General features: G+C 40.6%; 1 protein-coding gene across 1 annotated transcript; it reads right to left on the reverse strand.

Annotated features, from left to right (window-relative positions):
* Nucleotides 1-45,116: 45,116 nt before the first annotated feature.
* Nucleotides 45,117-173,466, reverse strand: RASA3 (RAS p21 protein activator 3). The gene is made up of 24 exons (XM_053935831.1): nucleotides 173,247-173,466; nucleotides 137,205-137,322; nucleotides 125,852-125,955; nucleotides 114,092-114,186; nucleotides 102,185-102,261; nucleotides 79,127-79,207; nucleotides 76,342-76,414; nucleotides 72,064-72,143; nucleotides 67,994-68,098; nucleotides 67,340-67,496; nucleotides 66,417-66,565; nucleotides 64,629-64,743; nucleotides 63,692-63,766; nucleotides 62,723-62,846; nucleotides 61,454-61,560; nucleotides 60,744-60,821; nucleotides 59,746-59,823; nucleotides 59,097-59,170; nucleotides 55,380-55,486; nucleotides 54,361-54,443; nucleotides 50,541-50,752; nucleotides 49,688-49,791; nucleotides 47,535-47,718; nucleotides 45,117-46,954 (listed from the first exon to the last, which is right to left on the reverse strand). Exons 1-24 carry the CDS (start codon nucleotides 173,299-173,301, stop codon nucleotides 46,879-46,881), a joined length of 2,511 nt encoding a protein of 836 aa, XP_053791806.1. The 5' UTR covers nucleotides 173,302-173,466; the 3' UTR covers nucleotides 45,117-46,878.
* Between the last annotated feature and the right edge of the window lie 43,763 nt (nucleotides 173,467-217,229).

A 217,229-nucleotide genomic window follows, 5' to 3' on the forward strand; every position in this document is an offset into this window, starting at 1 on the left:
AATAGTGAATGATCATGCCCTATTTATTTTCACCATACCAGTTTGTAGACCTCTCTCATATGATTTCAGAACCATCCTTTTTCCTGAACTATGGAGCTTTGGTCTTTTACTTGCTTCCAAACCCCTTTGAGCCATCATTGCTCAAAGGAGCAGTCCTTCCAGTCCCTGTTGTTTTTTTCTGTCCCTTGGCCACATCCATTTCTTGTGCTAGCATGCTGCAAACTCTATCAGAATAATCCAACACAAAAGATTAATTTTGCTTCAGATAGTTCCCCCACTGAGTTGCTGAACAGCTGCACAAACACCAAAAGGGAGAGGCTTTCAGGGGTGACAGCGAGTAGCTGCAAGCAAAGGAGCTTGGACTTAATTTCATCAGCAAAGCTGGCCAAAATGGTTTATGGAGCTACAGCTGAAGACAGAGGTTTCCTAGGACCGGCTGCCACTTTTCTCCCTCTGTCATGTATCTCCCTGCCCACATCCACAGATGTGGCTGTGCCATTTCAGCTCAGTCACCTGGCAGGAAACTCTTCCTTTTTTCAGTGTGTGTGTGTTCTACCAGGTTACTGTGCTGAACCAGCTCAGTGACAGCATGAAGAAGTGTGGAGTGGGATTACAGCAATAAATCCATAGTCTGCTCTGAGATTGCGGCCTGAGCCCCTCAAACAGAAGCCATTCCCCACCTTTTCATCCTGCCCTGCATGTTTTCTATTTATACTTCTTTTCAGACAATGTGCAACAATTACAGCAACAGTGTCCTGCTTCTTTCTTAGTTCTATTTTTTCTTACTATTTTCAAACATTGCATGGGTCACTTCTTGACCTGTTCTCTCCAAAGAGCCATGAACAAGAGGTCTGAGATCTCTTTCCTGAGTGGAAAACACTTTCCAGAGTGCTGATTTACCAGTGAATACAGAAGGTGAGGGCTGTCTTTCATGGGTGTGTCGCTTTGTGTGTCTGTATATTAAATTTCACTTGTCATTTATTACCCTGTCATGTAAAGAGTGTTATCAAGTCATACAGCCAAGCCAACTGAACAGCTTTTTGCTGTCAAAACAGGTTGTCCCACTCTGCCTTCCCTCTATGCTTCCACTTTATCCCTGGATGTGCAATCTTTGTACACTTTTGTCATTGATGTGACCTCTCAGCAAGTCAATTCTACTCACTAAACCAAGATAAAAATCGGGTTTTTTTGCTAAAAATTTTCTGATAATCTTGATTACCAGTTTAAGATTTTTCTGTTCAGATTAATTTTGCATTATCTGCCAACTGACCTCATGGCATTAAGCTTCTCCATAAAATTTCTGAAGATGTTGAACAGCAGAGATTTTTGTGGGTTCTGGAAACTGCATTATATTGTGTAATATAATGATGAGGTTTTTTCTTTCAGATTTTTTGTATCCTTTTCTGTTTATCCTATATGATCACACTTTGAGAGCATATGGTAAAAAACCAGCTCAAATTTTATTTAAAATCCAAGTATCTAATATTATCAGAACCATCCTTATCTAAATAAATATCATTCCTTGAATCTCAAATGGATTTGCAAAACAAGACATCCTTCTTGGTATGCAATGCTGATTCTTCTCCAACATATAATTCAGTTCACCAGTTCTATTCTTTATTATGTTTTCCAGTAAGTTACTTGGCACAGACATCAAACACTGATTCTAGGGAGCTCTGAAGTCTCCTCAATAGTTGTATTTTCCACCTTCCATTCTTTGGCATGGTAGCATTTAAGACAAATGTAAGCAATGAGTTGAATAAAGTAACAGTTTCATTTTCTTCAGAATTCATGGATTTCTTTTTTTTTTTTTTTTTTTTTAGGGAACATGAAAAACAGGATAGAAAAATAATGCTGAAAATATTAAAACAATGTTATATGAACTGCTTGTACTCTTAGCATGTCCCATTTTAGACTCTCTTTTGATTTTAGAGTAATCTAGACACAGATGTTCCCAAATATAAATCTCAACCTGTAGGATTAGTTTCCATTGGTTTTTAGACACTAATCAGAAATATGCACCCAATTTAACAAGTTTTGAGAGAAGTGACTAAAAATACAACCAGAAGGCGTTCATTAAGGATCAAAAAATCTAAAAGTGATTAATTGGTTCACAGACCTTGAGACACTTACTCCAAATTCCAACAAATGTCCTTTGGTTTCTCTTCCTTAATGGATCCCAAAAGAAACCAGTGCACAGTGTGTAGACAGGCTGCAGAGGTGTAGCAGAAGATTTAACTGAGCAAAGTTCATTTAGGTTCCTGCCACCAATTACATTTGTAGTCACCAAACTGCAGAATGAAACAAAAATGTCCTGAGAAGAGTTTATAGGCCTCACAACAGGGCAAAGAAGCAGGTGAAGGGTCTGGAGCACAAGTCTTAGGAGCGGCTGAGGGGGCTGGGGTTGTTTAACTAGGAGTAAAGGAGGCTCAGGAGCCATCTACAACCACAACTACCTGAAAGGAGGTTGTAGTGAGGTGGAGGTCAGTCTCTTCTCCCAGCTAACAAGACACAGAACAAGAAGAAATGGCCTCAAGTTGTGCCAGGGGAAATTTAGATTGGATATTGGGAAAAATTTCTCCACTGTAAGAACAGTTGCGCATTGGCACAGACTACCCAGGGAAATAGCAGAATCATCACGCCTGGAAGTGTTCAAAAAATGTGTGGGTGTGGCACTTGGGGACATGATTAAGTGGTGGATCTGAAAGTGCTGGGATACAAATTGAATTTGATGATCTTAGAGTTTTTTCCCAACCTAAACAATTCTAAGATTCTATATATTCATTGTGGACAAAAGGACGGGTTTCCCAAGCTTGCCTTTCCTTCCTTCCATCCGTCCTCTAGCCAGGGACACTATGAGGTGCATGTTCTTGACTTCTGAAGGACCCTCTTTTCTGTGTAAAGTACTTTTCTGACCTCAAGGAAAAATTGGTTAGACATGTCCTATGAGTTGTCCCACACTGCCAAAGTATCTCAGATTTTAGAGCAAGCAACTGTTTCACATGCTCATTCCACATTAATTTTCCATTATTTTTCCTTTGAAAGTATTCCTAAGGTATCATACCTACTTTTGCTTGTATTTTATGAGTAGAAGGATATGAGATTACATCAGAATATTTAAGAAATTAAATAATTGTGGAAAGCAGCATACTTAATCAGAAAATCCCTCTGAGAGGAAGAGAGCTGATTCCATGATCCTTGACCTGAATGCAGTACAGGATGGCCATATGCCAAATATACTCAGCACATTAAGATCTGGAACTTGCTGCTTAGTTGTCAACTATGATTCACGGACTGATGCCAGGAAATAAACTGGAAGTTTCAAGGACAAGGAAGTTCTGAACTGTCATCTTGTTCTTTCTGTGCCTGTCCTGGTTCCAGGTGAATGAGATTTCCTTTCACTAGAGGCTAAAATGGTGGCTGAAAATGGCTTTAGGCACTAGCAAAACCAAGTTGCTTATCTGGACAGTGGCACTCCCTCTGCAGCAAGCAAGACAATGAGCAAACTCCTGGGCAGAACAGGCCACTGCCATCCACGGGTGAACTCTCAGACTAAGTAGCACCAACCAACAGCACAGACCTCCAGCCAGAGCCTACAGGACATCGTGGCTCCTGGTTTATTTTATACCTCTGCAGGACATCAAAGGGTTGAGGTGGGGATGCAGGACCAGAGAATCTATGTTCTGTGCAATCTGAGTCACCAATCTAAGTACCTGGAGGCAGGGAGCCCAATGGGGCTGTTGTACTTATCATGACAAGATGTTGTGGAGAAGGTCTTCCATAACTGACTCTGCTTTTTACTTCTTAATCCCTTTCAAAAAATAGCTTTTCTTTTCTCCATTTTTGAAACAATCTCTGTTTGTCTGGGACACAAGCATTAGATTGTGGACTTAACTGCATTGTGGAGGAAGCCCAGTTCCTTTTATCTTGCTCCTGCCTTCACATGTCTGTTATCCAGTTGAGGATATTAAATTCAGTTCTAATAGATTTCTTGCTTGATGATTAAGCACCTGTTGTACCATCACTAAATGTCTCACTAGAGTCTTATGTTGCCATTTGGCAAAAGAATTTTGTAGAGGTTGAAAGATACCTTGATTTTCACCACATGAGACAAGGCAAAGAAGGGAGCTCACAAACTGGAACTACTGTGGGCAGACAGACCATAGAATGACTCTAGAATGCCCCTGACAGGTAATGTATATCAAAAAAGTAGAATCCCAAATATCCTACTGTCTTCACACACACAAACACACACACACACACACACACACACACGTGAATCTTGTTTGTATGGAAAAATCACACAAAAATTCCTTATTGAAACAGTGTCATTTTGAAGACCTGAGGATTTGTAATTTTGTTTCACCCAAATATGAAAAAGCTCCTGTAGCAGTGTGTGTAGCTTGCCCAGGTGGACCAGTTAATTAGACAAAGTATGGGTTCACACACTAAAAAGTTAAGGTTTCTTTTTGTCATCAGCAGGAACTGAACCCAGACTTCAAGACAGGAACCTTTCATGGTACCAATGCAATCCCTGCTGCTTGGGAAACCCATTTGGTAGATCCATCTGGACCTTCTCCTAATGTGCCACTGCCACAGATGAGCTGGGGCCTTTTGCACAGCCTGCACTTTCATTTTTAAAAACAGAGTTTTGAACACGTCAGCTTCATTTAATGCCTGACTGTTAAGTGAGTCAAAATAAATTTAAATTGTAAAGTATTTGTGATGATGAGAAGTGAAATTTGGAAGGTAACAAAAATAAGATGTAAGCCTTCTAAGAACATTTCCAGGCACCCAGCGTAATGCTGGATAGTTATGCAGCTCCACTGAAAGATGCTACTGATGCATATGTGAAACCTTATTCCAAGACACACACTGATGCAGAATGAAAGTGGTGATGAAAAAGAATGTCAGAAGGATGAGAAACTGCAACTAAAAGCAATTAGAAGCCATGCTTGGATTCAGGCTATTTTCAGATTCAGGGATAAATATGAAAATCTACTTTCTCCTCTTCCAAATATAAGTCCTTCATGGAGCCACACAAACATATGCCTTTGTTTAGATCAGGCCAATATTTTTGTGTGAGAAAGTGAAATTTCATCCAGAGGTCTTTAATAATGTCAATGGCATAAAATTCATCTTCTCTGGTGTGTTCAAGTTTAACATTTTCTAATAAAAACAATCACAGAAAAGGTTCCCTTATACTGAATGATCCTTTTGAGTAATTATCATGTATTAAATAAAGAAGAAAAGGGTTAACTTTCAAAATATGCTTAATTCTAGTGATGATGAAATGGATGAAAAGAATAAGTAAATGTAGATTAGAGAGAGAATCAAAGACTTGGGTAAAAAGTGGAACAGAATGCATGGAGAGAAATGTAGAAGAAAGGCTGTTCATCTTTCAGACATGTCATTTACTCAAAAAGAAATTTCATAAAAGACTCTGCAATTAATGTCTCTCTTCCATAAGGGATCCAAACCCTATTTTCTGACAGTGATATATTATGCTGGAGGGAGAAGGAGAAAAGCTTCTTTTCTCCAGGTGCTAGTCATGCCCATGTCCATATGCTGAACTGAATGACCAGAGGAATAGCCTTTGCAAGGGACCAATTTCTCTTCAGGGCCATCAGTTTTCCTGCTGGGTGCGCCGCAGATCAAACAACAGAATCTTGCTTTGAAGCATTGCGCCAACATGGACACTTATGTTTCTTCTCTTTTCTCTGATGTCCTCAATCCTGTGGAAATGTGCTGAGCTAAAACAAAGGGCACCCTGATGATGAAGAAATTATCGCGACCTGCGCAATTGTTGGGAAAAAGTTGAGAGAAAACGCAGTGTCAGCAGATAGAGCCCAGTTCTGACTCATACTGAGGACAAGAGCTCAATAAGCCTGAATCCCAAACCAGATTCGGAGTAGGAATGAACTTCTGAGTGATGTAAGGAATTTTATAAACATTGCAGGTGGACAGGATTTGTATTTTATTAGGCCATTGGTACAGGAATATACCATGAGGTCATCATGGCTTCTATTCCTATGCGTTCCACACGTTCTTGTGCCCTAGGGGATTTTTAGTTGCTTGAATAGAGCCTAAAATAAATATAAATAAATTCAAGGGTGACATGAGGAGGAGAAGAATATTGCAGCAAAACAGTAAGAACAAATATAAGTCCATACGATGTGTTCTACCCTACAAAACCTCACCAGGAATAATATAAACACCAAGATGACAAGTGGAGTTGCTGAGACATTACTTGAGTTGGAGATGTCTCTCCAAGGCATGAGGGAGAGTACTGATATTCATTGCTGCCTGTGAAAAGGGCTTCTTAGCAGAAGACCATGATGTTTCTTTATTGTTCTCATTAATTCAAAGCAATAAAAAACTCCCAGCTGTATAGCACAATATAATGGGACAGTGAGAGACAAAACCAGAGTTTTAACAAGATGTAGCTCTTGCCAATGCTCCAAGCTCTTAGAGGGAGCTCTGCTCTGAAGCAGCCTCCATGCATCAGTCTTCGGCTTCGAAGAAGGGAGAAGAGCTGTCACGGCAGAGCAGCTCTCAAACCCTGATCCCTGGGGCAGGCTGCTGGTGGTTGGGAAGAGTTGCCTGGTAACAAGGAACTGCTGCCTTCTCATTTCCAGCTGTTAAACTGCATTGGAAGGAGCTGAATAATACCAGAATAGAAGCCTAGCTTATAATTTGTGGTTTAATGCAATGGAATAGGAATAATGTTATGGCATCTCTAAATTCTATAGGGCACAAGTCTTTGCACTAGAGTTCTAGCAGGTCCATGTTGCAAAATGAAAACCAAGCTTTCTGTAATATTTTATTGATCAGCTTCTTGTTCCAACAAGATTTGTCAGGGAAGTGCTGGTGGTATAAAGGATGGGGAAAAGGTAATAGCAATGGGGATTTTAACAGCGCAGCACAAGAAACAGACATAACCAAGAAAAGAAAAATTCATTTTCTGGAAAGTGTGTGCAAATATATGTATTAAAATATCAATATTTATATTTTATAATTTAATGAAAAATGCAATATCTGATGTGCTGATTTCTCCATCCAAATGGAAATATGTACATTTACCTATTGATAATAATAGCAATAATAATAATAGCAATAATAATAATAATAATAATAATAATAATAATAATAATAATAATAATAGCAATGGTCTGAGTTTAATTCTAAAACAGGTGTTCCACTTTCTTCTCTGGAAGGGAAATTCTAGCTGTGCAGTTTGAGAGGGACTGAGACTTGAATGAAGCATGTTGACATCTCCGTGGGAGACAAAGAAAAATGGAAGGATCGGGCCAGAGCAGAAAGTTGTCCCACTGTAAGACTGTCATCATTGAGGGAAGGAGTTTCAGCATATGTTGTTGGGCAACCTGTACTGACTGCCATGAATTTTCCATCTTCAAAAGCTGGAGGAAAGGAGAATGCCTGCAAAAGCCCAAAGCAGCAGACAAAAAGAGGATGTGAACCATCCTCTGAAGTCCTGGGAACAAAAGGTGACATTGATGTGGGCTTTGGCAGGGAAGGCAGTCATGGGGCCTGCTTACATTCTTTTGAAGGGTTGTAAGCAACAGAAAGAAAATATCAGCTTTGGTTTAAATTCAAAAAATCATACTTCAGTGTGCTGCTTTGTTTGGGGTAGAGCTGATTTTCTTTATAGTTGCCAGTATGGGGCTATGGCTAAAACAGTGTAGATAACTCAGAACATTTTAGCCATTGCTGAGTAGGACTTGCACAGCACCAAGGCCTTTTGTGCCTCTCACCTCACCCACCAGTGAGGGGGCTGGCGGTGCACCAGGAGTTGGGAGGGGACACAGCTGGGACAGCTGACCCCAAGTGAGCAGAGGGAATATCCCACACGATAAGGTGTCATGACCAGTATATAAAGCTGGGGGAAAGGGAAAGGGAGGGGGGAATGTTTGGACTAATGGTGTTTATCTTCTCAAGTCACCATTACACGTGATGCTGCTCAGCTTTCCCGGGTTGACTGGATACCTGCCGGCCCATGGGAAGTGGTGACTGAATTTCTTGTTCTGCTTTGCTGACCTGTGTGGCTGTTGCTTTCCCTGTTAAACTGTCTTTGTCTCAACCCATGAGTTTCTTACTTTCACCCTTCTGGTTGTCTCCCCCATCCCACTGGGGAAGAGTGAGTGAGCAGCTGCGTGGTGCTGGAGTTCAACCACGACATTCAGAAATGTGTTATTTTAACCAGGAAAATTAGGGAGGAAGAGGGATATCTAGGTGAAGTATGATGTCCTTTTTCCATTACAGATTGCTTAGAAAGATATGGTAATGTCACAATACATTCCTAGTGAGAGCTGGCTTTGAGCCTGTGTTGTGTTAATTTTATCAAATACCAAAACCTTCAAACATTGGTACTTAAAATGGGCAAGAAATATGTAGAGAAAATATGTTTGATTCATGTGCAATCTGATCTTCAGTTAAACGTACCAATGTTCTCTTATCTACAAGAAATCTTTTGTGTTTTAGGAAGAGAGTGATAGCGTGAAAACAAAAAACAGGAGGCACACAAAAATCAAACCAGTCTGTACCCCTATCCATAGATCATACAAATATGCACATATATGTATCTCCATATCCATGCATGTGTTGCCATGTCCAGCATCCTACAAACACAAATCAGTTGAGCTTCTTACAACAGTCCTCTGAGACAGAAGTTATTATTCCTGTTCACAGATTAGAAAGCAGAAGTCTGGGAAGTTCAAAGGTAAAACACAGGAAGAGCTGGAACTGACTTGAATTTTTTAAAGTTCACAGTGGGGGTTTATGTCCAAGATTTGCGATACCATCTTTTCTTTTTGTTGTTTGACTTGATTTCAAAATTTCTATGGCAAAGAGAGAAAAATCATGGAATAGAATCACATTCAAATAAAAGGAGAAAATGATTGTTTCCCTTTAAGTTGAGAGAGGGAAAATATTTCCTTCATCTTAGCTTGTATCAGAGCAGTAATTTAAAAATGAAGTGCTGATTCTTCAAAAAGAAATTTAGTTTTGCTATCATTGATGCCAGCTGGGTCTGCAAGCTCTGCCACAGGAAGGGGTGAATAAGTGGTTGAGAAAACCTGAATGAATTACACTCAGACCACAATAATTAAAGCCCTTCTTGGATCTTAAGGGCTGGAACTAGAAAAACAATGGTCCAAAAGACCCAGTCCAGTACCATTACATTTTGGTATGGACAGTCCAGTGCATAATAAAAACTCAGCAGCACCTTGTTTTTAATGGAATAAATGGGGCAAAGCAGGTCTGGAAGGGCAGCAACCCCTTTCACAGATGGGCAAATAAATCCACCCTCACTGCAGGACACAGGCTGGGGCTTTCTTCAGCCTGTGGTGCTGACTCCTTGTCCCTGAGGAGTGCACCCTCACTTCTTATGGACAATGCTGTGAAGTAAAGGAGGTGATGGAGGGACCTGTGATACTGTGGTGCATGGAGAGGACCCTCAGGAGGGAATCTGGTGGAATCCTACATTAGCCTCCTTCAGAATTTTAATGATGTTTTATACATTATATTATATACAATACAGAATGACCGTATATTTTATGCAAGACCCATCCTAACACTGGATACTGGTCTCTGCTGCAGATTCTTCTCTAGACTTACTCAAAAATTACTTGTATTGACTGTGTTCAAAAGAAAACCAGTCAACAAGTTGTTGCTCTTTGTCTATAATCACTTTGTCTTCATCTATGGTTTGGCATCAGCTGCACCAGGAAAAGGCACATGATTACAGTTTGCTTCTAAGTTATTTGACCAGAAATTCAAATTCCAAGTCCCAGAAATTACACACTGGTAATAACTAAGAAAAAAAAATTCAAGTATTCTGTTAAGAAAATGGTGTTAAGCAAAACATTCCTAAGTCAAACCTATTGCAAGAAAAACACCTTAATATCTGAAAAAAAAATAAAATGGACAGAAATATAAGTTGTTATCTGGCTATAAAATTAAGTTCAACTGTTTTCTTACTAGAGCTTATCAGTTCTTATTTTTATTGTGCGCATTGTTTATATATCGTGCTCTAGAAATAGTTTATTGCATAAATGTTTGGCTGAAGGGAGGGAGGAAAGGGTAGGAAAAATCCTTAACAAATAATCCAGTGTATTTAAGACTTCACTCTGCACATACGATGCAAGGAAGATTCCAACAGTGTGGTTTACTATATGCCAGGTGCATTTGCTGCTTGGAAACAAAGCTCTTGGGCCTCTGTTGAAACTAGAAATCTTCAATATGCCCATCACTTCTGCAGACACCAGCTCTTAGGGCAAGTGTAGAAATGCACAGGAATGCACGTTTTGGGGGTGAAGCCCCCTAAATCTCACATGCAGTATCCTGAAGCAGTAGACTCATTGTGTGTGGGCTGGATGAGTTATGTACCATGAGCAGAGGAGCTGCCCTTGCTGTGCAGTGGTGGGGCTTGCAGCAAGGCCAGCCAGTGCTTTTCAAGGCACTTGGTGGGACATGAAGGGGAAAGATGTTGTGCCTGTTGCACTGCTGCTGTCCTGTGTCTCCCATGGGCAGGACCACACTCTAACCTTCAGGTAGAAAAGGGCACATGAGGCCAAAACTTTGCATTGGGTGCCAAACAAAAAGGTCAAACCCTTTGGCACTGCACTGGTGTGACTCCTGCACATGTGTTAACCCATAGCACAGGAACTCAAGTGTGGCCTCATGTGCATACGTCCCACATACCTATATAGACTCTGCACATGGTGAAGGTGATTGCTCTCTTCAGTGTTTCAGGTGTCAGCTCAAAGCTGTGGCTGCATCCTGGGTGTCATGCAAGGAGTGATTAAATATGGGCCCAGAACCTCCCCAGGCACCAGCACACACTTATCTGGGGTGCAGAGGCATAGAACCTCCAGCAGCCCTCTCTGTCCTTCTCTCTCTGTGTGCCCAGATATCTCCAGATTGCCCCCGTTGCTTGAAACCCATTGATGGGAGCCACAGAGGAGCTGCAGCACAAGCTGTTCCTATGTGATGATGCCTGAACCCTGATTCTGTCTCCCCCTCTCTTGCTGCAATGTTCCCATACCACTCCCTGTGGGTAAATGGGGGAGCTCCTCTGATGCTCACCCAGCTCCTCCTGCTGTGCCCGGGAATGCTGTCTCCACCCCAAAAGAGCTCCCTTCAAGTGCACAAGTGCACGGCCTTCTTCCTTCCCTGTGTTCAGCTTTTAGTATGCATCCCTGTAGCATTGTGCAGCTTCCATGGGGGCTGATAAGCAGATTGTGGTTTTTTGTTGGTTTTTTTTTTTGTTTGTTTTGTTTTTTTTTTTTTTTTTGTTTTTTTTTTTTTTTTTTTTTGTGTAAAGGCAGAAAACTAATGCAAATTACATTCCCTGTGGGTTTTGATGTGTGTGGCTTGATGCTTATCAGCTCAATTATACTGCAGGAAAGTGAATGGCAGGATTGTTCTCCTAGTCTTACATGGAGTTAAACAAGAAAACCCGTGAAACTCTGTGTTACAATCAAGTGAAACTGGGGTCTTCACAATTCCAGAAGTGGGTTCTCTGGCCAAATTAAAGAAAATGGAGAATTGCCAAGGAAAACATTTTTGTCCAGTTTAGTTTATCTGATGTTACCAGCATGTGGTGATACATTATCATAGAGAGTTATTTCCTCTGTTAAACATAGAAGCAAGAGCAAGGATGGATAAACAATGTAACAAACAAACCCCAAGTGTTTAATCATTTTAGCTTACCATGGTGGGAAGCAGGGGTGGAGGGGGAAGGAGATAAAATTAAGCATTCCTCAAAGAGCCCAGCTACTGCTTTCTGTGTTGGAATAGTCTCCATCAGAGACGGAAGCCTGAAGCACAGAGCAAGGGGCTGTCCAGCAGCCAAAAGCTCTGTCAGAGCCCCAGTCTGTTGCAAAAGAGAAGCCCTCTAAGCAAGGTTGTGGGGCATGACTCAGGGTGACCCAGGTCTCATGGCCCGGGAAATGCACAGCAGGAATCAAACATCTTGTCTGCTTTTAGATGTGTCTGGAGTTTGTGTCCGATCCACTCACTCCAGGCTTTCCTCATGACAAATAGAGGGATGCAGATAAGGGCAGGGTTCATCTGACACTTATTTCACGGGTCTTGTTTGGGATTAAATGATTCACACCCTGAATACAGTATACATTGGTTAAAAAGAGACTATTCCATAGTAGATGTCTGTGTTATAAATATCAATATTTAATCAAAAGAGCCCATAGGCCACCACAAGATTTCCTTTGGTGGTTGCCATCAGCCATCATTGTTGGCCACTGGGATGTGTATGGCTTTGCACACCCAACAGGCAAAGGGAGGGACAGGAAACCAGAAACCTTCCTTTCTATGAATAAGATCCCAGCCCTTCAAAGCAAATGAATGAAGATGAACTGCAACAAGGAGGAGTGACAAGGATTGTCTACCCAGATAATGCAGTTTCACAGGTAGTTATCCCTTTAACCTTGAATCCCATAGTTGAAGTATTTAGATAATTCCAGTGCATCCCAGACCAGAAGTCTCTGAGCAAATCAGAACTTGCAGAAAAATTTCAGAGAGAAAGTATATGGTACAGTAAGGTTGCTAATTACCACTATAAACCAGTCTTTAGTACAGCAGTTTTACTGCAGAGCTGCTTGTTAGGATAAATTTTTATCCTGCCAAGATAACATACAAAGGACCAAAGGGATCTTCCATGATGAAGGGCTAGAGTATGTTTGTGTGCCTGAGACAGGGGGTTTGTGTGGTAGCACCCCATTATCTCCACACCTGGAAGATGAGGAGCAGAGCTTTGGCTGAATGTCCAGAACAAGTTCTGGGTTGTGAAATCTCTGTGTGAGGGAGCAGTGACAGCTCAGCTGACCTTCAGGTCTGGCTCAGGTCTGTGTACTGTGTCAGTACACTGCCTCCCCTCCTATTGCTTGGAGGGTAAACCATGAATGGGGATGTCATTTCCTCACTGATAATCTGCAGGCTACTGGATCCTTTTTGCACATAAAATGTACTTCAACATGCTAAAATACAGCTCCTGCCTATACCTTTTTCAGTTAAATTCTGCAGGGTGAGACACAGCCTCTTCCAACAGCCTAAAAAGTAGGACATTTATTGGCACAGCAGCAAAAAATGTGTTTGCTAACCCTTATGTACAACAAACATGTGTTGATGGCAAAAACATGCTTTGCAGAAGGTACCAAGTAACCTCAAGTCTGAACAGAGAGCTGTAGAGTTGTCTCATTCCCTGTCAGCAATCCTGGGATGTCTTCCAGAATTACCTGTGGCTTCTTGAGTTTAGTTCAGTTGGAGCTGAGAATCAGCAAGAGAAGTGTGTGTAAGCATCTATATATGTAGAAAGAAAAAAAGTGACATATTGAGGACTGTATGTTGGTAGCCTACATGTAAGTCCAGGGGAACACCATAAATAATATACATATGTAAGCATGTATACATTTTCCAGTAGCCACTTGAGAGCCACAGTTTTAATTCATGATGCTGAAAGTCTTGATTCAGAATGATGTCGATCAACACTGAGTGTCCGTCAGCAGCTGTTGCTTTGGATTTCATTATCTTGTCTCACAGTGGTGTGGAGCAATATTTTACAGGACTTTCTGTACTAGACCCAGTCCAGACAAGCTATTAAGTGTATGTTACTTCAGGCACGTAGAAAGTAATTTTCACATCTTGATTTGAGGCAGACTACTTATGCTCTTTTGTGGTGTGAAGCTGTACATCTAGATTCATTAGTGGGATCCAGATCCTAAACAAGAGTCGAGAACATCAATGCCTTTGCGAAATTAAACCTCTCAGTCAAGTACTGGATATTTTCCTCCAGATAATCCTCTAAACCAAAAATTGAAAAGAAAGAAACCAGACAAATCTTGACTCTAGATGCAGTCTAATGAAATTTGAATCAGCAGCAAATATTCCTATTTCATAAGAATGAAATAAGATAGGGAGAGTATGGTGAAATCAGCAGAAAGTACATCCAATCCTAAACTGCTTAAAACTCATTTAAAAAATAATGATTCGGTGACATAAAAGCCAGTCTAAGCAGTCTCTTCTTCTCTCTCTTTAACTATTTTCTAGAAATTAAGCTAGAATAAGCCCCTGCAGTATAAAAGGCTCTAAATCTCACAGGAATTGTTGGAGGTTTGCAATAGGCTGTGGTGGGACTCATCTGAATAGGACAAAAGGATAGGATAAACAGCAGATGGACATTTTTCCTAGTGTGCTTGTAGGCATGTCCATGTACTACCTAAAACTGAGTCTTGTGGACACCAACAGTTCTGTGGGTGTGAGCACAAGAGATAGAGCTAAGCGAAACAAGCCAACAGAGAAGCTATTCACAGTTTCTGTGAAGATAGAGCAGCTGGTCCTACGTGGAAACAGCTCATCCCCACACACCATGCTCCACCTGCCAGGTACAGTGTCACTTCAGCTCATCAGAGCTCATGTGAAGCTAGGAGAGGAGCATGGACTATCCTCTGCTTTAAATGTATTTGGATACTGCACAGTCAACTTCAAGAAGTTATTTTATGGATCCAGCTATAATATCTGCAGGAGTTCTCAGGACCCTGCCACCTGAGCTTGCTCAGCCAGCTCTGCCATGCCCAGCACTTTGACTGTTTTCACCCATTGCCCTAACAGTGGCACAGGCAGTGGCAGCAGAAAGCCCAAATTGGGTCAGTTTTTGCTATTGTTTCTTCATCTGTGGGAAACATACAGAGGGCTGAGATTGGAATCAAAAGGTATGCAGTGGGGAAAATACAAAAGTCTAAGGGATGCAGAGTGGTTGGAAAGACTTCAAGTTTGTTTACATCCTCTCATTTTTCCTTTTACCTTATTCTCTGGTACTTCAAGAGTACTGTAGCATGGAAACATCTTAAAGTGGAAAGACTAGGCCAGTCATGGAAAGATAAACACCGAACAAAATTCTGGCATCAAATAAAGGTCTTCCTACAACAAGCAATTCCAGCATGGTCAGAGTTCTGGCATCTAATAAAGGTCTTCCTATAACAAGCAATTCCAGCATGGTCAGGGTTAATGTCATGTGTGGGATTCAAACTTATGCAGCCTATTTTGAGTCAAAGGACCTTTTGGCTATCTGCAATTAAAAATTGAATTGATTGAATTTTTCATCAGCCCTGTTTATATTTACACATTCTTGTCTGGTTAAAATTTGGAAGTTTTGTAGGTCATTTGTGTTTTGTCTCTGTGAGTGTGGCATATTTAAAAAAAACTCTGAAATGTCAACGATATCAAGAGGACACAACAGTGACTGTCTGAGATTACTACACTCAGTACAGCACTCTCTTTCCTACAAAGGAAGAATAGAAAGTTCGTATCTACTTTTAGACATAGGATAATTTATGAGGTCTTTCAGTAATTCTGTACAAATTTCTGTACAATTTTCATTGTCACTGGGGGAAACAGCAAAGTTTGGTACATTGCTAAGAAATGTATGTGCCTTAAGCATCTCCTGAAGACTCATCTGCAGTTTCATTGTACACACGGTGCTCCATTCTGCAGGTCACTTCAAGCCTAGTTCTGGTTTTAATGGGACTAGTGGCAGTTTTAAATACTCCCTTTGTGAGCAAATGAATACAGCCCATTCATTTCAGTTGACAAAAGTTAAGTAAATGTAACATTTTCCTTCTGAAAATAAATGGAAATATCTTTAAAAATGAGTCTAAAATAGATATTTACATAATGAAAAAGATTGTTCCTTATGTTCTTCCAATTTGTATTCATTTTGGCTCCTTCAACAGAAGCTATTGGTGATGAAGTAGTTGAAAAAGAGCAGAAGTCATTGAATCAGAGTTAAGTCATGTAGTACCATGACCCATATATTCCTATTAGGTGACTTACTACACTTGCATGGTTCCAAGATGAAAGGAATGTGTGTTTCTCTGGTAATATAGGGTGGAAAAAGCATATAGATGATAATAATAAAAAAAACCCCATGCAGTTGAACATGGAAAGACACATCTGTGAGTAACTGCTGCTGTACTTTTTCTCAAAATCCATCTGTTTATCATAAATTTTCATGTCTGTGCAAGCATGTTAAGAGATATTGAGTGATGTGGTAGTTACTGGAATCATTACAAAACCAACAAAACTGAGGAGAAAGCCAGTTTTTCAACATTCTATTTACTATACAGGACAAGCAGTAGAATAGAAGTGGTAAAATTTTGAAACTTCAGCTACACTGAGTAAGCACTCAATAAGAAAAGCACAGTTTTGCAGCAGGTTTCAATTATATCCGTAGTGGATTTCAGGGCAGTTACATCAGCTCCTATATTCTGGGCAAATCAAAGGCTGATTAGCATGGATGTATTGTGCAAATAGAAGCTTGTGCTTCTTCTCTCAGTTATTTCACCTCCATTTTTTTTCTGTGAACACACAGATTTCTCGAGAAGCAGTCAATGTTTTTAAAATAGGCCTGTAATGAACTGTAGGCAGGTTTTGCATGTTCAGTGATCAGGCTGCTGATGAAATTACCTTCCCTGAGACCCCAGGAGTCTGTGATCATGTTGGTTATTTATTTAGGTTGTCTGTTCAGAATCATGTTAAATTCTTGCCTTATGCAGGCACAATTTCTATTGCACTATAAAGCAGAAAAAAAAAGAAACACTAGCAACACAAACATTTTCCCAATTCAATCACTAAGAGGCAGACTGTGCTGTTTGGAAGGTATGTTTTAAATGGGAGGAGGGGGAGATTTCACAAAAGATTTTATGTTATTTGATGATACTTTAAAAGCAAACTGAGAATTGGAAAAAATCTATAGGATAAATATGGCCTCTATAAGCTTTTAAAAACCCCAGTACAGAGTCCTGCTGGCCTTTAGGACTACAATTAAAACATCAGCAAGCCAAATAATGTGATCAATTGCTTATGTAGGCATAATCTTCCCACCTCCTTTCTAGGCCTCCTCTGTCTCAATAGCCATTCCTGAAAAACCTCGGCAGTGACTGCTTGCACATCCCTGTAGACAATCAAGGAATCCCCCTGTGATGGTCTGAACATCCCAGCGATCTGTTTGGTCCTGCTGTTTGATTTGGGGAGCGAGATTCCTCTGAGGCAAGAGGCAAGGGAGGATGAAGAGGACCTCCAAAATGATGTGCTGTCAGTAGGAAAAGGGGAATGCAGAGCAGGAGATGTTTTAAGCAGATCTGAGTGGACTGGTGTGTGTGTGGCTGTGGTGGAGGGTGCCTGAGAAGAGGGTGAGGCTGTCAAGCTGTCCAAGCTGGGAATTGTTGTTGACTTCACCAGTAGTAGGTGCAGCAATGGAGGCTCACGTGGGTGCAGGAGCCATTAGATGCCTGCAAGGAGAAGGTGCAGCAGCCATAGAAAGACTCTTTGGCTGTACCCCCTTTTTCCTTGTCTTTCCCTTCTGCTCTCAGCAAACCTGGAGGTGAGGAGAAGACTGCAGGAGCTGCAGACAAAGGATGCAGTTGAGGCAGGCAGGGCAGCTTCTCCTGCCCACAGAGTGTCTGTCTATGGCCATGGGCCACACAGGCTCTGGAATTCACAGTGGCAGCAGCAGATCTGCTTCCAAATGTGGGAAGAGGTGGGTGGGATGAAGATTGGCTCCCCAAAGGGTCCTAGGATTGGTGGACAGCACAGTCCTTGTGTCAGTACTATAAGGGCAAGGGGCTGGTGGGCATACAGGGCCCTCAGTGGTTAAAGAGCCTGTGAAAAGAAGTTCTCTGGAAGCTGGGAGAGAGGGCTGCCTTTGCTGGGGCAGAAAGATAAGTGTGCTGTAACCCACAGAGCTATCAAAGGGGAGCATGCTGAAAGGGTTTCAATCGATTGAGGACTACAGTGATCTGTCAAAAAGAAGGACAAATTCCCATCCTGTCATTGCATGGTTGGCCAATGACTTCAGAAAAATTCAGTGCAATTTCCTTTCCAAAAGAAAATGTTGTTTTGAAGTAAGCTTGTGCATTTCACAGATGTGCCAATATACTGGCTGACACAGCTCCTATTCCAGAAGAAGAATATATTATTTCTTTTTGATAGGAGGTCAAAAAAAGAAGGGAATGGACTGAAACCAAATTCCAGTATATTTGTTATTTCCAAGCTCCTAATTCAGAAAAACAGTGTTGCACAACATTTTTTGCGATTTCATCCATGATTGTTCTCTGAGGGATCAGCATTACAAGACACACTCATGTGGACAGCCTGGACAAATATCTCCTTAAAAATTCCATGAGGATGAAGAACAAGACTTTCTGGAAATCACCCAGTGCAAAACACTGTCCAAATTCCATTTGAAGAAAAAGACATGTACACAAATAAAACACATGCAAAAACTTTCAGACTTCAATGGCAAATCTTGTTTTGCTTTTACCTCTGCTCTCAGATAGGAAGACTCCCGTGCTCTTAAAAACTTAAAAACTCTTCCTCCTCCCTCTGCCCCCCCAACAGGATCTTCTGGGTTTAGCTTCTCACTTTGGGGTCTTCATGCTATTCTACTCAAGAAAAAAGAGCATGGGCATCAGCTGGAGCCCTGTACAGCCTGCATGCTTCATGTTTAGCTGTGTTCTGGACTGCTTTGCACAGCTCACAGCAGTGTGAGCCTTAAGCAGCACAAATGTGACCTGAGTTCTTCAGTGATCCTTGGCTCTGGTACATGGCCCTTGTAGTTTAGCTGAGAAGAACCGTTCTCTAAACCCTGCTTTTGTGAAAGCAGAACCAGAGAGCTCCACCCTTACCAGCCCATGTTGCTGCAGCCAGGTGTGCAAGGTGTCAGGCACCACAGCTGGCAGGGCTGCACAAGCAGCTACAGGTGACATGGGAAGGAACTGGGAAGTGGCTGGGAGTCTTGGGAAAGACACAGTGATATTCCTTTGGTTTAGAGTTCTAGTTTAGTCTGGTTTAGAGTTCTAGTTGCCTTCCCTCATCTCAGGCTTTCTGGTGTTCTGTTTTTTAAAATAATGATTTATTAATTCATCTGTATATGGGATAGGCAATGAGCATAGCCATAAAAATAAAACAAAGTGAAAGAAAAGCAAGTGCAGAGGCTGGAACAGTACCTGAGTTATAGCAGTAAGATGCAAAAGGTCACAAAAGAAAAAAAAAAAAATATGAAAACAGATTTTGTTGACTCTTCTGCTCCCAGAACCAGCTTGGGTTATTTTCTGAGACTTCTTTTCCTCTTTTTATAATTTTCCAGGCTGGCAAAATTTCTCAGCAACTCTTCAAATTCAAAAGCAAACTGTGGCTACAGGAGAACATTTGTCTCAGCAGTGACAGAATCACACACTGTTGTTTTCCCTTCCAGTACCACCAAGCACTCCTAAGTCACAAAGCTGAGGTCATTCCTTGAAGTTTTGCACAGTTCTGCTTGTGCATGCCTGGGACTTTGCAACATGAGGATGTCAGCTGCAAAAAACCCACCAAAACCAAAATGGCTTGAGGCATCATCATTGTGCACTTTGGGTCATCTGTGTCCCACAGATCAAGGGTAGAAATGTAATCAAACCAGAACATCTCCCCTAGCCCCAGGTGAAGGGCAGGTTGGAAGCCTCACAAGTTGTGGGAAACAAACTGCAGAGAGCCTGGGGCAGGATCTATACCTCTTCTGAGCAGCAGTTCTCCACTGTAGTCACAAGCTGTCCTGAATTTACCTACTTTCAAACCTACTACAAAAATTATCCTTGAACAACAGCAGTTTGGGGGCAGTGTTTACAGGGAGCATTCACAAAGTGTTAGAGCAGCAGTACTTAAAGGGAAATTTAGATTTGCTTTTCCTCCCAGGTGGCAGCTGCCAGCTAGGCAGAGATGAACGTACAAAGGTCCAGCTCCAGTCTACCTTCTTCTGAGGTTCCCAACATTTATCTTTTTGCCACCCAGTAAAAAGCATGTTCAGCTTTGCCTCAGGCTACCTCATTGTGTAACCTCAGACATCTTTATTCCCTCAGGCACAGCCCATAGCAGCAGACCCAGTTTAGAGGAACCATCACCTCAGGCACCAGAGCCTACATCATCGTGCATCTGGTCCACAAGGTTTCATCCCTGCTAACGCTGCTGATATTCCTGTCAATCCATGCTGCTGGTGGGGGAAAGCCCACCCCAGATGTGCATCCCTTGATCTGTAGCTGTGGAACCCGGGCTCCTACTCCCCATTCCTCTGTGTCACATCAGGACCAAGTTTGTCTCATCCCAGCAAGCAGGAGAAATAGTTATTCCTCTCCAAGACAAATACTGAAGGACTCTTAATTTACATTTGGCCTCAATAAAGGGAAAAGACTGAAAAATTACAATATTATGTATTTAATCTCAGGGCAACTTCACGGTTTCCAGCTTCTCCTGGGAATCCATCCTGAGCTATGGTTGCTTCAGTAGCTCCTTCTCATTCTAGATGCAGATGTGGCCTCATTTTCTGCAACAAGAATCAACACTGTAAACGTTTATACTCTAATAAAGCCTAAGGACCTCTCCATTTCTCAGCATTTTCAAGGTGATCAGTAGTCAAAAGGCACCACTGAGCAGCCACTCTTATCTGTCAGCCTGCTCTCTGCCATACAAAAGTCAGTGATTTCTGCTATATGCAGCAAAAAGAATCATTATTGTTTCTGACTCAGCTCAGAGTATTTTGTCATGTCTGATTTTGCTGGAGGCTCCAGCCCTTCACGCCAAGTTATGTTATCACATAGCAAGAACAGCTAAATAGCCCCAGATGGCCTGGTTGGTTCACATTAGCCTCCTAGGTTTTTAGCAGCACTGTCATATACCCTGTTACTCTTGGATACTGCAGAGATGGCTTTCTCAAGCCAGATTTGTGAGCAGTCTAGGTGGATGCTCCAGGGCTCCATTCTGAGACTTGGAGCGTGTTTAAAGTACTCTGGGTTTGAATAAATCATATCCCTGTGTACTACCATAAAGGAATGTGGATGATACTCTTGCGGTTATCCACAACATCTTTGTGGAGATTTTGGGAAGAAAAAACAAATAGCACCCTTCCAAATATTTTGAAATGCTACCCCTGACTCTGAGGAAGAAAAAGTTTAAAGAGAAATTAGGCTGTCATGAGTTATTTGGACTAATAACCACCAGCAGAATAAGTTAACTTCTAAAAATATTGTTTGGCCAAAACTTCTGTGTCTGGTTTTGGGAGGATTTTTTACTGATCTGTGCAGTAATGTACACACTGTAAAGATTAAACATTCATCAGCTTGATAGACAGGTTTAGCTCTAAGACAAAGTCATCACACAAATGTTGTCCTGCATAAACTGAGAGACATGGCATGGTTGGTAGCAAGTGCTGTGGAGAAACATCATCACCCATCATCTTTACGGTGGCTCATTTTATTGGTAACCAGTCCAGCTGTGGTCTCAGCCAAGATATTCTATCTGCAAAAAATGAACTGAAAAGATCTGCAGAGAATTCTCTGTGTGGTATAATATAACAAATTTGCTAGATTTACTGAAGTGTTAGGTTTGGAATTTGCTATTCAAGCATTCCTTCAATGGGACGCAACAGATACTTTGACAACTTGTTTAAAAGAAAAATCTGGTCTCCATTATGTGCAAGTGCTATGTCATATAAAGTTGAAATAGGAAGACACCATTCTTTTAGCTCAGTTTTGGTCATTATGACTATATCCTGCCATTGATCTATATCTGGGTGTCTAAGCTGTGTCCATTAAAAGGCCTGAAAATGTATCAATGGCAGGATATGGCCCTTTGTTCTTTCATGTTACGATCACAAGGAATTAGAATGGGATCTGGCTCCCAGGACTTTGAGCTGGCCTGCAGCTTTATGAGAGTGGCTTGCACCCCTCAATGAGAAAAGCCTTTGGAAAAACAGGCTGCCATCTGATAGCTTCCAAGCTCTGATGCTGCCAAGTACAAACTTTCTCGCTGTATGAGCATACCAGCTGTTGTAGAGCGTCAGTGGTGATTTGTAGTTGATAGCAGGGTGTTCTTGGATCTTTCTGGCAACACTTCTTGAGCCACCTCCATTTATTATGTTTTGATCCCTCGTCAAACAGATGTTTGATTTTCCAAGTGCTCTTGCACACCACATTAGCCCTGTATGTGTATGGTTGGCTGGAGAGCAGCAGAGAACAGGGAGGGAGAGCTCTGACCACGCTCCTCTTTGAGTGTCCAAAGCTGCCTGGTGGCTTAGGACTGCTCAGACTCCTTAAATTCCAAATCTCCTTGCCACATAACCCTGTAATCTTGCATCTTCTGTGGCTATGTGCTGTGCAAGAGAAGGGTAGACACACTCTTGGTGGCCCAGAGGAAAGCTCTTTCTCTCCAATGTCATAGCCAGCACCTTCCAGCGCCAGGAAAGGGTACAGCTGGAAACCTTTCAACCCCCAAACATGTGGGATATGTTTGTTACAGCCAGAGAGCATGGTGTCAGCTCAGTAAAACAAGATTTGCTCTGCTGCCATAAATGTCTCTGTAGAAGTAAATCTTGGCAATAATGAGCCAAAGAAAAGTAGCAACCTTGCAATCAGTGATCAAAACTACTTCCACCCACTTCCATTCACAACCCATTTCATGCTTTGCATTTAATGCCAACCCATTAAAGCTCTCAAAGTACTTGACCAGGAATACTATCTTGAAATGTAGGCCATTTTTAGACCATTTTTCTAAATAATTTCTTTGCAGAAATTAATTTTCATCCAGAACACTCTTGTGGAAATTATTTAGGAATTGATTTTGTACTGAAAAAAAATGTCTTCTATAATTTTGTAGTCTTTGGGGGTAATTAAATATTGAATACTATTAATATATTAGGCTAAAAATAAGTGCCCTTTTTAAAGCTAATATCAGGAATTTAAATGAAGATTTATTCATACAGAACAAATGGAACGTTGCAAGACTGTGTTTTTTATACATATTATACTATTGAAAAGTTCACAATACCCTTCTCAGCCATTCCAGAAGTCAGTTTTACAATTAGATACTTGTTAGTGAAAGGAGGATAATTTTGATGATGATTTTATGGACAAATATTTTCTAATCTCAGAAAATTTGCAACTTACTCCCGAAATTTTTTTCTCATTTATGTATGATATTAACAGTTGTGAAGAACATCACAGTAAAGGAGTATTTAGAGCAAAAGGTCTTTAAGGATAATATTATGTGATGTTCCAGTGTTTCCTCAAATGGACTTGGATTCCAGACAATGTATGACTGACTAGCCTATAAACTCCCAAATAACCAATGCTAACATATTGTTCATGTACAACTGCTAATGTACCTATTTTTAAGCCTTTTCTCCTTTAAAACAAAGTGAGAAGGTTGTGGTATAACTCTTTCAAAATAAAGCATATTATTTCACTGTCAGCGACAACCTTTGCATACCACAGTCAATGTCAGATGGATAGATGTTGCGTGCAGTCTGCAAAATGTGAAAAGCAACTTCAAAGCTGCCTTCTTTGGCAGGTACAAGGCCCAAAATCATTGAAAGGGGCAATGAGCAGGAACTACCTGACGCTCAGGTGGGTTCACCATTTGCTCGACTCTTGCGCATTCATTTCTGGCATCCCCAGGTCCCTGGTTACTGCATAGCTCATGTTCATACTGTACAGCTTTCTTTTGCTCTTTCTTTTGATCAGTTTGGAAGGAAGGACTTGCTGTCCCCAGGCCTGAGGGCAGTGAGCCCTGAGCAGCACAGGTGTGGAGCTGTAGGTTGCCTGGGAGCTTTGCAAGCTGTAAGCCCATGGCATATCCTCCACCTTACCCCTTTCAATCCTTTCCCTCCTGGCTCATTGAAGGAACCTGTAAGGTGAGCAGGAAAACTTTGAAATTTGAACACAAAGAAGCAATTAAGGGGTCCAGGAGAGGACATGAGCCTGATCATGAGCCTGAACACCATCACACTGAGCTTCTTCCCATTGCAAATCTCCTGAAGCAAGTGAAGATGCAAATTGGTGCCTCCTGATGGCTCCAGCCATCCCTGCGTAGGAGAATGGTTCTGAATTCAATTTCCACAAGAGAGCTTTCTTTTTCTTTTACTTGGATAGTGGTTAAAAACAATCTTTGGATTTTATGTTGCTTCCTGCCTGAAACAACACCTCCCCTGTGTGTCCCAGACTGCTGCTGCTGTACGATGGAGAAGCAAAACGCAGGCTTTTGTTTTGGACTGCTTACTGGTTTGGAGGCATTTCATGCCTCATCATTAGCTGATGCTGGGACTCAGAGCTCTCCTATGTTGTGCACACTATTAACCAGCCAGCAATTTCAAGAATATTTTTATTGCTGCTAATTACCCTTCAGGGAGACTGTAAAACAGAGTTTTTATGGCTATCTCTGAGCTGTCCATGCCTGGAGGAAAAATATGAGAATGATTAGCCACGTTTGCTAACCAGAGCATTGCAGAGATTGTCTCTATGTTCCTGTGCCTGACTTGTGCCAAGCTGCTTGGGAGATGTTTACAGCTCCACTTCTCACAGCTAGTCTGAACAGTGGGAGGGAAAAGAGCCATAGTTCATTAAATGTGTTTCTGTTCCTGAAATAAGCACTTCATCCAACCTTCCATCAGTGGACTGAAGATGTCCCAGTTTAAAATAACTACACCCTAACTGCAATGGCTTGGTCTAAGGCAGCTGAGAGATTTGGTGGGGTGCTGTGGAGAGAGGTTGACCGTGCAGTCCTGAGTCCATCCAGATTTACTCCTGATGTCTGTGTCCACCATATCACCCATGATATCCATGTGAGTGCAGTGCTGGGGAAGGAGTTCCTGTGGCTATCTGGAGCACTTCAAGAGCTGTAGCTCTGTCCTGACCTGGGCTGCCCTGCTAGGGCTAGGTCCACATAGAACCAAAAAACAGCTCTCCCTTTGCTCCTTTACCTCTGACCATATGGGATGACTCCCTTTCTTTAGTGTTAGCATCAATGCTTGTAACTCCACAGCTGGCATGTGGCAGGAGAAGTGTGAAAGAAGAGTGTTCAAATGGCTGGGGACTAGGGGAGGCATTAAGATGCCTCCTTTTGTCACTATATAGATTCTATACAGGGAGAGAGAGAGACACAGAGAGAGGTTATAGCAGAAGTGCATAATGAAGTCTCACCATGGTGTACTCAAGCCACACACCTGGCCCCACATCTGTAGAATAGGTGGTGGCACCTGGTTCTCAGGGTCTGTGTGACACCGTGATAAACTGCAGCAAAGAGCCAGCACTGAATCCTGCTGCAGCAAAGAGGATTTATTTGTGTTCAGGAGGAAGAGGAAATAATGAATTACGCTCAAAAAAGGAAAGAGAAGTGAATAGACATTAGCACAATTCCTTCTAGAGGACTGAGAAAAGGAGAGATGAAAAGTAAAGCTACTGAGACAAAATAGTCACACCTCAACAGCTGTGCACACCCATGGAGAGCCTTACAAGGGCAGGGCTGCCCAACATTGCTGAAAAATGCCAGTGGGCAGCACAGGGCTGGGGAATATGCCTCATCCACACCCCACTGCCACTCCTGCCCCTCTGAGTAAGCTGCCTGCTCCTCACTGCCCTCAGCATCCCTCAGATGCAGATGTAAGTGCAAATTGCTCCCTTCATGCTTCTCCTTGGCCGCCACACAGACAATGAAGACACCAAATGCCGGTCCCTGCCTCCACCCATGGAAACCTGGATCTGCTTCTGGGCCCAGCACAGGGAGGTTAAAGAATGGTGAGTCACCATCAAGAGTGGTGTGAATAGCACCTCATTTTGTGGATTTGAACATTGCAGGGCAAATTAATGATAAAACACTTTCTCTAAGCTTAAAATTACATACTTTTGCAGGACTTGAGTCACACTTGAGCTATTTTAAAACTCTCTTAGAATGCTTAGTTTTATTTTTCAGGAATAATAAGTAAGATGGGACAAATTAAAAGCTGTGGCCCAAGCAGTGCTGAGCTTGTGTGAGGGTCAGCAGAAGACTACATTGTAGTTTTTCAGTTTGGCTCATCCTCCTGTAGGAGACCTTTGGAAACTACCTTGTACTCAAATACTCTTTGTGCTCAGGGTTTTCGTTACACAGCTAGAAAAGCCCAAGATCCTTGCCAGACTGAACTGCAAAGTGGAGTGGGAAGCAGCAATTTTGATTTGAAGTCCAATATAAAAAAACCTTTCTATCCCAGGGGATCTTGAACTTCTCTCTTTCAGCAGCCAAAAATTTTTCACACGAAACCCTTCCTGGAAAGATTTGCATGCTTGCCCTGATGTGATCATGCAAAGAAACTTTGTCAGTAACCACAGAAACTGAAAATCGGAATGTATCTGCTGAGCCTGAGCTCTGTTTCTGTCAGGAAACACCCTCTTTTGTTAGGTCGGGATGCCTGCTCCTTTTTCACCTGTGCTGTGCTAAACTGCCATTAGCACTGATCCGAGGAAAGAGGTTTCCAGCAGCTGCCTGGTTTTATTTATGTCAATTCAGGGTTGGAACCCATCTCACTGGTATGTTACCCAGCCTCCCTGATGTCTGGCTCTTCTTGAGATTTGGGGCAGCAGCCTCTGAGGTCCTGAGCAGTGAGCAGCTGTATTTACAAATAACTAAGTCAAATTTCTGACATCCCTAAAGCACACTTGGCTATGTGGGTGAGCAGCAATGTTTCCCATGAGTGCTGCCACTGCTGCCAGCTGGAAATGGGCAGGAGGTGTGGGGTTGGTGGCATGCCTCTAGGGTGTGCCTGCTGCTGGGATGGATACTGAAACCAGCTGCCAGGAGCCCAGGAAGCCATGTGGTAGGTGAGGCTGGTGCCACAGCAGCACAGGAAGCAGGGCTGGCCACACAGAGACAAAACTGAAGGTCCTGCTGAGGTGGAAGGACGCATGCACACAACACAAGTACATGTCTCCTGCTGCCCATGCCACACTGAAAGGAACACCACTGGACCTTCCGGGGTGTAGGGGCTCCGTGAGACTTTGTGGACCAGCGACAGAAGAGCTGGGGGGTCAGTCAAGGAAAACACAGCCTGATGCCTTTGTCATTTTAACCCATGTTCCTCTGTGCCCTTCCCCCAGAGTGTGAGTCTCAAAAATAACCCACTCAGAGAGCTTTCTTTCTCTTGACAGACTCCTAGGCCTTAGGTTTGAAGCCACAAAATGTTTCCAAGCAATGTCAAATGCAAGGAAAGCAGGTATCTGCTGCTAGCACATGCCTTTTCATGACAAGCTGTCCCAGTACACAGGGGTAACATGATTGTGAAGTTGTTGAAGGCGGGACCTTCCTCTGTTCGCATGCATTTTTCTAGACTGTAAAGAACAATGACAGAGATGTTAAAAGAAATTAATTTAAAAGATTGCCAGGAGGCAATTGCAGACAAGCCTCTCTCATGACAAGCCTCAACTGAGATTATTGATTTATCATTTTTGCACTACACACCTTGACATTTCAAAGGCCAGGACATTTTTTGCAGCAGTGCCAAAACATGAGCAAATAAATGAAATATCCACAAGCAGAAGTACTATATGGGAGGTTCAGTCTCAGGAACAGCTCTACTTTTGGGTCCTGCCCAGCACAGGCCACTAGCCCAAGGTACCCTGTGGGATAACCTCACTCAGAGAAAATTATGAATTATGACAGGGCCATTGCCATCTTCACAGCATGAGGATGAAAACTGAAATCCTGACTTTAGACAATATTTCACAACAGTCAGCAAAATCAGACAAAGTTCCCTTTGACTTCAACAAGGGCAGGATCAGTCCCAGAGGACAGCGTAGCTTGCTTTGGCCAAAGGCTTACAGTATTTAATCCCACGCTTTCCAGAGAAGAGAGCCACATAAACCCTCACTTACATCACCATGTCTTAGTGCTCTGAGGCTGCTTCAAGAAAGCAGCTGCTGAAGAAAGCATGGGAGGAAGGATGGGACAAAGTGGGCCTGATTTAGGTACTGAGGCCACTCATGAGTTTCAGGTGCCCACTAAAGCCACTCTCTAGCAGTAAGTGCCAAAGTGTCCCACACAGCTAAAGGTGATTTTGCAGGTGGGTCCACACAGAGCACCTGCCAGACAAGGAGCATGAGTGTGTGAAGTGAGGCCATGGGTGTCGACCCTACCCTGCAGCTGTGGGGATGGCTGAGCAGCACCTCATCCTGGGCAGTCCTCTGTTCCTAAATAATCTCTTTTGTGACAGAACAGTAGGGAGGCAGCAGCTGAGAGGTGTTTCTGTGGGCTCCTGGTTCAGCATCGAGGCAGGCAGTTAGAGGAGGTAGTGAAGGTGTTTGGATTCCCAAGCCCTTTTGTTCTGAAATTCTGGCCATAGCAAAGCTGGTAGGAATTTCACCGCTGCCTTCCACCAAAACATGATTTCACCCCATAGGTATTGGTTTTTCCTCTCCTCCAAGACCAGTGCAGATATTAGAAAACCACATTTATCAGGTGTTGCAAATAAATACTCATTGTCACAAATGTGCTTTCTTTGTCAAGAGGGGGCCAATGAGCCTAAGAGAACAGGCTGAAGAGCAGCAAGGATACAATGCAACAAAGCGCAAATAACACAAGAAAATACTAAGAAAAGCAGATTCAGTCCTTAGGAGGAAATAACATTGTGTTCTGCAAAAATAATCAGCTGACACATGCAGCATAAAGCACTCCATGAACTTTGTTTTCCTACAGTTATAAGCAGTGTCTTCCTGCGGTACGCTGCACACAGCCTTTCTCTGCTCAAGAAGCAGGCAAATCAGATGAGATGGTTCATGACCAGCATGACAGAGAGAAAAGCCTTTCCTGACAAAAGATCATTCTTTTGCTGAACTAAGTCTAAACACAAACCAAGCCTGAGGTGATAAAAGGAGAGGGATGTGGTGTGCAGCATGGGACCAGTGGAATAGAGATGCTTCTCTTATATTTGGGCTTTCTCCAGCCTAGATCAGAACATGCACCAGCTCCAGCTTTCATGTCAGCAGAAGGAGAACACTTATATTGACTAAAACATGTGGTTTTTACATCCATGTGGCACCAATTCACCTGGTCATTGAAGGGGATCAAGTGATGGTGCCACATACATGACATACATGGTCACAAAGCACTTTCTACAGGTGACTCTCAGGATGATCCCTTGAGTTTTATCTGATAATTAACTAAATGTTTTAAGGCAGGACGGTTATGAATGTTTGTTACTAAGGGAATGCTGCACAGTTAACATGGCTGCTTTCTAATAGCATCTCATCCTTACCTGGAGTGCTGCCTGTTTCTGTTGGACATGATAAAAAAAAAAGAAAAAAGATGCTGTAGCCAGTGTAAATGAAACCAAAAAGGGAAACAAAACTGATGATAACATCAAAAATATGATTTGAAAGGACACTTCCTAAGTGACACTTTTTTTATTGTAGCATAGAGGAAATTACCTATGCTGCATATTTTTTGAAAAAGGGTTCAAACTTGAAGTTTGCCAAATGACCCAAAACCCATGAGAATGTAGGGGAACAGAGTCCATGGCAGCTGCCAGCCCACAGGTATGGAGGGAATTTGGCTCAGTATTGCATCTGGTAACATGACCTGAAGATTAAAATTTTTCACAGGAGAGAAATTCCTCCTGGTAAAATCTGCTGAGGATTAATGTCTTCTCTCAAGGCAACTGCTGCAGATACAAATGTATTTACACACTGCAGTCAAACATGACCTTCTTATTTTCATAGTTGATGTGCATATGAAAATATGCAAGTCTGCTGAGGGCTCCCACCTGACCATCCCTGAGGACCTTGCACAGACCAAAACTCAGCACTGACCCTCTGGCAGGGCTGCAGCTTTCTGCAGCAACCCTGAAGGAAACCAGCTTAGTGAGTCAATGGCATGTGGGTAGTGTGGAGTCTTTGCTCCTGTCACCACTAACTTTCTAATCCAGAGGGATGCTCTTCTGTGTGGAACAGATTAGGCTCTTGGAACTGGTTTGAACCTGAATTTTCCATGGAGGTATTATCCCTGCTTGGAGTCAATGTCAGAGTTTGGTGATGGGAGGGCAGCATTTCAGAGAATTAGGCTGTGAAATTTGCTCTGATTTTTAATATCTACAATGAACAGGAGACATGAGCCATGAGCTGGGGAAAGGTCTCCAACACCATCAGACATGTGAAGTGCAGTGGCCAGGGTAAGAAAGTCATACTGCAGCATGTCACATCTGATGCTAGAAGGAACATGCCTCAAGCACAGCTGATGTGCTGCTCCTGCAGAGCAAGCTGGAGGTCCTCAGAAGGGTTTTCCTCATGCAAGATTGCATAGGGCAGCTCCCCAGAGAGTTTTCCTACCATCAGCTCCTTGGAAAGGAAGTTTTGCTGATATAAAGGCTCAAAGGAGAAAAGTAGGACTGTCACCTACTATTCTTATCCAAAACAGCAAAATCCTGCTGGTCTAGCACAATATAGCATCACATTTTGTGACTGTGAGAAAACATGCCCACAGCACCATGGGCTTGAGCAAGTGGGATCCCTTGAGGGCTGTCCCAGGGCAGCATCACACACAAACTCATTACAGCAGAGGCAGGGAATATAATGTGAGCAATCTATAATCTCTGGGAGCTCACTCACGCAGCCTAGCTCCACTAGTCATGCCCCTAACCTAGGACTCCAGGCTTTTCTGATTTCCTTTGGAAATCAGAAGAAATATTTAAAACCTTTTTTTTTTTTTTTTTTTTTTTGAGGTTGTTGGTACATTTTTGAAACATGGGATTTCTAGCTCACACAGGTGGAAGACCCTTATTCTGCAGCACTGCAGCCTAGGTCACACTGCACTTTGGGTCCTTTCTGGAGAGTGATGGTCCTCAGAGGATGAGTGCTTATAAAGGCTTCCTGAAAGACACTAAGAAAATAGAGGCTATTGTTCATGGAAGTAAATAAATGCAGGGAACCCACTCTGACAAGACAATTGTTTAGAAGTCAGACAACACACGGTTTGTATTTCTGGCTGCTTATCCTGCTTATATTGTGTGGATTCTTATATCCTGTGGGGCTTTTTTTTTTTTTTTTTAATGGATTATTACATCTTGCTTGTTTTGACTACCAGTTGGAATAGGTATGCCACTGGCAAACAGTGGCATAGAGTGCTACTAGCATATCCAAATAACTGGCTTTCACACAGAGTCATGCTAAATGCTCTCTGTGTGCATTCTTCAGTCAGGGGTCCCCTGAGACCCAGATCTATGACAAAGTCCAGTGATACTAGAGAAACAGTCAGACAGCCCTATACTCACTTCTATGGTTAATCAGCTTTAATATTCCTTGTTCTCCCTATTGTTTCAGCAGCTATAAGCACATAAAAGTAGATAAATTGGAGAAAATGGTAAAGGCCTCTTCTCAACTGTAATACTTCCAGTATTTTTTCCAATACCAAGAACAACTGGATCATATTTTGCAATCTGAACTTTAATATTTTATTTTCTTAAGCTGAGGCTGCCAGAATGTTGCACTTAGGCGAAAGCATACAATTACTGTGTCTCTCTGCATCAGCACCACAGAAAGAAGTCAAGCTAACATTACACCCATCCAAAGACTGAAACTTTCTACACCACATGTCAGTCAAGAGCTCCCACAGGAGCAATCCTGAGCCTCTTCCATGGGGTTTTCTAGTGACAAACTTGCTAGTTTAAATTTCTATTTCTCAATATTTTCTGAAAGAAAAATGTGCCAAAAAACTACTTTGGCTGAGTTCCTCCATCCCAGTGGCTGAGTGAATGTGCAGAGCCAGCATCTCTCCTGCCAGGCTGCAGCTCAGTGCCTCTCACATGAGCTCAGGGGATTCTTGGAAACTCTGTGTCCCCACAGCCAGGAAGCAGACTGTGCTGGGACATTGTGTAAATCTTCCTGTAACTCACTGAATGCTTCTTCAAGGTCCCAAACCAGAGGAGAGGAGCCTTCCTCAGCTGACTAAGCATTCATTCATGTTCGGCTGAGAGGTAGGTGATCCTTCCTTAGCCCTCAAACATCCTCCATTCCAGTGATACTCCTCCAGCAGACCCCAGGTTGGGGAAAACATCTCCAGGGCTGACTGCTGCTTTCAGGATGCACCATGAAGCTGTGGTCAAACAAAAACATTCACTTACCAATTGACAAAGGCAATGAATTTCCACCAGGTTGGAGCCTTGTCTGCAGACCTATTCCCATCCATCCAATCTCCTGCCCTGTGTCTCTGCTGGGAGGGAAGCTCAGGAAGACAGAGTGCTCTTAGTGCCAGTGAAAGGTGTGAAGTATTGTGTGTTTTTCACATAAGTCTGAAGACTCACCAATATTAAAATCAGAGTCCATCTGAGGAGGACAGTTCTCCAGCTCAGCTCCAAGGACAGTGGCACTGCTGACAAAAAGTTGTGGCTCCTTCATCCAGCTCCTGTATGCTGGTAAACAAAACCTCATGCAAAATAAAGGGCTGCAAACACTTTGTTACAGAAGCTTGGCTCTGTCCCTGGGTAGGATTGCACTCCAGGTCAGTTCAGCTAACAAGGTGTGTGTACCACATCTACACAGGAAAGCAGCAGGAAGACACCAGTTACAGTGGTCCCAACACAAATTTCCCCAGAGGATGACTGTTTTGCTCTTACAAACACCAGTTTGTCTCTGACATTGGGACCCTAAAATCTTGCATCTTATCAAGTCCAGTATGGTATATATGAGGATCATTTTGCAATATATCTTTAACTTTTTTCAGAACTACTGAAGGAGTTTTTGGCAAATAAAGCTAATTTCTGGTGCATAAACTGGACAGCTATTACTCTGTATGCTACCCCACAGAGAAGCTTTCTTGGGCCAGTGGCTGATTTGATGAAGGAGAGGTGGTGCCGGTCCCAGAGGAGCTGTGGGCCTGGCCTCAGTCAATGCTTACCTCTGCAGGTTTTGCTCTCCATCTGATGGAGGCTTTGAATCTTCTTGCAGGAACTGGAATTAGCTCATAAAAGCACTGACTGTGGGGACTCACTCCCTCCCACCTTTGGTGTCCGGCTATAAAGCAACTGTTGGGGGCTGCACTGTGAGGCCTCACAGTATTCCTGACCCTTTGCATCAAAAGGAGACAGAAAAACACAGACATGTCTTTGGGCCCAAGAGGTACCACCTGTGGTTCAGAAGAGACCCAGGGTGGGTGTGATACAGAGTGAAAGCAATCAGTGTGGCTTAAATCTGCCTAGCAAGGGGCAGGTAACAGCCAGTGGCCTCACGATGGGTCCCCAGTTCTCTTTTATTTAGCAGGATAGAAATATTCTGTGTCAGGGCTGGAAACAAGGTGGTGAAAGGGAATGAGGGGTTCCCATGCCAGACCAATTTTCCAAATCATGAGTCATTTCTAGTATGATTTGGTGCTTGATCTTTTTCCAGCTAGTATTGAAAAGAAGACAGTTGGCATCCACTGGGGGAAAGAACAAAATGCCCAAAAGAATCAGGCTTCCATTGGCAACTTTTTTAGAGGCCTTGAGCAGTTTCTTTTCGGCTTGTTCCTAACTTTGTCTTTCCCAAGATAGGGCATGGTGTCTGTAGGGGCCAGCTGCAACGCCAGCCAGCTGTGGTGGGTGCACCACTGTGGCCTCCTCTGCAGGGAGCTGGGCAGCAGAGCTCAGAAGCTGCCCCTGTGCCAGAGAGCTCCATGTCTGAGATGGGTACAACACTGCTAGGTAACAGGAGAAGGACAAACAGAAACTTTATATTCAACAGAAGTACTCGGTGAACATTGCAACTTTTAAGTCTGCACTCCATCTCCACGTCTCCACCGAAAAAAAAAAATTCCCACGTATGCTGCTGGAGACTTGGTTGTACTTGGAACATTTGTCCAGCAGTAAGAGACTCCAGTGACAAGTCTGTCACTTACAGAATAAATAAAAATTTTAAAAATGAATACAAGGGTGAAGTAGTTTTCTCTCTGGCCATGAGGTAGCACCATTGAGCTATTCACAACTAAACCCAAAGCTAACCTGCCTCAATTTTACAAGCAGTGTTTCTGCAGACACAAGTTGACAGTCATTTTACATTGACCATCTCAAGAGATTAGGTTTACCACTGTGCTAATTTAGTGATGAGTCAGGCCATGCCAACCGCTCTTGGCCATTTCCTCCCTCTATGATCTTTCCAACTCCTTGCATGAAAATCAGCATTTTATTGACCATGCTCCTATCATGTCTTCACCAAGATGGCTCGGGGCCCCTGATGAGTGCTGGTGACTGCAGACTCTGCCAGGCTCTCAGCTGACCAGGGCTGTCCTCAGCCAGCCCCACCACACAGCTCCCCAGTGATGAGCAGAGAGAGTGGGACAGGCTCAGACTGCAAACTGCAAAGTAGGAGTTCCAAAAAATATTTACAGGTTTGAGTGGGGAGCTCAATTTGAGCTCCTAGTGGTGTTTTTTGTGTTAAGTACATTAAAAGATAGATAGAAGCAGACAAGTCAAATCTATTCTTGGACACCTATATTTGATTCTATTACCCACCTCTTGAAGACATTGAAGAATTGAAGAAGAGTGCACTTTGCTGCCAGACATTGTCTGGAAAACATCAGATCATGGCCTACAGTATATCCACTTTCCTGCGTTGTTTTTGTGTACTGTTGCCAAGAAAATTCAGAACAGAGTGAAAAAATACAGCTTGCAGGGATGCCTTACTGGCCCCCTGCAAGCCCATTGCTCTGAATAACATATTTCCTACAGCAAAAACGATCTCAGGGAAAAGAATAGAAAAAGAAAGATTATCTTATGAAAAGCTATTTCTATCTGCAGCTGCACGGTTGATGGGACACACTCAATGGCAATCAAGGATTAACTACCCTTAGCCTTTCAAGGAGGCTGCATGAACATCAGATTAAATTCTTCAGCTCCAAATGGCATTTACGTCAGGAAAGGGAATCATGCTTTCCAGAGCTTTTAGGGACACAGACTGTGCTGACATCCAATGACACTTCCCTGTGCAACATTGCCAGGGGCAAATACAAGAATTGCCCAATTGCCCAGTGTTTGCTAATGATGTATCTGATACACAAACTTTTTTTTTTTCCAGTTATTTATTTGGTTGCAGCAAGAGAAAATATTGTGCTTTTGAGGAATACTGAGGAATACAGAAGGACTTCCCATGACAATGGAAAGTTGCTGGCAGGTGTACGCTGGTAACTTGGAAGAAAACATGTCAGCCCTATTGATGGAGGCAGGGCAGAAAGGGGAAAATGTTACAAGAGAAACATGGAGTAAGTGGGATATTTTACCCAGCCTACCCACTATGCTGCAACAAACCTTGTGCTTTGTAAGATGGAAAATTATCTGTAGTTCCAACAAACACCACAGGGCTGCTGACGTCCTACAGGAAGGAAAACTATAGTGACCTTGGAATAGATTTTGGATGCCTCAGTCTGAGTTGGAGCAGCTGTGCTGCAGACAGCCCTGTACCACTAAGGACTAAGTGGCTGCTCTCAGGGATCAGCACTGCTCAGATTGTTCAGTCCTCTGGCAGCCTCACTGCATGGAGGTTTGCTGGGAGGTTTTGGAGATTTCTCATTTCTTTCATAATTCTAATAGTCAAGAGACATGGTGTCTTCAGACCCCCCTCACTGAAGGGCCAGCTGACAGACAGACAGCTCACACTTTAGTTTCTGCTAATCCTCTGAATATCTCAGTGAAAGGCAGTTCTCTGGGTGAGATACTGCCACAGCTCCAATGGTGTCACTGCTGGGTCCCAAGCACAGGCAGCAATGGCAGCAAGAGCATTACTGAGTGTGACTGGGGCACCTCAACACCCCCAACATGCAATTCTCCTGCCTCTGTCTCTACTGAACTTAGGTTAACAGGGGTGGCAGTGGAGTCTGGCTATTTTTGCACCTTCTACTTCAGAGATATACAGATGCAAGCTTACACTGTCCAGAGGGTTTGTTGGGCCAGTGGCTCCCAGTAAAAGACAGAGGTGGCAACAGAGAAGTTTGGGAACTGCTGTCCTGTGCCTAGCAGGGCTTTGAGATGCTTTCTGCTGCTTTATATATATACATATATATGTATTTATTTATTAGATTAGGATGGCAGCTCTTAGTTTTGGTAGGATTTGAAAGGATCTAAGACTGCACAGGCTTTCCTCTCATCATGTAAATCTGAGAAATCTGAGCAGCATGCTCAGCTCCTCTGTTTCAAGGGAACTGAATGATGAACAGCTCCCATGACTTACCTCACCTGACTCCAGAGTTTATCAGGGGCCCTTGAAGTCATGTCCCCTGGACTTGCTCCAGAAGTTGTTTCTTGGGGTCAGGAGCTGTACGGGCTGTACAGATCATTTCTGCTTCTCCTCTACCACGGCAAAAACACATTATGCTCAGAAGTGAGTGCTTAAGATCAGCTCAGGGCTCAATTGTTCAATTTTTAACAATTGTTAAAATAGTTTTAAATTGTTTAACAATTATTAAAATTGTTAAAATTAAATCCCACCAGCAGCTCCCAAGGATTCTGTGATATGGAACCTGTTGTATGCAGTGAAGAGGATACACTACAATCCCTTTGTGCCTTCAAAAGCCTTCAGTCCACAGAATGGCTTAGGGGAGAGCAGACAGTGGGATGCTGGAGGTATTACTCAGGGTGAAGCATAATCCACCAAGGCCTCACAACTGCATCCAAGTCTTGTTTTGTCTGATAATTCAAAACGCTGAGGTTATACCTTTTAAAAGCCATTTAACAAGAGAAAGTGTTTGTGACTTGGGCTGATACACCCACTGTACCAAAAATATTTCCCAGAGCAATTTTCAGATCTCGACTGAGACAAGGGAAGTCTTCTGTTATTGAGTGCTAGACTGCCAGACATCCCAGCTATGATAAAGCAGATTAAAGTATATCTGGATAATGAGTTTTTGGCTGTGTGGCTCTCACTGCACCAGGAAGAGGTGGTTTACCAAGACCATTACGCTGAATGTTTAAAGCAAAATTTTACCTAGAGCATGCAACACCTCTCTCACTCACCTTTGAAGCCAGCATGCCCTGGAGGGCAGTAAAGGCAGAGATTTAACCTCCAGAAGGTTTCTCATAGCTGAATTTGCTCTTCATTCACCCTTTCCTTAATTTTCTGTTGCAAATAGTAGAGGGCTTCTCAGAGCTGGAAAATATTTCTGCTAGGTTTTAGCCCAGTAGTGCCCTCCCCAGACTCTGAACAAACACATAGAACACATAGAATAGCTCTTATTAGTGGGAAGTGGCCTCATCATTTTTTGATGACTGTAAATCTTCCAGCATCATCTCACCTGTGTCTGTTATAAGAGAAACAAAACGGATAGCAGGGGAAAGGAATATTGTATCTAACACTGGTTTCTTCTCTCATAGTCTTTTGTATTTGCCCCAGTGTCACTTTGAGAAGAGCAGCCTGAACCAAACCCACCTCACTGGTGCAAGAAGAACCTAATTTTGTGCTTTGCCCCCAGCCCTTCCCACCAAAACTGTACTTTGTACTACAAAAGCAATGACCACGGTGAAAGAAGAAGGTAACATTTAGATGACAGAAAATGGGTGTGAGACAGACCAGCAGCAGGAATTTAAGTAGCAAATGGGATGAGAACAGATACTCACCTAAATACAAAGCCACACATAGAAGGAAAAGGAGCATGGCTTCAGCATAGCCCTTTAGAAATAAGCATTAGAGATCACAGCCCCACCCTGCACCAACCACAGCACCACATAATGTGTGTAATTCCTCTGTATAAGGTGACTTGGACATATGGAAAACCAGACTGAAGCTCTGTTTCTCTGTTTATATTAGCATCTGCTTCTCAGCTGGTCCATGTCAACCCTCACAGCCAAGAATGAGATACTCCAGCATCTGGAGACAGACATCTCAGCTAAGCAGTGCACAAAACATCCAGTCTCTGGCAAATGCAGCCGAAAGCAGCCTGTGCCCCCAGCACGCAGGTCCTGCCAGCCCAGCCCCCATGTCTGCCCAGGGGAAAGGCACAGAACGCTGACATTTAGGGGTGTTGCAGAGGAGGAGCTGGCTGAGAAACGCTCTACTCTCCAGTCCAAGTGTTGGCTCGAATCTCAGGCAAACATTTCTTAAGAAGGGAAATCTGCAGGTCACGAGTCACGTGCCTCCCAGGGAAAAACCACAGAGCAAACAAAAAGAGATCAGCTGATCTGTGCAGAGTATAGAGAAATCCACACAGCCAGCGTGATTGATGCTTCCTCTTCCAGGATGTGCCTTGGAGAGGTGCTCCATGGCCACATGTTACAGCCTCCCCAGCGCCAGCTGGGCATGTCTCTGGCAAACTCCCTGGGCTCACACGGTCCTGCCAGGGACAGCTGGTAGCCCGTGGGGAGCAGGATCTGCTCCTTCCAGGAGAGCTGCCAGCAGCCATCCCCCATGCCATGGGAGCTCAGTGACAGCAGGAGGGGCTGTGGAGGTCGGGGTTTGATTAAGGCGTGCCAGGACAGAGGTTTGAATATACAATGCCCAGGAGGGGACATAAAAGAAAGCTGTAGAGAAAATTTCTCTCTTGTCCAGCTGAGGTTCAGATCCTTCCCCAGACCAGGTCTGAGCAGCTCCCAAGACACAGGTGCCTGTTTAGCACTGCTCCTTCTCTCTCCTGCCTTGTCCAGCCTGGGAAGCAGCCCAGCTCCTCTGGTGCCTGGACTGCAGGACAGAAGCAGAATTGCTTTGCCAGCAACTTCCTACTAAGGACTCCTCACAGCTGATAACCCCACCTGATCCCTGCAAACAAAACAGTAAGGCATAAAAGATGCTTTCCATGTCTTAAGGATGTGCTTGGGAGCTGTTCTTGGTCAGATAGCTGAGGAGCTCTAAAGAAGTCTCACAAGATTCAGGACTCACAAGATTGATCAAATATAGTAGTATTCTTGTTCTGCAAGTGCTTGCAAAAACAATAGGATGATATAACCACTTCCAAATTTAGGAATGTCAATATCCTTCACATTGTTTATAATTTTTTTTTCCAGAACATAAATCCTTTGGGCCAGCTCTAATGTGGATGTGATGGCAATGTGGATGAGGATGTACTGTATTAATGCTGTGAGGCCCTCTGGCCTTGGGTTTTCTTCCCAGCCACCCCAGATAGGACCACAGGGCCACCTGTAGCTCTCTGATCCACACCACAGGAATCACTGGAGGCACTGGAGACTTAAATACACAGTCATTTTCCAGTGTGAGTTTAACAATAAGGATGTGCAGCTCACCCACTCAAGTGCATTTCCTTTTGCATTTTGGAAAGAGGACAGAACAGTAAATCAAGGGTCCAGAGATTGTTAAAAATTAGAACAATATCCCACACATGCAATATACATGCCATACACATGCAACACAAGAAGTACAAAGTAAACCAAAAGCAATTACCAGGAAATTCATTGCTGCTTTGGTGCTCTAGAACTAAGTGGTACCACATGAGAATTGCCACTCTCCTTGTGTTGAAGCAGGAGGGATTTACCTTTCTCATCTGGCTGCCCTCTGTCAAACAGGAATATTGTTTTATCTGGCATCCAGTGCACAGCTGAAAGCACTGTGAACTCGCCAGGCAAGGCTTGAACCAACTTGCTGTGATTTTGCCAGCCCAAGTTTGTCTGGGAGGCCGCACTGGGTCCCGGCGGCTTCCTGGTGCATCCAGGGCTGTTGGAGCAGCCCCAGCTTTGTACCTGACCGGGTGTGATCCTCTCCCAGCACAGGAGCCAAAGGAAAAACAACTCGCTTAAGCCCTCAGAGCATGTTCAGCAGGAACCCATGACGGGTCACATCCCACCTGAGCCCGTGTGTGGCACCAGCTGAGGCAGCAAAGCCCAGCGCAGCGCTGGTGTCGCAGGAAAGCGCTCCCGAGCTCCTCCTGCCCGGGATCACCGCTGAGCAGCACGCCCTGAGCAGGACCCCGGGGTTGTGGGACGGATCCTGCAGGAGATCCTGCACCCCCATCTAGTGGCCTCAGCGGTCCCTGTGGCACCAAAGGCAGGAGGGAAAACCCTCTGAGGACATCCAGGGCTTGCAAGAAATCACCAGCTGCACAACGGGGGTGAGTAAAGAGCGACAATGTACATCACAGCAGCTGGGATTCCCTCCTGTCACCCTGGCTGGGCTTCATCTCACCAGCTTCAGATGTCTGTGCTGTAAGACATCCTCCCAGCTTCTTCGCAGTCTACAGAATGGAACTGAAAATTTTTTCAGGTTTGATTAATTTCATCCTAAAGTAGACATTCTAAAAAGTGTTGTGAATCAGAGTTTAGAGTGGCCTCTCTCTTTCCCCGACTACTGGAGGATGAGTAACTAATTGAAATGTCAGCATCTACATGGTGGACATCTGCAACTGAGAGGCAGATCCTATTTTCTTTGTCTTACGATGTCTTACTGAATTAATTTAAATACAAATCTTGCTTCTCACAGATATCACAAGAGATTTGAGATTGCCTGTGTAAGTAACACTCTAACAGTGCTGTCAGAATTGTGTATGAACATATTCAGCAGATCATTCCTCATCCCCTGCCAAAGAAAATTCACTTCTGGTTTATGCCATTTCAAAGACCCTAATGTCTGGTTTTGAACACTCAGCTCCTGTCACACACAAATACTCAGATGAGTGAAATTTTACATAGTTGCCTGCGGCATGGAAATACTTCTCTTTGCATCCCATTACCTCCAAGTAGCACTGAGATTCTTGTAAGGGAAGAATAAAACTTCCCAGAGAGCTCACCAGCTTTGTTCTTCCTCTACTGCAGCACTGTATCCCTGCCCAAGTGACCTCCTGGACTGAGTGAAGACAGCAGTGCTGGCTCAAAGACAAAGGTACTGTCAGGAGCAGTCAAAAGACCTGATCTGAGGGGCAGGTGGGATGAGGGGTCCCCTAGAGGCCCCTTCCACACTGAGTCTTCTGGTGATTAGTGATGACAAGGACTAGGGCAATGGTGAACACAAGACCTGAGACACCAGAAGGGGCAACAGGCTGTGCCTGCAGCCGGGACAAGAGGAAGGTGCTGGTAAGTAGGGTCTGTCTCTGCCCAGGCACCAGGTGAGGAGAAGAAATTGGGATAGAATTGGAGGGGCAGGGCCAAGGAAGGAAGGAAGGCAAAAGATGTTGTGGCAACCTTGCGTGCAGAGCCTGGGGAGACTCCCAGCAGCCCTGTCCTGCAGCACCCACATGCAGGGAGCCAGGGAAGTGCCCCACTCTCCTCCTTGCTGGCCTCAGGCAGCTGCAGGTGGTCCATGCACATGTGGCTGCATGGTGGCTCATAGGGTTTTCAGCTCCGAAGGAACACAACAGAAAACAACAGCTCTCCTTCACAGCAGGAATTGCTTAGGCAGGAGAAACAAGCAGAGAAAATTAATTACTGCTTGATTAAGAGAGCATCATTCAGCTTTGGGAGCCCACTGGGCAAAACCAGTTCTGATTTTTCTACTTTAGGGTGCCCATGGCCTCCTGGCTTTTGCTTTACATTGACTGTGTCAGGTCCCACCATAAGAGCTGAGCAGGCCCTGGCCCTTTCCAGCCCAGGAAGATGGGTCCTGTCTCCCCATGAGGGTTTTCATATCTTTCTCCTCTTAATGAGATTGATACTATCTGTCCAGGCCTGCCAGTAAAGAATGTCATCTCCTCTCCTGTAGTCACAACTTCTAAATAAAACAAAAGCATCAGCCATCTCTGACACCAAAATAGCTTGGACACCAGCTACTCTTTGGTGGGACTCAATGCTAAGTCCTCTCAGAGGGCTCAACAAACTACTCCCCTATGAGGAATTTTTTGCTTAATTTTCCCTCTTCCTGCATCTTTGACAGAAATTATACCAAGGAATGGTAATATTTAAATGAAGGAGAGATTCAGGCCCAGGTCTCTAGTGGGAAAACTAGCCTGCCTTTGAGCCTCTCACAGCCTTCCCCATGCCAACTCGAGGCAGCAAAGGGCTGGTGGGGAGGGTGCCAGAGCAGCTATCACATTCTCTCTGGTGGTAAAGCTCTCCGGGTGGCTTGTCCTCATCTTGTCAGCTGTGCTGACACAAGTGTTTATGAGACTGCTGTAAACCTGGTTAGGCAGACGGTCCAGGTTTGCCCAAAATCTCCTCCTAACAATTCCCAATTATTTTACTGATTCAGTTTCATCAGTGCAATTAATGGGATGCAGGACCACAGCCAGGGCAGGCAGCAGGGTCTCTTTAAGGGGTCCTTACCACAAGAAGAGACATACCACGGAGTTGTTCTCACAACACTGTGGCGCAGCAGGAGGCAAAGCATTTGCATCTCCAGACACCACAGATGAGTCTGTCTATTTTTAAAGTTGCTTTTCTCAGCTGTGATCCTCTCTAGTCATAGGCTCTCATGGCTGCCAAAAAGATAGCTTCTATAGAGAATGAGAAGTAGGAATTCTAGCCAAGCTGAAATGCAGAAAAACTTGCCAAAGAAAGCAAAACACAAGGCATTTCAGGGTAGCCCTCCCCTTTTTTTGTGCACCATTTGTGTTTTTATCAAGTATTTATTTCTTCACCTTTAATTCATGAAATTCACTTCTTGTATTCCCATCATCAGATTCCTCTACACAAACGTGATGACTGCAGTTTTAGTTTCCAGCCCTGGAGAAATAAATGGCTACATTTATCCAAAGTATCTTTCTTGGTCAATTAAATTTACAAATTTATACCTTTGGTACATGATGGCAATCATGTGCAATGCTGTCACCTCTACCAAAACTTACTCATTTGCCTGTAAGAGTCTATATCTAGGTAGTACTTTGTTATGGCCTCAAGCAAACAATAAAAAGTGTACTTCCTTTTGACACCTTTAGGACAGAACAGTGCAACTGTGACAGAGGTTAAAGATGATGACTGAATTTAGTAAAGTGAATCAAGACACCAGACAGACCCCACACTTGTAGAGAGAATTTGCTCTCAAGACTAACCAAGATGTCATCTAGGGTATGCTTTTGGTTAAGATTCAGCATAGCAATGTTTTCAAACTAGTAAAAAGCCGATTTCTGTTTTCATCATTTCAGCCTTCCTTACATCTAGCCCAGGCTGCTGGTGAGCCTTTTGTTTAATCAAGACTACCACATTATTTTTGCAAGCAAACGTACTAACACCAGGCAACTTTGCATTTGAAAGTAACAGCTTTGCACAAAACCAGTAAACCCAATGATGTTAAATTTTCAGGTAAATCAGGGTGGCTCAAATGGAGTAGCAGAAGAAAAATAAGGATTGAAATGGAAAGGCATGTGTAATTTGTTCACAAGTTAGGACAGCTGGTTTCTATCCTCAAGATTAATCTTTTAGGATCCTATTTTATTTTAGGAATCCAGAACAACTGATTCATGGTGAATCTTTGCAATCTTTTCTTTCACAGATCATACCCAGAATCTTATCCATATAGGAATACAGTGCTTCTGTCTTAAAACTTCCTCTGTTCCTCAGTACCCACTTGAGCTTTGGAATAATTTATTTACCATTTAATGACAGTAGCCCAAGAGCCAGAAGGAAACGCTGTCTTCAGTCAGCCCTGCTAGCCCAGCTGCAATGCATCCACAGAAGGCAGCTCGTGGGAAGATGCTGTTCTTTATCTCCAAGCACCACCCACTGCCAGTCCTCACACCATATTCCTCCTGCAACACCCATTTCCTGCACCTAAAAAGGGGGGCTAGCAGGGTTCACACCTGCTATCCACGTGAGCATCTCACACAGACCTTTAAGAAGGTGAAACAGCACAGAGTATGGCAGAAAGAGGATGGGAATCACATCGAAGTGCAGGTGCCTCAGACAGCTGTGTCACACAGCTAACTGCCTTATGTATCTGGGTCCTGTCACCACATCAGTCCTGCCCTAGCACATTGCTTCAGCAAGGGAGAAGACAGGCACAGGGAACTTCTTTGGCAGTAGGAGTCCCAGGAGAGAACAGCTCAGCTTTTAACTATTTTTTCTATCAAAAATAATTTTGTTGTCTTTCAGCCTCAGAGCAGAGAAGTAAACTGACCTGATGTGCTTAGTTATGCCTATGCTTTTTTTTCCCCTATTTTCTTCATTCCAGACACAAAGGATGCTGTCCCAGGTTTCCCAATCAAGCTATTTCTCTTGTGGGTAGGATTTCTGAGTGTTTCTGAAGATAGCATCAGAAACATATGCTGCAGACAGACAGGAGACAGAGGCTGAGCAAGTACTGGAAGCCCAGTTTTAACACAACCCCCTCACCAAACACACAATGTTATGCTGTAAGAAAAGAAGATTTCAAAGATTTCCTATTGACTTAAGCTATGTTAGCAGGAGAAGAAAATTATTGCATACACCAGATGAGACTGAGTGAAAAAGAGACAGAGCTGGAAATAGTTTTACAGTAATTTTGCATTTAACTCTTCTCATTTCTTACAAATATTGTGTCAGTTTCCTACCTCATTTAATGTAAAAATTTGTTTTCAAAACAAGGTTAACAGTTAACAGCAAAACCCCACAGCTGTAGTTAAGTTCACCTTCACCAGCACACTAGTGATGTGTCTTCCACCATCAGTTTGGTTTTTGTTCCTGGATGTGGTTTATCTGTTAAACCACTACTGTCACTCGGCTCGAGCGTGCCTGCAGCAGCTCGGCCCCAGAAGCTTCTCGGAAGCACATGCCTGGGTTCTGCTGAGAGACACCCACCACAGCACTGGGAGTCACCTTCAACATGAGCTGAGTGAACACACCCTGAATGCCAGTCAGTAGCTTTCCATCCTGGGGGGGGCATTGCTCAGCCTCCCTGGAACACTCCCCAAGAGAACCAGTGTGTGCAGCTTGTCACACATCTCAGAGCCAGAGTTCCGTGCACATGATTGTCCTGAGAGCACTGGTAAGCTCCAGGAGTATGAATGACTAGCACAGACCTCAGCAAGTCCAAGGCTTTGGCACAGGATGGGTCCTAATCAGAAGGGTGGTGGTTCCATAGGTCTGTGAGCCAATCCATAGGCATTGCAGGGTGCTGTGGGCTCAGCTCATTCCTCCTGTCCTTTCAACGTGGTCTCAGCTCAGTTACTGTGCAGTAACACAAGGAACCAGTTCAAGATGCCTGACCTATCTGAGCAAGCTTTCTTTGCTAAGGTAGTTCATGGCTGGCTCAGATGCCCAGTCTGGTTCACTGCGGAGTCCCATGGGTACGAGCTGATAATAGGTGGGTGGGGATGGAATCAGGAGAAAGGATGGGACTTGGCAGGTTACACTCACAAGGATCTTCATCCACAGCCCCCACTCTCAGCAGATGATTTGCCAAGAGGCATGCTGGTGGCCACTAAGAATTTAAAGACTCCAAACGTGGACACAGTTCTCAGAAATAAACCATTTCTTTTAATTGGCAAGTAGAACACACATTACAGGTCATTAGTATTTTAAAAACAATATTAAGTTACAAATACATGTTAAAAATTGCAGTTCATGGCAGCTAAAAGCTTGGAGTCCTAAATGCATCTTTTGCAATGCTTCATTACTTCCCTTTCCCCAGTCTGCTGGGTGAAGATGAATAAAAGATCATTTATCATCTACTAGAAGGTGGTCTACTATATATTCGAACAAAACCAAAACTTAATTCCTAAGAACATCACTAACAAACAGAGGCAGTTGAAGTACTTTAGCCATCTCAAATCATGTCAGATGCAATGAGGACACAGTTAAGAATTATTCTTTAACACTTGAAGCAAAGACAGACATCTTCACATTAAACTGATCAATGCTTTCTGATCCAACTCAGCTTAAAACCTGTACTAGCTCCTACCCCACAGAGGCCTAAAGTCCATCATGCAGGCTTCCAAGCCATCAAAGCTAGATATTTGTTTATCAGACCCTTACACAGAGAAAAATTATGGTGTACAGCTAAACAGCATACACAAATATGCACTGAATATTTAGAAGATCTTTATTCCTCTCGTTTTGTTGGTATTAGTGAGATACACAGCTCATTCCATTTTTACTATACTCATAGTATTAACAAGTTATCATTATGCATGTTAATATACTAAATATCATTTAACAAGTCTCTTTTAAAAAGTATTTAAAAACATTTTTGGAAAAGTAGAAATCTATTTTCCAGAAAAGCAAGTGGTACTAGGATAGCATGGACTCCAGTGCATTATATCCTTTCAGAGAAAACCCATCTTGACAGCTTTTGTGCCTGGGAATCAGCATGTCTCAGCTGCCAGATTCATATTCTATTTGTCCTTCTCACTGTGGTGATAAAAGGTCATCAAAATCAGCTTACCTTGCCTTTCAGTCGGCAGACTTTCAAAGATTACCATTCACTGGACTGTGTAAGAAACACTTAACTTTGACATGAGTTCATTTCTTTCTTACTCCTATTTATGACAGTCAGTTTTATTATACTGCTGAGATTGCATCTTCCAAGTCTGCTGAATGTGCCTGGAGAACTGGCTTCGTATCTCAAAAATATCAAGAGTACCATTCAGATTTGAATTTCTATTAAAAACTGTGCACAGTTAGCAAAAATTACACTGCTGTAAAAACAAAAGGCCTGCTCCTTGGCCTGCTCAGAATACATACTACAATGTAGATGATTACACCAGAGGGATTTTTCTCTGCTTCTTTTCTAAATGCAGGCATTAAAAGTGAAGTGTTACTAAACTTTTCCTAAGAGAGTATGCAGGGGATGTGGCATAATATACATTAATCAGGAACAAAAAACAGTAACAAACAACCTTTCTAGAAAATGCTGCATATTAGCAGCATGCTTGGTTTCTAAAACACAAGGAATTGCATGGGAGTTGTCAAGATGAAGTCCACACACCTCGATCATTGAACTGATCACTAGATTCCAAGAAACCAAAGCAAATTTAAAAATACACATGACAACTGCCTAGAAGGCAGGGTTTTATCATCTGTCAATAACCAGATGAATAAAGTGCATAGCAACTATTATAACAGTTTCTTGAAAAGAGAATACGTTTACCAAGTCTCAAAGTTTGTAAGCTTGACACTTATCCATACATTTTGCTACATGTGTGGCTTCCCTTTTGTTTTGCTATTTAGCATCACTAATCAACCCTTCAGCACTGTCCTGTGATTTCCTTTGCATTTCATATGGAATGTGCTGAGATCTCTGACTGTTGCCTGATGTATGTCTGGAAGCTCTTGTCACCAATAGGATGTTCTCTGAAAGAAAAGAAATAAACCAGTATTACACATAGAACCTTCTGTCAGGACATGAAAATGTCAGAACAAAGTGGAACACACATGAACTTTTTCCCTATATTTGATTTTCAGAGTTGTAATTGTAGTGTTAATGTTGCATTTTACTTGAGCTAGAACTGACTGAATTGATCCTCTCTTTTGTCAGCTGCATGCAGAATGCTTTGTGTGTACACAAAATACAGTCATGTGGCTGTGTCAGCCACTCTTTCCATTTTTAAACCAATGCTCCAAGATAAGCTGGTAAATACATGTCTCTTCTGTTATTAACTACTGCTCAGCTCACCAACATGGGTTCAAAATTTAAAACCAACAGTATAACAAACCCACATTTAAATTTTATTAATTAAACTGCATTAAAAACAAGCATTAAAAAATTCATTTCAGTGCTTTAGAATATTGTGACATAACTCCTAAGCCACAGTGCTACTCTATGTGTTTGCAGGACCTTTTTTATACGAAGTATGGTGAAAGCCAGAGCATAAGCAAGGGAAATACCATCTTCCAGGACCATTCCCCTGTTTGTACTACCCATTGTACTTACTGACTTCCATACTTTGTCTTCTTAAATTTATCCCTCTTATATTGAGCATGCTCCTGCTCTAAATTTCCAACACCTTCAATAATCAGCTTTAGTGTTTTATATGTCTCCTTAGGGTCATCAATGATGAATGTAGAATACTCTTCTTCTTCAGGTCCATCATATACAGATTTGCTCCCACAGGCCTCTGGAGAAAAAAAATAAAGTACAGGAATAGATATGAGGCAGGGGGAAAAAGCAAGACAAGCAGACTAAGAATATTCAGTCTGGGGTTCATAGAGTTTCTTGGTTTGCTTCTATATGACCACCACAGAACTGTGGCTGACATCAACAGCAGAAGTTTTGCTTGGCTGTTGGGAGGCACAGAGGGTGTCCCATGCCCACTCCTTCCTCCTCATCTCATATGGAAAGGGCAGCAAGCCTGGCAGCTGCTCCTGGCTTGGTGGGAAGCTGTCCTTTGCTGCACAGGCAATGCTTTCATCTCAATTGCCACTATCTGCACCCCATGCACACATTCTGGAAACTCTTACACAGGCCTGTCTCTGCCACTGTGCTGCAGGGCTGGCCCGCACAAAGTCAAGTATTCACTTGCTGGGACAGGTTCCACCCCCAGGCAGCAAGTACAGGCTGAATTTGAAAACATTACAGGCTGAAGTAGTCATGGTTTACCACATTACCCCTAAAAGATTCATACAATAAACATAAGCAGAATATGCCATAACTACTGCCTGGCTGCCTGCTTTATGACATATCCAAAGGGGCAAGTTAAAGTTCTGTACCTTCTGATCTTACCAGGGAGCCTTCCTGACCAAGAGATCTGGGCACTGACTACACATGATCATCCACAACATAGTTCCCATGTGATCTACTCCTGCACTGCAGCAGAGTGGGGAAGGAAGGGGAAGGAAGGGGAAGGAAGGGGAAGGAAGGGGAAGGAAGGGGAAGGAAGGGGAAGGAAGGGGAAGGAAGGGGAAGGAAGGGGAAGGAAGGGGAAGGAAGGGGAAGGAAGGGGAAGGAAGGGGAAGGAAGGGGAAGGAAGGGGAAGGAAGGGGAAGGAAGGGGAAGGAAGGGGAAGGAAGGGGAAGGAAGGGGAAGGAAGGGGAAGGAAGGGGAAGGAAGGGGAAGGAAGGGGAAGGAAGGGGGAGTATTTTACTTTGTCTCTCCTCCTAGCTTTACTGCTATCCCAGTCTCAGCTTTCAAATTCCCTTCCCCTTGCTGTACTGTCTGTGCCAGACCTGTGTCCTTTTCCCCAACACTGAAACTCAATGCTGGCTCTGGCAGAGGATTTGGAACAGGGGAAAGCTGGGCACTGGTTCAGACAGCTCGGAAGTGGTGAGGATCTTGAGTTTGCAATTGCACAGCAGCCAGGAACAGATTAAAGTGCTTTTCAGTCTGTGTGTTTGACACCGCTGGCTTATCTCATATTATAAAATAAAATCCTATTTAAAGATCAGTGCCACAGTGAAGGCTTCCCCGCCACTCCCTGAGCTAAACTGAGATTTCAAGTCTGGCACTGTGTACACCGGATACTTCTCTTGGCATGCCTATTAGTACCAACTTCCTCTGCCATCTCTTCTTTCTTTTATCCTTTCCATCACATCTCTACTTCCCTCAGCTCCTGAAAGTTTCCCAGCCAAAACTCCACTTTTCAACATTTCATAGGCATCCACAGGTCATCCTCGATGGGTAATTCTGAAAGAGCCTTTCCGAAGAAACCATTTGTATCCAGCCTATTCTGAATCTGGGAATGTGCATGCACATGACTTCTGGTAACACAAAACCATATTCCACTGAAACCTCAACTTTACTGGTGCAAGTTCTTGTCAAGATCAGTAAACCTCTGGTTCTGTGCTGGCTCTGATTTGTCAATTCAGAGCCTCCAAGCAACGCTCTGTGCCTATGCTATTTTAGGATGATGTGGTTAAGACCATATTTCAAACAACTGTTAGTACGCAAAGAACTTTTTACAGACCATGAGACTGCACCAAAAATAATACACACAACTGCCTCAAACAGCAGAAGGGGAAACAAGTGGAATAAAGGCCACTTGTTCTAGGATGTGATTTGCAAGGCTGGTCAAACCAGAACATACAGCTTTTCACAGGTATTTTTGCCTTGGTAAGTGAATTGGAGACATAATGATCTTTAATCCTCACCTTGCATTTTTTCCAATTTTGGCATATACAGGTTGAAAAGAGAGTAGATGCGCTCAGTTTCTCTATCTCCATCTATATCCAGTTGTATATTTGCTGGCAGGCCTCTGTAAGGCATCAGGACGAGAGGTAAAAGTTATATGCTAAACAGTGTATTATGGTACATAAAGCACTTAACAAGGAAAACAAAGTGAGTTCTTATGAAAGCCAACAGACTGTAACAGAGCTCAAAACCTTCCATTTTTTCCCAAAAGAAGACAAGTTCAAACTTCTTTATTCCTCTATTTATCCAGCACCCTTCCACTGACTTGAAAAAGAAGACTGTATCAGTATCCAGACTAATTTTGGTGAATTAGTCAGCTACAACCAGATGGAGGAGCCAAAGCACTGAACTTCCAACTACCCAGGTCTTATATTCTGAGTCTAACTACCACTACAGTCTTGTGACTTCTCTCAGTTTAGATGAAAATTGCTTCCTATAAACCAGACAGTACATCTTTGTTTAAGAGAGAGCATGAGCAGCCCCCTGGAAAAACCAGCTCAGAATTAAATCTATCAGTAGATGAGTGCTTCAGGAATTTACAAACAGGATATTGAAGGGATTTCGGACATTTTTATTAATGACGAATGATCAAAACCAAAGTATTTTTAATCCCACAATCACCTCCTATCACCATCTCTAACTCTAAAAAGTCAACATTTCGATCCAGACATGCAGAATCAAGAATACCAAGAGATGGCCTTTGTATACCTGTACACCTGGCAAATCTTGGTTAACTGTGCCCCTGCAAGTCACCCTGCAGAGACACATGTAACCAAGGCAGCAGCTACACCAATGGCACGTTAAAACCCTTACCCTGTGCAGGGTGTGCAGCCAGGGGTGTTGTCTGCAGTAGCTTTGCAGCAAAGCCAGTGGCCATTGAGATAGGCCGAGGGATGGTAGACGGTGAGGCGCTTCTTGTTGCACTGGCTCACTTTGGTGAGGATATCAATCCAGTCCTTGGCTTCCACACAATTATTTGCTTGGATATACAGGACTCTCCTTTCAGGCTGGATCACCTGGAACATCTGCAAATAAACCATGGAATAAAGCACCAGAATGAGTCAGTGAACCTAGGACTACACTCAGAGTGAAGATTTATTGCAGGACAAGCACAGGATACTAAAAGAATGGACCAATAAATCTATTTCAACACAAAACCAAGCAGTAAATGTGCCCTTAAAAGAACAAGACCTTTCACCTGGTACAAGGAGTAAGATACCAGTCCTGTAGGAGATGATTTACAAATAACTAATATCAACTTGCTGCTTGGGTCTCAACAAGATTTGTTGTCAGCCTCAGGGAAGCAATTTTAGTAATGCTGCAACTCCAAGTTTTGGAAGACTGACAGAGGAACCCAGCGCTGGCCTGAAAGGAAACGCTCGTCAGCAGAAGGCAGAAAAGAGAAAAATGAGAGTTTGGATCCAGCCTTAGTGACAGTTTGCTGTAGTACTGCCATTTCTCTAGTCCTTTCAGTACCTGTTTCAGCATGACCACTGCCTTTTAGCAACTTCCATGCTTCCATACCCAACTATAGCTGCTATTAGAAGATCACAGAAATACTGCTTCTCTTTGATTGACATCAGGTGGTTTAAATAATTACACGTTAATTCTGTGTTACAGCTTGACCATTGAAAATCTTAACTAAAGCTATTCAAAACAGCTTGGAACCTAGAAGGGTATTTATCTTCCTCCTCCTGAAGAAGGAAATTTGTGATGCACAGCCTTATTGGTTGATTACACTGATCATGCATCGAAGATTACTAAGCTCAAGTTAGCGATGCTAGCTGCAAATTTTGGACAGGTAATTTCCTCCAGCTTCTGCAAATAGTGAATGCATTTTCTTCTCCCTTTCAGGTATGTCTAAATTATCTTTCTCTGCTCTACTTCTTCACTTGATTATTCAAATCATTAGACATTACATTGCCCATATAATATGGAATACAATTTTCCAAAAGCTGGTTTTGTTGTGCTGTTTTAAAAAGAAAACCAGAGAGGTGCACACACACACACAAAAAAAAACCAAAACAAAACCAAAAAAACCAAACAAAAAAAACCCCAAAAAACCCAAACCATAACAAAAAAAACACCAAAAAAACCCCAACCCCCCCCCAAACCCAAAACCAAAAAAAAACCCCACAAAAAACACAACAACCCAACAAAAACCATGCAAACAAACCAAACAATAAGAACAAACCAGACTCAACAAAATTGAAATTTGCCTTTGTTTGTTAAACAGACTTGAAATATTGGCTTGAATTCTGCACCTAGCTGGTTGGGAGAATCTTGCAGACCAGTACCAAGTCCTTTCTTGCACAGTCCTTTCTTCCTTTGTGACACTTTAAAATGTGCATCATGCCAAACAGCAAAGGGAAAACTCAAACAACCATTTTCCTGTATTTAGCAGGGAAGCACTCTTGGTATCAGACAACTGGTCTGATATTGGTCCCTAATGGTATCAGACAATGATCAGAAATGCACAATACACCATGGCAGTGTAGGAGCTGCTTGGTGTGATCAGTCCAACAGTGCCAACTACACAAAGAGTCTTTTCAATATAATTCTTCAGGGCATAACTGGTAATTTGAGTTTGGGATGGAAGGAAGAAAAAGGAAGACAGGAACATGCAGTTCAATTCTCCATTAACACAGAGCTACAAGGAAAAGAATTTTAATGTCCTGCTGGGCTAAATGGAGCCTCCTGCATTGCAACAAGGAACAGATTTAAGGAGTATGGCTTTGTGTAAGAGGATATCAACCAAAGTGATCCAACATATGGCAACAGTTACTGAGAAGCCCACAACTAAGCCAAGAATTTCAAGTGACTGCAAGACCTTTACACTACCAAAACCACCAGATGCCTCTCAAACAACACAGAAGACCTAAAAAGTACTTAAAGCCACCCTCACATTCCCCAAACTGTGCTTAAGAACAACGAAGGCTATTGGCCTTACTGCCAGACAGGTAGGTTTAACATGAGTGAAAAAGGCACACTTGGTGCAATTCAGAGCACAGATACACTGAGAGTATTTATACAAAATGTGAATTTTTATCACACAAGCACCCACAAGGGAATATCCATTGCAAATACATCTGCTGTGGTGTTCTGAGAATTCTGATCTTGCTGCAGTCATCTATTTATGTATGGCAAGAAAAACAGGAATATATTAGCACAAGAAGGTGGCAACATTATTTTCTACTGTTAATGGAAAGACTGAATCTTACTTCCTGGAATGGATGTAGTCACCTGGATTTCCCAGGTAATACTGAATTTAAGCAACCAAAATAGCACATGGCTTTTGATGTTGACAATAAAGGTATATTTTTCCAATAATGAATCTTCACAATGCAGACATATTTTGGATGCTCAGTCTTGCTCAGTACACTCAGCATAAGTTACAGAATTGTAGCTCACTCCTCTCTACAGTGAGTTTTATCTCAACTGTGTGGCTGCCTTCAGTTCAGTCAAGTTAGTTTTGCAAAGTGCAGTTGGCAACAGTTCATCACATGTTACAGCTGCCATCTGATAGCCTAAATTATTTTGCAGCTTGGTTGGTTTTTGTCTGTGTGGTAGAGTTACAAACACCAGAGCAAACTACAGTACAATTGAGATGTGTTCTAAAAGCTCCACATTTTAGCAGAGAGAGAGAGAGAGAGAGAGAGATGTTACCAAAATAATACCTAAAACTGGGAAATACTGAAGAGCCTAGAATTGTATTTCACTTTTTAACAAAGAGCTGTTTGAGGAACCTAATATCTAGGGCAGGATTGAGCACTGCCCTGCATGGTGCTCACAAGCAGTGTAGATGGCAGGAAAGTCTTAAAGGCAGAAAAAGATAAAAGTCACAACCATTTATACATGTAAGTCAGTCTGTAGTAGATGCATGTTCAGAACTGGAAAAAAAAACTGAGTTTTTTTTTGTTTAATTCTAAATACAATTTTTAAAGGACTGGACTCAGCTTTACAGGCAGAGGTGTGTGAAAAAAGTTCCCAACACCACTCAAACTGATCAAGTCTGTTCTTACACAATACAGAAGTTGGCAGTAGTGTTCCATGCATGAGAAATACAGCTGTTATGCTATTCCCTAATGTGGCAACCAAAATGGCAAACCATACTACCACAGCACAGATGTTGTTTTGGTACATAACCTAACCCAAATTAAATCCAAATATACAAATCCAAATATATATATATATATATATATATATATATATATATATATATATATATATATGTACTTTCATGAACCAATAAAGAAACCTAACCACTAATAAAGAAGTTGTGATCCTTCACAATTATAAGCAGCAAGTTCCTTCTGACCAGAGAGGCCTGGCAGAAAGGGCAGGGACTCGATCATCTTACCTGTGTGTGTGACCTTACAGAGCTGACAGCTGATCAGCAGTGCTCAGTACTGAGTGTGCTGCAGATCACGAAACCCAAAGACTGCTGACTGGGCTGTTAAGAATCTGAATGGGCTGTACTTTTGGAAATTCCTGCTACTATATACAGAACAAGCAGCTGTGGTTGTACATCTTTCAACAGAAATCCAATCCAGGTTACAGAAGGGAAAAAGGCGATTAGGCTGGTGGATCTGGAGCAGCCTAACAAATACATTAATGAAGATGACCTACTTACATTTTTCATTTTGAAGGATTCCTCCTCTAGTCTTTCCACTGCCAGAATGTTTTCAATTGGAATGCTGCACAGAGGGTGATCACCTGCAAAACACACAGGCACACATATAATGAGCCACTTACTCACAGCTCATCTTCATTTTTTGCCCTTTTTCTAAGGGCTAATTCTGTTTCTTTGAAGACCATTTTGACTGCATAAGAAAAGAAGGAAAATCTTTCACTCAGCAGGCATTTGCTAGCATGCTCCTTAAGTATTATCTTAAGTACATTTCTGTTTTCAGCTGCACTACCTTACACTAGCAAACCTCTTAGAAACTGATTACTGCAGCAGGACATGGTATATTTACTGCAAAGGTGACGATGAAATAAATCATTCCTGTCAGCTGAACTGAACTAGTGGTGATGCAAGATCTCAAAGCTGAGTGTGAAATAATGACTGGCATGATCTGAACATACTTCCTTATCTTTCTTCATCCCTATGTACTTACATGATGGAAGGAAGTGGTATTTCTTGTGTACTACTGAACAGACAGGAACAATTTGCAAAAAGCAAAATCCTTGCTATTAGGCAACATTATGTGAACACATTTTTCAAGTTCAAAGATTGCAGGTGAATCCTTGTCTACTGTATCCAGTTGTGCCAACACTACAGAATTTATGAGCACATGCTGAGATGCATCTGAGAATGTTCAATACAAACCCAAATTCCAGCTTAAAGTTGTTAAGTTTTGTTTCCTAGGACAATCTAGGTAACTGTGAAACATACAGATGATGTTAATAGCTGATATTAGACAAATATTACCAAATACTTTGCTAACTTACAGGGTATTATGCAATCCAAAAAGCTTCTCTAACTGTCAATGCAGACACTAAAAAAAAGAGCAAGAACATACAGGCTGACATGCCTGCACTGTGTCTTCTACAGTTTCAGATCTAGATCTCAGTCTTCTACTCCTACACAATCCTTATGTTTAAACATTGCTTCAATGTATCAAAACAAAACTGGCAAACCTTTGTTACCTTTGCTTTTCTGATAGGTAAACTCATGGTTTGTCAGGCGAAACCATCTCTTCTTGAAGTTTTTCATACCAAATCGTTTTCTTCCTTGTGCTCTCTTGATCATGAACCTAGTAAACAGGGCACCAATGTTACAACACATGCTTATGTATGTAGATTTACACATATATGTGTATACATACAGATATGTCACAGCACTTGCAAAGCTTTAGGAGGTGACACAGAGTGTTTTCTAATTACTGAGGTCTTTTCTTGGCAAGGAAAAGTGTCACATTTGGACAGGTTTAGTGCATCTATTAGTTAGGTCTGTCCTTTTTCCAGATCTAGATGAGGGGCAAGACATATAACTTGACTTGTAGTTAGTTAACTAAGCTGCAGTTTATGCCCTTCCTGCAGTTACAAATCCAGCTAAATGGTTTCCTAGTACAGCAGAAAAAAGGCAAAACACAGTTAGTACTGCTCTGCTAAGCTCGACCTGTTGACTCTACAAGCATTTTTTTTTAAGCTGTGAGAAAGCTCAGAAAGTTTAGACTATGTTTAATAATTAAAAGGCAGGTATAAAGCCTCTGGAGCACAGGGACTGTACCCTTACATGCTTTAATCACTCTCAAGCTCTAGAAACAAAATCAGGATGTTCCACAGCCTCGCTTGCAATTGCACATAGAGACTCCAGATGAAATGCAATTTCAGTAACATACAAAGTGATCTCATGGCTGGAAGGTAGACCACCCCCACCCCTTTTTCAGCAGATTAGGGGTGCTCATTTAGGGAGTTGTCAGTTTTAATTAATTACAAATTTGAATGAGTTCATTGTGAAATTAGTTTACTGGGAAACTGTGATGCATCCACCACTTTCCTAACAACTAAATCAATCCAAAAGCGTCAATGTGACTTTGGTGACTTCATACTGCTCAGCATCACTTTTGTTAGATAAAAATGTGTCTGCATATGCAGTAGAGAGTTGATAACAGCTACTCTACACATTACATTAACTATTGTGCCAAATACAGAACTGCATAATGGAGTGGGTAAAAACTACTTACTAAAGAGTGGTTTTTATCAAGTAGGAAGGCACTATACAGCACAAAGAGCACACAGAGAGAACAGCGAATGACCTGGTTTAAGATTTTTCAATAGCAGAGCTAAAATGCTTAGAACAGCTAATACTGTTTCTTGCTCCTGGTATCTTCAGTCACAAATAACTGCAGTACATTTGACCAAACCACAGGTCTGTTTAAAGCTCAAACAGAAACCCAAGTTCCTTCAGACTTTTAACTATTTTGTAACCAGCTGGGCTGGGGCCTGCTGCTCATTCCAAGCTGTGTGGGCAAAAGCTGACAAAGACTGTCTACAGCAGCAGATTTTTTAAAACTGGTTATAGTTACACATCTCTCATTCTTAAAATGGTCAGACAGTTCTGTCTTGGTCCTTATTCTTGGAATACTTGAGGAATATTTAATAACACCATGTGATTCAGGTCGTCACCAGGCCCATTGGCAGTAGCCCCCATAATTCCAGCTTAAGGCAAATTTCAAAGGAAGAACTGACACCCTTGGGCAGGACAACATGTTCTTCAAGTTAGTTTCTAATCCTTCTCATGCCAACTTAAAGGTGACTTAAAATTGCAAACTCCTACAGAGCCTCCCTTCTTTGAAAAAGGCAAACTCCATATGGCAGGGCTAAGAGCACATTTCAAACTAAATTCTTCATAGGTAACATAGGCAAGAGAAAAATGTGCTTTTATTTTCCAGAGATAGGTGAATAGCATTCAAAGTCACAGTTATAAGGTCAACTTCCTTGTTTCTAGCAATTGCAAGAAGTCAGAACAAACACAAGCACAAAGGGAGAAAAAGTCCAAGATTAAATCCATTTCAGTACAAGGTGGTTGGAGATACTCTTTCTTCTCATGTTTATGGGAGACCTGAATCTGGATCTGCCTTAGCTTTGCTTGGAAGTATAGACATGCCCTTTTCACCACCAACAACAAAAAAATACTTCTCCTTTTCATTCTCTTCCTTTTGGAAAGAACCAGGCAGCCAGCTGTTAAGCAGTGATGGCATGATTGATATCAGCAAACCCAAGTGCCAATGGCTAATCTTTTCAATCAAAAGTACTTATGATATAGTTTTCCATTTGATACTCTTAATAGAGGCAAAGATAGATTAAAAACACAAAAGCAAGCAAACATATTGCAAAGGCAAATAGAAACCCCACTAAACAGCCATTCAGTCTGGAGAAGAATCAAATCAAAGGCTGTGGGAAGTCCCGCAACAAAACATGGCAATAATGCAAAATGTAAAAAAAAAAAAAAAAAAAAATAGACTGCTGAAGGCCACTTCTTAACCTTGAGAATAATTTACATGAATTAAGAAGTGCCTAGAAAAATACATAGTCTCTTCATCACTTTCAGTAAGTTCTTCATGATGCCTACATTGCTTCTTGGTGCCCTTCCTACAGATAGAAATCCTTTATTCTCTATTTACAGCAGGTTTTTGTTTTAAGGAAAATAAAAGGTCAACATCAAGAAATGGGTAACTAAATGTTCTCTGCTGGGTTTACACAGGCATTTCAGGATGGTTAAACAGAGTACTTCCTCCCCGAAGTTAAGTCAGACAAATCTACTGCTGCAAAGGACATGCTGTCAGCCAGTAGCTACAGCAAAGCAGCAACTGCCTCTACCATCTTACCTGCATGAACTATTACCATCAACTTTCTTTACTGTTAGTTTAAGAGTCCTTACAACAGCAGCCACAGGCCGAGCAAGAAAAGACAGAAAAAAATCAGACAGGAGCAAAAGAAAGACAGAGGCAGAAAAAAAATGTTTTACAGTTAGAGGGTAAATGTTACAAACTATAAACTTATGTTGAAAACCAAAAGGATGACAAATGTACAGAATTAAATTAGACAAAATTGCTTCTAAGGGCAGAGGTTTATCAGAGAAGTGAACTGTCAAGGTTAAATAGAAGAAGTAGTCATGTTTTCACTGAAAACCTACTTTTTGCAAACGACCATGAAGGCTTACTTTCAAACAGTATCTGAGCTTACTGAGCTCTGACAAATTTGGATTTTACTTTCTTCCTCCCAGCTCAAAGAAGCTGTTTCTACAGTGCACTTAGAAGATCTTAACAATCCAGTTTAGTCACAAAAAAGTCAACAATTGGTATCTGAAACTAACACAGCATATGGAACATACTTCCCAAAAAAGGGAAGGTACTAAAACTATAAACCGTTCCAAGCACATGTCAAATTTTCCTCAAAATGGCCATGATAATAGTTAGCATATGTATCTCATAGGGCAGCAAAAGCAAATTCCATTTGCAGGCTTTGCTCTCATTAAGTTATTCAGTATCTGTCTTCAGTCTTCCACTGTCTTCACGGTGGAATTTTACAGCTTTTCTTCACTAGAGTTCAGGAAGAAGATCCCAGCTTGATTTTAATACAATGCTGAGTTTATTCTGCCTTAGCTAAGCTAATTAAGTTCTACAGGCTTCTCTTTCCTCCACTTATTTCAAAACACATTTCTATGAAGATGTTTAAATCAAATGAAAATATGTTCAAATCAGCTATAGCAGCCACAGAGAGCAGAAACTGCAACACAAGAATTCTCCTACATTCTTCTCTGATTGCATGAATGGAATAGGGGTGGCAGAAAAAGAGATGGCTGCCTTAGAATGGTAGTAAGCACACAAGTAGATGGCTTTGTTGCACATGCATACTTACCCTTCTTTAAGCAATATAGGTTGCTCTATGCTCTTGTGATCTCTTCTTCCTGAAGATGAAATTAGATCTAGAAACTAAAAGGTGAACAAAAAGCAGATGTAAAAATGACAGGACCACACTACCCAAATTAAAATCTTCCAGCATTTGCATAGCACAGAGCTATGAGAGTATTTGTAAAAGTAGTTAAACAGAAGGTAATGGCAGAAGCTTGAGGAACCTGGGAAGTTTCCTGGGTCGTAACCTAAAAAATAGCACAAATGCTCTTAAGCAGCAGAACTGCAGATGCCCAATACTTCTTGGGCTTCTGCTTTGTTATATGGATATTTCACTACTTTTTGGACTAATTTTTGGACTCATTTTCATCACAGATCTGAAGCATTCTACAAAGTACACACATCTCAAAAGCTCTAAGCAGCAGATTGTTAATCCAACTGATTTATTAACTAGAAATAGATGCAAAGAAATTTTACTATTGACGTGTTAATTTAATAATTGACGTGATAATTTAATAGAAGTTTCTTGAATATTAGTTATCAGGAGTCTGCTTTTCTCAATACACTTCCTGGTTTACCAACAGTATGTATTGTTTTCCAGGATTCAACTTCAACAGCACAGCAGGATTTTTAGAACCTTCACATGTATTACTTACATTTTTTACTGCATCTGCATATTTCTGTTCATTGAAATAGTCATAAAATGTAGCCATGTAAGATTCCTTGAAATTGGCCTGAAATACAAAGCCAAAACCATGCATATCATCATACAGTTTATACAGAAAATATTATTGTTAATAGCAGTAGGTTAGCAGGAAAGCCACTGCAGATAGACAGGGCTTTTTTCTGGCCAGAAATAAAATAAGCAAAGTGCTACTTTCATGTTATGCAGCACACATTCAATAGTACTAAACCTTTATTTCAGAGAGGCAGCAGAATGCATTTCATATGTTCAGTTACTACAGTTAATAATGCATTCTTCAAATGCTTCAAAATTCTGCTTTGGCTTTAAATTTTCCTCCTGACAAGAAGTGTAAGAAAAAGAATTCCGCTATGTTGAAGGATTCATAACTGAGGCACACAGTCACCCACTGTTGCCTGTGTGAATCCTAACAAGACCCCAACCACCCCAAATTACCACCAGCTACAGCAGTGTGGTGCCTTAGGTATACTTATTTCAATCAAACATCCAGAGTATGGGCATTTAGCTCTTATCTCACCGCTGACAGAAAACTGAACTGGTATGAAAAGGAAAGTATAGCCCTTCCCCTTACTGGTTGACTTTTCTCAGTTGAGTTTTAAAATGCTGAAACAATCTATTAAGCCCTGTAGAGCTGCTAATCATGTATCACAGGTAAGTAGAGAACTCCACAGGTTCTCCTGATCATTGTCTTTTTTCCAAAGGAAGGAATGAAGAGGTCTGAAACAGACTTCTAGATTGGCCACACAATTTTGCTTTACTGAAATCTAGTTCAGATTAAGATAGATTTATTTTTCCTCTAAACATGAGAGGCTTACAATCAAAGCAAACACAACCAGTATTGCATGAGCCTAGTGCAACTCAAGTATTTTAAAGGCTTAATTACAATTAAGGATAAAAGATTTAAAAATCACTTTCTTAAATTAAGTCATTAAATGATAATAGCATACTTACAGATTTAGATTTTGATAAGCTCCCTAGTGTTTGAATGGTTTTAGAGATAAGTGTCAAAGTTCGAGAAGTCTGAGGATCCTAGGAAAGAGAACAATATTATATGGACTAGCTATTTAAAATAATGAATAGAGGAAGGTAAACTATATTTCTTCTTTCTTGTTTCACTTGCAGAAGAGTAACAAACAATTAGAAAAGACCCCTAATAAAACACCGCAGGCAAAAAGTTGCTTTTATATTAAGAGGTTTTTGTCTTGTAAGCTGTCACGCTCCATAGCTTCAGAGATCCAAAGGCAATCACTTACAAAAAAAAAAAACCAAGGCTGTCCACATCCTCCCCACTCCCAATAAGAGCAGCTACTCAAAGCCTGATATATGTTGTTTAACATCCAAAATTTTTCCAACACTGCTGCCAATCAAGCCAGCATTAATGTGATGTGGCAAGAATGAAGCAATGCCCCCTTTTTCCACAGTAGCTTAGACCATCTACCTTGATTGTCCTTAAATTTCACTCTTCTTCCAATATCTCCCAAGTTCTTCACATACAAAGTCATTCAACATATGCTTCAAATCCAAGACAGATATAATAGATCTTTGGACTAACATAGGTACTTTTCCTAAAGGCTATTAAAAGAACTGAAGAAAGAATCTCGATAGAGAGACTGGTGCCAGAACTATAAACACAGCTAGGAAAAAACTGATACAGTACTTACTGGATGGTGTGGTGTAAGCTGAAAGAGGTTTGGAGAAAGAATGGCAGGAGCAAAGAACCTCAGGAAAATAAAGCTGCTGACAGCTGTGTACCTTACATCTAGGTCGCCTATTAAAAAAAAAAAAAAAAGACCTCTACTCAGCATTTCAATAATCCTCCCTGAAAAGCCTCATGAAATTATCAGAGCCTTGAGAGAGCTAACTCGAGCATGTGCTGGATAATGTATGTATTTGCGAGTTACGGGATTAACTGATGACAGAGGATTTGGAGCCAGAGTTCAGCTAGCCTAACCCAAGGAAATGTCAATGAGAGCCTCTTTAAAAAATAACCAGGTTCATAACATAAGCTGCAAGAACACCATTCATTTTTCCACCACGCAGGGAATTTCACAGACATCTGCTATTTCATATATACACTGAAGTATGATGAATAATTTACACAGTTTATGAAACGTTCAGCACAGAGGCCAATTCTCAGTTACCTACTTATAGCCCTAAGCACAAATGTTGTACAGACTCCTAATGTATTTATTCCAGTTGGTAGTTACAGAAAATATAATTTATTTATTTATTTATTTAAACATAAAATAAAGAGCGTGACAGCAGAGTCAACGGTTTTCCGCTTGAGCTTGCCTACTCCTAAGTGACTGTTTAAAAGCTGAACACATATTACTGTCTCTAAACCTTTCCTACTGTAATCTGCTTCCCCTCATGAAAATACAGAGTTTGGTTGTTTTACTTAATTCTGGGTTTACATTGCCCACTTACTCTCACAGAGTCAAAACAACTAAGAGGGACTGGAAAGAACTGTCTCTTGACAGCCAGAAAACCTTTGCAGCACATGGGGTCCTAGAGTAGTGAGCTTGCAGCAACTCCAATTTATAGACTGGCTTTTATTACAGATTGACATATAAGCAGAAAATAATTCCACTGCATGGAATCTGCAGAACGAGCCATTATAAAATCATGAACATTTGAAAATTGAGTATGCTTTGCAAATACTGAACCTATAAAAGATCATCATAATGATATTTTTAAATGCTGTTTTCCTTAGAAAGATGTTTAAGAAAAAACTCCAATCATCATCAAAAATAATGTTGCTTTGTGGAATGAATAAACGATAAGAAAACAGCATTAACATACTGCAAACATTACTTTCGATAAGCCGCTGTTTACATACTAAATTCAACAGGGATCATGCAGACTGCTAGACTACATCTGTATTTAAAAGCCAACAGATATGTAAAATAAAATAATATATATAAACTCACCTTGAAAACGTTTGGCAGCTGATTCTCTCAGTGAAAAGAAAATATCGCACATCACTGTAGGACAGCTTACACCAGATTTTGTAATTACAGTAAAAATGCGATCAACATATTGCCTCAGATTTTCCTGAAAAAATGCAAAGATTATGACAAAATTAGTATAATTTTCTGCTGTGAAAAGTGGCACTATTCCTGATTTTATTCCTAGTGGCATCATTAAAAGATTCCCACTTTCAACATTATACACTTGAAAAACAAACTCTCACTCAATTAGCCTGTTTGGGAAATGCACATATTCAAGAAGAAGAGTAAAAATATCATTCATATTAAACCAAACATTAAATGATACAGCCATATGGCAAATCATTCCTTTTTCTAGCACTGTTTACTACATCAGCAGCAGAATCATAGAATCATTAAAGCTGGAAAAGATCTCTCAGATCATTGAGTCCTATGGTTAACCCAGCCCTGCCAAGTCCACCACTAAACCATGTCCCCACGTGCCACATCCACATGTCTCTTGTACATTTCTAGGGAGGCTGATTCCACCACTTCCTTCAGCAGCCTATTCCAGTGCCTGACCACCCTTAAGAAATTTTTCCCCAATATGCACTTTAAGCCTCCCTGATGCAATCTGAGGTCTTTTCCTCTCATCCTGTCCCTTGTTACTTGGGAGAAGAGGCCAACCCCCACCTTGCTACAACCTCCTTATAGCTGAAGAGAGAGTTCTCCAGGTTAGCCACAGGCTATGTTATCTTGTCCTCAGGGCAGCAGGAGAAGTCATTAACTTTCTACAAGTATTGCATTTATAGCATAATGTAAAGCTGTTGTGAAATAATTATATGGGTGGTGTCAAGAAAGCTTACAGTGTATTCTTATGAATGGCAAAATTATGTGCAAGATCGAACTTTTGAGGACCTCAGTTAAACTTGATGGCATAAACAGAGAATGTCTTCAAAATCTAATGCATACCCTGTTGTTTTCCAGGTTTTCACCATCTTTTAATTTCACAGGATCAATTTCACAAGGTTTATGGACCTGGCAGATCTGGAAAAAAAATAGTTAACAACTGTTATATAAATTTATCTACAAGTACAAAAAGTTTTGTAAAAAGCATAATCTGTTAGCTTTTGAGATGAGACGTAAAAGGCAAAAGCCAACTTCACAAACAGTATTTTTTTAACAGCAAAGGTAAATTATGTGTGATCTTTATTTTTTTCCAAAAAGCAGCATTAATTCATTCCATCCTTTCCTTCAACTGAAACGCAGAACTGTTCTTTAAACTCTCTCAAGAAAGGCTGTTCAAGAAAAGTCCTATTTTTTCCAAAACAGTCAACTTTGAAAGTATATCCATATTCTTTAAAACTTGACATTTTCTAATGAAACATTAAGACAAGAACAGCTGAAGAAATTGTCAAATCATTTAAAGGAAGCCTGTGGTCTGAAAATATTGGCCAATTACAGCACTAAAATACCCACACCCACCATTCTGGACTGGATAGATAATAAACCATTGTTCCAATATGTGCATCACATGCACAGTTATCTAAGAATAACTGCATCCCTTTATACACACTGGATGAAACACATTACTTATAGCTTCACAACAGTTTTCTATTGTATATACTATATATTAATTTCTCAGTAAAAATTTTTATAAAACAGAGTAATGTAGTTTAATAAATAGAAATTTTACTTTTCCTTTAATGCAATCCAACTGTTTCTGAGTTGGGCGACTCAGCTGAGGCTAACCTAACACACAGGATTTTAAAGCAGAAACAGTCTATTAATAGCTATTAAGCATTATTCTTACAAAGCATTCTTAAAATGAGAAGTAATAAACAGTATTTGTTCCCTGAAGGCCTTTACAATGACATTTTACCAAATAAACAGTCTGAACTGTTCTTACCTCATCTATAATTGGCTTTAGTGTAACTTGCAGATAATGCATCCCTGCCAGTTTCATTGTCTCATCAATACACTTGGAAGTTAACGAGTTTCCTCTGAAAATGGTGTTTGGATCTCTGGAAGTGAACAATTTTCTGTAATTTAGTCTCTATGTAATGAACTGCTAATACATGGAAATAAAAGCAACAGTGAAAGGTGACAGAATCCTAGGTTTGAATACACAAGCAAAACCTCCCTTTGACACCAGCCTGCCATTAAATGTAGTCATGCAGCATTTAGTGCACTTCCAGGGTATAACAGAAGAGCAGCAGCCTCAAAAAATACACAGGAACTATAGGTCTTCATTGTATTAGCATCGTGAGCTCAGTGCACTATCCAAATACACAGTGATACAGAGGCTCAAATCCAAGAGGTCTACAGCACAAATCTGGGAAAGACATCTGTTTTCACATGCTACTGAACAGTGCTAATTTGAATAAGGGAAAGAGGCAATGATTTTAGTCTCACAACTACACTGGACATTGCATACGACCTACTACTTGCACCTACAAAATAAGTACTTGTGAGCTGGAAGGAAGAAAAAAACAAAGGCTCCAATGGCACAGCCATAATTTCTAAGGGACTTAGAGCACTGTTCTGTGGTAACACAGTGCAGATCCCAGTTCAGCCCTGACAACTGTGTGGCAAGGTGGCACCTTGCAGACTCTCAGGTTTTCCTAAAAATCTCTTGCACAGAACTCATCTTGTATTAGACATACAGCCTCCATGACTGATAAAGCTTCAGCCAGCTGCTCTATCACATACCTGCACCTCCCTGCTCAGCAATTTATTTTCTGCATATAGGTACATAACCAATGATCTCATCTACAATACGTATCTTTGCTGCTTTTTTATCAAAGGGATAAAAAAAAGGATAAAATAAGGATCAGCAAGTTTCCTCATGCTACAGCAACCATGCTGTTTCAGCCAACCTGCAGTTCAGAAAAAACACATCTACCTACAGAAAACACTTGATCCCTCAGACACTCTGAAAAGAGCCAACCCACACAAAGACTTTATTTTCTACTGCGGAAATTTACAGTCAGTATCTGTCATTCCCCTTGACTCCCAATTGTCTTTTCTACTGTTAGTCAAGAGCATGACTACACAGGCACAAGGACTGTGGCAACAAATATTCTTTAGGATCTGCTTGGTATGAGCACTAGATCTTACACTAATGAACTATCAGCCCACCAGTAAGTCAAACAAGGAATTCAAAAGAAGCAGCTGAAAAAACCCAACTCATTTTCTGCCCTCCCATGCCAAATTCAATTCCATCCTTAATCCTTCACCTTCTAACTGGGATGATTAGACACACAGCTTGTCTTAAATATTCATGATTAAGAAGAAACTTGCTTGTTGTTTTGAACAAATTCCACACTTAGTACTAAATGATTTATTAGCACACAATAAAGCTGAAATTATTTCATATGAACAGCTGAAGGTAATGTAGAATTTCAGTTACCATATATACTTAAGACTGAGTAAAAAACCCTGCTTTCACATGTTAGAATAGTCCTGCAAATAATTTTCACCAAAAATGATGGGAACTCCTCCTAAAGGTCAAATTAACCAGATCTTGAGAGCAGTGAAAGAATTTAGAAAGAACTCTGCCACACAGCTAGGAAGAACAGGAATCACTCTGGCATTTTCTTCTGAAATTGCATATTTCTAGAAACTGAGTGGAGGATTCTAGCACTAGCCAATGCAGTTTAGGTATTTTTGATAGCAGTTTGGTTTTGGTACTTACTGAGTTCTCTTCACTTCAGCATTCGCAATGGCACTTATGAAAGGCACAATTCTGCCATAATGTAAGAAAAGCCTGACAAGAGGTATGGCTGCTTCCTGTTTTTCTCTGCAAACTTCACCCAAAATATGTGCAGCTGATGCTGAAACAGGCTGAAGAGTGGAAAATAAAAACTTTGAGAAATCCTTCCAGAATACCCATTCTTTCCTTTTATTCCCATTAGTTTCTTAATGCAGAACCCCCCACAACAGTTGCAATGGCCAGTTACCCAAATGTCAGTATATAACGTGGGTGGATGACACATCCCAGTTTTTGTGGGCTGTAAGTTCTGGTCACAAGAGGGCAGCAATTTAAAAACTACTACAGTACAGTCTCTTCTTATCTCCCACATTTTTAATGGCTGTCTTTTCAGTAAATGTCACTTGCCTGGGAAGCAAGTGAAGAGAAAGAACTCTATATAACCCTTTGCAATTTCAAGTCCCAGTGAGTACAGTACCCGGTTCTTTTACTGAAAAAACAAAAGCACCATTACAACTGTAAAAAGCACACATGGTCCAAATCTCTGATGTTTTAGGATTACTTCTTGGTTTGGATTTTTCTCAATTATGCAAACAAACCTGCTCCTGTCCAGTAAAGGTAAACAATTGAAATGTAAAAATCACAGAAAATGTACTGCTGCTAAAACCACTGTGTTCTTGGGTCTGCCTTCACCCACCTACCATACAGAATGCAGATAAAGATCTCTGCAAGGACTGAAAATAAGCACAAGGGATATGTAGAGCTTAACAAGGTTCTGAGGTCTGAAAAGCAAGAGCTGACCTCTCTGGTAATTACACAGCTATGGTGTCAGCAAGATAGTGACAAATCTTCAGAGACCCCTGTGAAGATGATCTGCAAGTAAACAACAAACAACACAAGCAAATTACCTCAACATCTGCAGATTTTAGCAGGACGTCTCGCAGCGGACTGTAATAGTCTGAGGAAAAAACATGGTCCTCAGTGTAAACCACATTTAACCTTAAGGAACCAAGGTCATCAGGTTTCAATGACTTGTTACCATTATCTCTGGGCTGCAGAAAATACCTGATATGCAAAAAATAGGACAGAAACTTAGTGCTGAAACACAAGATTTTCTCAGGCTATACACGAGCACAGAGAAACTGTACAGATACACAGAGTATTTATATATGTATCAAACTCTTGAGAGTTCTGAATCAGACTTCTTAATTAAGTTTGCCAGTCTGTTTTGCACCAACTGCAACATGGGAAGTTCTGAACATAAAGATTTATGTAGATGTGATAAAAACCCCACACACTAAAACCATAGCACTGCTGATGAACTGCAGTAAATAATATAAAAACAACATACTAGAACTCCCACATGCTACAGAGAGGCAGACTGAAACCTCTAATCATATTATCAAAACTTCTTCTTCTTACACTTCCTAAGATTACTTTGGCTTGCTTACAAAAAAGATACAAATTAAATCCACTTAAACTTTATCACATAGTAGTAATTACTCTTAAGGCTTCAGAGGAGACATATGTTTCTACTTCTCCAAAACAAAAATGTCAAATACCATGCTTCGTAAGAACTAGACTGTCGGAGAAATTTCAAAGGGAGTCTCAGTTCTCCTAGAAACTCGTCACCAAACTTCAAGTTACTGGCATTCCAAAGATCAACCCTGTAATAAAAACAAATAATTTAAAATACTATTAAGAAATTAAAGTAATAATAATAAAAAACCCCAACATTTTTTTCCAAATTTGTTAGGGTTTTCCCCCTCAGTTCTATGAGTTTGAAAGACTTGAAACTGTACAGTAATGGTTTCTGAATAGTAAAGAGATAACCTTACCTTAGACTTTTGAAGCCTTACAATTCACCTCCATAAAACATCAGTGGAAAATATCATTCAGATTAACTTTTCTCATCTGTACTGTTTCCACTGTCCACATTGATAAAGATTTAGATGGCTGTCTGGCTATTCCAGATAATAGAAAAATACAGGTAAAATGGACACCAGGGGAAAAAGCACGAAGTTATTGAAGGACTTCATATTGTCAGTCCTTGTCTAATTTGGGATTAGTAACAGCTAAGTGGCAGCTTTATAGAATTAGTCCTACACAATTTTCCCCAGTTTCTTGCTCTTAGGAAGACTCCTGTGTCAAGCACACATACTTATGGCACCTAAATTAGTTCTGTAGAGATATTCAAAGCTGTAGGATAGTTCTACCATTTGGTAGAATCTGTGTATTGGCTGAAGCTTACACAAATTTTGGCACTCGGTCCCTCACATTTTGGAAGTTCTGGTATCTATCTGTAGATGGTCCTTTCTTCCTTTTCATATACTCTTCAACATCTGGATGGAAAACAACTGCACTGAGATTCAAAGCAGAAGTACTGGTGTCCAACCCAGCATGTAGGTAAACACCACATACCACAGCCACCTTGAGGCAAGGGTTTCAAACTCCAGATATTTGTTTCTGTATTTATTTTAAGGTTTTCTCTAAGAGCTATTTTTATTAAAAAACAAGATCAGCTGACTATTTTGCAGCTAAGTGACAGCTTGAATATGCCTTAAACCTTTGAGGGGAAAGACAGTACATGGAAAGAAATACAGGTTTTCAACTAATGACAATTTTTAAAAGAGCAGCTTTAACTTGGATAAGGTGCAAAGCCATCCAATTGTGGACATATTTACACAACCCTTCTGGTGTCAAGCAAGTCACAGTAGACTGGCCAAGGAACATGTTGACAGTCCTGTTAAAGGTTTATCCTATCTTATGCAAGCACAGAATGTGTTACTTTTAAATCCTCTGAGCCTTGTATCTCTCAACAGTGTCTCCTGCATCAGCTGTCATACACTAGACACACCATCACCTCACACTGCATGCCTGCTAGGTAAAGCTCCTTAGACGGTGATAATTTGGACAGTATTTCTGCAGGCCAAGAACTCTCCAAAGGAAAAAAATCTTCTTTGAAAATTTGACCTTCTCTCTCCTTTCTCCATATTTGATGGGTTATTATCTTGCTAACTAGTATAGACAGCTAACAGCAGCTTCAGGAGTAGAGGAATCTTTAAGCCTATTTACAGAGTCAAACTTAAAATTTACCAAGTATTTACAGGCTACTGGTTTCTAGTTTATCCAAACTCTTTTGAGATGCCAACTAGCAATATCACTTTCAAACACAGACAGCTAAAGGGTCTCCCCACAGTTACAGAAAAAAATCAGTGCAAAGGATCTGTACAAGAGAAACTAACAATTCAAAGTAGATCTCACACTACACAGTAAGCAAAGCAGGCATGCAAATTAAGTTATTGGTTTGTGCTCTTGGAGTACAAAGAATAAGCAGCACTTATTAAAAATGTTAATACACAGATCTCAGAGTCTAAAAGATCACTGTTTCTCAAGACTTTCAGAAGGCAAAATTATGACAAGTGTTATTCTGAACGTGGTCAGATTGTAGTCACAGAAAGAAACAAACAGGAGAGAGAGGGAGGAGAAACAATGAATTCACCAGAACATCTGGTCCCGAAGTGTTGATATGCCCTGCCTACAACTTCCTACACCCACTCAAAAAGAGAAAACTTTTCATAGCTTTAGAGAGAAATCATGAGAGACTAAGTCTCCTTTTTACCCTGTGGAATTGTATTTTTCTCAGGAGAGAAAAAGAAAACAAATCCCCAAACCCATAAATCTGTCCAGAGGGCTTGGGGGCAATCTAACTCTCATTAAACAGAGTGGAGGAAGTAAGCGGGGGTGGAAGGGGAGCCCAAGATGGAAACAAAAACACACTGTCTCACAGGGGACAAAAGCTCTAAGGAGAATTTGTCCAACCAAGACTGACACTTTATCTGCTTTTGTCTGTTATTTTTGTCTGTTATTTAAGCGCTTAATCTTTTCCCAACTATTTTGCAATTTTCCTCTTAAACTAGTCATCTGTACCACACTGTGCTATATCAGTTTTAAGGAATGACAGACTTTTCTGAAGCTCAGTTCCACATACTTTATTGCTGCAGACAAGTCATTTATCCAGAAAATATACTTAGCAAGTAAAACAACCATGCAATTTCATTTAGTCCAGTAATATAAAATAAGAATCATTGAAATATTAAGCAATATGTAACCACTGTACACCAGTGTCTAGCATCTCCTTCAAAACTATCAAAAATCTATCAGAGAATCCTAGCTTTCATTTAAAATCAAAGCATGGCTGGGCATCATGGTTATAAAGATCAGACTGGGCCTTCTGAGACATTGCCCAGTTCATCACATACATTCCATGGAATATGAGGCATGCTACTTTGTATCTGCCTACACAATGCAAAGCTTTGCAGAAATACAGTCTAGTGCTAGGACTAGGTGACCTGCTGTGCTGCAACACTGACACCACCAAAGCAGCTCAACACTCCCGTGAGTGGCTTGCCCCTAAACCAGCTACCTTTGCGCTGCCTGATGCAAATGTTCTCTGTGAAAGAGCACAGCTCTTGCCTCTATCACATACGAATGGCTTCCCTTTCCTGCCTCAGAGCCATGGCAAACACAAATCCATTAATGCTCCTGTAGCGCTGTGACACTGCATCGACAGGCTACATGAACCAGCAGCTGTCACATCAGACCAGCCCCTCAATCCATTCATGGACACAGATGTGCTTTGCTTGCTGGGAGTAAGTATTGTTCCCCTTTCCTGGTCTCCCCTCCTTTCCTCATAGCCAGCTGGGATTCTGAAGGAACTATGGATCTTTCTGAGAGACACCTCACTGCCTCTCCAGTGAGAATACACGAGGAGGGAGGCACTGCTACTATTCTTCCTCCAAATACTACCATGAAGGAGAGGGGGATTTCTCACCACCTGATGAAGAAATAGCAGTATTTATTTACTGTGCATACAGATCACCAGATGGCCCAAGCCTCCAAGTTTCAATGGTATCTGATGGTAAGATGCATGTGGCACTTTCAAGTTTTGCACCTCCTGTCATTTCTCGCCTCTCTTTATACTCACCTGTCCCCATACACAATGTGGCCTGGCCTCAGCAGGTTTTAAAATAGTACTAAGAGGGTGGCTCAGGGTGGGGTGGGATTGTTTTGGTTTTGAAATCAGAATTGCTTTTTTCCTGTGCAACTGATTTCACTTTTATCATACCAAATGTTGCAATAAAGCGTTAAAGTTGGAAGGCAAAAGTGATGAGAAACTGCCCCAGAAAAAGCTCTTGAGTTCAAGAGTCTCCTTTCAGGGAAGAAGGACTTTATACAGATTACTAAAATGAAGCAATAAAAGAAAATATAATCTGTAACTTAGAGCATCACAGAGCCTCTGGGCTGTCCTGGGAAACTGAGGGAGGGAGGAGAGGAGAGCCCAGACACAAAAGGCTGCTTAATGACAACTGCCTATCATACATAGGCATACATATACATACAGTGCACATGAGAAACAAAGGAAAATAATAAAGATCTCTCCTGCATCAGAACCAACACACATATTCAAGACAGAATCTACAGGACAGTGGAGGTAAATAAATATACAGATACAGTGACAAAAACTCGATTTAGCAACAGAAAAACCATGCTTGCCACTTTGCAAATAGTCTACTACAAAGTTACACAACTCTGGAAGACAATTTTGTGCTAATAATGTATTTTATATTACCTAATCTCCATTTTGTCCACTTCATCTACATCTTCAATGTCAAAATGGGATTTCTTGTTGTAGCTACTGGGTCTTGTAACCTAATAAAAAGGAGGAAACTTTTAGCAGTTTGATCTGATACTAAAACATTCTGATGTAACTTTTACAAAGCTTTGGAAGAGCACAGTATTTTACTACCAGCAGTGACTTCAGTCCTGATACTGAAAACATTCATGAAAGTGAATAAACATGTTGACTAAACAGATACTGACTATAAAGTGGTGGTTACACAATCATTTCTGAGAGTAAGAAGATACTCCATTTCTTTACAGAGAAATATCATCTTTAATATTACTACTGCCCTTTAAGTTTACATTGACAACAGAAAAATACCATTGAAAGGAGCACCACTTTCATTATTCATCCAGGGAAAGAAAAGGGCAATTAATATTTGTGTTTTAAATGCAGCTGTACAAGAACAGATGCCCTGAGGTACTTTGCAGAGCACTGGGGAGGAACCACAACCACCCTCAAAAACACTTGGCAGTGTATCCAATTAAAATTGGGAAGTTCTTCCTGTCCTGATATTCTGGAAGTCAATTTAACTTCCCCATACAACAAATACCAAGCAGATCAAGAGACCCTAGCCTGTGTTATGCATATCAGAATATAGAATCAGCTGCACAATTCACCAACCATATTTGCAAGACTGATTAACTGGAAAGCACAGGCAAAGAAAAAAGGAAAACTTTGTATGCTAATGCTCTATACTTTTTTAGTACAAACATTTCTTAAAATTTATTTTCTACCATGACTGAAAGAACACTTTGGTGGTTGTATTTTTGCATAGTGCGTCAGAAACTTAAGAAAAAGGCTACCCCACCCAGCTGAAACCACAGCAGGAACTGATCAAATGCAAGGGTGTATGATGATGTGTGGGTTCAGCTCTTGGTTGCACACAGAAGCTGAACTTTATTGTATGTTTTAACATGCTTGTGGCTTAATACTCCCCACCCACAAAAACTGGCTTTTATTGTAAACTTGACTCTTTGGTTTTGTACTGTACATGAGATGCAAATGGCAATTAAGGGAGGCAATGATACAGTTGCCTAAGGGGAGAGGAACCAGAAAATCTCTGGCAGAGCACACTCAGAACCTTTTTATATGTGTATGTGTGAAGCAGGCAACATCTTCAAAGTGATACACAAAAACTAAAAGGTACTACTAGCAGCACTGAAGACCAAATGCTCCAGACTAATGGAATCAAATGCACCTGGTAAGCCCAGGGTGCATTTGATCCAAGAGCACAGTGGATTTAAATACAGTCTACAACTTCAGTTAAACACATGTTTCCTCACCCTAGCCTTGCAAATACTTCACTGTTTCTGCAAAGTATCCTCCAGGCCTGCAAATGACAGTTTCTACGACCATTGTGAAGCTCATGGTACAATTTTTAATAATGAAGCAAACTTTAAAGTCTCATTCTATCTGTAACACAGGAGTCATTACAAAAAGCTGCAGCATAGTGTAACTTATAGCATGTCCCTTCTAAGAAAACACTTTCTCAGAAGTTTTGCTGGAATCTGCATGTATGGCATCTCTGTTCATCCATGTGACTACTTAGTGTGCACATCAATACTGCTCAAGAGTGGTATTCTAAAAGGGATAGCTGTATGGAACTGGAGATGAGGAACCTCCCAGTCCACTGTGCTAAAGTAGCTGACCCAAAACATTGTACAATAAAGGGGGCATAACTCTGCTGTGTTGTCCCTTTCACCTGGGAAAGCTGGCAAGCCATTTATCAGCTGCTCAGTTTTTTTTCAGCACGTGCAAGTTTACAAACAGGTCCCCAGCACTTCCCTCTTAAATTCCTGTAAGAGGACCATTTTCCTGTAGATGCACACACAGCTCCACACCACACTGCAGCTGAAGCAGTGGTGAAAATGGCTCCTAACTATCAGGTGCAAGTTTCACTCACTGCACCCCTTAAATAAGCCCTTCTATTTCCCAAACCAACAATAAGCTATCTTTCATTTAGAAAATTAAATCTGTGTAACTTTTTGGTTGTAGAAAGGAAAGCACCCATTCACTGTCTTTTACAGATCAGCTAATTCCTTGGAGGCTTGGACAATCACTGTGCTAGCAGGCTGCAGAAAAGCTGATGAAGCTGTTCAGAAGCAGAAAGTGACACCGCTGTCAACAGCATGAATCTCTCAGCTCCACAGGAATTGGAGCACTTCGTTCCCATGCACCAGCCACAGGTCTGCCCACGTCTCATTAGTGAATGTATTTCCCAGTCACAGCAGTTCTACTGAACCTTGTTCCTTGAAGACATTTAGCCTGATTTGTACTAACTACTCTCAAAATGACATAAATCTATGATGGCTCTGTCTGCAGAGGTATGTTTATATTTCAGAGCTCTGGCTGATTCAGTCATTTCCCAAGCTCTGCTCTTACCAGCACAGAATTCATTTTGCTCTGAGTTAGCAGAACAACTGGGGCATGGACTTGAGTTCAGGTTTTACTTTTGCTGGTACTTGCACACAACCCAGCTCTTGCATAAAGGCAAGCCAAGCAAGCCTCCAGCCCCCCTCTCTCTCAACTCCAGCTGGAAGATGCTTTGTTTCTCTCCTTCCTCTCCCAGTATGGCACCACCTGCCAAGTTCAATGTTTAAATACCAAGCATTCACTGTTTCTGCAGCACACAGAAGGCTGAGGAATCAGGTGAAGGTTTTGTGGCTTACAGTCTGAATTCCTGGACTACATTCTCATTAAAAACTTCTCACTGACAGGCTCCTCCAGAACTGCCTATGTTAAAATAAGGAAGCCCATTTTAGTTTATTACAGACAGAGGTGTTACAGACAACTCAGTGCAGTTTCAACACTCGGTCTCATAGGATTTCTGCCCCTCTAACTGTGCCCATGCAGCAACTCCACAGAGTCTCATGGAGCCAGGAAGCAGGCTCCACAAAAGCTCACTGCGAGCAGGGCAGCTAGATCCTAGGATGAGATGTGCTGGGTTAGCAGAGCAAAGATCACCTTAGAAAGCTATCCTGACCTACCCTCGTGGCTTCCAGCCCTCCAGGCACTACAGAAAGCGCTCCTACCAATCAGGAACTTGTTAAATCTGTTCCTTGTATCCAAACACATGACATCAACAAGAGCATGTTTCTGCTGGTATGACAGACTTTACATTAGTCAGTACAACTACTGACTTCTAGGCAAAGACGGTGGTTTGTAGGAGAGGGAAGACAACAATGTCAAGAATGACACATGCACTTAAGATCTGCAGAGTGCAACGCCTCTTGCATGGCTCCTCTCTCCCCAGCTTCCCTTCCTGATGTGGCTGTGTCCCAGAACTGATATGAGAAACCACATCCCTAGGTGCCATCCCTATGACAGCAAGAATTTCTAATGCAAATGTGACCTGAATGATGCAAGCCATATGAGCAGAAAGGGCTTTTCAATCCATGTCAACTGCACTGTGCTACTCTAGCTTCATAATTACAGATACTTTCTTGAGCTGTCTACTGAAATAGAACAGTCAAGCATAGACCAGGACTATGATATCCAAGAGAAAAAGAGAATGATACACATACTTTAGAAGAGAAAATGAAAAGTTTCAAGAGAGATCTAAAATTATAAACACATGCACATATATGTATGGACACACCACAATTAGAGCTACTCTTGCCAGAAAGAACCAAAATGAGGACTTTTATATAAGTTATACTTTATCTTAACTGGACTTGTTGAAAATGCTCTGTATTAAATAAAGCTACAGAGGTTTTACCCACTTGGAGAAAAGGCACTAGTATTGCAGCAGACTGGTAGACAGCCAGAACAACCAGTTTAAGTGTATTTTTCCTCTACAGTTTTCAGTATTCCTAAGGAGATAACCTTCCTCCCAGTGACTGGGAAAGACAGGGTGGAGCAGCTATAAAAACACAGACTAAGAAAAAAATATAACTTCTCTGCGTGTTTGGTTTGTTCGGGATTTTTGAACTCATTTTTAAATGTGCTTTTTTCAAAACTCTAGTGGGGTGAGTTGTGATTAAATGCAAAGCCTGTTGCTCAGAAGTGCCCAACATGAAGCTTTTCCTACAGAGCACCTGAGGTGAAAGCAGGATACTGCTCCTTCAGCAGACAGCCAGTCTGAGCCCGGGTACTTCTTTCCCCCACACCATGCTTTGAAACAGTCTTCAAAGATGACAGCTGGCACAACACAGAGCAGGATGCCGTGCCAGCTATCCACAGTATAGCATTTCAGCTTATCACCCGCTCCTTTGAAATACCAACCTCAAAATAAAACACTTCATCAAAATGTGGATTGTTGGTCTTCTTTTTAACTTTAGTCTTTTTGGCTTCTGATCTGAATTAAGGAAACAAAAACAAAAAAGGGTAAGAAACAACATTCGTAGAAGTGTGATCCTAGAACAGAGCCACTGAAGAGGAAATAGGCATCCACTTGATTTATCTGATAAAACTGGAATGCCATGTGGCTCCAGCACAGCAAGGCACAGACACTTGCACACGCTGAAGAGAGATTCAATGCATTCCTAGTTCTCTAAAGTGGCAGTAATCACATTTTGTTATCCTATTTTAAACACAATTCTTTGAAGCCTTATTCTATCACTTGCTTGACATAGTAGAGTCTTTTATTTGTACAAACTGGCAAGAATTGGGCTCTGAGCAGCAACATTTGGAGGATGGTCTCAGTCTTGATGTGACTCAGAAATTCCTCATACTCTAAAAACACAGGAGACAAAGACTAGCATAGCTATTTCTGTGATAGTTTATAATTCTGGTCTGAAAAATCAATCACTGCTTTTCAGTGACAATCAAAAAATCCAGAGTGGTTTCTTCAATAAGACTGTTTTTGTTACTGTACAAGCATCCCTTTCCCTGCAGCACCAGCAGCACTTAGTTAATACAGTGGTGAATTATTATGACCAGTGCTGAGCAGAAGTCTCCACTTCTACTGTCCCGTAGGTGTAAGATGTGGCAGACCTCCTCCCAACCACTCAGCAGGCCTGACCAAGCTCTGCACTGCCCATTCATCCCCTATGGGCCGTGCCATCTGCCTGTGCCTGCTTCTGAGAAAACAAGACATCGACTGCTGGGTTCAAGCCAGCCAATGCATTTCTCACAGGCCAGCCAACAGCTGTTTGATGGCTTCCAAATGCTTGATTTGTTCTCACTACCTACAAGAGAAAAGCTGTATGCTGTCCTCTGTCACCAATCTTACCCTACAGCTCTGCAGGCATAGATAAAACAGATGCAGATGGAGAGGCACATCAGCCATGTGGAAAACTGACCTACTAATCATTTCATCCCAGAATCTATCGTTCATTTCTCATGCACCAAAGCTGCTTAGATTGCTTGTAACTGCTTATATTCACTGTGTATTTCACAGAGGTCAAGGGAAGCTGGATCTAATTCCCAGTGCTGCTCCAGACTTCCCATGTGAGTTTAAATGGGCCTGTCCACCAATATACAATGTTTTTCCATCAGGCACAGAAAGAGTTTCTGTCAGGAAGTCTGATGACTCTAAGTACAAATCACACAATAAACAGTGGCATGTTTGTTGAATTTTTTATACTTGTCATTGCATAATTGTAGCTGAATAAAGCAGCTTTCCTACTCTAAAATGAGAGGCACTGGGAAATCCAGAGAGGAGAATGATGTACAGATTAAGAATATCCCACTATTCCTAGGAGAAGCTGAGAGATAAGAGACACTAATCTCCTCCAGGACACAGGACAGATTGCCAACCCCATCTCATCAGTCACACTTGCCAATCAGCCTCTTTACTGATAAACCCATCTGGGAGGGGACTGGGAAGCAGGATGTAGAACGGGAGGTGATTAAGGCAGCACAATTATTGAGCAATTACAAAGCAGTGAATGGGAATAAGCTGCATGCTGCTTGCTGGAGATAGGAAGGAAGCTCTCTCCCCTCACCAAAACCCAGATAGGAATAGGATAAGGCTTATCCTATTTCTTATTCTGAAGGAAGTACATATTCTGCTCCTTATTCAAAAGGGAGTACATTATCAATAGTCATACATTATCCAGACTGGGGGGCATAGGGAAGCAGACAAAGGCAAATTCAGACATTCAAGAGTTAGTCAATCTCCTTACAGTTTCAATAATAGCCACCCAGCCAGTCATTTGAAACAAGTTACAGCGTTAAAATGAAGTGTGCAAGTCAAATATACCAGTCCATTAATAGAGATAAAGCACAATACAATAAAGACAAAGAAGCAGAATACAGAGAGGTTCAAAGACTCCTCTGCATGCAAGGTAAATATTTGTCAAAAATGCTTATTATTTATAGTATTTTCAATAAATTGTTGTAAAACAATAACCCATGCTACCAAATCTGATTCTTTGAGGTCACAGCAGAGCTGTTTTGTTTCTAAAATGACACAGACATAAAAGATGACTAGATAAGGAGAAAAAACCAGTGACATCCAACAGCACAGGAAATTTTTACAACAGATGGGAAAATTGAATCCCAAATTTAAACTTTAGAGTATTATGCAGAATCTCAACACTAAAACCTCATTCCAAATTTTATCTATGATATTATGTCTGCATATATCAAATTACAGGACTAAGCCATTGAGGGTTTTTGACACACACATTAATTTGTCACACCTTTAAAGTGAAGACACACTAAATATTCACATGCAAACATGCATACTCGGCAAGATGTCGATGTATTCACATTTCTCTTCCACCCTGCCCAAAATTAGGCAATGAATTTGCTCAAAAACTGGCCTCCAACTGTGAGGTGAGAAGATGCATAAATTAAGACTAACCACAAATTATACACTCTAGGATATTCAAATTATTCAGAGATTATTCAGATCTTTACATAAATCAAAACTGAAACGAGTCTCAAATTACTTACTCTAGCATAATTCAGCAGCTCATACACACATCCACCCCAACATTTAACATATTTTAGCAGTGTCTAAATACTCCCAGCTGTCCATTGGAGAAAGTGAATTTCTAATAGACAAAGGAAACAGAAACCATCCTTATAAAATGGAAGCCCTTGAATGTGCAATACTTGCCTGGAGGGTCCTGCTAAGGTAACGGTGGCGTAGGGATCACATTGCCCGTTCACAATGGGCAGCCCTTGGCACTCCAAAACTCTAGAAAAGAAGAAAATGAAGACAAATAAATTAATTAAATGGAAAGAAGCTGGAGTGAAAATATAAGTGAAGCCATTTCATAGGGTTTTTTTCACAATACTTTTCACTAGGGAACTGAAATGTCACTAAGCAGAAACATTTAATTTATACTTGAACTTGACAACACATTTTGTTCTTAAATACTAACATTAATAAGGGTCAAAATACTGTTAAATTACTGAGAAACCTTAACTCAAAGGATTTCTATTATGCAAGCACAGAAATTTAAGGTTCATGAAGTAGGAGTCTGCTGTCAAGATGGGAGCTGTCAGCACTTTAAAATTCTGTGACAACTTATTCACTAAAATACATAACCAGAATTTATTCTGTAAGAGAAATGTAAGAAAAACCCCACACAGACAGATCCCAGAAGCAGTTCAGTAATTTCTCAGAATAGCATTCTTGAAGACCTCAGTGCTTTTGCAAAACTTGGCATGGGCTTATTTATAAAGTTGTGTTAATTACAGACCAAGACATATGACACAGCCATCCTTCTCCATGTTCAGCAGCTCTGTACTCAAGTCGTAACAAAGACATTGGAGGGAAAAAAATGGAACAAATTGGGGTTTGCTGCACACAATGGTGGGAAAGCTGCACTTCCGCACTCTCATTTCAACATCTCTTTGGGAAAGAAAAAAAGAAGAAGAAAAAACCCAACAAAAAAAAACCAACTACCTCCAAAAATTGAAAAAAAAAAAAAAAAAATGCTGCACATTTCAGAAGTGAGGAATGCAGCACCAGCTCGAAACAAAGACAGATAAGCCAGTTTCCAGAACTCTCCCTCCAGCAACAAGTTCTGCTTCCAACAGGTAACCTGCTGGGCTAATAAAGTATTTGCACAATTTTAACCGCAAAGTTTCAGCAAAGACAAACCATGACAAACCAGTACTTGCTACATGAGTACATGAGTAGCAAGTACTACTCACTTGCTCTCTGGGCAAGTAATTAGTACTATCATTGCAATGTGAAATATCATGCAAAATTCTGGGTGCTATAACATCACATGCAAAGTAATAGCCATTTTAGCCATTTTTACTGTTTTCAGTGATGGTAATGTCAATGCAAAAGAATATAAAGATGAGCAATAGAGAAAAATTCAGTAACAGATAGTGCTCCACAATTTCATCCACAAGGCAAGTTATTTGGTAACATATAGTGTAGACTTCAAATACAGTTTAGCTGCAGGTCTATTATTACTTACTCTCCATAAAGGGAGGAAAAAAAGTAATATTCTGTATCAATACAGCAATCATTTTTGTACCAGAGAAGGTACAACCTAGATATGTTGACACAGCACCACAATTAGAAGACTAAAAATCATACTAAGAGGCACACATGGGTAGCTGAAATTGCACAGGACATGTGCTGCTTTTATCTCTGGACTTCTATTATTTCACTACAAGTTTACCATCCAGAGAGACAGAATATAGAAGCCTCCGAAGGCACCTAGTTTAAGCACATATCTGATATTGCAGAGTGCTACGACACAAACAGTGAAATTCAAGTCACAAATTCTATCTCAGCACCAGCTGGAAATACATGGTGTAAGCTTCAGGAACCCTCAGCATCAAGCAACACACAAAACACATGATTTGGTTGCCTCAGTGCCATGCATACAGTGACATTTGAGATGACTTTGTTTCTTCCACCACCTCTTGATGCTGCTCCACAGAGGCAGGAGGTACCCATGAAACACATAAATTTGACAGCTCCACATCACTCAGAGGCCTTATAAATAGACCAGATACCTGTTTTCAAGTAATCAAATACTACTCCAAATTCAACTAGCTTACCTCACAGAGAAAGTGTAGAATAGGTTTTTTTTTTTCAAATGTAATAATACAAATAATCAAAATTGTAATGGAGATGCCACTTTTTAAATTTTAAAGGGGCAGATGTGAACAGAAAGAACATTATGGGGGACTTTACACTGCAGCCTTCTGACAGAGTCTCTGTCAGTGCAGGAGGAAAAATCAGTAAGTACCAGTGGAAAGTTCTTATGGAGAGGCAGGTCCAGCTTGATTTTCTTACAAGTAAAGGACAGACCATTTTCCTTCCAGTAGTCTTTACACTAGTAGGACCACATTCACAGCAGAAACACTTGGCCAGTGACCTAGAACAGGACTGCTGGTAATTCTTTTAGGATGGCAGATGTGGCTTGAACACATTCCTATTTAGCAGTATAACTGTACACCAAGTGTCAGTGTCAAACCAAACTCCTGTGTTCCAGTGCTTTCTTAAAGCAGTCTGGAAGTTTTCTTAAAATGAAATAGTAGCTCAATGGCTTTATAGCAGTCAGCCAATTTTCTGCTGCTGATGAATGGATTCCAAGCAAGCTCTCATCCATAAGAGAAGAACTATGTGAAATTTAAACAGTCAGAGCATGTGGCCAGAGAGACTATGACTCCTGTTTTAGTAAAAGCAGTTCTTTCCAGAGTACGCAGAAAATAGAAAGTGATCCTAGAGAGAGCATAATCTACACTTGAGGACATACAGAGTTTGCAAATCACTACGCAAACAGAAAATTAAAAAATCACAGATGAATTTGAATGATGATAAGTGTGAACGCATCCAAACAAAAAATACGTATATCCTAACTGTACACATGTACAATGACAGGATCTATTCTAATATTGCCATATAGAAGAACTGAAGGTTTTTCTTGTGGGTAGCCCTGTGTTATCACATTCATCATCAGCAATGGTTAAAAAGGCAAGCAGTATCACCAGCTGGTTGGAGAGAACAGAGCAATCTACATCACTGGGCACCTATAATTTGAATTGTGTGTGCTCTCCAGCACACACATGGACAAGAACAACAGATGGCTTCCAACCACTCACAGCTCTCCCAGGTCTATACTCTCCAGCTCAGAAAACAGAAGTTATCCATCCACAAACAGCTTACAAAATCATGAATGGTGTGAAGAACATTTCCTCACAAAATAAGAATTATGGGGCACACAATGAAATTACCCGACAGAAGGTTTAAAAATAAACACAAGGAAGTACTTTTTCTACACAATGAAATTGCAAAACTTAATGCCATGCGGTGTCGAGGAGGCTGAAAGAATACATGGATAAAAATCAGCACTACAGAAACTCATGGAGTATAGTTTGTAGGCAGCTATTAAAGCTTAATGGTCCAGAAGCCTCCTTCAGCTCAGGAAATCCCAAATTGGTGATCAGGAAGGGTACAACACTGGAGCAATCATACCTCTTGAAGTATCACTCACCAGAGAGCATCAGTACTAGGCTAGTACTAGAGGGGCATTTTACACAGTAAGGTAGTTATTCTGTTCTCTGGGGAAAAAAAGCAAAGACAAAAGGAAAAAAGAATAAAAGAAAATACAGATGTTCTTGTGCAGTCATGATGACTTAAGAGTAAGATGCTTCTTTGTGTGCTTCTGGAATAAGAAAAGCAAAAACAACCTTGAAAGAAACAAAATGTGGGAAAACAGGAAACAGGCACCAACAGACTGTATCACAAGCCTTTCAGGTAATTTAAAAGCAGTTATTGTTTAAGAATGTTGAAGAAATCAGGCAAAAGACTGGAGACTTAGGATTCTGAAGAAGGAAGGCAATGTTTGGAGAGATGTTTATTCTGGTTCTTGTCTCTTAAAAAGCATTATGAGGAGAAACAATGGAATTCAACAATGTACAGGTCTGTTTGACTCATGTTAGGACACTCTCCTTAGCTACAGGACACTGCAATGTTAGGGCTGCTTTTGTGACAGTCATTTTCTTCAATCATGGGAAAGTTGCTAAGACATTTAACACTCGTCTCTCCCAGCCTGCTACCAAAACACTGGCTTTACTTGGCAAACAGGGAAAGAGGTAGAACAAAATGTCAGCTACTCAATCTCAATTATGCCACAAGGCCATCACATTATTTAGACTGACAGTTCATATCTGGATTAGATGAAAAAGAAAAAAAATGTGTAATAAAGGTATGATCTTGGGAAAGAGGGTCATAGTGGGAAGCAATGAACAAAGCCAGTAAAAATAAAATGCCCTTGCTCTGGTCATCTGCAGAATTAACTTAACTTACATGTACTAGAATAATGAAAAAAAAAAAACAAAACCAAAACCCTGACCATCAAGATTATTCAAGAATTACAAGTCAACTCATCAGACCCCAGAGAAAAAAAAATGTCTGGTGGCTGCCAGACTCTTGTCTACCCAACTGGTAATTTCTCACCATTAGCTGTCTGGAGCCCAGCTGGGGCAGAGTGAGCCACCCCTCACAGCTTGCCTGGCTGGGCAAAGCTAAGGTTAGTGCTGGGTCATATGAGAAAACTCTCAATGCAGCTGCCTCACTGCATTTTGCTTGTGGTTTATAAAATTAATAGGTTTCAAGAAACAAAGCAGTTCAGTTTTCAATGTGGTTCATGACCAAACCTTCAGAAGAGTAAATAAGCTATGGAAAATTCCCAGTCGGTAAGAGAAAACCTCAAAAACCTAAACATATCATAAGCATGCCCTTGTGTCTACAGAAGCTGAGAGGGTGGCAGGAGCAGAAGGTCTTGAAAAAAATAGATTTTTCAACAAAGACTAAGTAGCTCATATCTGACAGTACAGGCATTTCCTCTGCCTCTGGGTTGCCAACTCAACACTGTAGACTGTAATCTCTGACACAGCCCCTACACAAACATACTCAAAATCAGGCTTAACACAGGTGAGCAACATCACAATGATCCAAGCCCACAGGCATTCCATGCTCCTTCCCTGGAACTCCAAAAATTGTTTCGAAATTACAGGCCTTGTTATTAGTTCAAGATGCACATGTGTCATCAGTCTCCTCATGTGTCAGAATGGACAACCAAGACAAAAAACCAAAAAAAAACCCCCAAAAAAACAAAAACAAAAAAAAAAACCCCACAAAAAAAACACCAAAAAAAAAAAAACCAAAAAAAACCAAAACAAAAAAAAAAAACCAAACCCCCCCCCCCCCCCAAAAAAACAAAAAACAACCAAAATACCAAAACAAACAAAGAACAACAACAACAAAAAAAAACCGGAAGGGACACAGCTGCTCTTAAAACCTGTATGTGTATTTAGAGTTTTTCCAGAATAAATCACCTCCAGTCTACCAAGTCAGGCACAGTTGTTTCCCCACTTTCACCTTAGGGTAGGGACCAGCACACCATTCCCATTCTCCTTCTCAAATCAGACTGTTTTCTCACTGTGATTCCTCAAGAGAAAAATAAATACATCATTTTTACAATAGAATTGCTTTCTATCGCTGTACCACATATTGTAATTGCTTGGTTTCTGAGATCAATATAGATACTTAGCAAGCTTGCTTAGCTATCTTACCATTCCTCTATTTCCAGCCTTCACTTGTTCCACCTCTCTTTATTTCTTTATCTTGAGACTCCATTCCATCTCATATGCATTTTTTTCTGGCCATACTCACATTCTGCTCTGCATCATTTTAAAGACAAGAGACTTCCTCCCTTCTTGCTCTAGTGATCTAAGGATTACTTGAACACTCAGTACTTTGGGAGGTAAGCCTGACCAGACAAGTACCAACTTAAAAGCAAACTTGTGGTAGATTTGTCAGAACTGTCATCAAAACAATGCATCTTTGGCTTATGCTGAATACTTGTTTGGTAAAGTACATTTCCCAGTGCTAGGTATATGACTTAGCTTCTTTAGTCTCTCTAGATCTCTCACTCTCTTTTTTTCTTTCCCCTTCCCAATTTTTCTTTTCTACTCACTAGAGTCATCTTGTAACATCTCCTAAGTACTTTGTCTTGCAGGGGTAACAGAACGCCTCTAAATGGTCTCTCCTTGTGACTGGGCTTCTCATGGCACATAAAATAAGGCTATTACTCTGTAATTTCATAATAGAGCAGTCCAGTCTTTTTGCCTAGTCTAACAGCATAGAGGTGGTGTCCCTTTCTTGCAATGTTCAGTTCATTCCTGAATGCTCTTTTATTTTGGTGCAGCTTTGCACCACATTCCCTTTGCATTCTCATTCCCAGCAGTTTAGGAGGAACTTTGCTGTAATGCTGCATGATATACTTTCATGTACACCTTGGCCAACCTCACATCTAGGTGGGCACATGGCAGCTGCTCTCAGACCAGTGAACTGACTTACACCTTCCACTGCAAGCAGGAATTATTACCAGGCCTCCTCCTTATTCCCTTTATTACAGCCTTACTAAACCAGTTATATTCACAGGTTTCAGAGGAGCTTTGTCTGAATGTTTCGGACAAAATACATTCACAACTAATAAGCAGAAAGGTGCCATGTCTAGCTCAGAAATTCCCTGAATCATAAATTTTCAGAGGCCAGGAGAGTGTGTCACTGTATGACTGCTCTTATAATTCTTCATCTCCTAGACAGACTCAGAGTCAGCATCCTGGGCTGAGTCTGACCAAATGCTACATCTGTTTGTGCACCTTGAGACAAGCCTTGCACTTCCCCTTCACTTCCACAAAGTAATCTACTGGATGCCCACTGAGCATTTAACATACACACACAACCCTTTGTTGTCAAGAGGCTGACGAAGTGGCCAGTTTCTTCTGGAATAAGACAAAAATTCTTACAGTTTGCTCAATCCTGGTTTTAAATCCTCTTTGCCTTCATCATCAAAAACACTAAATTATTATGTCCCATCCCTCTTAAAACTTCTTTACCAATCCATATTCTGACTTTAACTTGCCCCTGTCCCCAGGGAATAAGAAGGCTAAGAATATGGAATACACATATTGAATCAAGTCCTTGTCCTCTGGATGACCATCTGAAACCAAAGGATCATGCCCATTCCCAGTAAGTGAACTCCAGTAAAAGATTATTTCAAAAGTCCCTATTCCTTGACTTTTGGAAGTGATCTATTTGTACCAAAACAAGATTTCCTACTATTCTTCTCACCTGAATGTTGTTTTGTACTGGGGACAGACCAGTTTCCTCTGACAGCAGTTCTCACATCCTGGGAATTGCCTGCAGTGATGTGCCTTGGTTCACCTTCAAGTTATGTCTCGCACAGACACAAAATGTTGCAGCACTGTGTAGTGTCTGGTGACCACTGACCATGCCACCATGGTAGAATGAACCAGGGAGAAGAAAGGATGGAACAATGTCTAAGCAGATAAAGCCATAATGAACAAAATACATCAATACTTGCTTCATCGTCATGATTTTCCAAGACATTTACCCATCATATTATTTTATCTCTCCAGGAAAATTGAAACCAGAGTCTTTATCCAGTCCTCATCCATGCTGCTGGTCTCCAGTTTAGCCTCTCACTACTCTCACTGCCCCTCCAGGAAAACTATTCTCCTTGAGGAACTCCAGCAGTACCCTATCTTATCTGAATAATACCCTCCCTGCTTTTGAGTTTATTTTGGTGAACAAACAAGTTCTGTCTTATAAAGCAAAAATAAACACTTGCCATCTCCTTAACATTTGAGAGGATTAACAGTTAACTGGAGCTACTTTTCCTTTCATGTGGCAATTCATTCTGCCACAAAGGTCTGTGGCACTAAATTAAATCCTGCCCCATTCAAACAAATGGCACTTCACCTGGACCAGCAATGTGTATTCCCTTAGAATAAAGACTTTTACAGTATTTGAGGCACTGACTCTGAAACATTTATATATAAAATATATTCATACACTCAAAACTACTCCCATTTTGATCGACCTTAAGGTCATCAGAGGAATAGGCTGTGCAGGCAACTATTTTGGTTTTTTCCCCCTTTAGAATACTCCCCAAAGCCTCTATGACAAAAGCACAATAGAAACCTTGAAACTGAGATTATAGCTGCAACCCCATGCAAGCACTACTTTTTCCTCCCCATTCCCAGTTCAGCTGAAAATCGTCTTAGTCCAACAAACTTAAACATGTTCTTAAACCCACGTTACCCTGAACAGATTCCTTCCCAAGCTGACCTACAACTATTTTTGCAGCTTCCTGCAGCATGCGCATTAGCTTTTGGTCTTAAGTTAAAGCTCTGTATGCACAAAATTTCTGTCACACACACACAAAACTCTTGTTAACACAAGACTCGCAATAGTGATTTCCTTCTGAGAGAGCAAAGGAAAAGAAATTGACTGTTAGTGTCTTAGTTCAAGCAAAAGTTTCTTTCCCAGGTATTTTACTGAAGATATTTTATAGCAAAACAGGGACAAATATTCATACAAAGCCAACAAATGACATATAGAAAGCAAGTGAAAGCTAATGAGCACAGCCCCTACTTCCCCATTCTACCAAATCCTATTACAGATATTACAATAAAACTACATCCAATGCAAAAAACCCTACTTCGTTAAATACAAGGAAGAAATACTGTCAACACATATGCATCCCTAAAACCAGTATTACTTCAAATAAACTGCAAACTTCTTATGTCATTAAACATCTATATTTCTTAGAAGTTTAAAATCAGACATTTTTCCTGCTATTAATATGGGAACTGTCCTCCATACTACAGCTCAAACTATCCCATTTGCTTTCCAATACCCACTCTAGAAAGACCTTTAAAAGCACACATTTACAGAGTACCATCTGTACTCTGTACTAAAGAGAGCAGACTAAAAAGTGGGTGCCAGCCATCCTGTTCTCACAGAACAAGGAGTTAATCCATTAGTAAAGTCAGTTTATGAGCCAATTACAGTAGAGTTGCAAGCTTCCTAAAAGCCTCTTCAGAAAATTCTTCAGTTATGTCAATATTAAAAAATGGTTAAATTATTCTCTATGACAGTGCCCTGAGGCTTTAAGCAGAGACACAAGCTCAATAAAATTTTGCTCTACACTGATTTAGAGACTATTCCTGGCACTGACATCATCATTTCCTTCTGCCTTGGTCTCGGACTGGCAACCCCAGCTACTAACAGGGAACAAGAACTTAACAACAGGAGAGAAAAGAGAAAGGCTAAGCAAGCAGAAGTTATTTCTAGTACATGCTGATATTCAGAGAAGACAAAAGATGTAAATACAAGTTAAAGCAAAGCAAGTATACAAAAATTGTAATGGGATGGCAAAACAAAAGAGGAGGTACAATCAGGAAAGGATAAATGTGCTTAATGATGGTACTATATTGATTCTTGCAGGGGCAAGTGAAGAAATTAGAATTTCATGTAGTATGGCAGGAAACCAAGGAATGGGTCAACATAACAAGGCAGTTGCAGAAGCACTCATGTTAATGCAGCATGGTAAGAAATGGAAAAGGAGTGAAGCACAAAACAGCAATAATTACAATACACAGCAAATGATTAGAGTCCAGCCAGCAGCTTTAGCTGAGCTGACTGTGGCAATCCTAAATGGAAGCAATAAGATCCTGTCTGTACAGGCTGATAAGACAAGAAAGAAAACCAAAAGGCACCATGGGAGTGAGAGCAGAAAGGCTGTTATGGCTATACAGTGAAGCCAGACCATGACACGAAAATCTCCCATGTCATTTTTATTTGCTTGGAAAGGTATATTCGTCTCAGTGTTCTGTATGGGAAAGAAAACTGCAGTGATTTCTGACTTGAGACCTGTCCAAGTTTAACCTGCTCCCACGAAGGAGCTGCAGGACACAGCACAATCTCTCAGGCAGCACTTGCATGTCACTGTGTACATACATGAGCATGTAAGCAAACAAAAGAAGCTGCAGGAACATGTCCTGACTTCTCCCCTCCACCAGCCAGTGGAGGCCAGAAGCATCTAAACCCATTAGATGTTTGATACCCATATGACAAGAAGGAAGACAAAATGAAGACACTATCGGGAATAACTGACACTCATCCCTAAGAGGGTGTGATACACAGAAGAGCAAAAGTTAACAAGAAATCACCCTGCTTTTGAACCTACTGGCAGAAATCTGATTGTGAAGTAAAAGATAAGGAAAAGGCTAAAAGCAGAAGCTTTAAAGAATTTATGACAGAGAGAAGGAAATAAGGCACCCTGGTGGGGAGTGGGTAGGCGTGGGTGTGTCAGAGTGGGGGTATTCAACTCCAAGAAGCAAAAGAGATAAACAGAAGCAGCTCATCCTAGGGCTTTCCTACGTAGCTGGTGAGCAAGTTTCCTTCCAAGTGCTGAGTATGGTCATGGCAAACAGATATCCCAGGTTGGCCACAGCCAGTAGTATTTTAAATAAAAATTTAGACATGCTGGTGAGTGACCTGAACTGACAAATACCTGGAACAACTGGGAGAACATGAAGCACAGTAGTCTGGAAAGAGCATCTAAATCACATGCCATGACACATTTGAACCACAGGGCCCAACAACCCAGAACTCTTGGGCCAAGAGAATGCATCAGCTGAGAAGCATCTTTTGGGTGATGGGGATGCACACAGGAAGGGAACACAAGGGAATGAGATGGTTTAATGAAAGCTGTAGCACCAACAGAATGTAAACCCAGCCAGCTCCTTCTCATCCCTACCCAATCCAAGTATAATGATTTCTCTACTAAATAAATTCTTGAATACTCTTCCACATAGATTTTCACATCATATATTTAATTAGATGTAGTAACAAAGTTTAATCACGTGTAGTAAGAAATACACCTTTCTAAATGAAAGTAATACAAAAATAGGTTGTAATTTATAAAGCAAAGAAGTAATTACCTGTGGAACTAGAAAACAATCAAAGGTGCCTCCAAACACTTCACAGAGGCTACAGTCTTCTGTAGTGAGAATGCCGTGGCACACCTGAGGTAGGTAGAATCTTTAATGCTTTAAAAAAACTCAACTTGAAACAACTCAGAAAAACTCTTGAATCATGAATTTACATGAATCATCAGACAATCTGGGATCTTGATTAACAATAGTTATTATTAAAGGCCAGTGATGTTTGCTATAATTCGCAACACTTTCATTATGGAATTCAAATTAAGTTGATTCATTAGCCCTGCTGAGACCTGATGGCAATTACATTGCCAACTAAGTTCCAAAGTAATGCTGATACACTGAATTTGTTTTGATAAGAGAACTGGGCTAAAGTTACACAAATTGTGCCACAGTGAACATAAAAACGCTCTCCAACTAGAATTAAGAGACTAATATTAATAATTTGATTCAGTCAGGATTTACATATCTAAAAATATGTCAGTGTATCTCACTGCAATTATGGACAATGCAGTAATCAAACACAGGAGGCAAAAAATAAAAAGCACACAGTATTTAACATGGAAATCAAGGCATTATATCCTCAAAAACTGCCCTTTATTTAAAAAAAAGAAACCCAGCCCAAACCAGAAACATTCCATTTAAACCAGATACACCAAGTCTGTGAAAGGTGGGAAGCAGAACAAGAGTCTTCTTTAGTAAATCAAATTGCAACGTACAGATCAAGGCTTGTTAACTTTCATTTACCTAATTTTTTTACACTGACGCAGATAGAGCTATTCACAGAATAGTTTGGGTTGGAGGGATCTAAAAGATCATAAAGTTCCAACTCCCCTGAAATGGGCAAGGACGCCATTCACCAAAGCAAGCTGCTCAAAGCCCCATCGAAGAAGTACAATCATCATAAGGATCAAAATGTACATTTTGTAACACACTTCCCTATGAAATTAACTGAAAAACCCTCACCAATGTCTCTGACTTGGCAAAAGAAGAGATCAAACAGGATTCATAAACGATTTATTTCAAAAACAGCTTTCATAGGATGGTGACTTGCCTAATTTGAATAATTCCTCTGGTCCTACAAGGAGATGTGCAATAGTGTTCTGTGCCTGAAGGATCAAACTGTGAATGTAATACAGAAATTCCATGAAGGATGTTTTGTGGCCATTCTGTAGCAACACCAAAGCAAGTAGGTCCTGCAGACAAAATCTTCCATTAGCAGTGAAACCTCCTCAATAAAGCATCATCCTTTGCAATGCTACAACTGTAAAGCACCAGGCTCTTAAGACTCTCCACAATTTTTAAGACATTAGGAAAACACCTACAGAGCAAAACCCAGAAGGTGCCTGCAAAGGAAGCCACAGACTTCTAATGGAAGACAAAAGCTCTTTGACCTAGGGGAAAGCACCAGTTGTGATTATCTACACAAGAAAAGCACATCCAAATGGCAAACCTGGTAGCTCCTACCAGGAACAAAGCATTACACAAATTGTAAACAATTTCCCCTGGCACACCGTCCCATTTGACTTTCTACTCTGAAAGGTCATTCATGCCATAGGTTTAGCTAAAACCTATGATATCCCATCCAAAGAAGAATATGCTTCACCAAATGGTGGTTATACCATTGCTTGGACAGCATGAAGCCTCTAGAGATGAAAAGCAACGTAAAGTGCTCTTTATTGAAGTTTTTAGTGGCTTGTCACTTCATCTTATGGAAAAACAAGATGAAAATTAGGGCAAAGTCAGATAGGCATGTTGGTATAACCAGCTGTAATTAGTAGCCCACATCAGCTTTTTAATTTGTTATTGCAGAAAGAGTTGATACTAGTGTTATGTTTATCATCATAGTTTGGGATGAAAGGGGATCCTCAGGATCACATAGTCTGGCCTCTTTTGAGACAGTGATGAAAGCTCACCCCTACTAAATTTGTGCAACAAGTTCATGATGCTTACTTCATCTTGAGAGCACATTTCTGAAGAGCAATCGAGGCTTAACTCAAAGGAATCACAACTATAAAAATACCCTTAAAATGTTCCACATTAAATTGTTTGCTGATTAATGATCATAACAGAAAACAAACAAACTCACTCCCCATCCCCACATCCCCAATGTGGTTTTACTACTTGTTTCCCACTAGTTTTGAGCTTCCAAACATTAGTTATCACTTACAGCAGCAATAGGAATAAGTAACCATACATTCAGAAGGACATTCTTCTTAAATAATGTGCATACTGAGATTTCACAGAATTAGCTAGGTTGAAAAAGACTCTGAGATCATCAAGTCCAACTTATCACCTAACACCACCTTGTCAATTACACCATGGTACTCAGTGCCACATCCAGTCTTTTCTTAAACACCTCCAGGGATGGTGACTCTACCACTTCCCTGGGAAACCTTTTCCAATGCCCAATCACTCTTTCTGTGAAGAATTTCTTCCTAATGCCCAGCTTAATCTTCTGCTGGCACAGCTTAAGACTATGTCCTCTTGTCCTGTCACTTGTTGTCTGGGAGGAAAAGCTGATCCCCACCTGGCTACAGACTCCTTTCAGTTGGTTGTAGAGAGTGAGAAGGTCCCCTCTGAGCCTCCTCCTCTCCAGCTCCCTCAGCCGCTCCTCACAGGACACGCTCTCCAGACCTTCATCAGCTTCACTGCCCTCCTCTGGACACACTCCAGCACCCCAAGATCCTTCCTAAGCTGAGGAGCCCAGAACTGGACACAGCACTCAAGGTGTGGTCTATATTGTTGGATTCAGCCCATGGATCCAGCCTGTCCAGGTTCCTCTGTAGAGCCCTCCTACCCTCCAGCAGACCAACACTTCTCTCCATCTTGGTGTCATTGAAGTTTTTCTTGCATAAATCCAGCAGTCACTCACTGTAAGACATATCTACCAGCTCTTCTATTTTTCCTGTAGCTCTTCCATGAACACTTCTGAGTTTAACAGCATGCTTTTTAGCCTAGTCTCCTAAAGAGAGAAGCTTAAGAGAAAATGCTTTCTGTCTTGATTGATTTGTCAATCAATCTCCTGCTGACAATTTTTTTTAATCAGTTGGCTTTTACCACAAAATTTGAATAAGTGGTAGAGATTTCAAAAGATACTCCAGTTCTACTAATTTTATTAAAGTCAATGGCTATGCAGAGAAGAAAGCACCCCTGGATGTCTCTAGGGAAGAAAGGGCTGCACACAGCAGTTCTCAGCAGCTTCTGACTGAAAAGCACATAAATACAGAGTCTGCTGTCACACTGTGCCATCTTTTACAAACATGATGTTTGGGCTGGTGGGGCATAAAGCTGGACAATTCAGCAGAGACTGTCAAACAACTAAGAGGGTAAAACCATACACAGCAAGTACAACTGCAGCTGTATACAGTCTAGCTGAATTGTTGCCTCTGTTTGAAGCTTCTATGAAATTATTACAAAACCATCAGCTTGGAAGCAAGTCAACAGTAAAATAAGTTAAAATTAATTGCAGACATTACTGCCTCCAAAAGCACAGACTCCTTGACAATTTCTGTGCTCACTGCAATTTCTTTCAGAGTATTTCCCTTTTCTCTTAGTATTTATGAGAACAAAACTATTAGATAAACTAGCAATCTACCTTGTAGGGCAGAAAGGAATGGGACAGCGAAAATGACAGGTCTCAAAGTGCTATTAAACTAACAATGTATATGGAAAGATTTTTAATCTGACTCACAAGTGCTTTTTATGTTACAAATATATAATTGGCAAAATAGATGAATTTTCCCACAATCAAGTCTTACTGAAATTTCAAAAAAAAATGGCATCCAAATCAAAGATTTACACCAAGACAGACAAGTAGGGGGACATACAGTTGATACCAGATGATTTTAGCACTGTGGATTCTGGAAAGTACTCAGTCATAGCACATAACTAGTTGCATTCTCAGTACAATAATGTACAGAAGCATGAACATGATTCCAGATGGAGTAGGGCAAGAGATACTTTCTCATTATTGTCACATCCACTGTATGACTTTGTGCAATAACTTCCTCTCAACAAGTCTCTCTGTGAACAATGAAGTTGATGACAACTGTTTCCTAGGTATTGTGTACCATGTCTCTACTTTCCTTATATCTGATAAAAAAAACAAAGAAGCCCAACAAAAAAAGAAATCATCCAACCTAAACACTTGGGGCCCTGCAACTTCCTCTTTACCCTCCAGCTTCCCCTATTTCTATCCTACCTTGATGTCTGTCCCTAGCTCCATTCTGCTACCTAAATATCATGTTGGCAAGTGTTGCTCTTGGAGCAACAGATTAAAAAAAATTGCAGAGACAACTGTAATTTGTGCCTCATCACATTGCTCCTTTAGAAACTTCTCCACTGTTTTTTGATGGTGCCTGCCACAGAAGCTGTAGAAATCCCAAGAGTCATTCAGAATGAAACAAGGTGCAAGCTCACCCTTGTATTATGCTAAATACCTTGTACTCCAAAGAACCTTTTGCTATAGGTCGCACTGCAAGACAGCTAGCTGGTTTTTCCTAGGGCCCTACCTCAAATGTAATTGAACTCTTCCAGCTGATCATCATTAAAGGGCAACAGTGAAGTAAAAACTGCAGACATTTGATATACTGACAGCCTACTGAAGGTGCTCACAATTCACAGTTCTCAAAATCCAAGCACCTTTTACAAATATGGGTACAACAGGAATGCTCTCTAATGCCCCTGAAGTACCCTAACACTGTGACCTTAAGCACATTTAGAAATAAAACCATTTACCATAAGGATTTATGCTTGAATAATTTGTCGCCATTTATAATAATCCCAGTCTGTGCATACTCTGCGTAAAACAGGAAATACTGTCATGTTATTTACACAGCAGCATTTACTGCTATAACAGAATGGCTCAAGACTTACATTTGAGTCTTTAATTCCAAACTGAGTTTTATACCTATTCCAGAGAGTCATGTGATGATTAACCAATCTCAAAATGGTGAGCACTTTAAAACATGTTCTGCTGGAGAAGAGTCTAATTGAAGTTGCTGTTGATTGGAATTACAGATAAAATGACACTTGTATGTGATTTGCATAAAGAATTTAATGAATAGAGGAGAAGCACTGAAGAAACACTGAATACAAAAACAAAGAAGTGTGAAACAAACTTCATTTAGTGGGAAACACAGCAGCAGCAGCAGACAGTATTTCTGTATAGCAGAGATTTAATGGAGAACAATTGAAACTTGATTTAGGCTACAAAATAGTCAACAGAGGCTATGGTGGGGTGGAGAAGCACAGCAGAGACAGTGTAAACTCAGTGTTATGAGAGCTGGGAGGAAAAAAAAAATTGATGCACTATGTTAAAGCACTAAAAAAAAATTGATGCACTATGTTATAAAGATACATATCTCCTCCTTCTTCCCCTCCGTACTCCCAAAACCCACAGCATTGCAGCACTTCGTGATAAAGTACCAGATACTACGTGATTTAACCTCTGAGCATTTTCCCCCCATCAGTTTGTTATGAAACCCACACAAGATTAAAAGCATGATCAAGACGCAATTCTGCAGGAAAAGCTGCAGCGTGATGCAGGGCTTGCTCTCCAGAGAAAGGAGACTGTAACACATTTACTGGATGCATGAGTTTATTCAAAATGAAGCAATGAAACTACTTGATGCTTTCCTTAGCATTCCTTCCCAGGAGCAAACAGAAGCTGAAATTTTTCAAAATACTGGGAGTTCACCTGATTGATGCATACATTAAACTGGCCTTCTTGTAGTTAGCAATACCTTTTTCCCCCCCCTAATTGATGCAGGTTATATTTTAGGCAGGAAAATGAGCTTCATTTGACCCTGAAGCGAGTTCAAAGCTGGCTGTGTGTCTCTGCAGTGGAACGGAAACTTCTCTAAAGCAACACAAATGTATGTTCTGTAAACTGTAAGCAGCAAACCCAAGAGGGCTGGGTGGCTCATGGACCCATTCTGGATGTAGGCACAGCACCAAGAGCTGCAACATGACAGGAAAAGAGCCACTGCCAGCTCTGGCCTCTTCTGACCTCCAACAGGAGCTGCAGCCCTGCAGCACATCAACATAACCATCAAGAGCTTGAGACAGAGCACTACTGCCTCACAAAGCAACAAAACATTGCCTCCATGAAGAAACAACCCCAAGTTCCTGCTGACACTTTGGTGGAACACCAGCTCCAATGCGGAAAAGGAAAATACTTCTTGCAATCACAGGAGGAAACAGCAGATCTGCACCAGACAAGATCATGTTTTTCCTCTTATGCTTTAGATTAGGATCCAGACTGCTGATCCAAAAGCAGGAATGGCCATTATCTCAGCCCTTCCAACCAGACTTGATATATGTAACTTTGCCCTTCATGAGCTGTGACCAACAAAAAGGCTGAGCCTCTGAAATTTTCAAAATGAAGCATCATTTACCTTAACCTTAGAAACATCATATTGCATAAGAGACTTTTAAACAGTTACATAAAGTCAATCTGCTTTAGGGCAGTGATTGTCAACCAGTGAGCAGCAATGCTCATGGACAAGGAAGTTCAGATCTATAATGTGAGCCATCAGAGAGGAAGGGCAGATGCTGCTCTGTGCTCTATTCCCATGGCAGGGAGGGCAAGGGAACCACCACCAAGTCCCAGGACTCCCATGCCTAGACAGAGACCTTAACCACACCTGACAAATAAAACCTTCGTCCTTACCTCCCTCTTCCTCTTCAGAAGGCTTTTAAAGCCCACAGATCAGTCACTGTTCTTTTAACAATCCCTGAAGTGTTTCTCTTAGGGATGTCATACCTACTTATTGTCTCTCTCCTGCTTGCTCTTGTAAACTGCCCATTCAATTTTGTTCCACATGGTTGGAATATATCTTGTAGAGCCCTCAAGAGAGTTGCACAGCATTTAATTCTTAAATTAATGCAGAGTAGCCACATCTTCCATACCAGAGGTATGGAAAGCTTCACTTTCCAAATAAAATTTCAGCATTGATAATTTATTTATAGACTTATGAATTGTTTACTGGAGAACTCTGTTACTACATATGAAAGACAGCAGTGGCCTCTGAAGCACATATGTTATTTAGCTATATAGATTCACTGGGTGGGAGAATAAAAGAGGCAAGAGGGGAGGAGGGGTGAGCTCTCCAAAGCAGATGTTTCCAAGCTTATTTAAAACTAAGAGACAAGACATAAGACAACACTTGAAGGAGCAGCTGGGGACACCGAATAAATACAGACATTTAAATGTGACTAATTACATACACATGCTGGAATTCTCAAAGGATGATCAGGGAGCCAGGCTCCCAGCTCACTGACTCTCAACAGGAGTTCAGTGGCCTGCTCCTTCAGGCATGCTGCAAGATGTCATCTTGCTAAATACAGAACACTGCCTCTAATGTTGCCCCTTGTAGCTTAACCACAGCAAAGCCTACAGATTGCTACAAAGCTATCTACAGGAGCCTTCCTCTTTATTAAATAAATACAAATGCATGTATCTGCTGTTCCTTGCGTGGGTGGCTCTGACAGATGAGACAGAGTTGTCTGGACAGCCCAGAGGCCTTAAAGCCTCTGAAGAACCACCTTTCTGTGCTAAACACAAATATGCTGCCCAAAACCTGCTCTAGCAATGGTGGGGAAAGGTTTACAAAAAGTCTAGGGATCCTTTCCGAGTACTTTGGTCGTAAAGCAAGAAAAGTTTCTGTATATGGGAAGTAGTGGCTCATAAAAAAAAAAAATTAGGGAGAAGTACATACCATTGATTTTCAGATGTATTAATGTAATATAGCTAGACACACATTGTTCATGACTTAGTTCAAACACTTCTACCCAGCATGGCTGCAGAAAGAGAATCTTTCCCTGCTCATTTTCCTTCTTCTACATTACAGAAGAAGAAAAGTGCAGTTTCTAGGATGCACAGGATTAAGGCCTGTTTCAGCTTAAAAAGCATTAGGGAACAGAAAAATAAAATACAACATTGGTCCAGCAGCTGCCAGAAGCTGTGTGTCATCACAAAGGGGTGTGTATGGGCACAAGCCACCGGAAGCATGGGAAAGTCTTGACCACTTTTTTCCATGGCCGGTCTTAAAAATGTTCATAAAATTACAGATAGATTTCTGGCAGGTGACAAACGGGACACAGCCTTCACAGCCAGTGGAAGATGAGGCCAGATGCTGATAGTCACAACAAGCAGTGGCTGACTGTGCAGAGGGCCAAGAAGGCTGTGGCTGTAAAAAGTGCGGAGGAACACAGTGCAAGATCTTTTGTGAGTGAGAGACAAAAAGGGGAGAAGCCAGACCTACTGAGTAAGACTCTTTTTCCCAGCACTCAAGGTGACTCACTACACTGCACAACAGTATTTAGTACAAATGCAGCTACAGGAAGGAACCAAACCACTAAGTCCCTGCATGATGGTTTTTATCTGACACACTTGAGCAAGGGTCTGTGGTCAGCAGGCTGTACATCTGCTCTCCCTGTATGGTGTGAACATACACATCAAGAGCCTGCATCCCAAGTCCTGTAACTGGGATACAGGAGCCTTATGGGGGCCAGTCACAAGGACCAGCAGGTTTTGCACCAGGTCCCACAGGGGGTACCCACAAGTAGCAAACCTTTCCCAGGTTTGGAGCATCCCAAGTGAGAGCTGTGGTTCTTACAGAGTATGACAGAAGAAGTTGCTGGTGTACACAAGCGGTGTGAGTGTGGTGCCTACATCTGCACTGTCAATGTAACTTTTAAATCCACTAATGCTTCTCCTTTTAATCTCCTTTGCAGGGATTCAGTCCAGGAGACTGTGCTGTAGCAGCTGGCTGAGACTAGGGCCTCTGATGAAGCACAACAGCTTAGTGGTTTAAGACTAAATGAAAGTACTGAAGGCTTCCTAAGGAGAAGCTATTAGGTAACAGTTTTTGAACTGAATCTTTTGCTTCCTCGGCAGGGGTAAGGAAGCACACTTGCCTTTTGCATTTTTTAATAATCTACTACTTAATGTTCAAGAGCTCAGCATTTAAATATTTTAATTTGCCCTTCCATTCAAATGAATTTTTCCATTCATTCATCCAGCTGACTGTTCACAGCATGCTCCACGGGACTGCAGGCTGGCTCAGCCCCAGCTGCTTTCCAGGCTTTCTGGAATGCAGAGGTGGCAGCAATATGAACAGGCTCCGAGGGCACACTAATAAAGACCTGTGGGTAAGCTCATATCTTCTGGAGAGGTAAAAAAGGTTCCTAATTGGGCCAAGTCTTCATTTAGCCTAAATACATGGTCTTTGAAAACAAGCACTACTCTGGGGTTTAAAAATAGCTGCCCACTGGATGCAGCTTTTGTTCTCCCTGCAAACCTGAACTGTTCAACCAGTTATATGTATGAGGGAATTTGCAGGGTAGTGTTCATCTCTGCTGTTAGATGTTTCATTTAAAAAAAACTTTTTTTTTTTAAAACAAAAATCAATGACATTCACAAGACAAGCATTAGATTCACCAGAAGAAGTTTGTTTTTAAGATGAAGTGATTCTAGATTCTTGCTCATATTTTTACAGCCTTGTCTTATTTGCTCACTGTAACATCCACAAGATATTTACATGAAAATCAGTTATTTTCACAACACTCAATTGGAACCTGCACTTCCCTAGAACACCTAGTGTCTGCTTTGCACTCATGACCTACCTCTAACAAAGGTTCTGCCTCTCCTGCCTTTGCTCTCCTCACTGGCAAATTCCAGCTACAAAGATATTTAGCTGAGCATTGCTTAATTATCACACTCTTTTCTTACAGGCTGAAGCACTAGAATCAAGAGGTCTATGAACAAACCTGCAAGAGATTTCAGATCATGTGGAAAATTGTGAAGAGCTGCAGTTTGTTGTAGACCTTCCTGAAGCAAGCAGTGTGACATGAAGAAAATGCTGGACTACATTCTGAAGTGCTTTTTTTTCCCCCAGATGTAAACATTCCCCTTCATCATTCCCTTCTTTCTCACAGCTAAGATAGATGGCCATGAAATCTCGCATCAACAGAACTCCATACTCTAGAAACATTCTTCTTTCCCAATTTTCTTATTTGAACTGCTAAGCTCTACTGTCACTTACCACTCAAGTAACAAATAAATGTGGAAGCTAGACAAAGCCAGAGTGTCCAGGACAGATACCAAAGAGAAGGTGGCAATGGGAATAGACAGTTTCAGCAGACAAAAGCTTACTTGAGCTCTGATTCTCAAATTTTGTTTCTAAGACACCTGGGCTCATTATGATTCAGTGGCTAAAACCTCATGATTTTTCTACACATTGCAGCTAATACACTAAACAATACCTAGCAAATCATGGTTGCAGAATGCTTCACAAACTAATCTAAGTTTTTTTATCTGCATTGTACGAAGTTAATGAAATAGTCCTCAAATCGAGAATATATAAGCAAAAATTTAAATAAGTATTTAAAAGCTGCCTGGCCAAATGAATAGAAAGCTAGAAAATCACACTGTTAAAGTAGTCATTGCCTTACTGCTAATCATGAAGCAAGAAGCTGCATGTATTACATATTAAGAAGGACCTTTTGAGACACCCATTTCTAGCATTTCAGGAAGTTCACTGAAAAATCCATTGGTACTATAATTTTACAGGGTCTCACTTAACCGAAGACAAAACTTTTAAAGGACAGTTGGCTGTGGTATGACATACTCTGTCAAAATAAAACAAACAGAGGCAAACACTTCTGAAGGTCCTTCAGTACACCTCCTAACTATTCAAAACAGATGAGAGCAGAAGAGCATTTCAGTTAATCTATGTTTGCAGAGTCACAGACATCACAGGATTTCAACCCACAATGAAGTTTCAAAGGATAAGGACAGAAGGCTCTGTGGCTGTATCACATCTAAGGAGTGCAGTACACACTTTCAGAAAGACCAAAGGAAAAAAAAAAAAAAAAAAAACCTCAATGTGGTAATCAGGAAAACTGTGCTCCTTTTCCCTGTCTAAATACACTATCCTCCAGGCTAGCTTCAAGGAAAGTCCAAGCTCAGTGATAAACCTACTGTCCTGCATGTCCCACACACATTCATCCTCTCTGACAAAGAAATTACCTTTTCCCACCTTCTATTTCCCCGTCCCACAAAGCCTTAGGACCCATAGCAGTGCAAGCAACACTTAAACAAAACACGCCAGCCTAGGACTTGGTAGATACAGGTTTGAGCTCTGGTTTCTCAGAATGTGTGTGACCATCATCACTTGGTCATATTCAAATTGTGCAAAGGAGAATGACATAATGAGAGTCCTCAGGTAGCAGCTAGAGGAAGGCTGGCCCCTCCAGGTGGTGCACAGCTATACTGACATGGCAATTTTTGTTCTCAAAGAAGTTCAGCTGTGTTCCAGCAGCATTGTGCCGTGGTTAACAAGTTCACTGGAGCTCAGAGCCTCCATAGCAACTTGCAGCAGACTATCCCCTGGTATTTGCTCTGCCTCATGAGAGCAGACTGCAGAGGAAGAGGTCGAATGTACCTGCTGCAGAGCTCTGGTAGGACCTGCATGGCCAGAGGGTACGTGCACAGGCAGGCAGGACCACTTACCCCAGCACATCCTCATATCAAGAGTGGGCCTACAGTGATGGAGGTCACCACATGGGTCACCTGCATTTGTAAACAGGTCCTAGATATAAAGACTACCAGGACAAAGCCTTAGCAAAGACAGCAACAAAATGGTATTAAATACTGGTCTGAAATTTGGGCTGGTCAGAACTTTCCCAGCAGAGCATTTATCATATTGACATGACTGCCAAACAGCTAGAAGTGTATGATGCCAGCAGTCTGATTTTGACAGCTCTTCTGCCAGAGAACACAAAGCATTCCTCACAGAAACCAACCAGCTCTGCCACTGCTTCTGAGGTAACGTGAAAGGCTTTTGTGTGGTCAGAGAGCAGTGGTCTTTCAGACTCCTCCTCAGAGGACAGAGAAATCTTTACTGCCATTTGAGTCCTGTGGCATCTCTGTTCCAACTTAAATGAGACTGGATGGCTGATTCTGAGGCCGCCTTAGTAAGTGATAGCAAACTTTTGTTTTAAGTCAGCTCTGTACCATAAGTTGTGCTACAAATTTACTTAGCTGGTAAGGTCCTTAATGCAAATTAGAAGGACATTAATATTACCCTTTGATGTCTTTTTAGTATTTATGCCATGACTAAATTGGATAAGGGATTTATTAACATTTAAGGCTATTAGGAAGAAAATTACGCAGATTATGTAGGGAGAAGGAAAAGGAAAAATGAAAAAAAATCTTAAACCCTACAAATTCATAAGAATATTTCTGATTAAGAGCATTCAATGTCCAAATAAATGTGTTGATTCCTCCAACTATTTTTGAATGAAGCACTGCACACTGTTTGCAATCAGTCTGTTTCTCATAACTTCACAGCTGCATTTCAAGTCCTACCGTGTTGCGAGTTTGTGGCAGACAACACCAGTGTCTGTTATGACTTCACTCAGTCTCAGCTCCAGGTGGACCTTCCCCTGAAACACACCAAAAACACCACATGAAAAGTTAGTTTTATGCACAGTCAGTCACACCATTCCAACTTCAACCAAAGCAAGCCATTTTGTGCAAGTAATTCCAGGAGAAGTCCAAAGATTAAATAAGAGCTGTATAGCTAAGATCTTTCTACTGCTAGAGAATCCAGACTAGTAGTCATTCAACTAAATTTGGGCACATCATTCCCACCATTATATTATCTCTATAGAGCTGAACTAATAGAAGCATTTGGAGTGTCCATGGTCTGACACATAAATGTTGCGTTGAAGTTGTAATTAGCATTTTAAATATTAAGCAAGTATCTGCAACACTGTCATTAAAAATGATATCACAGAAGTGTTACAAATTTACACCTACATGTTTTAAACATTACAAATTGTTAGACAAGTATCAAATAAAAGTGTATCAAACAACTATTAAAAAACCACATTAAAATGTTCAATCATGTTGCTAGCATTCACAGCATCTACTGTTACAGAGTCTTCAACTCCTTACCATCACATCAGTTATTATGACTTGGGCCAAAATATTATCCTTCAATACGCTAAGAAAATAAAGGCAAACGTGAATACCAACTGCACTCTTCTTATTAATTCCATTATATTTCAAAATGTGAGTAGCCACTCCCACTGACAAAAACTCAGCATCACTTTCACACAGTGTGTACACAGTAAACACAAAACACATTTTACTATTGAGCAAATCTGACATGACAGCAGTGCCCAGTCATCCTCTCCAAATTATCATAGCCAAAACAGAGCCTTTCATTTTCATTACTCTCCCCTCCACCTTTTGTACTAAAGGATGCTAAAACCCACCCCGCTAATTAGTCACAGCTCTAACGTGGGTATCATCTTTACCTCATCTTTACAAAATTCTTTTGCCACCCCTTTTATAAGATCTTCCAGATTCAGTCTTTGCTCTTTTCACACAGGACCAAAACTCTTGCCAGCAACTTCCCTATCTGTTGTGACTAGTTACTACAACCTCCTGCTCTATGGAGATGTCTGTCCTAGGCAACAGAGGAGAGTGAAGACAGAACTCTGGCCTCAAGCTGTACCTATGCTGCTGAGACTCCCTTTCCCTACAGCAGATTTGTCTGGACAAAAGCTGGTGAAGGTAGTCCAAAGCACAACAAGGAGCGCAGCAACAATTAAGGAATATGGACACACAGAAGTGCAGTCCAAGGTCATTCCTTGGTCCTCTCAAGTTAAGAGGCAGAAACACTGGACTCAGTGCCTGAATACTTGTCCTGAAGGCACCTATGAAGCATTCTGTTTCTCACTGCTACAGTCATTCCCTCCCCTTCCTAGTGTATATCCCTTATTCAGTACCATTCTTTCTGCACTACCTTGAATGCACACTTCATGCCTTCACTCCCCAAACCTTTATCATCTACTTATAACTTCACTATTCTGAGTCAGTAACACTTTTTCCTGTCTGAGGGCTGGAACACAGACCCTTCAAGTACATGTGGCAGATGATACTGGTCTTCATCCAGAAAACAGGGAAGACACCCTCTGTAATTGAAGACAAGCTCTTCAATCTGTATAAAGCTGCAGAGGCACCACAGCTGCTCACTGGCATTTTGAACAGGGAAGAACCCAGATGAGTGTGTGAGTTTCAAACAAGGCTTCTGCCATGTGTCTTTTGCATAATTTTAAACAAAATAATTAAACCAAACCACCCCCAACGCAAAAACCAAACGTTGCATTCAGCTGTCACTCCTGGTTCGTGTTTCAGTGACACAGGTATCCTCCTTCACCCTGTCAATGTGTGCCAAAGTCAGCATCTGTCATTGTCTTCCAAACTGAAGCCTGTCCTCATGCACAAGAGCAGGACTTCCCTGCACAAATGCATAAAGCCACTTCCAGACCCAGCTCTTAAGGACTCAGTACCACTGCAAAACCCACTGTAGCTGTACATGACAGGGGCTAGGCACATAATCAGCTAAGAACTCTGCTTAAGCAGAACAGCTTTCTTGCTTTTGTTTTACTGTATTTTCCTTACTCTTCAATGCTCTCTCTCCCACTGGCTACATATTCTATTACAGGTCTCTGGAGAATAAATTTATATTACGAACATGCAAAACCCACTGCTGCCAGCTTTGTTGATATCCTGCTAACTACCAGAGAAATCAACATTAATGTAAGTTTTGAAGAAATTAAGATACAAGAACAGAAATTTGGCAACTCAGAAAATATCCCTCTGTAGAAAAATACCAAGGTATACCAATGTTTTTATAGAAATATTTCTGCTGGTCTTAAACAAATGTGAGACTGACCCTTCTCAGGAAAGAATGCTTCAATGCACTTAGATGAGCCTGAGAGCAAACTGGCCATTTGCTCAACCTCACACAGACTGAATAAAATGGAAGCTCCTCATTTCAGTAATTAAGTTGGAAAAAAGATTTTTTAAAAATCAGCAGTATTTCACACATTTGCCTAGCTACATTAAGCATAAAATGATAGTGATGCCTCTCATGGGCTAAAAGCCATTTTTTCTTGTAGCTTTCATCTTTGTTTTGTGAAAGCTTTGAAAATGGTCAGCTGCTCCAAAAGTGACTCCAATCTTCCTACAGCAAAACAGATGTAATGGGATCACTGGGACCAGCAAACTACAACTATTCCCAAAACACCTTCCAGTGTTTTACTTCCAGTTAAAAATGCAAATACCTTGAAATAAGGCTACGGTAACACAATTTCAGGCTTAATTTACAGAAAATGTTACTCTTACATAAACAGAATGATTTTTCCCAAATCAATTATACCATTATGCAAAACATAAGGATTCATCTGAATAAATTCACTACTGAGAAATGGCATTAGTTGGGTTTACAAAATACCAGATAATTTATTTTGCAAAAGGAAGACAGAAAACTGCAATAAATAGTGTATCAAAATCAAAAGTTATAAGATCAAAAGTTAATCTAATCAACAAGAAGGTCAACCTATAATGGAATACACGTACCACAGAAACAGAGAATTGCCAAGATCTTTGACAGTTTGTAAGAAAGAAATTTATACTTTTATTATTAGAAGAACTATTGTCATCATAACAAGAGTCTTTTATTGTAGTAGATCTGCAGAGATTACAAGCAGGAAAGATTAGACAATGCAGCAGCAAAAAAAAGAAAAAGTCCACTTTACCAAAAGCTGAAACAGTGGCTTCATCCTGCTCAGAGAGAATCCCTCCTTGGAGCCAGGGATTGAGGCTAGGCTCACTCCTGCATTATGAGGCTATAATACTTTCTTTTTTCTGAGAAAAAAATCTGGAGGTTGGGCAATTCTGAAGTAGCACGTATTGATTACTCAAAACATTTCCATTAACAAATATATTTCAGCGTGTTCCTAGAAGCAGCTGTGCTTATTAGCACAACCTTCTCCTTTGGATGGGTAGGACCCCTTTTCAAGGAACAAGCTGAAGGAGTGCCAGTTCAACTGCTGGACACTTCCTTTTCCATCAGCTCCTGCTGACATGGAGAGTGGGCTCACAGGTCACACCTCCTTCCTGACCACATCTAACACCACATAATGGGGCCAGCCAGCTTCCAGTTTTCAGTTATTGATTAGAGAAGCATCAGATGACTGAATTTCTTGTAGGGAAGCAGACACTACTCAAGAGGAAATCAGTAACAAAAAAACTTTTGAAAGGCCTTACTGAGGAAAACACAAATTATATTATGCTTGTTAAATATAACCTTTACTACACACTCCGTTATCTGAAAACAAAACTGAAACTGATTGCAAGTTGGCAAAGAAAAGAAAAAGCAGACTCAAAGTCCTGGTTTTATAGATACAGGGAAAGTCTGTGTTAAACTATCTCCTTTCTGCCTGGAGTGAAGCCATGAGCCACTGAGGATTGAAGCACCAGAAAACAGTTATAAAGCAAATAAAAGTACACAAATCCTACCTAACTGTATCACGTTTCCAGCAGCTGCAAATTTGTGGTTTAATTTAACCGCAGTACTTTGAAGGAAAAGAAGATGCATGACCACAGATTATCCTAGTTACTCATGACAAAGTTCTGCCATAAAGCAGTTTTACTATCCTGAACAAGGCCTCAGAGGCAGTGTTTGCAAGGTCACCAGGACACCACTGGGAGCTGTGTCAGAGTGCAGTTAAATGCACTCATTTTGCCCTGGAATCTGACACACCCCACATGAAGCAGTGACTGTAAATTTAGATGCAGCATCCAACCTAGCTTAAAACAGATACAATCCGTTTTTTCAGAGAAATATTTATGAAAAAAAAGCACTGACAAATACCAGGAACTTCTGTGCCTATCTGAGGTTATAGAAAATGCACAGAAGATGGTTAGTCTGCCTAAGTTCAAGGCAGGAGCCAAATCCACCCAAATTTCCTAAATCATTTTAAAGCAAGTATCAACCAGGCCTCCATCCTTTTTGTTACTATCAAATTTTTAGAAATCTTTCACTTTTTAAAAACATCAAAGGAAAAGAACAAGTTTTCCCTGCTGATTTTAAACAAAACCTGAAAATATTCTTTTTGCTTGAATATTAAGTATCAGGTCAATAGTCTTAATATCCAGGGCTCACACAGTATAATTCACTTCTACAAAAGAACAAAAGTTTACATCAAAAAATTCCTAAATAGTAATTTGTTTCCTATTAAACTTGCTGGACAAGAGGTTTGTGGTCACCCACCTTTCTACTTCTCACTAGCCTACCCAATTTTGCTGGGAACTTTCCCCTCCAAGGTGGAAAGTGCACCTGGATGAAAGTTTTTCCAGACATTTATTCCACATGGGGATACTTTCCCAACACAATTCAACTCTGCTCATTGCTCAGTAGAATAGGAAGAGGGACTGGGACCCACTTTTGAATTCTTACTCTTCATCCTGCTGGTAGAGTCTCACCCCAGCTCCTGGAGAAGGAGGAGGAATGAGATGCAACAGACATAAGCTGTAGGAGAGGACTAGGCTAAGCAGGTGACATGAACCACAGCTCAAGACTGACTCATGTCAGCACTGCCTTTTTTTTGAATCTCAAATTCAGGACTGTGATAACACTGGTGTGTTGGTTTATTTTCCCTTGCTCCAAATTGCCTGGAGAAATGAGCATTGGAAGAACTCGGCACCGCACAGAGATCACTCCAAACTAGGGAATAACCTATACCATTGCTTTCTCAGTCTTTCCAAATTTTATTTCAGAATATAGCAAATGTTACTGGACAGATTCTGTCTACTCTGAAACCTTTTTAGCCAACTTCCCAAGAAGTCACTTTCTGACATCAGTAAAACTTAAAAGCAAACAAGAAAACCGAGCCAAACCCTAAGGGCTCACTAAATGCTGCCCTTCAGGGAGTGGGAGAGGAAAGATCAAGGGTACAGCTACTGCTTTAGGTAAATTCAGCCCTCCAGTATTATCAGCAGCCTCGCATAAGGTCAGGCCTAACAGCAGGTTTGAGAGCAGAAGGAAGAAGGAGTTTGTTTGCTGTCTACATTTGCTACTTGTAACAGCTGCTCCTTCCTTTAGAAGAGGGCAGCAGGCGGCTGGGAAAGGTCTAAGGATCATGCTAGAGATCACAGCCTGCCTGCTGGACCACAGAGCAGCTCACAAGAAACTGGAACAAAATCCAGCTGATTGCTGAGTAAAGTGCAGCAGCCCTGTTCAGCACTGCATGGGTTCATAAATGCTAAGCAAAGCAGAACTGATATCTGCTTGCTCTCCATATGTGCAAGCATGTCAGAATTGCTCAGGAACTGGCAAACAATTTCACATGACATAATGTTAACCTTCCTGTTTCTCTAAAGGAAGAATACTGCCATATGGTCAAAATCCTTAAAATTAGTATTTTCTTCTCAAATAGTTTGATGGGATATAATATGTAGATGTTGTAAGTGAAAGGGTTTCACTTCCCCAGACTAATTATGTTCTGTAGATACAGCCCCACGTATGTTACTTTAAAACCATGTACACTCATTGTTCAGCAGTAGGTGCTCCTCACCACATCATGTTACAGACTAGCTTTTGAAAAGTAATAGACCAAAACTTGATTAGCTGTCTTAGCCCTTTGTGCTGTTAAGTCTGAATACTGTGCTCTTACATGCACATAGGGAGGAAGTCTTGCCACAAAGCAGGATCTGGTCAACAGCTGCTCTTTCCCTTTACCACAAACATTATTTACCATTGCTGATGCATGGTTCAGTTGTTTCAAATAATTTTGTCAGCTGGCATTTAGCCTTGAGATTCTCCCCACCCTATCAAAACAGACATGTCATCTCTCTTCAAAACAACTAGAAGATAGAAGGTTAAGTGCCACAGTTCAAAATATAGAGGGTAGCACCCATTTATTTCCTGTTTGTGGTAGAAAGCTGATGCCAAACCTGGAAGCAGCTTCTTTTTACAATTCGCATTTACCCATGCTTACAGTAGGTTGTACAAAATGCACCAGTGACTAATTTTTATACTAAAAGTGTTTAAGTACCTACACAAAGATAGTAAATATCAGTGTTGGACAGTGGGCATGCAATGCTCATAAAACTAAGATAAACTTCTCCCATCACACAAGACTGAATGAAGAAGAGCTAATTAAAAAGCCTGTGGTAAAACCTTGGCTCTGATGAACTCATAGCAAAACTCCCACACCAGGAAGGCCAAGATTTCTTTCACAAAGAGTGACACTTGGGATACAGATTCTGCATTCAATGGGAAGGTGCTGACAAAAAGGAAACTTTTGAGTACCACACCATGGCTTAGCTAGATTCTTCTAGCTAATATACAGGCAGCATTTCAGAGCCAGTAGTTATGTCGAGCAAGACAAGCGGATTTTATGTCTACTCTCCAAACATACCCATGAGTAATGTTTCCCACTACTCAAGTATAGTACACCACATGAGACAGTCCATACTCAAGAACACGCATGTTTAATCAGCAATAGTCAAAGGCCTGCACAGACAAAATGCTAATGTGGTGAAAGGAAGAGGAAAAGCTTTTGGTGTCTGAAGAAAGTACTTAACATCAGTTAATCTTTGGCACAAAGCTTTGAGTACAGAAGGTTAAAATATGAGACAATTTGCTTCCTCAGTGTTGGTTATCTGCCCTTTACATGCCTTTTATTTTTATTAAGTTGATAGCCAAATAGATATCTCAGACACATCAAAGTTCTTATGAGAAGGAAGGGGAAATGAGCAATTATCAAGTTTTTGTCAGACTTTTTTTTGCCCCAACAATGACTTTACATAAGATCTTGAGCATAATGGCTTTGGAAAAGCATTCTATGATTTAGAACTGAGAACTCAGCTGTAAGAGGACATGACTATTTCACATTCGTCAATGAGATGGAGGAAGTAACTCAAAGCACACTTGAAAAAGGGAACTTTTAAAACAAGAGCCTGCACAGGAAAACATGTCAGAATAATCTCTCTTTGCAAGTCCCCCCACTTTGACATATACTGACAACATGGTTTTGAGTATGCTGCTGTATATAGATATTAATCAGAATATCTCTGGATCTTTAACCACTTCACTGATTACACATACACAAAGAGCATTTAGGCAGCAAAGCTCAAACTTCACAAAACAGACTTGAACTATGAACTTAATGTGAAAAAATATTAAGGGAAAAACTACTCAAAACCAGGAAAGGCCTTTTAAAGACTGCATGTGCACTTGGGCTTAAATTCCACTGAGAACACATGGACCACTGAGAGCATCTGTCATCTACAGCCCTAGGCAAATATCTGAATCAGTTACTGTTGGGTAAACTTCCTCCTGTGAAAAAAAGGAAAACATTCATGGATCAAAAAAGAGGTACACACAATAGCATGGCTATTTTTGCTTCCAGACTTCAAAAAGTATGACAAAGATAAGAGAGCAGGTCCTGAAAGACAAATGACTAGTAGAAAAGAAACATGTCCCATATAAAGTGTGCAACATCATGTTCCTACTGGCCTCAAACAGCTTACAATGTTCTCTCTGCTGCTGCTAGCTCCTCCCTTCAGCTGAAGCTGCCTGATTGTTCATAATCTAGTTCAATGCAGAAGTTAAGCCATTTCAGGAATGGTTCAATTCCTGTTCTACTTCTCACTGAAATACTTGGGCTCATGTACTGTCAGACACTGGGCATTTAACTCTGGGCACAGTACTGAGGAGGAGGCAGGCTCCATCAGAATACAGGAACTTAAAATTCCTTTAGCTAAATACACACAAACCCACCTGGTTATAGCTTTGTACCTCCAGAACAAGTTTCTCAGTCTGGAAAGTTAAGCCATAAATTAAACATTAATGGCTGCTGTCAACTTCCATTCTGTACTCTATATAAGAAAACATCTCAATCACATTTAACATTTTATTCTAGACTTAAAAAGGAAATAGTCAGGTTCAGGTATCATGTCATTTCGTATTTGTATGCCAAACACAAATACAAGCTGACGTTTCATCATTTGTTCTTCACAGAGCAGCTCAAACTTAACCACCTAGAGCACAACTGCTGTTTCATCACCCAGCTATATCTCAACAGCATCCAGGGTTTCCACTGACAGGACTAGAGCAGATTATGCAATGTGATATCTTCAAACTAGTGAGAGCAAAACTAGCCAGTAAAATGTGGGGGCATTGATGTACCAAGAGTAAAAGGCTGTCAACTTCAAGGGGCAGCTACAGCCCACTGCTGACTGACACAGCACTGTGCTCTGGCAGCTACTGCTTTCCACTGACTCAGGCAAAGGGAAGTTCAGATGCACCTGATGATGCTGATTATCTCCCTAGGTAGGTTTGCTAGACCAAATGGTGAACCAAACCCACAAAAAGGTTTGGGTGGGTTGTAATGCCTGCTCTGCATCTGTGGGCTGAGCAGCTGCACAGTCCCACCTCTACTGCTCCATGTGAGACTGAACACAAGGTGCTCTCAGCAGCACTCAGCCCAGACATACAATGCCCTCATTTTTCTTCAACATGAGCAATCGTGCCAGACTCCTTTACTTGCTGTCAAGCAATAAATGGAGGTGGCATTAAAGCATCTGCCAATAATACTCATATCTGTGTAGTCTGACAATTAATGTAGTCCTGCTGTCAGCAACATCCTTATCTGCAAGGAAATTTATGAAGCCATAATCTCACTCCTAACAATACAAAGCACCTTTTTAAGACACTAAGAATTTGCAGTGTTGTAAAACCATAAAACTAGATTCAAAGTCTCAAGCTAAACACCTTGGAAACAATCTGCGACAAAGTTACACAACATTAACACTTACATACTGATTTTTTTAAAGTATACAGGAACTCGTACAAATGAGGTACAAACCATGCTGAACAAAATTTTAAATTCCTCTCATTAAACTTCAGATAGCTCAAAATATCAGTTCCTATATCACAAATGTTATTACTTGTAATTTCAAATCAGTCTTTCTGTTCTGAAAAATGAGGTACTGTGTCCCAGAAGTGGGCCACAAGAAACACAGCATCCAGTATCACTAACATTTGAAAAATACATTGTTTTTAAGGTGGTTTTCAGTTTCTGACTGTGCTGGCTGCTCTGCTTAAAGCCTGGGTACTTTCAGACTTCACACAGGGTAAAGGTAAGTCCCTCACAGGTTTATTCTTCTTACCCTGTTTCTTTCATATCATGGTCTAATGTATTAGAAATAATTAGAAACCTGGTCTCTTTTTTAATTTTTCAGTCTGACTGCATAAGCCCAAGCAAGTGGCATTCTTTCTGACATTTACTCTCACTGTATTCAAAGTGTGGGAGCAACAATAGCTTACCTTAATAGAGTGCTGTGATGCATAACTAAATAGCCATGAAGTGATCTACAACATGGAAAACAGTACAACAGCCACTGGCTGACAAAAGCAGAAGATGCAGGAGTTTCCTGGCCTACGGCTCAATGTTTGATCCACTAGATTGCATTGGAAAAACTGCTAGAATGATAAAACTGATAGTTGCCACATTAAGACTACCTTTGTTCTAGTATTTGCATGATTCACTGCAAATGTTAACTATTAAAAATTTCTTAAGCTATTTTCTTTAAAACTGTAAGAAAACTGAGGAAACATTGTAAAAATATGCATCATTAATACAAGTATTCTATTTTCCCTTACAAATCATGAAGTGCTTAGGACAACTGAGATACTGCAAATGTAAAAGATACAAACAAAAAATTTCATTTGGCTATCTTCACTTGCCTAAGAATTCATACAAAATATTTACATATTTGGTCCCATTGTTACAGAAAAGCAAGCCCTCTTGCAGTCTCGACATAAAGACCAAGGAACATTTAAATAAATTGATAAAGTCAGAATATCATGTAAATCATATTTACACTACTGGTAATAAATGCTTATCATGGAGCCCAGAAACAGACTTTAAGAGTTGGATACAAACAGCAGAAGTGATAAACTGCATAATTACGAACAGAGAACATGCTTCCAGCATATCCTGTGTTCCTCATCACTCAAAGCTAGAGCTGTCTGCACCTTACATTACCACTGCTGCCCTAGAAAGCACCCTGGTCTAAAAAGCTTCCACAAATTCACTCTGTATAAATATTGTAACAAAACAAACAATGCAGAAGCTTATCTAAATATTGGCTTTCTTCAACTGATAAATTACAAAGGGAAAGTTTCCATATCCTACCGGAAATAAATGCTTAATCTATTGTTCTAAAGGCACTGTCATAAGAGGCTTTGGGGTAAGAAGACAGGGACACTCCAGGGTAAACAGAATAGATCTCACAGTTAAAAGCCTGTTAAAAGCCTTTCCATCACCAGTGACACTGTGGCATTAAAGAGGATCAATATTTTACAGGAGAATGTCACAGGCTGAAGAGGCTGTCCTGAGGCTTTCTTTGTATCACATGCACAACAGTGTATTATTTCTCTCTCCAAACAAAAAGAAAACCTAGTCTTGTATGTATTTTCACATACACTTCACCGTACATGACCACACTGTATGTTGGAATGGGTGTGCATTTTAAGTGTCATTTTCCAACCTGGTATGTGCAGACTTGCACACAGACTGAAAAGCCAAGACACTGCATCCAACCCTACCATACAGAAGTATCTAAGAAGAATTTCCCCTGGCATTTATCTGAGACTTTTGCACAGGCCAGATATTCATGTCTCCTCCTAAACAAATATTGTGGTTCAAAAGTGATCAGTAATATATACTTACAAGAGAAAAAAAAAGTAACTGGCACAGTATCCTGCTGTATCATTTTGATTTCTAGCTTTGTTATAATGACTGTTTTCACAAGACCTAATGTCATAATAGAAAATAAAACCTGCTTCAAAAGAAGAAAAGCACAGAAAGAGGAGTCACACTGTGTGTAAAAATTCACAAAGTACCAAACCCTAAATGTAATTTAGGACTGAAATAATACAATTTTCAGCATTACCATTGTATGGAAGAGGGCCTAGAGATTTGGCAAGGAAAGTTTTTCACATTTAAGATGTACTTGTTGCCATTCCTGTGGCAATCTGCCAACATAATTATTTTAAGCAATACCTGCAGATACTATTTTCAAGGTGGCTCTACTCCCTGAGGAATCAACTGCTATTTATAGGGCCTGAAGTTATTCAATGCTTGAGATAAACACACCCTCCTTGTATCAGTGACCTGATAGTTCACACTGTTTTAGTTATTTCTGTAGGCAGAATCCTGACCCCCAGTGATTTATACACACTTGTAATCCACCCTACACTTGCCACCAAAACCCAAACCATACTAATGGGCAATGCTTCCTTTCTGTAGGGAAGCAACACATCTGTCCCAGAGCTATGAAACCCATGAAACTGCCATGGCCTTGTTACAGATACTCTTTGCCAAGATATTTTTTTAACCATCTCACCTGTACTTCTGAATCAGCATCAACATGCTGGAGTTGAAACCAGGTGTCTCTGTTATGATACTTCTGCAGATCTTCTTTCTGTATAGCTACCTTTCCTGAAATAAAACAAACCAGAAGCACAGTTTAAGACATACTGTAGCTCTACCAACATATATTGCCATCAAAACCAAGTTGCAAAACATTGATTTAGGGCCTGTCCTATTCAAGAAAGGCTTTAGAACAAGGAGATTTTTTTTGGGGAATACTTCTTTACACAATTCATAATGATGAGCACAATACTGATGGATCATACAATTCTCATGAGCATCTTTTTCCACTGCATTTTGTGAATGACTTGGAAATTCCTAAAGTCCTACTCACCTAGCAGAGTGAAGCACTGGATGCTATGGACAAGCTTGTAAATATGCTTATAACAAAAACATTATTATTCCTCTGACATGCAATTAAACTTGTGGGAAGTAAAAGCTTGGAAACTGTTGCAGAGTTTTTTTTTTTTTGTGGCTGATGTCTGTAACAATCCCAAATTAAATGTTCCACACGTATGTTATTGCCAACAATATTTCAGGATGAGTGTTTCATTGTATAGTTTTGTAGGAGAAGGGAAACAACTACAGATGCCAAGTCACAGCAGATTCCCATATCTGCATTTTGGGGCCCTGTCAACCTCTCTCTCTCACTCAAATCTTTCAGACTTGGCATTACGCAAGCCAGAGCCACCCAAGGGCTATCCCTGACTCTAGAGAAAAGTTGGGGGGAAAACCCACCCCAAAACACTGAAGAGTTTTAACTCTCATGTTTTTATACCCCTCTTTTTAATTAAAACATTCTTCTGTTTTAAAACAAAACCAAACAATCCCTTGTGGTAGGTACCGTAACAGCACCAGTTCCATGCTGTGAACTAAGAGCCCGCATGAACGCAAAGGGTTAGCGCAGAAATTTATGTCCTGCCCAAGCTCTCTCAGGCAGTATGTAAAGCACTCTCTGAGGAGCAGTGAAACTTCTTCCAAGTGTCCTTCTTTATATACACAAAGCTGAGTGTGGCATGCATGAGGAGCACGTGACCCTCAGGAAGCTGCTTTGGGTTGGGTGGCTCCCCAGGCACTGAGCAAAGCAGCACGTTTGAAGTGAAAGAATCCAGGGCAGTCAGAGACACTGACAAGGCTCAAGGAAGCTGGGGTTTGGCAATGTGGTTGGGTAGATTGCTGCTGCTAAAGTGAGTTGCTCACATACAGTTTGCAACCACTGCTTTGTCATAAAAACACATACCTTCTTTAACCAAATGTTGGGAGATAAAAGTCACCAATGGATACAGTTTTGCAGGAAAAAGAGTACTAAGGCTACCTAAATTTATGCAGTTTGACCAGATGTCAGTAATACATTACCCCAGCAAATGTTAACAAAGAAACAAAAAAGGAAGAACACAAGATCAAAGACTACAAAAATGGCAAACACAAAGCACTTTCCTTTCAAAAATCTAAAAGCTTACACAAGTCCTAGCAGCAAGTTATTACACAACAGCATTCCCTCAATTTATGGCCTTTTCCTTTAGCTGGATAGCTTCACCCAGCCCTTCTGCTTGCTGGACTATACCCCATACCATGTTGCAGCTGCATTCTTCTGTCACCTCAGGCTGTTTCTGATGACAGTTTCCAGACTTTCAGTCCCAGTTCCTAAACTACCCTGCCATTCTTCCACAACTGCCCTTCATAGTATCTGCCAGGGTTTCTGCTCTAGCTTCCCTTTCAGAACTTCTGACCCATTATTTCTAAGTCTTGCTCATTCTGTCCTCAGCACCATCCTCTCACTGCTTGGCCTGTAGAGATCATCAGATCCATCTTCTGTCAAACATCTAACTAGAAATTAACAAGGGAGACTCTTTATTGGATATGCAGAGCAAGCCACTTGAAACTTGTTGGTAAAGCAATATTTAAATTACACAAACCTACAAAATAATATGGCAGGAAGAGTAACTAAGACATCTGAACTGTGCTGAACAGAAGATACCAAGTTATTCTGCTGAGAATCCATAGGATGACGACTGTGTTTTTTCAAAGCTTCTACTTTTATTCTCCAACCACAGTGGTTTGTGGGGAACCTAGTTTCTCTAAAACACTTTGAGAGGAAAACATTGAAATGCATGACCTTCCACTAATTGCTTTGGACCTCACTTGAAATTGTTTACTTTCACTGATTGCTATCCTCGCTCTACCCTTTAATCTCTTGCAGAAATCCTCCACTCAACTGCAGCATTGCACACACTTTGCAAACACCGTCACCTGCCATCATCTCATTCAGAGTCACCTCCATGTAAGGAGTGCCTTACATGCCTCCCCTCTTTCAGCAGGGAGTTCCACTGCTCTCTGCATCAAGGATGGCAGGGTAATCCAGATGGGTCTGGTCACAAAGTCAGTGCAGGATTGCAGCACAAAGTGCTCACAGGCAATGGCACGTGCCTCCAGCTCTGAGGGAGTTAACGTGGTGATACAACTGTTTTGATTAGGAAACTCTTTCAACAGCACTGTTTGCTCTGCACACAAGCAAGTTTTATTAATGACTGAAACTTATTGACTGGGCTGGCTATTATCCAGGGGTTTTCACTCCATACCAAATGATCCACAAAGAAGAAAAATCTACTAGGGAAAAAGAAAAGGGTGGCAGTAAAAAGAGGGCCTACAGTTTGGCCAATCTAAATATATACAAAGATATATTACTGATAAGGCAGAATGTTTGATCTGCCCTGATAAACAGTTCTCTGCATACACAGAGCAGCTTCCCTCTCAATTTATTAATATCTCTTCACCTGCACCAGCCATGTCCATATGCTCATCCAGCTCACATTCCTCGTCCCCATCACATACATAAACCGCAATGCAGGCGCTGAACACAGTCATGTTTCTGCCCTGGTCTGCACAGTCACTGCTCTTCCACTGGCTGACCTGCATCTGACCTGGCTCAAACAACTTCCACAGCACCAGAACTAGGCTAAATCTAGGCCAATAATCACAAGCTGTTGGCACCTGTCATTTGACCTGACACTACACGATAAGAACCTGTAATTCTCCCTCAAGATAAACCCGACACGAGAGGTCAGAAAGATTTACCACCACTCATTTAAAGGATGTTTTCATCTTTGTGGTTCCTCAGCATGTTCCCAAACTCGAGCCCATTGTCCCGCACTCTTTCTCAAGACTTGGGTGGCTTCCAGACAGCATCAAGAAACTCTAAATCATGCACCTGAGGCACCCAACCACTCCTGCTGGTTTCCTCAGAGTGGCCCCAGGCTGCAGAGTCTGTTTATGCTTTTAGACACTGTATGGGAAGAGGCAGGAAATAGCTGAGCTTGTTGAACAATGCAAGGTGTAATTTCAAAACTTAGTATAAGTTACATTTTTAGAAGTTAGATTCTCAGCGATAACCAGCAAAGATGAATTAAAAACATTCTTCTCATCTGAACTAATTTCTTCCTGAAGCCTGATGCTCAGCAGGACCTCAGACTGGGGGAGGGTAGGAAAATCTCACACACTCCTGTGTGTGTGTTTTCCATCCATATGGCAGCATTTTCCCTAAGACCAGCCCCCTTCTCCACTTCAGACCGAACAGATCTTCACTGCAATATTTAAATCCTAAGCTCTGTGTTCAAAACAAAGGTGCAACATGCCACAACTGAGCTCTTCCTTCTGTGAACCTCCCTTTAGGGAAAAAATAATATACCTATTATTGAGGAGACAGCTTACAGATTAATAAAGTTACTACCTAGGCCTTGGATGGTTTTAAGGCTGTGAATTCCACTTTATAATCCCTGGTACAAACTGATTTAAGACCCTCCTACCTTCTCCACCCATGCATCCCTGTCCTCTCAAGCAGGGCATACTGAAACTGTTGAGGAAATCAAGCTGATCTAAAAAAGCCCAAACAATGAAAATAAAGATTCTGTGCACGGAGAAGAGAATAAGAAATAAGTTTCACGGGTCACATGTGGGTGGTGTTGGCATTTTTAACACAAAGGTTATTTCAATTGTCCTGTTTTAGAGTTTCCCCACTCAAGAGTCACATTAACATAGCTAGGATACAGAAGACAGTAGGAAATCAGTAATATGGGCACAGAGGTAGAGATTTTGAACAGAGAAGGGTAGGAATTTCTGGCTATACCGCCTAGGAAAGTGCTTGTGGAAGCACCACACCCTCAGTGCCCATCCCTCACTGGTTACAAACATTTTTCCAAAACAAGTCAATGCAGTCCATTAACCCGTCCCTGAACATGCCTAGGCTTGTTAAATCAGGGTCAACATCTCCATACAAAGACTAACAGAATTTGGCTCAGGCATTCTCCATCCATACTCAACCACCTTCTGTCTGCATTACCTGTTGGTGACAAAAGTGTCAGGCATTGGTCAAAGGATTACATCCCACTTTTTAAGAGTAATTTTCTAGTTTGCAGATGAGATATGTGAATATTTATGACAGATGCTAGACTAGTATAACATTTCTTTACTGAAAAAGTAGCACAGCAGCAATAGGAAAGGAGCTTGTCATTCTAAAAGGGCACAAGGCTCTACCTGAAACATGATCCAACAGTTATTTCACAGAAACCTGAAATCAGAGCATTTCAGGAGCTCTTTAGGCTATCTTTATCTTGGAATACTTACACAGTGAAAACAACAGAATTTTACTGCTGCCAGGTGAGCTGATATAATAATATCCTTCATTAACAATGACTGCAGTACAGTTAATTTACAGCAAAGAGTTAGGTCTGAGTCACACATTAGAAGGCCCCGAAAGTCTAATTAACTGAGTCTTCTCTCAGCTCTGAACAGAGACTTTGTCTCCTTCCTATATAATGCAGTATTAGGCAACAAGCAAGCCCCAGAGCTACTTCAGAAGTTGCTTCATGTTAATATATTAAGTGCACAGACACACTGTATCACTGTACTGATTTAATATAACTGATATGAAGGGCCACAAAGGAAGTAGCTTTCAATACTTGGAGAGACTAGGGACAAATCAGAACCAATTTTGATCAACACTTTAGGCTGTGAGAGCCTAGTTATCTTGAAACAAAAAGCATCACTGCTATTCCAGCCTACCTAGACTTTTTTAATTATCTGCATGAAAGGTTATTTGTCTTTAAATAAAAGTACAGAAACTTTTCCTGCCTTTTTCAGGAACAGCACAAATTCACTCACCTCTACCCTAACAAAGATCGAAACAAGCAAACTCCCAACTCCCTATTTCAGAATTATAGAGATGAGAATTAGGGGCAACCTAAGGCTTCAGAGCCTTAGAAGCAGCAGAATTGTTCCCTCCTGGCTCCTGTGCAGTGCACCATGAAGCACAAGCACTATTAGACCATCTGCTAAAATGGGAAAGAGTTTAGTGGCAATAATAGCAGAACACTTCCAGCTCAGCATTAGCGCATCCACAGAGAATACTGAGGTATGCGATATTCATGACCCCAATTTCATTTGTTTGGGTTTTTTAAACTAGTCCAAATATACTAAGAAATCACTTAATAATTCCATTTTCCCCTTTGTGGGATTTATCTTGTATAAGGCAGAGAAAAATAGGCTGTGGACAAAACATAGCTTCTATCTTTAGTCACAATGGTCACAATGCAAGAAATCTCACCTGGCTTCCATGTGAATTCCTGCTCTCCCTCCCTGCTAAAAACAGCAAAACTCCCAAAGAGCCCTCCTCAACCACACCTCTGGTATCAACTCTCTGCCAGCTGCTCTCTGGGCCCTTACAATGGCCCTACATTTGAGACACTGGGTATAGCCTGTGGTTGGTTGCAGTGGGAGAGAGCAGTCCTGAACTCCAGGCTTGCAGTCACTGCTGTCTGCCTTCCAGCAGGCACCAAAATCCTGAGCATGGCACCTGCACAGAACAACCACCACATTCATTCCCTCATTCTACATACAGACAATATTAAAACTTGTCCTCATGTCAGGAGGAGGACTGCATGAAAAGACAGTTGAGGTTCTAGCACATTATGCTCAATAGTTTTGTTTATAGGATGAAGAAGAAAAAAATACCACCTTTTGAAACCTCTACTTTGGTTTCCTGCTCTTGGAACCACCCATCAGGCTAAAAGATATCGTGAGTGCATCCTAACAACTTATATTCTATGCAGAGAGTATTTATTTTAGCCTTTCTATGTAGCTGCAGAGAACCTTTCAAGGATAATACTAGTTTATATCTCTTTGAGACTTGTCATTGTGGAAGAGTCATCTGTTTCCTTTATTTCATTAGCAGTTGTATTTATATCATACTGAGTAGATATGTTACTCCCACGTCATCCACAGTACATTACAGAAACAGCACACCACTGCCCAAACCATGGTCAGGCTAGAAGAAACCAAGGAACACTATTTTCTACTGAAATTTTCATCTCTGTTTCATGCTCGATTGGAGGCTCTTTCCTGCATTTAACTAGCAAGAATCACAGTTCATCAGGGATGATTCTTTCAAGTTTTTTTTCTTTTAAACCAGTAAAATAGTGAAATAAAAAGGTGATGCTTCAGCTACATTTGGTAACAGTTACCTAATAACAGTAGATGGTTTGCTTGGATGTTTGGTAATAAATTATGGCAAGTCTACAAACATACCTCCTTAGCTTTGGAAGCAACCATTAACACAGGCACAGGTAATTCAAACACGCCAGCCTCAAACAATTTAATTTCAAGGTGTTTTCACTTTGTGCCTCCAAGAGCTATGAGTTGGTTTCATCTACTTTAGTCCAGATTAGCTAAGTTTAACTGCTTCTGAAGGCAAATTTGTTTTAGTGCTCTACTTTGCTTCACCACAGGAAAAGAGGTTACAGGGAAAAGAGTTACAACCTGCCAGGATACAATGGCCACAAGAGTCTCAATTTGTCATACAACACACCTAACAACCTGTATGAAGGTGACTTAGAGCAGCTACATTATTGCAAATGTAATTAACAGAACCATACATTAGTCTTCTCCCACTGGCTTTCTGCTTCTTCACTGCAAAGCTTTAGCATTTCACATCTGTGCTTTATATAGCACCATTCCATCCCCATCAGCACAGCAGCATTTTGCTCTATTCAGCTACTGCTTAGCACCAGTGTTAGCAAGCCAGTTTCATGTATCTTTTTTCCGAAACAAATGAAGTGCTGAGGTGAAAAAACCAAACTGTCTGAAGTAGAGGATAAATAATTGTGTACTTGTCACCTGAAGGACAGATGATATCAACTAATCTCTCACCCAAGTGTTAAGTGATTTGGTGTGGCATATTTCCTGTTTTTGATCTGATCTGTATGTTGAAGGTCACAGCCTGGCAGCCCGAGCTATTCATTACACACTTCGAAGAATACCAGCTCATGGCATGTCACAAACATGGTTTTCCTTACTAAATCTAGCTCAGTTATTAAGCTGTGAGAAGCCCAGTTTATTGTTATTGCAGACACAGCATGTCTCATTCAACATCTCTAAAGAGCTGAAAAATATCAAAACAACCATTAAAGAACATTTACCTGATACAGCAGCACTACTATGCTAATATTCCTTCTGCTGCATCTAGCCAGACATCTTTTTTCCCCATTATTACTGGAGGGGCACCAATTGAGTTTTTCAAGATAGCCCCATCTCCTCTGTGTTTTTCTCATTCTAACAACTAGAAGGAAATAGCTATTCTACATATTATAGACACATTCCAGCAAATTGGCCTATTACTGCTATTTGATCATTCAGAAACAAACAAATAAGATTTTAAAATGCATTTACCATTGCCTTCAGTAGTATATTTTCTACTAAAAGCATCTCAATATACTGCATAAATCAGTACATAAACTCTATCCAGTAACAGTCAATATCACTTAAACAACAACTTAAAACTACTTTCACAGTAATTATTTTTATAGCTATAATCTATATATAAGCTAAATATAAGCTGTATTTTATCTAAAAAAGAGAAAAATAATATTTCATATTCACTGAACTCTGTGTTTTCTTCATTATATCTGCATTTCAAACAGCATCCAATATTCTTCCAAGACACAATGGTTCAAAAGTTGCGTCTGTTAAGCTGACAAGATCCCAGATGACTTAGCAATTATGATTAAGAAAATGCAAATGTAATAAGCAAACATGCAGACTCAAAAGACCTCTTTATCTGCACAATCCTCCCATCCTGTATGCCAAAATACTACAGCATGTTCCAAAACATATCTGCTACACATGTTCCAGTTTGAGTTTGGTTGGCTCTTCTCAGAAGTTTGTGTCAGAGGTTTCAGGGGGTTCTTGTTTTTCATATTCTCTCTCCCACATCTTCCGCTTTTGGTAGCTTAACCATTCTCATCTGTCACATATTGAGTTGCATTTCTGAAGTTAAAGAATTTACCATCACAAACTTATACTTCATATTTGAATAAATAAAAGCATGCCTGAGCTCCAGTAACCCTGGAAGTCAGTATTGTAACACCAAGAGAAACTCCGGGAAACATTTAACAGTGAACCAAAAGGAATTCTGCTAACCAACCATCTACAAAAAGTAGCTAATTGCTGAATTCTCACCATTTTGACCCATATGCACACCCATATTCTCTGTCTCAAAACCAGCCAAAAAAACAATGCAAAGAGATGTCAAACATTGCAAATCACACATAGGTAAGTTCACAAGCTCAGTAACACATGGACTTTAAATTAGTCTCTCCTGGATGGAAGACACTACCCACTAACTCCCTCCTCTGAAAAAGTTCATTGCTAGATGAGCATGAGTAACCACGTTTTCTTCAACAGAAGTCTCTCATAATAACAGAATGTTACTAGTCATCTTTGGAATGCAAACAAAGGGCCTCTGACTACAGAATTTGGTGGTTCTGAGGTAACAAGCTCATTTTAGCTCTACTCTGACCATCCTTTTCAGTAGGGACATTTTCCAAACCTTCCTTGTTCAAGACTCTTCAAGGAAAGGTTTAAGTCTTAAAACTGAGCTGAAGATACACATAGAACAACTACTACTTTTAGATGTTACAGACTTTTACAAATGTAAGAGTTTCCTTGTTCAAAGAAACCTCTACTGTTGAGCTTTGCAGCTGCTGACTTCCATACTGAAAACAGCCACAAGCAGTTACTCCAGAGCACTGTTCTCTTTCCAGAAAAAATTCCTACTACAAGTACAACTTAAGAGAGTAGAATCAAACTGACAGTAATTCTGGATTTTTTTTTTCTTCTCTCCATTACTATTTATCACACTTCCATATCTTTGAAATGCTTTTCAAAACATGACTCAGTAAGGAAGAAGGGGAACAGAGGGAGGAGGAGAGGAAAAAATAATACAATACATAATATACACTGTAAAATCTCAATGTAGACAGGAAACACCAGAGTTTTGACTTCTAGTGCTACATCAACACTGTCACCAAGCTATGTGGTTTGGTTAACACACTGCAGAGAAGCAATGGCATCCAGGGGGACTTGGACAAGCTGAAGAGGTGGGACCATGGAAGCTGTGTGAAGTTTAACAAGGCCAAGTACAAGGTCCTGCATACAGGTCAGGGCAATCAGAAGTTCAAACACAGGCTGGGTAGAGAATGGATTCAGAGCAGCCCTGAAGAGAAGGACTTGGCAATGTTGGTGGACAAGAAGCTCAACTTGATCCAGCAACGCGCACCTCAAATTTCCAAGGCAAGTGTGTGACCAGCAGGTCTGTGGAGATGATTCTGACCCTCTAACTCTGCTCTTGTGAGACCCCAGCTGGTGTACTTTGTCCAGGTCTGGGGGCCCTCAACACAAGAAGGATGTGGACCTGCTGGAACGAGTCCAGAGGAGGGTCACTAAGTTGATCAGAGGGCTGGAGCACCTCTCCTATGAAGACAGGCTGTTCAGCCCAGAGAAGACGTGGCTCCAAGGAGATTTTCCAGCTGCCTCTCAGTGCCTGAAGTGGGCTGACAAGAAGGCTGGAGAGGAACTTTTTGTAGGGCATGTAGTGATAGGACAAGGGACAATGGCCTTAAACAAAGAGTAGGTTTGGAGTAGACATTGGGAACAAATTCTTTTCTGTGAGGGTGATGAGGCACTGGAGCGGGATGCCCAGAGAAGCTGTGGGTGCCCCATCCCTAGAAGTGTTCAATGCCAAGCTGGATGGAGCTATAAGCAGCCTGGTCTAGTGGAAGGTGTCCACCATGTTTCAACCAAGGTATTGAAACTAAATGGCCTTTAAGGTCTCTTCCAACCCAGGCCCTTCTATGATCCTAAGACCAGTACAGCAAGACACCAGTTTGCCTACCTGTGGATTCTGCAATACATGCATAAATTAACATTGCCATTTCCTGAAGACAGTGAAAAATGAAAACTTGATCAATCATTCAAGCATGCAAACAAAAGTTTTTATATTTTCTGCATGTTCTCTTCACAAACTGCTCCCAGGACCTTTAAGATTATTCTAGCAGCTCCTGAATAATTCCCCTCCAACATCAGAGCTTGATCATTAAAATATGAACTTAGGAAACATGGAGAAAACAAAAATATTTTCACTTCTCTATCTGCAATTTCATGTGTCTGACATGTATTAAGTGGTTCAAGAGACTGTTTTTCCAAGAGAAGGAGTAAAGCCCTGAGCAAGAAAAGTCCCTGGCCTGTTGATGGGTTACTGCAGCTGTTGAAAACTGGTGACACACAAGAGATCAGATATTTTCAACAATGAAAAACTCATCAGTTGAAAGAAGGGAGCTGTTACTTTCAAAGTACAAGGGAAACTAGACATCAGAGAGAACAAAATGCTTTCCAAAAGCTCACTCAACAATCAGAAATTGACTCCCTCCTCCCCAGGATGCTATACACACATGAGCTCACTTATGGGCAAAGAGAAGGATGACCTGCTTTCCCATGTAAAATAATAATTAAAGAAAAAGCTTGTGTCTGCATGACAAATTACTGTAATGTAAGGATACTTGCACCACCACTCCAAGGTTTAAGATAATAAATTTTATGCCATCATACAAACTGTTGCTCAACATCCTTACACAACTTCCTCTCTATAACCTCTATGAAGATAGCTATAGCCATCTATTTCAAAAGAGATGAATAACTGAAAAAAAAAAAAAGTCCAAAGTGTTCAAGTGACTTGAAATAGAAACTGTTCCCCTCAATAACAACTAAGCTTTTACAAAGGTTTTATTCCCAAAGACATAAATGGAATGTCACGCAATTTGCTGTAGATGAAATGCACAGCAAATAATATCTCGGAAAGCAGGAATCTTGTCAATCTCAAACAGGCACTGGAATTCTTTCAGAGCTATTCTGTAGGTGACAGCTTGCTCTGATACACTCCACAAAATTCTGTCATAACTGTACTTGGGGAACCTATGGCCAGTAGCTATTCCTCTGCTTGTTGTTAGGGTAGCCGTAATTTAACAATACTGCACGCATGCAAGTGTGGGGGCCCTGGAAAACTGCAAGACTAATGGCCCTGCACTTAGGAAAAAAAAAATAGTAACATTTGCAGTAACAAATGAGTTTGTCAACATTTAAACAAGGTTCTGTAGCCTGTTTTAGTTAAATTGCAATCTGCATTCACTGTCACAATGGACAGTGCTTTTCTCCCCAACTTTTTTATGTATAATATGTAATATTGAAGGCATTTTTGACAACTGACAGAAGAAGGACAATACTGAGCAGCACTTACCACTATCATCATCAGTCCTATCAAGACCCCCAACTCCTAAGACTACAAATTATGTAAAAGCTAAAATCCAAGAGAAATAAGCTATAAGGAAAGTAGTAATTTATGAACACGTACCTATGATGGAATCCCTTCGAAAAACATCTCTGTCAAAAATATAAAATGACAGATGGCGAAAGGTCCGAGGAATTTCACAGTAAAAGTCTTCTCCATAGAAGGGGCTGAGTGAACAAAAAAAAAAAAAAAAAACAACAAACCAACATACACATACACACACACAAAAAAAAGGAAAATAGATTAGTGTTGGTATTCTGGACAAGTCAGTGTGTTTATATTTCACACACAGAACATCACTCTGGGCTGTGATGGTCTTTCCCACCAATGAATGCTCACTTTTAAGTACTGTTCCATTTTTACTCTTCCTAAATATCTTAAATGCTCACAGAACAAGATTTTTTAATGAGCAAAAAAGAACAGATACTTCTTTCTATCTGGAAAACAAGCATCCCTTTACAAAGGGGGCAGAGACCACATTATTTGTTAACATACAGTGCCTTGAAGGGTAGAGAGAGGCCCCTGCTGCCAAAGAATGCTTACAGTAGACCATTAGGATAGAGATCACAAAAGCATACTGAACAGGATGAGAAAAAAACACAGTATGGTTCATGGTTTTTTTTGTTTTTTTAAGCATTTTGTGTACTTAAAATAAAATGGCTACAGCTGTTGCATCTTTTCTCATCTCCTGCAAAGTTTCTTATTTAAAATCAGATTCAGTCAAGTGACAGTAACTAAGCCTTGGAGCTGGCACCTTGCTTGTTACCTCGGAACACTGAATATTTCTGCATAGTGGAATTGTATAAAATATTTTTCTTTTTTTACAGTAAGATCTTTTTTTCTGAAGACATTAAAAAAAATAAGAAAGTACTATATCAGCATGAAAAGCTCTTTAGGGACCTAAGGGGCTTTCTTTGGATCCTACCAATTTAAATGGGGGAAAAAAATTCTCAGACACCTGACAGCAACGCTTTCAGTTTCTTTTTATCAAATTACATGGTTAAGGATTTACTCCTAGGAACTATAAGCATATATCAACATTATTTATTCATTGACAGGTCTACCATTTTACACAGACCTTTCATTCCAAGTCACTCATGCTTCAGTAGATCTAAACGAATGGATGCAATTCAAGTCACATGGACAAATACAGCAAGCATTGCAGATGTAGATTTAAATATATATCTAATTTCAACAGACCAAAAGCTAGCATGTTTTTTCTTCCCCTCTTAAACACAGACCTCCTTATTGCTTTGGTTGAGCTCAAAAATGAGACACAGTTGTGCTGTAGTTTAAATCACTATTACAATTTTTATGTTAGAAAATTAGATATGCAAAAATTATTAACAATTCCTTGAATAAACTTTTAAATTTTTCAGAACTTTTTCAGGAAAGGTAATTTCCCTGACTTCTTTCAGGGATGTTTTACGCCACCATATGTTGTCATTTGTATTTCTGCCTATAGGAAAAATACACTCCCTCAAAATCACCACATTCCCTCAAAAACTAGCTGACAAGTCTCCCTTAAAACACCAAGGCACTGCCATCTAGCTCATCAGTCTGTGTTTGAAGGGAAAATGACTCGATAATTTCATGAAATCCAGTGATATCACTCAGTATTCACCAAGAACATTATTTAAGTCACTACTCCACTAGCCACAGGGAAGAACAGATGTTGGATGAACAACAAAGCCCAAGGCATAGCCACAGGTTAAACTTCCACCACTGAAATGGTTTCACATTCCTTGAAAAAAATGCAGCCAAGTTACAAAAACCAACATGAGGTGCACTCAGTCATGCCTACTGTGAAGGCAGGGGAGGAAAACATGACAGCTGGAAATGGCAGCTGGTTTGACTGTCCCATCTGATTCAGCACTCCTTGTTACATCCTCTCCACCCATTCTGCTCTGAGAAGTTTCATTTGGAAGCAAGAATTTCACAGCCACCACTTCAGGCTCAAAATACCTTAATTTTTTGTTAAAAGCAGCTTTTACCAAACTGGGAGCTACACGACTGTCCCAGCAACCATGCTTCTGCTGGCAGCCCCAAGGACCTCATTCTGTGCACATCACTTGGTGCACATTTTCACGTGCAGGCTTAACCCTAGAGGGCTAAACAAATGCATTCATATTGCCCAAATACCTAGTGCATTATACATGCAAAACACTTCCATCATTCTGAGCTTTAATACTCTATTCAGCCATAAAATTGTCCTTTCTGCTGGAAGAACATGACAGATGAATTTATTCACAAATGACCTTAGAATGAAACGATACTTAATGAACTGTGGATTATATATCCAATCATCTATCAACAATATAAGGGAAGCTTCAGTGTAGTGCAAGTCTAAATGCAATACAATTACAAATTACTTACACTGAGCATAATTTAATGATTCTGGGGGGAAGAGCAGGGAAGAGATATCAGCTAGAACTTTTGCCAAATCCCTCTATTAAAGTTTCCCGTGGGGGTTGAACAGAGGCAGAAGTCAACTAAGATTACACCAAAGCAAAACAAACAAGAGTCAGAAAAGCAGCATGGACAACAGGAGGTACCTAGCCCAATGCACAGAATCAGAAAGAGACTCATTAACAGAAGAAATGCTGTGAAGGCTGACTTAGCCACGCAGGGACCATACCAGGTCACTACTACTGGCACGAGGTTTATTAGTCTGAGCAGTGCAGTCTGAGCCACCATCAACAGAAGAGAAGATTTGTTCTGTTCTTGGCTTCTCCCCTCTGAGATCTTGAACCTCTTGTAGATTCACAACCTCTCATCACTCAGGTAACACCCCTGAGGTGCACTGGTTCTTAATTAATTTAAGCAAGCAGGTTTCCAACACAAGCATACTCACTCTGCACTGCATAATTAGCCAGCAAAGTTTTAACTGTAAGAATACACATCAAGATAAATCCGGTATGTTCCCAACCCAATCTTGTGTAGCTCTGCAGAAACAGTAACTTCTTTCTGAAGGAATCAAACACGACCACACAAATACTTCCAGCTTCCACTTAAATGTGTGCTTTTTCTCCATGTATCTCTTCAGAACAGTACTCACTTTGTCTCCCACCAAGACCTGAAGAGCAAGAGGTCGCAGCAGTCAAATCACATGATTTATTTCCCAAGCTAACTTATCTTGAGCGAGAACCCCAGGGCTCCAGAATGGCTTTTCCAAAAGAACAGCTAAATCCCTCCCCCAGCATCTCCTCTCTCTGAAAAGTCAGAATTTGTCTGATGGGGATTCAGTAAGTACTTTTATTTTGACAGAGCAATTAATAAAAAGCAGCAACATCTGCCTACCCAGCTCTCAGGAGTCTGACAACATCCTCCAAAACAAATACTGGAACTAGCCCGGACAAAAACTCAGAAATCTTTCAAGAACCAAGTTCAGATTCAACTTACAGGTTTTGAGTTGAACTTTCCTTGTAGATGAATCAGCCCTACACTCAAGAGAAATTTTAATCATTCAAAGTGGAGGAGTGACAATGGGGGCCTCCTCCCCAACCCTGGCAGCATAGACTGCATATGAATATGATCACAAGGGAAGGGCATGGGCAAGACCAGTGCTATCATTACGTCAGTTTCTTCTGGACTTCAAACAACTGATGGGATCTAATTGCTGAGATCAGAAACTTGCAAGGCCAGAAACAGTGGATCTCCCCTGAAAAATGCAATTCATCTCCTTCCAAGCTGAACATAACTGCATTTTCAAATCCAGCTTCTACAGTAAGGACTACTTACAGAACAGCTCTGCTGATTTTGTTTTAGTTTTGCCATCACAGCAACAAGAAGAGTATCAGCACAGGTATCAGCTAATCTTTAGCTATGAAACAGGGCTTGTTTTTAAGTCACTGTCTCTTGTTTTCCTGATGGAGTTAGAAATGGAGAAAGATCTGTACCAATTTTTAAATCCTTGCTCCAAGCTTTCAAGCACACAAGGGCCTGATTAGCCTTCTATTCCAGATACTCTCACTTCACACCCCTTTCTCACTTCTTTTTCAGTACATGCACATACCTTAATATGCCCTGAAAGAGAGAAGCCTGAGTTCAGCAGTCCCTTTTCTTTAGGAAGCACAGGGCTCTCTTACTGCACAGCTTTTGTACAGCCTCTATCACCAACACATACACTGATCAATCTCCCCTCAGGACACTGTCCCTAGTATGCTTCCACAGCTCTCACCACAGAAGTCTCACACACAAAAAATAAAGTCAGATACATACATAAACAGAGCAACCTATTTGAACCTTCAGGCATACTCACTCTCCCCTCACCAAAAACTTGCTTGTTATGAATGCTCATGGCATGAGAGCAAGGTATGTTTACTTGGAATACCAAGAAAACAAAACTAAAAAAGATACCTCTAGATATTGTTTCACTCACAGCTGCCCAGCCCTCCCCATCTCAAGGTATCTGTTTTTTAATGTCTTCTAATGCATGTTTTGGCAGTGGATATTTCTAGGAGGAAACAGGGAAGGAGAGGAGAAAGAAAAATTACTGTGCAGATCAAGTGGAATGAAAGTAAATAATGAAGAGAATCCTTACTTCAAACACAATAAACCCTCTAAAAAGAGTGCATAAATTGTTCACATTTACATATGTTACTAGATTCTAGAAGCATACTTGCAACTATTTCATATCATATTTCATATTTCATAGTAGATATCATATATCTACTGATATCATCACAATATTAACAGAGAGGAAGAGCCTTCATAAAACAAATGTTAATGTAAGAACCTTTCTCTAGTTTTAGGCTGTGTTACAAAACCTCATGCTTGTTTTTCAATACTTAGGATTCGCTAAAGCAGTTTTGTTTTTGTGTTGGCACCAGTACTTCAGTGGATGAAGTGAAAAGAGTTGCATGATGAATAATAATGAAACCCCTCAAGCCAGAATTCTTTGTGTATGGATTTTTTTAACTGCTTTTGTGATTAAAAGTAAGGACTATTAACATGCCACAGACAACTCCACATCCTCTGACTATTTTAAAAGGTTTAGAAATACTGAATTCATCCTGCTGCATGAACTGAACACCAGAGTTCACATCACCATGTGAGCAGGAAGCAAAATCAGTCTATACAAAGGAGCACACTTGTTTGTTTCTACTACTAAGCTTTTTCTACTACTTGGCTAATACTTTTTATGCTATGCTCTGCAGCATATGTAAGGGAGTGGGGTAGAAGAGAGAAGGTTTATTCAAAGCAGATAGAGCAAGTCAAATAAAATCTGAATGCACTTCAGTCTCCTACTAGACACAAAACTAGGAGACAACAGTCAAGTAAGACAGGCTCTGTAAAAGCCAGAGCTGGTAAATGTCACGATAGCTTTCTGACACAACTTATTAAAAATTACTAATATTGTATTTGAAGCAGATTTATATTAGATTTGGCAGAGGACATGCAACAGGAAGTATATGGCACAGGAGGCAACATCTAAATCCAAACATATCACTTATGCCTACTGTTGAGATTGCTGGGTGCAGTCTACCAGACACCCACTGAGCCTAAGTGAATTTTTTCTCATGTCACTGTGCAGAGACACTTTGATGAACAGTGCTTTGTTACACCCATAACCAGCCCTACTACACAGAGAAAAAAATAAAGCAGTGTGTATTTTCTCAATCCTGTGCTCAGAAGAGACAGACAGACACATGAGCTATAGTTATCAACCTCACTTGACAGTTGCTGGTTTGGCTCAATGAGGCTTACAAGGATTATGATAAACTGAAGCAGCAGTCATTTGGCCCCTGGTCACCTCCCAAAATATTCTGTAAGATGACACACACAAACAGCAGAAGTCACATTACAGCTGCATTTACTTTTTTTTTTTTAATCACTCAAAGCAGCCTACAACACCAACAATTGTTACTCACATGGGTGGCTTTTCATATAGATAAACGCTCTCATTCATAAACCCTGCCTTGGGTCTCAAGGTTCACTTCATTCTCCTTCTTCCATTAAGTCTTGCTTCCCTTACTGGCACTCTTCCCAGCTATATTACTTCCCTGCCCAGCCATGCAGTCCTTGGCTTCAATAATATCCCTGACCAGGCTGAAGTTGTACCCCTACCAATCTTAAGCCTTTCCCTTAGAGGCTTGGGGTGTTCCAGAACTGAAGTTAATTGTCATTAGGAATTCAAGCCATGGTTAGGTGCTGTCACAGCAGACCCTGGGAACCTGCAGGAGTGAAGCTGCAGAACACACTACAACATCCACCTCAAGGCCTCTCTGCTTAAGGCCTCTGGGCTGGGGAAAGCTGTTATTTCAAGGAGGTGAGCTGGCAATGTAAGAATGTAGAAACAGCTAATGGAGCTAACTCAGATACAACAGCTAATTTTGGCAACGCTCCAACTAAGGGAAACGACTTTGTGTTTAAAATTTGAGAAGTGGCCTGCATCCAAGATGTTATCAGAACATGAGAAGTTTAGTAACACAGTCATGAACTCCAAACACACAGGGAAAAAGGATTTAAGCAAAGCTAGAATTAGAAAATAACATTTAATATGGCAGTAGAATAACTTAATGAAAGTTCTGAGAGCTACTGGCTGAATTTGTTACCTAATCTAATTCTGAAACAAAGACAGAGAAACCACTTCTTAAAAAGAGCATAGCCTTAACTGTGAATTTACAGTACATTTTAATATACAGTCACAAGCCACAAGCACACTGCAGACTTGTAGTTCTCATAGTTATGTTCACCAGAGACTAGTAAAAAAAAAAAAAAAAAAAAGAACGGGGTGGGAAAGTGGGGAAAGTGCCTGCCTATGGCTTCATTTGCTGTTTCATTCAGGCTTTGATCACTATGTTTAGCATGTGAAAAATTCCTCAGTGAAATAGTGGTGAACTAAATCACAGACTCAAGATGCTTGGCTCACCTCTCTAAAGCACACACTGTCAGACATTTGATTCTTAGCGTACGACGGATTTTGCCTTTATTCATATCCTTGAAACAAATTTAGAGATGTCACATTCCTTCCATTCTTCACCTATGATTTGAGAAGCTGCCTTGATTTCCTGTTGCAGCTGACACTGCCCTTTAAGTGAATGGGCACATTTGATGCAAACTGCAAAGGCGAAGTCAATCTTAACACCATCAATCCAACAAAGTTCATCCTCAGGAAATATCTGTAGCTAGGAAACACTCCTGGATGGTGGAGCCTCAAGTAGGGAAAACTACTAATGGGGGAAGATAAGTGGTTTATGGAGCAAAGGGAATTAATAGACAAAATTCTTGTCAGGCTGTTTACTTGCAGCTCAGAACTAAAGAAAATTTGTAGAGCTCTGCATTTAAAAAAAACAGTCATTCTAACATGCTCCTTAGGACATAAAATACACGAATCCCTTCACGTACATCTTTCCTAGGTTATGTGGAATGGATCCAAATCTATTCAGTGTCTTTGCAGATGACGGTAATATAAATATTGAATGACAAATACAAAACAGAGAAGCATATTAAATCCTGGCTCTAACTGACCTCTCCCTCATATCTTATGACTTGCATGTGACCTTCTTAGAATTTAGTAAAAGCTTGTGCCAAGTTTACAAAAACAGTGCTGCTTGAAGAGTTCAAGATTCTCTCCCTGAGAACCTGGATTTCTTGGTCTGACCAATTCACGTATTCACTATTCTTGCCCAAAGATCCCCAGAGAAGGGGGATGATTCTGAACTACCAGAGCACTTTCACATTGCTCTGTGGTTTTGTAGGAAGGCCTGCCCTGGTGGTAACCCACCCCTGACTTGTTTCAGTCAGACACTACTAAGTTTATTGCAGCAGCCCTCAATCTTCCAGCACAGGGCAGCAGTGCCCACCATCCAGTTTAACAGCAGCCAAGAGGCTGGATGGCAGGAATGACTTAAGTTCCATATTGTAATTTATGAGCCCCACCTGACTGCTGAACAGAGGAGGCAAGATTCACCATGCTGGCTCCTCTCAGTTTTTGAGATGCAAACTTAGATAAAGGGCATCAAGCTCATAGATATTCTCTTCAGAGCACTGGTAAGGGCACTTGACTGGACAACAGGATGTGCTGGTACAATTCTTTTGAGTTCTGAATGATTCATGTATTGTTGATTTAAAAGGTTACTGCTCTCAGCTGTCTTCTATGCCTCTGCCACAGACTAATAAAAAAAGAAAATATGTTGCAGAAGATTAGGACAAAGCTCAGGGAGGCAACTCCTTACACTGTCCCAGCATAAAACAGGAGAGGATGAGTCAGAGTCTGAAGGTTCTATAACAGATATTCCAAGCAAGCCAGAATCGGACATTCATCCAAGTCCCTCTGGGAAGGAGAGATAACTGCTTCCTTTTTTTCCATCTGCTAGTTCTGTTTAAGCTTTACACCAGGAGCAGGCCTGCATGGAAAAATATACATTTATGCAATGCCTAGTAGAAGCCTAAAGAAGCTCAAGTGAGAAAAAAGTGGGGGGAAAAAAAACCCAGTAATTCCTAACTACACATGGCATTGTATCAATTACAAGCCTTTTCATGCAGGTGAAGAAAAAAAAAACATTCAGAAACACTGCAAAAGATGGGCTTCTCCAGGATAAATCTGAACAAGAAGACAACATTCCAGAATAAGTAGTGCTAGGGCTGCATATGAAAGTCCTCCTAATTCAGATTTTCACCCAAAGCATCTTGTTTTCTACAGACTACATAAAAATAATTTTTTGAGCTTTTTGGAAGATGAGGGAATTATCAGCCTTAGTAAAAATACAAGCAATTCTTAAAACTTCATAGCAAGCCAGTCCTGTGCCAGAGATGAAGTGATAGGAAGTAGAAAACAGGCATGAACAACAGACCAGAGCCAGTGATCTCCCCTTCAAACTGTAGAGGAGAACTGTGTCAAGCTGTGTCACCCAGCCACGCAGCATTTCAGGGAGGACTCAATTAATTTAGTCAAGCATTGGCTTAGCTTCACATCCCTGTTCCCAAACACTGTGTATCACTGAAGCAATACCTCAGAAAAACAGAGCAGCACAATTCATGATTACGCTGGCAAGTGCCTGCCAAAGGAGCACCGTACATGAGAGCAGGAATTTCTCTGCTGCACAGGAATTACACAGCCCATAGGGCACATAAGCCTCACCTGCCCAATAACTCAATGGGCTAAATCCATCTGCAAACAAGCATTAAAGAATGGAACAGCATGACTGGCTCCTCATCCCAGAATTCTACAAAAATAATAGGCAAGTGCAGTAGGGTCTGGTATCATTTGAAAAACATCTTCTGGAACTCTATGTATGCATTTGTTTTAAAAGATGTAAACACAGTCATGAAAGATAAAGTAGCTGTTTGAGTGTGCCTCACAAAGTAAAAGCAATTCCTACCCACAGATTGGGAAGACATCCCAGGATTACCAGTCATGTATTTGGGATTTTTGTCTGCTTTTCTTTTATGGCCCAGAAAACAAAGACAGGGAAACACCTATAGGGCTAAATGCAAAACTGAGTTGCTATCAATGCCTGTAAGCAAATATTCAACAAGGTTTTCAAAAATAGTATTTGAAAACAGAAGATAACACAGGAAGAAGGCAGGCTCCCACTAAAGACAGGAATTCACTAGTAAAAGAAAGAATGATGAAGGAGACCATCTTTAGTCAAGCCTTAGATGAAAGAAAATAGGTACATAATGGGATTTTGAGAGGTCATCTGGTCCCACCACTGTTTCAAAGCTGGAAGATCCCTATTATTTAGTTGAGACTGACCATATAGAACCTATTAAAAGCCATCAGCAATAAACTCAAAAAACAACAAAATCAACTCCAGTGCTTCAGAACCTTTAGCAGAGATTCCACTGCAATTTGAGTTCATTATTACTTGCAATATCCATACTGGACAGACAGACCAGTTCCTCCCCTTTCAAATTTTTGTTTTGGTAGAGGGGTTGTTTGGGGTTCTTTTCGTTTTGTTTTGTTTAATTTTTTAATCTACATATTTATGTCTACTATCATCTCTCTTCTCTAGGCTAAACAATTCCAGTATTTTAATCTTTCCTCAGAGGTTACGTTTTCCAGGCCTCTGATCATTGCTCAGTTCTCCCCTGGATTTGCCTCAATTAATAAAATGAACTTAGTCCTGTCAGGAAACTAGAAACTTTCCAATTTTGCACAGCCTCAGTGTACCTCTCCATCTTTATAAGACAATCTAAAAACAGATGCAACTTTTCCCACTGAAGGAATTATACTTGTTGCTTATTTTTATTACCAAGAGTTTATTTTTTCAATAGAAAAATGCTTGGAGTAATTCAAGGAAATTACATCAACCATTCTCACATATCCTCACTTCCTATCTTCCATTTCCCTGTGAAGCACTAATGATCATCCAGAAAAAAAAAAAACTTAAAAATCCCAAAAACAACAACACAAAAAGTACATGACTTACAAAATCACTTTTAAAAAAAAACAACTGGTTCAGGGATATTAGCTTCAGGGATACTACATGTCAGCTATAGGGGTGAGGAAGAAGGCATACAGAGCAATCTTTTCTTTTTGTTTGTATACTAGAAATAAAAGAGCATTCGCATCATCATTCAAAAACACCAAGGCTTAAAGATGACAAAAATTAATGTGAAAGAAAATTAAGGAGACTTACAGAATAAATCCCACTCAAATTCCTGAATCTTTCAGGTACTTCTGAGTAGTTGGGAGTGAGGTCTAGAGATACTTCCTGAAGTACATTATTTCAATAATAAGAAAAATAGCAAATTCCTAACATATTACTCAAATTGAGAAATGGGTGAGAGTTATCTCTTAAGATAGGAGTTATGAACTAGTTTGTTCCTTGCTGCTTCTTTCCTCTCCACTCAAAGAAAAGCCTTGCTTACCAGAATATACATATATGCCCAGCCTAGTTCCCTTTATTTTTCATGTCTAAGGATTTCCAGAAGAAGGCATTTTAACTTTTGCTACATGCTTCTCATTCTGTTTCATTGACCTCTGCAATCTCATAGGAAGTGTCCAAGATAATCAGACAGGCATCTTATGTTCAAACCTCCTCTTTCAGTTACAGCCTCGTGACAGGAAAAAAAAAAAAAAAATTCCTAACTCAACTCCCTAGGGCAGTCAGATCAATGCAAATTCTAAGCCTAGAAAGATGCAAAATGGAGTTAAGTGAACCTTTTCTAAACTGAGATTTTAAAAGCTTAGGGAAGTACAAAACAAATATTGCAGAAAGAAAGGAGCACTGGTGGTACATTGTTAGGGAAAAATTAATATGGATGCCTTGGTGAAGGCATTTTCCCTTAAATATAGGTAGGTATCATGACATTACTGTTTTTACCACCAGTATTTTTAAAACTGGAGGAAGAATCCTATTCATCCTCTCTTCGTCCCTCAAGAAAGTATCTTTGGAATATTAAACAAACCTAGTAAGCAGCTAATGAGAAGAGTTAACAGAACATTCATATATGTATGTATTACCATAATGACTTCTCCACTATTTTGGTCCTGAAAACCTCCTCCTGGTCCAGGTTTACAGTACAGTAGCAATCCCTCATCTTGTTTGGCCCCGGATATGTAGGAAGATTTTTGGCTTCACCTAAAGAAAGAAAAAACCAGAAAGATTACATATTAAAATGTTATCCATAAATTAGTCATATGTCAACTAATGCAGTGTCAGCAACATGGCTAAAGCAAAGTATTATATGTTCCTTCTTAAATGTGAAGTCTCCATCAAACTTTGCAGCAGTTTCCTGTTTTCAATGCAGCAGGTCCTGACAGTCACCAGGTTTAGAGCTCAGCTAAGAACTCAACTGTCTGTTGCATCCAATTTATTTGCCTGTATTTGGATGCAGACTACCTCCTTCCATACAGTGTTTTGGGTTTTGATCAGTGTTCCCCCAAGATACCAAGAACACTACACCACATAACAACCAAGCTTTTCAATACAGCCCGGTGATTTTATCCTAAAACCATTACCAGAACACACCAAATGAGCTGTGCAGATCACAGCTCCACCACTCAACAGCGATGTGGAGACAGAACAGTCACTTCAGTTACACCCAACAGCCTTAGATCACAGGCTGGACTTCAAAGCACTCCGATGGGATAATTAGCACTTGTGAAGCTGCCTAAGGTCCTTGCACAAAGGTTCCATGCAAGTCATGAATATTCTTCACAATAAACATTTGTTTCAAAACTACAGCAAGAAGTAAGTACTATAATTAACAACAACAAAAAGGACAGGACTGAAGAAGCCAGAGTAACCAAGAGACTACCAAACCCAAGCAGATGAAACAAGAACTTAACCATAGTTTTCCCCTCAACATATTCATTAACGACCAAAGCCAAGCTCCAACTTCCTTGGCTGACTAATTAAAATCAAAACTCTGCAACAGGAAACTGGACAATGCCCCTCATCATTCTGCTAAAATATGTATCACTATGTGGATGAGTGATTTAATTCTAGAGACAAAACTCAGACCTAAATGTAAGTCTGCAATGCTCATGGTCTTATTTACTGTCACTCTTCCAGTAGCTGGAGATTATTAGCACATAGCGTGAGTACTAGGTCATTCTGTCCTGGTAAAAATATAGGGAGTAAGACTAAAACTGCACAGACCAAGGGAACACAGGCTTGTTTGCCAGTACAGAGGGAAACTCTAAATGATGGTAACAAATATAACTTTCTATCCAATCTCTGCAGCTCAGCTGAGTGCACTTTCCTAGACACATTGTTTCTCAGTCTCTAGCTCCCAAATAGCTTTGTACTAATGACAGAACCACCTTGTTTTTTTCCACCCAAATTTCAGTAAAGACATACTTGTCCCTTTTGGCAGATTTGTTCCACAGCAATGTGATGCACGTGCCTGTAAATACTGAAGATGCATAGCAAGGAAATGCTGAGCCATCCTGCAACCTCAGCTATTAAGGAAAGGCATAAAATCACATAGGACTCCATGTCTTCCTGCCTATGATCTCTTTCTGGCACACTGTTCACACACTTTTGCAAACTGACCCATGGCACGCCCTTGGAAACATCACACAACCACATTTCTCAAAAATGGCTTGTATATGGGTGACTGTATGTGCATGTGTTTTCTAAAGCTAACCACGGACCATATATAGAGGCACTAAAAAGGGACTTGAAACTGTTGCTTCAGACAGCAATGCCTCACTTCAGAGTTCTTCTAAATAAGTTTGTTCTCTCAACTCAGCTGATACAACTTGATAGCATTCTTCCCACTTCCTTCAGACTTGTGAGACACTGGATTAAAAAAAGCTGTCTCCACTGTAATTTGAAGGTGTGACTGGAACATCTGTTGGCACACTCAATGTGGTGTTAAACTAAGCTGAAGTGTTAGCAATAGTTCAACTGCAACAGCTCTAGACAAAAATATACTGAGGATTATTGATGGCTTGCTCAGTCTGCATTAAAGTCTATCCTGCCATACTAAACCTCCAAGTTTTATTCTTGTTAGTCTGAGTTCAAGCAAGTTACAAATCAAATGCACTGCTGTCACACAGACTGAGGCCTCCAAGAGGCTCCCCAAGCAATCAAATTCCTATTAATTTTTCTCCCTTAGAGTCACATGATACCAGCCTCTTTCCTGGATAACTGGGTACAGTTCCCCAAAGAGACACTGTCAACAGGAAGCATTTCAATAGCAGACTGATAAGGAAGTCTTCCTCCAGGGCTGGCACACAATTCTCACAGTTCTTCCAAGAGAAAGACATAAAATTTTCAAGCTCAAAATCAAACCAAAACAGTAACACAGCTTCCCTTTTTCTTTACTCTTCCACTTCCTACTTCAAAATTAATGCATCACATGAAACCAAATCTCTACTTTTCACCTTGATTTCCATTTTTTTTGATGTGCACAATATTCACTTAAGTACTTAAAGGCAACAGTTATGTCAAGTACTCTAAGAACCACATTTTGAAAATTCAGTTCTCTTCTTTCTTAAAAGACTTAAAATAGGAAAGCCCAGAATATTGAAACCTAAATGCAGTGTAAAGGAAGACACCATTTAGCATCACTGGAAAATGGCTGCCTGCATAGTCTGAACAGCAAATTGAAGGTCACCACCATCACAAAGTTGGAAAGTGCACGGAGGGAAGATAGAGGGAGAAGACATTTTACAGTAATTTCTTTCTTCAAGATGAAAAAGACCCCGGAAAACCATGGAGACCAGAACAAGGAATTAATTGACCAACCCAATACATTAATCATGTTACTGACTTGAGTAGCTTACAAAAAAATACTGTTTCGTCCCAACACCAGCAGCAGCCAATGGCTGTTTAGATTCCTCCCTCACTGAGCAGTTGAGAAAAAAAAAAAAATGTATCAAGCTTTCAAGCATAGCTAAAGACTCAGCTCTCTAGCCCGACATTTTAAGTCAACAAACACACTCTGTTAGAGCTTCAGTTGCTCTTTAGATTCATCCAAGACAAAAAAGTTCCCTCTGTGGCACTGTTTTGCCATCTACAATGAAGCTGAACAATTTGATCAGTATTCTTTTGGATTTACTACCAGCAAAATGAAAAAAAAAAAAAAAAAAAAAAAAGAAAAAAGAAAAGCCCTTAATACATGATACAGACATGCACCATTTACATTTTCTCAAAAAACAGAGCTGATGACATCATTTATTTTGGGCAAGAATTTAATCACTTAACCTATCTGTATAGAAGACACATCTTCATCAATTGCATTTTCAAAAGCCAACTCCAATTTTTTTTCCTCCCTTCTTCATATGTGTGAACTACCTGTACACTGGAGAAGTTGGAGAGGGTTTGCAGATGAAAGGTCAATACACTCGCCTTTAAAACCTCCAATTTTCCACTTCCACTAAGAGAAATGGAATGTTTCTTAAGATGTCTAAGACCCTGACAATTTAGACTACACAAGCACTTCCATATGAAGCCACAGCAGCAGAATAATCTGTTCAAGTTTGTAATAGCTTTTCCGTCTATCCCTGCACCTCCAATGTACATGGGTCCTAATTTAACTGTGTGCCGAACTCAGTTTAGCACTAAGTACTTAAACCAAGCAAAGCTGATTTCAGCTGGGGAAAAGTTAACATTAGGTATTTTAGACAAGTCTTAAAAAAAAAGACTGTACAATTCTGAATATGTCATTGGCTTGCTATCTTCTCCCCATTCTCCTCATAGAATTACTACAAGGTTGCTACAGTTCAAAAATAGATTACCACGCAGCACACATAGCTTAGCTTGAGCCAGACTCAGGGAATGCAACAAGCTGGAAAAAGATGAAGGAAAAACTCAAAATTGTATTCATCTTCCTTGTTCTTTCCAGTGTTGCATATTCCTGCTCTGCTAAAACACTGACAATAAAAGGAAAGCAAGTAAAAAGGGCTCTCCTACACATATGGCAAGGAAGGACACTGGGAGCATAACTGATGAAAACTAAAAAAACTTTGAAAATGCTTCTAGGAATAAATAAATATATATATATACATGTCCTTAAGGCTTTCCCACTTGAATTTTTTGAAGCATCTAGTATTTTAAATGGAATTTAGATACTTGCCCTTGTGTCATCTTTGTTTCTGATATATTTCCCCAGATGCAACTTTCTGAAAAGCAAAGAGGACATGACAGCTACAGATTGTATCTACCTTTTGCAACAAATTTCCCGTTCTTGCGCTGCCAAATATTGGGTCATCAGCACGCATCTGCCAATCTGAATGCATTAAGAAAGACTTTATAATGCATTAACAAATTTAGCTTGCTGTTTTCTAGCAGCAACATATTTGACCATGATGGTATGAGAGAACCATTTCTCAAACTGTTTCAGAAAACAAACAAACAAGCAGAAACCTACCTCCAAGAAATAAATCCAATAAAAGTAGCTGAGCTTTCAACGCCAGCGCATTTGACTTCGGGGAGAATGCTGAAAGACTTCAGCACAGAAAAAAAACACCTAAAATCTGAAAAGGGCATCTTATCCAAACCCACAATAATCCACTCTCTTTCTGCTATATTCAGGAAAACACTCTCCAAAGAAGCTTGCAGGGAAGCACTTCAAGAACAAAAGCAGAGCAGCAATGTACGTCAAGAATGAAAAGCTTCTCCTGTTCTCATTTAAGCTCTCTATCTCAATAGAGATGCTGGAAATCTTGAAAAATTATCTCAAGCATTCCTTTCAAGTTTTCTTTCTTCTGAAAAAGCATTATTGCTTGAACGTCCACAGATCAAGCAAAAACAAAAAAAGGAAAATGTATGTACACCCAGACCTCTGATTACCACAATTTATGCTTAAAAGGCTACTCCTGCACAAAATTCAGCATATATGTAAAATATCAAGATGACAGCAAGTTTCTAATTAATACTTAATTTTATTTGAAACAGAAATATAATACCACTCAGTGTCGATTAACACACACAGAAATGCCTAGAATTTTGTGCCTATGCATTAAATTTTAACTGAACAGAAACAGTTGCATTTATGTTGAATGCTGAGGAAGCAGTTTGTTTTCTTGCACATAAAAGATCATCTTTTTTTGCAGATGAGATGGAGACTAGAAGAGGGATATGACTGCAATACCTCAGGAAGACTATATTGAGAAAATAATCCCTTTTAGTATTGAAATGGTCACAGTTGAAAAACTTCCATCCACATTAGAAACCAATTTTGTTACTGAACAGCTAATGTGATAATTATATGACATTAATGTAATGTTTGAAAGCAGAATAAATGGTTACATTTGTATATAATTCCTGTACATAGATATGCTGTGTTTACCTCTCAGAAAAGAGTTTGAATTAATTTTTGTCAGTTCCAAATAGAAAACCGCAATAAAATAAAATAAATTTTAAAAGTGAAGTTCCAAGAACCAGTGTACCCAGCATGCAACTATGGAGCCATGTAAGTAGCTTAGTGCTCCTTTGTACTTCTGTAGTAATATCAAAACAATGAACACTTTCTAAGCAATACATGCCAAGTGTCAAAAATGTTCTTTTCTCTCCATATCTGTGTATAATTCTCAAAGCCTAAAAATAAGAAAAAAAACATGAAAATCAGGTATCTAAAAATGAAATTGATATATTAAAAAGAATTATTTCTTTTAAAACTGATGTGGCTAGCAATGCTACCCGTCCAGCAACCTCTTTGCCTTGACCACTAACATTTATGTACACACACATACACATAAACTTTCCTCTCATGGAGGGACAGACTGCATTAGATTTCTAAACCAGGTCAAAAATAGCCATCTGTGAAGAGATTTTGATGATCTGGAAAATGAGATTTTTAGATGACCTGTTCTTAATCTAAAAGCCCTTGCCTGCCAGCCTCTTTCCACGTGAAATGGTCATCACGTTATCAGGGAAGGCACTTCCTCAACCAAACACCACTGAAGACCTGGGCATTACCAACACCCCTGAGTAGCTCCATACCACAGCCTCGACACCACAGTGATGCTTCAGCAAGCTAATTACCCCTTTTTAGACAAGAGTATCGTGTGGAAACCCTCTTGGCTCCAGGGAAAGAGCTTCAACCCCAAACCTTCTGGCATGAAACTGAAGACCAGCACCAGCTGATATCTCTATTCACAGCCTAGTGACAGGAACATTTGGTATCTGTTAAAATCCCACCTGCATAATCCAACAGTACACCGAGTGCCACAGTACTATAGTACCTCCTTTCCCCCTCACATGATTAAACTCATCCTATACCACTTAGGAACCTTCCTACAGATCCTTCTCTGATCTGGAGCCTGTTCTGGCACAGCAAACAGGCCTTTCTGTCCACTGTAACAATTGCTAAGCCTAATCAGCCACAGCCTGCATGGTGAACAGACTCAGACCTACCACTCAGGATGGCAAGTAGCCAAATTCCCTTTTTCCCATACATTTGTGATCAGACATTCCAGTTCTCCTTTTGCAGCCCTGAAAGCCCAAAAAACTGTCCACATATCTTGCTTTGTTTTTCTGGGTGTAAGAGAAGCAGCTGAGGATATTTTCACTGGAGAGCAATGAGAAGCTGCAGGCTGACAGTCTTACTTTTCTTGTAAGAAGAATGAACAGAGAGAAGGCTCAAAAGATCTTGTCATGATCTTAAGTACTTAAGTGCTTACAGCACCAGGGCTGTTAATCAAATCCCAGGACTGAGAGGAAAGATGCCTATAAAGCAAGTTTCATGAGAGCTGCTTGCAAAATTAAGATTTTAGTCTGTACAAGAGGAGGAGCATAATTCTCCTCAACTCTTTAAGAACTGGTTGCATGCTACTTGCCAATATTGTGGTCAACAGCAGGCATCAGGTTTCTCTAAAGATCCCCTTAGAATAGTAACTTAATCCCACAAAATAAAAAATACACAGTCCAGCTGCTTTTAACAAGACTGAAGCTATTCTGTGTAAAAGGATACTTTGAGGGTATTCTACTATTTTGGAGTAGAATACTGCCAGGAAAAAGGTGTTCTCAAGGAGTTCACATTTAAATTCAGTCTTCCTGTGGCATTATGGGGGAAATATTCTAAGTTGCTTTGATGTGATTTCTTTTTTCATATTTCTGCAGAAAAGCAAGATGAATTAGCTAGACTCTGTCTTTATCTGTGTTGACACAAAGTTCCACATATATTATTTTTCAATCTAGCTTGTGTTTTGAAGATGGTCCTTTGCATCAAGACATCTCATGCAACTCCTAGCTGCGTTTGCTAGAGACTTGTGAGGTTTTTCCTACAGTTTCAGAGCTGTAGGGACTGGCTACAAGTTGTTCTGTAGCCTCGGAATTGTGGCCTTTGTTTAGACTGTGGCTTGGGCAGTTCTGGGTAGGTTTTCTGGTTTTGTTCCGAGGTGGGGCATTTGTGAGGGGGATTTGCTTGGTTTGGTGGTAGTTGTTTTTTAAAAATGAAAATCAGCTTCCTAAAGTTACAGAAGACCTTCTCTCAGCAAAGATTAAGTCGCTGAACATCTGTGGTGGGAGGCCATGAGGGAGAGATTGAGGCTGCAGGAGGGGCAGAGTAGCTGAGAGGAAGTAACTTTAAACAGACTATTCCATCATGGAGCTGCACTGAGCAAACAGAGAGCAATTTCAGCTATTTTTAGAAAAACAGTATGACACAGGAAATACAAGCAAGTGATTTACAACATCAAACAACGAAATTGAACAACAAGTGCTCCCTTTTGAGAGCCTCTGTACTTTAGCATACTTTAAGATTGTTTCTCTGTAGTAAGGAGCCTAGTCATTGGTAAGGAACAAAAGTACTGTTCTCAAAAACATCAGCATAAGCAAAAAGCAATGTCTGAGGAAATAAGTATTTTTACTTTCATTTATATTATTCACAGACAAAACTTAAAGTCATATCACAGAAAATAAAACAAGGGCAATTTTTATTCATGTACATCCCATTTTTTTAAATTGTAGATCAATGAAAAAAGTGATGCCCTCCCTCTTCCAGGACACTAATCACTTTATCACAAGAAGTGACACCAAAAATTTTTAGAGTAGAGTAACACGAGAAGTGTTATCTGCCAAAGGCCATGTTTTGCTTAGATTAAAAACTACTAACCAAAAGGAATAATTGCTGAATGGCCAAAGCTTTACTGGTCCTGTTAAGAAACTGTAACTGTTTCCTCTGATGATTCCACTGTCCACAACAGCTCTTGCTTTAGAATTACATATTTAGAAACATCTTCACCAAGCAACACAAGTCTGTTCTAATCCAGTGGATATTCTCACAGAAATAAGAGCAAGACTCAACATTAAATTTTGGTTGTAATTAATCACCTAGAGGCTGAGTATTTTCCAAATCTGGCAATGTTTTTTGAAGCTGGATATTGCCTATGAGCCGCTCATCCACACCCACAAAATCCATCTAAAGTTGAATTTTAGCATATCTCACACAGCGACTTATCTGTCTCACACACAATGAAACGAAAACTTACAGTGTGAACTAGTATTTGTAATGATTTTGCGTATCTGATACCTGTGAGAATCTGCTGAAAGTTGGAGAACAAGACCACCACCACAAAAAAACAAAAAAAAAAACAACAACAAAAAAAAACCAACAAAAAAAAAAAAAAAAAAAAAAAAAAAAAAAAAAAAAAAAAAAAAAAACAAAAAAAACCACCCCAAAACACCATTATTTGGATTTCTATAGATAATCTCCCACACTGGTCTGCACCTCCGCCTACTTCATGAGCATTTTCCTGTCAAAAAAACCACTGTTAACAACTTGCAACATGAGAAATGAAGCTGTTCATAAGAACCAGAATCAAAGTCTAATATGGAACATTAATTCATCTTTCCTTCTATTCAGGTTTTCATCTATAAACTATAACAGAGTTTATAACCATTTGTTTCAGCAACTTCCAATCCTTTACTGTGTCATAACCCTAATTTCTCTCAAGGCACAAACCAGACATGACTCCTGGGCATATTCATAAGATGCAATACTTTGCACAATTTAGGTGCCTGTATTAAAATCTACTGTTGACAGACTCCTGTGTAAAAGGATTCAGACCATGAACATAACACATTTTCTGAATCATAATTTGTTGTTCATTGACTAGATTTGGAGTTTAGCCAGCTAACAGCAACATCTGGGTTATGTGTTTACAATCACACTGTATATACTTTCCCCTCTCTCTTCCTACTTCTGATCTGGCCACCAGACATTTTCTGCATTAGTTTGTCTTTCAAACTGCTACTTCCCACAATGAACCATCACCCCTAAAATCTTCTAGTACCAAGATAAAGAATTTCAAGAGCCTTCATAACAGTACATTACATAGTAGGGACTAGAAACTGCTACTGTCCTAAAGTTGTCTGAAACCTCCATTAAATCTCAGCTCCATCAGATACTTCCAGTTTCTGCCCCAAAAACTAAAGTCTGATTCAGGTACCATGACAGTATGCCATCTATGTTAACAACTTTTGTTATTAACACTGCTTTTATAACTCTATAGGTTTCACAAAGTTCAATCTACTACTACATTTACAATGTAGTTTCTGTTCTTACCAGTATAATGAAAGAAGCCAAGTTTAAGCAAGATGTATTTCAGCACATTGAATTACTGAAAATTCACCTGCCTTATAGACAATTCTTTGCTAGTTACTATGAGTCCCGAATTTAATAGACTGATTTCAGTGGGACTCCAATAATATGTCAGTACCATGACTATATTTTTCAATATAATGATGCTGCTGAACCCAAACTGCAAGCAGTGGGGGAGCATACAACGGGTGAGCAGGCAACAACCTGTGGTGCAATTTAGTTTTTAAACAGGCTTTCAAACAGTGACTAATCTGATTGCCCAGAGAAGGGGAACATCACATGAATCCTGGCCTGAGGAACAAACCTAACGAAGAAAGCATGACTCATTGTGCAGGCAATATGATGAGAACCAAATGCTTGATCTTCCAACTTCAGTAACTATGGGAAGAGAAAACACATTTACTTCTTCACTCCTCAGCACTGAGTATAGATAACACAGGCACAACACTGCAGAAAAACAAGAAAGAATCTGAATATAGTCATTTATTTACAAACAATGATCAAAACTACAGACTTCAGAAGTTTGTGTAGTGTGTGCTCCAAAAACACATCACTTGATATAAGCAGCTGAGATTCTGTAGAAACATCTGAGCCAAAATTACAATATTCCCTTGCAATTTCCACAAACACTCATATGATTAAAATTTGTATTTACAGGGAAACATATAACTTTTCATGAACTGTCTGCAATCCTGTTGGGGTTTTATGCATAGTATAAAGTGGGTATTAAAAATGGAAAGTAACCTACTTTCCTTTTCTAAATTATGAAAAGTGTTAATATAATGAAACTCAATTGATGTTGGTTTTCTTTCAGTCTTCTGGTTTCAGTTTACAAGTTAGTCATTTCAGCTGCAGAAAATAGGGTAAAGTCACACTGATTGTGAAGTATTCATGAAGTGTTAAATACCTTTGCATACATATTACTAGTGAAAAAGCAGAAGTAATTTGTCAATGCAGAAGGAATTCAAAAACACGAACAAGAGGAAGGAGTATATAGCAACTGCTCCAAAACACATTCCCAAAGTTTTATTATTATATGGATCTTCAGTTCCATCATTATGGAACACAGCACAAACCTGCTCTGGCTTTGCCTCAGTAGCAGAGGTCTAGCAGTAATGAGAGCTGTACCAATGAAGAAGACATTTTCTTAAAATGCTTAAGCCTACACATATATTAATATATGATAAGGGGGGACTAAGCTTTAAAAAGAGAAGGGCAGGTAAAGGATATTTGACAGGATGGAAGCATAAAGGCACAGCATTCCTAAACATAATGCAATACAAAAGAGATCCTGAAATGTAGTGTTAATCTTAATTTAGAAGTCTCATTCTGAAAACTTTGCCAAATCAAACCAAGAACCAACTGCACAGTCTTTGAGCCAACACAGCTAGTTGGTGACAGTGGCTTGCTTTCATGATACACAGGTGAAGGCACTGCAACCAAGCTTATTCCTCAGCTCAACAACCAAAAAGGACAACGCACATTTAAGTAAACATAAACTCACAGTTTTGAATCACAGTTACGTGGCACAACTATTCAGTCATCAAAAGCCCAAAATACACAAAACCTTGGTTTAACTCTCTCATCAGCACTTTACAGAACACATCAAGCAGGCAAAAAGTGATAATTTACCCACATGCATCAACTTACAGTTCATCTTTTTCAGAGCCCAACAGAAGTGAGAAAATCATGTTTTTCTTGCTGATACAGCATGTACTAGTTTTATCTCAAACTCAAAAAAACAGAAAGCAATAAATCCTTTCATATTTATTGAGGGTCACATGAAGCTATGCTATCACGTGCAGTGTCAACAGGTATCTAAAGGCCAAACTATACATGTACAATATCAAGTTGCTTTGAAATAATCTTCACAAACCCCTGTGCAAATTCATGGCTTGCAAAAGAACATGAGACTGGAGTCAAGGAATACTTCTGATAACCAAGTGTAAAAAGAAGTTGATTTCTGGATTATATCACACACTTTCACAGACTGTAAGGAAGTTCTTCACAGACATTTACAATAACCAGATGCCAAAGTTAAAGCATGTAAATAGACATGCCCATCCAAGAACTATTTGTTGGATAAAAATATTCCCTTTTTTTACCTTTTAGGGTAGAATACAAGTTACATAGAGTAGATGGACACAAATCCATGTACACGCTGTAATCATAACTTTTAATGCTGTAGGATGGAGATGAATATTCCAGAGATTTGGCTACCAAAATGCTTCTTTGCAGAGATAGCCCAAGAATGGGAAGTCATTCATTCAGCCTCAGTTAACCCCCTTGCTCATTTCATGTGGTTTCAAAAGCAGTCCATGTATTTTCACAAAGCAATACCACACAGCAGAGCTGTTCTGTGCAAGAAGGTTCCATCCCCATGCAAGATGCTGGCTCTTTTGGTTGAACATCTAGATTCCATCCTGATTCTGCTGCAGACTCCATCTGTGATTGTGAATAGTTAAGTCACACAGCAAATTTCCATGGTCAAACTCCATCCCTCTCAGTACTTCATAATCAAAATGCAACTTCAGATCCCTCAGATGAGGCTGCATGGGAGCAATGCATTACAGTATTTGCTAATGCAACTGCATGAGAAATTGCAGAAGTGCAACTGATGGCCAGCAAAGCCATCCCAGCCTGATCCACCTGCCTTACACCAAAGGGCTTTCCTGTGCAACATGTCAGGATCAACACCTTGGCCTGGGAAGCCTCTCGCCTGCTGACCAACAGCACAAGGGGGGGAATCCAACACAAAGCAGAATTTACCAACGCAGAGCAGGAGAAGACAAAGCACCTGCTCCCTTTAAGAAAAAGGTAAGACAAGCAGCTCCCAGTAAGCCTGAGAGGAAATATCTCACTGTTAGCAGTGTGTAATTCCAGCAGTGCTGTCACATCCGCTCAGAGAAAAAAAATGGCCCCTAAGGGCTTTACTATGGAAAGAACACCAATTTAGGCATGAAAAAGGTACTATAACCATTGCAAAGCAACCTGGCAGAAAAATGTCTTGTGACAGAAATTACTTTGATAGGAAAGACACTCTTCATAGGAAGCTGGCTGAGCTATTCCATACCAAAACAGAAGGGCAGAGGAACTCCCAAGTGGAGAGAATGGTACCTACACACAACAGAAGCACAGAGTAACACTGAGATAAGCCCAAAAACAGTTCCCCCTAAGGCAAAGGTCACCTCTGCATACCCCAGCACCATTACATCTCAAATAACCATGCCATAACCACAGCATAACACGCTGCTGCCAGCTATGGAGTTACGGGATCCAAAGAAAGACACTTTTTTCTCATCTTCCCAAGATGAACTATTTGTGAATAGGAATTTTAATTATTTCAAAAGATGTGCAGTCAGAGCAGATCTTTCGTATACTGAAGATTTCTGACTCGTGGGGGTTTCTGCAAAAGAACCTACTTGTTTCTTATTGCCAGCTCTATCTTGTTCTGAAATTAATATACTTGCATTATAAATTCAAAAGTGAGGTAGTGGGTATACCTGCAAGCAGGAAAACAAATGCAAGTTTGCTATTCAACCAAAGAAACTGCCTATAAAGCTAAGCAAAAATATCAGTCTTTAAAAGAAACATCTCAACACATCTCCATAGGTAACAATATTCTGGGTCACTGTTACTTACTTATTTCTTGGGAGTTCTTATGGTTATCAATCAAAGCTTCTCTCCTTTGAAAGGCAGACAGATTTCTATACTAATATTTTCTTAGCATACAGAAGATATTCCTCCAGCGAAACAGCACACACTGTTTAATAGCATAAGTTTGGTAGGAAAGCTCAAAAGCAAGTATAACTGATTTTCAACTGAATTGCAAGACAGTGTGCTCCTTTCCTGCACTCCAACACACTCATTCTGTGTCAGAAGACAGGAGTTAAAAGGGGGTTTTTAAGCAGAGAGCAGCAATGTCCTCACCTGTTTCAGTAACACTGCAGCTTCACAGCCACTTGAAGCCACCACAGGCCAGCTGACTGCTCACTGCCCATCTTGCCCCACATGGTGCAAAAACATACATTCATGTGCTACACAAATCCATTAAGCAGAACAGACCACCTCAGCTCAGAACAGCTCTTGTGCAGCCATTAGCTCTGACACTGTAGAGGCTCCTGATGGATCCACACCACAGCCTTTTGCCTTGTTGCAAGAAATGGGGCAGCAATGAGAGTGAACAGGGCAGGGCTTGTGCAACTGCATGGCACTGGACACATTTCATACAGGTTTACAGGATGTAAGCTCCTGGAAGATCTGAGGCTGCAATCTCAAGCACTTGAACTACAGGCTCATTGTCACAGCTACTCTTGCTGGGGCTGTTCTATAATGCCATTGATCTAAAGACTCAAGCAAAAGCAACAAGGTCTCTGACAAAAAGAATCTGGTCTACTTATGGGAAGATCTAGTTCAATTCATCAGCATTCTCCATTCAACTCTACCTGACTACCACTTAATGCTCTCTGCTGGTTAGCCTCTCCACTCTTTTTACTGTTGAGCCCTTTGAAAAAAGCTATTAAGCAAAAAGCAAAGTTTTCCAGACCTAACAAAGTCTTTCTATCAAAGTCAAAGGCAAATAGGTGAAGAAAGCCAATCTATGTAAAACAGTACCAAATCTTGGTCACTCTGCAATGCTTGAGCTCAAACAAACCAATCTGAACTTTTTTCCAAGGCATTCTTTGACAGTCAACTTCTCTACTTTCATTTATCCTTCCCTTTACTCAGTTAAGTCACCACTGTGATTGAAGCTTATAGTGTACATCATCTTTCATGAGGTTTCTCGCTCCTTACCATAATGAAGTCTAAAATACAATCAAGAAGCCCACAAGGCAATCAGCTATTCAAGTGCATCCATACCCTACTTACCATCAGGAACACTTATTCTCCATCAGAGAATTAAATATTTTCCCCAAAATGGTGTCAGCTGCTGATGCACATTACCCCTCATTCCATACAGCTCCATGCTGTCAGCTGAAGAGGAGGGGGTCACTGGCTCTCCATCTCCAGTGCTCTCCCCGAGGTCATGTACAGCTACTGCCTCTGCTGGCTCAGCACACTGAAGATGGCATGGTATGGCCACAAGTTAGTTTCCACATGGGATCAGCAGGTTCAGTCAGCTCCACAGCTGCTTGTCAACCACTGCACTCGAGGGCAGAAGCTGCAATAACAGCCCCTCTACAAGACAATGTACAGTTACAGCAAGTGAAGTGTGTCCCATTAACACTGATCTCTCCAGCTGTATTCAAATCCAGCTATGGAGGAGACATCAGAATCACTGCTTTACCAAATTCATTATAGTTCCTACTGCAAAACCACATTTCCCCTCCTAGCCAGCAGTCATTCCCTGTGATGCACATGCAAACTGAAGGTAAGCAGACCTATTAGACTTTATTAAAAATACTGTCTTGAGATTATTCACAACAGCTGTTTCCTCTTCAAGCTAGTGGAAAACAGATGGCAACATAACAAGAGCTAGATAATTTTAAAAATTAACTCTAAAACATGACACTTGTACAGGATGTCTTCCACTCATGCATCTCCAAATGGGATGGTAAAAATAAATTGATGCCAAATGTCATTTTGCTAGTACAATATGGCATAATTAACATATCAAGAAGGGCTGAACAAAGAATACTTCAAATTACACAGAAAAGCTGTATGTTGTGTAGAACACAAAGCTGCTGCTGTTGTACATTCCCTACAAAACCATTGAGAACATTGTTTATCTCCTCTGTCAAATACCTACAAAGCCTGACAGCATCAAGACATCTACAAAGCATCAAGACAGTGCAATTACAGGTATGGAGAACAGGGGTGTATACTCATCTTCAGTCAAGATTCACATGGGTGGGAAACAGCAAGGAAAGTATTTAAAGTCATACTAATTCTGTGAACATAATGAGGAGATTTTATTTGTGTCAGTCTGGCTCAACTGCATTTCATACATATTCCATATGCTTAAGAGTAGAATTTAAAAAACTATAAATACACAACTGTAGCAGTTTAAACACACATTGAGAGAGACCATGTATTATTGAGCTACCGCATGTTGAAACAATTCCTACCATAACATCAGCATTTATGGACAGACAGCAACGAATCCTCAATTGGTTATGCATCTACAGGACCAATTTAGAGCCAAAGGAAAAATTTTGGACAGAAATGAAAGCTATGCTTCTGACTACCGACTTTATGGAAACAGTTTAGGGTAAGTGGTTATCTTTTTTTTCCAATATGCTTAGCACTGAAATGCAGTATGCAACAGACCCTTGAACTACCAGCTCACAGAGGCATCTGCTAATGCCTCTGAGTCTCAGATTTAGAGCAGTGAAGAAAACAATGCTACAACATTTCATTTTTCTGGGCAGATTCCTGGAAGTGACTACTTAAGTGTGGTATACATTGAAGAACTTACATGGTGCAACTTTCATTTCCTGGCAGAAGGATTTATTTATTTTAAAAGCTAACAAAGTAGTCTCTGCCAATCCAGACAACTTTCCAAAATCCACTGCAGATCCGCCGAGAAATACACTCACTTCTATTCCCCTACTCCATTAACATGTCTAGTATCAGCCTCCAACACCTATTCTATCAACATTTCTAAAAAACTATAAAGTAAATAACCAGAGCAGTTAGACACCATCTTTACAGTATAGCAAAATTGGTCCAAAAGAAAACTTATGTGTACGTCTATCTGTTCATCCCCCTTCAAAAAAAAAAACAAACAACAGAACTCCTCAAGCATAAAACAAACCACACACAAATTGTGCCAGAAGGTTAGCACATTTAGAAACAGAGATGGTCCTAAAATCAGCTCTGGATACACTCAACCCTATCATTGACAGCACAACACAAGCCATAGTCCCTGTGATTCTTCCACCTATCATGTTTATTGCTGTAATTTGAAGCCAATGTGCCTCAGAACAGCAACACTTGTGGTCAGTAAAGCATATATACAAACTGAAATACTCTTCTCCATAATAATACATAGCATATATTAATAAAATACACTGCACACAATCATAACCTGCATAATATACACTGTAATAATTATGTAACTGCTTTACATTATATGTCTCTTTATACTGTATAGTCACATGTTACAGAGATATATGAAAACCCTACACAGATTGCAAGCAACTTCTAACTTTGAAACTTTCTCTGTTCAGCTGACATTTAAAAAACCTTACTTTCATGTCTGACTACTTTTTCTGCTGGGTTTTGATACAGCTTTATCTGAGATGAAAGAATTCTCTATTCTTTTTCTACAAGCATAATCAAATATCACATGTTGCTAATCTTTTACTACATCATAAATACATGTGAAGTGTCTGCAATAGTGAAAGTGTTAGGTGTACTGAAGAGCCAAGCAGGGAAAGAGAACAATTACAGCAAAAAAAGATATTTCCTTCCACGCCATTTTATCTTTCTGACTTCCATTCTAAGGATAGAAGACTGAATTTTGCAACTTGCCCGCCACATTATTCAGTAAATTTGTGATCTCAAGCAAGACAGTGAAGTCTCTGACATACTTATGTATCTCTAGCTGTGACTGTATGAATCAACTTCCTCTATTTATGGAAAGCGGGTACTAAATTAACTCTTGCCTTGGCATTTATCATCTACAAGCTTCATTCTCAAATTCACGGGATATCCTCTGTCCGGCACAGTCTGTCATTCCAAGTAAGTTGTGTAACTCCTGCTGGCATGGCTAACCCAAGTTGACACGTGTTCATATTGCAGAGGTAAAAAAAAAAACAAACAAACAAATCATTACCGTCTTGTGAAACAAAACTCAGGTGAATGACACCCAGACTGCCATTTCCCATTCTCAAACCCACACCCAGACCTGTTCAAGTGGTGCCTCTTCCATTAGCTCTCTCTCTTTTGTAAAGGCAAAGTAGACATAAACACATGTAGTGAAAATTTGTCTTGTAGATTAGGAACTAAATTTCCAGATCTTAAACATAAATCCTGCCTCATTTTCTTCAGGAATCAGAAGTCATAAATGCTGCCAACTCAGGCTTACATTTAAATGGAAGAAGATGGGGTACATGTACAGTTGATAACTGCAAAATAACCACCTGCAAAATAAATCTGCCAAGGAATCCAATTACATCATTGAGCTTTAACCACTTACAGTGTACTTGCAGGAATGAGAAGGACATCCATTTAACAAGCTTCCTTCCTCTTTAACAGCTTCCTTCCTCATCCTTTTGACCCCCCCCCCACCAGATCCCCATTTAAAATGCTTTACAACAACCACCTACATCATGTGGATTATCTAAAATAAAGTTCTCTCCCTTGTTATCATTAAGACCTGCAAATTACCAACAGCTCACACCCAGTGGAAGATGTTTACTGAATAGATAGTACAGCTCTGTGGGCTTCCCAGCAGGGAGGAAAAAGCCACTTAATCAGATAAACCCTCCTTTCAACTTCTCTCCATTTCCACCTCCCTGCTGTATCCTTCAGCTCAAAGAAGCACCTAATCTTAGACAGTGCCAGAATCAACACTGCACTTAAGTAAAAGAACTCACATAAAATTGCACCACTAACAGTCAAGCCAAGCTATAAAGAATTATTCAATAACTTACTGAACGCATCTCATGGGTGCTCTCTGCTACTTTGTTTCAGGAGATCCTATACCACTTTATTTAATAGTTCTGAATTTTCTCTCCCCAACCCTGCAAATACTGTCTCCTTAATCATTGCTTAACTTGATTGCCTGTCATATCCCTGCTCTTACACAAGCAAGATACCCTTAAACATATGGGAATGCTTGATGGCATGCAGCAAGGAATTACTAAACCCACGATGTGCAGACTTTATATGCATCTTAAGAGAAGATAAAAATCTCTAAGCAATTCGATTATGCAGAACAAGCCTCAGATGCATTTAATAGTACTCCAGTATGTGAATTTACCATGATACGCATTTAAACTACAATTCAAAATATTTTGCATTAATTATCATTGCCTTTTCAGGAAAGGGAAAAAATATTAACAGTGATAACTTCTAATTCTTTCAACCAGGCAGAACTAAAGAGGAAGACCAGGAACCACATGCCTATCTATAAAACACTGGTCATTATTCTCCCGTCTGTGGAAGGAGCATATTGCAAGTACTGCTGTTCTGAGACATACCACTGTCTTTCAAAGCAGCAGGAAACTGGAATGTAAACAGAACCAACCCTTTCATCTCAAGTACAGGTCTGCAGGGAGAACCATGGCTTAGTTCATAAGCTAATTTCTACACAACCCTCTGTCTGCTGCAAAGACTCCTTCAACACAGCTCCCACAGAGCTATAACACAGAGAAGTCTCTAAAAAAAGCCTTCTGGGGAAGGAAGAAAGAAAAGAGGCAGGAAACAAAGGAACACTGAACTCTAATAGGTCTCTTCTGCTAATCAACAGAAGGCTGCTGACATGATATAAGTGCAGACTTGACACAGCCTGGAGAGAAGTAAGAGCATGCACCAGAAACTTCACAAAAATCAGACATGGTTTTCAAACCACAGAAAGAGGGAAGAAGAATAAATCACTAAAAAATGTCATAGAATGAGAGCAAGATATTAGTCAAAGTACATGGATAAATAAAGGCACAAAAACACAGCTGCAAAGGTTAAAGAGACTTCAAGAGAATTAACTTTCTGTCCATCCCAACGGTCTAATTAGCAATCACTGTAACATACTGTAGCAATAGCTACCTAACACCTAGCATCTCCCACACTTGCCCTCATCCACAAAGGGCTGTGGAAATACCCGCCATCCAATGCAAGCCACAGTGGCTGCAACAATCGCAGCGGGGAGCTGGCTCCCCTCACACACAGGATGCGTTTTATTGCCACAGTCAGTGTTACAAAACACACAGACCTATTCTCTGTTATTGCATCTCCACTTCCTCTTTTCACCCTTTATGATTCACACCATGGTTATCCCAGGATATATATCCAAGATCAGGAGCTGCAGAAGGTTTTATGTGATTTAAGGCTAGCCCAGACAAGATCTTGCCCAAAGAGAGCAGTGCCAGAGCGCTGAGCAGAGTCCCGGGGTCTGGAGCCTCGGCTCCAGGCCAGCTGTGACACAGTGCAGCTGTGTAAACTCGGAGCAGCCTGCTGGGGAGGCAGTCCTGGGAGAAAGCACTGGAGGAGCCTCACTGGACACCCTTCTCCACTTCAGGGCTGAATCCCAGCTCAGACCCGTGGCCCTCGTCAGAGCTCTGCAGGTTCCTCTGTACCCGGCCATTTGCCTTACCAACCCCAACTCTGCCCTAATGACTTAAATTCTGGTGTTACCTTGGACCTATTGGTCACTACAGAGTTCTCTGGTGGTCACCAGGCTCTTGGCTGACCCTGGCTAACATCATGAACCTGCTCTATCCTTGTTTGGCTACCATATGATTCCCCACCTCACTGGCAAGAACGTTGCCCTGCCTACTTTGTTGTCATGCTCAGCTTCCAGTGTGCCTTTTTTAATCAAGTAATCCACTTTGTGCTCCCTGACAAGTGGAATAGGATAGCCTCACATTAAATTAATCTTTTGTTCATTCAGTTCTGCTCTAAATATTAATAAAACACACCCTTATAGCAGCAGGGCACTGGAGTTCTGCTACTAAGATCACAAGGATCAGTGGAGTATTTAACCATTGTTATTCAGAACAGGGCAACACTTGTCAAGGCTAAGCAAAAGGTTATGTTGTAACATAAGTGAACAGCAACTTTTCAAAAAGGTAAACAGCTAGCATGCAAAATGAAATTTATTACCAAGGCTATAGCAGACTTCTCTACATTGTTTAGACTCCAAGCAACTAGAAAGAAGTTATTTGTACAAAACACTGCTCTACACCAGGACAGACCTTGGTAGTGCAGTGATCAAAATTCCATTACTGTTAGCTTCCAGAAAGGCAAAAACAGTATTAAATCCTGCAGATCAGCAGGGAGTCTAACAAGCAGGGGAGGATGAGTACACAGGGGAAAGAGAAAGCAACAATTTAGTATGAGTTTCTTAATAATTGCTTCCTCTTTAGCTTCTATTCTTCAAAACCAAATAAAGTACTACAGCTGTTTTCTGCTAAACTCTTCCTGTGCCCCTCAACTGTTTCAGCTAAAACAGGCAACATCACCTCAAGAGAAGTCAGCTTGTCCAGCAAATATCCGGAAGTCAAAATTAAGTATTAGGCAATCCTTGCTTTTGACCTTAAATAATTCAATAAAAATCCCCCAAAATCCCAGAGAACAGAAATCAGAATCTCTTCTGATCTTTGTAAGAGATACTCGCTCTCGTACTGCACTTCATTTCTCCAATCCTGGCTATGCCAGGCAGGACCTTCACTGCAAAAGCCCTATCATGTCAGGAAGACACAGAAGGCATCTGACTCAAAGTGCAGATTGACAAGAACAGGATCTTGAAAGGAAGGAAGCAAGACTTGGCTAGGCAGAGAAACAGAATCCTGCTTGTCCTCCCCTGTCCCTTCCCCTGGCAGGGTTCTCTCATCACTCCAGCACTGCTTAGCTAAAGCCAGTTGATTCCATCTCTACGTATAGCTGGCAGAGGTGCTTGTGAGGCATCTGCAGCAGGGGAAAGCACATCACAAATGAATAAGCAGGAAGAAAGAAGATTGCCCACATGGAATAACAATGGCTGAATACATATTCAGGTCCAAGATCCTTGCCACTTCAACAAAATTGTCTTCCAGAAAGATGTAGAATTAGATGGAAATTGGCACCATGACTGGTAAATACCATTTTTTCTATCCTGTCCCCTACTTTAGAAAGTCAACTCAACCTTAAAAAAGGCCGTATGATTAAAAATTCCACTGTATGGTAAGGAATGCAGCAGAAGGGCTCAACAATAATGCCAGAGCAGGTGTAGACTAAACATATGGTGGAAAGCAAGATACAGATGATGGCAGTGTTAATAATAAAATAATAACAATATAATTACTCATTACACAAGTACCACTCATCCTGAAAGCAGTATAGTGTTTTTATTTTAAAAGTAAACATATAATCCTGTAAAGGTAAGAATTTTGTGCACATAAAGGGACTCAAGATCAAAATGAACAATCCTCATGATGGTAACCCTCAGTTTCAAGTGTTTTACTCTGGAAGCTCACCGGTACTTAGCAGACAAGGGTAAACAATAAAAGCCTTTTAGACACTGCTTCCAGCTGCCAGGAACATGAATGAAGACACATGTCTGATGCCATAATGTCACAGTGAGACAAACATCCAGGCTGTTTTACAGGCAGAACAGCAGCTATGTGTTTCAGTGACTTTCCTAAATCAGGCTGTCTTTCAAATGATTAGCATAAAAACTCATTTATTATTAAGGCTAATTAGGCAATTTATGAACTTAAAAAATTACACCTGAGGAGACTGTAAAATGAATTAAGTGGGCCGGGTCAAACTTACTGTCTTATGTCTTGAAGGCTTGGGGCTGAACCACCCAATCTAGATTATTACAAGACTACAAACCAATTTTGTATCACAGTGATTACACTGTCTACAGCTAAGCCATACTACCGATGTGATTCTGAAGCCTGGGTGTAACTAAAGATCTTTCAGAGGCATCACTAATACCACAGAACATGTACAGCAGCATCCTTTTAAGTTAGTTTTAATTTACAGAAGTCTCAACCTCCTTCCCTTCCCCCCCCCCCCCCCCCGAGAGATCTCAATCACAGCCCTACAACAGAATTCACATTAGTCCCCATCAAAATCCAACTAAGTGCTCCATTCCTCAAAGGAAATACTTGGACATAGTCTTGATATTAAGCTATTTTGTTCTAAAGATTTTACTTGAATGATTGTTGAAAAAAAAAATTGAAATCCTGATTAAAGTAAAGCTGACCCATTGGCTCAAAATCATGTTTAGAAGCTTTATATTGTCGTCATCTTCATCCTATGCTGGCCTATTTTAGTGCTAATCTCATGTTCCCAAATGAAAACTATCATTCAACAAACAGAAAGCAATGCAAAGGAAAAGAAAAGAAAAAAAAAAAAAAAGGCACACGGTGGCTGAGCTATGGCTCATCCTTCCCACACCCTGTTCCCCCCACAGCTGTGGAGGCTCAGTACTCCAGCACAGCTGGTTTCAGGTGTACCACAGAGGTCAGAGAAGCTACAAACACTCTGTCAGGGGAAAAAAAAAAAAAAAAAAAAAAAAAAAAAAAAAAAAAAAGCATGCATCCATGTCCAAAACAATGGCAAAATAACAAGAAAAAAAATCAACTAAATGCACGTGACACCTGCACTAGATCAAAGTGCACTGTGCTTTGCCTCTGTCAAAACCCCAACCTACCCCAAGAGAAATATCCCAATTCTATCTCCTGCAGGCTGATACCCTAGAAGATGCATACACTGCAAAATGTGTTAGCATTTCACCATGACACTGAAGACACCAAATATTATACCTACAATACAACAAAAGCACCGATGAATCACCATCAGTGCCTCCTGCAGAAGTACAAAGGGAACCAAATTCCTGTCCTGTCTTTAAGGCACAGCTACAAGGTCCTGCCTTGCTACTGACTCCATACTCGAGGGAAGGAGGTAGAAGCTCTTGTCCACATTTCGTATTGTGGAGTTCAGGAGAGCAATAGGGAATCTGACCTAGCCCCATATCCAGTGTTTTCCCACCACACAAGTAGTGGGTTTTTCAGATCACATTCTGTAGCACTGCGTTAACCCCATGCGAGGCCAGAAGAGTTTTGGCCTATCTGCAGCCTGGCACTAATTCACAGACATGTAAGCCCTTATTTGATTCTAAGCCCTTCCTGGATAAGATATTCATGCCTGACCCCATTTCTTTCTGCCACTGTGCATGGGCTGTTAAGCACAGAACTTACTCCTATGTTTCCCAATGCAGTGTGCATGGTAGTGCTGAAGTAGAGACCTCACCTCATCCAGTACTTCTGGTTATATCTCAAACAGCCATCAAACATTAAAAGAAAAAAAGGCTGGACACAGTACAACTAAACCTGAATAAGAGTCCACCAGACCATGAGAAAAATAGAGCTTAATTCCAGAGATTCGCTCTGCACAAGAAAGTGAAGCCCATATTCAAGAGCATGCAGTACAAGGTACTCCCAGGAGGAGATGACCATTTCCCATTACCAGAAGCAGGGCACCAGCATACTAATAACTTGCAGGTGTTATCAGGAAACTTTAATAACAACAAAAATTTCCACTAGACTGCTACAGAGACTGGTTATATCTAACACTGAAGCTGTCTTTAAAAGTAATTCAGCTCATTTTTTTTTCCACTTTCAAACTCTCAACTTTCTGGAATACTGTCACAGAATCAGGTGTCAAATCACACTAATTATCAGCCTGTTAAGAGTTTCACTTTTACTGAAATGATTTTGCTCTATTGCAACATTCCAAATTCCCCCAGGCACTTTTTATTCCCCGTCAAAAATCACAGAATCACCATTCAAAAACAGACAGGCAGGAATATTGGTCTGAATAAAAATTAGCTTTTTTCCCTCCCTCTCAGGCAATTTTGCTTAGTAGGCCTAAAAAATAAAAAACTATGGGGGAGTAGGGAGAGGAACACTATCTTGAAATCTAGTTCCTCTCAACTCTAACATGCAACACCAATTTCCTGAAGACCATTGTAGGCACCACCCCACAGAGCACAGAGGTTGGCTCTACACATCAGTAGGAGAGGGAAGGGACACCAACAGTTCCCCCAGCTTTAAACAGGGTTGGATTTGTGACCATTCACCAGGACCTCCTTTCTAGGCCATCATCATCTCTGAAGCACCTAAGGCTATTCTGCAGCAACTACCTGGAGCTCCTGTTTATGGGAACTCTGGTGTTCACAGTGGTCAAGCAGAGTCATCCAAGAGCTGCTGGCCATCAGTATGCAGCAAAATTAATTATGTGGAACAATCTACAAACACAGGGTAAGACAAATATTTACAGAAGTAAGACTAGTGCTGGTCAACTCCTATCTTACACTTAGAGCAAAAAATGCTAACAGAGCACAAATGTGGTTCTTCAGCTATCTTAACAATTTGAAATTTGAATATTATGCAACATTAGCCAAAGTCCTAAACATGAAATATCTACACTGTAAACGTGACTACAAGTTTATAAAGAGGAACGGGCCACAGAACATTTGCAGAAATAGCTGATGGGTCCTTTCTCTTATCTACCAGGGATTACTTTACACAAAACTCAGAACTTGAACATTATGTTCTTGGAGGTAAAATGCAACTTATCATTTGAGGAACTGAACTAATAGGTTAATGAACCAGTGCTGCAGGGATAAGTACGCTGAAGGATGTCTCTTAGGACCAGACTTGGTCTAGGCTACTGAGAATTTGCATAGATCCAAGACAAGGACCTTACTGACAATTACAACAGTGCACAAAATTTACAGGAGCACAGCTTCTCTGACTTGAGCAGAGCACGTGCAAGTTTTCTAGGACCTTTACTGCATCCCCGAAACAGGGCATAATACAGGCTAATAGCAAAAATAATCCCCTACAGAGCACAATGGCTTTTGGGTTTAGCAAATTCTCCGACACCCTGAGCAGTACGATTACTACTGTGTAAGTGGAGAAGACATGAGAACCTTAAAAATGGTTCTGTACCCATATAACATGCTGAAAGACACAGCTGCTGCAGTTTCATAATTCTGTCACTATTTTTGCATACCTTGTGGGAAACAAGTAGTTCTTCCCTCAGCTCCTTACAATACGTAGAAAAAATATAGTGTGCAACTATACAACCTATTTCATGTAATCAGTTATATACCTGCTGTCAGGGACATTTGGGGGAAAAAAAACCAAAGGAAGACAAAAAATTGTACCGATCAGATCTGTAGAGGAGTGACAGGTCTCAGGGCTAGCATTCCTTGCTTATCTCTGCTAAAATGTATTAAAAGCAGCTAAAAATAAGATAAATATTTCCCAATTATTAAGTTCTCTATGAGAGCAAATGCTGCCATTTCAGAGATATTCCACAAATCAAAAATGGAACGGAAAGCAAATCAACAAGTGCATTTATAAAGAGAAAAAATAATGCTTCCAATGCAAGTCTCCTCTTAAGAGCAGGTGCTTTGTAAAGTTTTTGAACATATATTGTACAACTACAGAGTTTTCATGACTAGTGACAGCATGAAGAACGAAAGCTGCAATCTCAGAAACAACACTCACAGCTGGCAAATGGCAACAACAGAAGAGCAGACCACTGGACTATGAAGAACTTGCATTTCTTCTGGAAAACTTGGGGCAACCACTCAGATACATGAAGTATTCATAAAAGCACAATTTTTTTCAGGATTAACAGAACAACTTGAAAAAAATGAGAGCAATTCCCTTAGAAAATTGCATCTCCTCTCTTTTTTACCGACTTTGAATTATCTGCAACAATGCTATCCCAACCAGTAAACCTAACTTAAAAATGGCTGTTTTGGAGAGGATGGATTGGTTTGGTTTTAGACACACACAACTCTCACATTGTGCCACAGTGTCAGAGCTCAGTTTTCCAAGGCTGTGTTCTATAGCAGTCACCAGCCTTTCAAACCAGAATCGAAAAGCAACTGTAGGATGTCACACCCTGTGTCCCCTGCAAAATAGATCTAATTTTCCATTACAAACTGGTGATTGTTCCTGGGCAGGGGGATGGAGAGAGGGAGGGAGGGAGAGACTAAGAAAGGCAGCTTTTGTACTATCTACTAGATTTTTCTTCTATTTCTACCACCCTCCTTCCTACAGTTCTACAGGCTGAATGACAGCCAGATAAATCAACAAAACTATTTTTCAGTGAAATAAGACAACAAAACATCTGAGAAGTTTCATAATACAGCTCAATTTCACTGTTCAATTACACCATTAAACACAAGCACATATAATTACCTTTAAGAACTCACTAATTGGTTTAAAATGCACATCTTAGAAGATACTAAGAGAAATAGCTTTCAGAATGTTGCACTGTAGCACTCAATGAAACAGGAAATGAGGAACAAAGAAAGGAATTTCATAGATTCCAGATGTACTCTAACACCAGCTGGGAAATACAAGCAAGAATCAACTCCAGCCTTGTAAAAAGCTACCACTAACTGTTTTCTTCTAGAGTTCTTGAACAAAAGTAAGTAGCTGTAAACAATTTGTAAACAGAAATATTTTTAGAAGGAATTGGAAACAGTAATAAACTTCTTCCCTTCCCTCCTATTTTTAAAACTCAGCTACCAGTTCATCTGGTTTTTTGAGTTGCTTTTTTTAAACATAAGAAATCTGTATAAACAGTCATAACAGAAGCACAACTGTAAATAAAGTATTTCAAGTTGTCCATTTTCCAATACTTGGAATATTAAAGCTGAATGAAACTCAAAAGGAAAATTCTGAAAACAGTAAAGTTGATTTATACTACATGCCTTCCATGCAACTGGAACTGAATGGAATTTAAATTTGCAAATTGCTATAAAATGAGTTATCAGTCACTTAAAATTTTTATTCCTACATCTATAAATTAAAAAAAAAAAAAACCAAACAAAAAAAATTAAAAAAAAAAAAAAACCAAAACACACTCCAGATTAAAAATCCTGGAAATAAAACTCCTTCACAAGTTCAAACACCCTTCTGCTCCCTATGTAACACAACATCTCCTATGTTTCATCTTCCTTTTTTTGAAACCCAAACTCAGGCCTTTCAATGCAAACTTCTTCTAAAGGGATTTTGAAATCTCTTAGTAACAAGTTTAGAGACAAACAGACAAGTATATTTCCTCTCAAAGTCACTGTAACATATGAGAAGAAAGCTTAAGCATGAAGCACGCATCTTATGGAACACAGATCTGTGTCCCCCTCCTCCCCTTATCACAGAAATAGGTGTTCTGCCCAGCTTTGAGACTTTTCATTCATTTGTTGCACATGGAAGAATTGAGACACTTCACCTAACATTCATCCACCTACTATCAGACAGTTGCATTGCTCAAATTGATCTGCATCAATTTGATGCAGCATATAAAAGTACATTAATATTTATGCAAATTAAACATGGCATCAAATGCTACCTGTTCAAACCTACCAGTAACTGAAACCCTCTTACCATCACATCACCCTAATCCATTTCAGTCAATGGCCACGCAGTCACAGCTACACACCTCAGCAACAGGGAACAGCACGATTCAGTTGCTGGGCTAATGAAGGAACCTTCATTTTGCCCAAGTGCTCCCTGAGAGGTAATAACACACAAATGCACAAGTCTCTAGTGAAGTAGAAAAAAATTATAATACTTGTGAGGTCTGGAATGGAAACTGAACAGCAGAAACATTAATCAGAAGCCTCAAAAGTCTTCAACATTTGTGTTCTTCCCTCAAGAAACTTCAAAAATACAGATACACTATTTTTTTTTTCCCTTTCAGGCAGAAAGGGGGAAAAAACCAAATAACCCTCAAAGACCTCAAGTTTTCCACTGAATATATGAAGTGTTTTACAGCTGGCAATGATTCATTAAAATTTGAGAAAGGACAACAGAGGGAAAATATTCCAATTCTCCATAGTTTTGAAGCTTCACATCACATTTTGCAAAACTTTCACCCAGAAAGTCTTCTATAGGAGGAAAACAACATGTGAAGTTTCAGGGAAGTTCCTTTCCCCCTGGTAGAGGTTAGGATGTGGGAGGAAGGAAGTTAGATTTGCTTTGTTTTTACTCTAAAACAAAGCTTTTATTTGGGTCCTAAATTCAGTCACCACACTGAAAAAAATCAGACACTGCTAAAGAACAGACATTTCATAAGGTTTAGCAAATGTCAGTAAAATCAGAAGGTTAGAATGGGCAAGTCCACAAATACTTTTTCAATTTAATAAAATATAACCTGTTATTAACTCCAAGATTGACCTTTTCCTTGGTGTAATCACAAAATATATAAGAATAATATAAATAATATAAGAAAGTTTAATAGCACAGCATTAAGATTTAATAATGCATGTTTTGACTATTAATATAAGCCTTAGGTGACTTGCTCCCCAGAAGCATTAATGGTCCACTAACACACATTAATTTTCCTTTGACATATTTGGCTGAACATTTGTTGGTCAGATCAATTTGAGCAATGCAACTGTCTGATATTTGCATCTTTTACAGTATGCAGCCAAGTCTACAAGCCTCTGATTTTATTCTAGGCTTCCTGCTCTCACAAGAGCCAGCTGTAAGATTTATTCCCCAAACACATCCGCTTGCAAAGTGCATTGTAACAACATGAGAAATGTTAAGTACTCCTTAACAACCCAAAATGGTTTTTACCTCATCCTTTCCCCCTCTACCTCCTCCAAGAAAAAAAAACTGCTACATGAGATACTCAAAGACTTAATTCAGCTCTCAGAGAAGTACAATTACTGGCTTTAACAGAATTATTCCTAATTTACACTCCTGTAATGGAGATCAGTCAGTGAGAAAGAATAGAGGGAATTTTAACCTGATTAATACTATCAAAGGTATTTCTGATGAGGTTTTTCAAATGTATTTTCTAATCTTGGTGTAGGCAACACTGTCCAGTGTTTACATGAGGTCTTCCTTAAATAGGAGCATCAGTGCAACAAATGACTTCATATGATAACAGAGCATTTGACAACATAAGTGCATTAAGTAGAAATCCTGCTTTGATGCAGAGAAAGGGGAAAGCTCTGTTAAGCATAAATATGATAATCAACATTAGGTGCCTCAGCTTTAAAAGACAAGTGTGTGATGGAGAAATGGGGCAGCATGTGTGACTGTAATACCAACTAAAACACCTAAACTTTCATAAACAGCTAAGGCTCCTGCACCAAGGGTGAGATTCAAGTAGTTCTCAAACAGAAGGTCAGAGATACAGATACATCAATTTGTCAGACAATCCTCTTGCCATTCTCTCTGGATTTTTAACATTTATTCTCCAGAGAAGCTGACCAAGCTGGTGTGCACTGGCAGCTAACAAATACAGCACCATCAAGAAAACCTAGAGTAAGGAAAGGGAGTGAACTGAAGAGCACAGAAGGAGTCAGGCAGTGTCATGATGCTGCCAGTACCCACACGTGAAAGCAAGGGATGTACCTGCTGTCCCCTCCCATTTCCCACACACGCACACTCCCAGTCAAGATCTCAGACACTTGTCCAGGAACACCTCTGACAACCACTGGAGTGCACAGATCACTAAAATGGAAGAAAACTAAACCTGAAAACGTGCATTCTTTGATTCTGCTTTGCAAATTGAACTGGATTTTCTTTCCTGTGAGCAGAGGAGCACCAGTCAACAGCAGGTGTGCAAAGAGCCCTTCAAGGCTGGGAGCAACATGAGTAGGGAAGGGGAAAGACAAGATCTGCCTTCCCAACAGCACCAAGGTACTAATTTGGGTGAGCATATAATGATTTCATGCTTTGGACTGCAGCTATCAAACAGAATCAAAGCAATATGCACTACATAAAGAACAGCATCGGGCAGAACAGACACATAAAAACAGAGCAGGAGAAGCTGATACTGGCATCTAACTAACCTAGCAATTTCAGAACTAAAAGATCTGATTTTAACCAATGATAGTAAAATAGTAAAAAAAAAAAAAAAAAAATTAATCAGTCTGAAGAGTAATTCAAGGCAATGAAGTTTCCAAAAGCATTTTCTGGAAAACTGAGAAAGATATCCAGCACTTATATGTCCTTATGTAAGAGCATTTGGTACTCTGACCACCAGACAATCAACTTCCAGAAAGACAAGAAAATATTTCTCATGAGACAGATTAAATAACAGATTTTTTCAAATGTACCAACTCCAGAAGAAGACCAAAAAATGTAACAAGTTTGCTTATTGGCATCAGAGGCCCTGAGCAGGTCTGTTTAACAGATTCACTCCTGTGAATTTACCTCTACACACTCTAAAAACCAAAACACATGGGTTTCCACTCATATATGAATGCTTCTCTACTTTAAAAGAAAGTAAGGCTATGCATGGAATGCTATGGAATTTGATTATCAGGTTGGCAGCCCCAAACACAAGCATCTTCTATTTCTTCAAAACTACATTCACTGCAGCATTTTCCACTGCTACCTCTGTTCCCTCCTCTCAGAAAATACGGTCTTGCTCCAGCCATGGCTATTCTTGACAGTCCATAAACAGCCACAGCACTCTGCCTCTAGAAACAGCACTGGTCCCAGACCTTTTCCATTCAGCACACTGAAGACAAGCTGGTCAGAATACAACCACCACCACCACATCTAGCAATTTCAAATACTGAACCAGCAGTGACAAATCTGCATAATTTATTCTGCACCTTCCATGGCCTGTGAGACTCAAGCCTTAATGAGCATTGCCACAGTCAACCAATAAGAACGTTAAGCTGCCACTTTATTTTCCTATGCAACATCAGTTTAAGCTGTACTTGTCAACTTTTTAATGTGAAGAAAAGATCTTGAGAAGTCTTGAATATATTCAGGGTGAGATGCAAATAGCTTTTCCTCCTTTCTTTACTTCTTGGTCCTCTAACTTAGAAACACCGGAAAAAAAAACATTGTTATCTTTATAAGAAACATTTCACACTTCCTAAATAATAATTTTCCATTTTTTATAAATATATATATAGTGTGAGAGAGAGAAAAAAGTATCTGGGAAAAATTCTCTCATTCTAAAAATATCTACTCCACAACCTTGTGCCCCATTTAAAGGGGAATAAATCCTTTTACAGTATTATGCAATGAACATACTGAGTCGTAATTACTTCTACAAGTAACCACTTAAGGAACTAAATCCCAGCAGACAACATTAAAAGGGACATCTTATCAAGATAAAATGCATTTCCCTGAACAACCTTAGTATTATTAGACTTAAGGGAGACTTAAATTTGTCAGGGACAAGGTAAGTTCCTTCTTAGCCTGGGAAACACAGAGACATCTCTCAAACATTTACTCCATACCAAGTTTAATGGTGAAAGCTTGCAAATACCTTCTCTTGGCAACTGACCTGCTTAAACACAGTAAACTAGCACTTAACTAAGTACTCTGCCTGACTTCATCCAAGACTCTCAGTTTCACAAGTTTTTCTGCTTTCACAGTGTCTTAAAACTACCTAGCTCTCCATTAATTAGTAAAGAAGGCACACCAAGAATATGAGGCAAAGAGATGGCACATCTACAGACCAACCATCCTCATTTTGTCAATTGGACATAAACAAGGTCTTCCAGTTCCTAGAAAATGGGGCGAGTTTAGAACAGGGTAAGCTCTGCGTGAAGCACCAACCTACATCAGTCAGGAGCCAACTTTTATTACAAATACTTCACTGCTTCATTATTCTGCTCACACTTAGTTCTAAGGATACCTTATGCCACTGGAATGCCCACATTTTAGACTAAGGCCTCAACACCCTGTAACCACAAAATGGCCCTTTTAAAAGATGATAAAAGAAAGATTTCAAAGTTTATGAATGTCCTAAATTGCAACAAGTGCTCACAGTGCACAAGTGGATTGTTATTATCTGTCAGCTCAAAAGTACAGTGAGCAAAGGGTCCTCCTCATTATATTACAGCCCCAGTAAGCTCTCATCCTCCAGCCCCAATTACTACTTTCAAACTATCAGAAAGAACTATAACAAGCGCTACTACTGCTAGAAAAAATACTATTTTAAAGCAGAGCCAAATGCCCCTAAGTATAACTAGATTTTAGGGACATGAAAAGCTTATTAAGTGAAAATTCACAAACGAGCTGTTTCTTTAGATTTTCCAAGTATAAACAATTTCACAAAGTAAAATCTGGCAGCAGGTTTTCTGCTAGCCAGCATACAGCTTTCAACAACAGAAATGCTAAACATGAGCTTTTATTTTTTCAACTGAAAGTTGAATAGTTGATGCCTTTTAAGGAGAAAAAAGTAGCAATTAAGTACAGCATATTTATTAAATATTAACTGTACAACAAAAGTCATGTTGTTAAGCAGAAGGATTCTTTGTAGTTTTTCCAGCCAATCATCAGCCATAGAGCCTTATGTTGTTTCCTTTCAGGTTTTGAAACACTGACTCATGGAAATATCAGCACTGCACACTTCCTCAAAGTGGCAATCTTATAGGAAGTGTTTGTTTAGTCTTACATGACACATTGTTTTGTTTATGTATAAGGGATTCCGGTAAAAATAATTTTCAATTAAGGAAAAAAAAGACATAAGCACAATGGTTTCAGTTATGGGAAGCCAAAATAAATCAATTTCAACTAGACATCTGAACAGCACATTCTTTAACACAAGTATTACTTTTTTCTTTCTACTGTACATTACTTCCTTGCAACATGAGCAGAAGTTGCCAGGCATTAATTTCTTTCAATTCAACTAACCACAAAAGAAAGTGGACAAGAGGTAGCACAGTAACAACTCCTCTTAACACTGGTACCCACATCGACACTGCTGCTCCCCAACTTCAGCATCTCAGTGAGACATCTTTAGGAGCTGCCACACCACTGTCAGTTCAATTGAGTGAGGCAAACACAGCTTCCTACAAAACTTAACTGTTTCAGCACTTTCACAAAAAGGAGACAGATGGCTCAAGCTAAGTCCAAGCATGACTAGAAACAACACTCCTCAGAACACAGATGCACTTAGGAGATCCACAATGTAATAACCCATCTAGCTTAATGTGGCTGATTCCATGCAGCCTATCGGTCCCAAAAAAACAAGTTACAGAAGTAGAAGAAAATGCCTTCATTTACCTGCAGCTTCTTGGAAATACAGGACAAGCCAGCCATAGCAGTACACTACCTTAGGGCATTCAAACATCTCTAGGCTACAGATGTACTGCACAGCCAGAAGCCTCCCAACCGCATCTGCCTCCCATTAAAAGAGGAACGCCAACATGGGTGTCCACTCTGTTTGCACTGATTCCTCAAAGAATCAATCCTACATTTCATCCTATTTATTCTAAGGCACACCTGTGTATCAGTGTCCCCATTCATGATTTGCCAGCAGAGGTACTACAGAGAAGGAAATGTCTTATCAGATCAAGCACAGAATATCTGAAGTCAGAGATGAGCTTGGCTATGAAACAAGCTCACAAAGAACAGAACTGACCATTTCTTCAGCATGATAAACCAAAATGGAAAATGGCTTAGCTTTTTGCCCTCAAATAACTTTTCTCTTAACCCATTCATTGAAAGATTAAAACCTCCTGTCGCTAGAAAAGAGAGAAAACTACAAGACACCCATGAATGGGAACTGCTAAAAGAAATGTACTATTGGGAATAGCTGAAAAAAGTACTGTTTTTCCAGAGTTCACCATCTTTTCAGTGGTGTCCAGCAACAGGATCAGGAGAAAGGGCCATAAATAGAAACACAGTTAAGTTTCATCTCAACATGAAGAACTTCTTTACACTGAGGGTGGTAGAGCACTGGAACACGTTGCCCAGAAAGGTCATAGAGTCTCCCTCTCTGGAGATATCCAAAAACCACCTGGACACTTTGCTGTATAACCCATGCTGTATAAGGTGACCCTGCCTTGGCAGGGAGTTTGCAGTAGATAATATCCAGCGATCCCTTCCAACGCCAACAGCTCTGCGAGTCTGCGACCTCCCTTCAGATCCAGTCACAGGACTCTTTGTATGGAGCCTACAAGCTCCAGATACAAATTCTAGAAGATTAGGATTGCTTTACGAGGCCAATCTGATTAGGATTACTTCCTCAATCCATCAAAGCAGTCCCGCCACTTCCTATTTTTGTGAAAATTTCCCAAGAGACGGTCAGCTACCGAGGGGAGTGTGACTTTTGAGCACGAGTGGCAGAAAGCGGCGGAGCTGCCAGGCCGCCGGTGCGCGCCCCCGGCCGCGGGCAGACGGGAGCGCTCGGCTCCGCCCCCTGCCGGGCAGCGGCGGAACGGCGGCATTGTCCTCATCCTCCGGGAAACACCTTCCGCTGCGACGGCACAAGCCAAGCACCGGGATGCTCGCGCCTTCTCCTCTCGCTATCCAGCCTAAAAAACAGCGGGGATCCTTGCTGCAGTTCTACTGGAATCAAGTGCTTAGGTCTGACAGGGGCTCCGCTCCGACAGCTGAAGTCAGCAGCAGGATTAACTTCAATCCGCGACATAATGAGATTAATCTCAAGACTTTTGCAGCTGTTATTGTATTCGATCTCCTCAACAGTTCAAACAAATTCTCACACTCTCGTGAATTCAATCATTTAGGTATAAGATCATCACTGTTTTCTTCTCAAGAAAACCCCAAATAATGAAACTCAAACAGCTTAGGCACAAGTCATCATCCTATACGCGGGACGTGTTCTTAGCCCTTTTACTAAAAATCACCAGATGGAAACAACTTGCACTATCATCATTCGTATGGTGTCCGGATTTCTCCCTTGTGAAAAGACCTTTTTTGTTTTCCCCTCCCCTCTTTTGAAAAGAGACAGAGAGCAAGTCTCCGACCATACTCTGTAGTCTTACTAAATCTCTATTCTGGATGTATACGAGAACATAAAACGAACACATAATTTTTAGTTTATATGATAAAATTTTAGCTCTTAAAAACTGCTATGACTAAACTACCTGTTGACAATAAACGAGGAAACGATCCTAGCAATGGTCTCTTTGAAATCTATCTAATAATGAGATTTTCTAGGTAATCTCACGTTTCAGTTTCATCTACCACGCCAATTGGTGGATGCAAATTTGCTTCCGAACGCAGGGAAACGCAAAGGGATATTTTTCAAGAGCTTTATTAGGAAGCCACACGCCCTCGGTACCCACCGCTGTGAGCCCGGCGCTGAACTTCGCCACTTCCCCTGCAGCTCGCAGCCCCCGCGCCCCATCCCGGGAGGAGAACCGCTCGCTCGACATGTGGGACCGATTGTCTTACGGAAACGAGGGATTTCCCTCCCAGCCGGCACACTCAGAACTCGACCAGGGAGAGTTTAATCCGCTCGCTGACATCTGTCGCTTACTTTCTAATAATGTGGTTTGGAACTCGCTCAACACAAGAAGAGGAGCGAATCTCCAAAAGCGCGAGTCGGAGAAGCCCTGAGGAAGCGACAGCAGCCCCTGCCTGTCCCCCTCGCCGAGGGAAGGGGCTGACACAGCGGCTCCTGCACACAGCCGCTTTTGGGCCAGCTCCACACCAGTTCTGCCAGCGACACACAGTGCTGAGACACGGTGGCCGCCTTCAAACTTTTAGAGCGCAGCTTAGCAACAAAAATGAAAAAGGAAAAAAAAGTAAAGAAAAAAAAACACCCCAACAAAAAAAAAAAAAAAAAACCTCAACAAAACCCGCGAAATCCTTCGAATACCCTGCGCCACCCGGACTCCCGCCGGTGCCGCTCGCCTGCCGGACGCACGGCGCTGCCCGCCCGTCCCCGCGGCACCGGCCGCCTCCCAAGCACCGGCCGCTCGCCCCGCACGGCCCCGCGGAGCCCCCCCGGGCCGCGGACACCGCCCGCCCCGCCGCCCCCGGCGCTCCCCCGGCGGGACGCAGAGCGCAGGGCAGCGCCAAGGGGCGCTCGGCACCCAGCCGCCCTCCGCTCCAGCGGGGGCTGCCTGCCCGCTGCCCCGCGCACTCACCGATTTTAATCCTGACGCTCTGGAAGACCCGCAGCCCCTCTTCCTCCACCGCCATGGTGGTGCTGCTGCCGCCGCCGCTGCGCCTGACGCTCAGCAGTGCTGGAGCCCCGCCGCCGCGGAGGCGCGGGGACCGGGCAGGAGGAGGCAGGCGAGATGCTCCGCCAGACGGGAAGGAGGGAGGACGGCCGGACGGCTCGGGACGCACCGCGACCGGGCTGGGGCAGGCGAGGCACAGAGCGGCCGCGCAGCGGAGCGCAGCGCAGCGCCCGCCTCTCCCCCCGCGGGCTGGCAGCGCCCGCCCCGCCGCCGCCCCCTCATTGGCCGGCGGGGCGGCGGCCGCGGCGCTCATTGGCCCGCTGCCCGCCGGGGCGGGGGGGGCGCGCGGGGGGAGCGCGGAGCGCGGCAACAGCTGGAGCGCGGCCGCCCCCCGCGGCCCGGCCCGGCCCCGCCGCACCCGCGCCCAGCCGGGACCCCCAGCGGGCAGCGCGGCAAGGACAAGGGCAAGGGCTGAGTGACTGCGTGGCCCCGCTCCTGGGCCGGCCCGGACCAGCCGCCGGGCGCAGCCGTTGGCGTCATGGCGAGAGGGAGGGAGGGATGTGCAAGTCCTCTTTCCCACACAGCCATAAAGAGAGGGCTCTAGCGATGCCCCAGGTTGAAAGCCATTCATTAGCGAGGAAAAGAAGTCCCGTATTAAATAAACAAACCCGTTTGGGCGCTGGGAGCAGGCCAGTCTGTCTCCTGGCTCCATTTGATCAGCGGCAAAGCTGGCTCTACCTGACTGCACGGGGAGAGCAGGGAATTCAGATTTCAGACTTGCATGATTACACATTAAACAGCAAGAAATAGGACCTGTGTCAGTGTTCAGTGCCAAACTTTGGGTCTTGTAGAGTCAGTAATTGAAATAGGCCTTCCCTAAAGGTCTGGCAAAAGCAGAGCACAAGGTTCAGTGGAGATCTACAGATTACATTATTTTAAAAACTAAAAATTCAAATTATCTTTGATGCAGTCACCATCCCCCTAAAGAGGCTTGGAACACCCCTATGCAGAACAGCCCAGTCGCATCACAGTTCAACATGTCTGATAAGCACAACAAAATGCCCTTTCTCAAGCGTGCAATTAAAAAAAAATACTTTCCTCTTCTAGCTCTAATTTCAGGAGTGATAGAAAGGCAAACTCACTGAGGACAATCTATACATATATTAAAAAGCTAGTAATGAAGGACAGCAAGAAATCAGCAGGCAAATCAGCCACATGCAGTATGAAGTCTGCACCAAAGAGGTGCATGCAAGCCTGATGAAAACCGTTGAGCAATCCATCATCGCTTGAATCATGGAAGGCACAACATATAATAAATGTCCTTTAGTACCGAAAAAAAGTAAAAGGTGAGGTATTGAAATATAGAAGAGCAAAGGAAAAGTTGGGAAGGAGTTACAATAGCAGCTTGTAGGAGGCATCTGGGTTTTCCTACACAGGTATGGGCCTAACTGAAGGAAACTGGCAAGCTCACAGCCAAAAAAGGAAGCAGTGAGTTATCTCAAGGAGCTGCCTGGCTTACTGTGTCTTCCTTGTCTGCATAGCCAAGTGACATATGTAATTTGATAAAAATACTTTTACAGCACAGGACTCTAAAGAGATTTTACAAAGTACAGGCTTCCATGTACCAGCATCCATGCTGCAATTCCTTCTTCCTCGCTGTAATATGCCCAATGTCCTCTGTAACCTCATTATACCCATTCCACCATGTACCATCTTTTCTTTTGTAATGCTCTCAGCTCACTCCCAGGAACACTTCAGCTCCTCTGCCTGCTGATCCTTCACATCCCCCATGATACCTTGAGTGCTCCCTTTAGCATTTTCTGCACCATAACCCAAATTTCAATTGTCACAATTCTTCTGATTCCCCTATTTTTATCTCACCTTCCAGCTGGACAAGAGGCAGCACAAGCAGCACAAGCAGAAATTACAAGAATGCTTATCAGAGAGCTCAGATTTTAAGAAGGACATTGTCTCAGACCAGCTAACCTGATGTTACCTCTCAGATGCTGGATGTGACAAACAAACAATTTTGGGGTATACATGTCTGTTTAACACTCTGTACATGCTCAGATATAAAAAGGAATATACAAAGTCTGTTGCTTTTGCTCCTTCACCACACATGTACATTCCTTGAACATAATGGTACAAAATAAATACAGTCCCACTGGGCCATTTCACTAAAGAAAAATGGCAAGCAACAATGTTGTACACAGGCACAAACAAAGAACTGCAGCTATAAGCAAGTGGATAATGTTTAGCTATAAGCAAAGGTATCTTGTGCTGAGGATCTTTATAAATCTTCCTCAACAGCATCAGGGAGAAACCTGCTTCCATGCTCTAAATATTAGGGACATCTTTAATTAAATATTTTATTTCTGTGTTTGCTACATAAGGACTTCAGCTGGCCTCATTTCCCTGTTGTAAGCTTTTCTTATTTGCAGAAATTTGACCCCAAAATAGTAATTTTTAAAAAAATAAATTTTTCAATTCTCTTCCTAGCACCTGCTGCTGTAAGAGTTGTTCTCAGCAGATACTGAACAGACTATCCTTCCCAATTTGCCATTGTGTTCTTTCCAGATAGTCATGGCATTTCTATCTATGTCCCTTATGCCCAGAAAATGAAATAATGTATCTACCTATAATACAGTCTTTGTATGTTCAGAAAAATCAAATTCCCCACCCCTTGATGTGTACCCAAATTTGCAGTCAAAGCCCACCATCTTAAATCTAATGTTATTTCACCCAGCATAAATTCACCTTGTAATCTAAGGTGCTGATTTTCTCCCACGCCCTAACCTCAAGCGTTGCTTGCAACCTCACCCTGTGCTAACGCTGGTCTCACAAGGGTGTGTGGTGTAACACATTTGCTGGGTAAAAAAAAAAAAAAAATACACTGTCATGACTCCCATTTGTATTTTGTGAGAAACAAGAGGCCCATAAGCCATGACACTTGGAAATCCTTTACCCACCATCATAAGCAACCTGATCAGAAAGCATCTCAGTCCAAAGGTGTGGTTAGGGCACAGTGGCATGCTGGGCAGCTTTAGGAATGCATACCTGCCTATGGCTACACTTCCAGGCTATTTTCAGGATGGGCCAGCTTTGCCAAGAGCACAGATATGTCCAGGAAAACTATGGCAAAATTTAACCATAAAGCCAGCCTTTCCTCTGAAATGTAGTGAAGCACGAGCAACTTCCACACTTAAGCATAACAGAAACTACCAAGATGCCTACGGAATCAATTAACAACAACTGGAACAGACCAACATTTAAAAAAACACACAAAAAATTAGTAAATAAAAAAACAGTGTATAGCAAGAAAAAATAGGGAAAAAAGCTGGCACCTTTTTGCCATGGAATAAATTAATATTCCTCACATGAAAATCTACAAATGGTTTCTTGCAGCTCTCTGTTCTGTCCAGCTATGCTTCAGGTTTCCCACCAGATCTTTTCTGCTGAAGCTCTTTGTCAGTGTTTCTGCAGATCAGCGTGCTAGTTTATTTTTTCTGTCGGATCCTGTTTTCTTGACATACAGCTGAAAGCTTCTTGCTTCCTCTGCAATAAACTTGTCTCCAAATGTTATACTGTCCAACAATGCAAATGCAAGCACTGTTTCAAAATTCACATGAATATGTATTTTTAAAGATGTTAAACACAATATAAAAAACAACCAAAGAGTGTGTGCTGCTTTTTCAATTTCTCCATTGCTGAAATGAAACCTCAGCAGCAGCATCACATATGTAGCTGCATATTACACATAACATGTGCAGGCAACATGAGGTGTGCAGCTGCAGCAGTCTGATCAAAAAAATCTAGGCAAAGTGAAATACTGCTTTTTAAGATGTGGACGAGTCTGTTAGTGACAATGTCTACCCCAACTTTCTTCATCCAAGCCATATGGGTTTATATTATCAGCTCTTCAGAGGATTCTTGAATCTAAATTAGACTACAAAGAAGGTCATTTTCTGTGACTCATTTGTGCCAAGCAAGGAAATCATTTCCTCTCTTGATCTACATGATAGCTTTCTCTTGGGAGGAAACAGAATATAAGAAGCTCTCTAATCTCCTTTTGCATTATGCAAGAAACTAACAAAGTATGAACCTTCTATCCCCAGGGTAGCACAAAGCTGCTACCTATATTTATGTGAAGGAACAACGTATTAAAGACAAATCTAAGGAAATATCACTGTTATAAAAAGCAAGACTATGATCTGATGACTGAGATACTGTAATTGAATTCTAGGAAGACACAGACAGTTTTAACTAATAGTATCTGTACCAGGCCTAAAGGCAGCTACTATCCGTGTCAAGATGCTGCATGATATGACAACTGTGCTGACTAGGGTGAGCCAATAAACATTTATCCCTGGTAAAGTGAGTGGAGAAGCAAAGAATTCTTTGTTAGAGCCTCTGCATCCTATTCCCTGTCTGAGTGGTAAATTCAGACCTTGCAGTGATACCTCTCACAGGAAGATAGCAAAAGTAGCTGGGTATTTTTGCTCCTGAAGTCCTAGAACCGGCCAACTGGTCAGGAAAAGGCAGCAGTCCTTCCTTCAGTCTCCATGCATAGTGAGATATGGCAGAAATATACCATGCAAGTAGGAAATTAAGACTGAGTCTGTGATTACCTGTGTCTCCCCAGGCTAAGAGTTCACATCTGATGTAGCTCCAGAGGAATGACCAAACAGTAGTGAAACTGCTTGTATGATTAGTCTGGCAGAAAAACACTCTGGCCATTACATTAAATAAAAGAAGAAAAGAAAGAGAATAATAACAAGAAGAAACCTTTAATTAGCAAAATCTCAGCAACAGCGACAAGAAAGCATAGATTTCACAATAATACAGAAGTGACAAAGTTTAATTGAAGGAGAAATGTGGGAAAGAGCAGCTACTACTGAAGTGGCTGTTACTGAACTATGTGTATGTACCAGTACATATGCATGTATGGTACACTCACACACTGGATAAAAATAGATCTATGCATCAGAATCAGGAAAACCACGGATTGCATTGCAGTTACTACACTTAAAGAAAGAAAAGATCTCCCCTGTGACCCCTGAGTACAGGAAGTAGAGCATGTCTACCTGTTTTTCTTACTAGTTACCTTCAAAAAATCCCACATTTTTGCTTCTTGTTACTGGAACATGGGGCCAGGAAGAGGCCAGAAGGGGGAAAAGAAAAATGGCTTTAATTACAGGAAAAGGGGGCCAGTAAGAACTGGTTGTTACAATAGCCAAGACAATACAACTAACTTTCATGGTATATGGGTTTTTTTAAAACTTTTTCTTTTTTTGCTCTTTTAATTCTTGCTCATCACTTCTAAAAATCTGTCAGTCTAGCTCTTTCCTAAAATATATATCTATGTTAAAATTCAAGTCATTTCAGCAGCAAGCTTATAACATTCAGGATTCCAATGAAGTTTACCAACATGAAATACTTTCTGGTTAAATTTGCAAAAGCATTGTGTTCTGGGTCATATCTGCTTTACTTGAGCCTATAAACTTTGCTTTTCTATGAAGGAACAAATCCCTTTATCCTTCCATAAAAGATTAAAATGTAATAAAACCGCAATAAGACCTTACAGAAAAACAAAAATAAAACCAAAACAAAACACTAAAACCCCCAGTGATTATCTACAAGAATGAAATATAGTGAATTTTCCTGAATTTTAAAAAGTATGCTTCTATTCTCATATCTTCCACATTAACCTTCTGTGAAACTGCTAGGTGAAAACAGCAAATAATATTGAGAAAGAAAAAATAAACAGCAATAGGACTTGCTAGTGTTTTAAAAATGCTGAATATTTCTGTTTATAATAAATATATGGTTATGCAAACAGGCATATAAACAACCATATTTCACGTGCCATTGCATATTGGCAGCCATAATCATAATTTTCATATCTCCTTTTAAGTCATTAGCTCATCTGCAGTCTTCTCTGTTCTTTATGAGAATTAATTTGACAAAATAGGACTCCATCCTTACTCTCCACCTCCAAGGCAAAATTTCAGCTCCCCTCAGTTTGGCAGCAGCAGTAGTATCTTTTCTGAGGGGAGAGCAAGGAGAGCTTTTACCCCTTCTTCTCCCTCTTATCCACCCCAGGGGATTGCGTAGCCACGCAGAGGAAAGCCATTGGGATTATATTACGAACATCCACCCCAAAACACACATTAAACAAACACTTCTCTGCCTCTGAGATGTGTTCCAGTTTTGTGCTATAAGCAAGACCTGTAAGACAGATGCTCTGAAGTTTACATTGACTTGGTGAAGTTTTGCATCACTCACCCACAAGCTGGGGCACACAGCTATCCCACATGCTGCTGTAAACCTTGACCAGACTTTTCCATGTAGTCACGTGTTTAGTATGGGTCAGGTCCTGTGGTCTTCCTTTGCTCAAATACCCCATTGAAGCCAACACTGGAAGGTCAGCTTGCAAATGCCACCCTCTCTGTGTGGTGAATAGCTCCCATTGAACACACTGGGATTACTCATGTGTGTGAGTGACTACCGACAAGAGCAAAAGGAGCAAAATCTGGTCCTCATTAAGGACTGCTAATCTGAAAAAAACCTCCTTCAGTCAGTAGTACCGATCAGGCAGAGCAACTCTGTCAGTGAGAAGCTACATAGGAAGGGCAATATAGCACCGTTTGTCACTATATTTTAGCACATAATTCTTTGAAGCATCAGTTAATTGTCCAGGCATGACTACATGGAGGAGCTCTATCCCACCACAGTTGATGAGCAAAGATAATCTTATACCATGAAACACAATTAGACAGATGGTTATTTGGAGGTTTTTGGAATAGAAGCAATTTCTCTGATCTGGTAGGTTAAAAAAATCAAGGCTGAATTTAAAAATAAAAATCATATCACACTTTATACCCAACTATTTAATTACACATTATCGTGGGTAACTACTAAGGGCTCCAATTACGCAATCTTAGTTTATTGCTTTCGGAAACATTTATAGCCAGTAGATAATGTGTAGATTTAAGTCAATATCTGAATAAACAGCCTGGAAAACACATCATTTGTACCCAGATTGGGTTACTTGCATGATTATCATCTGCCACCTGCTGGAAATAGCTGTGATAATGCAACTAAGTTCCACAGATGGAAGGTCTGGTCACTCACAGAACAAGAGGAAATGTCAAAGAGCAAAAATATATTCCTTGTACTCAGGAGTTTATTCCTCTTGCACCTACTGGGAAAGTTTGATTTGCCGAAGAGGGATATTTGTGAGCATCCACAGAGAAACCTTAACATGATTTTGTTTAAACAAACTGAAGTTAATTTGCTATTGAGAATGACATTACCTGCCTGTGTCTGACCAGAAGGCAAGATATACAGTCTGAAACCAATGCACGCAGCTAATCCCATCTCAGGCTGGCATAGCTGGCTTGCCACTCTGCTAGAAATGGCAGGATTGCAGGTCCCCCTGCAATCCTCACATTGTCTTTGAGCCTCATTCAAAGAGATTGACTACTCTGGCTTTATAGTGGCCCATAAAGCCCTCATGGACAACAAAACCTGCCAATTCAAGACATCTGCTCTCACTCAAAAAAAAAAAAAAAGGGACAGTGTTTGTATTTGGTATTCTTCAGAGAGCCAGAACCTTGTAACTTGGTTCCTCTGTGCCAGCAAACCAGAGTGAGTAATCCAGTTAAGCCAGAGGGTAAATCCAAAGGCAGCACTGCAGGACTGGCCTTCCTCTCTCCTTTGTGCAGAACAGTAGCAGGACACACAGGTACAACGAGCAGTTCTTGTCAGGGGCTGGCTTATTGTGTCCCACTGGCTGATGACAGGACTAATTGTATTGGCATGATTTTGCAATTGGCATGTCTCCCCAAGCCAGTAGGGAGAATTAGACAGGTGCCACTATATTAGAGATTCAGACTTTTTTTTTTTAAACAAAATCAAACACAGGCCTCAGGCAACCAAATTTTGCATGCCCAACAGGTTTAGAACATCCACCCAGAGTTAGTGTTTAGACGGTCCTTGCATTCAGGGAAACAGTCCCTTTCTCTGCATACCTTTCAATTATTTCTGAGGTCAAAAAAGGAGAATAAAAAGAGAAAATGGAAATAAAAAAAGGAAGAAAGAGAATAAAAAATGAAATTATTTTTGAAGGTTATCCAGGTCTGTGGGATGGAGTAGAGAAAGAAACAAGAATACACATCCCAGGACGTAATGAAATTCTAATTCCTCATTTTCTCCACTAACTTTTTTTAGCCACTTTAAAGCAACCAGCTGTTTATAGTAGTAAGAATTAATATCAGTCCTGAAAGCAATATAAAAAAAATCTAAAACATTGAGCCACACATTAGCAATGTGTGGCATGGGCAGGTACTACCACATGCCTCCTGAGCAGGGAAAGGGCCAGGCCTGCAGGAGCACCATGTCCACTGCAGTGTACAGCATTCCCTCCAGGAGCACTGGCCACAGGCCATGCACCCAGAACAATGTTTCTGTCAGTATTTGCTTTCAGTTGAAAGCCTTTGTTGCTTCACCCTGCTTTGTCTGCTCTTAGGAGGTCTCTGTGTTTCAGGCTCCCGAGTTTCCTCCTCTGTGCTACTCTTAGGAGGCTGACACCTCTCCTACAGCAAGATGGTTCTTGCCTGTGCTGGTAAGTGGCCCTCATTCCAGCCACAAATTTAGCAATGTCTCATGCAGAAAATTTGGCTGATTTACTCCTGTAAAGCTTGGCAAGTGTCTTATACTAAGAAAATACCCAGAAGTAAAAGACCTGCCAGCCAAAGAATCAGCAACACCCCGCAGCCTGCACGCACAGAAGTCTGACACCTTCGCTGCAGCCATTGCTGCAGTGACATTTGTACCTAGGGGGGCACATGGCTGAACACAGACCCTCACCTGGGAGAACATGGGGCTGCCAGGCAAATTCACCCAGCCCTCTGCCCCCAGACATGCTGGCCTCTGGCTACAGACCAGCTGTTCAGCAGCAAGTGCCATCTTGCTATCCCATCCAAGTGCCTTCTCTGTGGCCAACACCAGCACAGGGAGGTTATCACCCAGAAAGCCACCCCCTCCTCAGGCAGAGGTGGGGGACACGGCTCTGGCCTTACCTCTGTGTAACTACCCTGCATCATTCATCCAGGCAGCGAGACCAGCCTTCCCCAGAAGGCTAAGGACTGCTGCACAAGCAAACACACCTCAGTGCAGGAGCTCAGTCAATTGCTCAACAGTCGTGTCCTGCCCTGTCCTCTCCCTCTGTGTCCTTCTCCCACGTTAAAACCACTCAGGAACATTAGCTGTCAGGGCTAGTCTTCTTGGCAATTTTTCTGGAGATCAAGGAAATCGTGCATTTTAGTAAACATATCCAAAAGATTTAAAATTGTGTAGGTAGATATAAATACATAGAGACAAACAACTCTGTGTGATTATAGCAATGTTTTTCCCTTCCTCTTCCTCTCTTCCCACCCCCTTTCCCTTCTCTCAATTTCTCAAGACAATAAGTGGGAAACAACCTCTTTTTTTTCCCCAGCCAAAAATTAATTCTTGCTCAAAACTTCCAGAAGGGGTCAAGTCGAAAGGAAGCATCTGGTCCATCTGCTTTTGTACTGCAGTGGGGGCCCTCCCTCTGCACCACTCAGCACCGCCAGCACTTGTGCCACGCCGGGGAGGCTTTGCTCACACTCACACACAAGCAAAGGCAGCTCTGAGATGGAAGCCCCTGGGTATGCTGCATGCACAGACAGAGCACATCCCACTCCTCCCAGCACAGCTTCCAGCTGCCTTTTTTAGCCCCCTGAGTACAGATGGACTCTTCAACTACTGACTCGGGTGGTTTGCTTGTGAGTTATCTGCTTGCAGGGCCAGAGTCACAGCACCGGGTCCTATCATGTAACATACTGAACTGGCCAAACAATAATTTGGCTTCTCTCAGCATCTTGAAATGCACATCCAGGGACAGGCAAAGAATGAAGGCAGACTGGGCTTGATCCTCAAACACACCCGCAAGTGGCTCCCATCCTGTGGTTCAGACTGTGCATATGTTCAAAGTCAGTGTAAAACACTTTATAGAATAAAGTAAGAAATAGCCACAACTTTAAAATAGTCAGGAAAGCTGTCAACACAAAAAAAAAAAAAAAATCAGACTTATTTTCCTCTTTGTACTATACAGAAAAGCTTTTAAGCCTTAGAAAATGTACATTCACCATCTTGCATTCCCTTAGTAAATATACCAAGTTCACAGCGAATGAAAAACATGAAAAAGGCACTTCTGGTCACGGTGAGCAACAGTACCTCCAACCATACACTCTCTATGAGGTGTGGTGCAATGGCAGAAGAAGCATTTTTTAAACTTATTCTGTAACTGGGCAGTAAACATGAGCAGTTGCAGTAGCTAGCAGCTCCTGAGTCAGCCCGAGCTCTTCTGCTGGCAAAGGGGGTGGGAGAGGAAAGGGCAATGACTCACTAATTTGCAACATAGTGGGAAGTAATTCAAGAATCAAATTCCTAGCAGCAGTACCACCTGCAGAGCTTACAGCCCTATATATTTTATAAAGGGGTTGCTTAAAAATCAGACCAAAACAAAAGTGAGATTAAAAAACAAACCCAGAAACCTATGAGAGCCTTAGGGTGCTGAGATCTCCAATAAGAAGCTGAGCATACTCCATGATTAACAGGTTAACAAAGCAGTCTGGTATTGACTACCTCGCTTCTATGCTGCAGAAAACACAATTCTCTCTGCTGTGTGTGAAAGCTAAATGTATTTGTGTCTTAATACATAGTGAAAAATGCAGTTTTTGCAAAAAATAAAAATATTCTCACATTCATTATCTACTAATTTCTCATCTGTTCTTTAGCAAGTACCTTTGTTATTAAGAAATTATATGCAAGTCCAGTCTGCAGCTTTTTAGGGATGCTTCAGAAGACTGCTTTGACTAAGGAGTGAACCACCATTCTAAAGATTTTCCTGCTGTAGCTCTAAGTTTAGAAGTGAAATTAGAACAAGAGGTAGGACCTATTGTCCCTGTCTTCCATCACCATCTTCTGATAGAAAGGACCTGCTGGACCTTAGGTAGCTCAACATGAAGACAACCATTGAAACTGCTGAGTTTTTCTTTCCTTATGTCAAAATAAAACCCAGCAATACCAATTTTTCCCAAAACCCAGTTTGGAATGCATACATGCACAGTTTCTGAGGGTAGAAAGAGAATAGGCAACCAAGGAGGAAGTTTAAAGCCACTTCCCTTCACAGAATTTAATTGAGAAGCAGCTGGGAACCCGTGCCAGGTGATTTCATTTCTTACTGGGCCATGTTTCCATCAATCTAAGTGTTGCCCTGATTTTTAAAAGTACTAAGTTTTCTTTTATAGTTCTTTTGAAAGTTTTAAAGTTCTCATAAAACTTCTTTAGCCTTCTGATAATGTTTACATATTTCTACTGGAGTTCTCATGCACTGTTCATGTAAATAATGATTGTTTTGTATTCTTCTCTGTGGGAGGAGAGAATTGATGGACTGTTAGTTTGACCAGTGTGGTTGGAGAGGTGGTAATTCCATCCTCCAATCCACAGTCACCTCTAGAATTCTATAAATACCAGATGTCCGAATAAAACTTTCTCTCTTTTCTCTTTTGAACTTACCAAGCTTCTGTGTACTACCCAATAGCAACATCTAAGAGTCCATGTTTTTCTTATATTTTAAGGGCTTAATCAAAATCAGTAAAAAGATAATGATGTCCTTCAGATCAGTGCATAGCAGATCATTAAACATAGCATTTAAAAGACTAAGGCCAAGGCCCTGCCAAGCACTTTTATTTGTTCAAGAGCAAAATATAATTGTATTATATGCACAATTTTATATAGATATTTGAAAAAATACACTTAAATTCTGTACTCTTTATTATTTTGACTGACATTCTCCACATCTTTTTTTTATAATAACAAGAAATTAAGAACACAAACAGTGAGGAAAAAACCACTCTTCATTTCCTTCCATCATTTGTCTGAAAATAAGAGTATTTGCCTTATAGCTCAAAATTAGTAGGTATCAAGATTTTAATTATATGTCTGCTTCTGCTGTTTAAGCTCCATTTCACATCAAGTGTAATAAAAATCACTAATGCCTATAATCAACCTTACTTCAACCACTGAAATGAAAAAGATAATCAAGATATATATTAAAAAGAGTATTGGCACTGATTCTGTGTTGGGTAGTTAAGTGATAGATGTGTTGCTGCATCCACATGAAACACTGTGTAAGATCAACCTGCACAAACTGCCTTGCAGTAAAGAGGAATATCCCCTGGTTCATCCTTGAACAGACCAATTCTCGTGAGTGAATTTTGGTACTATCTGCCAAAGGTTCCCTCCCTACTTCCCAGTACTCCTATATGATGTGCATTAATCTACCTGTTCTAAAAGACCCATGGCAGCTGCAAGTTGTAATTCAAGTCTTCTCCTTAGGAACTAAGGACGTTTATAAAGAAAATGCATGAATCAAAAGCAAACTTCTCCAGCAGTCTGCCAGATCCAGCTTCAGGGTGATCCATACCTTGAGGACAGAAACCTCAAGTGATCTGTGTCAGCTCAAAGTCATCTTTGGAAGAGACCAAGCTGATCTTGAATGAGCAGAACCTTTCCTATTTTTGAGAGGGCCTGAATAAACGTCTTTGCCCATTCATTTTTCTGCCAAATATTGCCTAAGAATGAAAGCCAAGGTGGCCATGGATGAGAACCAGTACTCAGTTTGGTAAATGGCTTTTGGAAGTCTGTTTTACCTGTTTTTCTTAGCAGTCAGATATTAAGCAGATAAAGAAAGGTGAAAAGTCTATTAAACCCCAGAACTATTTCAGTATGAACACATTTCCCCTGGCTTTTGAAAAGTGCATTTTTAATCAATGAAATAAATGTTTTTAAAAATGTATTGCAGAGCAAAAGACCACACTGTGGGTTTGTTCAGAGCATTACTAAGGTGTGCCATGCAATTCAAGACTCGGTAAATATAGCCCATTATGTAGTCCTTTACATATTTGTATGAATTATTTGTACAATCATAGATCGGTTTGGGTTGGAAGGGACCTTAAGATTGCCTGGTCTAATCCCCCTGCCATGGATCTTATTAATGGCTTACACCACTGTCTTTTCTTCACCAGTGAGAAGTAGAGCTGAATTGTGAAGTATAACTGGTAGTCTATTTAATGTATGAATAAAATACTCTTTGCTATAACATTCAGTTCTTGTTTTCTATTTGTTAAATTTATTGTTTGAAATGCTACCACCAGCTATTCATTCCTTTTCTGAGCAGTGATACCATGACAACCCCCACGTGACTGGCTACAAGCATACCACAAGTCTCCAGGGCTTTCTATTGCTTTAGAAAAGACTCAGATTGGTGTTACTCACACTTTTTTTTTTCTTTTTAAAGAGACCAGTTTCAGAGATGCTTTATTTTGCAGACATGCATCAGACCAACCTGTTAATTCTACCATGTGGCAACAACTATTTCAGCTAAAACGGGACAAAGCAAAGTTTGAAGAACTCAAGAAAAGGGTGGGTACAACTGTTTGATAAGGAGCATGTTCTTTAAGACTTCATTAAAGAATATGCTTACCCAAAAGGACTACAGGATCTCTATTCATTCTTAGTGTGTTGTGAAAGCTACTGATGAGCAATAAGGTAGAAGAGACATGTTTTGAGAATATCCAGCAAATATATGTATAGCTTTTGTGTCCGTTTAAGGTATCATAATGATTTTCACCAAATTTAGAAGTGAAAAACATTTGATTAGTCATTTGCTTCAAATCAGTAATAATGCAGAACTGTGCCCTCTTCAAAATCCGTAAGCAGTGAATAGCATCAGTGATGATTCAACTGCATTACTACTTTAGGAAGATTGTATCACAATACAATTAGCTTTAATATGAAGAAATAGTTCTTCATTATTTCCAGACTAGGTCTGCTTCATTAACTGTGTAAAATTCCCTTCCTCCCTTCCTCCCTTCCTCCCTTCCTCCTTCCTCCCTTCCTCCCTTCCTCCTTCCTCCCTTCCTCCCTTCCTCCCTTCCTCCCTTCCTTCCTTCCTTCCTTCCTTCCTTCCTTCCTTCCTTCCTTCCTTCCTTCCTTCCTTCCTTCCTTCCTTCCTTCCTTCCTTCCTTCCTTCCTTCCTTCCTTCCTTCCTTCCTTCCTTCCTTCCTTCCTTCCTTCCTTCCGACTTGCAGGTGGATAAAAGTTAAAGATGAGGTAGAGAATTGAATTTGATGTATTTTTCTAACTAAATGGACAATATTGAAATTAATAAATTTCTTTCTGTATTAATTAATTTCAAGAGGCTCACTACTGTTTATGAGCGTGGCTATTTAAACAGTGGCTCTTTTAAAGATATCACTGATATCAGTGTAGCTGAAATACCCTCAGCATCCACGGTTCATACAGAACTCTCCTTTGTTCAGTGTGCAGAACAGTGTACTTCATATATGCATGAAGGGCAGAATAGAGGTTAGAGATCACCATGGTATATAGTGAAGAAATGTATTTATAGGGAACAAAATATTTGCCACGAGTCAATTGCTCTTGGATTAAAAACAAGTATTAATTTCTGAGTGCAAGAGAAGAGAAAGAACAACCATCATGTTGAGTGAAGGACGGCTTAGAAAGTACAAATTTTTTGGTTTTATTATGGGGTTCACACCAAGCAGTGATTAACAAGGTCCCCAGAGACCAAAGAGTGGCCTTTCCAAGTGCCCCTGTGTTGTCATGCTGGTGCTTCTAAATGACCATTCTGGTTTTCCAGAAAACTCACCATGCCTTGTCCTGGCACAAATACAGGCTTGCTGCAGTGAACACCAGCTACCAGAGCAGAGGCACCTACAGCTGTGGTACCTGGGGGCAGCAGGGCAATTTGGCAGGATGTCCTGAATGCCACAACCCCCTGGGGCCTGGGCTTTTGATCTATCAAGAGAGACAGAAATCGCTCTGAGAAAACATAAGGGTCTCTGCTTGGGGATGTGAAGACTTTGCATTGAAAGAGCTCACAAAAAAAGATGAACCAGAGCAAGAGAGAAAGGGGGAAATACGAAGCAAGGAAAAAAACAAGGTACACTTCTTGGAGAAGACCACTAAAAAGATGGCAATATTTAGGGATAAGTTATCATTTTCTCCATGCTGCAAAAAATGTCAGCATGTTTTTATGAACCCAAAAGCAAATGCATCCAGTCTGAATAATTTTGCTACTTCCTTAAAAGAAGAAAGGAACAGGGAAAAAATATCAGAAGTTACATCTGCTCTATGCAACATTCTGCATAGAATTATAAATATAATGGTTCCAAAACCATCTGTAAAGTGCTGCAAGTTTAAGTGCTGCTGTAAAGAGATAAAGGTGGGCTTATAAATGCCAGGGTTAGCATTTTACTGTTGTGTATATAGGAACGAGACAGAAATTGTGCACAATTCCCAGAAAATTAAACTATATTGATATGAATTCTACAGAAGAAATCCAGTTTCTAAACCCACCTTTTGTTATTTCAAGTTTGGAAGAGTTTGCATATCTAAAAATTAAAATCAGAGTTTGCATAAAGATCACATTTTGTTCTTCACACTGGTGATTTGTACTGACTAGTACAGTAACAACCCTCTTTTACAAATTACATGTCTTCTTAAAGTTATTTTAAAAATAACTTATTAGTATGATAATTAAAGGCACCTGAAGAATCAGAGGAGATAGCAGCAGCAGCCAAAACTTTCACAGGTTTGCCAAGTTTAGTTTTGCTATCCAGTAAAAGTCAGCTACTTAACATGATAGCATCTAGAAAGGATGCAGATGAGCCCTGTCATCATCCCCTGAAAACAGTTGGAGTTGAGAGCAGTTTCCTTCTGGGATCCCACCTCCTCTGAGATGACTGCCACAAAAAAAGCAGCTGAATGTTTTCACAGGAAGCCAAGCAGCTCAAGCAAATTTCAGACAAAGTTAGAAACTGCTAAACATTATCGCAGTCAATGCTGTAAATTATTCACTCTGTTCTAAAAGCAAGGAACCTGCCCTGGTAGAATGTATGACAAGTCTGCTTGTCATAGGGATTCGAGCCTAGTTTTTGGCTCATCATAAAGGTGCTTCAGAAAGAGACATGGAAAACTTCTGTTGCATTCAGGCAGTGCTTTGGTCATGTCCTGCACTGAGGGGTTTGTGTTGGTGATGTGCTTGCTGCTTTTACTTGTCAGTCTTTTATTTTTTAAATAGCAAGGATTTCTCTCCTCTTTACATATCACAGAGTCTGCCTGAGCTGGAACAGTTAATGTGTAAGCTATGAGAGAGGGAGAATGTATTTCATGACAAAAATTCATAGTTTCAACTGATCCGGTGTCACTCCCTGCAGAAGACCACTCTGAGAGAAAGTGTTCTCCCCTCTTTATCCTCTCTTGCTCTACTCCATTACCAGCTTTTCTTCCATGGGGTTTACTTAGTCCAACACAGTTCACAGATTATTCTTCTCCCTCATATGTTGCATGGCTGTTTAGGTTAGATGGAGATAAATATTAGTATGCCACTAAACTACCAACTCCATTAGAATTATTAGGTCTACAATGTGCTCTTAATGATTGTTCTAAAACGCTAACAAGAAGAGACATGGGAATACTTTCAACACAAGTCCTTTTCCAGTATTCTTACCCCTCTGGCAGCATCCTAAATAAATATCCTTTTGTAAGACCTGACTTATCTTAGGAGTACCTAGTGCTTTCTTACACTCATCTTTTTATTTCTGCTGGATGCCTTAATGAAAAATGCCTGCCTTCTCTTAGACAGTCATTTCTGTATCATAATATCAACCCAACTGTAACCAGACTGTAGGCATTTTCTGCATTTTTCCAACATAAAGAAGGCTTTGCAACTCCAGCAGGCTTTAGAACTTTCTGGAATGTTTTCATTTTCCACTACTCTTCTGGGCAAGTCTGGCTTTGCCGATACAATGAATCATGTGTTTAATAGTGTTACTGCCAGCTAACAAAAGAGAACACAGGAATTAAAAGATCTTCCATAATGATATGGAAGGATATTTCCAACGAGAAAGAATAAACATTTCACTTCTGTTGCAGATCCAGACAGCAAAATCATTAGTGGACACATGTGCCCCAACAATATATGGCCACAAGCTGAAGGTATAGTATTGGCTATTTCACTGGCCTTCACATCTCCTCTCAAAGGAAATAAAAAGCCTAGCAGAATGCCACAATTTCAGGGCCTTTTTTTTTCCCCTCAGTGAAGTGACTGTTATAACAGGACTATCAGGATCCATGAATAGCACATTCCCGGCAACATTAAATAACTTCTTTTATCTTTATGATGATTGATGAAAGCAGAGTTTCAGATTAAGAAGTGCTAAAGTGTTCAAATAGCATCCTAAGATGTACTTCTGCACAGCTAAGAAAATACTATTACAAATAAAAAGAATAGCACAATCACCAAGATACAGAGCAAAGAACTGAATAATGGGATGTTCACATATTCAAAGCACAAGAAATAACAATGGGTAGCCTTGACTGGCAGTTATCCTTCAAAATCTTACTGCTCCCAAGAGACAAATTTTTAATAACAGATGAGAGTGGAAAATACATTGTTATCTAATTAGCTCTCCTCACTAAAAGGAAACAACAACAATTAAAAAAAAAATGAATGTAAGCAAAGTAGAAAATACATGCAGCTAAACCCTGTCAAAGACTTAATTTCCAACACAGTGCCCCTCAGGCAATGGGAGAATAACCCATATAAGGACTTCAGAATTAATTTCCTTAAAATTGTTTATCATCTCACTGTGTGACATAATAATCCCCAGGCACCTTAAAACCATTTCACTAGCAAAACAATTCATTTATTCTTCATGCATAAATTCACATGGTATATTAGGATGTGGGTTCAATTGCTGATGTTAATTTTTTTCTCATTACTGTAAAAATAATTGCTGAAGTTCCTTTGAAAATGAAACACTGCATAACCCCACACACAGAGGTTAACAACAAAAACACCAACAGGAACCCACTAGTCTGAGGCATGCTCCTTAGAACTACAGCTCCATACTCCTATAGAAAGAGGGGAGAAAAAAAATTGTGATATTCTGGTATCCAGTTTCTTTACAGTCACTCTCCTCAGGGTTATTTTGTCATGGGATGACTTAATGCACCAGTTTTATGTACCTTTATGCTACAGTGTGACCAGCATCTGGCCTGCTTTGGTTACAAAGCCCAGCAAACAAGACAGATGCACTAGATTTCCTCCAGAAACCTGCTATTCTAACACTAGCCACTCAAAACTGTCAGATCTGGATAAGCAGGATTTACTATTTGTTCTGAATAAGACTTGAAATATCTTTGAAGTGTCTAGAATCAAATATGGGGAAGGAAAGGATGAGAAAGGAAAAGACTGAATTAGTATGCTCAAAACAAGACTATTCCTTCAGCAATTCTGTTCCAAGAGCCTTTTGAGGACAAGATGTTGAAGTCCAGCTATGAAAATTGTGCTCTCCCCGCTTCCCTCCATCCAGCCTCTCTCTGGTTATCTTCAATTCAGCCCTTCCAGAAAAGGGATTGTTGGGCCTCAGATAGTCATATAAATAAGTTTTTCTCTTCACCTCTCCCCCATTCCTCCTCAATTCCCACAAACACACTTTTAGCATGGATATGTGTTCTTTGAAAAACAACATGGTAATATTTCTTTACAAATTAGAAAATGCCTCAGGATGTCCAAAGAGATTCTCTCTCTTCCACTGGACTATTTCCATTTTTATCCACTGTTGACACAGTTAACTTCAGAAATTGAGATTATTAATATCTTCCACTTTAAAATCAAATTTTAAAAGGCATAAAATAATGATAACGATGAAAAGAACTAGCTTATCCTTCCTCATACATCTCTCTCCATTTGTTCATTACACCCAGTTGTTGCTTCTCTACTTACAACAGCCTTCAGTCCCTCCAGAACAAAAATGGCCTGCAACTGGACTTAATCCAAATCTCACTGAAGTCAATGGAAAAGTTACTATTTGATCTAAAGCCCATCAAAGATAATGGAGAGAATCCCACTGACTTCACAGAAATCTGGCTATATCCCATCAAGTCCTGGTACACTGTCCATAACAATCCTAGCTTTTGATAAGAGCCCATGAAGGCTGTTAGAGACAAAAATCATGATGGTGATTCTGGAAAATATGATGACAAATATTTATAGAAATTCTGCTTACACTGATGAAATGCATTCACTAATCATGCAGGCTGTGGTTGCAGGAGAGTGTTTCAGGGTCCAATTCACAGCATTACAAAGGGCTTTGTCTCTCTGTGTCACTATGAAAATGGTGAAAAAAAGGGTTCTCTCAGCAATAGCACAGAGCTTTACCTGATCAGTGTCTGTTGCATGCTGTGTAGACAAGGGGACAGCAATTTTGAACACCCCATTGGGTATCCATGATACATCACTGCTGCTTGTTATGCCCTTGTAAAAACAGAATCATTTCTTTATCCCTTCTGTACACAAAGTTGTAGGAACACCAACTTTCTGCCACTGAAAGAGAGAACTGTTTGCAGCTGGAGAAGATGTCCTGCATCATGAGAACAAAGAGACAAATTGACAACTAAAATGACTATAAGGCCAAAAGGTAACATCAGCAGCACTATTTCCATGTAGTTATCAAATTTCCTTCCCAGTGATAAACATAGCTAAGGATAAACTGCTCTGCGAGGATACATTTAAAAGGCAGCCTAAGGTATAATCAACACTTCAGAAAGCCATTTGCTTGTCCTGTCACATGAAATCTAATGCCAGATCATTTTCCTCCTACACTCTGTTGAAGAGACGATGGCTTTAAATTAGTTTTTCATTTTAATAACTGAGGGAATAAAAAGAAATAGAAAGGGGAAACGTTGCCCTACTTTAAGAAAATAATTGAAGCAAACCAGTTATGTCTCAGCAAAGCTGTTGATCCTGCTAAGTGAGTCATTGCTGTTGACTTTGCCAGTTGTTCCTACAGACATCACTGGAAAAAGGTAAGCCCAAAGCTGAGCGAGGAAATAAAGCCAGAGCAAAAATATAATTAATTTTTTTTAAAAAGTGGAACAGGAAGCAGGCAAATGTGAAAATTCAATTTGCTGCTCAAAGCAGACCAAGCAAAATGTGCCTTGAAGATTTATCACTGGAGAGAACCATCTTAAATATTTTTGATTCAGCAGGAAATTCACATCCCAAAAACGGCACAGCAAACCAGTCAACAGCAGGGACAGGTTTTTGAAGTGAAGAGTTTGTATGGTTCAGGTGGTGGTTGTTATCTCCTGTGATTCATTTGCAGCCAGTCTACTTCTTGATAGACTGACTACTCACCAAGCCCCAAAGTGTCTCCAGAGAGCAAACGTGGTTCAGCTGAAATGACCCAGGTAGAACTCACTACACATCACTGTCACAAATGTCCTGACATTTGCACAGTTCCTTCACCTGAGGCAGAGTTGGTCATGGGCACATCATGCAAACCCATATGATAACACTTACACCTTGTGAATAATATCCAGATCTGTGCAGGCATCAACAAGAATTACTTAATCCCACTGCTGAAGCTGTGATTACACAAGATACAGAAGGAGCAGAACACCCTCCTCCTTTCCATTCCTTCTCTTTGTTCATGATTCAAATGACAAACTCCTGTTGTTTTCTTCGGATCAACTCTGGTTTTCGCTAAACCTCTCCATTAGCTAATTAAATTTGTGACAGCAGCAGAAAATTAACACAATAAAACCAAACAAACCTGGATGGTTTTTCTGCCACTTTCTGCAAAGTCATTAATTCCAGGACTGTTGCCAGGGATGGAGAAGACCACACAATTGGAGCAGGGGGGAGATGAGCAGGGGAAGGAAAAGTGTGGGTCCTTTGCTTTTTTGGTGGCAGGAGACTGTTGTGAGATCAACTCAGCTACCTGGAAAATTGCAGTCTAAGAAATCACAGAAAGCTTCCAAGGCATTTGAGGCAGTAGACTTATCTCCAGTATCTTCGTGCTTCTCAACTCAGTATATCAGGTTTGTACACAAGAGAAACTTATAAACCAAAGTAACAGAAATGGATGATTAAGCATTTCAGACACTAGCCATGCCTTCACCTACAGTACTGCACTACTGCAATTCCAAGACTGGCGCTAATCTAAGCTAAAGCTATAATATTGTTCGTCTTGTAAAATGTTCCGAAATTCCACATAGGCAGGAGTGTGTTTGGAAGACACTGAACAAAGTCTATCCTCTTAAGAATGACAAAAAGATTGGGTTACAAGGGTCAGTTAATGCAGATCAAGAAGGAGCAAGTCCCTGTAGGGAAGGTATAAAATTTCAGGCAAAATTCCCCCTAACAGAAGATTGACAAATACTTCACATTCTGGATTCCCAGGCATGGGAACACAAACAAGTGCGAAGTCTGATTCTACTTATATGGTTTTCCCCTCTAGTTTAATTGAAGAAAAAAAAAAAGCAAGAGCTGTGGAAAGTGAACCAGGAGAACTGAGCCATTCTGGATAGAATTACAAAGTTCCAGCCTCAGTATCAGGTTCAATGATGGCATGAGGATTGGCAACAAGCTGAAAAATGCATGGCCAACATTGCGAGAATATCCTCATGGGCTGTGTAAACCACAGAGCCCAAAGGTAGCCCTGAGCTTCTATTCTTTCCTTCACAGTTATTTCTGGATCAGAACTGCTCATAGAGCACATTTTGCTGCACTTTTGTGCTGGGGATTAACTGCACGTGGCAGGCAGCCACACAATTAACAGCCTTTCACTTAATGCAGCCACTCTTATCAAATGAATCCCAGAGCGCTCTTCAGACTTTATTAGGCGATTTGTAACTGCTGTCGTTTCTACACTCAGCCTGTGCACCATGGAGAAATGGTGCTCTCAGAAATAATCTAAAAATTATTGAAGAAACCAGAAGCAATTGCTCACCAGTTCCCTGGGAGAAACAGTCAGACACTGCAACAACATTTAAGGTGACCAGAAGGGCACATGCATTGAGGGCTCCAAAACCTACACTGGCAAAGTAACCAGGTTCTTATTTTCATCTGTAACAGAGGTAAAGAAAATCAGCAACAAAATGGCTATAAGAGGTTTTAGCAAGTTTTTCCAGAGAAAGAAATTTGATTGTCTTTTCCTTTTCCATGTCCATTTAGTATGCTTTGTGCCCTCTAAGTCAGAAATTCCCAACTTTCCTGCCACACAAACCAGAGGGAAGCTGCGGCACTGCCCATCAAGCAGGGAGCTGACATCAGCTCTGCCTTTACCCATCTTCCTTATTGCCTTGGACTGCTAGGCCTCTGTGGTCATGTGTCTTGATTTTTGAGGTATGTTCTCTGTCATTTGCATCTGATTCAGTATGTGGCTCATACTATCTGTATGTTCACCATATTCACTTCCTTACCCATTACCTCTAGCCTGAGTTCACTGAAATAAATATTTTTTAAGCCAGTCTCAACACATGTAAATGGATTTTCAAAGGAGTAGCTCATCAAAATCTGCTTGAGTCTTTGGAGGACAGTAAATGGTATTTCTTCTATCCCAGGACTATCCTTTTTTCAAATCTTTGGTCCCAGTTCTAATTCCAGAGGGCTTGTTCAGGAAAGGCAAAGCACTCAAAAGAAAAATAAAATAAAATTGTGGCACTGAAAACAAAAACTACCTTAGCCTCTCCTCAGCTTCTGTCTGGACAGAACATGTATTCTTGAATACAAATACATCAGTTTTACTAAAGCTTCCCAAAACTGCTTAATCAGAGGCAGAAAGCAAAATGAGGAAGTTTCAACCCAAACAGTTAAGACTTGACCAAGAAGCTTCCAACTAAAAGAAAGGCTTCTACAATGAAAAATATGAGGCAGCTTTAATTGCTGTGGAGGCAAGCAAACAAATAATTATATAAAAAATACTATGGTTTTTAATCCAGGAGTTTCATAGACAGAAAGTTCCAAAATTATGGAAAACTAAATATATACTGCAGCCTTGTCCCCATCAGCTGTTAAGTCTGTGCTCTGTAATTAACAGGTACTAGAACATCTCTAAGAAGTAGTCATTAGAAAACACTTTTTTCCACTCACCATTTCAGAAATGGTTAAGCCATTCTGAAGGACATTTTTCTTTTAGCAAATAAGCAAACTTGATGCAGATATCTGCTGCAAATCTCTTTATCACCAGGGGAAATTTAGTAAAGATACACATGAAAATAGGATCAGTGGAAGTATTTGGCAAGATCTGCCATAACTTGTACTACTCTATGATGTCTCTGTGATTTTATAGTTCACCTGACACCAGTCCACAGTCAAACGTCAATACAGTACAAGTCATACAATTTCTTGTCAAGTATTTTTCTACTCTCCCTCTGTTGCAATTGAAAACGTTTTACTAGTCACATGTATGCTCTAACAACAGGAAAAAGTGAGAATCTTTTTACATAAGGACATTCTTTACCAATTCCAACTGAAGAAAGAATTTATCTGAACCAGCCTTTCCACTGGCCTGATGGATGGAAATTGCTCTGACTCTGGTGGCTCAGGCAGTACTCATGAATGAAAGAAAAGAAGAATTCCCTTTCCTCTGGAAGAGGACTGCAGTTGTATCAGCAGCAAGCATCTGTCAGCTTGCTTTGCTATCCAAGCTTTGGTGCCAAGAGAATAATCCTGACAACTAGACATATAAGGTTATTAAATCAAGGCAGTGACAGGTTCTTTATTTTATATTTCTCTTTTCTGTCTGCAAGAACAATTTTTAAAAAACAGACATCTAAATGAGATGGGGGAAAAAAAAGAAAAACAGCTGGAACAAGTGTGAAAAGTAAGATGAAGGAAAAAGAAAGGGATCATGTTAATCATGGGAAGCAAAAGAACAACTAGAACAGGACAGGGTTCCAGAAATAGCGTTATTCCAGTAGTCTCCTGTGAAAGCAATTTAGGAAGTAGCAAAGAATTCTTACTCCCTCTTGGATAATGACAGAATTTGGAAATTTTACTGTCCTCAGCCTTCCTGCTTTGCCCTTATTCTGAAAGTCAGTCCTTTCCTGGCATAGTGAACCAGAAGAACAGGAGTCACAAGCCCATTTTGTGATTGCAACCCTATGCATCAAGATATTTTGATTTCTGCAGTTTAAGTTAAAATACAGCTGTTCCTATGCAGATGATAACTTCCCGATCAAAAAAATGGACTTGTGAGGGTACTAACCTTTTTAACTATGCAGCTAAACTTAGCAAAATTTGTAAACAGAACTCCAGAATTAGCTGGAGTGTGTTGGACAATCAAGTGGAAGGATTCATATTCTTTAGGATACTAGGGGGTTATGTATTCTGTAAGAGTGTAGATATTAAAGACACTATGTCTTCAGTATAGTGAAAAACACCATGAAGCAAAATGACATAAAAGCCATTTCCCTTACAATTCCCAACAAAATTCCTTTGAGATTATAGCAGCTAGTAAAGAAAAAGCCTAAATGGGAAAATGACTATAAGCCAGCAATAACTGTAGCATAACTAATTGATCTGATTACAATTTGCACTTTTTTCCTTCATGACAATTTTCATCTAAGTATCCAAGGTCTCTCCAGCAAGGACCCAATTGGCTGACAGCAAATACTTCAGAGTGAGGTTTTTGGAAAATCTTCAGAGGCTCTGAAGCCCCTGAGCCACTTGCCACAAATGAGGGAGAGCTCTTAGCAGAGCAATTCCCTCCCACCGCAGCAACACTTCCTTCTTTACTCATGATTGCATGCAGTTTTTGTGTCTGTCACAGTAATTGCATTCACAGAATGAAAATACTAAAAATATATAAAATTTGTTTCAAGCTTCCCTTTTAATAGGATTTAGCAGCTTGAAACAAGGAGAAGCAGCACCACATGACTGATCAACTCTTTGCATGTTATAATCTACCACTCTGTTACACCACCATTCATCTATGGTGCAGGGGACAGACACTTTTGTTCTGAAAGCACATATTCCATATTACTTATTTTTAATTACACTTCTTCAGAAGAAAATTTGTATTAAAATCACAAATTATTTTAGCATAGCCAAGTAGGTTAGCAGCAATTCTCTCAGAAGGGCTATCAATTTAAACCAAGACTTAAATCCGTATCAGCTCTTCCTTTATTTACCATAGATTTTCATCTGCAGTCATGTTGGAGGCTGCACTTAGATATGCTTTCTAAGGTATTTTCTCCTTTTTTATTTGCAACATGGATCAGTAGAAAACGTTTGAAATTATGATGAAAACTTATTTTCTGAAAGACAGAAACTCTAGCACACAAGACTATGACTTTTTAGTACTGAACTAAGAGTAGAAACACCACCTACCATAACCACCACCTTACAGTACTTCAGTGACTGCCACACAACTGCAAACTCCTGGCTTCAGAAAATTGGCAGTTTCACAGGGCAGGATCCCCAAACCCACCAAACCAGAGAGAAAAGCTTCACCATACCTAAGTACCTGGGTCAAGAAGGAAAAAAGACTCTTGTCTGCCCAAAACAGAAGTGGGATTGGTCCAATGTGCTGCAGTAACACACAGCCTAGAGCACACTGAGTATGTCCAGACCCCATGTGGAGGAGGTGACTTCCATGCAGTGGTCAACCACAGAGCTCCATGGCTGGATGGAGGTTATCTCAAGCCACCAGCCATGATGGGAAAGTGCCAGGACAGACAAACTCAGCTTCTGTTGTGCACCTCTGTTACAGCAGTCACACTGGGCACATATTATCTGTTTCCTTCAACAGTAGCTCATTTCTAAAAGAAAGATTATGAACCCTTTAAACAAGAGCCAGAAAGTAATTTAATGATCCAAAACTTCCCTTTCTATCAGAAGGAAGATGACAACTTGGCTTTAGTAGTAATTCTATTTTTAATGAAAATATTCTATGCCCTTATGGCTGAACTCAAACACCCTGGAACTCCCCTGCTTCACGTGGTTCTATGTTGGATCATCAGGGCACACTGTAAGGGGCTAGTTATCCTTAACAAGTTACATCATTGAACCCAAATATTTCTTATCTCCTTTTCTTCTTTAAAAGCTTCAGTTTGGGATAATAATAATCTAAAACACTTGACCAAATGCCACTTCTCTTATAATTAAGTAGAAATCTTACTCTCTTCAAATCCCTGGCTCCAAAATTAAAACACTTTGTTACTGAAGCACTGGTCTGATTACAAACTAAATACTTGAAACAAAAGAGAACTGAAGTACCACTTATAAAAAAGAATGTTAAGAGTTACAGGAAATGTTAATCTCAGGGTCAAGTTCTTAGTTCATTTTCACTGTTGTAAATCCAGGCTAGCAGCTTTATCTTCACTGCAATTGCTGTGAATATTATAGCCTTACATTAAGAAACCATGTCAAAAAAACCCTGATTAACTAATTTTGAAGTTTTAAAGACATCTGGACTGAGATTAACTACCAGCTCACTGCTAGGGGAAATAAGAGGTCACTCTTCCCCTTTAACTCCAATTCTTGTGCCTCACTTCTATTCTGTTTATCTTATGCTCTTGAAATCCTGAGCAAGGTCAACTGCATGAAAAAAAGCTTTTCTTTTTTTTTTAAGGAGAATAGTCTTCCAGTGGGTTAATTAGTTAAATCAGTTAATTGAAGATAAATTTAAGACTAAGCAAGGAAGGAAGGAAGAAGTAAAGCCACATATTTCTTTAGTAAAGTAGAAAAACATTTACTCACTGCCTGGCAGTATTTAACACCAAAATAGCTCTCCTAAGGGTTGATAGAAATACATGAAATCCAGTAAAATGGTTGCAACTCAATAATCCATTTTGGTTACCATGGAAAAGCTATGAATATAGACACAATAAGGGTTTGTCCAAGTTAGGAATGACTAATCTGGTATTCACACACACACCCCTTTAAACTGGACAAACACCAAGTATGAGTGTAGTTATTTTATTACTTCTTCATATTTACCACAATAAAAAGAATATTACTTAAATATTCCCAATTTGTTGGGGGTTTTTTGTGGTGTTTTTTTTTTTTGTTTTTTTGGTTTTTTTTTTGTTTTGTTTTGGGGTTTTTTTTGTGGTTTTTTGGGGTTTTTTTGGGTTTTTTTTTTTGTTTTTTTGTTGTTGTTGTTGTTGTTTTGTTGTTGTGTGTTTTTTTTGTTTTGTTTTTTTTACAGAGTTTTTATGATTTCAGGACAAAATTATTCACTTGGATTTCCAGGCCCAAGTTTAAGCAAGAACAATGAGTTGAAACCATGTTGTCTACAGTTTTAAAAAATTGAGTCAGGCCTTCTAAAAATGTTGCACTTGTATAATTGCATTAAAAGTTGTGAAACTGAAATGTGAATTGTGATTACTTTTAGTTGATTTCTAGTTACAGAATATGCATAGTTCATGTTTTTAAGTTTTCCTTTCCTCTTACAAAGTTAAGGAACCTTATTTTGAAGCTTTCAGTTGATGCAGCAGCAGGAACATGAAAAAAGAAAGGGGGAGAGAAAGAATGATAACACAAAAGTTAGTAATAAAACTATAAAACTGTAACAGTGAAGATCTTTTTTATTAGATACCAAGAAGAAAATTCTTTACTGTGAGGCTGGTGAGGCACTGGAACAGCTTGCCTAGAGAACTTCTGGATGCCCCATCCCTAGAAGTGTTTACAGACAGTTTAGATGGAGCCCAGAGCAACCTGGTCTACTGAAAGGTGTCCCTATCCATGGCAGGGGAGTTAGATCTAGACAATCTTTAAGGTCCCTTTCAATCCAAACCATTTTATGATTCTATGATCTTTGTTCCTAATTCTGTGATCTTTATTCCTTTCATGTTTGACTCCATCCTAATATCACTTGAAGTCACCTCAACTGCTCTGTGTTTTAAATGCACTTCTAAAAATAAATGGTAATGTTTATTTAAGAAGGATGTGGGATTTAACTTGTATGTATTGAAAAACTACATCAGCACAAAGAAGAGCAAAAAAAGCATCAGTGTCACGCAGCCACAAGTAGAGGTTACCAGGACAGAGTACAGCACGATTTGTTTGTTTAAATCTGTGCTTTGATCTGTCCCTTCAGTATTAAAATAGTTTCAGCCCACCATACAGCCTGCTGTGAAAGATTGAAATGATACCTTCACCTCAGAGCTGAGGAACTCTGGCATAAAGTTTACTGTCACACTAATCAGAGGGTCATTCCACACCATTCTCACTATTTGCATTCCAAGACAAGCCAACTTGGGGCACCAAGGAAATCAGCTCAGCCATAAGAAAAATTTAAACTCTTCTCTTGAGTATAACAGTTATTCCACAATCCTCAGCTACTATCACAAATTCAAGCACATTTACCTAAGACTGGACACAGATAACCACAGAGTTCAAGGTCCAGGTTCACAAGTCAGTGAGACGTTGGTGCCTGAAATATCATGTGGGGATGTCACTTCCTTGCCAACAAGAGGTGCAGATATTCTTTTGCTCTTCTACAGCTGAAAAGCCAAAGTCTGAACAAACATATGAACCACAATGTGTAGAAGCACTAGAGTTTATTGGGCTACAGGAAGGCACTGTGCAATTTGTCATCCTGAAGTTTTGCTACAGCTCTCCAATTCACAAGCTCACTTTGACTGGGACTTTGTGAACAGTAACTATTAAACCATACCTGGGGGAAGATATGGCCCATCAGGAGAAAGAACATGCCCATGGTGGGAAACAAAGCTTACAGGAAGGAAAGTGGAGACGTGATGGTTGATGTGCTACTGTGTCAGAGGAGCAGGTAATGAAAAACTCCCATGCCTGGTGTTGTTCCAGCCCTCAAACATCATTTCTAGCTGGAGCAGCCAAAGAAAAGTTAAATGAGGAAGGAAAGCTGAAATGGAGCATCCTGCTCACCTCCACATCCGGCATCATCCTCTGTTTCCTTATTAACCAAATATAACCCAGATTTATTTCACTGTCACATTTTCTTTTGAATCAGCAGATTCTTAATTTTTTTAATTAAAGCAAAGCTTGCTAAAGCTGTTGGAAAACACGCAAGCTCAAGCGCAAGGATAATGGTTACAATATATAGGTGTATGTAGAAGTGATACACTACCACCTCCTAGCAATTCCCTTGTCTGAAAAAAGAGCAGAAGGAGATAATACTACAAAAATCATAGGGAAGTAATAGTTTTCTTATATATTTAAGTAATGCTGAAATATTTCTTGAGCCTGTAGAAGCTTGACATTTACATGCACTGTAAAAGGAATAGAAGAAAATCCTTCTTTGGTATGAACAGAGATGCAACTTGTGAAGTGAATCACAGTTACCTTTCTGCAGTGCTTTCTTTCAGTACTTTTTGAGACTGTTAATAACCTGACAAAAGGAATTCAGCCACAGATGAAAAAGGTTTTCTGCTCTTTCTTACCTATTTCTTTGTTGCTCATGACCAACAGAAAATTAATTTTACATTCTGCATCAACCAGCAAATTTTGAGTCTCATTTCCATTTTAAAACTCACAGTTCTCTTCATGAATTAAATATGGCATCTAGTAATGCAATCACTACAGTAAGGCTGAAATTTTAGTTCCAATAATACACTGATTAAACTCTGCCCTCAGGAGTTTCAGCTTTCAGCATGACAAAGGTTGCTTTGATTATCCCATGTCTGCATTATCTATGTATAAGGGCTTAAGTACAGTGCCATGATTTGGGAGGCATGTGGAATCGTGCCTGTCATATATAATCTATAGGCATACACACAAATTAAATCCCATTGAGCTGGGTTCCCTGGTGCCTTCCTGGAGCTCAGCTGGCATAGCTGCACTGAAAATTGGTCCCATTCTCAGGAGACAGACAATCACTTCTTGCCTCTGCCTTCCCACCCCCATCCTCCAGCTGTCCCTCCTGGAGCAGCTTGCTGCTTCATTTGTGCACTGCCAGCACTTTATTGCGGGAACTGCAGCCTTCAAATTGCTCCTGCCACTTCATTAACACCATCAGAAACAGAAGCATTTGCTGAACAGCATAATATTGATAATTGGTTTAATTTGGTCTCACCATCTCTGCCAGGCTTCCATGCAACAGAAGCATGAAGAGCAAACCTGGCCAAGCTCTTTTAACAGCCTGCATGGCACAAATTTCATTGCACTTTAAGGCTCCTTAGTTTAAAGCTTAGCACAAATTGGAACACAAATTAACAGGTTACAGTGCAAGAAAGCACAGCCTTAACCAGTCATAGCTTGCATCTCCCAGAGGACAACACACCTTGGATTTTGGGCCAGCTGGTATGTAGCAAAAGGAGGACAGCTGTAGCCTGGCTACACTCACATAAATCCATGTGAAAATACACAAGGACAGACAAGCAAAGAGGGTGTAGACCCTCAGGAAATACTGGTTACCCACTGGTCACAGTCTCTACAGCTATTCTATTTTCTGTCTTTTGCAGCAGTTCAGTCTCTCCTTTGCTACATATGTTCTCACAGCCCTGAAAGCGAGCTTCTCGTGTGAAGTTAAAGTGCAAATTACTTCATCTTTGCTGCTGCTCCAACTTCATAACTGTGTTATGCAGTACCGATACATCCTGTATCACACTTTTAGAACACACTAGCAGTCACCAGCTAAAGCATTTCAGTGTCACATCTACATCCTAGGCTAGGCAAAACGTGACTGATAGATTAAACAACACGGAAAGACACACAGATTGGCAGGCACATGAGTTGGCAGACACACAGTAAGGATACAGACCACCTGGCTGGTGCAAGCTCACTGACATGAGGATACACATGGAGGCAGCTCTGTCCACTGGACTGTGTTAGGACATGAGCTGAAGTGAGTCTTACTGTGAAAAATCAAAGCAAAATTTGCAAACGTCAGCTAAAGAAGGTATAAAACTGATTGCATTATAACACTAGGCATGAAAACTTGCAGAAGTTTGCAAATCTTCAGATATGGGGGGGGGAAATAATATTCACATTTGCTGGAAAAATCAGAGAAACAAAATTCCAGCAAATGGGTGCAAGTGCATAGAGCTAGTCTGGACTTGAATCAAGATCAATTTAAAGTACTTCAGAGATCCAATCTAAATGTTTTGCACAACAAGTTTCAGGCTTTGATTTTGTGAGCTGAAGGCAGGAGCCCATTTCCTCTAGGCTGCATGCAACTAATAACAGCTGTAAAATGGTTCTGGCTGCCTGACAAAGCATACTTTCATCCTCTGACCTTTCTGAGAAAAATACCAAGGTTGGCATAGATGTACTGGCACATTTTTTCCATCATATAACATATTATTCTGATGCAACTAATCACTACACTGTAAACACAATTTTATTTTTGTGTTTATAATTTCTCAGACTGATAAACACTTTCTGCTGTGGAGTTTATAAATATATACAGTTTTTAAAAATCTTGCTTGTAATTCAGAGTCCTTATAAAAAGAAGAATTTTTGAATGCTATGTTACCTCCAATACCAAAGATAGACATTAGAGTTTGACATGCTTGGGCTCCATGCTCTGTGCAATGAAAATTCCCAATACAAAATACATGGCCTACCTATGAAACCAACCAGGAAGTGGGGGGGGGGGGGGGGGGAAATGACACCAACTTGGGAGTTTAAATTATGTGCCAAAATAAAATATCCTGTTTACAAAGGCACTCAGCATTCTCAGACAGAAAGCAAATAAAAAAACCAGAAGCCTTCTTTTGTTGGCTAAGTATGGTTCTATATCTTAATTAGATAATCAAATTTGAATAAAGATGTTTGCCTCCAGTTTAAAAGTGTTGTTATCTGACCACACTTGTAAATGGCAAACAGCTCAAGTCACTAAAATCAAAGGGGAGGCTAATTGTATTAGGCTAAAGCATGCAAAGGGCTTGACTTTACAAGCCCTTCATGTACAGAACTACGACTGCCTACAGGATCAGAGCCTTACATGGGGATCTGAGACCTTCCTAGTCCTTTCAGTTCTATTTTTCATGCTTGAAGAGCTAGGTTACCATCTGGCATAGGCTTGCAGCAGCTGCACAAGATAAACTCGAGCAAAACATATCGGCACAGGAGTAATTAACAATTAGAGGGGGCAAGTACTGCACATTACCTTATCTAAACAAAAGCTCGTGGGGAGTCCACACCCCTGAGTACATCATGATCCCCTACCACGTTTTCAGCTGCAGAATTTATTCTTCAACCGTAGGGGCCTGGAGAATGCTTCATTCAAATCACTGCTCCCAAGTATATTTTGGGCTAAACTTTTAAGATTAAAGCTTTGGTCTTAAACTATGAATGTTCCAGTGTGTATATATATATATATATATATATATGTACTCATATAAAATATATAAAAACTGAAAAAGCTCCTATGATAAGTTCAGTAAAATGCCTGGATTTTTTTTTTGTTTGTTTACTTGAATTTTATAGTACTTTCAAAGCTGCCCCCCAGTAAGCACTCTGTTTAACCTAAAATACATTTTGACCCAATTATGCAACTGAAGAAATAAACTTATTTTTACAGAAGAAAACAATAACCAGTTCACAAGTCGGAAGAGGTATTTAATGGCTTTAGAAAGACTGGCAAATTACTAAGTATCATCATATTGTTCACAAAAGTGACTGGGATCTATGCAGATCTTTCCACATGTGTCTTGGAACATGTTTTGAGCAAGTCTCTCAACTAGACACAGAAGCTAATTTAGGATGGAAAGGACCTCAAAAATCAAGTCCAATTACAAGTCACAACCACACTGCCAAGTTCACCACTAAACCATGTCCCCCATGCCACATCTATACATCTTTTGAATACCTCCAGAGATGGTGACTCCAACACTTTCCTGGGCAGCCTGTTCCAAAGTTTGTCAATGCTTTCTATGAAAAAATATTTTCTGATATTCAATCTAAACCTCTCCACAACTTGAGTCCATTTTGTTTTGTCCTGTTGCTTGTTACCTGGAAGAAGAAACCAACCTCCACCTGGCTACAGCCTTCTTTCAGGCAGTTGTAAAGAGAGGTAAGGTCCTCCCTCAGCCTCCTCATCTCCAGGCTAACCCTCAGCTGATGCTCATAATATTTATGTTCCTGACCCTTCACAAGCTCCCTTGCTCTTGTCTGGACAGTCTCCAGCACCAGTGGAAATTTTCTCATAGTGAGGGGCCCAGAACTGAGCACAGGATTTGAGGTGTGGCCTCACTGGTGCTGAGTACAGGGGGACAATCCCTGCCCTGCTCCTGCTGGCCACACTATTGCTGATACAGGCCAGGATGCCATTGGCCTTCTTGGCCACCTGGGCACTGCTGGCTCATGTTCAGCTTCTGCCACCAGCACCTCCAGGTCCTTTTCCACTGGGCAGCTTTCCAGCCACTCTGATCCTGGCCTGTAGTGCTGCAGGGTGTTGTTGGGACCCAAGTGCAGCTTGTTGAGCCTCATATAATTGGCCTTGGCCCATCAATCCAGCCTGTTCATATCCTCATGCAGAAACTTCCTATCCTCCAGCAGATCTACACTCCCATCCAAATTGATGTCCTCTGCTGAGGGTGTACTCTGTCCCCTCATCCAGATCATTGATAACAATATTGAACAAATATGTGGAGGAAAAGACAGTTTTCTCTTTACACCACAGAAGTAAGTGCTTTCTAAGATCCAGGTAAGGAATTTTTATGCCATGAAAGTAAAATACATAGCTCTTTTAAAGTCCAGCTACTTGTGACTTTCTTGGTCACTCTTGCTAAGAGTGACCATGTTAATCTGAGTGTGGTAAATGTGTGAAGTTCTAGAAAGTGATTTTCAAATCCTCAGTTTCCACAAGGCCAAACAATTCAATTTAGTTGAGTCCGGTCGGACTGAAAGCCCAGACACGGACTGAGTTCATTCAGAAGAGAGCAAAGGCTGTTTAGATTTGAGAGACTCAACAGGAGGAGAGAGAAAGCTGCCCCATGCATGTGGTTTTGTGTTTAGACAGGATTACCAACTCTATTCCTTTTAATCACCTCTCCTTCTCCTGCTTTGGGCATTAAACTAGAACAACTTCACACATGCAGTGACCATTACCTGTGATTTTTGCGCAGAGCAGCCCTGGTCTGTATGTCCAACGAAACCATTCTCACAGGTACATCAGGTTCTATTCACATGTGGTAACTGATGGATTTTGGACACTTGGAGTTACCATGCTTACAGCAAATATATGTCCTTGAGCAGTAAGCCTGGACTACCCTGAACATGCGTGAGGCCTAATGCCCATCCACAATCAACAGCCCAAGTGCAATAACTCTCACAAGTTTCTACTACACTGTTGAGCAGAAACATAAGCAAACAGGTGAGCTGAGTCTGCATCCTGGGCACCCAAGCAATTTATGCCTCCAGGAGAAAATGCTGCCAGAGGTGCTTCAGGTGTCCCATCTAACAATGAACACAAGAAAACACAGCATCTCTGAACAGGCCCTGCCTCAGAAACTTTGTGCCAGATTGTGATACCCCCAGTGTCACATAAAGATCAGTGTGATCCTCTTTTCTAAGCCTCAGTCATTTTCTAGTAGTTGCTGCCAGGCAGTAGGAGTGGAAACAGAAAAGCATGCAGAAACTGGATCTGAGGGAGCCAAGAGATTTCCTCCTCCAGGGGAGTTTCTTACTGGTCATTTTCAAGCCCAATTCAACCTCCTACATCAACTGGAAAATGAAATCTGATAAACTTGACAAAGTTGATAATGAGAGACAGAACCTGGTACCTCTCTGAAAGTCACTTCCCAGGTGCACCCACTATCCCTCCAGCTATAACATTTGGGATTTCTAAGATCCCCAAGCAAGTTTTGATCAAGGTCCAGGTGGATATGTACATGCCAAGAGGTCAGCTGAATGCTGTACAATCAAGAAGTCAACAGGTATTGGCTTTGCCAGAACCAAAGGGAGGCATCACACATGCCAAACTGAGTCAGTTAGCAAAAATCATAACATAACACTAAAACTCAGAGGCTAGTTTGCTGTGCTTCCAAAAGAGTGCATTGATCTAGAGACTGGAACAATCAAGGCAGCAGTTAGAGGAAAAAAACCCTCCTTGATACTCTTGCCAAACCAACAGAAATGCCACTTGCATTCTTACAGTTAACATCCAAATAACTGATCACATTTCATCACGAAGAAACATGTTGCTATTGCCTGAGGCAAGCACAGAATCTACCAAGGAACCAAATAGGAACAATTGAAATATTAAGCTTGAACTTGACAAGCAACATTCCAGTTCCTACCATATTTTTTTGGGGGGTGAATATTAGGAGGACAGATTATTCTATGGAATTTGTTACTTTCCTGTGAATTGTATCTAACTGTAGAAAAGTGCAACTCAGCAAATCAGGACATGATTTACCTCTCTGGTCTTCGAAGAACAAAATGGGGTGCTCTCAGTTAATATACTGAAGAATGCAGCTCAGGACAAAGACTTGAGACTGATGCAAACCATGTCTCTCATTAAGCTAAAAACCAAAAGGATTTTCAAATTTATTTCAAAACAATTTTTAAATTTCCAGTATGTGTGAAGAATTCATCAACTGCTGATAAAAAAATGAAATATCCAAGGAATGGAGCTCTGTCTGCTTAGCTATGCTGAAGAGGAGCTAAGGGCACTGATTCTGCAAGAGGCATCCTCAGCCCCTGTGACTAATGGCACCTCAGGTGGAGTGATTGGTGTTTGGTTCCGTGAATCTTGACTAAAAGAATTTATCTCAGTTTGCTCATCACAAAAAAGCCCCTAAAACTACTTCTAAAATTATCACACACTGTGAGAAATGAGCACTGAAGAGCGCAAAACACAAGTCCCACCTTTATAAAGATTGCTGACAACAATCAGAAGATATTCTCACCCCAGCTGAACCTTAGTATCCATTTATTTATTTTCTTTCTGGACGAAAAAAAAAATAGCCAGACAAATTAAACATGGCCAAGTCCTGGAATGATCAACATATGGGCTCGAGGAATACGGGCTCACTTTGCACATAAATTGACTGCTCCGAGACTCTTTGTAAACCCGTTTAACAGTGACCTCTAGTGTTGTTCGGCAGCATCTGTGCTTTTTCGCGGGAAAAAAAGATCAAATAAATCGTAATAAAATGAATCTGCCTTTATACTACGGGGCAGTATCAATGCTCAGCCTCTGTTGGATGAGTGGAATGCATCTCAGTCAAAGCAGGGAGGCGGCAATCTGTTTTATTGAGGTACGGTAATAATTTGACAGAGTTCAATAAATTCCATGGAATTTAACAGTGGTTTAATAAGGTTCGGTAAGTTTGATGGCAAGGCTCACCTTATTAATTCATGCATGGAAGAAAAAGTGGGGAAAGGGAAAGGGAAAGGAAAGGGAAAGGGAAAGGGAAAGGGAAAGGGAAAGGGAAAGGGAAAGGGAAAGGGAAAGGGAAAGGGAAAGGGAAAGGGAAAGGGAAAAAGGGAAAGGGAAAGGGAAAGGGAAAGGAAAGGGAAAGGGAAAGGGAAAGGGAAAGGGAAAGGGAAAGGGAAAGGAAAGGAAAGGAAAGGAAAGGAAAGGAAAGGAAAGGAAAGGAAAGGAAAGGAAAGGAAAGGAAAGGAAAGGAAAGGAAAGGAAAGGAAAGGAAAGGAAAGGAAAGGAAAGGAAAGGAAAGGAAAGGAAAGGAAAGGAAAGGAAAGGAAAGGAAAGGAAAGGAAAGGAAAGGAAAGGAAAGGAAAGGAAAGGAAAGGAAAGGAAAGGAAAGGAAAGGAAAGGAAAGGAAAGGAAAGGAAAGGAAAGGAAAGGGTTTTCATTCTGCAGTAACTATTAAAAACTCTAAAAACCTCTTAAACTCACAGTGTCATTTTCTACTTAGAATAAATTTATAAATTTTCATTTTCCTAAAAAACAGCAGAAATTAGTTCGCACACAAACCCTCAGCTGATTCGAAACTTTTACAGTAACACTAGAGGGCAGGAGAGCAGCTTTTAAATCCAAGTATTGCACTTTCAACTTCATCTGCCTAAAGATGAGCTGAGGAACGTCTCTTTTGTAAGGGAACAAAATAGAAATAAGGTATTTCTCTTCTTATAGACTAAAATCTGCTAAAAGTATCATGTTTTTTATTACCACATACTAGCACAAGAAAAGTAGTGCCAATTTGAGCTAAAGAAGTTAATTTGCAATTAAATATCCTTTCATACACACTCTTTATTTTTTAACATAATCCAGCATCTCGTCATTCATTTCACTTATGCAATCTTTACTGGAAAATTTAGATAATGTTTTTTTAGGCTTCTCCTCGTCCAGAAAAGAAATTTTACATATTGTTTTATATATCCCAGGCAGCTGTAAAGAGTTCTTTACATCCATATGTTGAGGACCACCAGGTGCTGCTCTACAACTAATTTCCTTGATAGTCAAGAGGACCAGCCTTTTCTAGGTTAAAAGTGTTTCTGACTGCTGTAGAAAGAAGATGTGAGAATTGGCGTCTTTGAACACAGTATTTCACAGAATCTCAGTGTGGTTGAGGTTTGCAGGCACCTCTGTAGGCCATGGGGTCCAACCCCCAGTTCAAGCAGGGCCACTGGGAGCTGTTTGCCCAGGCCCATGTCCAGATGACTTTTGAATATCTCCAGGGACAGAGACTCCACAATCTCCCTGGGCAGCCTGTTCCAGTGCTCGGTTACCCTCACAGTGAAAAAGTGTTCTCTGATTATCAGATGGACCCGCCTGAGTTTCAGGCTGTGCCCATTGCCTCTGCTTAGCATTGTCCCACTGGGCACCAGTGACCACAGTATTTATTTATAAGATGCAGAATCATGCACAACTATTGGTCACATCAATGGCGCAATCTGGCACTAAAACAAAGAAATCAAAACCAGTCTGGAACCTCAGATTAGGAACTTCCCCAGAAGACAATGCTGTTTTAAACGGGGGGTGCATAGGACCCTCCTAAACAAGTCACAGGCTCAGTAATCAGTCATGGGAAAATGCATGCTCAAGTCTCAGTCCTAAAGAACACAAATGTCTAGGGACGTAAAATAAAGAGGGGATTCACACCATGAGCACAAATCTGTCAAAATGCAAATGTGATTATGCAAAATACCAAAAGCACCTGCAAGAATAGTTATCATGATCTATCTAATATCTAGATAGCATGAGAGATTTTGTCTACTTTTTGTCTACTTGTGGGAACATGTTCTGGTTTTTTGTTTTTTTTTTTTTTTTTTTTTGCTAAAAATTTTCCATGAAATGGTAAAGTGCTTCTCTGACATGCATGCTGATGAAATAGCAATGACAGGAGTTAAAAAACAGCTGCAACAGCAATGATAGGAGATAGACGACAGCTTTTAAAGGGTAATGACAGTAAACATGGAGATGGAAAAAAAATGGAAGCAAAACAAATTCCAAAGATGCTACAAAACTCTTTTTCAAAGAAATCATAACTATTTTAGCTATTTTCTATTTCACATTGATTGATTCTTACGCAGCCATTTATTAAATTCTCTATGGAACTGAAGGACACAAGTGCCAAGCAATAACATCTCAGTATAAGAAAGCTGCATCTGTCTGGTACAGTGACCTGAGAAAAGTAAAAGTTGTTCTCTGGATATGATTATTTCAAATATTACATCTTAGCAACAGGATAATCGAAGTCCATATTTCTTTAAAAAGAAATTCCAACAAACTAGATTTCATGTTTGCTAATCAGAAAATATGTCATGGATTACCTTGTCCATGCTGGTGATGAGCTGCTGTGGTAAGCAGTTCTCTTCACAGTCAAAGGAAATGAGTCACAGACTGTAGAGCTGCTCAAGCTGCAGCCCATGCAAGATGTGCTAAGTCTCGTAGGCAACAAAGTGATCACAGTGCTCCTACTTCACTGTCCCAAAGTAGAGAGCAAACTCTTAACCAAGCAGGCACATCAGCAGACTAGTCCCATACAGACGTCACAAACACTCTACAGCAACTGAGATAACACTTAATACTTAGTTGTATTTCAACTACACTCCTACATGTGGAGAAATTCATTGAGGTCCCTGGGTAGACTCCATTACAACACATACATTTGGATAACTGTGAGACAGGTGCTTAGGGTCTCATTCTAGTCAGTAGAAATCTAATTAACACAAACAACAGAGTCCAAAGAGCCAGTCAGCTCCCCCCAGTGCAAACACATATGCTTGGTCAGCCATATTATTGATATTGTGCCACTGACAACAGAAACTTCCAGGAAAATGACAAAATCTAGACTGATGGCAAAGCAAGCCCCAAGCACCTTATCTCCCTCCTAGTATATCTAGCTCAGCTCACCACCTCTGGCTACATAGATACCACAAGTCTTCTCAACAGAAATCTAAGGAAAATTAGATGTAAAGAAAATCTTAATGAAGCAGAAAATAACTCTTAGAACTAAGCCTTACTTCAACACATACTCATACAATTTCTTTAAACGTACATAGAGGAGCCTAACTGTAGTCAGTTGACATAGCTTTGTAATAAAAGTCACTTTTTGTGATGCAAATATTTATTTATTTCTCTGTGTTAAAATTTGTCATTAAGGTGTTACATTTTATTGTGATCAACATAAAGAAGCAAAAGAAGATTGTGTTATCTTCATTTCCTTAAAACAGACTTCTCTTTTTTGACTCCTGACCAAGAAAGATGAAGCACCCTCAAACTCATACTAGGCACTTCTGTAAGCTAAAATGGACTAGTACTGCATGAAGGAGAGAAATCAGCATAAAAGAGGCCACTCTTCCAAAATTTATCTATTGGAAAAAACAAAGCCAAATGTGATCTTGGTTGTTTTGATACAATCAATGGGATTCAGTCATCACCACTGCAATGAATAAAAACATGTTGCAGAAAACAAATACCAAGATCCTTTGCTTTACAGCAATAGGGTTGCATCGTGTAAATAACTGCAGGACAAACAACGTTCTAGGAGCAGCAAACCCACAAAGGCTGTCTTTTTTATTGACGAAATCATGTGGCCCTCAAATTTTTTGCCAAGACACTGCTTCTCTTTCTCCATAGTAACTCTAGTCCCTGTCCTCCCACGTCCTTGAAGCCTTCTGACACAATCTCCAACTGTGATCCTGAGCCATACACATCCTCACTGGGCTGCTGGCAGGCCAAATGGAGCAGGTAACTCCTTAGCTGGAGCTGTAGCCTTCCTTGAGGGAAAAGGGGCACTAGTCTGTCCACGTCTCTCTAATCTTGACACTGACTTCCACAAAACTTGCAGAAACTAACTCTGCTTTTAGAGACTTGTCAAACTTGCTTGATAGTGACTAAAGGGATGAAAGATGTTTGAAAGAGGCAGGCCTGATTTACAGCAGTTGTGTAAGCCAAGCTAAAATAAGAAGGAGGAAATTTAAATAAAGGCCTCACTGCAGATTGTGTTTTTGATAGCTCACGCAGTTCATCATGAGCAATCAAATAACACAAGTTCAGGTACAGAAATATCATGCTAATAAGTTTAGAAGAGATGACACAATTTCTGTATGAAAAGGCAAGAATTCTGTAAGATAATTAAAGAATGCTGGCAGGAGACAAGATAAAGCAAACTGCTTTCCTTTCCATCCTCCTCCCCTTCCATGCATGCCACAGGTGTTCTGAGTTGATCAAGTTCAGTCCATTTCCCAAATCACCTTTTTTAGACCCACTGAAAATCAAAATACCTTTTTCCAATCAAAATACCTTTTTCCATGCTGCAGGCAGCTGAGGGAGAGTCACAACCCATGGGAACAATTCAGATATTCTGCCTCTGTAAAGTGGGGATTGCCAAGGGCTGTCCCTTGGCAGGGTTGCAGTTCTTGTACACAACATTGGAAACAGGAGCCCACATGGGTTTGGGGTTGCAGGGATGAAGAAGAAAAACTTCAGAATGAGGGTAGTAGAAGGTCATTCACTTTTTCCACTTACCTGAACAAAATAGCTGAGTTAGGGGCTGCCTCTGAAACCTTCCCAGAAAGATTGGTACCCACTCCTGGGCTATTTCAGAAAGAACTTCTCCCAGCTCAATACAGACCTCCATTTCAGAGGCCTCACTTCAGTTACAGTACTCAAGCCAGAAACAAGGACACTTTCCAATATCAAAGAAGACTTTTTTTCATGTACAAACTGAAAGCAAACATGCTCACTTTTACTTGATCAAGTTTACCTGGTCTGGTGGAAGGTGACCCTGCCCATGGCAGGGAGGTTAGAACTAGATGATCTTAAAAGTCCTCTCCAACCTGAATTGTTCTGTGATTCTATGAAACGTGCAAGCACCAAACTGACTTGGAAACAGTAATTTAAAAGCAGCAGGAAGAAGCTATGTGATAGCACCAGAACATATCATGTCTACAGGTATTTTTAGAACAGAAGAAAAAAGATACCTAAAAGCAGATAAAAACATAGGAACTTCCACTAAGTACGAAAGTCTTACTATGACTGTGGAGCCTTCCACTTCCTGTCAAGATTTAAGATACATGAGTGCAAATTTGTAAATCAATTTGTTTTAACTGACTCTCCATACCCTTACCACTGTTAAAAGTATTATTAAGCAAAGCACTAGGTATATCAACACCACTTAACCATTACAGTAGTTTTGTTCTCTACTGGTTTTGAATCTGAAAGAGAAACTTACATATAATTTGAAAAATACATAACATCCAAAATTTCACCTGTTCACACCTAAAATAATTTTTAAGCCTCAACCACCACTTCACAAAGATCTTGCTGTTCACAACATGATGTGTCAGCCCCATCTATTTGCTCACACACCTACATAACTCCCAGGGAAGGAGCAAAACGATGGAGTCTGTCCATAAGGGTGCTGTCTTTGAATGACCAGCTACTTCATGAGAGCTGATGTCAGACCAGCTTCCTGTTGAAGAAACAGGACTGGAGCCCACCTGAGCAGAGCCCCCAGGGCCACACTGCTGTAGCCCCCCAGCACAGCTTAAGCAACCATTCCTCTGAGCTCTAGTCCCAGAAATAGCTCACTCAGATGAGCTAAATTTTCAGGGAAATATAAAAAAGCAGCACATAACACATGTTAGGGAGCAACATGAGATTATGTACTCTGCTTTGACAATGTAAGAACTAGATAGATGCTAAAGGAGAAATAACACTCTCTATGTGCATTTCTGTACCTGTTTCCTCAAGTTTATAGACCACTCCAAGATCCTATAGATGAAGGTCCTCTCTGTGCTTCAGAGCAGCTCTCGGTGACCATGGCTGTTCTTAACAGTCACCCATCCCCAACAAGAGCATTTTCTTCTCTTCCAACCCCCACACTTCCTGTGCATCTTTTTTTTCTTCCCCAGCCAAGATTTCTATCTTAGTGGTTAGCACCACTCTTAATTTTCATATTTTATTTCATTTTTTTTGTTCTGCATTTCATGAAGTTTCAAATTCAGTTTCTCTACTGAGATATTTAAACTAAAAGAGGGTAGATTCAGACTAGATATAAGGAAGGTACATTTTCTGATGAGGGTGGTGAGGCACTGGAACAGGTTGCCCAGAGAAGCTGTGGATGCTCCATTCCTGGAAATGTTCAAGCTCAGGTTGGATGGGACTTTGAGCAACCTGGTCTAGTGGAAAGTATCCCTTGGCAGGGGGGTTAGAACTTGATGATCTTTGGAGGTCCTTTCCAACCCAAACCATTGTATGATTCTATGATTTTTAAATTTATCTTGTTCTCTCTGAATTACTGCAGTTTGCTACCCTGACATCTCTCACTGAATAGAAGCCACTGATCTCTGGTGAGTTATTATTACACCTGGTCAAAGAGGGAAATGTGCCACACAGGACAAATCATGGGGTCCACCACTCAGCAGTTTCTAAATGTTATCAAAATCTCACTTGAACATCTTTTGTTGTACACAGACAGACCAACAAGCTGATGAATACATATGCTGTTATTTCCATACTGATTTCAAAGAGGATTTTAAACCAACAAATGCAATGAGTGGAATGGTAGTACTCATTACAAGCCACAAGTTTCTGAGAACTGTAGGTACAAAAGCTTGATTGCACCCTGCCATGGAAGGTAGTTGCACACCCAAAAGTTGTCTTTAGGGAAGTTGAATGTGATAATAACCCTCACTAGATATGACTGTCAGATCCAAAGAAACTACTATCACATGGATTAGTTTGTTCATTATGTGATCTAATGGAAAGATGAACAAGGATTTTGCTTTCCCCAAGATGTTGGTTACCAAAATACAAAAAAAGTGGCAGACCTACAAATGCAGTTGAGTTAAAAAAAACCCAGAATAAATTTATGCTTTACAGCAAGCATAAATATCTGCCTTCTGCAGCACACACACTCAATGGCACTAGAGAAGAACTGGCTCCCAAAAGGTGACACAGTGTGAGGTAAAAAGCTGACCTAAGCAATAACTGGAGGAAATCACTGAAATCAAACAGTTTTACATCAAAGTGCAGCTACTGCAAATAATTCAAGAGAGGGCACATGGATCCATTTTCCTCAGAGACTGTTTGCTTGTGACCAGCTGCCACCTTTGTGGCCTTCTCCCCACTGTAACCTTGACACAAGTCTTCCTTCTCCATCAAAGCAAACACAAGTGATTCCTCTTCTTGTCCCATGCATACTTGCTCTGAGTCATATTGGCCGACACCCGAATTACTTCAAATCAGGCATTGTAATGGTTGACATTACTTGGGTTTCAGTAGTGAAAGCTGACATGTTTCAGCAGTGTCCTAGTGGATGATTCCCTAATCTGTGTGACACCAAAAATGCCTGGGAGATGCAGGACTCATAGAAAACCTCCTGACACACCATCCACCATCCCTGGAGAGTCCTGAGGGAACATTTTCACCACAAGGCTGCAGCAGCCGAAGGCGGCTCTCAGGGAGCAGACCTCTGCAGGAGCCCTGGCAGAGACGATCACGGAACCACAGAGGATGCTGAGCTGGAAGGGACCCACGAGGATCATCGAGCCCAACCCCCGGCCCTGCACATCCCCAAGAGTCACACCCTGTGCCTGACAGCGCTGTCCACAAGCTTCTTGAACTCTGTCAGGCGTGGTGCTGAGCCCGCTTCCCTGGGGAGCTGTTCCAGTGCCCAGCCATCCTCTGG

The sequence above is a fragment of the Vidua chalybeata genome, chromosome 2, assembly GCF_026979565.1.
Source record: "Vidua chalybeata isolate OUT-0048 chromosome 2, bVidCha1 merged haplotype, whole genome shotgun sequence".
Classification (NCBI taxonomy): Eukaryota; Metazoa; Chordata; class Aves; order Passeriformes; family Viduidae; genus Vidua; species Vidua chalybeata.

Excerpts from the sequence above, each read along its gene's own strand:
- RASA3 (XM_053935831.1), bottom strand. The coding sequence starts at position 173,301 with ATGGCGGTGGAGGAAGAGGGGCTGCGGGTCTTCCAGAGCGTCAGGATT. Across the intron at positions 66,566-67,339 it reads TAAAATCTGCAGATGTTGAG|CCTGTTTCAGCATCAGCTGC; the intron begins GTAATTTGCTTG and ends TCCACTCTTCAG. Across the intron at positions 59,171-59,745 it reads ATGCAGATGCAGTAAAAAAT|TTTCTAGATCTAATTTCATC; the intron begins GTAAGTAATACA and ends TTCACCTTTTAG.